Source organism: Pristiophorus japonicus, chromosome 24, assembly GCF_044704955.1.
Source record: "Pristiophorus japonicus isolate sPriJap1 chromosome 24, sPriJap1.hap1, whole genome shotgun sequence".
Taxonomy (NCBI): Eukaryota; Metazoa; Chordata; class Chondrichthyes; family Pristiophoridae; genus Pristiophorus; species Pristiophorus japonicus.
The window spans coordinates 19,149,744-19,425,427 of record NC_092000.1 but is presented as its reverse complement, the minus strand read 5'-3'; the positions used below and the strand labels follow the sequence as shown (position 1 = coordinate 19,425,427).

General features: G+C 48.4%; 3 protein-coding genes across 4 annotated transcripts; 2 read left to right on the top strand and 1 right to left on the bottom strand.

The window, feature by feature from the left end:
* Positions 1–18,920: 18,920 nt before the first annotated feature.
* Positions 18,921–70,288, bottom strand: LOC139237980 (adhesion G protein-coupled receptor E3-like). 2 transcript variants are annotated; one of them, XM_070867347.1, is made up of 16 exons: positions 70,237–70,288; positions 66,424–66,468; positions 62,793–63,122; positions 56,279–56,352; positions 51,217–51,315; positions 48,787–48,958; positions 47,495–47,614; positions 45,976–46,166; positions 45,054–45,224; positions 44,014–44,217; positions 41,231–41,466; positions 35,916–35,982; positions 34,473–34,564; positions 30,876–31,044; positions 29,606–29,707; positions 18,921–20,394 (listed from the first exon to the last, which is right to left on the bottom strand). In XM_070867347.1, exons 1-16 carry the CDS (start codon positions 70,265–70,267, stop codon positions 20,296–20,298), a joined length of 2,202 nt encoding a protein of 733 aa, XP_070723448.1. In that variant the 5' UTR covers positions 70,268–70,288; the 3' UTR covers positions 18,921–20,295. The 2 variants fall into 2 exon arrangements, with proteins under 2 accessions (XP_070723448.1, XP_070723449.1); XM_070867348.1 differs by lacking the exon at positions 47,495–47,614.
* Positions 70,289–125,185: 54,897 nt separating this feature from the next.
* LOC139237772 (adhesion G protein-coupled receptor E1-like) lies at positions 125,186–199,834 on the top strand. Its single transcript, XM_070866957.1, has 16 exons — positions 125,186–125,324; positions 126,189–126,218; positions 129,078–129,176; positions 135,201–135,260; positions 137,161–137,258; positions 144,741–144,912; positions 153,643–153,759; positions 155,755–155,963; positions 167,531–167,701; positions 168,780–168,974; positions 173,757–173,992; positions 189,944–190,010; positions 190,781–190,872; positions 192,207–192,375; positions 192,509–192,601; positions 199,650–199,834. Exons 1-16 carry the CDS (start codon positions 125,186–125,188, stop codon positions 199,680–199,682), a joined length of 1,980 nt encoding a protein of 659 aa, XP_070723058.1. The 3' UTR covers positions 199,683–199,834.
* Positions 199,835–202,408: 2,574 nt separating this feature from the next.
* On the top strand, positions 202,409–266,404 carry LOC139237771 (adhesion G protein-coupled receptor E3-like). Its single transcript, XM_070866955.1, has 10 exons — positions 202,409–202,487; positions 209,302–209,487; positions 210,676–210,845; positions 212,763–212,963; positions 216,481–216,710; positions 217,841–217,907; positions 225,865–225,956; positions 228,690–228,858; positions 239,908–240,012; positions 266,160–266,404. Exons 1-10 carry the CDS (start codon positions 202,409–202,411, stop codon positions 266,163–266,165), a joined length of 1,305 nt encoding a protein of 434 aa, XP_070723056.1. The 3' UTR covers positions 266,166–266,404.
* The last annotated feature ends 9,280 nt before the right edge of the window (positions 266,405–275,684 follow it).

Sequence of the window (275,684 nt, the reverse complement as noted above, 5' to 3'; positions counted from 1 at the left end):
ACCTTATATATATATATATATATATATATATAAATAATATAGATTTTTTATATATAGCTGGGGCCCCAGCACTGATTCCTATGGTACCCCACTAGTCACTGCCCGCCTCCCCAAAAAAGACCCGTTTATTCCTACTCTCTGTTTCCTGTCAGTTAACCAATTAGTAGATAGTAGAGTAGGTGACCAAAAGCTTTGACAAATCGGTAGGTCTTCATCATCATCATAGGCAGACTTGCTTCCACTCTTTAATAAAAAAAAAAATGAGTTCTTGGGTGACTGTACAGTCCAATATGGGAATTACAGTCTCTGTCACAGGTGGGACAGATAGATGTTGAGGGAAAGGGTGGGTGGGACTGGTTTGCTGCACGCTCCTTCCGCTGCCTGCGCTTGCTTTCTGCATGCTCTCGGCGGTGAGGTTTTAAGGAGTGTCTTAAAGGAGAAGAGAGAACTAGAGATGCAGAGAGGTTCGAAAATATCTTCAAGCTCCCGCCCCAATTGTTACTCAGTGACTCCGGCTAGAAAATACCTATTTATAGATATCCGGTAGGCATCGGCCCTAAGGATCTATAATCCTAATCCACGTTTGAGTAGCAGATCAACCTTTTTCTCTGGTCGCAGGTGGTGAGGCACAGGAAGCAGCAGCAATTAGGAAAAGAGGGGATAAAACAGTCAAAATAATTGGAGATGTGCGAATCGATTGAAGTGCAGCCTTCAAGTCAAGGAGAGTTACAAGTGTGGAAAAATAATTGGACAAGGGCTGAGGCAGGAGTGAAAAGATCGGTGAGAAAGGGTAGTGTATGATGTGCTGAAATCACCCCTCGCCATGTGCAAAGATTTATAGAGTTCGGACCTGTGGAACAAAACCACTCAAAAATCAATGAATCTGTGAAAAACTTTTTTTTACTTCAAATCAGCAAGAAATTACAAGTAAGTTCACATAATGCTTCCTGATAATACTTCAGCATACACAGGTTCATTCCTTTACATTAAAATCAAGTGATAACGAGCAAGCAGTGCGTACGTACTAACATCAGCGAGTGGTCGGTTCGGTGATGACTAGACCCATGACTTTAATTGGCAACTGACCACGTTGCCCCCGACTGCAGCAGCGAATTTCTTTTTGCAGCATCAGTTATACCCCAAAACTTGGTAACTTGCCCACTGTGTGCGTATAGTGGTTGTTTTTTTCTTGTCTTCTTATCACCAGTCAGTTAATTAAATATCTTACAACAATGGCCTCAAAGCTGGCCACTGTCTACAAGATGGTCTTATTTTCCTTGTGATTGCTCAACAGTGCATTCCTGCCCAAGGTCAGTTACTCCCCTTAGCTGCAAAAACAGCTCACTGATTCGACAGTTTTACAAAAGTTCTCACAGGAATCAGGCACTTGGCCTCCCGAAGCACGCTGGTTTGTTAAATTTGGTCAAGCTTTGAAGTTTGGTCCCTTTCTAGCAAATTTACAGCAAAATTGGTGTATTCTTACAGTACATAAGACATAGGAGCAGAAGTAGGCTATTTGGTCCCTCCGCCATTCAATAAGATCATGGCTGATCTGGCCTTGGCCTCACCTCCACTTCCCCGCCTTCCATAATCTCTCAATAATCGATCTAGCGCCTAGTGGAGGAAAGAGGAAGGTGGAACAGCGTTTGGACGAAGGGAAGGTAGAGTATTATGAGACCAGAGGAGCAGAGTTAGTGCAGGGGAAGGAAGAGAATCAAAGGTTGATCAAGATGGATGTCAGCAGATTTGTAGGCTGAAGACTGGGACTGAGGTAGGAGTGCAAAGGTAGGGAGCAAGGATAGGACAGTTTGGGCAGTTCAAACAGGGCAGGACATGAGTCGGAGCCCGGCTCATGGGTCATTTTAAGGAGGGAGGTTGCACGGGTGGGGAGAGGAGATGGTGAGGGAGATCGGGGCAAGGGATGGGGAGTGTGGAGGGTATTGGAAAAGAGGAAGAGGTTGGGAAGGGGATGAGGTGGCATAGAAGTCAGGGGAGGGAGGGAGAGGAGAGGATAAAGTTTGGGAGAAAGAGGGGAGTGAGCAAGGGAGAATGGGAGAACAGACTGAGCGATTGGAGGAGAGAAGGAAGAGAACAGGGAATAGAGGAGGAAGAGGACAGGGGAGTCGAAAATGAAAAGGTCAGTGAGAAAAATGAATTGATGAATTTTAAACACAGAATGTTGCGAAACAGCGGCAGATAAATAACTTTGGCAATGGAGGAGAGAAATCAAATTAAGTTAAGAGAGTTGACAAGATTAACTGGACAAAGTTGTGACTGGATAAACGTTTCTCATCAGCAACTTTAATTAAATAGAGGTCCGCCTTCAGTCAACAAAATTAACGAGCAGGGTTATTTGGAGACTGATCATCAGGGACTAGCAGAAGCAGCACAGGCAAGCTGTTTGTCTCTCTGGTCAGCACAGCGCTGGGCTGGGGCACAGTGAGTGAAAGGGTCGCAGTGCTTGAGGACTAGCGAGGCAGGCACGTGGGAAACCTAGCACAAAGGCCTTTGGGCCTGCTCTCCATCCTATATTGGCTCCTGCCCCAGCAACACCTCAAATTTAAACTTCTCAACCCTGTGTTCAAATCCCTCTATGGCCTCATGCCTTCTCCCCATCTCTCCAGCCTCCTCCAGTCCTATGACCCTCCGAGATCTCTGCGCTCCTCAAAATTTGGCCACTTGTTCATCCCCGACTTCCTTTGCCCCACCCTGTTTAGACCCTAAGCTCCAGAATTCTCTCCCTAAACCTCTCCACCTCTCTCTTCTCCTTTTAAGTTGGTCCTTAAAACCTACCGCTCTTAACAAGCTTTTGGCCATCTTGTCCTAATATCTCCTTATGTAGCTCGGGGTAAAATTTTGTCCGACAACTCTCCTGTGAAGTACCTTAGGATGTTGTACCGAGTTAAAGGTGCTATATAAATGCCAGTTGTTGTTGGTCAGGTGTAGTGAGCACCAGCTCTCAACAGGTAGACCCGTCAATTGGCCAGGACAGCACGGAAGCCGGCAGCAGCAGGCAGAATGGTCTAGCAGGTGCAACGGTCATTTTAAGAGAGATGGGGGGAAAGAGGCCCAGTGGCAGGGGCAAGACTGCCCTTAAAGAGAAGGAATTGGAAAATGGAGCTCATCCTAGGAATGGGGGAAACTCCAAAATATCACTTCCAAGTTGAGTGCAATCGAATTGGCTTAACTTGCCTTTAGCAAGATGTTAAGGGAAATGTACTGCTATAGGTGCAACCCTGAGTGAAAGTTAACTACTGTAGTCAGAATTTGCATAAAGCATTTGAGTCCAGTTGGTTAATAGTCACGTAACGTTACGCATCATGACATAATGTTCATAGCACCATCTATAGGTGCAATACCATTGCAATTTTTGAAACCACACACTGATATTGATATAACATAGATTCATATTCACAAAGACTAGAGCTTGGTGATTACTGCCCATGATTGGATAAGACACAAGACAACCTGTGCGTATCCTAAATCCCAATTCCAGGAGAGCACCTCCCATTCCCTCTCCCCTACTAACCCAGATTGGCAGAACAATGCCATGAGCGCATACCTCCACCTCCGGCGCACCGTGGCTGCAGTGTGTACCATCTACAAGATGCACTGCAGCAACTCGCCAAGCCTTCTTCAACAGCACCTCCCAAATCCGCGCCCTCTAGTACCTAGAAGGACAAGGGCAGCAGGTGCATGGGAACACTACCACCTCCACGTTCCCCTTCAAGTTACACACCATCCTGACTTGGAAATATATCACCGTTCCTTCATTGTCGCTGGGTCAAAATCCTGGAAATCCCTCTCTAACAGCACTGTGGGAGCACCTTCACCACACGGACTGCAGCGGTTCAAGAAGGCGGATCACCACCACCTTCTCAAGGGCAATTAGGGATGGGCAATAAATGCCAGCCTTGCCAGCGACACCCACATCCCAGAAATGAATTTTAAAAAGTGGTGGCTGAACTTTCTGTAAATGGGAACTGAATCATGCCAAGCTCATTGCATGGCTGGCATGTAACTCCACCAGTTACCGAGGGAGGGTGCAAGGGCTGATCGTATTGGGACTTGGGGGAGTTGTACGGAGTGTATGGGGGGGTTTGGGAGGCATGGGGGTGGGCGTGTAGGGGGGGTTGTAAGGGGGTGGTCTCAATGAAGGGGTCAGGTTCCCTTCTGACCAACTTGAGCGGTTCGAATCGCTCCCACTCCCTTGGGTTCTAGACTCTGAATTTATTTGGGGGATGTGACAAAGTGCAAAGGACAACTAGTTTGATGCAAAAGAACTTTGATTTTATTACAATCAAGAAATTACAAACTTATAATTACTCTAATAAGAAAGTACAATGTCAGAACTTATTGAAACTTATTAAAGAACAAGACCTTACACACTCAGAGGGGGTTACAATAGCTTATAATGACTCTAATAGAGAACAACACATTACATTCAAAGGGGGTTACAGTAGGATTACACCTCCCACCTCCCAATCTCTTATGCTAGCTAGGTTGGACTCCAGGGCAGGCAGGGACTATGCATACCAATCCTTTTTGACAGTTAGCGGTAGATCGCGGTTTCAGGGTTCGCTGGATGCAGTATGGTCTGCTTGCCGTACCCCGAATGTCGGAGAAGACTTTTTGCTGCACAATCTTCAGTTGGGTTGAGTCTGCTGATGCGGTAAGGTGCGTTTTGGATCTGTGGGGTAAGTAACCATTTTCTTTGGCTAGAAATAGGTTTCTACAGTCCTTTAGGTAATGTTTTACCCGTTGGTAGGTCTGGATTAGATTGTAGAGTGGAAACTTTTCGATTCTTCGGTTTTTTCGCGTTGGAGTTTTGTTTCGAGTTTGGTCGATCGTGGTGGTTTTCCGTTGACTGTGGTCGGTTGCTGCCACGATGGTAATGTTCTTCCTTCCTTCAGGACTTCAGGACTTCGAGGCTGGAGAAGTTAGTTTACAACTGTCGTGTTGGTTTCTCGCCTTGTCTTGATGACATAGTCGTAGTATAGCACGAACAATATGGCATACACTCAGTTGAAACAGGGGGCCAGTTATACGGTTTGAGTTGTTCTAATCTTGGCGCCAAATCAGTTCAGAATCCTTTGTTCAAATTTCGCAGGCTTGACTCTTGTTTGTAATATTTTGGAGGGCTCGTTAAAAGTTAATATGTTTTGGGTGGGTTGATGTGTGAAAACTGTTTCCTGATGGAAATATTAGCTTGGTAATCGCAATGTCCTTTTGTGCTTAGTTTTTCGCAGACAGGCTGGATTGGGCCTCTTTGTGGTGTAGATGCTGAAATGGTTTTACAGATTCAGGTTGATGGTTGGCTATCTCTGGGTTACTTGGTGAAATGTTAATATCTCTTGTGGAGAAGGATTCTCAAATACCCATTTCTCCAGACAAGTTAACTTAGTCCCAACACCCAGGCAATTACAATAATCAAGTTGTCTCCTGTTAGTTCTTTAGGCCCGCCCAGAGCCTTAAATTGGTCTTTTAAAAGTCCACAATTCGATTAAAGTTCATAGTTTCTTCCATAAGCACTTTAGGATTTCAAACTTTTCGGTAGATAGTCCCAAAGTAAATATCCTTTCGAATGAGCCCAAACACTGGTGGGGGGGGTTTCCGTGAATTTTGCATCCTTCAGTCCCCCCTGTTGACACTCCACACTCTTGAGTGTCAAGCAAAATTCCTGCTCCCAAGAGTCAACCTCCCCTGCATTTACACTAGCTACACATTATCCTGCATCCCCCGTTGAAATGCAATGCAATTTACAGGCGAATACAGTCATTACAATTTGGTTGCAGCATAGAGGGGGTATGATGCCCCTCTTTTACTCGGTTTTCAACTGTGTACAGTCAAACATAACCTTAGGTTGAGTAAAAAAAAACATAGTCAAACACATTCTCAGGTAACATAAAGGTACACAGTCAAACACATTTTAAGTAACACTCTTACAACACTCGAGATTTTGCGGTTTACAGCAGGTACAATCAAACACAAATTAAACATGGTAGTATGGTGTCACCCCTCCCTGCGCAATTCCCAAGTTCGGCCAAGGAGCGTACAGCACCATTTGGTGTCTGACCTGATGGCCTCTGCGTTTCACTCGGCAAGTGAGACACCATAAGTAAAGAATAATCGCGAGTTGACAAATAACTCAAGTGTGGGAAGCGATTCAGATCCAGACTGGGACCTCTATACTTCTGAAAAGGTCCCACCAAGGCGGAATGGTGATCTCGAGAATCTTTTTCCCTATCTCAATTGTTTTCTATTCCAGAGTATAGAATTGTTTTTGTGAGATAATTATAGCTTTTAGCAGAGCGGTAAGATGTTCGGGTCGAGGGGGAATTGCATAGCCAAAATGTACAACATAATCCTGCAGGTTTGTAATGTTTTCCTTCACAGTGAGGTGGACAGTGGAGGGTTCAGGAATGGGGACAATCCGTTCCTGGGCCACTTGAACTGATGCCTCAGGATTGAAGCAAAAACTGCTGTCACTTGCCGGACACCAGAAGTGTCCATGCTGGTAGTGGGGCGCACTGGTGGTGACACAACATGTCCCAGCCCCTTCGTATACTACCTGTGGAGGGACGTGGCCTTGTGCCATTACTTCCATGGTGCAGTTAATAGGCTGTGCACCAGCAGCTTTAAACCCACACTGTGACTTAGAATGGGCACTCAAGTACTGGGGACACAGTATTACGTGTGCACCCCGGCTCCAGCACCCGGAGAGGTCAGTACCCGTTACAGCGTGCTCCCACTTTATGACATAGGGTGGGACCGCTGTGAAACTAATGTGTGCACCTCCCTGAATAACTCCAATGTTCTCCACCCGGTCTACCGGTGCGGGTCGGGCTGTCCCACCCATGACCGGCATCCTTAGTACTATCCCCAAAGTAGTGTGGTTAGATTTCCCACAGTCTACTGGGACAGGGTAGGCTTCAGAGGCTAGACGAAGCTGGCACGGGCTTAGTGAATTGCTGTACGGGTGGAGGGCTGCGAGGTGCTTGTTCCTGATCCAAGAGGGGACTACACCTTGTTTTAAATCCTCCAGGTTGTTGCGACCCTCGCCCAACAACCATGCCCCATACAATACGCACACCTCGTTCTGTGCAGCCTGGCCCAAAGCGTTTCTATCCTCCCGTATAAGTACATTCACTGTCTGTACATGTCTTTCCAGCTCAGCCACTATTTCTTTTAAATGGACAGTCATAGCCTGGTCCTCGTGTAGTTCTGAACCTACTATTGTGTTCTCTTGTTTCAGGATTTTTCTCAATTGGCTCTTTAAACCGTTTATCTGTGTTTGTAGTTCTATGTCATCTAAGCTATTTATAACAGAGGATGTTGTATTGTAGGTGGTGAAAACGTTGTTTATGATTCCCCTTCTAGGTCTCCCCGAGCCCATGATGTCCCTAGCGTTTAGGGTATATAGGTCTGCTTTATCTACATTTCCATAGTCTAACTCATAAAATGTCTTCAACATGTCTCTAAGTAGGGCCTGGTATAACAACTCTGTTTCCTTCGGGCACCATACAGGTAGACAAGTAGGGTGTACCTCGGTAAGGTTTAATATTACTGAAGCTACTGTACAATGTACTCCCTGATATAACACCTTCTCGGTCGGTACCAATACTAATCCATTCCCAGGTCCCTTGGTGGTGCTAGGTCACCTTTCTATTACTGTGCGTATTGGCGGGGTTGTGGGCAAGGGTTTCTTAACGTGTGCTCTTAGCTCGGTGGCGTTAATTGGGAGTGGGGAGTGTGGGACCACGCACCCGTGTAGGCTGGAATCCCACCCCACCCCTTTCCCTTCATCTTGCCATTGCCTGGCGAAGGCGATCGATATGCCTGCGGGACAAATATTCTCTGATCCCCACATACAAACATAAATTCCTTGTTCGGATTCCCACCATTTGTCCCAACACACTGTTACTCCTCCCCGTGTCCCCGTGATGGTGTGGTACGTATCATTACCGAGTCTTTCCCAGTCCGATTCCTGGTCCCATGCTTCCTTGCTGAGTTTTCTGAGCCACCACCATCTTCCCAGGGGAATGTTCCCTTTGCAAGTCAAACATACACGTTTTCCCTCTGTAACACTGACTCAGGCAGCGATGATCCGCATCCGGGGGCATGGAAGTGAGGCCTCCCCATAGGTTATACCTTCCTGCCTGGAGTAGCGGGTAGAATTAGATCCCAGCCACCCTGGCCATTTCCCCTCGAGGGTGTAAACGGCGAGTTCTTCCATGTCTCGGGGGCCACCCCCGGCGGTTACGGTCGGTGCTCTTCCTCCTGAACACCCGTAAATGAGGGATTCTTCCACGTCTCCTCGGTCGCCTCTGCTCATCCTTGTCAGGGCGAGCAGGAATAGAATCCTTCTCATGCTGTCCTCTTTCCTGTAGGGGCACACAAAACAGATTGTCTAGCCCTGAGAAAGCTTGACAAAGGTGACCAAGTTCCAAATTGGGCTCATAGTCTTTAATTGACTGGCTGTCTTATTCAGTTCCTTGTGGACTGAAGTCTACTTCTAACCTTTTATCTCACAACCGTTTTACTCTTATCTACCAGTGCTTCCTTAATAACTATACCGGTAGATTCTTCTTACTCCCGGGTGTTACCCGGCCTGCGCCTCTTTTAACAGCTGCACACGTAGATTCTTTTCCTTACCCCAGTAACTAATACATGTATATACTTATCATTACACATATAATCTTACACTACTCTAACTTATTCACTAAACATACTTAAATTCATATCACTATATATGTACATCTGCCACCCGACTCCGGGTGGCCAGTTTAATTCCTGCCTTCTCTCTTTCTTCTCCTTCCGCTGGGCGTCCAGCGAGGCTGGTAATAGGTCGGCCTGCACCACCAGACCCGGAGTGTCCTGACCGGACGTGGGTGTGAGTCCCACACTATTGGGGGAAGGTCCCCTCCGGTGCTGCAGCACACCGCTCCTTTGGGGGTGGCTGCTTGGTTCGTTTCTTCCCCTGGGGGTTCTGCCTGGTCGAGGGCGACGGACTGGGGACTCTCACTTGGTGGCTGTTCCACCACTATCTCTTCTGAGGGTCCCTCCTTGCCCGAGGCTACCGGCTGGGAGTCCCTGCTCGCGGGCTGGTCTCTGACCTTAGGTGCCCTTTTGCAGCTGGTCCCTCTCCTGGGGCTGAACCATTTAAATTGGGGCGTTGGTGACCACGGTGTCTTTGGCCGTGGTGTGCGGGGAGTCCTTCTTAAGGCTCTGGCTGCTGGAGGTGCGTCTGAGTCCCAAATGATTGGGGGACAGTTCCTCCAGTAACACAGTCCACCGCCCCTCTAGGTACAGTCTGTGGGTCTGACACGTCCCCTGTGGGATTTCCACAGTCGGGGGCTGTTGGCTGGGGGTCCCTGTCTTTAGTACGGTTCACAGTTTTTGGCCGTCCCTTACATTTAGCTGCAGCCCCTGGGTTGAACAGTTTGCACTGATTTATGTGGAACCACTTTGTTCGACGGGGCAATTTTATGGCGTAGGCTGTGGGGCTTGCCTTGTCGACAATGTGGTACGGTCCCATGTACAGTGCCTCAAAGAACCCTACTCTAGTGTAGTTCCTTACCATAACCTGGTCCCCTATCTCCCACTCGTGGCGCTTACGGGGCTCTAGCAGCAGTCAGTTGCTCCGATGCTGTTTTCCCATGTTGTTAGCAGCCTGCCAGTGAATCTGTTTAAGGTGTTCAAACAGATTCCTGACAAAGCTGTTCCGGTTCGCTTCCCTAAGTTGACCTTCCGTGAGTACCGGGGCTAACACAAGGGTGGGGGTTCGCATGGCTCTGCCGGTCATGAGCTCATACGGGGAGTACCCCGTGCTCTTTGACTGGCTGGCCTGGATCCCCATGAGGACCAGTGGTAGGACCTCTACCCACCCTTTGGGTGAGTCTCCTGTCTCTTTTTGCAGCCTTTCTTTGATGGTGCGGTTTAAACGCTCCACAGGCCCGAATGACTGCGGGTTGTGGGCGACATGCCATTTTCCTTTGATGCCGAACACCTTGAGGGTCTCCTACATCACCTGCTCAGTGAAGTGACTCCCTTGGTCGGACTCCACATATTGTGGTAGTCCCCATCGAGAGCACACTTCTCTGACCAGGATCCTAGCTGTTCCCAGGGCAGTGGCTGTTCGGCATGGGAAGGCTTCCACCCATTTGGTGAATATGTCCACCAATACTAGGCAGTACTTGTAGCCTCCCTGGGCAGTGGATAGGGGCCTGATGTAGTCGATTTGGATCAATTTGCATGGTCTCTCTACCCTCCTGATATGTCCCATAGACACCTTTCTTTTCTGGGGGTCGGGGTTGTTGGCCGCGCACACCAGACAGCTAGCGCAGAACTCGCGGACGTCTTCCCTGAGTCCTGGCCACCACCCTGCCTGTTCCACCCCGGACAATTGGTCACAGGTCCGGGATGTCCTGCTCCTGGACCCTCGTGGGCCAGCTGGAGAAATTCTCTCCGGTGTTGTTGCGGTACTACCCATTGCTCCCCCCTGAACAGCATGTCTTCTTTAACAGCAATTGCTGCGGTGCCGTATGGGCCGTCTATCCTTTCCCCTTTAGATAGCGTGTTCAGGACAGTTTTGAGGACGGGGTCTTGGGTCTGGACCGTTTTAGGTCCGAGGGAAAAGCTATCCCTGCCCTCCCTGCTGTCCCCATCCTGCCCCTGACTGCTGCAATGGGTCCTGGGTTGTACGGATCCCAGAGCTTGCCCGTGCGGGCCCCCTGCTTGTCCAACATGTCAGCCTGTTGGTTTCCCTTGCTACGGGGTTCTGTGGTGGAATGTGCTTTCACCTTATATATGTAGATATTCCCTTCCTCCCCACGGCTGTCATGATCTTTTCCAGTAAGGGCTTAATTGCCAGGGGTCTCCTGTCTGCAGATGTTTATCCGCGGCGGGACCAGACAGCCAGGTACTCCGTACACGAATTGCATGTGAACATACTGTCCGAGCAAATCATGTACGGGGTAGGGAATTCTTCAGGGTGTGTGACCACGTACACCACCGCAGACAGTTCAGCGTGCTGTGTGCTCATAGTACTGGGGAGTTTAATCGCCAGGGCAATGCATGCCTCGGGGTCATAAACGCCGCAGCCTGTGAGTCGTTCACCTGCAGGTACCGTGCTTGAACCGTCCACATAATTCTCTCGGCCTGTGGGGTGTAACCCAGCCCGAAAGCACAGGTTAATTTCCCATATCCCTTCTATGGAACACTGCTGGTCTGTCCCTGGATAAATCATGTTGGCTGCGAGTCTTCGCTCACAGAGACTCTTTACCCTTAGGTCCATTTGAGAAAGGAGCAGGGTCCAGCGAGCAATGTGGGCACTGCTCACTGTCCCATCCTTGATTCTCCCATCCAGGAGCATTTGGGTGGGTGTATGGTGGGTAAGGAGTGTGATAGGGGAGCTCCCCTGTGAAGATCAGTGATCGTTTCACAGCATAGTGAGTGGCTAGGTGGTGCCGCTCATAGTTGGACCCCTTTTCCACATCCGTGAGTATCCTGGAGGAGTAGACCACTGGTCTCAGCCGGCCGTGCTGCTCCTGGAGCAGTACTGCACTCAGACTGTCCCCATTGGCTGCTACCTCCAGGAAAAGCTCTTTACCCCCATCTATGGCCCCTAGTGCTGGCGCAGTCTGCAGGTCTTTCTTGAGTTGGATAAATGCTGCCTCGCAACCTTCGTCCCAATCCCACTCCACTCCCTTGTGTAGGACTCGGAGCAGAGGGGCTGCTGTGGCTGCATAATCCTCAATGAAAACTCTGCAGTACCCGGTCAGCCCTAGAAAAGATCTTACTCCTGTTACTGTGTTGGGGGCGGGTAACTTCTGCACTGCTTCCCTTCTAGCTTTGTCTATGGCTCTTTCCCCAGCGCGCACAGCCAGTCCCAGGAATTTTACTTCCTTCTGGTCAATCTGTGCCTTCTTGGGGTTTACTTTAAACCCTTCTTCTTTCAGCAGCTCCAGCAGCTCAGCCAGCAGTGGGCCATGCTCCTCCCCCTCATCGGTGAACAGGAGCAGGTCATCTACATACTGTACCAACTGCTGGGGTCTGCTGAAACTCTTTAAACAGTTGGCCATACACTGATGGAAAATACTAGGTCTGTTGTGGAAGCCCTGAGGGAGACAGTTCCAAGTGTATTGCTGTCCTTTAAAGGTAAAAGCAAACTTGTACTGATCTTCCCTAGAACAATATGTAACAGAACCTACAAGGGAGCAAGCGATCTTAGATCTGGTCCTGTGTAACGAGACAGGAAAAATAAACGATCTCCTAGTAAAAGATCCTCTCAGAATGAGTGAGCACAGTATGGTTGAATTTGTAATACAGATTGAGGGTGAGGAAGTTGTGTCAGAAACGAGCATACTATGCTTAAACAAAGGGGACTACAGTGGGATGAGGGCAGAGTTGGCTAAAGTAGACTGGAAACACAGACTAAATGGTGGCACAATTGAGGAACAGTGGAGGACTTTTAAGGAGCTCTGTCATAGTGCGCAACAAAAATATATTCCAGTGAAAAAGAAGGGCAGTAAGAGAAGGGATAACCAGCCATGGATAACCAAGGAAATAAAGGAGAGTATCAAATTAAAGACCAATAAATTAAAGAAAATAAGGTGGCCAAGGTTAGTGGGAAACTAGAAGATTGAAAAAATTTTAAACAACAGCAAAGAATGACTAAAAAAGCAATAAAGAAAGGAAAGATAGATTACGAAGGTAAACTTGCGCAAAACATAAAAACAGAGAGTAAAAGCTTTTACAGATATATAAAATGGAAAAGAGTGACTAAAGTAAATGTTGGTCCCTTAGAAGATGAGAAGGGGGATTTAATAATGGGAAATGTGGAAATGGCTGAGACCTTAAACAATTATTTTGCTTCAGTCTTCACAGTGGAAGACACAAAAACCATGCCAAAAATTGCTGGTCACAGGAATGTGGGAAGGGAGGACCTTGAGACAATCACTAACACTAGGGGAGGGGGGTAGTGTGGACAGGCTAATGGGACTCAAGGTAGACAAGTCCCCTGGGTCCTGATGAAATGTACCCCAGGGTATTAAAAGAGATGGCGGAAGTTATAGCAGATGCATTCGTTATAATCTACCAAAATTCTCTGGACTCTGGGGAGGTACCAGTGGATTGGAAAGCAGCTAATGTAACGCCTCTGTTTAAAAAAGGGGGCAGACAAAAGGCAGGTAATTATAGGCCGGTTAGTTAAACATCTGTAGTGGGGAAAATGCTTGAAACTATCATTAAGAAAGAAATAGCGGGACATCTAGATAGGAATAGTGCAATCAAGCAGACGCAGCATGGATTCATGAAGGGGAAATCATGTTTAACTAATTTACTAGAATTCTTTGAGGATATAACGAGCATGGTGGATAGAGGTGTACCGATGGATGTGGTGTATTTAGATTTCCAAAAGGCATTCGATAAGATGTCACACAAAAGGTTACTGCAGAAGATAGAGGTATGCGGAGTCAGAGGAAATGTATTAGCATGTATCGAGAGTTGGCTGGCAAACAGAAAGCAGAGAGTCGGGATAAATGGGTCCTTTTCGGGTTGGAAATCGGTGGTTAGTGGTGTGCCACAGGGATTGGTGCTGGGACCACAACTGTTTACAATATACATAGATGACCTGGAAGAGGGGACAGAGTGTAGTGTAACAAAATTTGCAGATGACACAAAGATTAATGGGAAAGCGGGTTGTGTAGAGGACACAGAGAGGTTAAGCGAATGGGCTAAGATTTGGCAGATGGAATACAATGTCGGAAAGTGTGAGGTTATTCACCTTGGGAAAAAAAACAGTAAAAGGGAATATTATTTGAATGGGGAGAAATTACAACATGCTGAGGTACAGAGGGACCTGGGGGTCCTTGTGCATGAATTACAAAAAGTTAGTTTGCAAGTGCAGCAGGTAATCAGGAAGACGAATGGAATGTTGGCCTTCATTGCGAGAGGGATGGAGTACAAAAGCAGGGAGGTCCTGCTGCAACTGTAATAGGGTATTGGTGAGGCCGCACCTGGAGTACTGCATGCAGTTTTGGTCACCTTACTTAAGGAAAGATATACTGGCTTTGGAGGGGGTACAGAGATGGTTCACTTGGCTGATTCCGGAGATGAGGGGGTTACCTTATAATGATAGATTGAGTAGACTGGGTCTTTACTCATTGGAGTTCAGAAGGATGAGGGGTGATCTTATAGAAACATTTAAAATAATGAAAGGGATAGACAAGATAGAGACAGAGAGGTTGTTTCCACTGGTGGGGGAGACTAGAACTAGGGGGCACAGCCTCAAAATACGTGGGAGCCAATTTAAAACCGAGTTGAGAAGGAATTTCTTCTCCCAGAGGGTTGTGAATCTGTGGAATTCTCTGCCCAAGGAAGCAGTTGAGGCTAGCTCATTGAATGTATTCAAGTCACAGATAGATAGATTTTTAACCAATAAGGGAATTAAGGATTACGGGGAGCGGGCGGGTAAGTGGAGCTGAGTCCACGGCCAGATCAGCCATGATCTTGTTGAAAGGCGGAGCAGGCTTGAGGGGCTAGATGGCCTACTCCTGTTCCTAAATCTTATGTTCTTATGTTCCCTTCTTAAAGGTATGGACCAGAACCCGTTGGAAATATCCAGCACCGTGAAGGTGGTCGCGGAGGCTGGGATACTTCCAATGAGGTCAGCGACAGCAGCAACAGTGGGTGCACAGGCGGGGATGTTACGGTTCAGTACTCGATCGTCCACCGTGGCTCTCCAGGAGTTGTCCGGTTTCTTAACCGGCCACAATGGAGAGTTCACATGGGTCGCTATTGGTCTCAATACCCCCTGTTTAACCAGTGATCCCAAGGCTGTTTCCATGTCTGCCTCCGCCTCCCTGGGGAAGTTGCACAGTTTCTGTGGTCGGGTCATGGGGTCCCCATCTATACTAACCTCGACCCCGTTTATTCTCCCACAGTCGTGTTTGTGAGTGGCAAAAGCTGCAAGGTTTTTCCTCACATATTCTTGATATTCTACAGGGGTGTTATTGACCAGTGATTCAAGGCCGTAACCCTCCTTTGGTTTCATGGTGCACACCGTCCCTTTTCCCTGTTTTCCCGGGATAACCATCACCTTACTCTCCTGTCCCGTACAGACGGACCCCCAAAGACAGTGGTTTCTTAAATCCACCAGGATCCCATGGCCTAGGATGAAGTCAGCCCCCAGGATCCCTCTCCCTTCCTGCTCCCACTTCATCAGGACACAAGTCCACTTAATGCGGAGTGTACCTAAATGAATGGAGAGCAGAACGGAGAATGAGCCAGTCTGTTCAGTGCCTGTGAAATCCACCAAGCTGTCGGGGACCCCATTAGGCAGAGGTGAGGCAGCGGGGTTAGCTGCATAGACAAGGGTGCTTGAGGTAAGTCCCTTTCACCTTTTCCACTTCCATCTGTATGGTCGGTCTCCCCCACGCATCATACTCGAGGGAACACAGGTGGACAGGCTGTGCCTGTCCTAGTCACGGTTTTGGTTGGGAGGGGGCAGATGGGACCTCAGTACCGGTGGTGGTGGCTACCTTCCCAGGGCCATCTAACATGGCTCGGAGTGCAGTTAGAAAAGTATCGAATGAGTGGGGAGGGACTGGCTTATCTGTCTCAGTCTTTTGGGCAGGGGCTGGAGAATTCTTTCCTGCGCTACTCTTCCAAGGATTTCTCCAATCCTTTCTCCAGTGCCCACTCTTTCCACACCCAAAGCTGGTACGCTTTGTATCGGAGGAGTTGCCCCCCTCATGGGGCCATTCATTCTTACATTGGTTAGGTCGGATTTCGTGAACCCTTCCCTTTTGTGGGTGCTCTTCTGTCCCTCTGCCATTTCTGTAAACTAGGGTCAGTTGCCTAAGCCCTCACTGTTCTGTGGCTTGGGGATTTCTGGGGTCGAACCAGGCCTCAGCCTTGGTTCTTATTCGGGGTAAACTGTTAGCTACTAGGCTTCGGAGCCAGTGTGCTAACTCGTCTGGGCTTAAGTTATTCCTGTCTATGTTCCCACTACAGGCGCTTTGGTACACAGGCCACAGTCGGTCTGCGAAAGCCTGTGGGGTTTCCTCTGTGAGCTGTCCCGTTTTCTCTACTCTAGAGAAAGGACTCCCGTCATTGCAGCCCATAGCTTCTAAAATGTCTTTCTGGATGGCAGCAAGTGTTTTCCGTCCTCTTTTGCTCTCAGTAGAGAGGGACTGGTACAGTTTGCTGTCTAGAGATAGGAGAAGCACCTTTGCCATTTCTGCATCATCACACCCATTAATATCCCCTGCCTGTTCCACCTCCACAAAGTGAACCGAGGGGTCTCCCTTTGGAGTTAGCTTTCCCAGGTGGCTTATCATAGCCCTAAGCTGGTGGGGAGTGTGGGGAACCACAAACTGACTTTCCAGGGGCCCAGGACCCCCGTTAAGGATGGGCGGGCCAAACTTCTGTTGCCGGACCGGGCACATTGGCCCTGGTTCTGGCTCTCCCTGTTCTGGCTCGCCGCTCTCTCTTCCCTGCGGCCAAGCCGAGCTGAAACTCGGTGCCATGGGTGGTGGTGGTTCACTATCCCTGTCCGTCTCGCAACTGATTTGCCCCTCCTGCTGCTGCACCGGTGCAGTCACCGTTGCCACAGGTAGTGGCCGGGTAGTTTCCTCCTTCTCTTCCAGGTTTACCTGGGGCGTACCCGGGCTTATTAGGCAAACCATGCCTTTTGCCTTGAACAGAGCAAAGTTTAAACTTTTAATTTGTTGCTGGCAGGGACCGTGGTCTCCCGATTCAAACCCATTCATGCTCATTACTTTATACACTGCTTGCACATCTTTTAATCTTTCCTGGAGCTCTTTTACTTGTAGGGTGAGGCGAGTGCTTTGCTCCCTCAGTGACTTTTCATTACTTTTGACCTCGGTAACCTGACATTGAAAATAGTCCTGACTGTTTTTAAACCTTTCCATTATCTGGGTCCTTTCCTGTTTTAGCTTACGGCGTTCTCCCGATAATTTTTCTGACATAACCCTTTCCTGGTAGTTCTCTGCGCATTCCCATAACTCTGCCTGTAGTGTCTCATTGGTTTTATCTAAGAGTTGGACCTGTCGCTGTAGACAGACCAACCAAATTGCCTTCCCTACTGCTTCTACTGTGATCTTTGCTTGCTGTCCACTGGGCTGCAGCGTCAGCTGGACGCTCAGCGCGCAATAGACTAAGCATCCATTCTTTAGTGATATTCACTTTCTTATACACATAGGAGGAAATCCTCTCTTCCATCTTGGTTCTTTGCCCCAAACCAGTACTCTCCACATCACACCCCTTGTATCAGAGTCCTGCTGCGATTGCCATTTTGTAAATGGGTGGTCTCTATGAGGGGGTCAGGTTCCCTTCTGACCAACTTGAGTGGTTCAAATCGCTCCCACTCCCTTGGGTTCTAGACTCTGGATTTATTTGGGGGATGTGCCAAAGTGCAAAGGGACACTGCTTTGGTGCAAAAGAACTTTGATTTTATTAGTCAAGAAATTACAAACTTATAATTACTCTAATAAGAAAGTACAATGCCAGAACTTATTCAAACTTATAAAAGAACAAGACCTTACACACTCAGAGGGGGTTACCGTAGCTTATAATGACTCTAATAGAGAACAACACATTACATTCAAAGGGGGTTACAGTAGGATTACACCTCCCACCTCCCAATCCCTAATGCTAGCTACGTTGGACTCCAGGGCAGGCAGGGACTATGCATACCAATCTTTTTTGACAGTTAGCAGTAGATCGCGGTTTTGGGGTTTGCTGGATGTGGTAGGGTCTGCTTGCCATACCCCGAATGTCGGAGAAGACATTTTGCTGTGCAATCTTCAGTTGGGTTGAGTCCGCTGATGCGGTAAAGCATGTTTGGATCTGTAGGGTAAGTACCTGTTTTCTTTGGCTAGAAATAGGTTTCTACAGGCGTTTAGGTAATGTTTTACCCATTGGTAGTTCAGGATTAGATTGTAGAGTGGAAACTTTTCGATTCTTTGGTTTTTTCCCGTTGGAGTTTTGTTTTGAGTTTGGTAGATCGTGGTGGTTTTCCATTGATACTACGTTGGCTGTGGTCGGTTGCTGCCGCGATGGTGATGTTCTTCCTTCCTTCAGGACTTCAGGACTTCGAGCCTGGAGAAATTAGTTTACTGTCGCGTTGGTTTCTCTCCTTGTCTTGATGACATAGTCGTAGTATAGCACGAGCAATATGGCATACCCTCTGTTGAAACAGGGGGCCAGTTATACGGTGTGAGTTGTTCTAATCTTGGCGCCAAATCAGTTCAGAATCCTTTGTTCGAATTTGGCGGGCTTGACTCTTGTTTGTAATATTTTGGCGGGCTTGTTAAAAGTTAATATGGTTTGGGTGGGTTGATGTTTGAAAACTGTTTCCTGATGGAAATATTAGCTTGGTAATTGCAATGTCCTTTTGTGCTTAGTTTTTCGCATACAGGCTAGATTGGGCCTCTTTGTGGTGTAGATGCTGAAATGGTTTTCCAGATTCAGGTTGATGGTTGGCTATCTCTGGGTTATTTGTTGTAATGTTAATATCTCTTGTGGAGAAGGATTCTCGAATACCCATTTCTCCGAACAAGTTAACTTAATCCCAACACCCAGGTAATTACAATAATCAAGTTGTCTCCTGTTAGTTCTTTAGGCCCGCCCAGAGCCTTGAATTTGTCTTTTAAAAGTCCACAATTCGATTAAAGTTCGCAGTTTCTTCCATAAGCACTTTAGGATTTCAAACTTTTCGGTAGATAGTCCTGAATTAAATTTCCTTTTGAATGAGGCCAAACACTGGGGGGGTTCTCCAAGAAGTTTGCATCTTTCAGGGTGTGGGGGGTACGGGGGGGTAGCACGTATGGGAGATGTGGTGGGAACGGGAGTGCACTGAATAACATATATAGCAATAATTCAATGACATCCAGTTAGTTCCAAGCCATTTTATTTTCGACAATACACTTTTCTGTTTCAAACAAGGTATTTAAATACAGCAGGGGACACAGATTTAGATAATTAGCAAAACAACCAGCGGGAAATGAGATTTGTTTTTTAACACATGGACTACTTGTGATTGCGGCCTCCTGTCCAGCATTCTCCACCTGGTTGGAAGCCGGCCTGTCAATCAGGCTGACCTCCCTAGCGGGGGAACCAATCCGTGATGGCACACACACTCTGTGGAGTTACCATGTAGAGATACCTTGCCTTCCGGTGATTCCTGCTATAATGTATGCACTGGTGAGTATGCTCATGGGGTTGTAGAGCTGTTGAGTTGTGAGTGGCTTAGCCAGTCACGTGATGCCCACAAGACTCAATAAAACCCCGACCAGTTGGGTTCGGGGGATCCATGATGAGGTATGCAGTTGTGAGCTCAGTGGATGAACTGGTAATGTGTAGTGTGATTGTTAAACCTTTTGCTAATAAACCAACTAGTTCTTAATAGCATAGTGTTGCGATGAATTCTTAAGCAAAGAACCCATGAAGCAAATAAATGACACTATGCACCATGCCAAGCCCACACCCCCACTCCAGGAGGGTCAAAAATGTAAAATTCCGGCCACTCTCTTAGAATGATCTCTACAATACAGGATGAGTCACTAATTAACCTTTCCCATCACTTTTCAAGTTGTGGTTATGGATGCCATTTTGATCTATCTTGCTGAGCGGGAGACCCAGGGGATCCCTGGTTTTACACACTGCCCAATATTGACTTCAATGGGGAGCGAACTCGGGCGGCGGGGGTTAAACCAACATTGCACCCAGTCCCATCAGATTCCCAACGGGCAGTTGGGTTAAAAGTTCCCCTCCCTATTGCTTCAGTTAAACAGTTTGACCGTAATCTAGTAGGAGTCTGACCTTATTCTTGTTGATGTTTGTTTACATAGATATTGGGGTTACACCACATGTTACTGTGGAATCTTCAGCTGCCCGGGCCCCAAGCTCTGGAACTCTCTCCCTAAACCTCTCCACCTCTCTTTCCCCCTTTAAGACGCTCCTTAAAACTTACCTCTTTGACCAAGCCCTGTCCCAATATCTCCTGATGGGGCTCGGTGTCACATTTTGTCTGATGACGCTCCTGTGAAGCACTTCGGGTATGTTTTACTGCATTAAAGGCGCTATATAAATGCAGGTTGTTATTGTTGAAAGATACAACAAGCGACAAGCAGAGAGGTGTTACCCCACCATTATTTTGCAATAATCAGTCAGCAAAGAGTGACAGACGGTTAGTTAAAGCAGAGAGAGGTTAGCACGGAAGTAATGCGATTTGAGTTTATCGCCCCGATCGGAGCTGAATGTCGGGATTCAGTGATTTATTTGCCCGTTCAGTGGCATTTCCCTGGTGTCAGAGTTCATCCAGAACACCTCTGGCTTAGATATGGGTTCATCTATGGTCTTCTGTACCTGGAAAAAGATACAATTGTAGACTTTAACATCTGCAGTGGCAATGGATCCATATCTTGGAACACCTAAGCAATCGAGCTTAGGCATTAAACCGAGGCCCCGTCTGCCCTCTCAGGTGGATACAATTCGACAAAGAGCATGGTAAATCGTGTTGGCACACACGCACCCGCTATAAATGGTGGGGTCTGCAGTCAAAGGCAGACTGAAATGTAACTGCCGTCAAACAACTGAGATGTATTGCTCTGTGGATTGAGGCATGGGCTTTATTATTGTCAACCAGTAAGGGATTCCATCTAAAATCATCACTAAAGGTAGTGACGCAGGTTACCAAGCAAATGAAAAAAAGAAAATAAGGCACTGGGCTTCATTTTGAGAGGAATAGGATTGAAAAGCAGAGAAGTTACATTAAACTTGTATAGAACCATTGTTAGAGCACACTTAGTGTCGTGTATGTGTAATATAAGTATACTCCCTGTACACTCAATGTACAGCTCCGTAAGACTACTGGATGTACCTTCACACTGTATATACTATGCTTGTACCACCAGAGGGTGCAACTGGTGCAGACCTAGGGGTCACCTGTACACGACAGGTAAACAGGTATAAAAGGGAGCTCACCATGCTGTACCCTCACTCAGGAGCTGTAATAAATGGACTAAGGTCACCACAGTTCAAGTACAATACCTTACCTCGTGGAGTCATTACTAATACTTAGAGTACTGTGAACAGTACAATACTTAGAGTACTGTGAACAGTTTTGGTCTCCATATTACACTTCACTACATATTACAAGATGATCAGCAGCCCGCGACCATTGGAGGGAGCAGTGTGTACTGCTGCAGGAGGGCGACAGCTGCGAGGCCAGGTCGCTGATTGCAGTGCGGGCAGGCACAGCAGGAGGGGCGAAGGAGTAGCAAGAATTTGTAGATGGAAGTGATCGGGGCCCAGGAGAGGTGTGAGTTTGGGGCTCAGAAGAGGCAAGGGCCCAGGGGCAGCACGGGCCCAGCCCACACTGCGATATGTGTGCGCACTAGGTCCGTGCGGCAGAACTGGTCTCCAGTCGTCTTGGTTAATCCTTGCCACTGGACCAAGACCTAGCTCTGTCAAGCCCGTGTGGTGGCTGGTGTGCAACGGCCACCCCACGTTAAAAAGATCCACGCACAGGCATCTTCCACTCTTCAGGATGTAGTTCGGGATTTGGAATATTGGTCCTTCATCATCATCAGTGGAGGAACAGTGGAGGACTTTTAAGGAGCTCTTTCGTAGTGCTCAACAAAAATATATTCCAGTGAAAAAGAAGGGCGGTAAGAGAAGGGATAACCAGCCGTGGATAACCAAGGAAAGAAAGGAGAGTATTAAATTAAAAACCAATGAGTATAAGGTGGCCAAGGTTAATGGGAAAATAGAAGATTGGGAAAATTTTAAACGACAGCAAAGAATGACTAAGAAAGCAATAAAGAAAAGAAAAATAGATTACGAAAGTAAACTTGCGCAAAACATAAAAACAGATAGTAAAAGCTTTTACAGATGTATAAAACGGAAAAGAGTGACTAAAGTAAATGTTGGTCCCTTAGAAGATGAGAAGGGGGATTTAATAATGGGAAATGTGGAAATGGCTGAGACCTTAAACAATTATTTTGCTTCAGTCTTCACAGTGGAAGACACAAAAACCGTGCCAAAAATTGCTGGTCACGGGAATGTGGGAAGGGAGGACCTTGAGATAATCACTATCACTAGCGGGGTAGTGCTGGACAGGCTAATGGGACTCAAGGTAGACAAGTCCCCTGGTCCTGATGAAATGCATCCCAGGGTATTAAAAGAGATGGTGGAAGTTATAGCAGATGCATTTGTTATAATCTACCAAAATTCTCTGGACTCTGGGGAGGTACCAGCGGATTGGAAAGCAGCTAATTTAACGCCTCTGTTTAAAAAAGGGGGCAGACAAAAGTTGGTAACTATAGGCTGGTTAGTTTAACATCTGTAGTGGGGAAAATGCTTGAAGCTATCATTAAGGAAGAAATAGCGGGACATCTAGATAGGAATAGTGCAATCAAGCAGACGCAACATGGATTCATGAAGGGGAAATCATGTTTAACTAATTTACTGGAATTCTTTGAGGATATAACGAGCATGGTGGATAGAGGTGTACCGATGGATATGGTGTATTTAGATTTCCAAAAGGCATTCGATAAGGTGCCACACAAAAGGTTACTGCAGAAGAAAGAGGTACACGGAGTCAGAGGAAATGTATTAGCATGGATCGAAAATTGGCTGACTAACAGAAAGCAGAGAGTCGGGATAAATGGGTCCTTTTCGGTTTGGAAATCGGTGGTTAGTGGTGTGCCACAGGGATCGGTGCTGGGACCACAACTGTTTACAATATACATAGATGATCTCGAAGAGGGGACAGGGTGTAGTGTAACAACATTTACAGATGACACAAAGGTTAGTGGGAAAGCGGGTTGTGTGGAGGACACAGAGAGGCTGCAAAGAGATTTAGATAGGTTAAGCGAATGGGCTAAGGTTTGGCAGATAAGAACATAACAACATAAGAATTAGGAACAGGATTAGGCCATCTAGCCCCTCGAGCCTGCTCCGCCATTCAATAATATCATGGCTGATCTGGTCGTGGATTCAGCTCCACTTACCCGCCCTCTCCCGTAACCCTTAATTCCCTTATTGGTTAAAAATCTATCTATCTTTGACTTGAAAACATTCAATGAGCCAGCCTCAACTGCTTCCTTGGGCAGAGAATTCCACAGATTCACAACCCTCTGGGAGAAGAAATTCTTTCTCAACTCGGTTTTAAATTGGCTCCTCCGTATTTTGAGGCTGTGCCCCCTAGTTCTAGTCTCCCCCACCAATGGAAACAACCTCTCTGCCTCTATCTTGTCTATCCCTTTCATGATTTTAAATGTTTCTATAAGATCACCCCTCATCCTTCTGAACTCCAAGGAGTAAAGACCCAGTCTACTCAATCTATCATCATAAGGTAACCCCCTCATTTCTCGAATCAGCCTAGTGAAGCGTCTCTGTACCCCTTCCAAAGCTAGTATATCGTTCCTTAAGTAAGGTGACCAAAACTGCACGCAGTACTCCAGGTGCGGCCTTATACAGTTGCAGCAACACCTCCCTGCTTTTATACTCCATCCCTTTCGCAATGAAGGCCAACATTCCATTTGCCTTCCTGATTACCTGCTGCACCTGCAAACTAACCTTTTGGGATTCATGCACAAGGACCCCCAGGTCCCTCTGCACCACAGCATGTTGTAATTTCTCCCCATTCAAATAATATTCCCTTTTACTGTTTTTTTTCCCAAGGTGGATGACCTCACACTTTCCGACATTGTATTCCATCTGCCAAACCTTAGCCCATTCGCTTAACCTATCCAAATCTCCTTGCAGCCTCTCTGAGTCCTCTACACAACCCGCTTTCCCACTAATCTTAGTGTCATCTGCAAATTTTGTTGCACTACACTCTGTCCCCTCTTCTAGGTCATCTATGTATATTGTAAACAGTTGTGGTCCCAGTACTGATCCCTGTGGCACACCACTAACCACTGATTTCCAACCGGAAAAGGACCCATTTATCCCGACTCGCTGCTTTCTGTTCGCCAGCCAATTCTCTATCCATGCTAATACATTTCCTCTGACTCCGCGTACCTTTATCTTCTGCAGTAACCTTTTGTGTGGCACCTTATCGAATGCCTTTTGGAAATCTAAATACACCACATCCATCGGTACACCTCTATCCACCATGCTCGTTATATCCTCAAAGAATTCCAGTAAATTAGTTAAACATGATTTCCCTTTCATGAATCCATGCTGCGTCTGCTTGATTACACTATTCCTATCCAGATGTCCCGCTATTTCTTCCTTAATGATAGTTTCAAGCATTTTCCCCACTACAGATGTTAAACTAACTGGCCTATAGTTACCTGCCTTTTGCCTGCCCCCTTTTTTAAACAGAGGCGTTACATTAGCTGCTCTCCAATCCGCTGGTACCTCCCCGAGTCCAGAGAATTTTGGTAGATTATAACAAATGCATCTGCTATAACTTCCGCCATCTCTTTTAATACCCTGGGATGCATTTCATCAGGACCAGGGGACTTGTCTACCTTCATACCATTAGTCTGTCCAGCACTACCTCCCTAGTGATAGTGATCATCTCAAGGTCCTCCCTTCCCACATTCCTCTGACCAGCAATTTTTGGCATGGTTTTTGTGTCTTACACTGTGAAGACGGAAGCAAAATAATTGTTTAAGGTCTCAGCCATTTCCACATTTCCCATTATTAAATCCCCCTTTTCATCTTCTAAGGGACCAACATTTACTTTAGTCACTCTTTTCCATTTTATATATCTGTAAAAGCTTTTACTATCTGTTTTTATGTTTTGCGCAAGTTTACCTTTGTAATCTATCTTCCCTTTCTTTATTGCTTTTTTAGTCATTCTTTGCTGTTGCTTAAAATGTTCCCAATCTTCTAGTTTCCCACTAACCTGGGCCATCTTATACGCATTGGTCTTTGATTTGATACTTTCCTTTTTTTCCTTGGTTATCCACGGCTGGTTATCTCTTCTCTTGCCGCCCTTCTTTTTCACTGGAATATATTTTTGTTGCGCACTATGAAAGAGCTCTTTAAAACTCCTCCACTGTTCCTCAATTGTGCCACTGTTTAGTCCTTGTTTCCAGTCTACTTTAGCCAACTCTGCCCTCATCTCACTGTAGTCCCCTTTGTTTAAGCATAGTACGATCGTTTCTGACACAACTTCCTCATCCTCAATCTGTATTACAAATTCAACCATATTGTGATCACTCATTCCGAGAGAATCTTTTACGAGGAGATAGTTTATTTTTCCTGTCTCGTTACACAGGACCAGATCCAAAATGGCTTGCTTCCTTGTAGGCTCTGTTACATACTGTTCTAAGAAACAATCCCGTATGCATTCTATGAATTCCTCCTCCAGGCTACCACCTGCGATTTGATTTGACCAATCGATATGTAGGTTAAAATCCCCCATAACTACTGCAGTTCCTTTTTCACATGCCTCCATTATTCCCTTGATTATTGCCCGCCCCACCATGAAGTTATTATTTGGGGGCCTATAAACTACGCCAACCAGTGACTTTTTCCCCTTACTATCTCTAATCTCCACCCACAATGATTCAACATTTTGTTCATTGGAACCAATATCATCCCTCACAACTGCCCTGATATCATCCTTTATTAACAGAGCTACCCAACCTCCTTTCCCTTCTTGCCTATCTTTCTGAATCGTCAGATACCCCTGTATGTTTAATTCCCAGTCTTGGCCACCTTGCAACCATGTTTCTGTAATGGCCACCAAATCAGACCCATTTGTAATGATTTGTGCCGTCAACTCATTTACTTTATTTCTAATGCTGCGTGCATTTCGGTGGAGTGTTTTCATCCTAGTTTTTAAACCATGATTTTTAATTTTTACCCCTCCTGCAGCCCTTTTATATTCAGTGGCCCTTTTTATTTCTTGCCTTTGGTTTCTCTGCCCTCCACTTTTACTCATCTCTTTTCTGTCTTTTGTTTTTGTCTCCTTTTTGTTTCCCTCTGTCTCCCTGTATTGGTTCACATCCTGCCATATTAGTTTAACTCCTCACCAACAGCACTAGCAAAAACTAACAAAGATGGAATACAATGTCGGAAAATGTGAGGTCATCCAACTTGGAAAAAAAACAGTAAAAGGGAATATTATTTGAATGGGGAGAAATTACAACATGCTGCGGTGCAGAGGGACCTGGGGGTCCTTGTGCGTGAATCCCAAAAAGTTAGTTTGCAGGTGCAGCAGGTAATCAAGAAGTCGAATGGAATGTTGGCCTTCATTGCGAGAGGGATGGAGTACAAAAGCAGGGAGGTCCTGCTGCTACTGTACAGGGTATTGGTGAGGCCGCACCTGGAGTACTGCGTGCAATTTTGGTCACCTTACTTAAGGAAGGATATACTAGCTTTGGAAGGGGTACAGAGACGATTCACTAGGCTGATTCCGGAGATGAGGGGGTTACCTTATGATGATAGATTGAGTAGACTGGGTCTTTACTTGTTGGAGTTCAGAAGGATGAGGGGTGATCTTATAGAAACATTTAAAATAATGAAAGGGATAGATAAGATCGAGGCAGAGAGGTTGTTTCCACTGGTCGGGGAGACTAGAACTAGGGGGCACAGCCTCAAAATATGGGGGAGCCAATTTAAAACCGAGTTGAGAAGGAATTTCTTCTCCCAGAGGGTTGTGAATCTGTGGAATTCTCTGCCCAAGGAAGCAGTTGAGGCGAGCTCATTGAATGTATTCAAATCACAGATAGATAGATTTTTAACCAATAAGAGAATTAAGGGTTATGGGGAGCGGGCGGGTAAGTGGAGCTGAGTCCACGGCCAGATCAGCCATGATCTTTTTGAATGGCGGAGCAGGCTCGAGGGGCTAGATGGCCTACTCCTGTTCCTAATTTTTATGTTCTTATGTTCATTGTAACACCTGCAAACTCATTCCTTTATGGTGTGGAAGCAAGTCATCCTTGCTTCGAGGGACTGCCTGTGATGATGAGGATTACACTAAAAGAAGAGCTACAGGAGAAGGAGAAGAAAAGATTTACAAAGATGATACCAGAATTGCGATTATAATTATCAGGAAATATTGAACAAGCTGGGGCACTTTTCTCTAGCTTACGTTCTACACTACGTAAACTACAGGTGATCTGAAACTCAGCTGCCCATGTCCAAACTCGCACCAAGTCCCGCTCACCCATCACGCCCTGTGCTCGCTGACCTACATTGGCTTCTGGTTAAGCAACGCCTCAATTTCAAAATTTTCATCCTTGTTTTCAAATCCCTCCATGGCTTCGCCCCTCCCTATCTCTGTAATCTCCTCCAGTCCACAACCCCTCCGAGATGTCTGCACTCCTCTAATTCTGCCCTCCTGAACATCCCTGATTATAATTGCTCAACCATCGGTGGCTGTGCCTTCTGTTGTCTGAGCCCCAAGCTCTGGAACTCCCTCCCTAAACCTCTCCGCCTCTCTAACTCTCTTTCCTCGTTCAAGATGCTTTGTAAAACTGATGTCTTTGACTAAGCTTTTGGTCACCTGTCCTAATATCTCCTTATCTAGCGCAGTGTCAAATTTTTATTTTATAATACTCCTGGGAAGCGCCTTACGACATTATGTTAAAGACGCTACATTAATACAAATTGTTGTTGTTGTAGAAAAGAGAAGACTGAGAGGTTACCTGATAGAGGTCTTTAGAAGGATCAAGGGTTATGATTGGATAGGCATAGAGACTTGTGTGGTGACCAAAACTAGGGGCCATAAACAATGTAATTATAGCAAGGCCATAAAAAAGAAAACCAAGCACTAGGGTTTATTTCTAGAGATATAGAATTGAAAAGTAGGGAAGTTATGCTAAACTTGTATCGAACCTCAGTTAGACCACACTTAGAGTACAGCGTACAGTTCTGGTCGCCATATTATAAAAAGGATATAGAGGCACTGGAGACGGTGCAGAGAAGATTTACAAGGATGATACCAGAAATGCGAGGGTATACTTATCAGGAAAGGATGAATAGACTGGGTCTCTTTTCTCTTGACAAAAGAGAAGGCTGAGGGGTTACGTAATAGAGGTCTTGAAAATTATGAAAGGTTTTGTTAGAGTGGATACAGAGAGAATGTTTCCACTTGTGGGGAAGAGCATAACTAAAGGCCATCAATATAAAATAGTCACCAAGAAATCCAATAGGGAATTCAGAAGAAACTTCTTTACCCAGAGAGTGGTGAGAATGTGGAACTCGCTGCCACAGGGAGTGGTTGAGGCGAATAGTCTCAATGCATTTAAGGGGAGGCTAGACAAGTGTATGAGGGAGAAGGGAATAGAGGGTTATGCTGATAGATTTAGGTGAGGAAAGACGGGAGGAGGCTCGAGTGGAGCATAAACGCCGGCATGGACTGGTTGGGCTGAATGGCCTGTTTCTGTGCTGTATATCCTGTGTAATCCTATAAAATGTTTCAGACTACGCATTCCGTTAAAGGGACAAAATACCGTGCATGCGCAGTTTTTCTGTTGCAAAGCCGGCAAGCAGACTTTGCGAGATCACTGGAGCATTGTCCATCATTATAAAATACTCACGAGTACATTCAACAGGGATTCAGAAGAAATCTCTTTACCCAGAGAGTGGTGAGAATGTTTTTTTTTTATTCGTTCATGGGATGTGAGCGTCGCTGGCAAGGCCGGCATTTGTGGCCCCTTGAGAAGGTGGTGGTGAGCCGCCTTCTTGAACCACTGCAGTCCGTGCGGTTGGTTATTGCTTTTCGTAGCTGTTGTGTACAACTGAGTGGCTCGCTGGGCCAGTTCAGAGGGCACTTAAGAGTCAACTGGAGTTACATACAGGCCAGACCGGGTAAGGACGGCAGATTTCCACCTATAAAGGACACTAGTGAAACAGATGGGTTTTATGACGATCTGGCCTGGTCACCATTACTGATACTAGCTTTTTATTCCAGATGTATTGAATTAACTGAATTTAAATTCCCCAGCTGCCGTGGATAAGAGAGGGTCTTTCCACTGATGGGGGAGAGTAGAACTAGAGGGCATAATCTTAGAATAAGGGGCCGCCCATTTAAAACTGAGATGAGGAGGAATTTCTTCTCTCAGAGGGTTGTAAATCTGTGGAATTCGCTGCCTCAGAGAGCTGTGGAAGCTGGGACATTGAATAAATTAAAGACAGAAATAGACAGTTTCTTAACCGATAAGGGGATAAGGGGTTATGGGGAGTGGGCGGGGAAGTGCACCTGATCAGATCAGCCATGATTGTATTAAATGGCGGAGCAGGCTCGAGGGGCTGTATGGCCTACTCCTGCTCCTATTTCTTATGTTCTTATGGTCTCTGGATCATTCAACTCGGCCTCTGAATTACTTGTCCAGTGACGTTACCTCTTCTGCTGCCGTTCCCGATATGTGGAACTCGCTACCACAGGGAGTGGTTGAGGTGAATAGCGTGGATGCATTTAGGGGGAATTTATAAGGACACGAAGGAGAAAGGAATGGAAGGAGATGTTGACAGGGTGAGATAAAGTAGGGTGGGAGAAGGCTCTGTTGGAGGATAAACTCCGGCACGGACCTGTTGGGAGGAATGGCCTGTTCCTCTGGTGTCGAGTCTGTGTACGAAAAGAACTGGTTGTGCCTCGGTTACTCACCGTTATCTTGGAACTGTTCAGCATGGAAGAGCTCGTTTCGGCCATTTCTGCTTTCTTTGGCCTGAAAGTTTTGATCAACCACTTCCGGTACTCCCTCCTCACCTGCAGACGTAACAAAATACAGGACGGAAATAGCGCACACAGCAAATGGGTCATCGAGGTGACTGTAGAAAAATGTGACAATTACAGGAAATACATGTTACATGTAAAATAGAGCGCCCTCCAGTGGAATACAGTTCCACCTAGTGGACTACTGTGGTAATGCAATTCTGATGTAAATAATAAAAGGGTCATGTTACCAGGTCACATGATAGTTTTCTGCCACGCCATTTTGTGCATAGTGCGTTTAGTAATGTCGTCAAGCAAATATCACATTACACAACAGGAAGTGCATGCAAACGATATAAAGAAGATAGATTACCATGTGCTTCAATATTTTAATGGGGCACATCCAATAAACCACAAAGTAAACCAAAGTTAAATGAAGCTTAACAAATCAAATCACAACTTTGTTTCTAGAGGTGATGATGCATCCAGTTCCTCCGGCGCACACCTCCAGCGGAAGGCCGCAAGTGTACCAGTGGACACCACGTGCTCCATCTCCAGGGACACCTTGGAGTGAATGTAACCGCGGAAGAGAGGCAGGCAGTCGGGCTGAATAAGCCCCTCGCAACACTACAGGACTGCTTACACACACACACACACACGCATACATGCAGGCACTCACACACACACACACACAAAGACAGGCGCACACACACAGACACAGGCACACACATGTGCATAGACACACACACAGATACACACACGGACACACACATACACACACACGTACGCGCACACACACAGGTTCACACACAGACACACACATGCAAACACGCACACACACACATGCACACACACACATACACATGAAAACACGCACACACATACATGCACACACACGCATACACACACACATTCACACACACACCCATACATACACACACAAACATATAAATACTCAAACATGCACAAGCACATTCAAAAATACAAACACAGCCACACGCAAACGCACACACACACAGACACGTATGTTTAAACATAAACACACACACAAATGTGTGCATGTACACACACATAAACTTCCACCCACAAAACCTGTGTACATTGCTGCAAACTACTCTCAACTCAGTTGATACAGGTGTATGTGCAATGCCTGTGGAAGTGTAATTGACTGCAACTTTCTCATTAGGGCAGCGCTTGCAGGCAAAATTGTAAAGTAATTTACCTGGTTGTTTAACACACAGTGAATGCAGAAAATGAATAGCCCCTGGAGAACGTTGAATATGGTGAATAAATAAGAAAACACGAGGGTGTCCTCATTCATCTGAAACAAGCCAAAGACCCAGGAGCAGCCCAGCAGGATAAACTGGGCCACCGCTTTGACGGTGAGCATCCTGTGAAAGGACAAGAGCAGGTTCCGTGTGAGAATTTACATAACAACATCAGAATTAGGAGCAGGAGTCGGCCCTGCGGCCCTCGAGCCTGCTCCGCCATTCAATGAGATCATGGCTGATCTTCGACCTCAACTCCACTTTCCCGCCCGATCCCCATATCCCTTGACTCCCCGAGAGTCCAAAAATCTATCGATCTCTGCCTTGAAGCTGGAGCACATAAATCCGGGCTGACACTCTCAGTGCAGTGCTGAGGGAGTGCTGCACTGTCGGAGGTGCCGTCTTTCGGATGATACGTTAAACCGAGGCCCCGTCTGCTCTCTCAGGTGGGTGTAAAAGATCCCATGTCACTATTTCGAAGAAGAGCAGGGGAGTTACCCCCGATGTCCTGGCCAATATTTCTCCCTCAATTAACATGACAAAAAAACAGATTATCTGGTCATTATCACATTGCTGTTTGTGGGAGCTTGCTGTGCGCAAATTGGCTGCCGCATTTCCCACATTACAACATTGACTACACGTCAAAAGTACTTCATTGGCTGTAAAGTGCTTTGAGACATCCAGTGGTTGTGAAAGGCGCTATATAAATGCAAGTCTTTCTTTATTTTGAATATACTCAATGACAGCATCCACAGGCCTCTGGGGTAGAGAATTCCAAAGATTCACCACCCTCTGAGTGAAGAAATTCCTCCTCACCTCAGTCCTAACCTGAGACTGTGACCCCTGGTTCTCGACACTCCAGCCCGGGGAAACATCCTCCCCATATACCCTGACAATCCACCTCAGAATCCTATATATTACAATGAGATCACCAATGAGATCCTTCTAAACTCCAGAGAGTATAGGCCCATTCTACACAATCTCTCCTCATAGGACAAAACATCTCGTTAAACCCTTCCAAACATTAAAAAAAACGAGCTGTTGTATACTGAAGATGTGAGAATGGTTTTACAAATGTCAGGTGCTCTCCAGGACATCCCAAAATGAGCATTATTCATGAGTATGGATCGGCAATTTGATCATAAAAGGCCTTGCAATAAATTACACAGGATTACACGGGATATACGGCACAGAAACAGGCCATTCGGTCCAACTAGTCCATGCCGGCGTTTATGCTCCACTCGAGCCTCCTCCCGTCTTTCCTCATCTAAATCTATCAGCATAATCCTCTATTCCCTTCTCCCTCATACACTTGTCCAGCCTCCCCTTGTAAAGTCCTGTCCCCTCAGTACAGATTCACACGAGGCATGTAGTGAAGTCAAGGTCACCCTGGGCCTGCACCTTTATTTCACAGCTCTGGAATGCTGCACTTGCCTGAGACCTGTCCTTATATACCTGTCTCTTGCAAGTGCACCCCTGCTGGTAAGGTATGCTGGTGGTTACAGGTCATATCTTATTACAGTCATGTATAGCATGTTAGGATACAGTTATATATAATAATGTAAGATACATGACACCCCTTAAATGCATCGATACTATTCGCCTCAACCATTCCCTGTGGCAATGAGTTCCACATTCTCACAACTCTCTGGGTAAAGAAGTTTCTTCTGAATTCCCTATTGGATTTCTTGGGGACTATCTTATATTGATGGCCTCTAGTTATGCTCTTTCCCACAAGTGGCAACATTCTCTCTGTATCCATTCTATCAAAACCTTTCCTAATTTTAAAGACCTCTAACAAAGTTGGATCCCATCCTTGGCTGATGTCCAATTTCCACTAGAGGTTTGGTTGCTGAATAATGATGCGGTGCATCAAGCCGGACTGACTTTTCCATTCCGTAATGCACGTGCTGTGATCTGGGACGTGCTGCCTGAAGGGGCGGCGGAAGTAGATTCAATCGTAACTTTCAAAAGGGTGGAAAGGAAAAATTGCAGGGCTAGGGGGAGCGAGCAGTGGGAGCGGGACTAATGGGATCGGCCTTTCAAAGAGCCGGCACAGACACGATGGGCCGAATGGCCTCCTTCTACGCCGTGAGATTCTGTGAAGATCAGAGGTTTCCTCAGACCTGCTCCCAAACCTGGGCCGCACTTTCACCGGACATATGGTGGAACGCTTGCTTACACGCCCGTGCAGAGTATCCGCGGCGAGTATTCCGGTGAAGTGTTACTGTGACAGTACGAGAGTAGCGCTGGGGAGATTTCCACTCTTCATTAAATCTTGCAGCACAGAAGGCAACCAATCGGCCCATCACTTTACCATCGACCACAGGGCGTCCCAAGGTGCTTTACAGACAATGACGCACTATTTGAAGTGTAGCCGCTGTTGTAAAGTAGGAAACGCGGCAGCCGCTTTGCGCGCGGCAAGCTCCCACAAACGGCAATGTGATCATCTGTTTCTGTTATGTTGCTTGAGGGATAAGTAATGGCCAGGACACCAGGGAGAGAACTCCCCTGCTCTTCTTCGAAATAGTGCCGTGGAAATCATTTGCGTCCACCCGAGAGGGAAGACGAGGCCTCAGTTTAACGTCTCGTCCGCGAGATGGCACCTCCGACAGTGTAGCACTTCCTCAGTAGTGCAGGTTGAACCTCCCTTAGCCGGAACCCTCGGGACCTGGCCTGTTCCGGATAAGGGATTTTTCCGGACGAGGGGTGGTCACGTTAAATTGGATGGTACAGGTACTGAGCAAGGGGGTATCGGGGCTGGCTGGCTTGGGGCTGGGAGTGCGGGAGAGAGATCGTGGGGTGGGGGGTGCAGGAGGGTGGTGTATCGTGTGATCAGGCCAGCGATTGTGGGAGTCGGCAGCGAGGAAGGACTTCAATTTGTTCATGTCGGAGTTCTGCGCATGCGCCACCCGGTGGCCGGGAATGGTTCTGGACGAGGGGTGGTTCTGGATAAGGGAGTTCTGCACAAGGGAGGTTCAATCTGTACACTGGAAGTTTTTGCCTAGATTTTGTGCTCAAGATCCTGGAGTGGGACTTGAACCCACAACCTTCTGGTGCAGAGGTGAGAGTGCTGCCCACTGTGCCACGACTGACACCATCAACAGCACCTATCATTGATTGCTCATGTTGGGCAATTGCTAATCTATGCTGATTGAGAATCAAAATCATGATCATGGCACCAAAGAATTCTCAATCCTAGGATTGATAAATTAGGGTACACCTATCTTCCAATGTGTTTTCACCTGTGAGTATGCTCAGAGGTTTGTAGAGCTATTGAATTTAAAGATAATTTAAAATAGTTGTCGAGCTGTTGAATTGTGAATGGCTTAGCAGTCACGTGATGTTCACAAGACTCAGTAAAACCCCAGCCAGTTGCCTTCGGGGGATCCACGATGAGGCATGCAGTTGTGAGCCTGGTGGATGAACTGGTAATGTGTCGCGTGATTGTTAAACCTTTTGCTAATAAACCAACTAGTTCTTAATAGCAATGTGTTGCTATGAATTCTTAAGCAAAGAGCCCATGAAGCAAATACATTACAAACACCTACCGAGATTCCTTGATTGTTGAAACATCTGCATTTAGGCTGGCGATCTTATCTCTCAGGATCCAGAGTGTGATTGACAACAGAATTGTATTCACCTGCAAAATAGGATCATTCAGTTCGCTCGTCTTAACCTTGATAGTTCCTCATTATTATCATCGTGCTAAAATTCACATTCATAACAGGAAGTAAAGAGCCAGCAGTGGGAGAAAAGCAACTGTCTACGTCTGACTCAGTTCTGAATCGGTTGGGTCAGTTAGTTCACATAGATTATCGAAAGCTAAATGTCACCATGAGGATGGTGTCACAGAAAGAAAGACTTGCATTTATATAGCGCCTTTCACAACCACCAGATGTCTCAAAGCGCTTTACAGCCAATGATGTACTTTTGGAGCATAGTCACTGTCGTAATGTGGGAAACGCGACAACCCCCCAATTTGCGCACAGCAAGCTCCCACAAACAGCAATGTGATAATGGCTGGATAATGTGTTTTTGATATGTTGATTGAGGGATAAATATTGGCCAGGACACCGGGGATAACTCCCCTTCTCTTCTTCGAAATAGTGCCATGGGATCTTTTACATCCACCGAGACAATAGACCAGTCCTCGATTTAACATCTCATCTCTGACAGTGCAGCACTCCCTCAGCACTGTACTGGGAGTGTCAGCCTGGCTTTTTTGCTCAAGTCTCTGGAATGGGACTTGAACCCACAACCTTCTGACTCAGAGGCGAGAGTGCTACCCAGTAATATCAGCATAACCCTCTGTTCCCTTCTCCCTCAAATGCTTGTCCAGCGTCCCCTTAAATGCATCGATACCACAGTGTATCCGCTTCAACCACAACTACCTAGCGAGTTCCACATTTTCACCACTCGCTGGGTAAAGAAGTGTCTTCTGAATTTCCTGTTGGCTTTCTTGGTGACTATCTTATATTGATGGCCTCTAGTTATGCTCTTCCCCACAAGTTGAAACATTCTCTCTGTATCCACTCTATCAAAACCTTTCACAATTTTAAAGACCTCTATTAGGTCACCCCTCAGCCTTGTTTTTTCAAAAGAAAAAGAGACCCAGCCTGTTCATCCTTTCCTGATAGTTATACCCTCGCATTTCTGGTATCATCCTTGTAAATCTTCTCTGCACCCTCTCCAGTGCCTCTATATCCTTTTTATAAAATGGCGACCAGAACTGTACGCAGTACGCCAAGGGTGGTCTCACCAAGGCTCGATACAGGTTTAGCATAACTTCCCTACTTGAGGGCACCTGCTCAGCAGACATTGCAAATGGGCCCTTCATGCTCCTGAATTGCATTCCCAATCGGCATTAACCCACTTGCTTTCAACAGGTCTGGCACCTGACTAATACTAGTGAGCACAGGATAAGGTGCGAGCACGTTAGGGATTCATACGTCAACGTTGCCAACGGCAACCTCTACCCTCTGAAATCTTACCAAAATTACGAAGCACAGTGGTCCCAGGAAACTCCACAAAAATCCTTTCTCCAGATTTAACCAACAGCTGTAATTAAAGAAACATTTTTAAATCAAATAAAATTATTTAAATCCACAGTGCATCGAAAAAAGAAATCTGTGCAGACGTGCTGTCAATCTTTCCCAGTGGGAAGGCCAAGGGCCCGAATTTGATCAAAGCTAAGTTCCGCCCGTTTTTCGGCGGTGCCTGGGCAGGTGCGTGCTTTTTTTTAACCGGCCGCTACCTTCCGGGGCCAATTGGGCGCGAGATTGGTCCCGGTTTCCTCGGCGGGAGCGGGAGCGGGAGCGGCAGACGGCGGGAGTCGGCGGTAGGTGTCGGCCTCGCGACTCGGGAAAGATCGGAGGCCGTACACCGCGCAGGCGCGAGATTTAAAAAAAATTTTTGTCGTTTTTTTTGGACTGATGACCTCACTTTTCCCGCGATTGGGGTTGAGGGGTCAGCTGCGCATGCGCGTCAACCGTCGTGAGTGACTTGCATCCGACGGTTAGAGAGGGAAGTCATTGAGAGAGAGAGAGAGAGAGAGAGGGAAGAGAAGCATCAGCCATCCACCTTCAAAACCCGTCATGAGTGGTCGAAAGGTTGCCAGGAAGTCCATTGCACGGAGGCTCAGAGCTCCCTGGTTTGCCGAGGATGAGCTGGAGGCACACGTCTCTGAGGTGGAGCGCCGTTACAGAGAGCTCACCCGGGATGGTCGTGGCAAGCCAGCCCCGCCCCAATACAAACGCATTTGGTGGGAGATTGGGGAGTGCGTGACCGCCGTGGGCACCATGGTTCAGGATGGCGACCCAGTGCAGGAAGAGATGGACCGATGCGGTAGCGTCAGCAAGAGTAAGGACACATCTTATTGTTGCACTCCCTCCCGCACTACTGAAAAAGTAGATGTTGTCATTGTGTGTGTGTGTGTGTGTGTGTGTGTGTGAGTGTTGCACGTGCAAAGCTTGCAACTTTTATTTCTGCGGAGGAAAAGAACAGCCAACGCCTCAAAGCAGTGTGGCGCGGGAGGGGGCCCACCAGGGGTCATCGAAGTGACTGACATCGAGGAGTGTGCCTTGGCGTTCGTGGGTGACCACCCCGGTGCCATCACACGTGGTGGTGCTGATCGGCCTTGGACAACGTGGACCATTTTCCATTCCTCATTAGCCTACTATCAGCAAGGGCCGATATCGACGACGAGGTCCAGCACCGCCTCCAGTGCGTCAGCGCAGCCTTCGGTTGCCTGAGGTAGCCAGTGTTTGAAGACCAGGACCTGAAATCTGGCACCAAGCTTATGGTCCACAGTTCAGTAGTGATACCCGCCCTCCTGTATGGCTCAGAGATACGGACCATATAAAGTAGACATCTCAAAGTGTTGGAGAAGTACCACCAGTGCTGTCTTCACAAGATCCTGCAAATTCCCTGGGAGGATAGACGCACCAACATCAGTGTTCTCAATCAGGCCAACATTCCCAGCATCAAAAGCACTGAACACACTCGATCAGCTCAATTGGGCGGGCCACATTGTCCGCATGCCCAACACGAGAGTCCCAAAACAAGCGCTCCACTCGGAGCTCCGACATGGCAAGCGAGCCCCAGGTGGGCAGAGGAAACGTTTCAAGGACACCCTCAAAGCCTCCTTGATAAAGTGCGACGTCCCCACCGGTACCTGAGAATCCCTGGCCAAAGACCGCCCTAAGTGGAGGAAGAGCATCCAGGAGGGCGCTGAGCACCTCGAGTCTCGTCGCCGAGAGCGTGCAGAAACCAAGCGCAGGCAGCGGAAGGAGCGTGCGGCAAACCTGACCCACCCCTTTCCTCCAACCACTGTCTGTCCCACCTGTGACAGAGACTGTAATTCCCGTATTGGACTGTACAGCCACCTGAGAACTCACTTTTAGAGTGGAAACAAGGCTTCCTTGATTCCGAGAGACTGCCTGTGATGATGATGGCAGCTTGGTAAGTTTATCCGACTCTCCGGTCTGTGTTACGCTCATGTCATGCAGGGTCATGTACTGTGATATAAAATGCATTTTAATGCACTGTCTGTTGGCCATTTACGGTGTGGTGATGTAGCGATGATAGTCCTTGAAATAAGACTGTGATATGTCACGGTACTCATGTCGGCGTGGTCCCGGTCTGCAAGACCGTCAGCAGGCCGGGGCCATTGGAGGGAGCAGCGTGCGGTGGCGTACCACTGCAGGGAGCAGCGCGTGCTGCTGCAGGAGAGCGACGGCTGACTGCAGTGCGGGGCAGGTACAGCAGGAGCGGCGAGGTCGGGGCGAAGGAGCGACGAGAGTTCGTAGCGGGATGTGATCGGGGCCCAGGAGAGGCGTGGGTTTGGGGCCCAGAAGAGGCGAGGGCCCAGGGGCAGCATGGGCCCAGCGCACACTGTGCAATATGTGTGCGCACTGGGTCCGTGCAGCGGAGCTGGTCTCCAGTCGTCCTGGTTAACCCTTGCCACTGGACCAAGGCCTAGCTCTGTCAAGCCCCGTGTGGTGGCTGGTGTGCAACGGCCACCCCACGTTAAAAAAATCCACGCACAGGCATCGTCCACCCTTCATGATGTAGTTCGGGATCCGGAATATTAGGTCCTTCATTGAAACACCTGTGGACTCAGCCATTCTCGGCGTGGAAGCAAGTCCTCCTCGAAACGAGGGACTGCCTATGATGATGATGTCAACATTACCAACCCCCTCCGTTGTTAAACACTGAAATCTTGTCTTGTACTTCAGATGATAAATTGGAGAGCATTGACTGAGGCACCCCATCCAGCCCTGCCACGCAAAGGCCATGTGCAACACCAACAATGTCCCCCTCCGGCGCGTGGCAGCACTTGTGATCCGCAAAGAGCCGTTCCACGCGCTCTGAGAGGGTGCAGGGCTGCTCAACCATGGGCTGGGTCACATTGAACAAACTGCACACAGCCGTGATTACATTTTGGCCGACCTGACCACCGCTGCTTTTACGTATCGCTCCCCCAAGCGGCCGCCTGAGGTGACTGCACCTGCTGCAGCTGCCGGGAGCGAATATCACATCCGGGGCGGTAACGGGGGTGCTGCGTACCGGATGACGTCACCATCTCTGGGGCCAGCGCTAACTCGCCAGGGGAGTTCGCGGACGCCGCTACTTTCGCCGCGCCCGGTCGGTGAGCCGTTAGCGTCCCATTATCGCCCCCCGGTGGGACGAACGGGAGGTGCAAAGGAGGCCAATTTCTGTCCCCCAAGTCACTATTAGGAAGCAGATCACGGGAGTTCTCTCTGGGGTCCTGACCAAAATGTATCCCTCATTCAACAAATATAACAGATCCTCTAGTCATTTTTCACTTTGCTGTTTGTGGGAACCTGCTGTGCGCAATTGGGTTACTCAGTGGGCAGCACTCTTGCCTCTGGGTCAGAAGGTTGTGGGTTCAAGTCTCACTCCAGAGCCTCGAGCACAAAAATCTATGCTGACACTCACAGTGCGATGCTGAGGGAGTGCCACACTGACGTCTTTAGGATGAGACATTAAACCGAGGACCCATCATGACAACAGTGACGACATGTCAAAGAGGTATTTCATTGACTGTAAAGCACTTTGTGACATCCTGCGGCTGTTAAAGGCGCTATATAAATGCAAGTCCTTTTTTATTTACCCAGTGAAAGAAAGAAAGACTTGCATTTATATAGCGCCTTTCACGACCACCAGACATCACAAAGCGCTTTACAGCCAATGAAGTACTTTTGGAGTGTAGTCACTGTTGTAATGTGGGAAACGCAACAGCCAATTTGTGCACAGCAAGCTCCCACAAACAGCAATGTGATAATGGCCAGATATAGAATTAGGGGCCGTCCATTTAAAACTGAGATGAGGAGGAATTTCTTCTCTCAGAGGGTTGTAAATCTGTGGAATTTGCTGCCCCAGAGAGCTGGAGGCTGGGTCATTGAATATATTTAAGACAGAGATAGACAGTTTCTTAACTGATAAGGGAACAAGGGGTTATGGGGAGTGGGCGGGGAAGTGGAGCTAAGTCCATGATCAGATCAGCCATGATCATATTAACTGGCGGAGCAGGCTCAAGGGGCCGTATGGCCAACACATGCTCCTATTTCTTATGTTCTTATGAATGAAGGGTTTTGATGGGGTAGACGTAGAGAAGGTGATCCAGCTTGTGGGAGACACCAAAACGAGGGGTAGAAATATGAGATCGTCGCCAATAAATCCAATAGAGAATTCAGGAGAAACCTCTTTACTCAGAGATTTTTGAACTATAGGGGAGTGAAGGGTTATGGGGAGCGGGCAGGGAAGTGAAGCTGAGTCCATGAATAGATCAGCCATGATTGTATTGAATGGCGGAGCAGGCTCGAGGAGCTGTATGGCCTACTCCTGTTTCTATGTCTTATGTTCTTATAATCTGCTTTTGTTCTGCTGATTGAGGGATAAATATTGGCCAATTGGCCAGTGAGGCGTCATCAGTTGTTGAATAAGTGAATGGAATGCTCGCTGACCACTAACTATGTTTGATCATCTTTTCCGGCGTACTTCCCTCTCATGGTCTATGACTCAATCAGAATCCTTCGCCCGTGTGTGATGAACTCCCAAGACGATGCCTTGACGGCAGTACACAGGCCTCACACTCAAGCACAGCCGAACCCTAACCCTAACCCCGAACACCATCCCTAACACATAACCCTTACCCGAACCCCTAACCCTAACCCTAACCATAACCCCGAACCTGAACCCTAACTCTAACCCGACCACTAACCCCTAATCCTAACCTGAACCCTACCCCTAACCCCTAACTCTAACCCCTAAACCTAAACCCGAACCCTAGTCTTACCCCTAACCCTACCACTAACCCCTAACCCGAACCCCTAACCTGAACCCGAACACTAACCCCTAACTCTAACCCTAACCCTAACTCGAAACCAAACCCTAATCCTAACCCTAACCCTGAACCCGTAACTGTAACCCCTAACCCCTAACTCCAAACCTGACCCTAACCCCTAACCGCTAACCCTAACCATAACCGCTAATCCTAACCTCGAACCCTAATGCCTAACCCGAACCCCGAATCCAAACCCTAACCCCAAACACTAACCCGTAACTCTAACCCCTAACCGTAACCCTAACCCCAACACCGAACCATTAAGCCTAACTCCAACCCAAACTCTAACCCTAATCCTGACCCCTAACCCTAACCCCTAACCCCAACCCCAACCTCAACCCTAACCCTAACACATAACCCTAACCCTAATCCTACCCCTAACCCCTAAACCTAACCCTAACCCCTAACCCTAACCCAGGAGGTCGCCTCTGTACTCACTGTGTGTCGGTCCCATAGCCTTCGTGGTTCACCGCGGCGGACACGGCCACAATCGCCGCCGGACACCCGTAGCCGGCGGTGTACATGAGCCAACGGGGGATGATGCGGGTACGGGAGAAGTTCACGACCTTGAGGTTCAGCACCATGAGGCACAGCTGGGTGGCCTCCAGGGACATCCATGCAAAGGCTGCCAGGAACAGGTAGTGCATGCAGCCAGCTAATATGGCACAGAAAACCTAAACAGCAACAGAAATCCTTCATTACAATCGATTACAATAGTTAGAACTCTTTCTTATCCCTTCCAGGGGTGTGGGCATCGCTGGCAAGGCTGGCATTTATTGCTCGTACAAAATACTACAGGTGCTGTAGATCATAATCTCTGCCCATATTTTTCTCCCTTTCCTCTTTATTTTATATAAACCCCCCATCCCCCCCAATCTTATGTATATTTCTCTCTGTTTCCAATGGCAACTGGTAATTATCCCGCCATTCACACCCTATCTAGACTCATCTTTTTCTAACTTGTGCCATTACCATCTCCAGTCGGCCCATCATCCCTTTTGTCTCTCTAATCTCTCCTGTCTTCCACCCTATCACAGACCTTCCCTTTTGTTCTTTCCTCCCCTCCCCCTTTCAGTGCTCCTTAAGAATCTGTTCATTTCGAACCCTCTCCAGTTCTGATGAAGGGTCACCCACCCGAAAGGTTAACTCTGTTTCTCTCTCCACAGATGCTGCCTGGCCTGCTGAGTTTTCCAGCATTTTCCGTTTTTATTTGCCTCTAATTGCCCCTTGAGAAGGTGGTGGTGAGCCGCCTTCTTGAACCGCTGCAGTCCGTGTGGTGAAGTCCTCCCACAGTGCTGTTAGGGAGGGAGTTCCAGGATTGTGACCCAGTGACGATGAAGGAATGGCCGATATATTTCCAAGTCAGGATGGTGTGTGACTTGGAGGGGAACGTGGAGGTGGTGGTGTTCCCATGAGCCTGCTGCCCTTGTCCTTCTAGGGGGTAGAGGTCGTGGGTTTGGGAGGTGCTGCCGAAGAAGCCTTGGCGAGTTGCTGCAGTGCCTCTTGTAGATGGTACACACTGCAGCCACGGTGCGCCAGCAGAGTGGTTATGCTGTTACTGGACCTATCCAGGGGCCGAGACTAATGATGCAGAGACAAGTTCATAATCCCACCATGGTAACTGGGAAATTTAAATTCAGTTAATTAAAGGCTAGTATCAGTAATGGTGACCGTAATTGCCGTAAAAACCCATCTGGTTCACTAATGTTCTTATAGGGAAGGAAATCTGCTGCCCTTTCCTGGTCTGGCCGATATGTGACTCCAGACCCACAGCAATGTGGTTGACTCTTAACTGCTCTCTGAAATGGCCCAGCGAGACACTCCTATCCAACGTGAGACTGGCTGGTGTGCTGAGCTAGTTCCCTGGGTGTTTTGTGATGTTCATACACCATCAACTGGCACATCCTCAGGTTGTGGGTTCGAGTCCCACTCCAGGGAGTTCAGCACATAAATGTGGACTGAAACTCCCAGTGCAGTGCTGAGGGAGCCCTGCACTGTCGGAGATCTTCCAGATGAAGCATTAAACTGAGGTGATGAAGGTGCTATAGAAATGCAAGTCTTTCTTTCATTTAAGGCTAAAGAAAGGATTGCATTAATATAGCGCCTTTTGCGTCCACCAGACGTCTCTAAGCTTTACAACCAATGAAGTATCGTAATGTGGAAAATGTGGCAGCAAGCTCCCACAAACAGCAATGTGATAATGATCAGAGAATCTGTTTTTGTTCTATTGATTGAGGAATAAATATTGGTATTGGCCAACTCACAGAGGATAACTCCCCTGCTCCTCTTCAAAATAGTACCATGGGATTGTTTACATCCACCCGAGAGGGCAGACAGGGCCTCAGTTTAACATCTCATCCGAAAGACGCCACCTCCGACAGTACAGCTCTCCCTCAGCACTGCACTGGAGTGTCAGCTGAGATTTATGTACTCAAGTCCCTGGAGTGGGACTATGAACCCACAACTTTCCTGACTCAGAGGCAAGTATGCTGCCCACTGAGCCACAGCTGTCACTATTTTACAAGAAATGGTTCGCTAGTATTGATACCAGGGTTGCCCTGCCAGTCGAGACAATGAGGAGGTAGGATTTTTATAGATGATATGCATGCAACTGACAGCTATTTTAATGCACCTCTATCCTCTGTAAAATATGTTTTAAAATCTAATTCCAATTTTCTGCACTGGTGCGTACAATGGATTAGTGCAGGTGTTGTCTATATGGTGTGTAGTCCTCAGTCTTGAGAATTTAAATTAGTACAGGCAACTCTCGATTATCCGGGTCCCTCGGGGATTGGGCCATGCCAGGTAAACGATTTCTCCGTTAGAGCGAGTTGACATTATAAAGTTAAAACTTCAATGAATAAATACTGTGCAATCAGCTACAAACAGTAACAAGGCAGTTAAGTACGGACATTACCAGCATGCATGCAGGTGGCCTCGAGGAGGAGATTGTCTAGCTCCTGGGGTTCCAGAGTACGATGCCTTCCCTGGCCGAAAGGACTCCGACGTCAGCGGCGGTCGCGAGAGACAGCGGCTGCAAAAGCGCGCACACACGCGGAATTTTAAATGCCGTTACAACGGTTTCCCGTTGCATCCGTGTGCGGATAATCGAGAGTTGCCTATAGTTGAAAATTAGACAGCGCGGGATCCAAATTCAGAAGTGAAACCTGGCCATTGGTCAGCCATTGTCTGTGGGTTAAACACGATATAGGACGCCTTACCATGTCTGTATCAATGGACATTGCGACTAGAAAGACCACCTCGGCCAGGAACAGGCTCAGACACAGGTGGGCCCGGATGGTGGTGTTCAGGTTCTGAATCGACGCGCAGCAGAAGAAGGTCCCCATTGCGAGCAAAAGGCACAGCAAGGACACGGGCAATCCGAGACAGGTGATCCAGCTGAGAATGGAGAGGTGTATCGGATTCTACGGAGCCGATTAAAAACAACATTAGGGTCAAAGTGTAACAGTGATGTGGGACATTTTCCGAATTTGTATTGTAATCGGACTGCAATAGCGATTGGACCCCATTTTTGTGTGTCTGTGTGTTTGTGTCAATGTGTGAGTGTGAGAGTGTGAAAGTGAGAGTGAGTGAGTGTGTGTGTGTGTCAATGTGTGAGAGTGTGAAAGTGTGAGAGTGAGTGAGTGTGTGTGTGTGTGTCAATGTGTGTGTGTGTGTGTGAGTGAGTGAGTGAGTCTGTGTGCGTGTGTGTGTGTGAGTGAGTGAGTCTGTGTGCGTGTGTGTGTGTGAGTGAGTGAGTCTGTGTGCGTGTGTGTGTGTGAGTGAGTGAGTCTGTGTGCGTGTGTGTGTGTGCGTGCGTGTGAGTGAGTGTGCGAGAGTGAGTCTGTCTGTGTGTGTGTGTGAGTCTGTGTGTGTGTGTGTGTGTGTGTGTGTGTGAGTGAGTCTGTGTGCGTGTGTGTGTGTGAGTGAGTGAGTCTGTGTGCGTGTGTGTGTGTGAGTGAGTGAGTCTGTGTGCGTGTGTGTGTGTGAGTGAGTGAGTCTGTGTGCGTGTGTGTGAGTGCGTGCGTGTGAGTGAGTGTGCGAGAGTGAGTCTGTCTGTGTGTGTGTGAGTGAGTCTGTGTGTGTGTGTGTGAGTGTCTGTGTGTGTGTGAGTGAGTGTCTGTGTGTGTGAGTCTGTCTGTGTGTGTGTGAGTGAGTCTGTGTGTGTGAGTGTGTGTGTGTCTGTGTGGGCGTGGTCCCGGGACAATCGCCCCTCAGAGTGCTGCATGCGATTGAACGGCGATGAGAGTTTGAGCTGTACCGTTATGTCATAGAGGGCCAGTAGCACGGCGAAGCTGGACAGGTGACTGCAGCTGCATTCGGTGTGTGTGTCATTCCCAGCCGTTAGTCGGCAGCCTGCCGTGGACCAGTAGCCGCCCTTTGTTGTCGCTTTCCAAAAGGCGCAAACCTTCTTTCCGCCAGCGACACCTCCCTGCAGAAAAGAAGCAGTTTCCGTGATACGCAGCCGCGATGCTGGGCTCTACCAGTCCGAGGCGCAGGTGGACGCACAGCTCTCTTGCCTCAGAGTCAGAAGGCTTGTGGGTTCAAGTCCCACTCCAGGGACTTGAGCACAAAAAAATCTAGGCTGACACTCCCAGTGCAGTGCTGAGGGAGTGCTGCACTGTTGGAGGTGCCGTCTTTCAGATGAGATGTTAAACTGAGGCCCTGCCTGCTCTCTCAGGTGGACGTAAAAGATCCCGTGGCACGATTCAAAGAAGAGCACGTGAACTGTCCCAGCCAATAGTTATCCCTCAATAAACATCACTATTATTTGATCTTTATCAGATTGCTACATTACAACAGCGATTACGCTGTAAAAATACTTCATTGGCTTTGAGACATCCAGTGGTCGTGCAAGGCGCTATAGAAATCCAAGTCTTTCTTTCCTGCTGTTTGTGGGAGCTTGCTGTGCGCAAGGTGGCTGCTGCGTTTCCCACATTACAACAACGACTACACTTCAAAAAGTACTTCATTGGCTGTCGGCGCTTTGGGACGTCATGAGGTTGTGAACGGCGCTATAATAAACCTTTCTTCTTACAATCAGATACCTATGATCAGTCCAAATTATTGAAATGTCGCTGGGCTTAAAAGTTTATTGCAGTTGATTGATTGATAAAAGACACTAATGATTGACAGAAATCGCATTAAAAACGCGGACAGCAACTGCGTCAGAGTGCACGAACCTCTTTGCCTTGCAAAGTGATGTTCACAGTGCCGTTCAGCTTGTGTGTCTTTGCGTTCCCTTGCGTCACAGTAACAATCTTCGAATTAAACTGGCTCGTCAGTAGTTTTCTCGAACTTTTGCTTTCCTCCTCCAGCAACGTTGTGTCTAAAATGGCCTCCAAATCACTGTAGGAGATGAAGGCCAGTAAAGCTGGCAGCACGGATAGAAGAGACAGGAAAAAAAATCAGATTACTGAAGCATTGGCGTTTCAGAATGTGTGGGATGAAATCGTGCAGTGACGTTAGCTAAAATCCAGAGCTCTGCTACCCGTATCCCAACTTGCAGCGAGTCCCGCTTACTCATTACACCCCCTGTGCTCGCTGACCTACATTGGCTCCCGGTTCAGCAATGCCTCAAAGTTAAAAATTCTCATCCTGTGTTCATGCACTCGCTCCCTATCTCTGAAAGCTCCTCCAGTCCTACAGCCGTCCGAGATCTCTGCGTCTCTCCAATCCTGGCCTCTTGCGTATTCACAATTTTCGTCGCTCCACCATCGGTGGCCGTGCCTTCAACTGCCGAGGCCCCAAGCTCTGGAATTCCCTCCCGAAGCCTCTCTGCCTCTCTACCTCTCTCCTCCTTTAAGATGCTCCTTATAACTTGCCTCTTTGACTAAGCTTTTGGTTGCCTGTCCTAATATCTCCCTATGTGCCTCCGTGTCAAATTTTACATCGGCTATACATCACAGAAACAGGCCATTTGGCCCAACCAGTCCATGCCAGCGTTTATGCTCCACTCGAGCCTCCTCCCGTCTTTCCACATCTAAATCTATCAGCATAACCCTCTATTCCCTTCTCCCTCATATACTTGTCCAGCCTGCCCTTAATGCATCGATACTATTCGCTTCAACCACTTCCTGTGGTAGCGAGTTCTACGTTCTCTGCCCCAGAGAGCTGTGGAGGCTGGGTCATTGAATATATTTAAGGCGGAGATAGACAGATTTTTGAGCGATAAGGGTTATCTGGAGCGGGCGGGGAAGTGGAACTGAGTCCATGATCAGATCAGCCATGATCTTATTGAATGGCGGAGCAGGCTCGAGGGGCCATATGGCCGACTCCTGCTCCTATTTCTTATGTTCTTATGATAACCCTCCTGTGAAGCGCCTGGGGATGTTTAACTACATTAAAGGCGCTATAAAATGCAAGCTGCTGTTGTTGTTGTAGTGCAGCGATGGATTTTGTACGGATTTACTAAGGAAGCTGTGTCTAAGGAAGCGTGTCTCTCATTTGCGAGGGTGTTCCCAGGAGTGCGACAATACTTTCGGGGGGAGGGGCTCAAGGTGCGTATGCAGGGGACTCTCTGGGTGTGCACCAACATGTGTAGGAAGCGTCTGCTGGTGCATCAATATTTACAGGGGGTCGCTGGGCGTGCGTCACTGTTTGCAAGTGGTCCCCACGCAGAGTAGTTTGAGACCTGTGCCGCTGGTCATTTGCTCTCCATTGCAAGTAAACAGAATTGATGCGAATAATGTAGAAATGTACCAGAATCATCGTCACCAACAATCGTACTGCAGTACACATTCAAGGTGCTTCCTTTGGCTTGTAAAGTCATGATGTCACTTCCTGTGATCTTGACCCTTTCAACGAAACCGATGTCAAGATCTGATGGGGAGAAGGGAAGATGATTTTAATACCACGGTTGTATTTTTGCAGGGCAGGGTAATTTCGAACAACAACAACTTGTATTTATATAGCGCCTTTAATGTAGTAAGATGGCCCAAGGTGTTTCACAGGAGTGTTTTAAGACAAAACAAATCCATTTGACACCGAGCCACAGAAGGAGAAATTACGGCAGGTGACCAAAGGCTTGGTCAAGGTTGGTTTTAAGGAGCGTCTTAAAGGAGGAAAGAGACTTAGGGAGGGAGTTCCAGAGCTTAGGGCCCAGGCAGCTGAAAGCACGGCCACCGATGGTTGAGCGATTACAATCAGGGATGCTCAAGAGGGCAGAATTTGAGGAGCGAGAGATCTCGGGAAGTTGTGAGGCTGGAGGAGATTAGAGATAGGGAGGGGTTATATGTACACTCAATACTGGAACGTGCAGTTTAAAATTTCTATTTTAAAACATGCAGGGGCTGAATATATTTGGTCTGGTCTGCTCAACTCCAATTAATCCAACGGGAGTCAAGTGGAAGGGCTCAGGAAATGTTTGTCATGGGGACATGCTGGGATTATCTGGTCCTTATCACATTGCTATTTGTGGGAGCTTGCTGTGCACAAATTGGCTGCCGCTTTTCCTGCAACAGTGACTACACTCCAAAAGTGCTTCATCGGTTGAAAAGCATTACATCCCGAGGTCGTGCGTGGCACTGTGCCAATTGACGCAGAGCAAGCTCTCACAAACAGCACTGTGATAATGACCAGATAATCACTTTTTTTTTTGTTCTGTTGACTGAGGGATAAATATTGGCCCCAGGACACCGAGGATAACTCCCCTGCTCTTCTTCGAAATAGTGCCGTGTGACCTATTACGTCCACCTGAGCGGGCAGATGGGGCCTCGGTTAAACGTCTCATCCGAAAGACGGCACCTCCGACAGTGCGGCGCTCCCTCAGCACTGCACTGAGAGTGTCGGCCTAGATTTATGTGCTCAAGTCTCTGGAGTGGGACTTGAACCCACAACTTTCTGACTCAAGAGGCAAGAGTGCTGCCCACTGAGCCACGGTTGACACGCTAACAGTGGGAGCATGATCAACGATCAAAGAAGCAGCTTTTTCTCCTAAAGTGTGTAGCGCACTTTGTGCGTTCTCGGTTTATGAGGTAAATGTGGGGCTTTACCCAAGGCGGGGCTTGTTATCCTCATGTTTTTGCGTAAGCCCAGAGCAGGCACTATGACAGTGCTTTTTATGTCCTCCAGGAAGTGGGTGAATGCTTTCTGTCGCTCCGAGTTCTCTGTACCTCTCGAAGCGGTTAAATTGGCGAGCAGATTTTGGGAGAAGTCAATGATCTTCTGCGGAATGAAACAACGTGTTAGTTTTGAGTTACGGCAAGGATTCATTGTTCAGATAATGTTCAGCCAAGGAGGGGCTGAAGGATTCGTTCTTTCTCCTAAACAAAATCACATCCAAGGTCCAATATTTTTAACGGTCATGCAAGTAAAGGTCAACGGTCAAATTAATCACAGAACATTACAGCACGGGAGGAGGCCATTCGGCCCATCGTGCCCGTGCCGATCGACAAAGAGCTATCCAGTCTAATCTCACCTTCCAGCTCTTGGTCCGTAGCCCTGCAGGTTACAACTCTTCAAGTGCACATCCAAATACTTCTTAAATGTGGTGAGGGTTTCTGCCTCTACCACCCTTTTAGGCCGTGAGTTCCAGTCTCCCACTGAAGAAATGTTTTGTCATCTCCCCTCTAAACCTCCCTACAATTACTTTAAAACTATGCCCCCTGGTTATTGACCCCTAAGGGAAATAGGTCCTTCCTATCCACTCTATCTGGGCCCCTCATAATTTTATAAATCTCCCCTCAGCTTCCTCTGTTCCAAGGAAAACAAACCCAGCCTATCCAATCTTTCCTCATAGCTAAAGTTTGCCAGTCCTGGCAACATCCTCGTAAATCTCCTCTGTACCCTCTCCAGTGCAATCACATCCTTCCTGTAATGTGATGACCAGAACTGCACGCAGTACTCCAGCTGTGGCCTAACTAGTGTTTTATACAGTTCTAGCATAACCTCCCTGCTCTTGTATTCTATGCCTCATCTAATAAAGGAAAGCATTCCGTATGCCTTTTTAACCACCTTATCTGTCCTGCTACCTTTAAGGATCTGTGGACATGCACTCCAAGGTGCCTCTGCTCCTCCACACCTCTCAGTGTCCTCCCATTTATTGTGTATTCCCTTGCCTTGTTGCTCCTCCCCAAATGCATTACCTCACACTTCACTGGATTGAATTGCATTTGCCACTTTTCTGCCCAACTGACCAGTTCATCGATATCTTCCTGCTTGCCTCCTCACTGTCAACCATACAGTATCATCTGCAAATGTCTGTATCATGCCTCCTACATTTAAGTCTCATCATCATCATCATAGACAGTCCCTCGGAATCGAGGAAGACTTGCTTTCACTCTTAGCATGAGTTCTCAGGTGGCTGAACAGTCCAATACGAGAATCACTCTCTCTGTCACAAGTGGGACAGATAGTCGTTGAGGGAAGGGGTGGGTGGGACTGGTTTGCCGCACGTTCTTTATAAAATAACGTGCTGGGAAAAAAAAGAAAGAGGTGAACAGATCTGTTGTAAGTGTTCGAATATACAGGACCAAAACAACTTGCATTTCTCTAGCACCTTTAACATAGTAAGATGTCCCAAATGTACTTCACAGGAGCGTCATGAGACAAACATTGACACTGAGCCTAAGAGGGAGCTATTAAGACTGGTGATTAAAAGCTTAGTCAAAGATGTAGGTTTTAAGGAGCGCAGAGAGTGGCAGAGAGGTTTAGGGAGAGAATTCCAGAGGTTTGGGCCAAGGCAGCTGAAGGCACGGATACCGATGATGGAGCGAAGTAAGTCAGGGATGGGCAAGAGGCCAGAATTGGAGGAGCGCGGAGATCTCGAGGAACACAGTATCCTCACACGTAGCAAGGAATGTTAGCCACCTTTTGGTAGTTGCTAGGTCACTGATTGGAGCGGGGCAGGTACAGCAGGAGCGGCGAGGTCGGGGCGAAGGAGCGGCGAGAGACTGCAGAGTGATGTGATCGGGGCCCAGGAGAGGCGTGAGTTCGGGGCTCAGAAGAGGCGAGGGCCCAGGGGCAGCAAGGGCCAGCCCACTGTGATATGTGTGCGCACTAGGTCCGTGCAGCAGAGCAGGTCTCCAGTCGTCCTGGTTAACCCTTGACACTGGACCAAGACCTAGCTCTGTCGAGCCCGTGTGGTGGCTGGTGTGCAACGGCCACCCCACGTTAAAAAAATCCACGTATAGGCATCTTCCACCCTTCAACGTGTAGTTCGGGACCTGGAATATTAGGTCCTTCATTGAAACACCTGTGAACTCATCCCCTTTTGGCGTGGAAGCAAGTCATCCTCAATACGAGGGACCGCCTATGATGATGAGTTGCCTGACTTTCAGAGAGACTCATTGGGCCCAGGGTTCATCAACACCATTGCTGCATCCTTTCAATGAAAGCTCTGCTGGTCCATCACTGCTGATAATGAACTGCTGTCTCTATGTTTGAGAATCCTGCTCGATTACGGATTGGGGGGAAGAGCTCACCTGCTCAGAGAAGTCAGCCTTCGAGCTGTTGCACACCTGCCAGTTGAAGTAGGTCGTATAATTTATGAAGTTACAAAATGTAACATCTGTGGTGGCATTCTGTTGTTTAAAACACAAGCATTGCGCACTTTCAGAAATTATAACGAAGCATGCAATGATCGATTCTTTCATCGCCTCTAAAATTGTACAATCAACAAAAGAAAGACTTGCATTTATATAGCACCTTTCACGACCACCAGACGTCTCAAAGCACTTTACAGCCAATGAAGTACTTTTTGAAGTGTAGTCACTGTTGTAATGTGGGAAACGCAGCAGCCAATTTGCGCTCAGCAAGCTCCCACAAACAGCAATGTGATAATGAGCAGGTAATCTGTTTTTGTTATGCTGACTGAGGGATAACTATTGGCCCCAGGGCATCGGGGATAACTCCCCTGCTCTTCTTCGAAATAGTGGCCGTGGGATCTTTTAGGTCCACCTGAGAGAGCAGACAGGACCTCGGTTTGACGTCTCATCCGAAAGACGCCACCTCCGACAGTGCAGTACTCCCTCAGCACTGCACTGGGAGTGTCAGCCTAGATTTATCTGCTGAAGGCCCTGGATTGGGACTTGAACCCACAACCTTCTGATGCAGAGGGTGCTGCCCACTGAGCTATGGCTGATACAATGAGGTATAACGGGAGCCCACCATTACCAGCTGTTGCACTGCAACGGAGAAGTATAAAATATTTATCAGTACAGAACCATCTCTACCACCTGCCCGCGCCCCACCCCCAACACCCTCCAATCATTTACACCGTCCATGCAGGAGGGAACAGCTTCAGCAAATTGATTGGGACTTGGTAGGTGGGTTGGGGGGGGTCCAACAATACAACAACAAAATGTATTTATATAGCATCTTTAACTTAGTAAAACGTCCCAAGGTGCTTCACAGGAGCATTATAAGACAAAAAAATTGACACCGAGCCACGTAAGTAGAAATTAGTGCAGGTGACCAAAAGCTTGGTCAAAGAGGTAGGTTTTAAGGAGCGTCTTGAAGGAGGAAAGAGAGATGGAGAGGTTTAGGCAGGGAGTTCCAGAGCTTGGGGCCCAGGCAGCTGAAGTCACGGCCACCAATGGTGGAGCGATTATAATCAGGGATGCTCAGGAGGGCAGAATTATAGGAGTGCAGACATCTCGGGGGGGTTGTGGGGCTGGAGGAGATTACAGAGATAGGGAGGGGCGAGGCCATGGAAGGATTTGTAAACAAGGATGAGAATTTTGAAGTTGAGGTGTTGCTTAACCGGGAGCCAGTGTAGGTCAGCGAGCACAGGGGGTGATGGGTGAGCGGGACTCATTGCGAGTTAGGACACGGGGCAGTGAGCACAGGGGATGATGATTGAGCGGGACTTGGTGCGAGTTAGGACAGGGGACAGTGAGCACAGAGGTGATGGGTGAGCGGGACTCGGTGCGAGTTAGGACACGGGTCAGCGAGCGCAGGAGGTGATGGCTGAGCGGGACTTGGTGCGAGTTAGGACACGGGTCAGCGAGCACAGGGGCGATGGGTGAGCGGGACTTGGTGCGAGTTAGGACAGTGGTCAGCGAGCACAGGGGTGATGGGTGAGCGGGACTTGGTGCGAGTTAGGACACGGGTCAGCGAGTACAAGGGGTGATGGGTGAGCGGGACTTGGTGCGAGTTAGGACACGGGTCAGCGAGCACAGGGGCGATGGGTGAGCGGGACTTGGTGCGAGTTAGGACAGCGGTCAGCGAGCACAGGGGTGATGGGTGAGCGGGACTCGGTGCGAGTTAGGACACGGGGCAGCCGAGTTTTGGGATAGGTCAGTAGAGGACAAGTGAAGCACCTTTGACAACAACGCACTGAGCCTGCAGAACTAATACTGCAAGTACCTCGGATCGCCGAACACAGACTAAACAGCGTGACCCTGACCGGATTAACTAATTGGTCAGCAGCTCAATAAGGTGCAAGCACAACACCTCCAGCACCCTCCAAAGGGTTAATGTGAGAAGGAATTGAATATAAGAACGTGTTAAATAATGCTCAGAGGTACAATGGTTAGCTGCAGGTTGAAACTATAGAAAACCAAACAACTTGTACGGGTACGGTAGTATCGTACACAGGAGTACATCGGATATACGGCACAGAAACAGGCCGTTGGGCCCAACCAGTCCATGCCGGCATTTATGCTCCTCTCGAGCCTCCTCCCGTCTTTCCTCATCTAAATCTATCAGCATAACCCTCTATTCCCTTCTCTCTCATATGTTTGTCCAGCCTCCCCTTAAATACATCGATACTATTCGCCTCAACCACTTCCTGTGGTAGTGAGTTCCACATTTTTATAATATGGTGACCAGAACTGTAAGCAATGCTCTTAGTGTGGGCTAACCAAGGTTCGCTACAGGTTTAGCATAACTTCCCTACTTTTTAATTCTATCCCTGCAGAAATAAACCCGAGTGCTTGGTTTGCTTTCTTTATAGCCTTGCTAACCTGTGTCGCAGGCTTTAGTTTTAAAAGTTTGTTCACATTCCTTCAGGAGGTTGCTCAGGCAGAATTTCTCCTTCCAGTTTATGTGGGCTGCCCTTTACCGTTTTGCTTATAATAGCATATTATCGAAGGCCGCCCTAAGTGGAGGAAGTGCATCCGGGAGGGCGCTGAGCTCCTCGAGTCTTGTCGCCGAGAGCATGCAGAAAGCAAGCGCAGGCAGCGGAAGGAACGTGCGGCAAACCAGACTCCCCACCCACCCTTTCCTTCAACCACTGTCTGTCTCACCTGTGACAGAGACTGTAATTCCCGTATTGGACTGTTCAGCCACCTGAGAACTCACTTTTAGAGTGGAAGAAGTCGAGGGACTGTCTATGATGATCGAAGTAGGACCAATGGGTGTGAAGTTGTCTTCTTCTGCCTTGTCACCAGGTTAGCCTGTTTCCATCATCATCAACATAGACACTTAGGGCGGTCTTTGGCCAGGGACTCCCAGGTGTCAGTGGGGGATGTTGCATTTTATCAAGGAGGCTTTGAGGGTGTCCTAGTAACGTTTCCTCTGCCCACCAGGGGCTCACTTGCCGTGTAGGAGTTCCGAGTAGAGCGCTTGCTTTGGGAGTCTTGTGTCGGGCGTGCGAACAATGTGGCCTGCCCAGCGGAGTTGGCAGAGTGTGGTCAGTGCTTCGATGCTGAGGATGTTGGCCTGATCGAGAACACTGACGTTGGTGCATCTGCCCTCCTAATGGATTTGCAGCATCTTGCGGAGACAGCGTTGGTGGTACTTCTCCAGCGCTTTGAGGTGTCTCCTGTACATGGTCCACGTCTCTGAGCCATACAGGAGGGCGGTATCACTACTGCCCTGTAGCCTGTTTCATCATCATCATAGGCAGTCCCTCGAATGAGGATGACTTGCTTCCACATGAGTTCACAGATGTTTCGATGAAGGACCTGATGTTCCAGCCTTGAACTCCAATTGAAGGGGTGGAAGATGCCTGTGGGTGGATTTTTTGAACGTGTGGTGGCCGTTGCACACCAGGCACCACCGCGGCTCGACAGAACTAGGTCTTGGTCCAGTGGCAAGGATTAACCAAGACGACTGGAGACCAGCTCTGCTGCACGGGCCTAGTGCGCACACATAGCGCAGTGTGGGCTGGGCCCGTGCGGCCCCTGGGCCCTCGCCTCTTCTGGGTCTGTTTCCAATCCCTCAATGGCTCAATCATCCTCCCCCTGCCTCTGGGATAAATTCTATCCAGCCCTGTCGATTTGTTGGTTTTGTGTATTGAAAAGCTTGTCGGAGACTTTGCCTCTTTGAAGTTGAAGCTGTTAATCCTTCTTGGGCTTATTCTCACGAGGGGGGGTGACGGGGGTGCAGGGAGGCGCGGAAGGCTCATGTCTTCCTTAAAGGGTATTTGAAGGAATTAATTATGTGGGGTATTAACTATCTGGTGTGCATCCTCAGTTTCGACACCTTCCCTTTCCTCCTTTGACTGTGCTCTCACTATTATGGAACTGAAAGAATGTCCTACTGTTGTCATCTGCCTGGGCCCCAAGCTCTGGAACTCCCTCCCTAAACCTCTCTACCTCTCTTTCCTCCTTCACGACGCTCCGTAAAAACCTTCCTCTTTGACCAAGCTTTTGGTCGCTTGTCCTTATAATATCTTTGCACGTTTCTTGGCGTCAAATTTCATTTGATAATTGCTGCTGTGCCTGACATTCCGTCCGGTTGGAGTCGGTGCGTGTAACCGGCGGCCAAGCCAATACCGCCCGCTCCTGGCCACCGCCCGTGACCAATTTCTCGGCTGGTGTCTGTAGCCTCACTTTAAGGTGCGCCGCATTTCCGAAGGGCAAGGACAGATAAGGAGTACATGATAAAAAAAAAATGCAGCTTGTTCAAAACGTGAGGGGGCGAGAGAGAATTTGAAAAACTACAGGTAGATTGTTTGTGTTATGTATGTAATAACTCGATAGACTGAATACTGTAAACTCACTCAGGTGCAAACCTGGCTCAAGTTTATTTGGGCCCAAAGTGCCTACATTACATGGTGGCTTGCTTTATATACCTGGCCTGCACACACGTGCGTGCAGCCCAATGGCCTCCGACAGTGGCGCCCCCTAGTAACCCCAAGCATACCGACATGACAGTATGTCAGTAGCAGCAGCCAGGGTACGCTGGCCACTTTACAACAACAACAACTTGCATTTATACAGCACCTTTAACATAGTGAGACGCCCCCAAGGCGTTTCACAGGAGCGATTATCAAACAAAATTTGACACCGAGCCGCATAAGGAGATATTCGGGCAGGTGACCAAAAGCTTGGTCAAAGAGGTAGCTTTTAAGGAGCGTCTTATTAGGAGGAGAGAGAGGTGGAGAGGTGGAGAAGGTTAGGGAGTGAGTTCCAGAGCCTGGGGCCCAGGCAACAGACGGCACGGCCACTGATGGTGGAGCGATTACAATCAGAGATGCTCAAGAGGGCAGAATTAGAGGAGGAGCCAGGCTTCCCCTTAAAGGCATCTGTGGACGTAAGATATTTATGTTATAAATGGAGATATAAGATCTCAAACATGGACCTTGGAAGCTCTTACCTGTTGTGACTCCGACTCGCATTCCTGAAGAGAGTTAACACTATTATTGTCAGAAAGACATTTATCACGTTCATCTAAAAGACAAATAGAACATTTCAGCCTCCAGTTCTTCAGCTTGTAACAAACATTAACAGAGCCGCTGTTAGTTTAGAAAGAAGATAAATGTTACTTGATTGTCCCAGAAATGTAAACGCTATTAATGAACTATCTTGTCACTTGCTGATGGGTCTCAGTTCTATCTCGTTTCAGACTTTGATAGATAGCATTGAGCTAGCACATTAACTTCCTATATGTGAAATTCGATCGTTCAGCTTTGTAAACAGAGGTGATAACCTGCTTCATAATACAAATTGCACATGTGGGGTTGGATTTTCAGTGTGTTACCGCCCCTGTTAGCACCCGGAAGGGTGGCAATGGAGGCGGTAAGCGCTTGCGGGCAGGCGGCCAGCTCCCTGCGCCCCGCCGGGATATTCGGTGGCGGTTACCGCCCGAGAGAGGCGAGCCGGTGCGCAGCGCCCCCTGGTTGTGACACCAACTCGATAGTTGCTTCGCGTCTGCTCCGTAGCGCCCCCGCTACTGGGACCGCCTGGGAAAGCGGGCGTCCGAGCTATAGCGACCGCAGTGAGGGAAATAATGCCGACCTCAGGCAAGTGTGATTGTTTGTTTTTTTTATCGCGATTTATGCTGTAGTGGCGTGAGTTATTTATTGGGAATGTTTTTGGCGGGTTTTTTTTCAGATTTTGTTTTTCCCCGCAAGGCCTCTCTCAGGTCACTCCGAGGCCGGCTGTTTCACTCGGGATTTTCAGTTGCTCAGCCGGCCTAGCAGCCCCAAGAGAGGTGTACAACGCATCGCCTCCCTTAGTGCTCCGCCCCACACTCAGGGCCCAGCTGGTGAATTTTGCGGCTGGAGATGCAAACCATTTCCCGGAGCAAAATTTACTGGCCCGCCTAAACTAACGCCGCAACAGAGGCATGACCACATTTGCACCCCGTCGACTTTGGTGCTGCCCATTGCCCCTTTTCATTGGTGCCCAGGTTTCTTGTGCCTTGATCCAGTACATCATAGAAAATGGCTGCTCAAATTCAACCCTTATTTGGAGCACAATATATGTACTGTTGCAGTGCACGCCACTCACAACTTAAGTTATCCACATTTTTTGAGGAACTGGACCCAACAACACTTCAACATTTGTGGGTTTTATTGGATTGACGAGGTTCCTGATCGTCCCCTCATGAACGATATTGTACAAAGCTGTAAAGGTCAGAGAGGACATAAGAATTCGGGGCAAGAGTTAAACTAATATTGCAGGGGGATGGGAACCTATACAGGGAGACAGAGGGAGACAAAAATGAGGCAAAAGCAAAAGACAGAAAGGAGATGAGGAAAAATGGAGGGCAGAGAAACCCAAGGCAAAGAACAAAAAGGGCCACTGTACAGCAAAATTCTAGAAGGACAAAGGGTGTTAAAAAAGCAAGCCTGAAGGCTTTGTGTCTTAATGCAAGGAGTATCCGCAATAAGGTGGATGAATTAACTGTGCAAATAGATGTTAACAAATATGATGTGATTGGGATTACGGAGACGTGGCTCCAGGATGATCAGGGCTGGGAACTCAACATCCAGGGGTATTCAACATTCAGGAAGGATAGAATAAAAGGAAAAGGAGGTGGGGTAGCATTGCTGGTTAAAGAGGAGATTAATGCAATAGTTAGGAAAGACATTAGCTTGGATGATGTGGAATCTATATGGGTAGAGCTGCAGAACACTAAAGGGCAAAAATCGTTAGTGGGAGTTGTGTACAGACCTCCAAACAGTAGTAGTGATGTTGGGGAGGGCATCAAACAGGAAATTAGGAGTGCATGCAATAAAGGTGCAGCAGTTATAATGGGTGACTTTAATATGCACATAGATTGGGCTAGCCAAACTGGAAGCAATACGGTGGAGGAGGATTTCCTGGAATGCATAAGGGATGGTTTTCTAGACCAATATGTCGAGGAACCAACTAGGGGGGAGGCCATCTTAGACCGGGTGTTGTGTAATGAGAGAGGATTAATTAGCAATCTCATTGTGCGAGGCCCCTTGGGGAAGAGTGACCATAATATGGTGGAATTCTGCATTAGGATGGAGAATGAAACAGTTAATTCAGAGACCATGGTCCAGAACTTAAAGAAGGGTAACTTTGAAGGTATGAGGCATGAATTGGCTAAGATAGATTGGCTAATGATACTTAAGGGGTTGACTGTGGATGGGCAATGGCAGACATTTAGAGACCGCATGGATGAACTACAACAATTGTACATTCCTGTCTGGCGTAAAAATAAAAAAGGGAAGGTGGCTCAACCGTGGCTATCTAGGGAAATCAGGAATAGTATTAAAGCCAAGGAAATGGCATACAAATTGGCCAGAAATAGCAGCGAACCTGGGGACTGGGAGAAATTTAGAACTCAGCAGAGGAGTACAAAGGGTTTGATTAGGGCAGGGAAAATGGAGTACGAGAAGAAGCTTGCAGGGAACATTAAGGCGGATTGCAAAAGTTTCTATAGGTATGTAAAGAGAAAAAGGTTAGTAAAGACAAACGTAGGTCCCCTGCAGTCAGAATCAGGGGAAGTCATAACGGGGAACAAAAAAATGGCAGACCAATTGAACAAGTACTTTGGTTCAGTATTCACTAAGGAGGACACAAACAACCTTCCGGATATAAAAGTGGCCAGAGGGTCTATTAAGGAGGAGGAACTGAGGGAAATCTTTATTAGTCGGGAAATTGTGTTGGGGAAATTGATGGGATTGAAGGCCGATAAATCCCCAGGGCCTGATGGACTGCATCCCAGAGTACTTAAGGAGGTGGCCTTGGAAATAGCGGATGCATTGACAGTCATTTTCCAACATTCCATTGACTCTGGATCAGTTCCTATCGAGTGGAGGGTAGCCAATGTAACCCCACTTTTTAAAAAAGGAGGGAGAGAGAAAGCAGGGAATTATAGACCGGTCAGCCTGACCTCAGTAGTGGGTAAAATGATGGAATCAATTATTAAGGATGTCATAGCAGCGCATTTGGAAAATGGTGACATGATAGGTCCAAGTCAGCATGGATTTGTGAAAGGGAGATCATGCTTGACAAATCTTCTGGAATTTTTTGAGGATGTTTCCAATAAAGTGGACAAAGGAGTACCAGTTGACGTGGTATATTTGGACTTTCAGAAGGCTTTCGACAAGGTCCCACACAGGAGATTAATGTGCAAAGTTAAAGCACATGGGATTGGGGGTAGTGTGCTGACGTGGATTGAGAACTGGTTGTCAGACAGGAAGCAAAGAGTAGGAGTAAATGGGTACTTTTCGGAATGGCAGGCAGTGACTAGTGGGGTACCGCAGGGTTCTGTGCTGGGGCCCCAGCTGTTTGCATTGTACATTAATGATTTAGACGAGGGGATTAAATGTAGTATCTCCAAATTTGCGGATGACACTAAGTTGGGTGGCAGTGTGAGCTGCGAGGAGGATGCTGTGAGGCTGCAGAGTGACTTGGATAGGTTAGGTGAGTGGGCAAATGCGTGGCAGATGAAGTATAATGTGGATAAATGTGAGGTTATCCACTTTGGTGGTAAAAACAGAGAGACAGACTATTATCTGAATGGTGACAGATTAGGAAAAGGGAAGGTGCAACGAGACCTGGGTGTCATGGTACATCAGTCATTGAAGGTTGGCATGCAGGTACAGCAGGCGGTTAAGAAAGCAAATGGCATGTTGGCCTTCATAGCGAGGGGATTTGAGTACAGGGGCAGGGAGGTGTTGCTACAGTTGTACAGGGCCTTGGTGAGGCCACACCTGGAGTATTGTGTACAGTTTTGGTCTCCTAACTTGAGGAAGGACATTCTTGCTATTGAGGGAGTGCAGCGAAGATTCACCAGACTGATTCCCGGGATGGTGGGACTGACCTATCAAGAAAGACTGGATCAACTGGGCTTGTATTCACTGGAGTTCAGAAGAGTGAGAGGGGACCTCATAGAAACGTTTAAAATTCTGACGGGTTTGGACAGGTTGGATGCAGGAAGAATGTTCCCAATGTTGGGGAAGTCCAGAACCAGGGGTCACAGTCTAAGGATAAGGGGTAAGCCATTTAGGACCGAGATGAGGAGAAACTTCTTCACCCAGAGAGTGGTGAACCTGTGGAATTCTCTACCACAGAAAGTAGTTGAGGCCAATTCACTAAATATATTCAAAAGGGAGTTAGATGAAGTCCTTACTACTCGGGGGATCAAGGGGTATGGCGTGAAAGCAGGAAGTGGGTACTGAAGTTTCATGTTCAGCCATGAACTCATTGAATGGCGGTGCAGGCTAGAAGGGCTGAATGGCCTGCTCCTGCACCTATTTTCTATGTTTCTATTAAGAGTCGACCATTCGGCCCCTCGAGCCTTCCCCGCCATTCAATAAGATCGTGGCTGATCTTTTATATCAACTCCACTTTCCTGCCCGATCCCCCATAGCAGGGCAGTTATGCTAGAAATGTGTAAAACACAGCTGGAGTACTGCGTGCAGTTCTGGTCACCACATTACAGGAAAGATGTGATTGCACTAGTGAGGGTACAGAGGAGATTTACGAGGATGTTGCCTGGGACTGGAGAATTTTAGCTATGAGGAAAGATTGAATAGGCTGGGGTTGTTTCCTTTGGAACAGAGGAGGTTGAGGGGAGATCTTATTGAGGAGTATAAAATTATGAGGGGCCGAGATAGAGTGGATAGGGAGGACCTATTTTCCTTAGCATCCAGGGGGCATAGATTTAAAGTAATTGGTAGAAGGTTAAGAGGCATCTGAGGGGAAATCTTTTCACCCAGAGGGTGGTGGGGGTCTGGAACTCACTGCCTGAAAGGGTGGTAGAGGCAGAAACCCTCACCACATTTAAAAAATACTTGGATGTGCACTTGAAGTGCCATAAACTGCAGAGCTACGGACCAAGAGTTGGAAAGTGGGATTAGGCTGGGTAGCTCTTTGTTGGCCGGCACGGACACAATTGACCGAAATGGCCTCCTTCCGTGCTGTAAATTTCTATGATTCTATGAATCTGCTTCCACCGCCCTTGCAGGCAGGGTACTCCAGATCATATCAACTCGCCGCGTCAAAAAAATTCTCCTCAGTCCCCTCCGGTTCTTCTCCCAATGATCTTAAACCTGTGCCCTCTGGTTACCGATTCTCCTGCCTGTGGAAAAAGTTTCAACCATTTGTCAAAACCCTTCAGGCATTGTGAATGATTCAGCAGCAAATCATGAACATAAGAGCATAAGAATTAGGAGCAGGAGTCGGCCATTCGGCCCCTCGAGCCTGCTCCGCCATTCAATAAGATCATGGCTGGTCTTTGACCTCAACCCCACTTTCCCGCCCGATCTCCATATCCCTTGATTCCCTTAGAGTCCTTGGGCTGGAAATTCGCTTGGAGGGTTCTTAAGGCGCGAAATTCGCTAAATTTAACGCTGGGCCCAGCAAAATTCAGTGTTTGCGCCCTGAGAGTGGAGCGGAGCGCTAAGGGAGGCGTACCTCTCTTCGGGCGCTAGGCAACTGAATATCCCGTGCTAAAGAGCCGGCTTCGTAGCGCCCTAAGAGAGGCCTCTTTGCAAAAAAACAAAATCGGAACAAAAAACATCAAAAACATCCCCTCCACAATACTCACCCCAAATAAAGTTAAATCGCAAAAAAAACCCCTGTCACTCACACTGACCTGATGCAGTCGTTCCTTCCCTTGGCTCCCCGGGACAGCTCTGCACGCCAGCGTTCTCTGAAGGGGTCACTAGGGGGCGCTACGGGTGCCGCGCAAACCGAATGTTACCTCCGTGTCGATACCGGGGTCGTTGCACACCGTCGCGGCGCTTCCGGGCGATACTGCTCAGCGCCGCCGGTACCGGCCACACGGAATTTGCCGAGTGGAGCGAATGAGGACGCTCGCGGCTGCAAACACTTTCGCGATCCTGTAGCGCCCCTCACGGGTCATTTAATGATTGTAAGCGCTCGCTGGTTTCTAACGCAGCTTCTCTCTTTCAGGGGGCCTGGCCGACCTGCGGGGTCAGAGGATCGAGAGGGGCTCGAAGGATTCGAAGGTGCGACTTTTTGAACTAAAAATGAAGCGATAAGCAAATGTTCTTTTACGGCAAGTCTGAAGCTTTGCCAAATCGCCACTGTTAAATTTACGGGAGGTGTTTCTGCCTTTATCTCCTGACCACATGGACTCATGCTGGACTCTGGTTCCGTGAGGCCAGCACTGCCTCACCCTCGGCTGGTGGGCGTTGGCGGGATATTTGACTGGGAGGGCATCACTGCCGAACGCCAGCTGCCCTCCTCTTCAGGCCACCAGCTCTTACTTTCCACCGGTGGTCATTGCTGTGACTGTCGCAACGGGCTCCGCGTCTGGCTGTTTTCCTGAGGAGTGTCACGGCAACGGAAGTTCTCCCCCCCCCCCCAAAAAAAACAAACAGAATCAAATCGTACAAAGCTCATGGAAGGAAGACAGTTTCGGATAAGCTGCACAGACTCACCGGTTAGAACGGTGAGGGTGATGAGATCTTTCTGGTCGTTGAAAAGCCCGCGGTACTTGATACGGCAGCAGTATTGGCCCACGTCTTCCAGGTTCAAGTCGTGTATGGTCAGAGACATGTTGCCTCGCTTTATGTCCCCGTACAATTTATATTTGGATCTGTAATGATAAGCGACGACGGTCCCGTCGGTCTCCAGCAACGGCTGTGCACAGTCCATTAAGGAACAGGCCCCTCGGCCCCAGCACGTGGGAATTAAACCGTCATAGAGAACGTCATAGCTGCAAGGCAGGGTGACTGAGGATCGCAACTTCCCGCTGACGTGTAACGGCTCTGCAAACAGAAATTACATTCAGAGTCTGTAATGTGGATTATCAAAGCCACGGAACAGCGACAAGTAAGTGGGAATGGAATTAAAAACGGCCCAACCACGGCAAACAAAAGTCTGGTGAACCTTCGCTGCACTCCCTCTATGGCAAGTATATCCTTTCTTAGGTAAGGAGACCAAAACTGCTCACAATACTCCAGGTGTGGTCTCACCGAGGCCCTGTACAACTGTAGTAAGGCATCCTTGCTCCTGTACTCAAATCCTCTTGCAATGAAGGCCAACATCTTGAAATGGCAGACCAATTGAACAAGTACTTTGGTTCAGTATTCACTAAGGAGGACACAAACAACCTTCCGGATATAAAAGGGGTCAGAAGGTCTAGTAAGGAGGAGGAACTGAGGGAAATCTTTATTAGTCGGGAAATTGTGTTGGGGAAATTGATGGGATTGAAGGCCGATAAATCTCCAGGGCCTGATGGACTGCATCCCAGAGTACTTAAGGAGGTGGCCTTGGAAATAGCGGATGCATTGACAGTCATTTTCCAACATTCCATTGACTCTGGATCAGTTCCTATCGAGTGGAGGGTAGCCAATGTAACCCCACTTTTTAAAAAAGGAGGGAGAGAGAAAGCAGGGAATTATAGACCGGTCAGCCTGACCTCAGTAGTGGGTAAAATGATGGAATCAATTATTAAGGATGTCATAGCAGCGCATTTGGAAAATGGTGACATGATAGGTCCAAGTCAGCATGGATTTGTGAAAGGGAGATCATGCTTGACAAATCTTCTGGAATTTTTTGAGGATGTTTCCAATAAAGTGGACAAAGGAGTACCAGTTGATGTGGTATATTTGGACTTTCAGAAGGCTTTCGACAAGGTCCCACACAGGAGATTAATGTGCAAAGTTAAAGCACATGGGATTGGGGGTAGTGTGCTGACGTGGATTGAGAACTGGTTGTCAGACAGGAAGCAAAGAGTAGGAGTAAATGGGTACTTTTCGGAATGGCAGGCAGTGACTAGTGGGGTACCGCAGGGTTCTGTGCTGGGGCCCCAGCTGTTTACATTGTACATTAATGATTTAGACGAGGGGATTAAATGTAGTATCTACAAATTTGCGGATGACACTAAGTTGGGTGGCAGTGTGAGCTGCGAGGAGGATGCTATGAGGCTGCAGAGTGACTTGGATAGGTTAGGTGAGTGGGCAAATGCGTGGCAGATGAAGTATAATGTGGATAAATGTGAGGTTATCCACTTTGGTGGTAAAAACAGAGAGACAGACTATTATCTGAATGGTGACAGATTAGGAAAAGGGAAGGTGCAACGAGACCTGGGTGTCATGGTACATCAGTCATTGAAGGTTGGCATGCAGGTATAGCAGGCGGTTAAGAAAGCAAATGGCATGTTGGCCTTCATAGCGAGGGGATTTAAGTACAGGGGCAGGGAGGTGTTGCTACAGTTGTACAGGGCCTTGGTGAGGCCACACCTGGAGTATTGTGTACAGTTTTGGTCTCCTAACTTGAGGAAGGACATTCTTGCTATTGAGGGAGTGCAGCGAAGATTCACCAGACTGATTCCCGGGATGGTGGGACTGACCTATCAAGAAAGACTGGATCAACTGGGCTTGTATTCACTGGAGTTCAAAAGAGTGAGAGGGGACCATAGAAACGTTTAAAATTCTGACGGGTTTGGACAGGTTAGATGCAGGAAGAATGTTCCCAATGTTGGGGAAGTCCAGAACCAGGGGTCACAGTCTAAGGATAAGGGGTAAGCCATTTAGGACCGAGATAAGGAGAAACTTCTTCACCCAGAGAGTGGTGAACCTGTGGAATTCTCTACCACAGAAAGTAGTTGAGGCCAATTCATTAAATATATTCAAAAGGGAGTTAGATGAAGTCCTTACTACTCGGGGGATCAAGGGGTATGGCGTGAAAGCAGGAAGGGGGTACTGAAGTTTCATGTTCAGCCATGAACTCATTGAATGGCGGTGCAGGCTAGAAGCGCTGAATGGCCTGCTCCTGCACCTATTTTCTATGTTTCTATGTTTCTATACCATTTGCCTTCCTAACTGCTTGCTGCACCTGCATGTTTGCTTTCAATGACTGGTGTACAAGGACACCCATGTCCCTCTGTATATCGACACTTCGCAAGCCATCACCATTTAAATAATACGTTGTCCTTATGTTTTTCCTACCAAAGTGGATAACTTCACCTTTATCCACGTTATACTGCATCTGCCTTGTTTGCCCATGATTGCTTCAATCCCGCTCACGCCCCACAGAGCACGTGGAGCACGATATTTTGCGCTCTACCTGCTCTCGAAGGCGGTAACCCCTGATATAGGTCGCGGGGGGGGCGGGACATCCACACTTGGTGCAGGAACACCCGCCTCGTGGCTGTTAAACCTTCTCCCCCCACCCCGACAACCTGGGCACGACGCAATTTCGCCCCCCCAATCTGTTCTAGTGTTGTTTATTGAGCGATAAATATTGGCCAGGACACCGGGGATAAGTCCCCTGCTCTTCTTTGAAATAGTGCCATGGGATCTGCTGTGATTGGAGTAAAATTTGATGATGTCACATAAGTCACTACTACCCAAAATGTCTGCTCCGATGATGCTTGCAACAAGCGCTTTCAGAACAGGGTCAGAGACCCGACCTGTCCCACTCATTTCAAGAGAGACGCCCAAATTTTGGTTTGAGAATAAAACTTATCCTGACGCTTCTTCGGCAGCACCTCCCAAACCCGCGACCTCTACCGCCTAGGAGGACAAGGGCAGCAGGCGCATGGGAACACCACCACCTCAACGTTCTCCTCCAAGTCACACACCGTCCTGACTTGGAAATATATCGGCCGTTCCTTCATCGTCGCTGGCTCACAATCCTGGAATTCCCTCCCTAACAGCACTGTGGGAACACCTTCACCACATGGACTGCAGCGGTTCAAGAAGGCGGCTCACCACCACCTTCTCAAGGGGCAATTAGGGATGGACAATAAATGCCGGCCTTGCCAGTGGTGCCAACATACCCTGAATTAATTTCTAAAAATCTCATTGTGAAAGAGAAGCTCAGCTCCGAATGTTCAAATCTGCCTGGTGTCTTGCGCTTTTTCACTGTAAATCCCGCGGACAATATTTCTACCGTATTGGTAACTCTGGGTAACCAGGATGGGCTGTCAGTACAAATTGGGTAAATTAGTAGAATAAATCTCCGCCTTCAATACACGTCAGATTTTTAGTCACATTTCTCGGCACAAGAAGGCTGCATATAATTGAGTTGTAGACTTCAAACAGAAAATGCTTCACAACTTACCAGATTGATGAATGTTTTGATTCCAAATGACCCAATATAAAACAGCTAGAAAAAAAGATTGTGATTAATTAAATTATTTCTGAACAGTTTATTGGAAATACATTAAAAGTTGTTTTATACTGGAGTTAACAAAGAAACCTAACCAGAAAATTGGCAAGTAACAAATTTACTGTTTCTGGGGAAAGTGCCCCACACACACTCACACACACACACATTCATTCACTCACACACACACTCACACACACACTCATTCACTCACACACACACTTATTCACTCACACACACTCACACTCGCACACTCACACACACACTCACCCACACACTCACACTACACACACTCAGACACACACAAACACTCACACACACTCATTCACTCACACACACTCACGCACACACACTCACACACATTCACACACATACGGACACTCACACGCTCACTCACACGCACACTTACACTACACACACTCACACACACACACACGCACACTCATTCACTCACACACACATTATTCACTCACACACACTTACACTCGCACCCTCACACACACTCACCCACACACTCATACTACACACACTCAACACACACACACTCACACACTCATTCACTCGCACACACACTCATACACACTCACACACACACGCACACTCACACACACACACACTCATTCACTCACACACACACACACACACACACGCACATTCACACTCACACAAACATTCACACACTTATATGTTCAACTTTAATATCTTATATTATTAATAATAATGTCTTTTGAATGAAACAGTGATCTGAGGCCTGTTGCTCTCTCAGATGTAAAAGATCCCATGGCACTATTTTGAAGAAGAACAGGGGAGTTCTCCCCGGTAACCTTGGCCAATATTTATCCCTCAATCAACATCTAAAAACAGATTATCTGGTCATTGTCACATTGCTGTTCGTGGGAGCTTGCTGTGCGCAAATTGGCTGCTGCGTTTCCCACATTATAACAGTGACTACACTTCATTGGCTGTAAAGCGCTTTGGGACGTCTGGTGGTCATGAAAGGTGCAATATAAATGCAAGTCTTTCTTTTTCTCTTGTATCGCACAAGGCGGGTTCAACCTTTGGATGTGGGGGTACCAGCAAAAAGCGCCCATCATTTTTATTGGGTTCTTAACTTCATTAGATATTTGGTGATTTCTGCTCATTATGATTATTTTGCAATACTTTCAAAAGCAGCGAAGCTTCCTCTTTACTCATTACTCAACAGTGAGTCACAAACAAAGATTTCCTCATTGTTCTGTTTGTCTCAAAATCGTGCATGGAGGTATGAGCAGAGAGAAGAAACCTTTCCCACAAGGTGTTTTGGAACAAAGCTCACTTTGGATGAGATCGTAAAATTTCACAATCTATTCACACACTGCCTCCCAATCAAAGCATCGCATTCTGACAGCAAATACTACAGAGACTAGAGAGATAGGAAAGAAAGAAGGAAAGAAAGGAAGGAAGGAAGGAAGAGAAAGAGAGAATCGGAGTCAATGGCCAGGGCTATGGGAGCACCTTCACCACACGGACTGCAGTGGTTCAAGAAGGAGCTCACCACCACTTTCTCAAGGGCAATTAGGGATGGGCAATAAATGTCGGCCTTTCCCCCATCTTCCACATCCCGAGAATGAATTCTTAGAAAAGGTCAACAGACGTAAATCTATTGTATTGCAGGTGTAAGAAATATAAAACAACTTGTATTTATATAGCGCCTTTAACATAGTGAAACATCCCAAGGTGCTTCGCATGAAAGGAAAATTTAACAATCCTAGCCCCTTTGGGGCTATCCCGGCCTCAAGTCTTCACTCTCGACTTAAGGTTGAGGTAGCTGAATCCTAAAGACGCTGAATGGGTCTAAAGGTCTGGACTACCTCTCCCTAAAGGAAAGGAACACCGTGAGAATGTTACCGTCCTCCAAATAGCACATTGTAGTATGTTTTAGCCAGATTGTAATGTCCTGGATATTGTAAGGGTCCAGGGGTCTCTCCTCAGTACTGTCCCTCTTCACTAACAGAGTGCACGGAGACATGCTTCGTGAGTTATTGATACAGAAGACTATTCAAAAATATATGGAGAGATTTATTTCAGAAACATAGAAACATAGAAAATAGGTGCTGGAGTAGGCCATTCGGCCCTTCGAGCCTGCACCGCCATTCAATAAGATCATGGCTGATCATTCCCTCACTACCCCTTTCCTGCTTTCTCGAGGACACTGGTCCATGGTTCAAGTTCCACTCCAGAGACTTGAGCACAAAAATCTAAGCTGACACTCCAGTGCAGTACTGAGAAAGTCGGAGGTGCCGTCTTTCAGATGAAATGTTAACCTGAGGCCCTGTCTTCCCTCTCAAATGGTCATGAAAAAACCCATGTAATTTGAAGAAGAGAAGAGGAGTTATCCTTGGTGTCCTGGCCAATATTTATCCCTCAATCAACATCATAAAAACAAACGATCTGGATATGTGATTTACCATTGGTGAGTCAGTCAATCACAACGTTAACAGTTCTAAAAAGGGTGGAAAATACAATTCTATTTCTAGTAGAGAATCTTACTTTTAAATCTAAACTTCATTACAGTATCACAGTTCTTAAAATTATTTAAGCAGGATATTATCAAGGTAGCAGTACCTTCAATCCACGAGAAGCAAGTGACCACAGAGCAGAGCCATCGCCTTCTGCCTTGCTCTGTAGTTGAGAAACGCTTTTGCCCGTTTAAAGCGAGTCTAGCACTCTCATTCGAGCTGTCAACATTTATACCCTTTTTTTGCCCTGTTTCATACAATCTCAAGTTAATCATTATTAGTTATTTTTTTCTGACTAGTTCGTGTATATATACATCACTTTTGTGAGTTTACCATTTTATTTTCAAAGACATCTGTCATTTGTTTGTGTGTTGGGCACTTGAAGTGTTTTCTTCATATTGTGTCATTCTTTTGAGGTTATCCAATAACTTCTCTATGATCCCAAGAATTTAGTCTTTATGTGAGGTTCTTGACATTTTGCTAAATCACCTGAACTAACTGGTGTGTTTGCATGTATTCATTGTCTGATATACTACCTGCTGTCAGAGGGCAGCTGCCATTTGTTTATGCTGAACAATCCAGATTAGCCCATTCAAGCTGACTGCTTATTTCAACAATTGTCCTGTTTCAAGAAGTTAATAAAGGAACTTATCTAAGGTCAATCCTTGAAGGCTAGAATTCTTTCGTGGTTAGGATTGCTAAATCCAAATTGTCTTATTTTTAAAGAGGTTATACGGTAGAATTTTTAAAGAAGTTATAAGGTACTTTCTTATTTCTTTTAAAGTTATAAGAATTCCTACACACAGGAGTATTATGAGACAAAAAAAATGACACTGAGCCACATAAGGGGAAATTATGACAGGTTACCAAAAGCTTGGGTCAAACAGGTTGTTTTTAAGGAGCGTCTTGAAGGAGGAAAGAGAGATAGAGGGGCAGAGAGGTTTAGGCAGGGAGTTCCAGAGCTTAGGGCCCAGGCAACTGATGGCATGGCCACCAATGGTTGAGTGATTATAATCAGGGATGCTCAAGAGGACAGAATTAGAGGAGCACAGATATCTCGGGAGGGTTGTGGGGCTGGAGGAGATTACAGAGATAGGGAGGGGCAAGGCCATGGAGGGATTTTAAAAGAGAGGATTCCAACTCTAAATAGTGAGAGGCTACAGCACTTGAGAACAAGGGTAATGGACATTGAAAGACATTGAATGTTTCCAGTCTTATCTTCCTACGTAGATAAACATATAAAAGCAGATATAAATATGGCCAAACTCACCATGAATCACCAAACAATTCCTCGTCTTCATCTTCCTGGTGTTCTTTGCACCGAAACAGCCCCAGGAATCTATTGGTATTTGAAAAGGACCTTCAGATTTCACAATTGTGATTTCAGTCACTGCCGCAAAAACGTTAAAATGGATTGATTGTGAAAACTGGACAGCCCTTCAGTTTCAGCCGTGGCTCAGTGGGTAGCACTCTCTCACTTCTGGCATCAGAAGGCTGTGAGTTCAAGTCCTGCTCCCAGAGACTTCAGTTACATAAATCCAGGCTGACACTCCCAATGCAGTGCTGAGGGAGCGCTGCACTGCCGCAGGTGCTGTCTTTCGGATGAGACGTTAAACCGAGGCCCCGTCTGCACCTCAGGTGGACATAAAAGATCTCCCGGCGAAAAAGAGCAGGGGAGTTATCCCCGGCGTCCTGGGGCTAATATTTATCCCTCAATCAACAAAACAAAAAACAGATTTTCTGGTCATTATCACATTGTTAATTATGGGACCTCACCGTGTGCAAATTGGCTGCTGTGTTTCCTACACTTCAAAGGCACTTTGGGACTTCCTGAGGTCACAAAAGATGCTATATAAATGCAAATTCTTTCTTTCTTTCAGGTACATTTAAAATCAAAAACGTAAGGAAATTATCAATCGCAGTTTCACCTGACCCCTGACAACACAAATCTCTCTGTTCCGTGAGTGGCAGTTTAATAGTTAATCAATTGAAGGAGATCGGATACTTTGGTCCAGCTAATCTATAAAAAGTATTGCCGCTCAATCGGCAGGGCTAATAATTGAGCCGTTCGTTACCTCGTCGCGATTGCAACACATTTACGCGTGGGGGGGGAGGAGAGAAACAATCGACTGGCAACAACTTACAGTCTTGTAGACGGAATGATCTCTCGGCGAGCAGGTAATGAGCATCAGTCAATCTCACAGTCCTTCCGATGTCTTCTGAGAAGAGATTGCTTCTGGGTGCAGTCTATTGTCGGCAACCTGGCAACATGGTGTGGGACTCCTGATAACTCACCCAATGCATTGAGTGCAGGAAGGATCAATCTGATAGTCACATTGCTGGGCTAGGATATGACCAGAGATATGTACGACTCAGATAAGCTAAGGAGAAGTGGCCGATTATATAAATATGCTTGTGTGTGACTGAAAGGGAAATGACTATGCTATTTTGCCCAACTTTAATAAACTGAAAGTTGTTCAGTAAATAGGATGATAGGATGCAGACAGCACAGAATAAAAAGCAAATGCAACTAGCTTTTGTTCTAACCTTATCTTGAGCGTTTTATTCAGCAACACTCCACTCCGAGTGTGTTTGTGTCAGTTCCCTTGATTTGTATCTAAGAAGCATCAAGTACGCATTCACCACAACTTTGGAAAATGACATTAAAACCCCCACTGCATCCGTAGGAAGACTTTACATTCAGTCTCGATTAGATTAGTGTGTGAATTGTGGATTCTAACCTAGCTGTTTTAGTTCCAAACAGACGGCATCCAATGTCTGAATACATCTACGTTCGCAAATAAAAGCAGAAGTGATTTGGTCAGTCTCAAAACTTTCCAGCTTTCCGGTGTTGAATTAAGTCTCCTTCTCGTTTCACCATTTTGCACTAATTAACTCTTTGGGGGAAAAATTTGGCTGCTTTGTGCTGACTGTTAGCGCCTGGAGGGGTAGGGGGGTGCGATAGCGGGGTGCTAAGGGATTACATAGAAACATAGAAAATAGGTGCAGGAGTAGGCTATCGGCCCTTCGAGCCTGCACCACCATTCAATATGATCATGGCTGATCATACAACTTCAGTACCCCATTCCTGCTTTCTCTCCATACCCCTTGATCCCTTTAGCCATAAGGGCCACATCTAACTCCCTTTTGAATATAGCTAACGAACTGGCCTCAACAACTTTCTGTGGTAGAGAATTGCACAGGTTCACAACTCTCTGAGTGAACAAACATAGAAACATAGAAAATAGGTGTAGGAGTAGGCCATTCGGCCCTTCGAGCCTGCACCACCATTCAATAAGATCATGGCTGATCATTCCCTCAGTACCCCTTTCCCGCTTTCTCTCCATATCCCTTGATCCCTTTAGCCGTAAGGGCCATATCTAACTCCCTCTTGAATATATCCAATGAACTGCATCAACAACTCTCTGTGGTAGGGAATTCCACAGGTTAACAACTCTCTGAGTGAAGAAGTTTCTCCTCATCTCAGTCCAAAATGGCCTACCCATTATCCTAAGACTGTGTCCCCTGGTTCTGGACTTCCCCAACATCGGGAACATTCTACCCACATCTAACCTGTCCCGTCCCGTCAGAATCTTATATGTTTCTATGAGATCCCCTCTCATCCTTTTAAACTCCAGTGAATACAAGCCCAGTTGATTCAGTCTCTCCTCATATGTCAGTCCTGCCATTCCAGGAATCAGTCTGGTGGACCTTCGCTGCACTCCCTCAATAGCAAGAACGTCCATCCTCAGATTAGAAGACCAAAACTGAACACAATATTCGAGGTGAGGCCTCACCAAGGCCCTGTACAACTGCAGTAAGACCTCCGTGCTCCTATACTCGATTCCCCTAGATATGAAGGCCAACATACCATTTGTCTTCTTCACCGCCTGTTGTACCTGTATGCCAACTTTCAATGACTGATGAACCATGACACCCAGGTCTCGTTGAACATCCCCTTTTCCTAATCTGCCGCCATTCAGAAAATATTCTGTCTTCACATTTTTGCCCCCAAAGTGGATAACCTCACATTTATCCACATTATACTGCATCTGCCATGCATTTGCTCACTCACCTAACCTGTCCAAGTGACCCTGCAGCCTCCTAGTGTCCCCCTCACAGCTAACATCCGCCACCCAGTTTAGTGTCATCTGCAAACTTGGAGATATTACACTCAAATCCTTCATCCAAATTATTGATGTATACTGTAAAGAGCTGGGGTCCCAGCACTGAGCCCTGCGGCACTCCACTAGTCACTGCCTGCTGTTTATTCCGACTCTCTGCTTCCTGTCTGCCAACCAGCTCTCTATCCACGTCAGTATATTAACCACAATACCATGTGCTTTGATTTTGCATATCAATCTCTTGTGTGGGACCTTGTCAAAAGCCTTTTGAAAGTCCAAATACACCACATCCACTGGTTCTCCCTTATCCACTCTACTAGTTACATCCTCAAAAAATTCCAGAAGATTTGTCAAGCATGATTTCCCCTTCATAAATCCATGCTGACTTGGACCGATCCGGTCACTGCTTTCCAAATGCACTGCTATTTCATCCTTAATAATTGATTCCAACATTTTCCCCACTACTGATGTCAGGCTAACCTGTCTACAATTACCCGCTTTCTCTCTCCCTCCCTTTTTAAAAAGTGGTGTTACATTAGCTACCCTCCAGTCCATAGGAACTGATTCAGAGTCGATAGACTGTTGGAAAATGATCATCAATGCATCCACTATTTCTAGAGCCACTTCCATAAGTACTCTGGGATGCAGATTATCAGGCCCCCGGGATTTATCGGCCTTCAATCCCATCAATTTCCCAAACAAAATTTCCCGCCAAATAAGGATATCCTTCAGTTCCTCCTTCTCACTAGACCCTTGGTCCCCTAGTACTTCCGGAAGGTTATTTGTGTCTTCCTTCGTGAAGACAGAACCGAAGTATTTGTTCAATTGGTCTGCCATTTTTTTGTTCTCCATTATAAATTCACCTGAATCCGACTGCAAGGGACCTACGTTTGTCTTCACTAATCTTTCTCTCTTCACATATCTATAGAAGCTTTTGCAGTCAGTTTTTATGTTCCCGGCAAGCTTCTTCTCGTACTCTAATTTTCCCCCACTTAATTAAACCCTTTGTCCTCCTCTGCTGAATTCTAAATTTCTCCCAGTCCTCAGGTTTGTTGCTTTTTCTGGCCAATTTATATGCCTCTTTCTTGGATTTAACACTATCCTTAATTTCCCTTGTTAGCCACGGTTGAGCCACCTTCTCCGTTTTATTTTTACTACAGACAGTGATGTACAATTGCTGAAGTTCATCCATGTGATCTTTAAATGTTTGCCATTGCCTATCCACCGTCAATCCTTTAAGCATCATTTGCCAGTCTATTCTAGCCAATTCACGCCTCAAACCATCAAAGTTACTTTTCCTTAAGTTCAGGACCCTAGTTTCTGAATTAACTGTGTCACTCTCCATCTTAATAAAGAATTCTACCATGTTATTGTCACTCTTCTCCAAGAGGCCTCACACAACAATATTGCTCATTAGTCCTTTCTCATTACACATCACCCAGTCTAGGATGGCCAGCTCCCTAGTTGGTTCCTTGACATATTGGTCTAGAAAACCATCCCTAATACACTCCAGGAAATCCTCCTCTGCCACATTGCTACCAGTTGGGTTAGCCCAATCAATATGTAGATTAAAGTCACCCATGATAACTGCTGTACCTTTATTGCATGCATCCCTAATTTCTTGTTTGATGTTGTCCCCCACCTTACTACTACTGTTTGGTGGTCTGTACACAACTCCCACTAGCGTATTCCGTAGCTCCACCCATACCGATTCCACATCATCCAAGCTAATGTTCTTTCTTACTATTGCATTAATTTCCTCTTTAACCAGTAATGCCACCCCGCCTCCTTTTCCTTTCTGTCTATCCTTCCCAAATGTTGAATACCCCTAGATGTTACCCTGGAGCCATGTCTCCGTGATGCCAATTACATCATACCCATTAACTGCTATCTGCACAGTTAATTGGTCCACCTTATTCCGAATACTCCTCGCATTGAGGCACAGAGCCTTCAGGCTTGCCTATCTAACACACTTTGCCCCTTTAGAATTTTGCTGTAATGTGGCCCTTTTTGCTTTTTGCCTTGGGTTTCTCCGCCCTCCACTTTTACTTTTCTTCTTTCTATCTTTTGCTTCTAGCCCATTCTACTTCCCTCTGTCTCCCTGCGTAGGTTACCATCCACCTGCCATTTTAGTTTAACTCCTCCCCAACAGCACTAGCAAACACTCCCCCTAGGACATTGCCCAGGTGCAGACCATCCGGTTTGTACTGGTCCCACCTCCCCCAGAAGAAGTTTCTCCTCATCTCGGTCCTAAATGGCTTGACCTGTATCCTTAGACTGTGACCCCCTGGTTCTGGACTTCCCCAACATCGGGAACTTCCCCAACCGGGTGCGGCGAATTCAGTGCCAGTTTCGCACTGGTGCTAACACTTACCGCCTCTGTCTCCAACGTTCCGTAGATGGTGATGTCATAAAGTGTGCTGTGCCCCATTACCGTCCTGGATGTGAAATTGCCTGCTGCTCCCTGCTGTGTCGCCAGGCATGAGCAACGGCAGCAAGAGGAGGAGTGGTCACCTCAGCTGGCCTCTTGGAGAGCGCTGATTAAAGGCAGTGGTTTTCAGGGAGGCTAGCCTTTATTGTTCGCACCAGTCGGGTGCCTGCTGAAAGTTTGGGATGCTTCATGGCTGCGCGGCGTCAAGCCCTCCGCTCTTAGAGTGTTTCGGGCTGTGATGGCAGTCGCGCAGGTTGCCAGGCAACGCAGAACTGACCAGACGTATGTTGGGCCTTCCCTTTAAGCAAGGGAAGCAGCTTTTGATGCTGTCAGCCAAATGTTCAGCGCTCTGCTGATACCACCCATCACTCATACACTTTAGCGCCCTTGGAGACATGGTTAGCACTTGATTCAGCGCTCCACTTTCCTCTTGGAGCGCTAGAGTTGGATTTCCTGGGAGCAGAATATCATACTTTTCCGAGATTTCGAAACTTATTGCCCCAATGGGACTTCTCAACGTCAGTCAGAAGCTACAGGGCTACGGAATTTGTAACCCTTTAGCTTCTGACTGACGTTGAGAAGTCCCATAGCTTTTTATTTTGCGCGGAACACTGTGTGGAATTACAGGGGATAAGTCGCAGAATCACTTATAATTAAAAGAGAGATTGACTTATATAGTCACCATGAACCAATGACTGATTATGATATATGGCAGATCCCAGCTGGACAGTGGTACACAAAGGTTATCATCATCTTCGGCAGTCCCTCGAATCGAGGATGACTTGTTTCCACGTCAAAAAGTTCACAGGTGTTTCAATGAAGGACCTAAAGTTCCAGGTCCCGAAGGAAATCTTGAAGGGTGGAAGATGCCTGTGCGTGGATTTTTTTAACGTGGGGTGGCCGTTGCACACCAGCCACCACACGGGCTCGACAGAGCTAGGTCTTGGTCCAGTGGCAAGGATTGACCATGACGGCTGGAGACCAGCTCTGCTGCACGAGCCTGGTGCGCACACACATATCGCAGTGTGGGCCCGTGCTGTCCCTGGGCCCTCGCCTCTTCTGGGCCCCGAACTCACGCCTCTCCTGGGCCCCGATCACATCGCTCCACGATCTCTCGCCCGCTCCTTCGCCCCGACCTCGCTGTTCCTGCTGTACCTGCCCACGCTCCAATCACTGACCTACAACACAAAGGTTTTAATCTGGGGTCAGCATCATCATCATAGGCAGTCCCTCGGGGTTGAGGATGACTTGCTTCCACACTAAAAATGAGTACTCAGGTAACTGATGGAGTCATTTTAAACGGTGGAAGATGCCTGTGCGTGAATTCTTTTCCAACAATAGAATAGATTAGAAACTCTGCTCCAAGGCTGCTTTTCAAGAATTTGCCAAGTAAAAAAAGTTTTCAGGCCCTGGTGCCGATTTTCACCTCACTGCTGGCCTGTTTACACCTAATTGGGCAGATCTGGATTTGGGTGGGAAGGCCTAAGTGACCTAGTTGGGACCCCCCAATGCCTTTTCTCTCCATACCCGGGTTGGATTTCCATGTGGGTTCTCCCAATCTTCTGCTGTGGGGGTCGAGGGAACTCCCGAGAAATCCTGGGAGATAGGGAGAAACCCTCTGATAATTGAGGACCCTTTGGGGGTAGAAATCTGGTCCACCACGAGATTCCGCACATTACAGGTTTTCTTTTTCTTCACTGATCAACTTTCTTCTCACTGGTCAGGCAATGAAAAGGTTAACAATTTTGGCACTTAATTATGCTAGGTGGATTTGGTTTAGAGTTAGGCTTCACCGTAGCCTCAGATCTCATCAGCATCATCATCGTAGGCATCCTCGGTGTAAAGTCCTGTCCCCTCAGTACAGATTCACACGAGGCATGTAGTGAAGTCAAGGTCACTCTGGACCTGCACCTTTAGTGGCGGAGCAGGCTCGAGGGGCTAGATGGCCTACTCCTGTTCCTAATTCTTATGTTATCTTATTATTAATGTTGGGGAAGTCCAGAACCAGCGGTCACAGTCTCAGGATAAGGGGTAAGCCATTTAGGACCGAGATGAGGAGAAACTTCTTCACCCAAAGAGTGGTGAACCTTTGGAATTCTCTACCACAGAAAGTTGTTGAGGCCAATTCACGAAATGTATTCAAAAAGGAGTTGGATGTAGTCCTTACTACTAGGGGGATCAAGGGGTATGGCGAGAAAGCAGGAATGGGGTAGTTGCATGTTCAGCCATGAACTCATTGAATTGCGGTGCAGGCTCGAAGGGCCGAATGGCCTACTCCTGCACCTATTTTCTATGTTTCTATATTTCACAGCTCTGGAATGCTGCACTTGCCTGAGACCTGTCCTTATATACCTGTCTCTTGCAAGTGCACCCCCGGTGGTAAGGTATGCTGGTGGTTACAGGTCATATCTTATTACAGTCATGTATAGCATATTGGGATACAGTTATATATAATAATGTAAGATACATGACATCACCCTCCCCCAAGGTCTTATTGTCTTTATAAGTTCAGTCTCTCAGGTGGTCTACGCTCTCGCGTGGAGCGTCTGAGTTGCGGTTCAGTTGTTTGCCTTGGTGTCTGTTTTTCTTTGGGTGTGGTTGCTGGTATCTCGCCTGGGCTGTCTGTTTCGATTGGTGTGATTGTTGTTGACTCGCCTGGGCTGTCTGTTGGGATTGCCCTTTCCTCAGGTTGTTCCCTCTGTCTGTCCATCAAGTGTGGTGCGAGTTCCACATTGTAGTCTGCCTCTGGTTCCGCAGTACTGTTGGTAAATCTGCTTTTGACTTGGTCTACATGCCTCCGGCAGGTTTTGCCATTGTCCATTTGTACTACCAGTAGCCTGTTTCCTTCCTTACCTGTTACTGTCCCTGAAAGCCATTTGGGACCCCTGCCATAGTTTAGTACAAACACTTTGTCCCCTATCTCATTCCATCTTCCCCTCGAATTTCTGTCATGGTACTCAGTCAGCTACCGCGCTTTGCCTCAACGATTTTGTGCATGTCTGGGAGGATTAATGAGAGCCTTGTTTTTAAAGTCCTTTTCATCAACAGTTGCGCGGGGAGATCCCAGTCAGTGAGTGCGGACGAGATCTGTATGCCAGCAGCAGTCACGACAGGCGACCCTGCAGCGTGGGACCTTGGATTTTAAGCTTGCCTTGTTTAATGATTTGCACTGCTCTCTCCGCCTGGCCGTTGGAGGCCGGCTTGAACGGTGCCGTCTTGACGTGATTTATGCCGTGGTCAATTATAAAGTCTTGGAATTCTGCGCTGGTGAAGCACGGACCATTGTCACTGACCAATATGTCAGGAATTCCGTGCGTTGCAAACATGGTTGCGAGGCTCTCCACAGTGGTGGAGGTTGAGCTCGAGTTTAAAATGGTGCATTCGATCCACTTTGAAAATGCATCTACAACTACGAGGAACATTTTGCCCATGAATGGGCCCACATAATCTACGTGCACCCGCGACCACAGTTTGGTAGACCAGGGCCAGGGGCTCAGTGGAGCCTCCCTGGGGGCATTGCTGAGTTGGGCACAAATGGTGCACCTTCGGACGCAGAGCTCCAAGTCCGCATCAATACCAGGCCACCAGACGTGGGATCTGGCTATGGCCTTTATGAGAACGATCCCCGGGTGCTCGCGGTGGAGCTCCCGGACAAATGCCTCTCTGCCTCGCAGAGGCATGACTACTCGGCTGTCCCACATCAGGCAGTCTGCTTGTAGTGATAGCTCATGCATGCGCCTGTGAAAGGGTTTTAATTCCTCGGGGCAGGCATCGCGAGCCTCTGCCCAGTCACCGGTTAGGACACATCTTTTTACTAAGGATAACGTGGGGTCGCTGGCCGTCCAGGCTCTGATTTGGCGAGCCGTCATGGGTGAACCTGTGGACTCAAAGGTATTGATTGCCATGACTATCTCACAGTCCTGTTCGTCAGACCCTTCCGTGGTCGCCAGGGGTAGCCTGCTGAGCGCGTCGGCACAGTTGTCTGTGCCTGGTCTGTGCCTTATGGTATAGTCGTAGGACGCCAGCATGAGTGCCCACCGTTGAATTTGCGCCGAGGCGTTGGCGTTTATTGCCTTGCTCTCGGATAGGAGGGACGTGAGGGGCTTGTGGTCAGTTTCTAACGCGAACTTGGCCCCGAAAAGGTATTGGTGCATCTTTTTGACACCGTACACGCACACGAGCGCCTCTTTCTCTACCATTCCGTACCCGCGCTCCGCCCGCGAAAGTAACCTGGAGGTATAAGCTATGGGTTGTAATTTGCCCGCACTATTGACATGTTGCAAAACGCACCTGACCCCATACGCTGACGCATCGCATGTGAGAACTAGCTTTTTACCTTGGTCAAAGAAAGTCAAAACACTGTTGGAACACAGAAGGTTGCGTGCCTTATTGAAGGCGCGTTCCTGGGCGTCCCCCCAAAACCAATCGCACCCCTTCCTGAGTAGCACGTGGAGAGGCTCCAGCAGCATGCTTAAGTTCTGCATAAAGTTCCCAAAGTAATTGAGTAGCTCGAGAAAGGCGTGCAGTTCTGAGACATTCCAGGGCCTGGGTGCCAGGCGAATTGCTTCTGTTTTGGACTCTGTTGGGCGGATTCCATCAGCGGCAATCCTTCTGCCCAAAAATTCAACCTCGGGTGGGAGAAACAGGCATTTGGATTTCTTGACGCGTAGGCCTACCCGATCCAACCGCTTTAGTACTTCCTCCAAATTACGGAGATGGGAGTCGGTGTCCCTGCCCGTGATAAGTATGTCGTTTTTGAAATACAACCATCCCCGGGATGGACTTGAGCAGACTCTCCATGTTGCGCTGGAATATGGCAGCTGCCGACCTGATGCCGAATGGGCATCGATTGTACATGATAAGGCCTCGATGTGTGTTGATGGTGGTGAGTAGCTTGGATTCCTCGGTCAATTCTTGCGTCATATACGCAGATGTGAGGTCTAATTTTGAGAAAAGTTTACCTCCAGCCAATGTGGCAAATAAGTCCTCCGCTCTAGGCAGCGGGTACTGGTCCTGTAGGGAGATTCTGTTTATGATAGATTTGTAGTCCCCACAGATTCGTACGGATCCATCAGGCTTCATGACTGGGACGATGGGACTTGCCCAGTCGCTAAATTCCACAGGTGATATAATGCCTTCCTGCAGAAGCCTGTCTAGTTCGTGTTCAATCTTTTCCCTCATCACATCGGGTACAGCTCTGGCCTTGTGATGGACCGGTCTAGCATCCTGTGTGATGTAGATTTTGACTTTGGCCCCTTTGAAAGTGCCCACACCTGGCTGAAAGAGATGTTCAAATCGCTTTATAACTGTTGAGCAGGAGGTCCGTTCCTCTAATGACATGGCATGGATATCATCCCATTTCCAGTTTAGTTTTGCCAGCCAGCTTCTCCCCAGCAGTGCTGGGGGGTCTCCGGGGACAATCCACAGGGGAAGTCGGTTCACTGTCCCTTTGTGTGTGGCAGAGAGCGTGGCGCTGCCGAGGACTGGTACGATTTCTTTGATATAGGTCCTTAGTTTGGTGTCGACCCTTGTGAGTTTTGGTCTGTCTCTTATGTGGCCACAGTTGTTCAAATTGTTGAGCGCCCATGAGAAATTGACTCACTCCTGTATCCAGCTCCATGTTGACAGATTTCCCGTTGAGTCGGACTCTCATCATTATAGGAGGCGTCCTGTCGTAGGAGCAGCGGCCATTGATCGTGTTGACCCGCTGTACATCAGTGTCCCGGGTACTGTCCCCACCGTCTTCTGGTCCGCTTTCCGACCCATCCGATTCGTATACCAGCCGAGCTGCTGTTTCTTTGCACATGCAGGCCAAATGCCCTGTATATTCACAGTTCCTGCAAACAGCCTGATGAAATCGACATTCCCTTGACGAATGCCCACCCCCACACCTCCAGCACAGACTGCTTGCAAAGAATGAGCTGCGTCTGGGTGATCTCTCTTGAGCTTCTCTCAGTTTGTAGTTGATTGCTCGCATTGTGGGTTGATGAGGTGTGAACGGCCGTTCCTGTGGCCCTTGATGGCTTCAGTTGCCACTGCTTGCTGTCGAAAGCCTGTTCTGCCGGTTTTGTCTGTGTGTGTGGGTAGCAGCTTGTTTAGTGCTGTGAACTCCTTGTTCCATTATTTCGTTAGTTGTCCTACCTGCATTGTAAATCAACCTCGTTTCTTCTTCCCCTGCCAAGAATGTCTGTGCAACCAGTGCTGCTGCCTCTCAGGTCAGGTTCTTGGTTTCTATGAGCTTTCGTAATATGCCTGTGTGACCTATTCCTTCAATGAAAAAGTCTCTCAGCATTTCTCTCCTCAGTTCATCGGAGAACTCACATAAACTAGCTAACCTCCGAAGTTCTGTCACGAAGTCGGGTATGCTCTGGCCCACACAGCATCTGTAGTTGTAGAACCTGTGTCTGGCCATGTGTAGGCTGCTCGCTGGCTTCAGGTGGTCTCTTACCAGTGTGCTCAATTCTTCAAACGACTTGCTTTCTGGTTTCTCAGCTGTCAACAGATCCTTCATTAAAGCGTATGTTTTCGAGCCACAGCTGGTCAAGAGATGGGCTCTTCTCTTGTCTGCCGTATCGTCACCTAACCAGTCTTTGGTTACAAAGCTTTGCTGGAGCCTTTCTATAAAGTCCTCCCAATTGTCTCCCGCATTGTACTTTTCATCTGATCCGTTGTTCGCCATTCTGTGGATTCTGTAATCCCGTAACCCGTCACCACTGTAAAGTCCTGTCCCCTCAGTACAGATTCACACGAGGCATGTAGTGAAGTCAAGGTCACTCTGGACCTGCACCTTTATTTCACAGCTCTGGAATGCTGCACTTGCCTGAGACCTGTGCTTATATACCTGTCTCTTGCAAGTGCACCCCCGGTGGTAAGGTCTGCTGGTGGTTGCAGGTCATATCTTATTACAGTCATGTATAGCATGTTGGGATACAGTTATATATAATAATGTAAGATACATGATACTCGGTATCGAGGAAGACTTGCTTCCACTCTAAAAAATGAGTCCTTAGGTGATTGGCCAATACGAGAACCACAGTCCCTGTCTGTTGCCCTCGCCGCTTTGGGGTTATGTTGAGGTCAATGATGGATCGGATTAGGCGGTGGTCCATCCAGCAGTCGTCAGCTCCTGTCATGGGTCAGCCTAAGATCTAACAGATTGCAAAATACAATTCTATCACATTGGAGGTAGGGCAGGTTGACATCAGGTTCCATTCCTTTATGACTCCCATGGCTTTATCACTGGACTACAGTCAGCCGTGGCTCAGTGGGGAGTACTCCCGACTCTGGGTCAGAAGGCTGTGGGTTCCAGTCCCACTCCAGAGACTTGAACACAAGATCCAGGCTGATGCTCCAGTACAGTGCTGCGGGAGCGCTGCACTGTCGGAGGTGCCGTCTTTCCAATGATGAAAGGTGGATATGGAATATTTCGGATGAGGAGTTAAAACCGAGGCCTCGGGGAAAGGCCAAAGATCCCACGGCACTATTTCGTGGAAGAGCAGTGAAGTTCTTCCTGGTGTCCTGGCCAATATTTATCCTTCAGCCAACATCACTAAAACAGATGATCTGGTCATTATCACATTGCTGTTTGTGGGAGCTTGCTGTGTGCAAATTAGCTGCTGCCTTTCCTAAATTACAGCAGTGACTACACTCCAAAATAGTACTTCATTGCCTGTAAAGCGCTTTGGGACATCCGGTGGTCGTGAAAGGCGCTATATAAATGCAAGTCTTTCTTGCATTTAATACTGGACTGCAGATATTACCGCAGGGATGCTAGTTCCGTACTGTTTATAAGGGAGATTACATAAAAGCCCTGTGACTTCCCCAACATTCTATATTTATACCAAAAAATTAAGCTGTTGTTCGTTTAAGCAACTGAGTGAGTTTGTGTAGAAGAGAACAAGAGTATGACAAGCAATGGCCAGTAGCACAAGTTACTACATGCGAGAGTTGAATCAAATTTCACTCAGGGTCTCAGGTGCCACTTTTGACCCATGTCAGCTGCTGATTTCCTTCTGGGCAAAACTGTCTCCTGAACCTGATGTCCAATTGCTGAGGATAAGATTTTAATGGCGCCGGACTGTTTTTGGCTGCTTTCTAAACAGTTTGACTGCAGTCACGGGTGGTCTGGTCGGGCTGCGTTTGGGGTTGGAGGGGGTGGAACAAGGAAGGCAGGTGAGGATAGGAGAAGGGGAAGAGAAAGAAAGAGAGAGAGAGAGACAGAAACAAAGAAAGAAAGAAAGAAAGAAAGAAAGAAAGAAAGAAAGAAAGACAGAAAGAATTAATTATTAATTAATTAATTAATTCGGCACGACCTCACAAAAACACAGGCTCGAAGATGGCTGTTCATTCAGGAACTCATCAGAAGACCAGTCCATGAACCAAATGTGAACAACCTAACCTGACCATGATCAAACATCTTGACCACATATCTTCACATAGAAAATAGGTGCAGGAGTAGGCCATTCGGCCCTTCGAGCCTGCACCACCATTCAATATGATCATGGCTGATCATGCAACTTCAGTACCCCATTCCTGCTTTCTCTCCATACCCCTTGAACCCTTTAGCCTTAAGGGCCATATCTAACTCCCTTTTGAATATATCTAATGAACTGGCCTCAACAACTTTCTGTGGTAGAGAATTCCACAGGTTCACAATTCTCTGAGTGAACAGGATTCTCCTAATCTTGGTCCTAAATGGCTTACCCCTTATCCTTAGACTGTGACCCCTGGTTCTGGACTTCCCCAACATCGGGAACATTCTTCATGCATCGAACCTGTCCAATACCCTCAGATATTTATATGTTTCTATGAGATCTCCTCTCATTCTTCTAAATTCCAGTGAATATACACCGAGTCGATCCAGTCTTTCTTTATATGTCAGTCCTACCATCCCGGGAATCAGTCTGGTGAACCTTCGCTGCACTCCCTCAATGGCAAGAATGTCCTTCCTCATATTAGGACACCAAAACTGTACACAATATTCATGGTGTGGCCTCACCAAGGCCCTGTACAACTGCAGTAAGACCTTTCTGCTCCTATACTAAATTCCTTTCGCTATGAAGGCCAACATTCCATTTGCCTTCTTCACCACCTGCTGTACCTGCATGCCAACTTTCAATGACTGATGTACCATGATACCCAGGTCTTGTTGCACCTCCCCTTTTCCAAATCTGTCACCATTCAGATAATATTCTGCTTTCCTGTTTTTGCCACCAAAGTTGATAACTGCACATTTATCCACATTATACTGCATCTGCCATGCATTTGCCCACTCACCTAACCTGTCCAAGTGACCCTGCAGCCTTTTAGCATCCTCCTCACAGCTCACACTGCCATCCAGCTTAGTGTCATTTGCAAACTTGGAGATATTACACTCAATTCCTTCGTCCAAATCATTAATGTATATTGTAAATAGCTGGGGTCCCAGCACTGAACCTTGCGGTACCCCACTAGTCACTGCCTGCCATTCTGAAAAGGACCCGTTTATTCCTACTCTTTGCTTCCTGTCTGCCAACCAGTTCTTTATCCATGTCAATACATTACCCCCAATACCATGTGCTTTAATTTTACACACTAACCTCTTATGTGGGACCTTGTCAAAAGCCTTTTGAAAGTCCAAATACACCACATCCACTGGTCCACCCTCGTCCCTCTACTAGTTACATCCTCAAAAGATTCTAGAAGATTTGTCAAGCATGATTTCCCTTTCATAAATCCATGCTGACGGACCGATCCTGTCACTGCTTTCCAAATGCGCTGCTATTACATCTTTAATAATTGATTCCAACATTTTCCCCATTACCGATGTCAGACTAACCGATCTATAATTCTCTGTTTTCTCTCTCCCTCCTTTTTTAAAAAGTGGTGTTACATTAGCTACCCTCCAATCCATAGGAACTGATCCAGAGTCTATAGAATGTTGGAAAATGATCACCAATGCATCCACTATTTCTCGGGCCACTTCCTTAAGTACTCTGGGATGCAGATTATCAGGCCCCGGGGATTTATCAGCCTTCAATCCCATCAATTTCCCTAACACAATTTTCCGCCTAATAAGGATATCCTTCAGTTCCTCCCTCAGTTTCCTAGTATTTCCAGAAGGGTATTTGTGCCTTGCTTAGTGAAGACAGAACCAAAGTATTTGTTCAATTGGTCTGACATTTCTTTGTTCCCCATTATAAATTCACCTGATTCTGACTGCAAGGGACCTACATTTGTCTTCACTAATCTTTTTCTCTCCACATATCTATAGAAGCTTTTGCAGTCAGTTTTTATGTTCCCTGTAAGCTTACTGTCATACTCTATTTTCCCGCTCCTAATTAAATCCTTTGTCCTCCTCTGCTGAATTCTAAATCTCTCCCAGTCCTCAGGTTTGCTGCTTTTTCTGGCCAATTTATATGCCTCTTCCTTGGATCTAACACTATCCTTAATTTCCTTTGTTAACCACGGTTGAGCCAGCTTCCCCATTTTATTTTTACATCAGACAGGGATGTACAATTGTTGAAGTTCATCCATGTGATCTTTAAATGTTTGCCATTGCCTATCCACCGTCAACCCTTTAAGTATCATTTTCCAGTCTATCCTAGCCAATTCACGTCTCATACCATCGAAGTTATCTTCCGTTAATTAGCAATATTGTGACTCTTCCCCAAGGGGCCTTGCACAACAATATTGCTAATTAATCCTCTCTCATTACACAACACCAAGTCTAGGATGGCCAGCCCTCTAGTTGGTTCCTCGACATATTGGTCGAGAAAAACATCCCTTATACACTCCAGGAAATCCACCTCCACCGTATTGCTACCAGTTTGTTTAGCCCAATCTATATGTAGATTAAAGTCACCCATGATAATTGCTGTACCTTTATTGCACGCATCCCTAATTGTGTGATGCCATCCCCAACCTCACTACTACTACTCACTACTGTTTGGCCGTCTGTACACAATTCCCACTAGCATTTTCTGCCCTTCGATATTCCGCAGCTCTACCCTTATAGATTCCACATCATCCAAGCTAATGTCCTTCCTTACTATTGCATTAATCTTCTCTTTAACCAGCAACACTACCCCACCTACTTTTCCTTTCTGTCTATCTTTCCTGAATATTGAATACCCCTGGATATTGAGTTCACAGCCTTGGTCACCCTGGAACCATGTCTCCGTAATCACAATTACATCATATCCGTTAACAGCTGTCTGTGCAGTTAATTCATCCACTTTATTACGAATGCTCCTTGCATTGAGACATAGAGCCTTCAGGCTTGTTTTTTTTTTAACACTCTTTGTCCTTTTGGAATTATGTTGTAATGTGGCTATTTTTTTTTGCCTTTGATTTCTCTGCCCTCCACTTTTACTTATCCCCTTTCTACCTTTTGCTTCTGCCCCCATTTTACTTCCCTCTGACTCCCTGCATAGGTTCCCATCCCCCTGCCATATTAGTTTAAACCCTCCCCAATAGAGGTAGCAAACATTCCCCCTAGGACATCGGTTCTGGTCCTGCCCAAATGCAGGCCATCCGGTTTGTACTGATCCCACCTCCCCCAGAACCGGTTCCAATGTCCCAGGAATTTGAATCCCTCCCTCTTGCTCCATTCCTCAAGCCATGTATTCATCTTAACTATCCTGCTATTTCTACTCTGACTAGCACGTAGCACTGGTAGCAATTCTGAGATTACTACCTTTGAGGTCCTACTTTTTAATTTAACTCCGAGCTCACTAAATTCAGCTTGTAGGACCTCATCCCATTTTTTACCAATACCGTTGGTACCTATATGCACCACGACAACTGGCTGTTCACCCGCCCCCTCCAGAATGCTCTGCAGCGGCTCCGAGACATCCTTGAACCTTGTACCAGGGAGGCAACATACCATCCTGGAGTCTCGATTGCGGCTGCAAAAACGCCTTACAATAGAATCCCCTACCATTATAGCTCTCCCACTCTTTTTCCTGCCCTCCTGTGCAGCAGAGCCACCCATGGTGCCATGAACTTGGCTGCTGCTGCCTTCCCCTGATGAGCCATCTCCCCCAACAGTATCCAAAGCGGTGTATCTGTTTTGGAGGGAGATGACCGGAGGGGACTCCTGCACTACCTTCCTATTCCTGCTCTGCCTGATGGTCACCAATTCCCTATCTGCCTTTGTAACCTTTACTCACTAAACGTGCTATTCACGACATCCTCAGCATCGCGGATGCTCCAGAGTGAATCCATGCGCAGCTCCAGTGCCGTCATGCGGTCTGACAGGAGCTGCACTCTTCCTGGTAACCACTTTAATCACTTATGGTAATGGTTCTTCACTCTTACTTTCTGATTTAATTTCATACTTCTCTCTTTTACTCTGCCTCATCATCATTCTCTTTCTGTCTTAATTGTTTCTTTTCTACGGACTGTGCCAAATTTGGTTTTAACAAAGAGAATCTGGTTCGTGACTGTCGTTTGAGAAACAACGCTGCCAGTAGTTGTATGAGGAGTATTACAATATGTAATTAGAAAATTAGCCAATTTTTGTGGTCCAACGACAACTGTCGTTTCTTTGGATTTGGATCCAACATTTGTTTGATAAAGACACGTTTTATCATTTGTACAGTGCGCTCTGCTACACCATTTGAAGAAGGGCGGTACGGTGGAACCTTGGTATGTTTCACAACAATTTTGCTTGTGAACTGTGCAAATTCTTCTGAACAAAATTGTGGTCCATTATCAGACACAATTTCTTCTGGGAGGCCATATGAAGAAAATAATCTTGACAAAATGTCTAATGTTTTACTTGTTATTTTCCGCATTGGAAACACCTCTACCCATTTTGAATGGTTATCAATTGCTGTCCTTCTAGCTCAGCAAAATTGATATGTAACCTTTGCCACACCCTGGGAGGCCATTTCCATGGTTGTTTTGGTACTAATGGTGGTTTATTGCTTACCGATTGACATGTCATACACTGACTGGTGATGTACTCTATACCTTTATCTAGACCTGGCCACCATAAGTAACTGCGTGCAAAACTCTTGGTCAAGCACATTCCCAGGTGCTGGTCATGGAGGTCTCCTAATAATTTGGATCTGAATTTATTTGGTATAACCAGTCTTGCACACCACATGATATAATCTTTATCCACGGACAATTCAATCCTATGAATAAAGAATGGATGAATATCTTTCTCTGTTACCTGGTTTGGACAGACATTTGCAATATAATCATACACCTTTGACATAACTGGGTCACGTTTGGTTGCTCTACCAATCTCTTCAGCTGTGACTGACAGTTCATAAATGTATGAAAAATAGAACACTTCTTCCCTATCGGGTGTAACTTGCGATGGGGAAAGCAATCTAGACATAGCATCAGCATTACTGTGATCAGCTGATCATCTGTATTCAATATCATATGTATATGCTGACAAAATCAAAGCCCATCTCTGCATTCGGGCTGCAGCTAATGTTGGAACTGGGGACTTTGGATGGAGGATTGTTGTCAGGGGCTTATGGTCCATAATGATGGTAAACTTACAACCATACAAGTATTTGTGGAATTTCTTGACCCCAAAAATTAATGCCAAAGCTTCCTTTTCCATTTGCGCATAAATACGCTCACTGGCACTGATAGCGCGTGAAGCAAAAGCAATTGGTCTCTCCTCCGCATTATGTAATACTTAAGAGATTACTGCCCCAACCCAATACGGAGAGGCGTCACATGCTAGCTTGATCTCCTTCGATATGTCATAGTGATCTAATATGGTGCTCTCTACTAACTGGCCTTTACTCTCCTTGAATGCTGCATCGCATTCTTCTGACCACTTCCAATGGACCTGTTTTTTCATTAGTTCATTCAGTGGATGTAACACGTAGCCGAATTTGATAGGAACATCCCATAATAGTTCAAAAGACCCCAAAATGATCGAAGCTCAGTGACATTCCTGGGAATGGGTGCATTTCTAATTGCATCCAGCTTTCCCTTGGTTGAATGTAAACGATCTTTGTCTACTCTGTACCCTAAGTACTCCACGGAGTTTAGAAATAACTCACACTTGCGAGCAGTCACTCGTACTCTGTGCTTCTCTAGCCATTTCAGGACTTAATTCAATATGTTATTATGAATTTGCCTATTTGGTGCTGAAATTAGTATGTCATCTAAATAACATACTACCCTTTCAATGCCTTGCAAAATCTGATTCGTTACCCCTTGAAATAAGGCAGGGGCAGAAGGCACTCCAAATGGTAGCCTATTAAATTGAAATAGGCCTAGATGAGTATTTATAGTCAAGCATGACTTGGACTCCTCATCTAGTTCAAGTTGTAAGTAGGCATTCATAAGATCCAACTTTGAGAAGATCTGACCATCTGTCAGTGTTGTGAACAAATCTTCTACATTTGGCAATATATCGGGGAGGTTACCCTCTAGAACTTGGTTTACGGTTACTTTATAATCACCACACAATCTTACCTTACCACCAGACTTAGGTACAACAGCAATGGGTGTAGTACAATTACATAGATCTATCTTAGTGTTCTCAGTCTCTAATCTTTTGAGTTCTTGCTCAACTCTCCTTGAGTGCTTATGGTACGGGACGTGGCTTGCAGTAAACTGGTCTAGCGTCCTTCTGCACTCTGACACTCGCCTTGAAGCCTTGGATCGGACTGCCCGATTCACAAAACACCTTCAGATACTTCTTGCTGACATCCTTCGATGCAAATCTCATTTTAGCATGAAAAATCTTACTCCAATCCAGCTTCAGTGATCCCAACCAATTTCTTCCTAGTAAGGCAGGCTTGTCTCCTGCCACCACTAAGAGAGGCAAGCTCTGAAATTGATCCATGTATTTCACCGGTACGGTGATACAACCTACCACAGGAATGTTCTCTCCTGAGTAACCTCGCAGCTCTATCTTGGATTTCTCTAATGGGAAATCATGCAATTTGTTGAGATATAGCGATTCCGGTACTACACTCACGGATGCACCAGTGTCGATTTCCATGGGTATCTTGTTTCCTGCAACATCTACTTGGATGATGATACTTTTCGAATCACTGTTAGATACCCTCGTGCTCCTGATGATGTGCAGCCCTTCAGCCTGTTGCTTTTCTTCCATGCTATGTAGGCTCTCGGGATTTCTACTTATAGTCTTGAAAGTTGGTTTACTCTTCAGTCGGCATGCCTTTGCAAGATGCCCAGTTTTCCTGCAGAAGAAACACTCTGCCTTCACGGATGGACAACTTTGAGGGATGTGTTGTCTCAGGCACCAATAGCATGACGTCAATGTATTGTTATCTTGGCCAGTTTCTGAGGCCTTGGGGCCCAACTGCCTTTTACTTTTAACCTTCAGGCGATTCACCTCGGTTGTTTGACGACTGGAAATGGTACGAAATTCTCGGGAATATTGGTCGGCCATATCCACTGACATAGCTGTCTGACAAGCTAAATCAAAAGTCAAGTAGGAATTGTCAACAACTTTCTTTTGAATTGTTTCATTTTTCATCCCACAAACAAAGCGGTAACACAATGCTCGGTCCTGAAAGTTTCCGAAATGACAGCTTTTTTAACACGACAATGTACTCATTGATACTTTCATTGATTAATTGATCTTGTATTCCGAAACGATAACTTTCAGCAATTTCCAAGGGCTCAGGACTGTTGTGCTGAGAATCTCCGTAAGTGATGTGCTCTTTGGCTTGACAGGCACAAGCAAATTTTTCAGGGTTTCATACACCTCGGGGCCTGCTTGAGTTAAGAAAATCGCCCGTTTTCTTTCCACCACCAGCCGGTAATGGTTTTCCTCATTGGGGACTTCAATGATACTATTCGCAGTGAAAAACATTTCTAGCCGCTCCACATGCGTTCCAAAAGTCTCCACAATCGCGTTGAAACTCACCCAAGCGCCCTATTATTCACATAGGCGTGGCCATCTGGACTCTGGCAGTTCAAACAAGTGTGCTTGTACTTTACCTTGGATTTTTAGCTGTACTGCAAAACAAAGAAGATCTCAAAGTCTCTGTCGGTTGGCTGAATCATCCACCAACAAACATTTCAGCTAGGTTATCCAGAAATCCCATCCTCGTCGCTAATGTTATATATTCGCTACGACCTCACAAATACATAGACTCTAAGATGGCTGTTCACTCAGGAACTCATCAGGTGACCTGTCCCTGAAGCTTTATTGTGAATACAGCAATGGCTGCATTACCACAGTAGTCCGCTATAAATATATATATATATTAACAATTTATATAGCATCTTTTATGACCACCGGACATCACAAAGCGCTTTGCAGTCAATTAAGTCTTTTGGAGTGTAGTCACTGTTGCAATGTGGGTAATGTGGCAGCCAACTTGCGCAGAACAAGCTCCCACAAACAACAATGTCATAATGGACAGATAACTTCTTTTTGTTGCGTTGAGTGAGGGATAAATATTGGCCCCAGGACACCAGGGATAACTACCCCAGCTCTTCTTCAAAATAGTGCAATGGGTTCTTTTACGTCCACCTAAGAGGAGAGACGGGGCCTCGTTTTAACGTCTCATCCAAAAGATGACACCTCCGACACTACAGCGCTCCCTCAGCACTGCACGTGTCAGCCTTGATGTATGCGCTCAAGTCCCTGGAGTGGGATTTGAACCCACAACCTCTTGACTCAGAAACAAGTGTGCTATCCACTGAGCCACAGCAGACACTATTCAGGAAGCACTTCGCCTACATGAACCTCTCGGTGGAGCAAAGTGTAAGGCGTCACCACTTCACCAGGGTGGGTGTCACCGAGCTATGTCACCCACTGCAGCCACACTTGAGCGTTGCACCAGGGCATGCACAGCATGGTCACTCTGGCTCATAGATTTAATGCCACAGGCTCCATCCAGGCTACAGCAGATGGCATCATCGATATATTCCAGATCGTAGTCCACCGCTGTATCAGGGAGGTCACCAAGTCTCTCCACTCCAAGACGAACACCTTTATCTCCTTACCTGTGGACATGACAAAGATCCCATGGCATTATTTTGAAGAAGAGCAGGGGAGTTATCCCTCAATCAACATGGCTAGAAAAACAGATTATCTGGCCATTATCACATTGCTGTTTGTGGGACTTGCTGTGCACAAATTGACTGCCGCGTTTCTCACATTACAACAGTGACTACACTTCAAAACAAGTACTTCATTGGCTGTAAAGCACTTTGGGATGTTCTGAGGTCGTGAAAGTCGCTACATAAATGCAAGTATTTCATTCTTTTACCTAAATTAGATCACTCCTTAATCTTTTACACTCGCGGGAATACAAACCTAGTCTATAAGAACATAAGAACAGAAGAAATAGGAGCAGGAGTCGACCATTTGGCTCCTTGAGCCTGCTCCGCCATTTAATAAGATAATGGCTGATCTGCTCATGGACTCAGCTCCACTTTCCCGTCCGCTCCCCATAACCCTTGACTCCCTTATTGCTCAAAAATCTGTCTATCTCTACCCTAAATATATTCAATGACCCAGCCTCCACAGCTCTCTGGGGCAGAGAATTCCACAGATTTACAACCCTCTGAGAGATGAAATTCCTCCTCACCTCAGTTTTAAATGGATGGCCCCTTATTCTGACACTATGTCCTTTAGTTTTAGTTTCCCCTATGAGTGGAAATATCCTCTCTGCATTCACTTCGTTGAGCCCCCTCATTATCTTATATGTTTCGATAAGATCACCTCTCATTCTTCTGAACTCCAATGTGTACAGGTCCAACCTACTCAACCTATCTTCATAAGTCAACCCCCTCATCTCCGGAATCAACCTCGTGAACCTTCTCTGAACAGCCTCCAATGCAAGTATATCCTTCCTTAAATATAGAAACCAAAACTATACGCAGTACTCCAGGTGTAGCCTCACCAATACCCTGTACAGTTGTACTAGGACTTCTCTGCTTTTATACTCCATCCCCCTTGCAATAAAGGCCAACATTCCATTTGCCTTCCTGATTACGTGCTGTACCTGCATACTCACTTTTTATGTTTCATGCCCCAGGTCCCTCTGTACTGCAGCACTTTGCAATTTTTCTCCATTTAAATTATAATTTGCTGTTCTATTTTTTCTGCCAAAGTGGATAACCTCACATTTTCCCACGTTATACTCCATCTGCCAAATTTTGGCCGACTCACTTAGCCTGTCTATATCCCTTTGCAGATTTGGTTGTTTCCACCTCACAATTTGCTTTCCCACCCATCTATATAATCTGTCCTCATAATTTAACCGTTTTAGCCCTGGTATTAGTCTGGTGAACTTGCACTGGACTCCCTTCCTGCGGTGTCTAGAACTGAACACAGTGCTCCAGATGGGGTCTGACCAGAGCTCTGTACAGATGTCCACTTTGTCTAGAGCCGTGTCGTGGATCTTAATGACTGGGGGGCAGTGCTGTGCGGCAGGGACAGGCTGGTGGAGGACCTTTGTCTTACGGATATTTAGCGTGAGGCCCATGCTTTCGTACGCCTCAGTAAATACGTCGACTATATCCTGGAGTTCAGCCTCTGTATGTGCGCAGACGCATGTGTCGTCCACGTCTGTAGACACCTCAAGTCGTTGGAGAAATACCACCAACGATGTCTCCACAAGATCCTACAAATCCCCTGGGAGGACAGACGCACCAACGTTAGCGTCCTTGTGGAAATGTATTTTTTATCTCAGCTGTACCACACTGTATTTTTGTGCCCTTTTAATATAAAACAAAATGGAGTCCTGGTCCTTCCAGAAATTTCTGCAACAGACAGTCGGTTTGCATAAACAGCTAAACCTGGCTTGAAACGGCTGATAACTAATCAATGGCCACCAGACAGCTAGGAGACAAGTCCTGCTGAGACAGGTACCACCCATGGTGCTCTCCTATTGTCCATACAACACCAGTTCCACTCTGCCCCACCCTTTTCGAGATACTCAAACCACCAGCCATTATCTCTTGTACAGACCTCATCCATTTGATGCAAAAAGATAACTGACCAGGAAACTGGATAATCCTGACACAATGCAATGCCAGTAATGGCTCATTACCACACTCTCATCAAGTAATGGCCGACTAGCCAACTGATAACCCTGACAAAAGGAAATATTTGGAAACCATGTCAGGACAAGGATGTAGTAATTAACTCGTTATCTGTATTCACTGACTGCAAGACAGAGCCAAGACAGAGCCAATACACAGGAAGAGGCCATAACTTGGATTTTTACTGTATAAATATCTTGTGAAATTGTACCATTTGGAAGATGTTCACTTAGCCATTGACTGAGTATGACCTTTCCCTTGCTAGCAAGTAAAATTAAAGGAACATCTGCCGGGCTGAAGGTGTCTGAGTCGTATATTGTGAGTCGAGATTTCGACATCCTCGACCAGCATTAAAGTAGTTTCTTCAGAATTCGCTGTTTGATTTCTTGGTGATCTTATATTGATGGCCTCTAGTTATTCTCTTCACACTTGCTCAGCTCCACTGGGCAGACCACATTGTTCGCATGCCTGACACGAGACTCCCAAAGCAAGCGCTCTACTCGGAACTCCTTCACGGCAAACGAGCCAAAGGTGGGCAGAGGAAACGTTTCAAGGACACCCTCAAAGCCTCCCTGATAAAGTGCAACATCCCCACCGACACCTGGGAGTCCCTGGCCCAAGACCGCCCGAGGTGGGGGAAGTGCATCCAGGAGGGCGCAGAGCACCTCGAGTCTCATCGCCGAGAGCATGCAGAAATCAAGCGCAGCCAACGGAAAGAGCGAGTGGCAAACCAGCCCTACCCTCCCTTACCCTCAACGACTATCTGTCCCACCTGTGACAGGGTCTGTGGCTCTCATATTGGACTGTTCAGCCACCTAAGGACTCATTTTAAGAGTGGAAGCTAATCTTCCTCGATTCCTAGGGACTGCCTATGAATGAATGTACAGATATAAGATTATTTCCACCCTTTTGTATTCCAGCCCTCTAGAGATAAAGACCAGCATTCCTTTAGCCTTTCGCATTTTTAGCTTTTAGTGGAAAGAAGGCTGAGGGGTGACCTAATAGAGGCCTTTAAAATTATGAAAGGTTTTGATAGAGTGGATACTCTATCCCTTGTGGGGAAGAGCATAACTAGAGGCCATCAATATAAGATAGTCACCAAGAAATCAAACAGGAAATTCTGAAGAAACTTCTTTACCCAGAGAATGGTGAGAATGTGGAACTCACTACCACAGGGATGGTTGAAGCGAATAGTATCAATGCATTTCAGGGGAGGCTGGACAAGTGTATGAGGGAGAAGGGAATAGAGGGTTATGCTGATAGAGTTAGATGAAGAAAGATGGGAGGAGGCTCGAGTGGAGCATAAACGCAATACAGAAGGACTTGTACATGAAACACAAAAAGTTAGTAATCAGGAAGCCAAATGGAATGTTGGCCTTTATTGCAAGGGGGATAGAGTGTAGACAGATATACCGTTTTGGATACTGTTGGGGGAGATGACTTACCAGGGGAAGGCACCAGCAACCAGGTTCATGGCACCATGGGTGGCTCTGCTGCACAGAAGGGTGGGAAAAAGAGTGGGAGAGTTGTAGTGATAGGGGACTCTATTGTAAGGGGAATAGAGAGAAGTTTCTGCGGCCGCAATCGCGACTCCAGGATGGTATGTTGTTTCCCAAGTGCAAGGGTCAAGGATGTCTCGGAGCGGCTGCAGAGCATTCTGGAGAGGGAGGGTGAACAGCCAGTTGTCGTGGTACATGAAGGTACCAACGATATAGGTAAGAAGTGGGAAGAGGTCCTACAAGCTGAATTTAGGGAGCCAGGAGTTAAATTAAAAAGTAGGACCTCAAAGGTAGTAATCTCTGGATTGCTACCAGTGCCACGTGCTAATCAGAGTAGAGGGAGCAGGATAGTTAAAGTAAATACGTGGCTTGAGCAGTGGTGCAAGAGGGTGGGATTCAAATTTCTGGGACATTGGAACCAGTTCTGGGGGAAGTGGAACCTGTACAAAAGGGACGGTTTGCACTTGGGCAGGACTGGAACTGATGTCCTGGGGGTAACATTTGCGAATGCAGTTCGGGAGTGTTTAACCTAATATGGCAGGGGGATGGGAACCTATGTAGCGAGACAGGACGAAGTAATATGGAGTCAGAAACAGATGGTAGAAAGGTAAAAAGCAATAGTGGAAGGCCGAGTAAACAAAGGCAAGAAACAAAAAGGGCCACACTACATCAAAATTCTAAAAGGACAAAGCCTGAAGGCTTTGTGTCTTAATGCAAGGAGTATCCGTAATAAGGTGGATGAATTAACTGCAAATAGATGTCAACAGATATGATGTGATTGGTATTACAGAGACGTGGCTCCAGGATGATCAGGGCTGGGAACTCAACATCCAGGGGTATTCAACGTTCAGGAAGAATAGAATAAAAGGAAAAGGAGGTGGGGTAGCATTGCTGGTTAAAGAGGAGATTAATGCAATAGTTAGGAAGGACATTAGCTTGGATGATGTGGAATCTATATGGGTAGAGCTGCAGAACACCAAAGGCAAAAAACGTTAGTGGGAGTTGTGTACAGACCTCCAAACAGTAGTAGTGATGTTGGGGAGGGCATCAAACAGGAAATTAGGGGTGCATGCAATAAAGGTGCAGCAGTTATCATGGGTGACTTTAATATGCATATAGATTGGGCTAACTGAACTGGAAGCAATATGTTGGAGGAGGATTTCCTGCGGCGCATAACGGATGGTTTTCCAGACCAATATGTCGAGGAACCAACTAGGGGGAGGCCATCTTAGACTGAGTGTTGTGTAATGTGCGAGGCCCCTTGGGGAAGAGTGACCATAATATGGTGGAATTCTACATTAGGATGGAGAATGAAACAGAGAATGGTCCAGAACTTAAAGAAGGCTAACTTTGAAGGTATGAGGCGTGAATTGGCTAGGATAGATTGGAGAATGAGACTTAAGGGGTTGACAGTGGATGGGCAATGGCAGACATTTAGAGACCGCATGGATGAACTACAACAATTGTACATCCCTGTCTGGCGTAAAAATAAAAAAGGGAAGGTGGCTCAACCGTGGCTATCAAGGGAAAGCAGGGATAGTATTAAAGCCTAGGAAGTGGCATACAAATTGGCCAGAAATAGCAGCGAACCCGGGGACTGGGAGAAATTTAGAACTCAGCAGAGGAGGACAAAGGGTTTGATTAGGGCAGGGAAAATAGAGTACGAGAGGAAGCTTGCAGGGAACATTAAGACGGTCTGCAAAAGCTTCTATAGATATGTAAAGTGAAAAAGGTTAGTAAAGACAAACATAGGTCCCCTGCAGTCAGAATCAGGAGAAGTCATAACGGGGAACAAAGAAATGGCAGACCAATTGAACAAGTACTTTGGTTCGGTATTCACTAAGGAGGACACAACAACCTTCCGGATATAAAAGGGGTCAGAGGGTCTAGTAAGAAGGAGGAACTGAGGGAAATCCTTATTAGTCGGGAAATTGTGTTGGGGAAATTGATGGGAATGAAGGCAGATAAATCCCCAGGAGCTGATAGTCTGCATCCCAGAGTACTTAAGGAGGTGGCCTTGGAAATAGCGGATGCATTGACAGTCATTTTCCAACATTCCATAGACTCTGGATCAGTTCCTATGGAGTGGAGGGTAGCCAATGTAACCCCACTTTTTAAAAAAGGAGGGAGAGAGAAAACAGGAAATTATAGACCTGACATCGGTAGTGGGTAAAATGATGGAATCAATTATTAAGGATGTCATAGCAGCGCATTTGGAAAGAGGTGACATGATAGGTCCAAGTCAGCATGGATTTGTGAAAGGGAACTCATGCTTGACAAATCTTCTTGAATTTTTTGAGGATGTTTCTAGTAGAGTGGACAAGGGAGAACCAGTTGATGTGGTGTATTTGGACTTTGAGAAGGCTTTCGACAAGGTCCCACACAAGAGATTAATGTGCAAAGTTAAAGCACGTGGGATTGGGGGTAGTGTGCTGACGTGGATTGAGAACTGGTTGGCAGACAGGAAGCAAAGAGTAGGCGTAAATGGGTACTTTTCAGAACGGCAGGCAGTGACTAGTGGGGTACCGCAAGGTTTTGTACTGGGGCTCCAGCTGTTTACATTATACATTAATGATTTAGAAGAGGGGATTAAATGTAGTATCTCCAAATTTGCGGATGACACTAAGTTGGGTGGCAGTGTGAGCTGCGAGGAGGATGCTATGAGGCTGCAGAGTGAATTGGATAGGTTAGGTGAGTGGGCAAATGCTTGGCAGATGAAGTATAATGTGGATAAATGTGAGGTTATCCACTTTGGTGGTAAAAACAGAGAGACAGACTATTATCTGAATGATGACAGATTCGGAAAAGGGGAGGTGCAACGAGACCTGGGTGTCATGGTACATCAGTCATTGAAGGTTGGCATGCAGGTACAGCAGGCGGTTACGAAAGCAAATGGCATGTTGGCCTTCATAGCGAGGGGATTTGAGTACAGGAGAGGTGTTACTATAGTTGTACAGGGTCTTGGTGAGGCCACACCTGGCGTATTGTGTACAGTTTTGGTCTCCTAACTTGAGGAAGGACATTCTTGCTATTGAGGGAGTGCAGCGGAGGTTCACCAGACTGATTCCCGGGATGGCAGGACTGACCTATCAAGAAAGACTGGATCAACTGGGCTTGTATTCACTGGAGTTCAGAAGAATGAGAGGGGATCTCATAGAAACGTTTAAAATTCTGATGGGTTTGGACAGGTTAGATGCAGGAAGAATGTTCCCAATGTTGGGGAAGTCCAGAACCAGGGGTCACAGTCTAAGGATAAGGGGTAAGCTATTTAGGACTGAGATGAGGAGAAACTTCTTCACCCAGAGAGTGGTGAACCTGTGGAATTCTCTACCACAGAAAGTGGTTGAGGCCAATTCACTAAATATATTCAAAAAGGAGTTAAATGTAGTCCTTACTACTAGGGGGATGGCGAGAAAGCAGGAATGGGGTACTGAAGTTGCATGTTCAGCCATGAACTCATTGAATGGCAGTGTAGGCTAGAAGGGCCGAATGGCCTACTCCTGCACCTATTTTCTATGTTTCGATGTAAGTCCTGCTACAACTATCGAGGGACTGGTTGGGTTGAATGGCCTGTTTCTGTGCTGTATATCCGATGTAATCTTAGTGATTTCTTGGACTTAAATCTCTCTGCTCCTCCGCCTTTCCTATCTTCTCACCATATATTTAAATTATTTGTTCCTGGGATGTGGGCATTAATTGCCCTTGAGAAAGTGGTAGCAAGCTGCCTTCATGAACCGCTGCAGTCCGTGTCGTGAAGGTACTCCCACAGAACTGATTTTTTTTGGAATGGTTTGGTACAACTGAGTCATCACTTCAGAGGCAACCACATAAAGGACAACAGATTTCTTTCCCTAAAGGACATTAGTGAACCAGATGGATTTTGGCAATAATCCAATATTTTTATGCTCACCATTACTCATAACAGCTTTTTAATTCCAGGTTTATTTAATTGAATCTAATTCCCACACCTGTTATGGTGGAATTTGAACTCCTGTCTCAGATTATTAGTTTAGGCCACAGGATTACTAGTCTAGTGACATAGCCACTACGCTACTGTACCCCTTTAGAAAATACTCTACTCTAGCTTACTTTGGTCCAAAATGGAAAGTTTGACACTTTCCCACATCTGGCACAATTTTGCCCACTCATTTAATCTATTAATGCACAGAAATGTCTAGACTTTCGACTAAAAGCAGAAGCGGAGAAAAAAAAGAGTTGATCCATTGTGACCCTGTGCCAGCTCTTTGAAAGAGCTATCAAATTAATCCCACTCATCAGCTCATAGCCCTGAAAATCTTTCCTTTTCAAGTGTTTATCAAATTCCCTTTTGGAAGTTACTATTGAATCTGCCTCCCACCGCCCTTTCAGGCTGCGTTTAAAAAAATCTTCTCATTTCCCCTCTGTTTCTTTTCTCAATCATCTTCAATCTGTGACCCCTGGTTACCGACCCTCCTGCCACTGGAAACTGTTTCGCCTTATTTACTCTATCAAAACTCTTCATCGTTTTGAACACCTTTATTTCAACATAAGAACATAAGAAATAGGAGCAGGAGTTGGCCATACGGCCACTCGAGCCTGCTCCGCCATTCAATACGGTCATGGCTGATGTGATCATGGACTCAGCTCAACTTCCCTGCCCGCTCCCCATAACCCCTTATCCCCTTATCGGTTAAGAAACTGTCTATTTCTGTCTTAAATTTATTCAGTGTCCCAGCATCCACAGCTCTCTGAGGCAGAGAATTCCACAGATTTACAACCCTCCGAGAGAAGAAATTTCTCCTCATACCTGTTTTAAATGGGCGGCCCCTTATTCTAAGATCATGCTCTCTAGTTCTAGTCTCCCTCATCAGTGGAAACATCCTCTCTGCATCCACCTTGTCAAGCCCTCTCATAATCTTATTCGTTTCGATAAGATCACCTCTTATTCTTCTGAATTCCAATGAGTAGAGGCTTTCAAGAATTTATCTAATTGCCTTTTGAATGTTACTATTGAATCTGCTTCCACCGCCCTTTCAGGCAGCGCGTTCCAGATCACAACAACTCGCTGCGTAAAAATAATTCAGCTCATTTCCCCTCTGGTTCTTTGCTAATTATCTTAAATCTGTGCCCACTGTTACCATCCCTCCCACCTCTGGAAATTGTTTTTCTTTATTTACTCCATCAAAACCCTTCATGATTTTGAACACCTCAATCAAATCTCCCCAAGCCTTCTCTGTGCTAAGGAGAATAATCCCAGCTTCCCTGGTCTCACCACATAACTGAAGTCCCTCATCCCTGGAACCATTCGAGTCAATCTAGACTTTCTCCAAGGCCTTGACATCCTTCCTAAAGTATGGTGTCCAGAATTGGCCACAGTACTCTAGCTCAGGCCTAACAAGTGATTTATAAAGGTTTAGCAAGTACTTCCTAGCTTTCGTACTCTATGGGCTGGATTTTCAGTCCGTTGATGCCTCTGTTTTCTCCCCGGAGGGGCGGTAATGGCGGCGGTAAGCATTTCCGGGCCACGTGGCCAGCTTCCAGCGCCCCGCCGGGGACATTCGGTGCCGGGTTTGCAGGGGGCGTGGAGCAGTACCGCCCGGGAGATGTGAGCCGGTGTGCAACGCCCCCTGGTTGCAACACCGGCTCGAAATTTGAAACTCGCCCGCTCTGTAGCGCCCGGCAGCGCCCCCTGGTGGGACCGCCTGGGAAAGCAGGCGGTCTGAGCTGTCGCGGTCGCAGTGAGGGAAGTAATGTCGACCGCGGGGAAGTGTGATTGGTTTTTATTTTTTTATTTTTGTGATTAATGTTGATGTGACCTCAGTAATGAATTGAGAATGTTTTTGATGGGTTTTTTCCATCTTTTTTTTTCGATGGAAGCCACTTTTAGGGCGCTCGGGGGTCGGCTGTTTAGCTCGGGATTTTCAATTACTCAGCCGGCCTAGCGCCCTAAACATAAGAACATAAGAAATAGGAGCAGGAGTCGGCTACCTGGCTCCTTGAGCCTGCTCTGCCAACCAATAAGATCATGGCTGATCTGATCTTGGTCTCAGCTCCACTTCCCTGCCCGCTCCCCATAACCCTTGACTCCATTATCATTCAAACATCTGTCTATCTCCACCTTAAATATATTCAATGACCCAGCCTCCACAGCTCTCTGGGGCAGAGAACTCTAAAGATTCACGACCCTCAAAGATAAGAAGTTCCTCCTTATCTCCGTTTTGAATGGGCGACCCCTTATTCTGAAACTATACCCCCTAGTTCTAGATTCCCCAACGAGCAGAAACATCCTCTCTGCATCTACCCTGGCAAGCCCCCTCAGAATCTTATACTTTTCAATAAGATCACCTCTCATTCTTCTAAACTCCAATGAGTATAGGCCCAACCTGCTCAACCTTTCTTCATATGACAACCCCTTCTTCTCAAGAATCAACCTCGGGGAACCTTCCCTGAACTGCCTCCAGCGTAAGTATATCCCTCCTTAAATAAGGAGGCCAAAACTGTACGCAGTACTCCAGGTGTGGCCTCACCAATACCCTGTACAGTTGTAGCAGGACTTCCCTACTTTTATACTCCATCCCCCGTGCAATAAAGGCCAACATTCCATTTGCCTTCTGTTGGGGTTAAAATGAGGCTTCTCTCCCTCAGGGTGGACTAATTGATATAGTTAATCGACACCTCGCCCAGCTCCCACTGTATAACGACCATGGAAGTAAACATACCGGTTTTATTACGAGCAATGCCTAAAACCTCCGAAATACAAGAGGTTTAAAGTACAATTTATACAGGTTTTGGAGAGGAACACCCTCCTACAAAATCCTCGATAGGTCTAATTCTATCAGCGAAGTTAAATTGATTTGGCGACTCTTAGCAAACTATCTCTGAGTGGTATCTGCAATTGTCCATCTTCTATTGTTCCATGACTTGCACTTTGCCCCAGTATAATAAACGCCTAAACTGGCTTCCTTAATTCTCCCTCAGAGACTTCTGATCAACAACTGCTGATTTTGCTGTTTAAGTATTACAGAGGTTACGGATTGAGTTTAATGCATTATACATATGTGCTATACCTACATTGTTATGTATTTAACCCCTTGCAACCTGTATCACACTACCACCAGAGGGCCTACCTGTTGGAGTCCCAAGGGATCCCAGCATCCCTTGGGAGCATGGTATATAAGCAGGCCACCCACGAGGTACCTGCACTCTGGAGTCTTACTAAAGGAGCTAAGGTCACACTTGCTCATTGTTCACAGTACTCAGTTTCATGCTTTGTTGCGAACGCATCAATTGGCGACGAGGTAATGAACAACCGCGCGGAAATGCAAAGAACAGTTGGTATCCTGGAGAAGTTCTCAGAAAGGGTACGATTGGGAGGCCTTCGTGGAGAGACTCGACCAATACTTTGTGGCCAATAAGCTGGAAGGGGACGAGAACGCTGCTAAACGAAGGGCGATCCTCCTTACTGTCTGTGGGACAACAATCTATGGCCTCATGAAGAATCTTCTAGCTTCGGTAAAACCAACAGCTAAATCCTACGAAGAATTGTGTACGCTGGTCCGGGAGCACCTAAATCCTAAGGAAAGTGTTTTGATGGCGAGATATGGGGTCTACATGTGTCAACGGTCGGAGGGCCAGGAAGTGGCGAGCTATGTTGCCGAACTAAGGTGCCTCGCAGGGCATTGCGAATTTGAGGGATTCCTAGAACAAATGCTTAGAGACTTTTTTGTACTGGGCATTGGCCATAAGGCAATCCGACGCAAACTGTTGACTGTTGAAACTCCAAATCTAAGTAAAGCCATAACGATAGTCCAGACATTTATGTCCATTAGCGACAACACCAAACAGATTTTTCAGAGTAAAGAAGTTTCGGCCGGTACGTGCATAAAGTAACGTAATTTTCGAGCAGGAATATACATGGCAGAATGTACACGCAGGCTGCTGCTGCCCGACCTCAGATGACGCAGAGTCCGCCATCAATCGTTAATGTGAGGCAGTTAACACCTTGTTGGCGTTGTGGAGGTGATCATCGGGCCCATCAATGCTGCTTCATGCACTATGCTTGCAATGGCTGCAGAACAATGGGACACCTCCAGCAAATGTACAGGCGAGCTGCAAACCCTGCAAATCCTGCAAACCAAACGTTGCAGAGGAAGATCGAGCCACGGTGGATCAGGCTGAATTAGAGACTCGTACCGAGGAGGCAGAAGTGTACGGGGCACACACATTCACCACGAAATGTCCACCAATAATGTTGACATTTGAACTGAATGGAATTCCAGTGTCTATGGAACTGGACACGGGTGCGAGGCAGTCCATAATGAGTAAAAAGGCCTTCGACAGGCTGTGGTGCAACAAGGCACACAGGCCCAAGCTCAGCCCCTTTCACACCAAACTAAGGACTTACATCAAGGAACTAATCCCTGTAATTGGCAGTGCAGAAGTCAAAGTCTCCTATGATGGAGCAGTACATGAACTCCCGCTGTGGATCGTGCCAGGGGATGGCCCCACATTGTTTGGCAGAAGCTGGTTGGGAAAAGTCTGCTGGAACTGGGACAACATCCGATCGCTTTCGTCTGTCGACGACACCTCATGTGCCCAGGTTCTGAGCAGGTTTCCATCGTTATACGAGCCAGGCATTGGAAGCTTCTTGGGGGAGAAAGTGCAGATCTCTTTCGTTCCCGGTACGCGACCTATCCACCACAAGGCACAGGCGGCACATATATGATGTGTGAGAAAGTGGAAATTGAGCTGGACAGGCTGCAGTGAGAAGGCATCATCGCGCCGGTGGAATTTAATGAGTGGGCCAGTCCGATTGTCACGGTACTTAAAGAGGACGCCACGGTCAGAATTTGTGGGGACTATAAAGTAACGATTAACCATTTTTCGCTGCAGGACCAGTACCAGCTACCCAAGGCAGACGACCTATCTGCGACCCTGGCTGGAGGGAAGACGTTCACCAAGTTGGACCTGACCTCGGCCTACATGACGAAGGAGCTGGAGGAGTCTTCGGAAGGCCACACCTGCATCAATACGCATAAAAGTCTGTTCATCTACAACCGGTGCCCATTCGGGATTCGGTCAGCCGCGGCAATCTTCCAACGGAACATGGAGAGCCTGCTATAGTCGGTTCCTCGCACCGTGGTTTTCCAAGACAACATACTGGTTACAGGTCGGGACACCATTGAGCACGTGAAGAATCTGGAAGAGGTTCTTAGTCGGTTGGATCGCGTGGGGTTCAGGTTGAACCCGAAGTGTGTTTTCCTGGCGCCGGAGGTTGAGTTCTTCGGAAGAAGAATCGCAGCAGACGACATCAGACCCACCGACGCCAAGACGGGGGCCATCAAGAATGTGCGAGATCACAGAACATGACAGAGCTGCGGTCGTTCCTGGGAGTCCTTAAATATTTCAGTAATTTCCTACCTGGGTTAAGCACCCTGCTAGAACCCCTACATGTGCTACTGTGCAAGGGAGACGACTGGGTATGGGGGAATTCACAAGAGGCTGTCTTTGAGAAAGCCAGAAATCTGTTGTGTTCAAACAAACTGCTTGTCCTGTATAACCCTTATAAACGATTAGTGCTAGCTTGCGATGTGTCATCATATGGGGTCGGGTGTGTGTTACAACAGGCTAACGAAGCGGGGATTTTGCAACCGGACGCTTATGCATCCAGGAGTTTGTCCAAGGCCAAAATGGCCTACAGCATGATTGAAAAAGAGGCTCTGGAGTGCATTTACGGGGTAAAAAAAATGCACCAGTACTTTTTTGGCCTCAAGTTTGAGCTTGAAACTGACCACAAGCCGCTCATATCGCTGTTCTCTGAGAGCAAAGGGATTACCACCAATGCCTCTGCCCGCATCCAAAGATGGGCGCTCACGCTGTCGGCATACAACTATGTAATCTGCCACAGACCGGGCACAGAGAACTGGACTGATGCTTTCAGTCGGCTACCATTGCCCACCACTGGGGTAGAAATGACACAGCCAGCGGACTTGCTCATGGTAATGGATGCATTCGAAAGTGAAAAGTCCCCCGTTACGGCCCGCATGATCAGGACCTGGACCAGCCAGGATCCTTTACTGCCCTTGGTAAAAAACTGTGTCCTCCACGGGAGCTGGTCCGGTTTAGAGTCATGCGTGCGCCAGTACAACACTTACTCTCAACTGAACAATGCACCCAGAGAGGCACCGTTAAGTTTGTGGTCGTGGCCCTCCAAATCATAGTCAAGGATCCATGCGGGCCCATTTCTAGGCAAAATGTTTTTGGTTGTCGTGGATGCTTACTCAAAATGGATTGAATGTGCAATAATATCTGTAAGCACTTCCACGGCCACCATTGAGAGCCTTCAAGCCATGTTTGCCATGCACGGCCTGCCTGATGTCCTAGTCAGCGACAATGGGCCGTGTTTCACCAGCACTGAATTCAAGGAATTCATGACCCGCAATGGGATCAAGCACGTCACATCTGCCCCGTTCAAACCCGCATCCAACGGCCAGGCATAACGGGCGATCCAGACTGTTATATATGTGGACTTGTATTTATTCTGTACAGCCACCAGAGGGCTCATTCCCCGAAGTCCCAAGGGATCCCATAATCCCTTGGGAGCACAGGTATTTAAAAAGGCTTCACAGGTTGGAGAGGCACTCTGGAGACCTGCAATAAAAGACTAATATCACACTTTACTTTGAGCTCACAGTGTTCAGTCTGACTCTTTCTCCATACGTGACAACTGGCAATGAGATATAGATAGCAAACCCAAAGATGCAGAGAACAGTGGGTATCTTGGAGAAATTTTCGGAGGAAGATGATTGGGAAACTTTTGTGGAGCGACTCGACCAATACTTCGTGGCCAACGAGCTGGATGGGGAAGAGAGCGCTGCCAAACGTAGAACGATCCTCCTCACCGTCTGTGGGGCACCAACGTATGGCCTCACTCCAGCGAAACACACGGAGAAATTGTACGACGATTTGGTGCACACTGGTCCGAGAGCATTTGAACCCGAAGGAAAGCGTTCTGATGGCGAGGTACCAGTTCTACACCTACAAAAGGTCTGAAGGCCAAGAAGTGGCGAGTTATGTCGCCGAGCTGAGATGCCTTGCAGGACATTGCGAATTTGAAGGACATTTGGAGCACATGCTCAGAGACTTTTTTGTACTTGGCATTGGCCACGAAACCATACTTTGCAAACTTTTGACTGTCGAGACCCCAACCTTGAGTAAGGCCATAGCGATAGCCCAGGCATTAATTGTCACCAGTGACAATACAAAACAAATCTCTCAGCACACAAGTGCTGCTACAAGTACTGTGAATAAAGTGATGTTGTTTTCGAATCACAACATACAGGGCAGGTCACACATATCTACAGCTACACGTCCGCAGATATCTCAGAGTCCACCATCAAGGGTGATGAATGCAAAGCCATTAACACCCTGTTGGCGCTGAGGGGGTGATCATCGTTTCCATTCATGCCGATTCAAAGAGTACGTTTGTAAGGGAACAATGGGATACCTCCAACGAGTGTGCAGACGAGCTGCTAAGCCTGTTAAACCTGCAAACCACCAAGTTGCAGAGGAGGACAGATCCACGGAGGATCACTGTGAACCAGAGCCTCAGATAGAGGAGGCAGTGATACATGGGGTGCACACATTCACCACGAATTGTACCTCGATAATGCTGAATGTTGCACTAAATGGATTCCCGGTGTCAATGGAGCTGGACACAGGTGCGAGCTAGTCCATCATGGGCAAAAAGACTTTTGAAAGGTTGTGCTGCAACAAGGCCTCAAGGTCGTCTTAACTCCAGTTCGCACGAGACTAAGAACTTACACGAAAGAACTGATTCCTGTAATCGGCAGTGCTACCGTAAAGGTCTCCTACGATGGATTGGTGCACAAGCTACCACTCTGGGTGGTACTAGCCGATGGTCAAACGCTGTTCAGCAGGAGCTGGCTGGGAAAGATACGCTGGAACTAGAACGACATCTGAACGCTATCGCCCGCTGACGACACTTCGTGTGCCCAGGTCTTAAACAAATTTCCTTCGCTGTTCGAACCGGGCATTGGGAATTTCCAAGGAGCAAAAGTGCAGATCCACCTAGTTCCGGGGTCGTGACCCACCCATCACAAGGCGAGAGCAATACCGTACATGATGAGAGAAAGGGTAGAGATCGAGATCGACCGGCTGCAACGAGAGGGCATCATTTCACCGATCGAGTTCAGCTAGTGGGCCAGTCCTATTGTCCCAGTCCTCAAGGGAGACGGCACTGTCAGAATCTGGCAATTACAAAGTAACTATCTATCGTTTCTCCCTGAGGACCAATACCCACTACCAAAAGCCGACGACCTCTTTGCAACGCTGGCAGGAGGAAAGACATTCACGATTCAGGATCTGACTTCAGCCTACATGACGCAGGAACTGGAAGAAGCATCGAAGGCCCTCATCTGCATCAACACGCACAAAGGTCTTTTTATTTATAACAGATGCCCGTTTGGAAGCCGATCAGCGGTGGCGATATTCCAGAGAAACATGGAGAGTTTACTGAAGTCAGTCCCGCACACCATGGTGTTCCAGGACGACATCTTGGTCACAGGTCGGAATACAGTCGAGCATCTGCACAACCTGGAGGAGGTTCTTAGTCAACTCAACCGTGTGGGGCTCAGGTTAAAATGCTCGAAGTGCATTTTCCAAGCGCCTGAAGTGGAGTTCCTGGGAAGGAGGATTGCGGCGGATGGCATCAGGCCCACCAACGCGAAGACTAGAACGCATGGAGGCCAGAACGTGATGGAGCTGTGGTCGTTTCTGAGACTCTTGAACTACTTTGGTAACATCTCACCGGGTCTCAGCACCCTGCTAGAATCACTACATTTCTTACTATGAAAAGGGGGCGAATGGGTTTGGGGCAAAAGCCAAGAAAATGCCTTTGTAAATGCGAGAAAATTGTTATGCTCAAACAAATTGCTTGTGTTGTATGATCCATGTAAGCGTTTGGTACTAGCATGTGATGCGTCGTCATATGGCGTCGGGTGTGTATTGCAACAAGCTAATGATTTCGGGAAACTGCAACCGGTTGCTTATGCATCCAAGAGTCTGCCTAAGACCGAGAGAACCTACAGCATGATTGAAAAAGAAGCATTAGCGTGTGTCTATGGGATAAAGAAAATGCATCAATACCTGTTTGGGCGAAAATTCGAATTGGAAACTGACCATAAGCCACTTATATCCCTGTTTTCCGAGAGTAAAGGGATAAATACCAATGCATCAGTCAGCATCCAGAGATGGGCGCTCACGTTGTCCGCATACAACTACGCCATCCGCCACAGAAAACTGCACCGATGCTCTCAGTAGGCTGCCATTGCCCACCACATGGGTGGAAATGGCGCAGCCCACAGATCTAGCCATGGTTATGGAAGCATTTGAGAGTGAGCAATCACCCGTCACTGCCCGGCAGATCAAAACCTGGACAAGCCAGGACCCCTTATTATCTCTAGTCAAAAGCTGTGTACTTCACGGGAGCTGGTCCAGTGTCCCAGTGGAAATGCAGAAAGAGATAAAGTCATTCCAGCGGCGCAAAGGTGAAATGTCTATACAGGCAGACTGTCTTCTGTCGGGCAATCGAGTAGTGGTACCCAAGAAGAACAGAGACACCTTCACCAATGACCTCCATAGTACCCACCCAGGCATCGTAATGATGAAAGCGATAGCCAGATCCCACGTGTGGTGGCCCGGTATCGATGCGGATTTAGAGTCCTGCGTTCACAGATGTAATACATACTCACAGTTAAGCAATGTACCCAGGGAGGCGGCGCTAAGTTTAAGGTCTTGGCCCTCCAAATCGTGGTCTAGGGTACACGTCGACTATGCAGGCACGTTCTTGGGTAAAATGTTCCTTGTGGTTGTAGACGCGTACTCCAAGTGGATTGAATGTGAGATAATGTCGGCTAGCACGTCCGCTGCCATTACTGAAAGCCTGCGGGCCATGTTTGCCACACACGGCTTACCTGATGTCCTGGTGAGTGACACCGGGCCATGTTTTACCAGTTCAAAGAATTCATGACCCGTAACAGGATCAAACATGTCACATCTGCCCCGTTTAAATGGTCAGGCAGAGAGAGCAGTGCAAACCATCAAGCAAGCCTTGAAGAGGGCAACTGAAGGCTCACTGCAGACTCACCTATCCCAAGTCCTGCTTAGCTACCGCACGAGACCACACTCACTCACTGAGATCCCACCTGCTGAACTGCTCGTGAAAAGAGCACTTAAGACAAGGCTCTCGTTAGTTCACCCAGATCTACATGAACGGGTGGAGAACAGGCGGCTTCCACAAAGTGCATACCATGATAGCGCAAATGTGTCACGCGAGATTGAAGTCAATGATCCTGTATTTATATTAAATTATGGACAAGGTCCCAAGTGGCTTCCCGGCATTGTCGTGGTCAAAGAGGGGAGCAGGGTGTTTCGGGTCAAACTTTCAAATGGACTCATTCACCGGAAACACTTGGACCAAATCAATCTCAGATTCACGGACTATCCTGAGCAACCCACCTTGGACCCTACCTTTTTTGATCCCCCAACACACACACCAGTGGCAACCGACACCACGGTTGACCACAAAGCAGAACCCATCATCCACAGCAGGCCTTCAGGGCCCAACACACCAGGCAGCCCAGCAAGGTCAGCTGCACAGCAGCCCAGCGAGGGCCCAACAAATGATTCAACAACACCAGCTTTCACACCGAGACGATCAACCAGGGCAAGAAGGGCCCAGATCGACTCACATTGTAAATAGTTACACTATTGACTTTGGGGGGGAATGTTGTTATATATGTGGACTTGTATTTAATCAGTACAGCCACCAGAGGGCTCATCCCCTGGAGTCCCAAGGGAATTCATAATCCCTTGGGAGCACAGGTATTTAAGGAGGCTTCACAGGTTGGAGAGGCACTCTGGAGACCTGCAATAAAAAACTAAGGTCACACTTTACTTTGAGCTCACAGTGTTCAGTCTGACTCTTTCTCCATTCACAACACAGACCATCAAGCAAAGCTTGAAACGAGTGTCGGAAGGCTCCCTGCTGACCTGACTATCCCGAGTGTGGCTCAGCTACCGCACCAGACCCCACTCACTAGCCGGGGTTCCCCCAGCCGAGCTGCTCATGAGAAGGGCGCTCAAAACAAGGCTCTCTCTTGTCCACCCTGATCTCCATGATCACGTGGAGGGCAGGCGGCATCAACAAAGTGTGTACCATGACCGAGCAAATTTGTCACGTGATATTGAGGTCAATGACCCTGTGTTTGTACTCAATTATGGACATGGTCCCAAATGGCTCACTGGCATGGTCATAGCCAAAGAGGCAAGTGTTTCAGGTCAAATTGGCCAATGGACTAACATGCAGAAAACATTTGGACCAAATCAAATTGCGGTTCACCAACAGCTACGAACAACCCAAAGAAGACACCACCAACTTTGATCCTCCACCACACACAAGTGGCAACTGACATCATGGTTGACCACGAAGCCGAACTCAACGTCCCCAGCAGCCCGGCAAGGCCGGCTGCCCAGCAGCCCAGTGAAGAACCAACCAACTCACCCACACCCACATTTCTGCCAAGACGATCGACAAGTGAGCGAAAAGCCCCAGATTGTCTCACCTTAAAAATAAGTGTACTATTAATTTTATGAGGGAGTGATGTTACGTATTTAACCCCTTGCAACCTGTATCACACCACCACCAGAGGGCCTACCTGTTGGAGTCCTAAAGGATCCCAGCATCCCTTGGGAGCACGGTATATAAGCAGGCCACCCACGAGGTACCTGCACTCTGGAGTCTTATTAAAGGAGCTAAGGTCACACTTGCTCATTGTTCACAGTACTCAGTTTCATCCTTTATTATGAACGCATCATACATAAACAAGCATTGCATACATAGGCAATTATACAGACCCTCCTAATACTAATAAGTTCACTACCTTCAGCATAATTCTGACCACCTATTTGCAACTCTTACAATTTATCCCTTACACCTTCCTAATTACTTGCTGTACCTGCATGCTAAAGTTTTGTGTTTCATGTACAAGGACCCCCAGATCCCTCTGTACCACCGCATTTTTTAATCTCTCCCAATTTAAATAATAATTTGCTTTTTTATTTTCCTACCAAAGTGGATAACCTCACATTTTCCCACATTATACTCCATCTGCCAAATTTTTGCCCACTCACTTAACCTATCTATAGCCCTTTGTAGATTATTTGTGTCCTGCTCACAACTTGCTTTCCCACCTATCTTTGTATCATCAGCAAATTTGGTTACATTACACTCGGTCCCTTCAGCCAATATAAATTGTAAATAGTTTAGGCTCTAGCACTGATCTCTGTGGCACCCCACTAGTTACCGTTTGCCAACCTGAAAATGACCCATTTATCCCGACTCTCTGCTTTCTGTGAGTTAACCAATCCTCTATCCATGCTAATATATTATCCTCAACCCCGTGAGCTCTTATATTGTGCAGTAACCTTTTATGTGGCACCTTATCGAATGCTTTTTGAAAATCCAAATACACAACATCTGCTGGTTCCCATTTAACCACCCTGCTTGTTACATCCTCAGAGAACTCGAGCAAATTTGTCAAACATGATTTCCTTTTCATAAAACCATGCTGACTCTGCCTGACTGCATTATCATTTTCTAAATGTCCTGCTAGTACTTCCTTAATGATGGACTCAAGCATTTTCCCAATTACGTTAACCTTTCTATAGTTTCCTGCTTTCTGTCTCCCTCCTTTCTTAAATAGTGTTGTTACTGTAAAGTGCTTACTCTACAGCATGAAACCACACGAGGCAAATTCTGGGGTCAAGATCACTCTGTGACCTGCTCTCTTTAATTACAGGACTCCAAAGGAGATGACCCTGCGTGGGACCTCCCTTTTTATACCTGTGTGATCAGGTAAGGAGTGTCTCCCACAAGTTCACCCCTTGTGGTCAAGATGTGCATCTAGGTTGAATGTATACAGTAATACAGTGGTGTTACATTGTGGTTACATACATGACATCACCTTCCCTCCCAAAGTCTTATTGGGATCATAGGGTTTAGTCTTTCAGGTGGTCTACGCTCCCTCGTGGAGCGCCGCAGTTGGGGCTCTGGTTGTTGGACACTGACGTGAGTGTCTGTCACCTGTGGTGATTCCGGCCTGTCCGGGCTGACCGCAGGGACTGTGCATTCTTCTGATTGCTCATGTTGCTCGTTCACTGGCGGTGGTGTGAGCTCCATCTCATGGTCTTCTTCAGGTTCCTCCGTGTCGATGCTGAACCTTTTTTTGACTTGGTCCAGATGCTTACGGCATATCTGACCATTGTTGAGTTTTACCACGATTTAACCGATAAGGGAATTAAGGGTTACGGGGAGCGGGCGGGTAAGTGGAGCTGAGTCCATGGCCAGGCCAGCCATGATCTTGTTGAATGGCGAAGCAGGCTCGAGGGGCTAGATGGCCTACTCCTGTTTCTAATTCTTATGTTCTTATATTCTTATGACCCTATTCCCCTCTTTGTCAATTACAGTGCTCTCAAGCCATTTGGGCCCCATGGCGTGATTGAGGACGAATACAGGATCATTTATTTCGATACATCTCTCCCTCGAATTATGGTCATGGTACTCGTTTTGTGACTTGCGCTTGCCCTCAACTATGTCGGTCAGGACTGGGTGAATGAGGGACAACCGAGTTTTGAGTGTCCGTTTCATTAGTAGCTCTGCAGGCGGGACCCCCGTGAGCGAGTGCGGTCGGGATCTATAGACCAGCAGGAGGCGCAACAGGCGGCATTGTAGGGAGGATCCTTGAATCCTGACCAACCCTTGCTTAATGATTTGGACCGCACATTCTGCCTGGCCATTGGAGGCCGGCTTGAATGGCGCAGTCCTGACGTAGTTGATGCCATTACCCGACATAAACTCTCAGAATTCGTAGCTTGTGAACCATGGGCCATTATCACTAACCAGGATGTCCGGCAAGCCATGGGCTGCAAAGATCGCACGTAGGCTTTCCACGGTGGTGGATGACGTGCATGAATTCAGAATGATGCACTCGATCCATTTCGAGTACGCATCTACCACAATAAGGAACATCTTTCCCATGAACGGGCCCGCGTAGTCAACATGAATGCGTGACCATGGCCTGGTGGGCCAGGGCCACGGGCTGAGCGGGGCCTCCCTGGGAGCATTATCCAGTTGGGCACACATCGTGCACCTGCGAACACAGTGTTCCAGGTCTGAATCAATTCCAGGCCACCAAACGTGTGACCGGGCAACGGCCTTTATCAGCACAATGCCTGGGTGCTCGCTGTGCACTTCCCTGATGAATGCTTCCCTACCCTTCTGGGGCATAACTACCCGGCTGCCCCATAGTAGGCTTGGATGGAGAGCTCATCCATCCATCTGTGGAACGGTCTGACCTCCTCAGGGCATGCTCCGTGTGCGGGCGCCCAATTCCCAGTCAGGATACATTTCTTAATCAGGGATAGGAGGGGATCTCTGTTTGTCCAGATTTTGATCTGGTGGGCTGTGATGGAGGAGCCTGCGCTGTCAAAGGCATCGATAGCCATGACCATCTCGGCGCTTTGCTCTGCTGCCCCCTCAGTGGTGGCCAGTGGAAGCCTGCTGAGCGCGTCAGTGCAATTTTCAGTACCAGGCCGGTGCCGGATGGAGTAGTCATAAGCAGCCAGCGTGAGAGCCCATCGCTGTATGCGAGCTGATGCATTGGCATTGATAGCCTTGCTGTCTGACAACAGGGATGTTAATGGCTTGTGGTTCGTCTCTAACTCAAACTTCCTACCAAAGAGGTACTGATGCATTTTTTTACACCATAGACACATGCAAGTGCTTCCTTCTCGACCATCCCATATCCCCGTTTTGCTTGAGAGAGCGACCTGGAGGCATAAGCCACAATTTGTAGTTGACTTTCAGCATTGCCCTGCTGCAACAGGCACCCAACCCCATAGGACGATGCATCACATGTCAGAACCAATTTTTTACAGGGGTCGTACAGGGTCAACAACTTGTTTGAACAAAGTAGGTTTCACGCCTGATCAAAAGCCCGTTTCTGAAGTCCTCCCAAAACTAATCGCAACCCTTACACAGGAGCACGTGTATCACGTGCTCAAGTTTGGCAAAAAGTTCCCGAAATAGTTCAACAGTACCAGGAATGAACGCAACTCCGATGTGTTGCAGAGTCTGGGTGCTCATCGAATCGCCTCTGTTTTGGATTCGGTGGGCCGAATCCCATCTGCAGCAACCCTCTTGCCCAGAAACTCAACCTCAGGAGCTAAGAACACACATTTAGACTTCTTGAGTCGCAGGCCTACCCAGTCCAGTCGGCGTAGCACCTCCTCCAGGTTATGGAGGTGTTCCTCGGTGTCTCGGCCCGTGATGAGGATGTCGTCCTGGAAAACAATCGTTCCAGGAATGGATTTGAGCAGGCTTTCCATTTTTCGTTGAAAAATTGTGGCCACTGATCAAATGCCAAACGGGCACCTGTTATAAACGAGCAGTCCCTTGTGCGTGGTGATGGTGGTCAGTAGTTTAGATTCGTCGGCCAGTTCCTGGGTCATATAGGCTGAAGTGAGGTCCAACTTGGTGAACAGCTTGCCGCCTGCCAGCGTGGCGAAGAGGTCCTCCGCTCTCGGGAGTGGGTATTGATCTTGTCGGGACACCCGATTGATGGTGGCCTTGTAGTCGCCACAGATACTGACAGAGCCATCCGCTTTTAGGACGGGAATGATGGGACTCGCCCAGTCACTGAATTCAACAGGCGAGATGATGCCCTCTCTCAACAGCCGGTCAATTCACTCTCGATCCTTTCCCACATCACATACGGCACCGCTCTGGCTTTGTGGTGTACTGGCCTGGCATCCGCGGTGATGTGTATCACTACCTTAGTGTCTTTGAAAGTCCCGACGCCAGGTTGGAATAGTGAATCGAATTGTTGTAGGACTTGTGAGCATGAACTTTGCTCCACAGATGACATTGCGTGAACATCCCCCCATTTCCAGTTCATCTCGGCAAACCAGCTCCTCCCCAACAGTGCGGGACCATTGCCCAGGACAATCCAGAGTGGCAGCCGATTCACTGACCCATTGTGTGTGACAGCCAACATTGCACTGCCTAGCACTGGAATGATTTCTTTAGTGTAAGTCCGTAATTGTATCTCGATATGTGCTAATTTGGGTCTACTGGCTTTAAGTGGCCATAGCTTCTCAAATTGCTGAACGCCCATGAGTGACTGGCTGGCCCCAGTGTCCAGCTCCATGCATACTGGAATACTGTTCAATAAAACCCTCATCATCATTGGTGGCGTTCTGGTGTATGAACTGTGAATATTCGCCACATGGACCCACTGAACCTCGATGTCCATCGATTTGCCCCAAAAGTCAACCTGTCTCAAAGAACCCTCTTCTGGTCCATCCGCCTCATATATTAGTCTGGTTGCAGACTTCCTGCACATTCGAGCTAAGTGGCCACTGAGATTGCAGTTCCTGCAGACAAACTGTTGAAATCTGCAAGATCTAGCTGAGTGTTTTCCCCCACACCTCCAGCATGAGTTAAAGTTTCCACTGTTGGGAACAAAGGGACTATGGCCAGGTATTCCGTGCTGACTGTCCCTTTGACTGCTCTTAAGTACCCTATTAGTAGATGTCAATGGCCCCATCCTGGGCCGCATTGTCCACTGTGATGGCGTGAATGTCCGCTCAGCCTGCCATTGTCTCTGTTGAAGTCCTACTCTGGGGTCTATTGCTGCTTGGGGAGTGTCGGACTGCCCCTGCCTGCCTGTGGGGCTCTGAGTCGCATTGATGATGTTGACTCCCTGATCCATCGCCGCATTAGAGGCAGAATTGCGCGCGTATATTATTTTCGTCTCTTCCTCTTCCGCCATGAAAGTTTGAACCATCAACGCCGCCGCTTCCAAGGTCAAATCCTTGGTCTCAATTAATTTGCGGAAAATTCCCGTATGACCGATGCCCACAATAAAGAAGTCCCTTCTCATCTCTCCCCTTCAGGCATCTGTGAACTTACAGAGGCTGGCCAAACGGCGGAGGTCTGCTACAAAGTCCGGTATGCTCTGTCCTTCATGACGTCGGTGGTGTAGAATCTGTGTCGGGCCATATGTATGCTACTCGCTAGTTTGAGGTGCTCCCCGATCAATTTGCTAAGTTCTTCAAAGGTTTCGTCCACCGGATTTTCGGGTGCTAGTAAGTCCTTCATGAGCGCGTAAGTCTTTGGTCCGCAGCTGGTCAAACGATGAGCCCTTCGCTTGTCGGCCGCTGCATCCCCCAGCCATTCTTTCGTAACGAAGCTTTGCTGAAGCGTCTCGACAAAATTGTCCCAGTCTTCCCCAACACAGTACCGTTCCTCTGCGCTACCGGTGGCCATTCTCGTGAGTCGTGAATTCCCGTTTCTCGTCGCCAATGTAAAGTCCTTACTCTACAGCATGAAACCACACGAGGCACATTCTGGGGACAAGGTCACTCTGTGACCTTAACTCTTTATTTACAGGACTCCAAAAACGATGACCCTGCGTGGGACCTCCCTTTTTATACCTGTGTGATCAGGTAAGGAGTGTCTCCCACAAGTTCACCCCTTGTGGTCAAGGTGTGCATCTAGGTTGAGTGTATACAGTAATACAGTGGTGTTACATTGTGGTTACGTACATGACAGTTACATTTGTGGTTTTCCAGTCCGCTGGGACCTCGCCAGAATCTAGGGAATTTTGGGTTCCCTAAGACCCTCCTTAGCTCTCCGCCCCACACTTGGGGCCCAGCTGATGAATTTTGAAGCTGGAGACGCAACTATTTCCCGGCACAAAATTTACCGCTCCGCTCGGGTTAACGCCGCAACAGAGCCACGGCCGAATTTCCACCCCTATGCCTCTAAGCCAGGAATCCCTTTTTTAACTGCATTATTATCTCACCTTCAAAGATTTGTGTATGTGAACCCCAGGTCTGTCTGTTCCTGCATCCCTTTTTACATTGCCCCAATTAGTTTATATTTCCTCTTTTCATTCTTCCTTCTAAAATGCATCACTTCACACTACTCTACATTGAATTGCATCTGCCATGTTACCAACATGTTCATACCCTCCTGAAGTCCTGGAAGCCCCTGGCCAAAGACCCGCCTAAGTGAAGGAAGAGCATCCGGGAGGGCGCTGAGCACCTCGAGTCTCGCCGCCGAGAGCGCGCAGAAATCAAGGGCAGGCAGCGGAAGGAGCGTGCGGCAAACCAGTCCCACCCTCCCTTTCCCTCAACCACTGTCTGTCCCACCTATAACAGAGACTGTAATTCCCGTATTGGACTGTACAGTCACCTGAGAACTCACAGCTCAAATTCGAGGGACTGCCAATGATAAAGTCCGCGACTATCCTGCTCATTGTTTACTATATTTTCAAGTTTTGTGTCAGCTGGAAACTTTGAAATTATACTCCGTATAACCAAGTCCAGATCATTAATATGTGTCAAAAAGAGAAGTGGTGTTAATACTGGCCCGTGGGGGACAGCACTGTATACTTCCCTCCAGTCTGAAGAACAACCATTCATCATTTCTCTCTGCTTTCTGTCTCTCAGCCAATTTTGAATCCAGACTGCCAATGCCCCATTAATCCCATGGGCTTTAATTTTGCTAACACGTCTATTATGTGGCACTTTATCAAACGGCGTTTGAAATTCCATACATACAGCTTCAGCCACATGACCCTCATCAACCCTTTCTGTTGCACTGATTACATCATCATCATCATCATCATAGGCAGTCCCTCGAATCGAGGGTGACTTGCTTCCACATCAAAAAGTTCACAGGTGTTTCAATGAAGGACCTAATATTCCATATCCCGAACTACATGTTGAAGGGTGGAAGATGCCTGTGCGTGGATTTTTTTTACGTGGGGTGGCCGTTGCACACCAGCCACCACACGGGCTTGACAGAGCTAGGTCTTGGTCCAGTGGCAAGGATTGACCAAGACGGCTGGAGACCAGCTCTGCTGCACGGACCTAGTGCGCACACACATATCGCAGTGCGGGCTGGGCCCGTGCTACCCCTGGGCCCGCGCCTCTGCTAGGCCCCGAACTCACGCCTCTCCTGGGCCCCGATCACGTCCCTCTACAATCTCTCGCTGCTCCTTCGCCCCGACCTCGCCGCTCCTGCTGTACCTGCCCACGCTCCAATCACCTAGCTGGACCTTGGTGACATCACTCTTCGCTGCCGTTGCTCTCCTGCTCCAGCACGTGCTGCTCCCCGGAGGGGTACGCCTCCGTGCTGCTCCTTCGGCTCCCCGGCCTGCTCCGATGGTGCTCAGCAGTCTGCGCGGCCCCTGGCCTGCGACCAGGCCGGGGAGGGGAAGGAGCAGCGTTACATCGAATGCCCCTACATGGGCAACATCATGTGAGGAGACCAAGATACTTGGGAATGTAAAAGGAAAATCCGAAGCATTTAGGCCCTCTGTGAAGTGTTATCCTCCATTCAACTCTTATTTGGTGATCGTCGTGGCAACAAGACCTATGTGCGTGTCACTCTACTTTCCTCTCAGGCTATTCCATTCCTTCAACGGAAAGAAAGAAAGGAAGACTTGTATTTATATAGCGCCTTTCAAGACCTCTGGACATTTCAAAGCGCTTTACAGCCAATGAAGTACTTTTTGAAGTGTAGTCATTGTTGTAATGTGGGAAACGCGGCAGTCACTTTGTGCACAGCAAGCTCCCACAAACAGCCACGTGATCATGACCAGATAATCTGTTTTTGTTACGTTGATTGAGGGATAAATATTGGCCCAGGACACCGGGGATAACTCCCCTGCTCTTCTTCGAAATAGTGCCGCGGGATCTTTTACGTCCACCTGAGAGATCAGACGGGGCCTCGGTTTAATGTCTCATCCGAATGACAGTGCAGCGCTCCCTCAGAACTGCACTGGGAGTGTCAGCCTAGATTTTTGTTGTACTCAGGTCCCTGGAGTGGGACTTGACCCAGAGGCAAGTGTGCTACTCACTGAGCCATCATCATCGTAGGCAGTCCCTCTAAATCGAGGAAGACTTGCTTCCACTCTAAAAATAAGTTCTTAGGTGACGCGGAACAGTCCAATACGGAATCACAGTCTCTGTCACAGATGGGACAGACAGTGGTTGAGGGAAAAGGTGGGTGGAACTGGTTTGCCGCACGCTCCTTCCGCTGCCTGCGCTTGTTTTCTGCATGCTCTCGGCGATGAGACTCGAGGTGCTCAGCACCCTCCTGGATGCTCTTCCTCTACTTAGGGCGGTCGGTGGGGATGTTGCATTTTATCAAGGGTGTCCTTGAGACGTTTCCTCTGCCCACCTTGGGCTCTCTTGCCATGTAGAGTTCCGAGTAGAGCGCTTGCTTTGGGAGTCTTGTGTCGGGCATGCGGACAATGTGGCCCGCCCAACGGAGCTGGTCGAGTGTGGTCAGTGCTTCGATGCTGGGGATATTGGCCTGATCGAGAACGCTAACGTTGGTAAGTCTGTCCTCCCAGTGGATTTGCAGGATCTTGCATAAACATCGTTGGTGGTATTTCTTCAGCGATTTGAGGTGTAGAAACTTAGAAACATAGAAAATTAGGAGCAGTAGTAGGCCATTCGGCCCTTCAAGTCTGCACCACCATTCAATATGATCATGGCTGATCCTCTATCTCAACACCATATTCCCGCTTTTTCCCCATACCCCTCGATGCCTTTTGTGTCTAGAAATCTATCTATCTCCCTCTTAAATATATTCAGTGGCTTGGCCTCCACAGCCTTCTGTGGTAGAGAATTCCACAGGTTCACCACCCTGTGTCTGTTGTATATGGACCACGTCTCTGAGCCATACAGGAGGGCGGGTATCACTACAGCCCTGTAGACCATGAGCTTGGTGGCAGATTTGAGGGTCTGGTCTTCAAACACTCTTTTCCTCAGGCGGCCGAAGGCTGCACTGGCGCACTGGAGATGGTGTTGGACCTCCTGGTCACTGAGCCACTTGTGACACAGGGTACAATGGAGGACAGAGTGAGTCTGCACTGTAATAGCTGTGGGCTATGCGCTTTAGCTTCACGTAAAGTGCACTGGTGAATCGGCTGAAGAAAGAGCACAGATTTCCCTGCTGATCAGCATCCTCTGCCCAACACAGTTCCCTATTTCGCACACACAGAAATGCAAATTGAGGAGAAAATAAGCCCTGCCCCCGACACCCCAGACTGAAGGCTGGCACTTGTGCACAAGCAGTGAGCTGAGGGACCGAGAGGGACAAACGGTGTCAGCAGAATGCAGCCCACTTACTGGGCAAAGCTCCTCGGTAAGTCATGAACTCCGGTATCTATCGGTCAATACGTAGTCGAGCTGAAGTAGAATGCACAGCCGACACATGAAGCTATCTTTTCTAACTTCCTCCATGACTGACCTACTGTGCATTTCCAGCCTGTTTTTTTCCTCCAGCATCGATCTATCTACTTACTATCGGCAGAATATTTTCGAACATCTCTGTGTCCATTCTGAGCCTTTCAGCTTCCAGCAATAACCTTCTGACAGGTGTCAGTCAGATTTGAATGTGTCTGTCATTGGCTCAGCCCTATTCTGTACAAGTGATGTATAAGTGACGACCTGTTGGTAAGACCACACCTAGAGTACTGCGTACAGTTTTGGTCTCCTTATTTAAGGAGGGATATACTTGCATTGGAGGCAGTTCGGAGAAGGTTCACGAGGTTGATTCCTGAGATGAAGGGGTTGTCTTGTGAAGAAAGGTTGGGCAGGTTGGGCCTACACTTATTGGAGTTTAGAAGAATGAGGTAATTGAAACGTATAAGAATCTGAGGGGGCTGGACAGGGTTAATGCAGAGAGGATGTTTCCCCTTGTGGGCGAATCTAGAACTACGGGGCATAGTTTCAGAATAAGGGTCACCCATTTAATACCAGGAGCAATCAGGAGGAATTCCTTCTCTCAGAGGGTTGTGAATCTTTGCAATTCTCTGCCCCAGAGAGCTGTGGAGGCTGGGTCATTGAATTTATTTAAGGTGGAGAAAGACAGATTTTTGAACAAGAAGGGAGTGAAGGGTTATGGGGAGCAGGCAGGGAAGTGGAGTTGAAGCCAGTATCAGATCAGCCATGATCTTACTGAATGGCGGAGCAGACTCGAAGGGCCGAATGGCCGACTCCTGCTCCTATTTCATATATTCCTATGACCTTAAAAGTCGGACTGAAACTCTTCTCATTTACTTGGTCTGGAAAGCATATTTAGTTCTCCATTCAGTGATGTGTGTGATAACTGTTTCAGTGTAAGGGGTGTTGCAGTTGTGTGGGGCAGACTGGTGGGCTGGATGCTCTTTACCTGTCCGCCATTGTTCATAGGTTTATATGTAACCTTTAGGGCTGCTGACCGAGGGCCGTGCGGTTCTTTGTCGGCCGGCGCGGACACGATGGGCTGAAATGGCCTCCTTCTGCGCTGTGGATTTCTGTGTTTCGATGTTTCTCTGCCCTCACCTGAGAGGGCAGACAGGCTCTCAGCTTAGCATCTCATCTGAAAGACAGCACCTCTTAACAGTGCAGCATTCCCTCAGCACTACACTGGGAGAGTCAGCCTGGATTTGGTGCCCAAGTCTCCGAGAGTGGGACTTGAACCCACAACCTTCTGACTCACACGTTAAAATGCGGCCCACTGAGCCACGATCGAGAAAAGGCTGATGCGTGGAATTAACTGAAACCTATTGATCAGGAAAACAGGGACCTGTTAGACGATTCTGAAGATTATCTTAGTTGAGATGTTAAAGGGTAAATTTTCCTTCTGCTTTCGAGCGCGGAGCAGTGCCGATTAGCTGCGCATGTGGAAAAATCGGTTGGGCACAGTCTATCGGGCCAACTTTCCACTTTTAAGTTAAACTGGCGATAGCCTGCCTATTGGGTGATAGATGGGTGATAACTCGGCGATCAACAGTGGAAAGTCTAGCCCTATGAGTTTCCATCCATTATTTTTAACAGATGGAAATTTATGAAACATGGAAAATGGGCAAGGCAATGTTGCAGGAATGCAGGAGAAAAATGACCCTCTGAAGCATATAATGTACAAATGGCCAAGGCAGTGACAAGGAATATAATCACAGCACAGAAGGAGGCCATTCGGCCCATCTTGCCCGTGCCGGCTCTTTGAAAGAGTGATCCAGTTAGTCCCACTCCCCCTGCTCTATCCCCATAGCCCTGAAAATTATTCCCTTTTCAAATAATTTATCCAGTTCCCTTTTGAAAGTTACGATGGAATCTGCTCCCACCGTCCTTTCAGACAGCACGTTCCAGATCACAACAACTCGCTGCGTAAAAAAATGATCCTCATCTCACTTCTGTTTCTTTTGGCAATTATTTAAAATCTGTTCCCTTTGGTTACCCGCCACTGAAAAGTTTCTCCTTATTTACTCTATCAAAACCCCATCCAGAATTTTAAATCGTTTTAAATCTCTCCTTAACCTTCTCTGCTCTGAGGAGAACAGCCCCAGCTTCTCTGGTCTCAGCAGGTAAAGCAAGTCCCTCATCCCTTTAAGGTGATTGGCAGAAGAACCAAAGGCGACATACGAAAATAAACTTTTTTACGCATTTGCTGCTGTCTGAGAGGTTGGTGGAGGCAGATTCAATCACGGCTTTCCAAAAGGGATCTAGATTAGTAGCTGAAGGAAAAAAAAATTGCAGGGCTACGGGGAAAGGGCGGGGGAGTGGGACTGGCCGAGGTGCTCTTGCAGAGAGCCGGCACGGGCTCGACGGGCCGAATGGCCTCCTTCTGTGCCGTAAGCGTTCTATGATTCTGTGAGTCTATGATCCCTGGTACCATTCTGGTAAATCTCCTCCACACCCTCTCCAACGTGTGCAACTTAGAACACGATCTGGATCATTCAAAAGTAGTCGTGTGCACGGTGTCAACAACTGGCTTTGCAGAAAGCAGACTGCACACAACAGCTGATCAATTCTTTTTAAACATCTGGGGTTGAAATCCGGTTTGGATAGCGGGCCCTGGCGAGGGACGCTACAGGGTGGCTAAAGGGTTTGTAGCCGGGAGCGCCAGCATTCGGCAAATTCGGTGTGCTGGTACAGGCGGCACTGAGGAGTATCGCCCGGGGAGCGCCGCGCCGGTGTGCAATATCCCCGGTATCGGCACCGAGACGACATTTGGTTTGCGCGGCACCCGTAGCGCCCCCTAGTGACCTCGCCAGAGAACGCTGGCGTGCAGAGCTGTCCCGGGGAGCCAAGTGAAGGAACGACTGCATCAGGTCAGTGTGGGTGACAGGGTTTTTTTACGATTTAACTTTATTTGGAGTGAGAAATGTATAGGGAATGTTTTTTGTGGTTTTCGGTTCTGTTTTTTTTTAGTGCATCGATGCTGGCTCTTTAATGCGGGACATTCAGTTGCTCAGCTGGCCTAGCGCCCTGAGAGAGGTGTAGAACGCTCCCCTTGGCACTCCGCTCCACTCTCAGGCCGCAACCATTGAATCTTGTGGCTGCCGTCGCTAACCATTTCACGGCGCTAAATTTACCGTCCGCCCGACATTAGCGCCTGACAAACCCTCCAACCGAATTTCCAGCCATGGAGTCGTCCTTTAAAATAGACCGAGATGCCACCGCAGCCAGGATTAGCTTTGGAGAAGTGGAACAGAAGGCCTGTGCTACTGTTTTGTCGGGGGCATTGACCTCTGAGTTAATTTGTCAGTCAATAGGATATATCTGGACTGACTGGGTAGGGCGGGGGGCAGTGCCAAATTAGTCTTGTGATGCGAACATTATGCTGCAGCCTCTCTGGGACGACAGGCCATATGGGTTTGATGAAGATGTTCCTCTTTTTCCTGACTGTAAGGAACCCAAATGACTCGAGCCCTATAATTAGTAAACGAGTTGCCCAATCTCACCCAGACAGACTATGAAGCAGGCTGGGGGGCGATTTGAACTCCACTGCCCAATTCCCCAGTGCAAAAAAATAAATAAATAAAAAGTAAGACCTGCATTTCTATAGCGACTTTCGCGACCTTGGGTCATCCCAAAGAGCTTTACAGCCAATGAAGTTTCATCTGTAATATAGGAAACTCGACAGACAGCAAGCTCCCAAAAAGAACAATCTGTTTTAGTGATGTTGCTAGTGAGGGAGAAATATTGGCCCAGAAATCCCGGTTTCTCCTTCCCGCGGGTGTTCGAATAGATTTTAGAAAAAAGATGCGCACCGATCTGAAGCTGCAGCTGCCACGCGAGATCCCGGTCCTGAGGCCTCTCCTGACTGCGTGTCACAGCACATGCACGTCAGGACATGCGCAGGCCTGGAGCTGGAGTCACATGGCTCTGGGCAGCCAATCAGGTGCCGTATATTCTCATTCATAGTAATAGGAGTTTCAGACTGATGAAACTCCTGTTACTATGAATGAGAAACACCCCCAAAACACTAATAAAAGATTAAAAAAAATGCACAACATATTTTTATTAATTTAAATTAAAGTTATTAATTTATTTAAAAAAAGAAATGTCCCGCTTTTTAAAAAAGTTTTTTTAATTATGCTTTAAACTAAACTTACTGTAGTGGGGAGGGTTTTTAACAATAAAATGTGTTTTTATAACTTTATTTTAAAATGTTTTTGTGTATTTTAAAACTCTTACGCCTGTAACAGTAGGCTATGTACCTGCTTTTATCAGGCGTAAGAGTTTTGAGGACATTTGCTGGTTATGATATGGGTAAATACCGCAATCTTGCCCTTGCAAATGTCCTCACACCTGAGATGCGGAGAAACTTGACAGATCGGAAAAGCAGGTTTTCAGCGCGCAATGCGCCGAAAACCGGCTTTTCCGATGCCTTCCCAGGTCTGTACGCACTCCGTACACACTCCGTACGGACCTGGGAGGCCAAGATTTCTGGGCCATTGTACCAGGCCAAAAGGGAGAACTCCCCTGCCTTGGTTCTACCTAGTGCCGCGGGTTAATTTCTGTCCACCTGAGAGGGCGGGCGAATTGATCACTGAAGAATAGAGTCAGGCCCGAGGTGTTTAGCCATAGCACTGTATTGAGATTATCTGCATTACTGTACCTGGGTCACAAGCCACTTTCAGAGGACTGTAAATAGGATCATTGCTACTCTCACGACTTGATATGCTTCCAGCGCAGTCTGAGAGTTTTTTTTCCCTTTGGCTTACACTTGCAAAGTTTAACAGGTGTCTTTGTTCCTTTACAGTGATTGTTTGGAGTCAGATTGCAGTTATAGGTAAGTCCTGTCAGAGGCACTGGTGCATTATAGTCTGGGAGTTGGGAACGTCAGGTTTGGTTTACTGTCTGAGAAGCTCAGACTGCAATGTATTTGGAATATTATGGGATGCCCTTCGATGGAGTAATGTATTTGCTTCCTGGGTCCTTTGCTTAAGAATTCATGACACCGCATTGCTATTGAGAACTAGTTGGTTCAATAACAACGGTTTAACAATCACACTACACATTACCGGTTCATCCACTAGGCTCACAATTGCATACCTCATCCTGGATGACCTAGACCCAACTGACTGGGGCACTCACAATGCAACAGCTCTACAACTATTTTAGTTTTAGATACATTTACAACTATTTCAGTTGTAGCAGTTTTACAATTGTTTTAGTTGCACCTGTAAGTCAAATTTAAATCAAGTGCCCCCTGATTAAAGGGGCAGGCACCAAAGCTGACACATTAAACTAATTAACTTTTAACAATAATGGTTCAAATTAAAATTTGGTTGCCGGGGGTGATGATGCACTCCAGTCCCTCCGGCGCCCACCTCTCGCGGAAGGCCGCGAGCATACTGGTGGCCAACAGCTCTATATCTCTTTTTGGGGGACAAAATACACATTAGGTCAAGTGCCGCCCCGATCTGGGGGACACTCCAGACACTTTTAACTGCCCTCTTTTCTTATATTTTTTGTTTTTTGTGTTTTTGTTTTGTGATTTTTTTGGGGGGCATTAAAATCATATATTTTACAAGTGCCCCCTATAAAAGGGGAGGGGGACACTAAAACCCGACAATTATAACAAATTAAACTTTAAAACATATAAAATCAAATTAAAATTTAGTTGCCAGGGTAACGATGCACTCCAGTCCCTCCGGAAGGCCACGAGCGTACCGGTGGACAACAGCTCTACAACTCTTTTGTGGGAGACAAATAAACATTAAATCAAGTGCCCCCTAATCTGGGGAACACTCCAGCTACTTTTAAACTGCCCTTTTTTTTTGTTTGTTTTTTTTTGACTTTTTTACAACAGCTCTACAAACCTGTGAGCATATTCACAGGTGCATACATTACATAGACTATAATCACTTATTATTGCTTTACATCAAGCTTAAAGGAAATTAGTTTCATTATCTGCAGCTCTCCTACCCTACATGCTTTGAAATTATGCAGTGGCATAGTAGTTGACAAATGCTTAATGTTTAATATATTCTGTGAGATTTCGAGGTCATTTTAATGAATGTGGTAACTCATAACGGGACAAAATGGTGGACAAAAGAACTTAATGAGAATACCTCAAGTGGTTGCATGTTAAGCTGTCAGCTGTGGCTCAGTGGCTAGCACTCTCACCTGGGAGTTAGAAGGTTGTGGGTTCAAGTCTCATTCCATAGAACTGAGCACAGAAATCTAGGTTGACACTGCAGGGGAGTGCTGCACTGTCGGAGGTGCCGTCTTTCGGATGTGACGTTAAACCGAGGCCCCATCTGCTCTCTCAGGTGGGCGTAAAAGATCCCACGGCAGGGGAGTTACCCCCGGTGTCCTGGGGCCAATATTTATCCTTCAATCAACATCACTAAAACAGATTATCTGGTCATTATCACATTGCTGTATGTGGGAGCTTGCTGTGTGCAAAATGGCTGCCGTGTTACAACAGTGACTATACTTCATCAGCTGTAATGTGTTTTGGGACACCCCGAAGTTAGTAATCGCTTCCCATCTTTTAAATGTGGCAGCCAAGTTGTCTCACAATCGGCAAATGAATGGCCAGCTAATGTTTATGATGGAGTTGGTCGAGTGAACTCGCCAACTCATAATGAAATAGTGCCGTGAGATCTTTTTTATACACCTTTCAGCATCTCATTGGAAAGTCGGCACCTCCAACAATGCAGTTCCCCCTCGGTACGGCACCAAAGTGTCAGCCTAGATGATGTGCTTGAGTCCTTTGACCCACGAACCTTCTGACTCAACTGAGCCAAGCTAACGCTGTGAAATGTTTGGGGTAACAGCTCATTCCTTAGCTGCACTGAACTGTAACTGTTATTAAATAATTGGCTGTAAGTAATGTGCTCACTGAGCAATGTGTTTTGTGATCACTCTGGAGTAGGAATATGAGAATGAATTCCACATCATCGCCATCATCATATGCGGTCCCTCGAAGCGAGGATGACTTGCTTCCACGCCAAAAAAGGGATGAGTTCACAGGTGTTTCAATGAAGGACCTAATATTCCAGGTCCTGAACTACACGTTGAAGGGTGGAAGATGCCTGTGCGTGGATTTTTTTAACGTGGGGTGGCCGTTGCACTCCAGCCACCACACGGGCTTGACAGAGCTAGGTCTTGGTCCAGTGGCAAGGGTTAACCAAGATGACTGGAGACCAGCTCTGCTGCACAGACCTAGTGCTCACACATATCACAGTGTGGGCTGGCCCGTGCTGGCCCTGGGCCCCTCGCCTCATCTGGGCCCCGAACTCACGCCTCTCCTTCGCCCCGACCTAGCCGCTCCTGCTGTAGCAGCCCACGCTCCAATCACCGACCTGGACCTTGATGATGTCCAATCCAGTTGCCCTCTTCGCTGCTGTCACCCTCCTGCACCAACTCATACTGGACCTTGTAGTTGCATGCCGCCAAGCTGCTCCCAGGCCATGCCTCGCCGCCCCTTTTATGGCCATTATGTACCAAATGACAGCATTAGACAGATCAATAATGTAAGGCAATTAATCGCACCTGCAAAGAGAAAATACAGGTAATGTTTACAGATATGAGACCCTTCTTTGCGACATCCTGTTCTCCATCAGTGTTGGCCCTTTCCCTTCTTGTTTGTGACCATTTCTTTCCTTGTATTAATCCAGTCTTTTCCCGTTTGCCGCAGAATTGAGCGAGGGCGATGAACACGGTTTAGCTGGAACAGATGTACCAACTGAAACTTTGACCCTTTTGGAAGAAGGTTCTGCATCAGGCACATTCCTCGGTTAGTCACCTGTCCCTCAACTTCATTGATGAAGCCCTCAATGTCTGCCTCACAGTCGGATTTATGTATGAAGAACATTCAACAGACAGTTACAGTAAAGTACTCTGAAGCCTTTTAGCTCAATTATTTAGAAGGTTTAACTCGTTTATTTATCTGCTGAAAATGTTAACTGTCTTACACTTGTGATTCTCTTCCTTCAATCGGAGAGAAAATTGACACTGTTGTCAGCCAATGAGGAGAAGGCGGGCACGGGACTTCTGGTTATTTATTATCCTTCCTTGTCTTCTCCCATCTCCGAGGTGTTTAAACATATTTCTCACCCAGAGAGTGGTGAGAATGTGGAACTCGCTGCCACAGGGAGTGGTTGAAGTGAATAGTCTCGATGCATTTAAGGGGAGGCTGGACAAGTGTATGAGGGAGAAGGGAATAGAGAGTTATGCTGATAGATTTAGATGAGAAAAGACAGGAGGAGGCTCGAGTGGAGCATAAACGCCAGCATGGACTGGTTGGGCCGAATGGCCTGTTTCTGTGCCGTATATCCGATATAGTAGAGGTCTGAAGGCCCTAGATACCACCTGGCTGTTATTCTTAAGGTGAATGATGGTCTTCATAGTGAATGAGTGGATCAGCAGCCCAGTGCAGACGAGTCCAATCCTGCCCACACCAAACAATCACAATTTTCCCATGGCACTATTTCGAAGAAGAGCAGGGGAGTTAACCCCGGTGTCCTGGCCAATAATTTTCCCTCAAACAACATCATAAATTCAGATTATCTGGCCATTCCCACATCGCTGTTTGTGGGAGCTTGCTGTGCGCAGAATGGCTGCTGTTTATCCTACATCACATCGGTGACTGTGCTTCGTTGACTGTAAAGTGTTTTGGAACATCCTGAAGTTCATCTTTTAAATGTGGCAGTCATGTTCTCCATCATGTTCTCCAGGCAAATGACTGACCAGATAATGTTCATAATGGGGCGTAGTGAACTCCCCTATGCTATAGGGGAGTTCACTATGCCCCTATAGCGTAGTGAACTCCACTAAGTCTCCTATCTATCAAACGTGGCAGCCAAGTTGTCCCATAACTGGCAAACGACTGGCCAGATAACCAATTAATTGGTTGAGTGAACACCACAACTAGACTTTCCATTGTTTTTGCATGCATACCGCCACTTAATGTCCATTTTAACGCTGAAATGAGGTATAATGCCCATATATTGCCCATTTAGCCACAAAATGGAAACTAACGACCATTTCTCAGTCACTTATCGCCAAGCGTTACTTTCGGCATGAACTTAACGGCGATAAAAAATAATACGGCCCATCCACCTTTTTTGGGCGGAAAGATCAGAATAGGCGAAACGAGCGCCCATAAAATCGCCCAGCGTTACTTTCGGCACGTAGTTACCGCCGAGATTTAATAATACCGCCTGGCCACTTTTTTTTGTTGTAAAGATCACATTTGCCGAAACTAACGCCCAGATAATCACCGAGCATCACTTTCAGCACCTCGCACACATCTCACCCACAATATCGTTTGCCGAAAAAATCGCTGTGAAAAAGTTGCTCTGACGTGAAGGAATCGCAGCGGTATGGACGTCATTTTCTAATCGCAGTTCGCATCATTTAAAAGGCTGCTTTAACTTCGAGGGAGTTTGGATGTACTCTGAAGTTCTTTTAAGGTGATGTGAACATCTGAACAATCATTGTGGACGATTGGAAATTACTTTAGGCGTCTTAGTGGGGACATTTATTGTTTGTGAACAATCGGTGTAATACTGATAGTTATTGGAATGGGGCCTGTCATTTCTCAGCCTAACTTGATAAGTACGCACATGCTGCAGACTAGAGATGGCAGAAGATATATTCGACAGTATTATGTGTCCAATCTAAGACGTGCCAGACTGATGAGAAGGACCATACCTTACACCCCCCGCACTTACAGAGAGAAGCAGTCTTACCTCAACTTGTCTGATAACGCCTGCCTTAGGAGACTGCGCTTCCACAAGGAGGTTATCAGTGAGATATGCTGGCTCATCAGGGGAGATCTGCAGCCTGCAAACATCATCAGGACCGCACTGTCCGTCGAGGTCAAGGTCACCGTGGCACTATCGTTCTACGCGTCGGGTTCCTTTCAGGCCTCAGCTGGTGACATTTGCGCTATATCTCAGCACGCCACACATTGCTGCATTTGACAGGTCACTGAAGCCCTTTACGCACGCAGAATGGACTTTATCAGCTTCCATATGACCAGGGAGGCTCAGACTGAGAGGGCTTTAGACTTCTGCCGAATTGCTACCTTTCCCAAGGTTCAGGGAGCAATAGACTGTACGCACATCGTGATGCGGGCACCTTTTCAAGATGCAGAGGTTTTTAGGAACTGCAAGGGATTCCACTCCCTGAATGTGCAACTCGTTGTCAACCACCAGCAAATTATTATGGCAGTGAGCCACAGAGCCACTCGCAATATCGTCGAGAAAACCATTGGAGTGCTTAAGCAGCGCTTTAGATGCCTGGACCACTCAGGAGGAGAGCTCCAATACCAACCTGAGCAGGTAGCTCAATTCGTGGTGGTGTGCTCAATGCTGCACAACTTGGCCATCAGGAGGGGGCAAGAATTGCCAAAAGGGACTGACAGTCCACCTCAGTAGAGAGAGGAAGAGGAGGACGAGGAGGTGGACGCTGACCTCGGGCCAATCAGGCTGATGCTGAAGCCATGTTCCCGCCTCCCCCATAGACCACAGGAAAGGGCTCGTGGTGGCTACATAGCTGCAAGACTCTTACATCAGCAGCTCATAAATGAGTGCTTTGCTTGAAGAAATGTTGTTATTTACAAAGCTGTAACACTGCTGGGTGTGCAGGTCATACATCAGTGGTGTGCATCACCTTGGTGACAGTTAAAGTTTAAGTTGATTCAAGTTGAGTGTAATTATACCGTTTCATGTTAAGGAATCACCAGTGTGCAACGGTGCAGCTATCTGAGTCAATGCGCAACAAGGTTATGTTAAATAAAAAACATTTAATCCAACCATTTGTGTGAAATCATAATTATAACTGTAAAAAACACCCCACACCACCCTCGCCCCACCCCCACAACAAATTTATCACATTTACATCATTCGATTGGTCACCATTTCCAGCAACACTGAACACAAATTGCAATCCAGCAAGTTAGCCCCCTCGCCCCTTCCCCCGACCCTCCCACCAAAATAGCACCAACAACATAAAAATATGCCCAAGACAACACCTGTGGCCATGCACCTCACTTTCCTTTCCCCTCCACCCCAGCTTCTCCTCCCCACCTCTACCCCTTCCCCTTCCCCTCCTGACTCCAAGCCGCCTGGCCGAGGAGCTCCTCAGGCATTGCTTCATTGGGGGGGATGACGGCAGAACCGCTGCTTGGACGGATATGGGAGAGGACGGTCCCGAGGGGGGGAACGTCCTCTGGGCCAGAAGCAAGATCTTCCTCCTGGCTCTCATGTGTTGTTGGCAATGGGGGTGCGGTGCCTTGGGGTGCCACGGCCTGGGACCACTGGGAGCTCTATGCCACCAGTGTTCCTGGCTATCACCTCCAGGGACCCCGCCATCCACGGGCATGTACTCCGTCATGGTGGCGGGCATGCTGGCCATCTGTTGGGATATGCCCCCCCATTGTCTGTTGGATCTGCTGACCTATGTCGACACTCCTCCTGGAGAAGTGTACCATGTCCTCGCTCAAATCTGCCGCTTGTGAAGCAGACCTGCCACGTGGAACCAACCTCCGCTTGTCGGCACCGTCCTGGAGACACCTGGGGTGCCCTGTGGCAAGGTGCTTGGGCCTGGTACCTCCACGGTGGATGTGGCAATGGCCGCAGGAGCATTAGAATGTCATGGATGGCGAATGGATTATGGAGGTTGGCGATGCAGGCTCCTGGAAGTCCGCGCTTTCATCCGTTGAGGACCCTGCAGCTCCACGGGTGAGAATCGGGGCTCCTCAGCACAAGATGGAGGAGAGTCCGGCGAGTCCGTCCCCGTGCCCCCACCTTCTGGGCTCGGTGGTTGTGCCTGGGGCCGTGCTGCTGGCTGAGCTGCAAAACATAAATGAGGTGATTAGAGGAGAAGAGGGTGCTCGGGTCACAAGGTGAGTCCAGCGCTACACACAGCATATGTACAACAAAAGCACCACCGCTCTCAAAATCATCACAGACATCACATTTCATGACCATGACCAAATTCTGCATTGCAATGATTCTCACGAGGCCATCATTATTTAGAGAACACTTTCATAAATCACCTGTCATATATTATTGGTCGGATATGAGTGGGTGTGGCATCTATTGACTTTACATCATGCAATGGTGTATTCTTTACTCACGTGGCATCACATCAGGTCCTGCAGCTGCATGTGTGGCTGACCAGGAATGGCTCCCCACTAGTGCCCGCTCCTCGATGTCAGGGAGCTGGATGATGACTGGTGATCCGCCACCCGTTCGTCTCTGCTCGGCCCTATTCCTCGAAAGCTTCTTCTGTAAAAGGTAACAACAGCACGACATGGCGTGAGATCATTGCACGAGATCATTGCGAGGTACTGTCACAGAGACTGATATAACACATAACCGACAGATGTAATCATGATTGTAATAAAAATGATTATTCTTTACCTAAAGACGTACACTGTGACCGCAGGCTTTGAGTACAACCTTCCCGGTATAAGTGCAAGACATCACATCTGCTGACAGTCACTCATTACACTTGCAATTCCAATTATATAAATATATAACTACATATAAATAAATGTAATACTTATTCTGGCGGACCCGACAAGGTCGTTCCATCGCTTGCGGCACTGGTTGCCCTCACGCACCTCGTTGGTAGCTGCGGAGACCACTTCGGCTATCTTGGCCCATATCTTCTGGTAGGTCTTTTGGGTGGGTTTCCCACACCCTCCCTCGGTCAATTGACCCCAGCGTGACTCGACTTCCTGCATGAGGGAGGCATTTGCCTTGCCCGAGAAACTCCTCGCTCTTTTGCGTCCTCCCAATTGTTCCTCTCCCAACTCACTGCTTTCGCCGGCGTCCTCGGTGTCCACAGCATTCTGGGTCACCTCCTCCATCCCTTAGGGTTAGAAACTTGGTGCCAACTACCTTTTTTGTGCTCAGCAGTCTTTTTGCTGCTGGTGAATCTCCCTCGTGCCTCCCACAACAGCCAAACAAGCACACACCACGGCCACACACGCTTTCAGTCCCTCTCTGCTCCCTCTCTCTCTGTCTCCTCTTATGCGCATGTAATGATGACCCCCGACCTCCTGAAACGTGGGAAACGAGCGTTGCCATGCTCTTGCTATGGTCGACGACACTTTACGGCAGAAGATCAAAAAAATTTAAAGCTAACTCCCATTTCAGATCGCTCGCATTAACGGCCATTTTCAAAAATGGAAAGTTAGGGTTTTGAAAATGGGCGATAATCCGGCAATCTCAAAACCCATTTTTACCACCCACGCTGGAAATAACGACCATTTTTGGGCAATCTGCACAAAAGTGGATAGTCTAGCCCCTAGTCTTATTGAAATAGTGCCGTGAGATCTTCTATATCCATCTTTCATCATCTCATTGGAAAGTTGGCACCTCCAACAATGCAGCTCCCCCTCAGTACGACACCGAAGTGTCAGCCTGGATTATGTGTTTGAGTCCTGGACTGGGGCTTTGACCCACAAACCTTCTGACTCAACTGAGCCAAGCTAACGCTGTGAAATGTTTGGGGTAACAGCTCATTTCTTGGTTTCAATGACCTCTTTCTGTTATCAATAATTAGTTCTAACGTGCTCACTGGGCAATGTGGTTTGTGATAATTCTGGAATGGGAAACGGGGAATGAATTATATACCAAATGGGAGTATTAGATGGATAAATAATGTCAGGCAAATCAGCGTACCAGTAGACAGAAAATACAGGAAATGTTTACAGATTCGAGACCTTTCTTTACGACATCCTGTTTATCCATCTCTGTTGTCCCTTCTCTTTCTGTTTGTGACTGTTACGTTCCTTGTCTAGCATTAATCCAGATTCTTTTCTCTTTTATCACAGATGGTGATGATAACGTAGATTATGCTGGTGAGTAGACCACCAGCCCAGTGTGGCCGATCCCAATCCTGCCCTCGCTCAACAGCATCATTTTCCCGGAGGACCCAATGGGTTGGGATTAAGAGTGGGAATTCCTCCGGACATGACGTCCAATTGGTCCGATTATTGTACCCAAACCACTGACCCTCTAACTCAGCACAAGCCCGGCATCAAAGTGTTGTCCACTGCTCAGTGGGTAGCACTCTCTGCCCTGTGTCAGAAGGTTGTGGGTTCAAACCGCGCGCCAGAGACCTGAGCCTAATAGTATAGTATCAGGCGCTCCCTCGTGTCGAGGATGACACACTTCCACACTAAAAAAGGATGAGCTCACAGGTGTTTCAATGAGGGTCCTGACATTCCAGTCCCAAACTATATCCTGAAGGGTGGATTTTTTAACGTGGGGTGGCCGTTGCACAGCAACCACCACACGGGCTCGACAGAGCTAGGTCTTGGTCCAGTGGCAAGGATTAACCAAGGCGACTGGAGACCAGCTCTGCTGCACGGGTGAAGTGAGCACACATACTCCTATTGTCCATAGGTCGCAGTGTGGGCTGGCCCTTGCTGCACCTTCCCTGGGCCCCGACCCTGATGTTGTTATACGCCGCACTGCTCCTGGGCTTCTGCCTCGCTGCTGGGCTCCTCAACTCCGATCTCATGCTCCTGGGTCACGACCCAGCTGCTCCTGGGTCACGATCCCGCCGCTCCTGGGTCACAACCCACCCGCCCCTGGGTCACGACCCTGCCACTCCTGGGTCATGACGTCTCTCCTGGGCAATGACCCCGCCGCTCCTCGACTCTGAACTCACCTCTCCCGGGGCCCCGAACTCTCGCCTCTCCCGGGGCCCCGAACTCTCACCTCTCTTGGGCCCCGATCACACCGCTCCTCCACCCCAACCAATCACCGCTCCTCTGCTGCTCTCCTCCTGCACCTGGGTCCCGACCCCGCCGATGGTCCCACCCACGCTCCAATCAGCCACCTGGATTTTGGTGATGTCATGACAGTCGCCCTCCTCGAATCCGTGGCCCTCCTGGGACGGCTCGCGCTGCTCCCTGAAAACGCTGGCTCCAGCTCTTATAGCCCCGACCTGCCAATGGTGTTCTCTCCAGTGCAGTGCTGAGGGAGTGCTGCACTGTCAGAGGTGCCATCTTTTGAATGAGACATCATACTGGGATGCAATCCTCCCCCTGCGGTAAACCTATAAGTCCTTCGGCACTATTTGTAGGAAGCGGGGGCATGCTCTGTGCCCTGACCAATATTTATCCTTCAACTGCAAATTCCTCCAAACATAAAGACCAATTGTTTCGATTGTGGTAACACAATTACCACTCTTCTAACTCAGCATAGGCCAGGCATCAGCCGTGGCTCAGTGGGCAACTCTGCCGCCTCAGAGTCAGAAAGTTGTGGGTTCAGGACCCACTCCAGCGACTTAAGCACAAAATCTAGGCTGATGCTCCCAGTGCAATGCAGAGGGAGTGCTGCACTGCTGTCTTTCGGATGAGATGTTAAACCGAGGCCCCGTCTGCCCTCTCAGCTGGATGTAAAAGATCCCATGACACCATTTTGAAGAAGACCACGAAGAGTTATCCCCGGTGTCTTGGGCCAATATTTATCCCTCAACCAACATCACTAAAACAAACCGATTATCTGGTCATTATCACATTGCTGTTTGTGGGAGCTTGCTGTGCAGGAAGTGTAGCAGTCACAATGGTGACTGAACTTCAAAAGTATTTCCTTGGCTGTGACAAACATTTGGATGCCCTGTGGTGATGAAAGGTGCGATATAAGTGCAAGTCCTTTCTTGTAATCCTGGATTGGAATCTTATTTATAACTGGCATGTTATCAAAGTGAATATTGGGAAAATGTACAAATCCAATTACTTCTTCTTTCAGCTTCAGGAGAAGTTTTAATCGACTTCGACGATTTGAAAAGCTTGAAGAACTTCACCTTTTACCTGCACCATAAACTTTCACAGCCTTTATCTGTGACGGTGAGTTATTAAACCTTCCCAACGTCCTGCCTTCCAGGCCCCGCCTCTCATCCTCTACCCAGGAAGATGCCTGGCGATTACCGGAAGCCTTGGCTATCGCTGGTACAGCAGAGTTGATGCTCTTGGGTGTCAGCTGTGGCTCAGTGGGTAGCACTCTCGCCTCTGAGTCACAGCAGTTTGGCGGAGGAATTCGGAGTTTTCGCACCTCCTGTTAGTGCCCTCAAGGGGCGCTAGCGGGGCGCAAATATGTTGGTACTTGGGCACAGCGCTGACAATCAACCCCCCCCCCCCAATCATATTGGGCGGGAGTTTAGCGAGCGGCGCTACGGTGTTGCGTCCCGATCTCCCGCGCCTGGAGATCGTGACCTCATCACCCCGTCAGCACCCCCGGCCCCGAAATTCACGACCGTCCCCCCCTGCGGCAGCGCCGGGCACAAACGCGGCGGCTGCAGGAGGCGCGGATCGGGCGGCCGTCCGCTGCCGGGGTGACGGTTAAAGGCAAGACGGGCCGAGGTAAGGCGCACCTTTGTCTGCGCTGTGTTCCTCCATTTTCTTCGTGAGGGTCCGCCATCGTTCCGCCCGGCGCCCTGCTTGAGTGCCAGGCTGATCGTGCGGCTACCCCCGCACTCTCTCCCCCCTCGGTAGTCCAGGTAGGCGATTCTTTCATTGCAGAGCCTGCAGCGATGGCCCGTGTCTTTGTACGCGGCAGCACGGCATGGCCCAGTGTGCAGCGCCGCTGAAATCTACTTCCCGTTAGCGTTCCAAGAAGGAAGCGGAGCGATTGAGTTATCATTCCACTTCCTTCCGGCAGCGCTAAAGCAAATTTTTCGACAGCGGGCAAACATTAGCCCCTGACGCTAAATTTCCTGACTCCCAAAAGTTAACGCCCCCCAAACGGGGCGACAATCAATTTCTCCCCGAAGACTTGAGCCCAAAACCTAGGCTAACGCTTCACTGTAGTGCCGAGGGAGTGCTGCACTGCCGTCCGGGTGGGGTGCTAAATCAAGGTCGCGTCAATCCCCTCAGGTGGATGTACAAAATTCCCAGAGGAGCAGTGTTCCGGCCAACCTTAACCGACATCGCCTAAATACAGATTATCTGGTCATTTATCTCATTGCTGTTTGTGGGAGCTTGCTGTGCGCACATTGAACATAAGAACATAAGAAATAGGAGCAGGAGTAGGCCATACAGCCCCTCGAGCCTGCTCCGCCATTTAATACGATCGTGGCTGATCTGATCATGGACTCAGCTCCACTTCTCCGCCCGCTCCCCATAACCCCTTATCCCCTTATCGTTTAAGAAACTGCCTATCTCTGTCTTAAATTTATTCAATGACCCAGCTTCCACAGCTCTCTGAGGCAGCGAATTCCACAGATTTACAACCCTCTGAGAGAAGAAATTCCTCCTCATCTCAGTTTTAAATGGGCGGCCCCTTATTCTAAGATTATGCCCCCTAGTTCTAGTCTGCTGCTTCTCCTTATGTTAAAACACTGACTACACGTCAAAAGTATTCAACTGGCTGTAAAGCGCTTTGGAACATCCTGTGCGCGTGATAAATATAGATTCATCTTCTTACCAAACCTCGGCCTCCATTTAGGCAAATTAAATGTAATACTCTTTCTCTGCGATTTTCTGGCACACAGCTGATCGAGGCTTTTAAAGGGGAGGTACACTCCACTGAACAGGCATTTGGGAGCAGTGTGTCTGTGGTTGCCTTTAACCACTCATGTTTTGGAATTTCTGTCTGGCATTGAAGTGGAAACTCCCCACGACAGCCTCTTCCTCACGCCAAACTCAGTCTCTCACACACACTTCTACATCTGACAACACGAGGGTAATTTCCTAGCTTACCACAGTGACTACATGTCGACAGTATTTCATTGGATATAGAGAGGGTGCAGAGAAGATTTACAAGGATGATGTCACAAAAGGGCGAGCGTATTCATATCAGGAAAGGATAAACAGACTGGATCTCTTTTCTCTTGGAAAAAAGAAGGCTGAGGAATGACCTAATTGTACTACAGTTGTACTGCAGTTGTACAGGGCCTTGGTGAGGCCACACCTTGAATATTGTGTACAGTTTTGGTCTGCTAATCTGAGGAAGGACATTCTTGCTATTGAGGGAGCACAGCGAAGGTTCACCAGGCTGATTCCCGGGATGGCAGGACTGACATATGAAGATTGGACAGGTTAGATGCAGGAAGAATGTTCCCGATGTTGGGGAAGTCCAGAACCAGGGGTCACAGTCTAAGGATAAGGGGTGAGCCATTTAGGAACGAGATGAGGAGAAACTTCTTCACTCAGAGAATTGTGAGCATGTGGAATTCTCTACCACAGAAAGTTGTTGAAGCCAGTTAGATATCTTCAAAAGGGAGTTATATGTGGCCCTTACGGCTAAAGGGATCAAGGGGTATGGGGAGAAAGCAGGAATGGGGCACTGAAGTGCATGATCAGCCATGATCCTATTGAATGGTGCTGCAGGCTCGAAGGGGCGAATGGCCTACTCCTGCACCTATTTTCAATCTTTCTAATTGAGCTCTTTAAAATTATGAAAGGTTTTGATAGAGTGGATACAGAGAAAATGTTTCCACTTGTGGGGAAGAGCACAACTAGAGGCCATCAGTATAAGATAGTCACCAAGAAATCCAATAGGGAATTCAGAAGAAATTTCTTTACCCAGAGAGTGGTGAGAATGTGAGACTCACTATCACAGGGAGTGGTTGAGGCGAATAGTGTCGGTGCATTTAAGGCCAGGCTGGACAAGCATATGAGGGAGAAGGGAATAGAGGGTTATGCTGATAGATTTAGACGAGGAAAGACGGGAGGAGGCTCGAGTGGAGCATAAACGCTGGCATGGACTGGTTGGGCCGAATGGACTGTTTCTGTGCCGTATATCAGATGTAGCCTCATTGGTTGTAAAGCGCTTTGGGACGTCCTGAGATCGTGAAAGGCGCTTTCTTCTTCAACTTCAAACTAATTCTCCGAGTGGGAAGCCTCGGGCATCGGGCGGGGTGTGAAATCAACATTGCACCCAATCCTGTTAGTTTCCGGATGGGAGGGTTGGGTTAAAATTGCATCCCTCCTCCCCACAAGATTGAGAATAGCGTGCTCTATCATGGGAGCAAACAGCGAAAATTCATTCACATGGTCTTACTAAGTGTCTCCAACCAATGAAGAAAGAAAGACTTAGAAACATAGAAAATAGGTGCAGGAGTAGGCCATTCAGCCCTTCTAGCCTGCACCGCCATTCAATGAGTTCATGGCTGAACATGCAACTTCAGTACCCCCTTCCTGCTTTCTCGCCATACCCCTTGATCCCCCCGAGTAGTAAGGACTTCATCTAACTCCCTTTTGAATATATTTAGTGAATTGGCCTCAACTACTTTCTGTGGTAGAGAATTCCACAGGTTCACCATTCTCTGGGTGAAGAAGTTTCTCCTCATCTCGGTCCTAAATGGCTAACCCTTATCCTTAGACTGTGACCCCTGGTTCTGGACTTCCCCAACATTGGGAAGATTCTTCCTGCATCTAACCTGTCTAAACCCGTCAGAATTTTAACCGTTTCTATGAGGTCCCCTTTCATTCTTCTGAACTCCAGTGAATACAAGCCCAGTTGATCCAGTCTTTCTTGATAGGTCAGTCCCACCATCCCGGGAAGCAGTCTGGTGAATCTTCACTGCACTCCCTCAATAGCAAGAATGTCCTTCCTCAAGTTAGGAGACCAAAACTGTACACAATACTCCAGGTGTGGCCTCACCAAGGCCCTGTACAACTGTAGCAACACCTCCCTGCCCCTGTACTCAAATCCCCTTGCTATGAAGGCCAACATGCCATTTGCTTTCTTAACCGCCTGCTGTACCTGCATGCCAACCTTCAATGACTAATGTACCATGACACCCAGGTCTCTTTGCACCTCCCCTTTTCCTAATCTGTCACCATTCAGATAATAGTCTGTCTCTCTGTTTTTACCACCAAAGTGGATAACCTCACATTTATCCACATTATACTTCATCTGCCATGCATTTGCCCACTCACCTAACCTATCCAAGTCACTCTGCAGCCTCATAGCATCCTCCTCGCAGCTCACACTGCCACCCAACTTAGTGACATCCGCAAATTTGGAGATACTACATTTAATCCCCTCGTCTAAATCATTAATGTACATTGTAAACAGCTGGGGCCCCAGCACAGAACCTTGCGGTACCCCACTAGTCACTGCCTGCCATTCTGAAAAGTACCCATTTACTCCTACTCTTTGCTTCCTGTCTGACAACCAATTCTCAATCCACGTCAGCACATTACCCCCAATACCATGTGCTTTAACTTTGCACATTAATCTCTTGTGTGGGACCTTGTCGAAAGCCTTCTGAAAGTCCAAATATACCACATCAACTGGTTCTCCCTTGTCCACTTTACTGGAAACATCCTCAAAAAATTCCAGAAGGTTTGTCAAGCATGATTTCCCTTTCACAAATCCATGCTGACTTGGACCTATCATGTCACCATTTTCCAAATGCGCTGCTATGACATCCTTAATAATTGATTCCATCATTTTACCCACTACTGAGGTCAGGTTGACCGGTCTATAATTCCCTGTTTTCTCTCTCCCTCCTTTTTTAAAAAGTGGGGTTACATTGGCTACCCTCCACTCGATAGGAACTGATCCAGAGTCAATGGAATGTTGGAAAATGACTGTCAATGCATCCGCTATTTCCAAGGCCACTTCCTTAAGTACTCTGGGATGCAGCCCATCAGGCCCTGGGGATTTATCAGCCTTCAATCCCATCAATTTCCCCAACACAATTTCCCGACTAATAAAGATTTTCCTCAGTTCCTCCTCCTTACTAGATCCTCAGTTCCTCCTCCTTACTAGACCCTCTGACCCCTTTTATATCCGGAAGGTTGTTTGTGTCCTCCTTAGTGAATACCAAACTAAAGTACTTGTTCAATTGGTCTGCCATTTCTTTGTTCCCCGTTATGACTTCCCCTGATTCTGACTGCAAGGGACCTACGTTTGTCTTTACTAACCTTTTTCTCTTTACAGACCTATGGAAACTTTTGCAATCCGCCTTAATGTTCCCTGCAAGCTTCTTCTCGTACTCCATTTTCCCTGCCCTATTCAAACCCTTTGTCCTCCTCTGCTGAGTTCTAAATTTCTCCCAGTCCCCGGGTTCGCTGCTATTTCTGGCCAATTTGTATGCCACTTCCTTGGCTTTAATACTATCCCTGATTTCCCAAGATAGCCACGGTTGAGCCACCTTCCCTTTTTTATTTTTACGCCAGACAGGAATGTACAATTGTTGTAGTTCATCCATGCGGTCTCTAAATGTCTGCCATTGCCCATCCACAGTCAACCCCTTAAGTATCATTCGCCTTTATATAATGCCTTTCACAACCACCGGACGTCTCAAACGCTTTACAGCCAATGAAGTACTTTTGGAGTGTAGTCATTGTTGTAATGTGGGAAACGCGGCAGCCAACTTGCGTACAGCAAGCTCCCACAAACAGCAATGTGATAATGACCAGATCTGTTTTTGTTATATTGATTGAGGGATAAATATTGGCCAGGACACCGGGGATAACTCCCCTGCTCTTCTGCGAAATAGTGCCACGGGATCTTTTATGTCCACCTGAGAGAGCAGAATGTTTAGGGGCCGAAATTCAGGTACACCAGAAAGCTGGTGCGCTGATGAATTTTAACCTGGTGTTACCGCTGGCATCCATGAGGATCGATTTTCAGGACTTTGAAATTTGTTCAAAGTCCCACCGGAAGTCGGTCATAGTGGGGGCGGGAGATCGACAGGAAGTCAGGCTGAGGGGCTGAATTTGGGTCGGACCGGAACTCCACTGCTGTCAATCAACGGTGGGGCAATGGTGATGTCACAGCGCATGTTAAAGGCGAGAAAATCCGGCATTTTTCATCTTCGGCCACCAAGAGCGGCACTGTGTGCCAGGCTGCCCGTTGGCGGCCCGGCCGAACCCGGGAGCACTGTCTTGCCGACCGGTCGGGAAGTCGGCCGGCAAAAATAAACACACGGCGGCCGCGGCAGTGGGCCCTCGCCTTGAGGGGCCGCCATACTGCCGGGCCGCACACACTCCGGATAAGGTGCACCGACAGATAAAGCTGTCGGGGGGCACCGCGCGGCGGGGCAACGATTTTTTTAGGTGAATTTAGCTCAGTTTCATTTTCAGGTGAGGTAGAGCGGCGGTGCACGTTCTGACCACGCGCTTGCGGTGGTCATCGGCACCGGAGCGGAATCAGGTCCAGGCCGAAAAATCCCCGCCCTGAATTTGGGTCGGGGCGGCCATTTGATCACCAAGCAGCGGACACGGGATTCCGCAGCATGGCCGCCGCAAATGGGTCTTTCTGAGACCCTGAATTTCGGCTCCTTAATGTCTCATCCGAAAGGCGGCCCCTCCGACAATGCAGCACTCCCTCAGCATGGCACTGAAAGAGTCAGTCTAGATTTATGTGCTCTAGTCTCTGGACTGGGACTTGAACCCACAACCTTCTGACTCCAAGGCGAGTGTGCTACCCAGTGGTAAAACTGGACAGCAAAGACACAACTGAGTGACAGCAGCAATTGTGCAGATATCGGTCAAACATTTCTCAACTTGGGCTCAATCAGTGGTCCAGGTTCCTGTTTAACTGTTTGAACAGGTGCAGTTTCCTCATCTTTCTTGCCGCATTATATTGACGACAAGCTGAACACGTAAACTGTGGGGAGAAATGACCAACTTCTTCCAAAAATAAACCTGGAAAGTGCTTCCTCTATTTATATCTTGGAGCACGAGTGTTCTGCAACAATGACCAGAGGAGATGATCACAAACACAACGTTACTGCCAGTAACCAGTCAGCGGCAGCGATGCTCCGATTGGCAATTAATTAACGGGCATTTCGTACTCAGCATAGTATTCGGGTACCTTCAACGGTCACTCCCTCCACCACCGGCGCACCATGGCTGCAATGTGCACCATTGACAAGATGCAATGCAGCAACTCGCCAAGGCTTCTTCGGCAGCACCTCCCAAACCCGCGACCTCTACCGCCTCATGAGCAGTCCCTCGGAATCGAGGAAGACTTGCTTTCACTCTTAATATGAGTTCTTAGGTGGCTGTACAGTCCAATACGAGAACCACAGTCTCTGTCACAGGTGGGACAGATAGTCATCTTCTACCACCTAGACAAGGGCAGCAGGCGCATGGGAACCTGCAAGTTCCCCTCCAAGTCACACACCATCCCGGCTTGGAAACATATCAGCCGTTCCTTCATCGTCGCTGGGTCAAAATTCTGGAACTCCCTCCCTAACAGCACTGTGGGAGCACCTTCACCACACGGACTGCAGCGGTTCAAGAAGGCGGCTTACCACCACCTTCTCAAAGGGCAATTAGGGATGGGCAATAAATGCTGGCCTTGCCAGCCACACACACATCCCGGAAATCGAATTAAAAAACCAATAATAAATGTGTTCTGGTCCACAGGGAATCATTAATCTCACGGAGAGCATTGTTGGCAAGTCGGAATGGAGGAGTTTGAAGCCCGACATCAAACACACTGTCGCAACTAAGCTGCTTCACACCGTGGCTAGCACGACAATGGCGGCTGCTTTAAACGCACCTGAAGGAAGGGTGACAGCATCAACAGAGAGTCTGGGTAATTTCCAATCGAATTTTAACCCTGTGATCAGTGGGCACCATTCAATAACAACAACAACTTGTATTTATATAGCGCCTTTAACGTGTGCAACGTCCCAAGGTGCTTCACAGGAGTATTACGAGATTTTAAAAATTTGACACCGAGCCGCATAATTAGCACGGGAGGTAGGGTTAAGGAGCAGCTTGAAGGAGGAAAGAGAGGCAGAGAGGTTTAGGCAGGGAGTTCCAGAGCTTGGGGACCAGGCAACAGAAGGCACGGCCACCAATGGTTGAGCGATTATAATCAGGGATGCTCAAGAGGGCAGAATGAGAGGAGCACAGACATCTCAGGGGGTTTTGGGGCTGGAGGAAATAGGGAGGGGCGAGGGCCATGGAGGGACTTGTAAACAAAGATCAGAATTTTGAAATCGAGGCATTGCTTAGCCAGGAGCCAATATAGGTCAGCGAGCACAGGGGGTGATGGGTGAGCGGGACTTGATGCGAGTTAGGGCACGGGCTGCCGAGTTTTGGATCACCTCGAGGGTAGAATGTGGGAGGCCAGCCAGGAGTGCGTTGGAATAGACAATTCTAGAGGTAACAAAGGCATGGGCGAGGGTTTCAGCAGCGGATAAGCTGCGGTGTGCACTGCCCGTTATCATGGAAATTGGCCTTACATAGCAGCAGGCCATTCAGCCCCTCGAGCCCATTGCACCATGCCACGAGATCATGGCGGATCTCTGTGTTACTTTTATTCAGTGACCTTGGCTCTATAATCCTTCCATGCCCTAGTCAAGCAAGAGTCTATCGGTGGACAATTTTCAATTATTAATTGAGCCAGCATCTGCAGCTTTTTATGGCAGGGGCATTCTCTCCAGTGTCCTGGCCAATATTGTCTCCTCAATCAGCATCACCAAACCTGATTATCTGGTCATGTATCTCATTGCTGCTTTTGGGAGCTTGCTGTGCGCAATTAGGCCACCGCGCTTCCTACATTGCAACAGTGACTACACTCCAAAAAGTACTGCATGGGGTGTGTGGTGCATTGTTGTCGCCAAATTAAGTGTATCTAAGGGTGAAGTCATGGCAGGAGAGCTCGATCCCCTGCGGTCATCCCCCTGCAAAACAAATACCCCGCTTTGGGTACTGTTGAGGGGGATGACTCATCAGGGGAGGGCAGCAGCAGCCAAGTTCATGGCACCGTGGCTGGCTCTGCTGCACAGGAGGGCAGGAAAAAGAGTGGGAGAGCGATAGGGGATTCAATTGTAAGGGGAATAGGTAGGCGTTTCTGCGGCCGCAACCGAGACTCCAGGATGCTATGTTGCCTCCTTGGTGCAAGGGTCAAGGATGTCTCGGAGCGGGTGCAGAACATTCTGAAAAGGGAGGGTGAACAGCCAGTTGTCGTAGTGCACATTGGTACCAAAGATATAGGTTAAAAATGGGATGAGGTCCTACGAGACAAATTTCAGGAGCTTGGAGCTAAATTAAAATGTAGGACCTCAAAAGTAGTAATCTCTGGATTGCTACCAGTGCCACATGCTAGTCAGAGTAGGAATCACAGGATAGCGCAGATGAATACGTGGCTTGAGCAGTGGTGCAGCAGAGAGGGATTCAAATTCCTGGGACATTGGAACCAGTTCTGGGGGAGTTGGGACCAGTACAAACCGGGCGGTCTGCACCCGGGCAGGACCAGAACCAATGTCCAAGGAGGAGTGTTTGCTAGTGCTGTTGGGGAGGAGTTAAACTTATATGGCAGGGGAATGGAAACCAATGCAGGGAGACAGAGGGAAACAAAATGGAGGCAGAAGCAAAAGACAGAAAGGTGATGAGTAAAAGTGGAGGGCAGAGAAACCCAAGGCAAAAAACAAAAAGGGCCACTTTGCAGCAAAATTCTAAAGGGTCAAAGTGTGTTAAAAAGGCAAGCCTGAAGGCTCTGTGCCTCAATGCGAGGAGTATTTGGAATAAGGTGGACGAATTAACTGTGCAGATAGCAGTTAACAGTAAATGTTGAATCATTGCAGGAAATGTTGAATCATTGTGGGTGGAGATTAGAGATAGTAATGGGAAAAAGTCACTGGTGGGCGTAGTTTACAGGCACCCAAATAATAACTTCACGGTGGGGTGGGCAATAATCAAAGGAATAATGCAGGCATGTGAAAAAGGAACAGCAGTAGTCATGGGGGATTTTAACCTACATATCGATTGGTCAACTCAAATCGCCCGGGGTAGTCTGGAGGAGGAATTCATAGAATGCATACGGGATTGTTTCTTAGAACAGTATATTACAGAATCTACAAGGGAGCAAGCTATCTTAGATCTGGTCCTGTGTAATGAGACAGGAAAAATAAACGATCTCCTAGTAAAAGATCCTCTCAGAATGAGTGATCACAGTATGGTTGAATTTGTAATACAGATTGAGGGTGAGGAAGTTGTGTCAGAAACAAGCGTACAATGTTTAAACAAAGGGGACTACAGTGGGATGAGGGCAGAGTTGGCTAAAGTAGACTGGAAACACAGACTAAACGGTGGCACAATTGAGGAACAGTGGAGGATTTTTAAGGAGCTCTTTCATAGTGCGCAACAAAAATATATTCCAGTGAAAAAGAAGGGTGGCAAGAGAAGGGATAACCAGCCGTGGATAACCAAGGAAATAAAGGAAATATCAAATCAAAGACCAATGCGTATAAGGTGGCCAAGGTTAGTGGGAAACTAGAAGATTGGGAACATTTTAAACAACAGCAAAGAATGACTAAGAAAGCAATAAAGAAAGGAAAGATAGATTACGAAGGTAAACTTGCGCAAAACATAAAAACAGATAGTAAAAGCTTTTACAGATATATAAAATGGAAAAGAGTGACTAAAGTAAATGTTGGTCCCTTAGAAGATGAGAAGGGGGATTTAATAATGAGAAATGTGGAAATGGCTGAGACTTTAAACAATTATTTTGCTTCGGTCTTCACAGTGGAAGACACAAAAACCATGCCAAAAATTGCTGGTCATAGGAATGTGGGAAGGGAGGACCTTGAGACAATCACTATCACTAGGGGGGTAGTGCTGGGCAGGCTAATGGGACTCAAGGTAGACAAGTCCCCTGGCCTTATGAAATGCATCCCAGGGTATTAAAAGAGATGGCGGAAGTTATAGCAGAAGCATTCGTTATAATCTTCAAAATTCTCTGGACTCTGGGGAGGTACCAGCGGATTGGAAAGCAGCGAATGTAATGCCGCTGTTTAAAAAAGGGGGCAGGCAAAAGGCAGGTAACTATAGGCCGGTTAGTTTAACATCTGTAGTGGGAAAAATGCTTGAAACTATCATTAAGGAAGAAATAGCGGGACATCTAGATAGGAATAGTGCAATCAAGCAGACGCAGCATGGATTCATGAAAGGGAAATCATGTTTAACTAATTTATTGAAATTCTTTGAGGATATAACGAGCATGGTGGATAGAGGTGTACCGATGGATGTGGTGTATTTAGATTTCCAAAAGGCATTCGATAAGGTGCCACACAAAAGGTTACTGCAGAAGAAAGAGGTACACGGAGTCAGAGGAAATGTATTAGCATGGATAGAGAATTGGCTGGCAAACAGAAAGCAGAGAGTCGGGATAAATGGGTCCTTTTCGGGTTGGAAATCGGTGGTTAGTGGTGTGCCACAGGGATCGGCGCTGGGACCACAACTGTTTACAATACACATAGATGACCTAGAAGAGGGGACATAGTGTAGTGTAACAAAATTTGCAGATGACACAAAGATTAGTGGGAAAGCGGGTTGTGTAGAGGACACAGAGAGGCTGCAAAGAGATTTAGATAGGTTAAGCGAATGGGCTAAGGTTTGGCAGATGGAATACAATGTCGGAAAGTGTGAGGTCATCCACCTTGGGAAAAAAAACAGTAAAAGGGAGTATTATTTGAATGGGGAGAAATTACAACATGCTGCGGTGCAGAGGGACCTGGGGGTCCTTGTGCATGAAACTTAGTTTGCAGGTGCAGCAGGTAATCAGGAAGACGAATGGAATGTTGGCCTTCATTGCGAGAGGGATGGAGTACAAAAGCAGGGAGGTCCTGCTGCAACTGTATAGGGTATTGGTAAGGCCGCACCTGGAGTACTGCGTGCAATTTTGGTCACCTTACTTAAGGAAGGATATACTAGCTTTGGAGGGGGGATACAGAGACGATTCACTCGGCTGATTCCGGAGATGAGGGGGTAACCTTATGATGATAGATTGAGTAGACTGGGTCTTTACTCGTTGGAGTTCAGAAGGATGAGGGGTGATCTTATAGAAACATTTAAAATAATGAAAGGGATAGACAAGATAGTGGTGGAGAGGTTGTTTCCACTGGTCAGGGAGACTTGAACTAGGGGGCACAGCCTCAAAATACGGGGGAGCCAATTTAAAACTGAGTTGAGAAGGAATTTCTTCTCCCAGAGGGTTGTGAATCTGTGGAATTCTCTGCCCAAGGAAGCAATTGAGGCTGGCTCATTGAATGTATTCAAGTCACAGATAGATAGATTTTTAACCAATAAGGGAATTAAGGGTTATGGGGAGCGGGCGGGTAAGTGGAGCTGAGTCCACGGCCAGATCAGCCATGATCTTATTGAATGGCGGAGCAGGCTCGAGGGGCTAGATGGCCTACTCCTGTTCCTAATTCTTATGTTCTTATATGTTCTTATTAACGGATACGATGTGGTTGGCATCACGGAGACTTGGCTCCAGGGTGACCAAGGCTGGGAACTCAACATCCAGGGGTATTCAACATTTAGAAAGGATAGACAGAAAGGAAAAGGAGGCTGGGTGGCGTTGCTGGTTAAAGAAATTAATGCAATTGTAAGGAAAGACATTAGCTTGGATGATGTGGAATCGGTATAGGTGCAGCTACGGAATACCAAAGGGCAGAAAACACTAGTGGGAGTTGTGTACAGACCTCCAAACAGTAGTAGTGATGTTGGGGAGGGCATCAAACAGGAAATTAGGGGTGCTTGCAATAAAGGTGCAATAGTTATCATGGGTGACTTTAATATGCAAATAGATTGGGCTAGCCAAACTGAAAACAATACGGTGGAGGAGGATTTCCTGGAGTGCATAAGGGATGCTTTTCGAGACCAATATGTCAAGGAACCAACTAGGGGGGAGGCCATCTTGGACTGGGTGTTGTGTAATGAGAGAGAATTAATTAGCAATCTCATTGTGCGAGGCCCCTTGGGGAAGAGTGGCCATAATATGGTGGAATTCTACATTAGGATGGAGAATGAAACAGTTAATTCAGAGACCATGGTCCAGAACTTAAAGAAGTGTAACTTTGAAGGTATGAGGCGTGAATTGGCTAGGATAGATTGGTGAATGAGACTTAAGGGGTTGACAGTGGATGGGCAATGGCAGACATTTAAAGACCAAATGGATGCACGACAACAATTGTACATCCCTGTGTGGCGTAAAAATAAAAAAGGGAAGGTGGCTCAACCGTGGCTATCAAGGGAAATCAGGGATAGTATTAAAGCCAAGGAAGTGGCATACAAATTGGCCAGAAATAGCAGCGAACCCGGGGACTGGGAGAAATTTAGAACTCAGCAGAGGAGGACAAACGGTTTGATTAGGGCAGGGAAAATAGAGTACGAGAGGAAGCTTGCAGGGAACATTAAAATGGACTGCAAAAGCTTCAAAAGATATGTAAAGAGAAAAAGGTTCGAAAGGACTAATGTAGGTCCCCTGCAGTCAGAATCAGGGGAAGTCATAACTGGGAACAAAGAAATGGCAGACCAATTGAACAAGTACTTTAGTTCGATATTCACTAAGGAGGACACAAACAACCTTCCGATATAAAAGGGGTCAGAGGGTCTAGTAAGGAGGAGGAACTGAGGAAAATCCTTATTCGTCGGGAAATTGTGTTGGGGAAATTGATGGGATTGAAGGCCGATAAATCCCCAGGGCCTGATGGTCTGCATCCCAGAGTACTTAAGGAGGTGGCCTTGGAAATAGCGGATGCATTGACAGTCATTTTTCAATATTCCATGGACTCTGGATCAGTTCCTATGGAGTGGAGGGTAGCCAATGTAACCCCACTTTTTAAAAAAGGAGGGAGAGAGAAAACAGGGAATTATAAACCGGTCAGCCTGACATCGGTAATCGGAAAAATGATGGAATCAATTATTAAGGATATCATCGTAGCGCATTTGGAAAGAGTTGACATGATAGGTCCAAGTCAGCATGGATTTGTAAAAGGGAAATCATGCTTGACAAATCTTCTGGAATTCTTTGAGGATGTTTCCAGTAGAGTGGACAAGGGAGAACCAGTTGATGTGGTGTATTTGGACTTTCAAAAGGCTATCGACAAGGTCCCACATAAGAGATTAATGTGCAAAGTTAAAGCACATGGGATTGGGGGTAGTGTGCTGACATGGATTGAGAACTGGTTGTCAGACAGGAAGCAAAGAGTAGGAGTAAATGGGTACTTTTCAGAATGGCAGGCAGTGACTAGTGGGGTACCGCAAGGTTCTGTGCTGGGGTCCCAGCTGTTTACATTATACATTAATGATTTAGATGAGGGGATTAAATGTAGTATCTCCATGTTTGCGGATGACACTAAGTTGGGTGGCAGTGTGAGCTGCGAGGAGGATGCTATGAGGCTGCAGAGTGACTTGGATAGGTTAGGTGAGTGGGCAAATGCATGGCAGATGAAGTATAATGTGGATATATGTGAGGTTATCCACTTTAGTTGTAAAAACAGAGAGACAGACTATTATCTGAATGGTGACAGATTAGGAAAAGGGGAGGTGCAACGAGACCTGGGTGTCATGGTACATCAGTCACTAAAGGGTGGCATGCAGGTACAGCAGGTGGTTAAGAAAGCAAATGGCATGTTGGCCTTCATAGTGAGGGGTTTGAGTACAGGGGCAGGGAGATGTTACTACAGGTGAGGCCACACCTGGAGTATTGTGTACAGTTTTGGTCTCCTAACTTGAGGAAGGCCATTCTTGCTATTGAGGGAGTGCAGTGAAGGTTCACCAAACTGATTCCCGGGATGGCGGGACTGACATATCAAGAAAGACTGGATTAACTAGGCTTGTATTCACTGGAGTTCAGAAGAATAAGAAGGGATCTCATCGAAACGTTTAAAATTCTGACGGGTTTAGACAGGTTAGATGCAGGAAGAATGTTCCCAATGTTGGGGAAGTCCAGAATTAAGAGTCACAGTCTAAGGATAAGGGGTAAGCCATTTAGGACCGAGATGAGGAGAAACTTCTTCACCCAGAAAGTGGTGAGCCTGTGGAATTCTCTACCACAGAAAGTTGTTGAGGCCAATTTACTAAATATATTCAAAAAGGAGTTAGATGTAGTCCTTATTACTAGGGGGATCAAGGGGTATGGCGAGAAAGCAGGAATGGGGTACTGAATTTGCATGTTCAGCCATGAACTCATTGAATGGCGGTGCAGACTCGAAGGGCCGAATGGCTTACTCCTGCACCTATTTTCTATGTTTGGGACACCCTGAGATCGAGAAGGGCACGATACCAATGCGCGTCTTTCTTGCTTGCTTGCGTTGTGCTGTAAACGGTACCATTGTATTTATGTTGCTGATCCAGAACGATGCGTTCAAATTCCACCAGGGCAGCTGAGAGATTTAAATTAAATTAATGAAATAAATCCGGAATTAAAAAGATGGGGATAGAAATTTAACTCATTTGCGCCACCGGGGGGCGCTAACGGGTGGGCAAATGAGTTGCTGCCTGGGAATGGTGCTGTTAATGCCCCCCCCGCCATATTGGCCGTGAGTTTAGCGGCGGTGCTACAGCGTTGCGCCCGGAGATCGTGACATCAACGCCCCGTTAGTGCCCCGGACCCAAAATTCACTTCCGCCCCCTGTGGCAGCGCCGGGCGCAAACACCGGCGGCTGCAGGAGGCGCGAATCGGGCGGCCGGCCGTAACCGGGACGACGATTAAAGGCGAGGTGGCCGAGTGAAACTACAAGGAAAACGTACCTTGGGTTTCCCGCTGCTGCTCCGTTTCCTGCGCTGGGTCCTGGCCGCGATCGCTCAGCCCCGGCGATCTGCTTCATCGCGCGGCTCCCCGCTCCACAGTGGCCCAGGTCGGTCCCTTTTACATTCGCAGAGTCGGCAGCGAGGGGCCTGTCCCTTTAAGTGAGAGAGGGGCTCCTCGGACACGGCAGTGCTGCACGGCCTAGTGTGTATCTCTGCTAAGGTGTCCGTCCCGTTCGTGCCTGATTCAGCACTCCACTTCCTTCCATGGGTGGTAACCCGAATATTTAGAGAGGGGCGGGACTTCAGTGCTTGGCCCCGCCTCCCAACTGTGACTGCCCCCAAACTGGGCGAGACCAAATTTCTACCCGCCGGTGTCAGTAATGGTGACCATGAAACTACCAGATTGTCGTTAAAAAAAAACTATCTGGATCGACTAATATCCTTTAGGGAGGGAAATCTGCTGCCCTTACCCGGTCTGGCCTATATGTGACTCCAAGCCCACAGAAAAGTGGTTGACCTCTGAAATGGCTTCGCGAGACACTCGGCTGTTCAAAACCGCTAAAAGAAGCGGTTCAAGAAGGCGGCTCACCACCACCTTCCCGAGGGGCAATTAGGGATGGGCAATAAATGCCGGCCTTGCCAGCGACGCCCACATCCCATGAACAAATTTAAGCAAAATTGAGTTCGCTAATTGAGTACGCCTTAGCTGAGTTTAAACGTACAATTTAATCCGAGATGACCTTTAACGGATAAACCACGTTTCTGTTGATGTTCTCAGAGCTTGAAGTACGGGTTCATCGAGGAGACGTTTCAGAGAATGAAAGACTAACGCTAAACGTGAGAGACAACGCCATGGAGCTTTACTGGGGAACAGTCACTGGAGGGACACAATCAGGTAACACTGGCTATTTTTACAACAACAACTTGCATTTATATAGCACCTCTGAACGAAGTAAGGCGGCCCGCACCGTTTCAGACAAAAAGGAAATGGACACCCAATATAAAGAAAGGGACATTTGGACAGGTGACCAAACGCTTGACCAAAGAGGTGGGTCTCTTTCCATCTCTCTCCCCCTTTCTCTCCCATTGTGGCCACTTAGGTAGCAGCTCTGTTACTGTAAGCGGCTGTAGAGGTGCCAGGTGTGGCTGTGAGAGTTTTCAGTCCATTCTGAGTGAGCCCCATTTCCTTACTACAGGCGATCTGTTGCCCGTAGTCTGCTCCCCTAACTATTACCGTTAAACCGAGGCCCCGTCTGCTCTCTCAGGTGGACGTAAAAGATCCCACGGCTCTATTTCGAAGAAGAGAAGTGGAGTTCTCCCCGATGTCCTGGGGCTCAATATTTATCCCTCAATCAACATAACAAAAACAGATAATCTGATCATTATCATATTACTGTGTGTGGGAGCTTGCTGTGCGCAAATTGGCTGCCGCGTTTCCCACATTACAACAGTGACTACACTCCAAAAGTACTTCATTGGCTGTAGAGCGATTTGATACGTCCGTAACAGGCGCTATAAAGTCTTTATTTCTTTCTATTCTTTCCCACTCTAGCATGTCCATGTGACCCATGAGCAGAACAAGTCTCCACGCTCTCCCCTCCCCGCGATCCCATCCTCTGAAGAATTAGGAGCCGATGTAGGCCATTCGGCCCCTCGAGCCTGCTCCGCCATTCAATGAGATCACGGCTGATCTTCTACCTCAACTCCACTTTCCTGCACTATCCCCATATCCCTTGATTCCCTTAATATCCAAAAATCTATCGATCTCTCAACGACTGAGCCTCCACAGCCCTCTGATGTAGAGAATTCCAAAGATTCACCACCCTCTGAATGAAGAAATTCCTCCTCATCTCAGTCCATAATTATAACAGCTACTACATTGTACATTCATTGGCTGGAAAGCGCTTTGAGACGTCCGGTTGTCATGAAAGTCGCTGTATAAATGCAAGTCTTTCGAAATCACCGACCCCTTATTCTGAGACTGTGACCCCTGGTTCTAGACTCCCTAGCGCGGGGAAACATCCTCCCTGCATTTACCCGGTCAAGCCCTGTAAGAATTTTCAATCAGATCACCTCTCATTCTTCTAAAGTCTAGAGAATATAGGCCTAGTCTACTCAATCGCTCCTCATAGGTCAATCCTCCCATCGCAAGAATCAGTCTGGTGAACCTTCGTTGCACTCTCTCAATGGCAAGTATATCCTTCCTTAGGTAAGGAGACCAAAACTGTGCACAATATTCCAGGTGTGGTCTCACCAGGGCCCTATGTAATTGCAGTAAGTCTCCCCCCACCGCCCACAACACGGTCCCACCCTCCCTTCTCTCTGCTGCCCACCTGCGGCCTTGTCCGCAGGCTTCTCCGTTCGACGGGCAGGAAACCTGGTGAGAACATCTATGCAGGGTGTCTGAGGGAGGCCTTACCTCCGGGTTTCCCATCGAGAGCTCCTCCTTCCCCCGCTCCCTCCCCGTAAATATCGGGGCCGTTGAACTCCTACTTCTCTCCCCACACAGCTGCGGCCTGACCTGAAGATATCGCAGGCCCAAGCTGCAAACTCTACAGCAAAAAAAAAATGGACATCCCTGGAGCCACTGGGGAGTGTGGGTTGCCGTGCCAACGGCATGGCACTCACGCAGTGAGCCGTGCTGACTGTTCACGGCACGGACCCCCCCCCTTCGAAGCACCAATTGCCGATTTTTTTTGTTGTGCCAGCAGCACCGTCTCCCCTTTACCTATCACCTCGCGAGCGGTCGGCCGCACGGTGCGCGTCCCCTAAAGCTGTCGCGATTGTGGCCCCGGCGCGCCGAGTGCTTCAAACCGCTCGCTCTCATCCTCCCGTCGGCTCGGGGTGCTCCGCATGGTTCTTAAGCCGTGCCACCATTTCTTCTCACCAGGCGCCGCCGCCGCCACTGCGGTCGCCTTCATCGCCTACGGCAACCTGGCGACCATTTTGGATGGAGATTTTGCAGACGGAGAAAACGGGAAGCTGGAAAAAATGGGCAGGGATTACCGGCTGAACTCTGACGTGGTGACAATCGCGGCGGGAGCCGGACACGAGGTCGAGTTGAGCGAGCCCGTCAACTTCACCTTGAGGCACTTGGAGGTGGGTTCCCGCGCCGCCATTTTGAACAATTTTGTGAGCGGTTATTTTGAGTGATGCGTACTTCAGACCTCCATCCATCCATGGCTCATGGAGGTAACTGCATGGTGTGGGGTACTGAGCCAAAGCTGACCTCCGTAAAGAAAGGGTTCATTCTTGATATTAACTTTTAGCTTTTGCCCGTTAAGTTTCTGCTGGAAGGCTGGAAGTGTCGGTTTCACTTTCCTTTCCAGTGAAATGAAAAGCACAGACATAGAATCATACAATCATAGAACGGTTACAACTCACAAGGAGGCCATTCAGCCCTTTGAGCCCGTGCCGGCTCTCTGCACGAGCAGCTCAGTCAATCCCACTCCCCCGCCCTTTCCCCGTAGCCCTGCAATTTTTTTTCTCTTGCAAGTGTATATATTTTCCCTTTCTCGCTATTTATTAATTACTTCGATGTGGGTGTACAGGGCACAATTGTAAGATTTGCAGTTATCACAAAACTTGGAAGTATAGTGAGCAGCGAAGAGGATCGTGATCGACTTCAGCAGGACATAGACAGGCTGGTGGAATGGGTGGACACGTGGCATGTTATGTCTGCAATTACCATCGAATAACTCCACGAGGCCTTGCACTGTGAGTAAGAGCTGTGAGACTTCAGTACATTTAATACGAATGTAAAGTGAGGGGCAGCATGGCTGACCACTTTTTATATGCCCCTGCACACCTGGGCAGGTAACCCCTGGGGCCTCCAACAGCAGCGCCCTCAGGTGGTACATCGTGACATAGTGAATACAAAGAGTTTGCATACATGACATCATTTCCCGCCGCCCCCCCCCCCACCCAAGTCTTTGATGTGAGTTGATTACAGGGTATAAGAACAGAAGAACATAAGAATTAGGAACAGGAGTAGGCCATCTAGACCCTCGAGCCTGCTCCACCATTCAACAAGATCATGGCTGATCTGGCTGTGGACTCAGCTCCACTTACCCACCCGCTCCCCATAACCCTTAATTCCCTTATTGGTTAAAAATCTATCTATCTTTGACTTGAAAACATTCAATGAGCCAGCCTCAACTGCTTCCTTGGGCAGAGAATTCCACAGATTCACAACCCTCTGGGAGAAGAAATTCCTTCTCAACTCGGTTTTAAATTGGCTCCCCCGTATTTTGAGGCTGTGCCCCCTAATTCTAGTCTCCCCGACCAGTGGAAACAACCTCTCTGCCTCTATCTTGTCTATCCCTTTCATGATTTTAAATGTTTCTATAAGATCATCCCTCATCCTTCTGAACTCCAACGAGTAAAGACCCAGTCTATTCAATCTATCATCATAAGGTTACCCCCTCATCTCCAGAATCAGCCTAGTGAATCGTCTCTGTACCCCCCTCCAAGGCTAGTATATCCTTCCTTAAGTAAGGTGACCAAAACTGCACGCAGTACTCCAGGTGCGGCCTCACCAATACCCTGTACAGTTGCAGCAGGACCTCCCTGCTTTTGTACTCCATCCCTCTCGCAATGAAGGCCAACATTCCATTCGCCTTCCTGATTACCTGCTGCACCTGCAAACTAACTTTTTGGGATTCATGCACAAGGACCCCCAGGTCCCTCTGCACCGCAGCATGTTGTAATTTCTCCCCATTCAAATAATATTCCCTTTTACTGTTTTTTTTTCCCCAAGGTGGATGACCTCACATTTTCCGATACTGTATTCCATCTGCCAAACCTTAGCCCATTCACTTAACCTATCTAAATCTCTTTGCAGCCTCTCTGTGTTCTCTACACAACCCGCTTTCCCACTAATCTTAGTGTCATCTGCAAATTTTGTTACACTACACTCTGTCCCCTCTTCCAGGTCATCTATGTATATTGTAAACAGTTGTGGTCCCAGCACCGATCCCTGTGGCACACCACTAACCACCGATTTCCAACCCGAAAAGGACCCATTTATCCCGACTCACTGCTTTCTGTTAGCCAGCCAATTCTCGATCCATGCTAATACATTTCCTCTGACTCCACGTACCTTTATCTTCTGCAGTAACCTTTTGTGTGGCATCTTATCGAATGCCTTTTGGAAATCTAAATACACCACATCCATCGGTACACCTCTATTCACCATGCTCGTTATATCCTCAAAGAATTTCAGTAAATTAGTTAAACATGATTTCTCCTTCATGAATCCATGTTGCATCTGCTTGATTGCACTATTCCTATCTAGATGTCCCACTATTTCTTCCTTAATGATAGCTTCAAGCATTTTCCCCACTACAGATGTTAAACTAACCGGCCTATAGTTACCTGCCTTCTGTCTGCCCCCTTTTTTAAACAGAGGCGTTACATTAGCTGCTTTCCAATCCGATGGTACCTCCCCAGAGTCCAGAGAATTTTGGTAGATTATAACGAATGCTTCTGCTATAACTTCTGCCATCTCTTTTAATACCCTGGGATACATTTCATCAGGACCAGGGGACTTGTCTACCTTGAGTTCCATTAGCCTGTCCAGCACTACCCCCTTAGTGATAGTGATTGTCTCAAGGTCCTCCGCATGGTTTTTATGTCTTCTACTGTGAAGACCGAAGCAAAATAATTGTTTAAGGTCTCAGCCATTTCCACATTTCCCATTATTAAATCCCCCTTCTCATCTTCTAAGGGACCAACATTTACTTTAGTCACTCTCTTCCGTTTTATATATCAGCAAAAGCTTTTACTGTCTGTTTTTATTTTTTGCGCAAGTTTACTTTCGTAATCTATCTTTCCTTTCTTTATTGCTTTCTTAGTCATTCTTTGCCATGGTTTAAAATGTTCCCAATCTTCTAGTTTTCCACTAACCTTGGCCACCTTATACGCATTGGTTTTTAATTTGATACTCTCCTTTATTTCCTTGGTTATCCACGGCTGGTTATCCCTTTTCTTACCGCCCTTCTTTTTCACTGGAATATATTTTTGTTGAGCACTATGAAAGAACTCCTTAAAAGTCCTCCACTGTTCCTCAATTGTGCCACTGTTTAGTCTGTGTTCCCAGTCTACTTTAGCCAACTCTGCCCTCATCCCACTGTAGTCCCCTTTGTTTAAACATAGTAAGCTTGTTTGAGACATCACTTCCTCACCCTCAATCTGTATTACAAATTCAACCATACTGTGATCACTCATTCCGAGAGGATCTTTTAATAGGAGATCGTTTATTTTTCCTGTCTCATTACACAGGACCAGATCTAAGATAGCTTGCTCCCCTGTAGGTTCTGTAACATACTGTTCTAAGAAACAATCCCGTATGCATTCTATGAATTCCTCCTCAAAGGCTACCCCGTGCGATTTGATTTGACCAATCGATATGTAGGTTAAAATCCCCCAGGATTACTGCCGTTCCTTTTTCACATGCTTCTATTGTTCCCTTGATTATTGTCCGCCCCACCATGAAGTTATTATTTGGGGGCCTATAAACTACGCCCACCAGTGACTTTTTCCCCTTACTATCTCTAATCTCCGCCCACAATGATTCAACATTTTGTTCATTAGAGCCAATATCGTCTCTCACAACTGCCCTGATATCATCCTTTATTAACAGAGCTACCCCACCTCCTTTCCCCTCTTGTCTATCTTTCCGAATTGTCAGATACCCCTGTATGTTTAATTCCCAGTCTTGGCCACCCTGCAACCAAGTTTTCTGTAATGGCCACCAAATCATACCCATTTGTAATGATTTGTGCCGTCAACTCATTTACTTTGTTTCGAATGCTGCGTGCGTTTAGGTAAAATGTTTTAATACTAGTTTTTAAACCATGATTTTTAGTTTTGACCCCTCCTGCAGTCCCTTTATATTCATACATATTGTCCCTTCCTATCACCTTGTGGTTTACACTTACCCCAGTGTTACTCTGCTCTGTTGCCTCCTACCTTTTGCATTCTTTCTTGGGGTTCTGTTCATCTGAGCTCTCACCCACTCTAACTAGCTCAGAGCCCTCTCCTGGGTTCCCATCCCCCTGCCAAGCTAGTTTAAAGGTTAAGGCAACCCGGAGCCCTGTGTTCCCTGGTTGACTGAGTGTTGCTTCTGGCCTGGGTGAGTTGGTTGGGCCACTGCTGTCTTGCAGCGCGACTGGTTGGGTGGACTGTTGGTGATGGTGGGATCATCCTCGTGGTTGGCAGCGAGGTCTGTTGTCGATTGGGCGTGTGTCGGTGGGTCACTGAAGATGAGGTCCTCTTCCGGTGGTTCCTGGTTATCTGTGAATCATAATTTGGTTTGGTCCAAATGTTTTCTGCACATTTGACCATTAAGTAGTTAGACAACAAACACTCTATTCCCCTCCTTGGCTAATATAGTGCCGGCGACCCATTTGGTGCCCTAACCGTAATTCAGCACAAACACAGGGTCATTTACAGTGATGTCGCGTGATACAGCCGCGCGATCATGGTACGTGTTTTGCTGATAACGCTTGGTTTCCACCTGATCAATGAGGTCAGGGTGCACTAAGGAGAGCCTGGTTTTGAGTGCTCGTTTCATTAGTAATTCTGCAGGGAGAGCCCTGGTAAGTGAGTGGGGTCGTGTCCTGTAGCTGAACAGTACCTGGGACAGGTGGGTTTGTAAGGAGCCTTCCGTGACACGTTTCAAGTTCTGCTTTATGGTTTGGACTCCCCGCTCCACTTGGCCGTTGGATGCGGGCTTTAACGGAGCAGATCTGACATGCTTTGATGTCATTACGGGTCATGAATTCATTGAATTCTGAGCTGGTGAAGCACGGACCATTGTCGCTGACAAGAATGTCGGGGAAGCCATGGGTGGCAAACATGGTCCTGAGGCTTTCAATAGTGGCTGCAGACATGCTGGGTGCAATTATTAACACATTCAATCCATTTGGAGTAGGCATCCACTACAACCAGGAACATCTTTCCCAGAAAGGGGTCCGCATAATCCACATGGATCCTGGACCATGGTTTTGAGGGCCAGGACCAGAGACTAAGTGGAGCCTCTCTGGGAGCATTGCTCAGTTGTGAGCATGTGTTACACTGGTGCACACACGACTCCAGGTCCGAGTCAATGCCGGGCCACCAGACGTGGGACCTGGCGATAGCTTTCATCATGACTATGCCTGGGTGGGTGCTGTGTCGGTCACGTATGAATGTTTCCCTGCCTTTCTTTGGCAAGGTAACACAGTTGCCCCGCAAGAGGCAATCTGAATGGATCGACATTTCATCTTTACGACGGTGAAACGGCTTGATCTCGTCTTGCATGTCTCTAGGGACCGCTGGCCAGCCCCCATTGAGGACGCAACTTTTTACAAGGGATAGCAGAGAATCCTGGCTGGTCCAGGTCTTAATTTGGCGGGCCATTACGGGTGACCCTTCGCTATCAGAGGTATCCATGGCCAGCAGCAGATCTGCGGGCTGCGCCGTTTCCACCCGATGGTGGGCAAAGGAATTCAGCTGAGAGCATCGGCGCAGTTTTCAGCGTCTGGCCTGTGGCAGATCACATAGTCGTAGGCAGACAGTGTTAGTGCCCATCTTTGGATTCGAGATGAAGCATTGGTGTTTATGTTTTTGCTTTCCGAAAACAGTGAGATTAGGGGCTTGTGGTCCATCTCTAACTCGAACCTGAGTCCGAACAAATATTGGTACTAAAGCCTTCTTTTCGACCATGCTGTAGCCTCTTTTGGCCTTTGATAGTGATATGTACTTACTATACAGTATAAATGTACACAAGGTCTATGCTAGAGAGAAGGTCACTCTGTGACCAGTAACCTTTATTCCAGCACTCAAGTGATGAAGGTGGGTGGAGTTTTCCCTTTTATACCTGAAAGTCCAGGTTAGGAGTGTCTCCCACAAGTTCACCACCTCGTGGTCATTGTTCTCACAGTGTAAAACTTAGGTCAGTTTATACATGGATTACAATGACAGTTGAATACATGACATCACCTTCCCCCCAAAGTCTTATTGGGATTACAGGTTGAGTCTCTCTGGTGGTTTATGCTCCCTTGTAGAGTGTCTGAGTTGGGGCTCTGGTTGTTGGGGTTGGCCTGAGTGTCTGTTGTTTGTGGTGTCTTTGGCCTGTCCGGACTATCTATAGTGACTGGGCTCTCCTCCACTTGGCTCCCACAAATTCACCACCTAATGGTCAATATTCTCACAATATACAACTTAAGTCAATTTATACATAAATTACAATAACAATTAAATACATGACAGATAGGCTTCTGGACGCAACCGGTTAGAGCTTGCCCACTGCATTGGCTTGCTGCAAAACACACCCGACACCGTACGACGATGCATCACATGCTAAAACTAGACATTTACGTGGGTCATATAATACCAGCAACTTATCCGAACACAGCAGTTTTCTGGCCTTCTTAAAGGCGGCCTCCTGATTTTTACCCCAAGCCCAGTCATCTCCCTTGCATAACAGCTTGTGCAAGGTGCTCAATCCTGGAAGAAAGTTACCGAAATAGTTGAGGGGTCCCAGGAACGAGCGCAGCTCCGTTACATTTCGTGGTCTGGGTGCATTCTTGATGGCCTCTGTCTTCGAGTCCGTGGGTCCGATACTGCCGCAATCTTCTTCCCCAGGAATTCTACCTCTGGCGCCAGGAAGGCAGATTTGGATCGTTTCAACCGGAGTTCAACTCTGTTTAGTTGACTTACAACTTCTTCCAGGTTGTGCAGGTGTTTGGAGGTGTCGCGGCCAGTGATGAGGGTGTTGTCCTGAAATACGACCGTGCGCGGAACTGATTTCAACAAGCTCTCCATGTTTCTTTGGAATATGGCAGCAGCCGAGCGAATCCCCAACGGGCACCTGTGGTACACGAACAGTCCTTTGTGCGTGTTGATGCATGTTCATTTTTTCGATGACTCAACCAGCTCCTGGGTCATGTAAGCAGAGGTTAGATGCAGCTTGGTGAACGGCATTCCGCCTGCTAATGTCGCAAAAAGGTCATCAGCTTTGGGCAGTGGGTACTGGTCCTGTAACGAGACTCGGTTGATCGTTACTTTGTAGTCGCCGCAGATTCTGACCGTGCCATCACTCTTCAGTACTGGTACAATCGGACTGACCCACTCGTTGAACTCGACTGGCGAAATGATTCCCTCGCGTTGAAGTCTCTCCAATTCAATCTCCACTTTCTCCCTCATCATGTAAGGGACCGCTCGAGCCTTGTGAACAGGCCGTGCCTCGGGGACCAAGTGGATCTGTACTTTGGCGCCTGTGAAATTGCCGATGCCTGGTTCAAATAAAGATGGGAACTTGCTCAGCACTTGAGCACAGGAAGCATCGTCCACTGACGTCTTCCCAGTTCCACCGAATCTTCCCCATCCAGCTTCTGCCAAGCAGCGTTAGCCCATCGCCTGGTACAATCCACAGTGGCAGCTCCTGTGCCTCTCCATCATAGGATACTTTTACGTGTGCACTGCCGATAACTGGGATCAGTTCCTTGGTGTAAATGCGCAGCTTTATCTGAATCAGGCTCAGCTTGGGTCTTTGTGCTTTGTTGTTGCCCCATAATTGACTGACTCGCTCCATGGAGACAGGAACGCCATTTAATTTGACTTTTATCATCATGGGAGGACTTTTTGTGGAGCGGGTGTGCACCCCATACACTGCTCCCTCGAGCTGAGTTGCCTCTCCAGCTTGTCCTTTGTGATCCACGCTGAATCGGGGCTCTTCTGCCGACTCCTTTGCAACGCGGTGAGTCGCCGTACGTTTGCACATTCGCTGGAGGTGGCCCCTTGTTCTGCAGCTTTTTCACACATCATCTTTAAATCGACACTGATGGGCCCCATGATTACCCCTGCAACGCCAGCATTGTGCCAATGATTTCGCATTTACGCCCCTTGGCGGCATGGCAGCAGCAGGCATGTAGGCTCTGCTCTGTACAGCTCTTATTGGTTCAACAGTTCTGGTGCAATCGGCGTTATTTTACGTACAGTACTTGCCAGTGAGCTCCGATTCTGGTAGGAAGTCATCTGCATGGTATTGCGACTCGAGGACATGAACGCCTGGCTTATGGTGATGGCCTTCTTCAGTTCCGGCAGCCAGTAGCTTGCGAAGGATATCCTCGTGGCCTATGCCCATCACAAAAGCATCTCGCAATGCACAGTTCAAAAATCCCGCGAATTCACACGGTCCACGAGCCGTCTTAAGTCGGCGACATACTTCGCCACGTCCTGGCCCTCCCGGCGACGGTGTGTGTAGAAGCGATACCTGGCCGTTAGGATGCTTTCCGTTGGTTTGAGGTGTTCCCAAATCAGCGTGTGCAGCTCTGCGTATGACTTCTCCGTTGGTTTCACTGGTGCAAGCAGATCCCCGATGAGGCCGTAGGCCGTGGACCCTCAGCTGGTCAACAGATTCGCCCTGCGTTTTCCTTCCAGTGCCTCGCCGTCCAGGTCACTGGCCACGAAATGCTGGTCAAGCTGCTCGATAAAGGCTTCCCAATCTTCACCCTCTGCATACTTTTCTAAAACACCAATGGCAGCCATGACTGCGTAAAAGTTCGTGATCTGTAACTCGTCGCCAGTTGTTATGTCTGCAATTACCATCGAATAACTCCACGAGGCCTTGCACTGTGTGTAAGAGCTGTGTGACTTCAGTCCATTTAATACGACTGTAAAGTGAGGGGCAGCATGGCCGACTGCCTTATATATGCCCCTGCACACCTGGGCAGCTAACCCCTGGGGCCTCCAACAGCAGCGCCCTCAGGTACATAGTTACGTAGTCAACACAAAGAGTTTGCAGATATCACAAAACTTGGAAGTAAGGTGGGCAGCGAGGCAGATAGTGATAGACTTCAGGAAGACACAGGCAGGCTGGTGGAATGGGCGGACACGTGGCAGATGAAATTTAACGCAGAAAAGTGCAAAGTGATACATTTTGGTAGGACGAATGAGGAAAGGCATTATAAACTAAAGGGTACAATCCTAAAGAGGGTACATGAACAGAAAGACCGGGGAGTATATGTGCACAAGTCATTGAAGGTGGCAGGGCAGGTTGAGAAAGTGGTTAAAAAAGCTTACGGGATCCTGGGCTTCATAAATAGAGGCATAGAGTACAAAAGCAAGGAAGTTATGATGAACCTGTATAAAACACTGGTTTGACCTAAATTGGAGTATTGTGTCCAATTCTGGGCACCACATTTTCAGAAGGATGTGAAGGCTTTAGAGAGGGTGCAGAAAAGATTTACCGGAATGGTTCCCGGGATGAAGGACTTCAGTTACGTGGATAGACTGGAGAAGCTGGGGTTCTCCTCAGAGCAGAGAAGGTTGAGAGGAGATTTGATCGAGGTGTTCAAAATCATGAGGGGGTCTAGATAGAGAGAAACTGTTCCCATTGGCGGAAGGATCATGAGCCAGAGGACACAGCAGCATTTATATAGTGCCTTTCATGACCACCAGAAGCCCCAAACAGCCGAAGTGTAGTCGCTGTTGTAATGTAGGAAACGCAGTAACTAATTTGTGCACAGCAAGCCCCCATAAACAGAATGTGGTAATGACCAGATAATCTGTTTTTTTGTTATGTTGATTGAGGGATAAATATTGGCCCCAGGACACCGGGGAGAACTCCCCTGCTCTTCTTCGAAATAGCGGCGTGGGATCTTGTACACCCGTGTGAGAGAGCCAACGGGGCCTCGGTTTAACGTTTCATCTGAAAGACGGCCCCTCCGACAGTGCGGCACTCCCTCAGCACCGCATTGTAGTGTCAGTCTCGATTTATGTGTTCAAGCTCCTGGAGTGGGACTTGAACACACAACCTTCTGACTCAGAGGGGAGTGTGCTACTCACTGAGCCACAGCTGACACATAAGTACGCGTGTAATTATTATTAATAATGGATATTATAGTAGGCTTAATCTGACGGGATTGTACAGGTTAGATGCAGGAAGAATGTTCCCGATGTTGGGGAAGTCCAGAACCAGGGGTCACAGTCGAAGGATAAGGGGTAAGCCATTTAGGACCGAGATGAGGAGAAACTTCTTCACTCAGAATTGTGAACCTGTGTAATTCTCTACCACAGAAAGTTGTTGAGGCCAGTTTGTTAGATATATTCAAAAGGGAGTTAGATGTGGCCCTTACGGCTAAAGGGATCAAGGCGTATGAAGAGAAAGCAGGAATGGGGTACTGAGGTGAATGATCAGCCATGATCATATTGAATGGTGGTGCAGGCTCGAAGGGCCGAATGGCCTACTCCTGCACCTATTTTCTATGTTTCTATGTTAAGGATGGGGGAGCGGTGGAGTTAAGGGTGGGGGAGGGGATGGGATAATGGTGGGAGAGGGGCGGAGTTAAGGGTGGTGGAGGGGGCGAGGTTAAGGTGGGGAAGGGGATGGGATAATGGTGGGAGAAGGGGATGGAGATAAAGGTGGGGGAGGGGCGGGGTTAAGGATGAGGGAGGGGGATGACAGTCTTTGGACCCTATTATCTTGAGGGATTACCTAGAAACACATGAATAAGGACACCCATTCTATGACACTTCATCGTAAGCTGATCTTAACCTGGGTGGGGAGGGGGGGGGGGTTGCTGTTGTGTTGCTATAATTTGCCTCAGTGCCTCTGGGCTGGAATGCAGCTCCTGATCACTATTCCTGCTGTGTGTGGATAGCGGCTGAGGGCAGGATCGTCTGTGCTGCCTCCCAGTGTCGAAGGCCACGCATTGCCTCGGTCACCAGTGAAGAACAGCCATGGAACTGAGTCAAACTCTTGAGACGAGGATGAGGGGAAAGCTGGGAAGAAAATCCCAACTCCAGCATTTTTAAAATAAATAAACGCCACATTTTTTTTGAAAATTTCATAAAGTATTATATTCTTCTAAAACAATGTCTTTTTGTTGTCTTTTTAAATAATTGTAAAAATCAAAGTCCCCGTTTCTAAATATGATAACATAACACATCATAGGCAGTCCCTCGGGTTCGAGGATGACTTGCTTCCACACTAAAAATGAGTACTGAGGTGACTGATGAACTCATTTTAAACGGTGGAAGATGCCTGTGCGGGGATTCTTTTAATGTGGGGTGACCGTTGCACACCAGCCACCACACGGGCTTGACAGAGCAAGGTCTGGGTCCAGTGGCAAGGGGATCCAAGACGACAGGAGACCAGGCTCCGCTGTATGTGCCAATACATACACACAAGCTCAAACATACTCCTACTGTCCTCCATCCTTCCTCCCTCCCACAGGGCCTCTCCCTACGTGGAATTCATAGTCCGCAATGTGAGCCTCACCACCTCACAGCCTCGCTATGGGCCCGTGCTGTGCCTTCCCTTGGTCTTGTCCACACTGCTCCACCTCTGGGCTCCGACCTCTCCACTCCTCCGTGCCTCGTCCGACCTCTCCTCTCCGCTTCCGATCTCTGGACCTCGTCCATCCCAACCTCTGGACCTCATCCGTCCCGACATCCGCTCCTCCTCTCCTCTCCACTTCGGATCTCTGGACCCCACCGGTCCCGATCTCCGGATCCCGCCGATCCCAACCTCCGCTCCTCTCTGCTTCCAATCTCCGGATCCCGCCGATCCCGACCTCTGTGCCTCGTCTGTCCTCTCCGCTCCGCTTCCGATCTCCGGATTGTAATGACGACGCTTAGAATAATCAAAATAACAACTGCTTGGTTCTTTGACGCAGGAAAGAAGTTCGAACAAAATCCCACTGTGTGTCTATTGGGAACATACCAATGAGAGAAGTTTCTGGTCTCCGAGGGGCTGCAAGGTGATCATCTCCAGCGGGAGCCAGACAACATGCGGGTGTGTGCACCTGGCGAGCTTCGCCGTTCTAACGGCCCCCTATAAAATGCAGGTAACGTCCGGTTTGTAAAGTCTCTGCATAACCTTGATACGAAATATCACTGGTAAAGGCCAAATAGTTCATATTATCCCATCTCTTCCCCTTGCCTCAGCTCATCCGCTGCTGAAACCCTCATCATTGCCTTTGTTACCTCTAGACTTGGCTACTCCAACGCACTTCTGGCCGGCCTCCCACATTCTACCCGACGTAAACTAGAGGTGATCTAACTCGCACCAAGTCCCGCTCACCCACCACCCCCTGTGTTCGCTGACCTACATTGTCTTCCGGTTAAGCAACGCCTCGATTTCAAAATTCTCATCCTTATTCTCAATCCCTCCATGGCCTCGCCCCTCCCTATCTCTGTCATCTCCTCCGGCCCTGGGATGTCTGCGCTCCTCAAATTCTGCCCTCTTGAGAATCCCTGATTATAATCGCACAACCATTGGTGGCCGTGCCTTTTGTTGCCGGGGCCCCAAGCTCTGGAACTTGTTCCAGGGCCCGGCGCTCCAGCTCTATTTATAGCCCCGACCTGCGGTGGTGTTCACACACAGGTCGGGGCAGCCCACAAAAACTTACCATTATATCTGCACCGGCCAACAAGAGGTCATCCAGTCTAATCCCAATTACCAGCTCTAGGTCCGTAACCCTGCAGGTTACGGCACTTTAAGTGCCCGTCCAACCATCTCTGAAAAGTGGTGAGGATTTCTGCATCCACCACTCTTCCAGGCAGCGAGGTCCGGATCCCCACAATCCTCTGCATAAAGCAGCTCCCCCCTCACCTGCGCTAATTTCTCCTTATTGTGGCTCAGTGCCACACTGGTCCGGTGAGGCTCCTTGGGACGACTTGCTATGTTAAAGGCGGCTGTGTCCTGGGATACGAGGATCTTTATACAGGCCTACGCCTAGAGCCCCAGGACCACAAGAGCCCGAACCTCGCGGACCACCTGGTAAGTTGGTCGACATTTTTTCAGGTTGCACTTTCTGCCCCAATAATCTGCAGCGAAAATGGTGTGGCATTCCTAGGTTGCTGCATACCCTGAAACATTCCCCCCACTGCTTCTCAATTAGTGCTTGTTGTTGTTTGTTGCAGGTTGACTTAGCCCTTCACATTATCACTCTCATCGGGGTCAGCGTGTCGCTCGCCTGTCTCGCAATCTCTATCGTCACATTCGCCTTCTGCCGGTCCATCCAGCGCGAGACTCGCACCATCCACGCCAACCTGTGCCTGAGCCTTTTCCTGGCACAGCTGCTCTTCGTAACCGGGATTTCGAGGACAAGTGACAAGGTGAGGAATTCCGAGCGGAACTCGCTCCACTTCCGAACTGTCGGGTAACCATCACTTGAGGTAATCCAAAACTTGGCTGCCCCGTGTCCTAACTCGCACCGAGTCCCGCTCATCCATCACCCCCTGTACTCGTTGCCCTGTGTCCTAACTCGCACCGAGTCCCGCTCATCCATCGCCCCCTGTACTCGTTGCCCTGTGTCCTAACTCGCACCGAGTCCCGCTCATCCATCACCCCCTGTGCTCAGTGCCCTGTGTCCTAACTCGCACCGAGTCCCTTTCATCCATCACCCCTTGTGCTCAGTGCCCCGTGTCCGAACTCATACCAAGTCCCGCTCATCCATCACCCCCTGTGCTCAGTGCCCTTTGTCCTAACTCGCACCGAGTCCCGCTCACCCATCACCCCCTGTACTCGTTGCCCTGTGTCCTAACTCGCACCGAGTCCCGCTCACCCATCACCCCCTGTGCTCACTGCCCCGTGTCCTAACTCGCACCGAGTCCCGCTCACCCATCACCCCCTGTACTCATTGCCTTGTGTCCTAACTCGCACCAAGTCCCGCTCATCCATTGCCCCCTGTGCTTACTGCCCCGTGTCCTAACTCGCACCAAGTCCTGCTCACCCATCACCCACTGTGCTCGTTGCCTGTGTTCTAACTCGCACCAAATCCCGTTCACCCATCACCCCCTGTGCTCGCTGACCTACATTGGCTCCCGCTTAAGCAACGCCTCGATTTCAAAATTCTCATTCTTGTTTACAAATCCCTCCATGGCTTCGCCCCCTCCCTATCTCTGTAATCTTTTTTAACCCCAGAGATGTCTACACTCCTCTAATTCTGCCCTCTTGAGCATCCCTGATTATAATCGGTCAACCATTGGTGGCCGTGCCTTCTGTTGCCTGGGCCCCAAGCTCTGGAACTCCCTCCCTAAACCTCTCTGTCTCTCTACCTCTCTTTCCTCCTTTAAGACGCTCCTTAAAACTTGCCTCTTTAACCAAGCTTTTTGTTACCTGCCTTAATTCCTTCTTTTGTGGCTCGGTGTCAAATTTATCTGATTTGCCTGTAACACTGTTGTGAAGCGCCTTGGGACATTTTACTTTGTTAAAGGTGCTATATAAATAAAAATTATTATTATTATTATCATTAATAATAAAAACAGTAAATGCTGGAAATCTCAGCGGGTCAGGCAGCATCTGTGGAGAGAGAAACAGAGTTAACGTTTCAGGTCGATGACCTTCGTCAAAACTGGAGAGTGTTCGAAATGAACAGATTCTTCAGGAGCACTGAAAGGGGGAGGGGAGGAACGATCAAGAGGGAAGGTCTGTGACAGGGTGGAAGGCAGGAGAGATTAGAGAGACAAAGGGGATGATGGGCCGAATTGAGATGGTAATGGCACAAGTTAGAAAAAGATGATAGGGTGTGAATGGCGGGATAATTACCAGTTGCCATGGGAAACACCAACAGTCGGTCAGCTATTGATCAGTGAGCTGGGTGACACAGAGAGAGAGATAAGCAAAGCCAAAAAGCACAATGTCAAGTTCCACGTGTATGCCGATGACACCCAGTCCTAATTCTCCATCACCTCTCTCTGCCCCTCCACTGCTTCTGTCTTGCCAGACTGCTCGGCCAATGGCTGAGTGGGTTTGCTGGCACCCTAAGGTCAATGTTGTGTGCACACAGAGTTCTGAGTACATTTCTGTCTGGGCTTGTGACTTTCTGGAACTGTCGAGAATTCCAAAGATTCACAACCCTCTGAGAGAAGAAATTCCTCCTCATCCCCATTTTAAATGGGCGGCCCTTTATTCTGAGACTATGCCCCCTAGTTCCAGATTACCCCACGAGGGGAAACATCCTCTCTGCATCTACCCTGTCAAACCCCCTCAGAATCTTACACATTTCAATAAGGTGACCTCTTAGTCTTCTAAACGCCAATGAGTACAGGCCCAAGCTGCTCAACCTTTCTTCATAAGACAATCCCTTCATCTCAGGAAACAACCCCATCAACCCTCTCGGAACTGCCTCCAACGCAAGTATATCCCTCCTTAAATAAGGAGACCAAAACTGCACGCAGTACTCCAGGTGTGGCCTCACCAATGGAGTCGGGCCTGGTGTATTTAAATGAGGCCAGGAGTTAAAATAAAACGGGCCTCCTGATGGCCAGCCGGGGAGAGCCTGGAGCTCACCTCACCAACCCCACATTCACTCACTGCATTAAAATTGGGGCTTCGAAGAACAAGATGCAGACATGACCGGGTGGGGGGAGGGGTGGGGGGAGCGGGGGGGGAAGGGAAGGACATTTACAACAACAAGCGCATATCAGGCCCTACACTGAGCAGAGATCCGATAATCGCTTTAGACATCGAGTGTCAGCCGTAGCTTTCTCTTTTGGAGAGCTGTCATTGTTGTAATGTATTGATCTGTGTGAGAACACCACCACAGGTCGGGGCTATAAATAGAGCTCGGGCGCCGGGCCCTGGAACATCGCAGGTGAATGGGGGTACGGGGCCCAGAAGAGCCGAAGGCCCAGGGGCAGCACGGGCCCAGCCCATACTGCGACATGTGTGCACACTAGGTCCGTGCAGCAGAGCTGGTTTCCAGTCGTCCTGGTTAACCCTTGCCACTGGACCAAGACCTAGCTCTGTCAAGCCCGTGTGGTGGCTGGTGTGCAACGGTCACCACACGTTAAAAAAAAATCCACGCGCCGTTTTTAAGCCTAATTTTCGGGTTTTATGTCTGCGGTAAGAGCGGGGGGCGGGGAGGGGGCCGGTGCACGAGGATTCGCGGCACAAAATCGTGAGTTTTGCCAAATTTAGTCCGGGGCCGGGAGCGCTGCGAGAGAGGCCTTGAGAGAGAGGGGAAAAAATTGCAAAAGCCATTCAAATAACATTTACAAAACCCTTAGCTAGCGAATCGCTGAAAAAGAATTGAAAAATAAAAACTTTAACTTACTTTTTTGCGGGACTTCATACTTACCGCTGCTGGCAGAGCTGCTCTGACAGGTTTGACCCTGTCGGTATTCTGAGGAGTTAGTTGTATGGATATCGGTGTAACATTCTATCCATAGTCAAGGGGTTGAGGAATATAGCATTTTGTCTTTAAAGTAGCGTATCACCAGTGGTGGCCGTGCCTTCAGCTATCCAGGCCCCAAGCTCTGGAATTCCCTTCCTAAACCTCTCCGCCTCTCTCCCGCTCTCTCCTGCTTTTAAGGTGTACCTTAACAAAAGAACATAAGAAATAGGAGCAAGATTAGGCCATACGGCCCCTCGAGCCTGCTCTGCCATTCAATACGATCATGGCTGATCTGATCATGGACTCATGTCCGTTTCCCCGCCCGCTCCCCATAACCCCTTATTCCCTTATCGTTTAAGAAACTGTCTATTTCTGTCTTAAATTTATTCAATATCCCAGCTTCCCCAGCTCTCTGAGGCAGGGAATTCCACAGATTTACAACCCTCTGAGAGAAGAAATTTCTCCTCATCTCAGTTTTAAATGGGCGGCCCCTTATTCTAAGATCATGCCCTCTAGTTCTAGTCTCCCCCTATCAGTGGAAACATCCTCTCTGCATCCACCTTGTCGAGCCCCCTCATAATCTCATATGTTTCGATAAGATCACCTCTCATTCTTCTGAATGCCAATGAGTAGAGGCCCAACCTACTCAACTTTTCCTCATAAGTCAACCCCCTCATCTCCGGAATCAACCTTGTGAACCTTCTCTGAACTGCCTCCAAAGCAAGTATATCCTTTCGTAAATATGGAAACCAAAACTGCACGCAGTATTCCAGGTGTGGCCTCACCAATACCCTGTATAATTGTAGCAAGACTTCCCTGCTTTTATACTCCATCCCCTTTGCAATAAAGGCCAAGATACCATTGGTCTTCCTGATCACTTGCTGTACCTGCATACTATCCTTTTGTGTTTCATACACAAGTACTGTGCATGAATCACTTACCTTTCACCTGCCCTAATTTCTCCTTCTGTGACTCAGTGTCAAAGCTTGTCTGATAACACTCCTGTGAAGCACCTTGGGATGTTTCACTAGGTTAAAGGAGCTATATAAATGCAAAAGCAAAATACTGCGGATGCTGGAATCTGAAATGAAAATAAGAAATGCTAGAAATCTCAGCGGGTCAGGCAGCATCTGTGGAGAGAGAAACAGAGGTAACATTTCAGGTGGATGACCCTTCGTCAGAACTGGAAAAAGCGAGAGATGTAACAGGTTTTTAAACAAGTGTAGAGGCAAAGGAGGGGGAGGAAAGAACAAAAGGGAAGGTCTGCGATAGGGGGGAAGGCAGGAGAGATTAGAGAGACAAAAGGGATGAGGGTGTGAGGCAAAGGAGATGGTACTGGGACAAGTTAAAAAAACAAATTCTGCCATGTTTCTGCCATTTACACCCTATCTAGATTCATCTTTTGTTTCTTAGCTTATTATAATCGCTCAACTATTGGTGGCCCTGCCTTCTGTTGCCTCGGCCCTAAACTCTGGAACTCCCTCCCTAAACCTCGCCACCTCTCTACCTCTCTTTCCTCCTTTAAGTCATTCCTTAAAACCTACCTCTTTGACCAAGCTTTTGGTCACCTGCGCTAATTTCCCCTTGTGTGGCTCAGTGTCAAATATTTTGTCTTACAACACTCCTGTGAAGCGCCTTGGGATGTTTTACGACGGGAAAGGCGCTATATAAATACAAGTTGTATGTTTAATGTTACCGTTTAACGTAAACGCCACAGAGATGGAATCATTCAAGACAACAGAAACCAGTTGACATTTGGAATGGACTTTCTTCCTTCCAGGTTGTGTGCGCGGTGATAGCGGGACTGCTACATTACTTCTTTCTGGCGGCGTTTGCCTGGATGTTTCTGGAAGGACTGCACCTTTTCCTCATGGTGCGGGACCTGCGGCAAGTGAAAGGGTCTCGGAGCACCACCAGCACAGCCGCGCACCTCTACATGCTCGGTTACGCGTTACCCGCTGTAGTGGTGGCCATTTCCGCTGCCGTCAACCCCAGTGGCTTCGGGACGTTGCAACAGTGAGTAGTCCGGTCTTACTGCCTCGTGTCATGTTCTCGCTCCGATTCCTCATCATCACAGGCAGTCCCTCGGAATCCAGGAAGACTTGCTTCCACTCCAAAAGTGAGTTCTCCTGTGACTGAACCGTCCAATATGGGAATTACAGTCTCTGTCACAGGTGGGACAGATAGTGGTTGAGGGTAAGGGAGGGTGGGACTGGTTTGCCGCACGCTCCTTCCGCTGCCTGTGCTTGATTTCTGCATGTTCTCTGCGCCCTCCCGGATGCTCTTCCTCCACCTCGGGCGGTCTATGGCCAGGGACTCCCAGGTGTCAGTGGGGATGTTGCACTTTATCAGGGAGACTTTGAGGGTGTCCTTGTAACGTTTCCTCTGGCCCACCTTGGGCTCGTTTGCCATGGACGATTTCCAAGTAGAGCTCTTACTTTGGGTGTCTCGTGTCTGGCATGTGAATAAATTGACCCGCCCGGCGGAGCTGATCAAGTGTGGTCAGTGCTTCGATGCTGGGGATGTTGACCTGGTCGAGGACGCTAATGTTGGTGAGTCTGTCCTCCCAGGGGGTTTGTAGGATCTGGCGGAGACATGGACACTTGCAATGTCAGTAGTGATCCACTTGACATTGCTCTCAGCAAATGGGAGAATGTGTAGAGAGACCCACCTTTCACGATAAGGACATCTGAGGTACCTCCGGGGAGTGTTCGCTGTTGCATTGTGGGAAACGCAGCAGCCAATGTGCGCACAGCAAGATCTCACCAACCGCACCGTGACGACAACCCAGTAATCTGTTTTTTTTTAAGTGATGTTGGTTGAGGAGACGATCGTTGGCCCAGGACACCGGGGATAACTCCTCCTGCTCTTTTTCAAAATAGTGGCCATGAGATCGTTTACGTCTGCCTGAGAGGACAGACGGGGCCTTGGTTTAACGTCTCATCCAAAAGACAGAGCAGCGCTCCCTCAGTGTCAACCCAGATTTTGTGCTCAAGTGCCAGGAGTTGGACTTAGAAACATAGAAACATAGAAATTTACAGCGCAGAAGGAGGCCATTTCAGCCCATCGTGTCCGCGCCGGCCGACAAAGAGCCGCACGGCCCTCGGTCAGCAGCCCTGAAGGTTACATATAAACCGATGAACAATGAACAATGATGGAAAGGCAAAGAGCACCCGCCCCACACAACTGCGACACCCCTCACACTGAAACATTCTACACTCCACCCCAACCGGAGCCATGTGATCTCCTGGGAGAGGCAAAAATCAGATAAAAACCCAGGACAATTTAGGGGGAAAAAAATCTGGGAAAATTCCTCTCCGACCCATCCAGGCGATCGAAACCAGTCCAGGAGATCACCCTGACCGTACTCGATTCCCTGCAGTACTTACCATTATATCTGCGCCGGCCAACAAGAGGTTATCTAGTCTAATCCCAATTACCAGCGCTGGATCTGTAACCCTGCAGGGTTGATCCATAATCTTCTGATTCAGAGGCGAGAGAACAGCTGGCAAGCAATGTATTACTCTGCTGTTTCTTAACTTGTGGTGAGCAAGGACTGGAGAGCATGTGAGTTGGGCTGGTGGGAGGTGGGGAAAGAGCGGATGACTGATAAATGGGTGATGGAGGGGGGAGGGGGAGGGGTCAGGGTATTGGGATTTGGGCAGGGAAGAGAGAAACATGAGGACTGAGGGTCGGGGGTTATGGGATCAGGTTTCAGGGGGAGAGGGAGTCTGGGGGGTTGAGCAATTGGGGCGGTGGGGTGGGGGAGAGAGGTGGGGTCGAAGTCAGGGGATCAGGGATTAGGCAGTGGGAGAGACTGGAGGTCAGGTGTGAGATGGCTGTGGGTCCGAGCACTTCCAGCAGAGATCAAAGGAACAGCAGCAGCAAGATGGGGCGTGGCAGAGGACTCGAGAGAGAGAAGGTGATTGAAACCTGGGGGCTTTACCGTGGTTTAATAGTGAAAGTGTGTTTCTACCGGTGGGCAAATGGGAAACGAGGGGAACGGAGGTGGAAAAGTCATACTGAAAGAACCAAGAGAGAAGGGAGGGCTGAGGGCTATTCGACCATGGAATGCTTCACCGCGTGACTACTGAGGCAGAGACTAGAGCATCATTTATTAGGGAAGGAGATAAATACTTGAAAAGACGGAATGTGGCAAGATCTGGGCAGGGGGGGAGGGAGGGTTGGGGGGGGGGGGTGTGAATGTCCTCCTCCTGTGCTGTAATTTTTATCATTCCGTGAAAACTCTCCTTTATTGATTCCGAGCCCAGGGAGTGGTTTAAAAATGTTGGTGCTGAACTGAGTTAAGGACTGTAATGTATTTGCTTCATGGGTTCTTTGCTTAAGAATTCATAGCAACACATTGCTATTAAGAACTAGTTGGTTTGTTAGCAAAAGGTTTAACAATCATACTACACATTACCAGTTCATCCACCAGGCTCACAACCACCTGCCTCATCGTGGATCCCCCGAACCCAACTGGCTGGGGTTTTATTGAGTCTTGTGAACATCACGTGACTGGCTAAGCCACTCCCAACTCAACAGCTCTACAACTATTTTAATTAAACCATAAAGCCGAGTGCCCCCTCATTAAAGGGGCACTAGAATCGACAAATTAACAAATAGAACTTTGTGAACCGTAAACGGTCAAATTAAAAATTTGGTTGCCGGGGGTGACGATGCACTCCAGTCCCTCCGGCGCCCACCTCTCGTGGAAGACCGCGAGCGTACCGGTGGACACCGCGTGCTCCATCTCCAGGGACACCCTGGCGCGAACGTAACCGCGGAAGAGAGGCAGGCAGTCGGGCTGAACGACCCCCTCGGCCGCCCGCTACCTGGACCGGTTAATGGCCACCTTGGTCAAAAATTGGTTCATGGGATGTGGGCATCGCTGGCAAAGCCAGCATTTATTGCCCATCCCTAATTACTCTTGAGCCACCTTCTTGAACCGCTGCAGTCCATGTGGTGAAGGTGCTCCTATAGTGCTGACTTTGTTGCAATGATTTGGTACAACTGAGTGACTCGCTGTGCCATTTCAGAGTCAGCCACATAGAGGCCAGACCGGGTAGGGGCAGCAAATTTCCTTCCCTTAAGAACATTAGTGAACCAGATGGGTTTTTAATGACAATCCAATTTTTCACGGTCACCATTATTGCCAAATTCTTTTTAATTCCAGATTTATTTGATGGAATTTAATTCCCCCAGCTGCCATGGTAAGATTTGAACAACTGTGTCTGGATTACGAGCCCAGCAACATAACTACGATGCTACCGTTACTCATTACTTCAAGTGCCTATCCAAGTACTTCTTAAATGTGGTGAGGATTTCCACCACCACCATCGTTTTGGGCAGTGAGTTCCAGACCCCATCACCCTCTGGGCAAAACAAGTGCTCCTCAACTCCCCCCTCATCCTTCTACCAATTACTTTAAATATGTGCCGCCTGGTTATTGACATCCCAGCTACGGGATTAAGGTCCTTCCTATCCACTCTGTCCAGGCCCCTCATAACTTTATACACCTCAATTAAATCTCCCCTCAGGGTTACAATTACTACAATTATAGGTAGGATATGGGGCATTACTATCATCAGCACTTCCATCGGCGAGTTACAATATTACTGTTGGTTATGAGGACAATCAGAGTATTACTGGTATTACTATTGTTATCGGTGCAATTTCAATGAGTTACTATTAGTTACTGGTGGAATCAATGTTCCTCCCGTCCCCGGTCTACCCACCCCCGGTCTCCCCACCCCCAGTCTCCCCACCCCCAGTCTCCCCACCCCCGCTCTCCCCACTCCCCGCCCTCCCCACCCCCGCTCTCCCCACCCCCGCTCTCCCCACAGTCACACCACCCCAGCTCCCCACCCCCAGTCTCCCCACCCCCGCTCTCCCCACCCCCGCTCTCCCCACTCCCCGCCCTCCCCACCCCCACTCTCCCCACCCCCGGTCTCCCCACCCCCGCTCTCCCCACCCCCAGTCTCCCCGCCTCCCGATCTCCTCAACCCCCCGCCCTCCCCACACCCGCTCTCCCCACCCCCGCTCTCCCCACCCCCGCTCTCCCCACAGTCACACCACCCCAGCTCCCCACCCCCAGTCTCCCCATCCCCCGATCTCCCCACCGCCCGCTCTCCCCACTCTCAGTCTCCCCACCCCCAGTTTCCCCACCCCCAGCTCTCCCCACCCCCAGTCTCCCCGCCCCCGATCTCCCCACCCCTCCGCTCTCGCCACCCCCGCTCTCCCCACCCCCAGTCTCTCCACCCCCGCTCTCCCCACCCCCCCGCTCTCCCCACACCCCCGCTCTCCCCACCCCCGCTCTCCCCACCCCTAGTCTCTCCACCCCCGCTCTCCCCACCCCCAGTCTCCCCACCCCCGATCTCCCCACCCCCGCTCTCCCCGGTCTCAGTCTCCCCCCGCCCTGGTCTCCCCACCCCCGCTCTCTCTGCTCTCAGTCTCCCCACCCCCGCTCTCCCCACCCCCAGTCTCCCCGCCTCCCGATCTCCTCACCCCCCCACTCTCCCCACCCCCCCGCTCTCCCCACCCCCCGCTCTCCCCACCCCCCCCGCTCTCCCCACCCCCAGTCTCCCCACCCCCGCTCTCCCCACCCCCAGTCTCCCCACCCCCGATCTCCCCACCCCCGCTCTCCCCGGTGTCAGTCTCCCCACCCCCACTCTCCCCGCTCTCAGTCTCCCCACCCCCGCTCTCCCCACCCCCCCGGTGTCTCCCCACCCCCGGTCTCCCCACCCCCCGGTCTCCCCACCCCCGCTCTCCCCACCCCCAGTCTCCCCACCCCCGGTCTCTCCCCAACCCCGCTCTCAGTCTCCCCCCCCTGGTCTCCCCACCCCCGCTCTCTCTGCTCTCAGTCTCCCCACCCCCGCTCTCCCCACGCCCGGTCTCTCCCCACCCCCGCTCTCCCCGCTCTCAGTCTCCCCCCCCTGGTCTCCCCACCTCCGCTCTCCCCGCTCTCAGTCTCCCCCCGCTGGTCTCCCCACCCCCGCTCTCCCCACCCCCAGTCTCCCCACCCCCGGTCTCTCCCCAACCCCGCTCTCAGTCTCCCCCCCCTGGTCTCCCCACCCCCGCTCTCTCTGCTCTCAGTCTCCCCACCCCCGCTCTCCCCACCCCCAGTCTCCCCACCCCCGCTCTCCCCACCCCCACTCTCCCCACGCCCGGTCTCTCCCCACCCCCGCTCTCCCCGCTCTCAGTCTCCCCCCCCTGGTCTCCCCACCTCCGCTCTCCCCGCTCTCAGTCTCCCCCCGCTGGTCTCCCCACCCCCGCTCTCCCCGCCCCCAGTCTCCCCACCCCCACTCTCCCCACCCCCGGTCTCTCCCCAACCCCGCTCTCCCCACCCCCGCTCTCCCCACCCCCAGTCTCCCCACCCCCACTCTCCCCACCCCCGGTCTCCCCACCCCCGCTCTCCCCACCCCCAGTCTCCCCACCCCCACTCTCCCCACCCCCGGTCTCTCCCCACCCCCGCTCTCCCCACCCCCGCTCTCCCCACCCCCAGTCTCCCCACCCCCACTCTCCCCACCCCCCGCTCTCCCCACCCCCGCTCTCCCCACCCCCAGTCTCCCCACCCCCGCTCTCCCCAGCCCCGGTCTCTCCCCACCCCCGGTCTCTCCCCACCCCCGCTCTCCCCACCCCCGCTCTCCCCACCCCCAGTCTCCCCACCCCCACTGTCCCCACCCCCGGTCTCTCCCCACCCCCGCTCTCCCTGCCCCCAGTCTCCCCATCCCCGATGTCGCCGCGTTTCCTAAAGTACTTCATTGACTGGAAAGCGCTTTGAGATGTCCGGTGGTCGTGAAAGGCGCCATATAAATGCTTTATTTTTTTCTTAAACAACTTTCAACTAACCATGGGCAGCTATCAATCATACAAACTCCACTGAGGTAGTGACTACAGTCACAGGGACTTCCTGCACTTGACATTGGTTGCCACATTTTACCAGTAATGGTATAACTCCTTCTTCAAAAGGAAATAAGCTTCAAATAACAACAACCAACTCATCATCATCATCACTACAAGATATATGAAGTCCATCTTATCTATTTCATCAATGGCCACCGTTTTAGATGGTTCACACCATATTGTGATTTTCACTTCGCTCTGCCATGCCTTGTTATTCGGGGAGTGGTGGTGTTGTTTGGCGATAGCTTGTTCCATTCTAGGTTCAAATTATGCCGCCGGTCCAGTTGTTTGTCGATTAGTGGCCCAGCTCTTGCGCTCTATCTCTCTGGCTGTGGTTAGCTTCCTGTGAACAAGTTAGGCTTGTGCAACCCGTGTTCTAGATTGTATAACCAGAATCAGGGGTCTGCACGCATGGTGAGATCTGATATTCACTCACTGCAATTTTGCAAACAACCATATCGCTTTTCTTTTCACTGAGTTCTGAGAACGTCTCCTTGCTGAAGCTTATCGAGCTTTTTAGTCATCTTATTTTCAACTGGGCCTGTTTAGCTGTTCTGAGATGTAACAACCACAGACTTGCATTTACCGTTGTTAAAACATCCCCAGGTGCTTCAAAGGAACGTTAATGTGCTGTATGTAGGCTCCTTTAGCAATGACTCCACGAGGCAGGGTATGATACTTAAACTGTGTAGATTGTAGTCCTTTATTTGCAGCTCCTGAGTGCTAACAACAAGCTGTGTGTTCCTTTTTATACTGGGTTACCTCCAGTGTGCAGGTAACCCTTAGGTCTCCAGCAGCAGCACCCTCTGGTGTACAGGTAAGATATTTACAGTGTAAGGGTACATTCAGTGTTACATAACAGTGTTACAGACGTCACACAATAATCAAGCATGCATATATAACAGTTAACAAAGAGGCAGGTTTTAAGGAGTCGAAAGAGGCGGAGAGGTTTAGGGAGGGAATCACCAGGTTTAGTGCCGAGGCAGCCGAAAGCATGGCCGCCAATAGCAAGTTATTGGCAATCAGGGATGTGCAAGAGACCAGAATTGACATAACGCAGAGCTCTCAGAGAAAGCATTGTGAGGGACGCAGTGAATTAGCCCACCTGCCTCTGTGGACAGGAAGGTTTGTTAGAACATAAGAACATAAGAATTAGGAACAGGAGTAGGCCATCTAGCCCCTCGAGCCTGCTCCGCCATTCAACAAGATCATGGCTGATCTGGTCGTGGACTCAGTTCCACTAACCCGCCCTCTCCCCGTAACCCTTTATTCCCTTATTGCTTAAAAATCTATCTATCTTTGACTTGAAAACATTCAATGAGCTCGCCTCAACTGCTTCCTTGGGCAGAGAATTCCACAGATTAACAACCCTCTGGGAGAAGAAATTCTTTCTCAACTCGGTTTTAAATTGGCTCCTCCGTATTTTGAGGCTGTGCCCCCTAGTTCTAGTCTCCCCCACCAATGGAAACAACCTCTCTGCCTCTATCTTGTCTTTCCCTTTCATGATTTTAAATGTTTCTATAAGATCACCCCTCATCCTTCTGAACTCCAAGGAGTAAAGACCCAGTCTACTCAATCTATCATCATAAGGTAACCCCCTCATTTCTGGAATCAGCCTAGTGAATCGTCTCTGTACCCCTTCCAAAGCTAGTATATCCTTCCTTAAGTAAGGTGACCAAAACTGCACGCAGTACTCCAGGTGCGGCCTTACCAATACCTTATACAGTTGCAGCAGGACCTCCCTGCTTTTGTACTCCATCCCTCTCGCAATGAAGGCCAAAATTCCATTTGCCTTCCTGATTACCTGCTGCACCTGCAAACTAACCTTTTGGGATTCAAAGGACCCCCAGGTCCCTCTGCACCGCAGCATGTTGTAATTTCTCCCCATTCAAATAATATTCCCTTTTACTGTTTTTTTTCCCCAAGGTGGATGACCTCACACTTTCCGACATTGTTACCAGTGGGTATGGGTTGAGGGCACCATGGATGCCCGTGCAGTGTGCCATCCCTGCGACGGGCATTCTGATCTTTCACTGTGTCCTCAAGGCAGGAAAACGGGAGGCGAAAGTGAGAGCCCACTAATTTCTCATGACCAGGCCACAACCATAAAATTTGAACATATGATAATGCTTTAAAAAATAATATAATTCAAAAATACTTTTAATTGAAAGACAAAAAAATTAAGAAAGTATTGAAGCCTTTAAAGAAACTGTAATGTATGCTCAGAAGTTTGTAGAGCTGTTGTATTGTGAGTGGCTTAGCCAGTCACATGATGTTCACAAGGCTCAATAAAGCCCTAGCCAGTTAGGCCTAGGTCATCCACGATGACACAAGTGGTTGTGAGTCAAGTGAATGAACTGGTAATGCAAATCCACTAGGAGGACAGAAGCACCAACGTCAGTGTTCTCGATCAGGCCAACATCCCCAGCATCGAAGCACTGACCACACTCGACCAGCTCCGTTGGCCGGACCACATTGTTCGCATGCCGGACACAAGACTCCCAAAGCAAGCGCTCTACTCAGAACTCCTGCATGGCAGATGGGCAGATGAAACGTTACAAGGACACCTTCAAAGCCTCCCTGATAAAGTACAACATCCTCACTGGCAGCTGGGAGTCCCTGACCAAAGACCGCCCTAAGTGGAGGAAGTGCATCCGGGAGGGCGCTGAGCACCTCGAGTCTCATCGGCGAGAGCGTGCAGAAATCAAGCGCAGGCAGCAGAAAGAGCGTGCGGCAAACCAGTCCACCCACCCTTTTCCTTCAACCACTGTCCCACCTGTGACAGAGACTGTAATTCCCGTATTGGACTGTTCAGTCACCTGAGAACTCACTTTTAGAGTGGAAGCAAGTCTTCCTCGATTTCGAGGGACTACCAATGATGATGATGAATGTGTCGTGTGATTGTTAAACCGTTGTAAATTAACCAACTAGTTCTTAATAGCAATGTGTCGCTATGAATTCTTCAGCAAAGAACCCAGGAAACAAATACATTACAAAAAGAGATTTAGGTGTCCAGGTGTACAAATCGCTGTAAGCCGGAGCATGATTACATAAAAGTAATCAAAATGGCGAATGGTATCTTGGCCTTAATCTCCAAGGGTTGCGGAGTGATCTGACTGAGGTACTTCAATTAATAGAAGGATTGGATTACAGGGGAACCATTTCCTCTGGTGGGAGGGGTCCAGAACAATGGGGCACAATCTCAAAATGAGAGCCAGGCCGTTCAGGAGGGAAATCAGAAAGCTCCAGAGGGTAAATCTGGAGCTCTCTCCCCCAAAAGGCTGTGGATGCTTGGAGGATAATTGGAGCTTTCAAAGCTGTGATCGACAGATTTTCGTTCGGGATGTGTGTAATGTATTTGCTTCAAGGGTTCTTTGCTTAAGAATTCACAGCAACACATTGCTATTAAGAACTAGTTGGTTTATTAGCAAAGGTTTAACAATCACACTACTCATTACCAGTTCATCCACCGGGCTCACAACCACCTGCCTCATCGTGGATCCCCCAAACCCAACTGGCTGGGGTTTTATTGAGTCTTGTGAACATCACGTGACTGGCTAAGCCACTCCCAACTCAACAGCTCGACAAACCCGTGAGCATGCTCACAGGTGCATACTTCACAATGGGTATTGAGGGAAATGGTGCTAAGCTGACGAAATGGAGTTGAGGAACAGATCAGCCGTGATCTCATTGAATGGAGGAACAGGCTCGAGGGGCTCAACGGCCTCCTCCTGTTCCTAAAAAGCCTCATGTGAAATGTAATTGCCTGTTGCAGGTGTCTTTCATCACATTCATGCATTGCATTGGTGTCACGGTAACGAAAGCGATTTCTCACTTGTGACATTCACCTTGCCTCCCCTGTAATTGAAAAATCTGTCTATCTCCACCTTGAAGATATTCAACGACTCAGCCTCCACAGCTCTCTGGGGCAGGGAATTCCAAAGATACACGACCCTCTGAGAGAAGAAATTCCTCCTCATCTCCGTCTTATTCTGAAACTATGCCCCCTAGTTCTAGATTGCCCCACGAGGGGAAACATCCTCTCTGCATCTACCCTGTCCAGCCCCCTCAGAATCTTATATGTTTCAAACAGTGCCGTGGAATATTTTACGTCCATTAGAGAGCAGACGGGCCCTCAGTTTAATGTCTCATCCAAACGTCGGCACTGCAAACAGTGCAGCACTCCCTCAGCACTGCACCGACAGTGTCAGCCTAGATTTTATGCTCAAGTCTGTGGAGTGGGACTTGAGCCCATGACCTTCTGACTCAGCAGTGAGAGTGATACCCCACTGAGCCACAGCCGATGCTGTACCAGCATCGTCCTTTTAAAAGCAGAACCCTGTAATGGATACAAACCCCCAGCGTCTTCAGCCGAAGGGCAACATAAGGTCCAGCTCGCAACATCCTCCTCCTAATCATTATCATTGGCGGTCCCTCACAACGAGGCTGACTTGCTTCCATGCCAAAAAAGGACGAGTTCACAGGTGTTTCAATGAAGGACCCGAACTACATCCTGAAGGGTGGAAGATGCCTGTGCGTGGATATTTTTACCGTGGGGTGGCCGTTGCACACCAGCCACCACACGGGCTTGACAGAGCTAGGTCTTGGTCCAGTGGCAAGGATTACCCAAGACGACTGGAGACCAGCTCTGCTGCACGGACCTAGTGTGCACACATATCGCAGTGTGGGCTGGCCCGTGCTGCCTCTGGGCCCCTGGCCCCGAACTCACGCCTCCCCTGGGCCCCGATCACGTCCCTCCAGAGTCTCGCGCCGCTCCTTCGCCCCGACCTCGCCGCTCCTGCTCCAATCTGCCCATGCTCCAATCAGCAACCTGGACCTTGATGACATCACTCTGGTCCAGCAGTAGCTGTCCCTGTTCATTCCTGATCTCTGCATCGCCCAGTTCACTCGCCTCTGACTCTTAACAGCCCAGGGTGAATGTCTCTGAGCTAGTGACAGGGACAGATTCTTGCCCCCGGAGCAGCGGTGAGGTGTTCTGGGCGGGCAGTCAGCCTCCAGCGCCCCACGGCCATCCTCGGGGCCGGTTTAGCGGTGGCAGGGAGCAGCACCGCCCGGAAGAGCTGCTCCCGGTGTGTGTATCGCCGGTTGCGAAACCGGCGCGAGTTTTGACTCCCGCCCGAACCGTCCGCCCCACAGCGACCGCCGCAGCGACCGCCTGGGAAATCGGGCGGGGAACCTATACCGACAGCGGAGAGGTGAGTAATGGACCCCTAAAGTAAGTGTGATTGTTTTTTCTTTTTTTTTGCGATTTGTGTTGTGGTGGGGTGGGCAATGTTTTGAGAATATTTTTCTGGCGTTTTTTTAAGGTTTTTTTTTCTCCCAAGGCGTCTCTGGGAGCGCTCCCGGCCCAGCTCTTTAGCTTGGGATTTTCCCATGCGAATCCCCAAAGAGAGGTGTACACCGCCTCCCTTAGCACTGCTCCACCTGACTCAGGGCCCAGCTGCCCAATTTTGCTGACTGAGTTCCAATGAAATACGAACTCCAATTGTAGTTTTAATGTCACTTTATTTTGGCTGCAGTAACAAGCTCTTGGCTTTAAGCCAGGTCTTTGTCCTTCTGATATCACATGGCCAAAATGGCTGTATTTATACCGGGTTCAATTTACAGAAAAGAACTCGCCTTCTTTGACCTTATTGGCTTAATTAATAGTCTTTTAACCTTTTAATTGGCTCACTACCCAAGATCCTAAAATGTCAAGTTGATTGATGATTTAATGCAACATGCTGAACTGCACGTAGACATGGGAGTCTGTGTTTTCTCAACCTGTCTAAATGCAGCCTGTTTAAATTCTCGATCAGACGCAAACTGCGCCCAGGCACTAACGTTACCGCCTGCCGCCATTACTGCCCCGAAATCATCAAAGCCGAAAATCCAGTGTTAGTAAGGGATCGTGTGAGTGGTGTGCAGTTCTAGTACTGCTACGGCCAGCATCTTGTGGAGCCTCTGAGTACTCCCTCAAGCCCATCTGGAGGAGAGCAACAGGAAGAGCGGTTACGAGGGTTTCCCGACCAGACTTCACCTGCAATTCGAAGCAGATGGAAGGACATGAGGGCTTCACATTGCCGGCGGTTATTGTGGGACGGAATAGGGGCGACGACCAGAAATTCGTCAACCTTCAGCTGCCATGCGGGCTCCTTCCAGGCCAGATTCCGGCCTCCCTCTCCAAGGTTTCGAAACCCTTCTCCCTTCACAGAGGGCGAGAGGGCAGAGGCTCGATGGGACCGCCACCACTCGCCACAGATCGTTGGCTCTGGTGCTCTGGGCTGTCCTCTCATAGAATCACACAGCACAGAAGGAAGGGCCATTCGGCCCATCATGCCTGTTCCTGCTCTTTGAAAGAGCTCCTCAATTAGTCCCACTCCCCTGCTCTCTTTCCCAAATGTCCTGCAAGTTTTATCCTTTCAAAAATGTATCCAATTTCCTTTTGAAAGTTATGAGATCTGCTTCCAGCGCCCTTTCAGGCAGTGTGTTCCAGATCCTAACTCACTGCTGAATTGCTCTTCTTCTTGTTTCTTGTTCTTTTTCCAAATATCTTCAATCCGTGTCCTCTGGTGAACAAATCTTCGGCCATTGGAAGCAGTTTCTCCTTAATTACGCCATCAAACCCCCTCAAGAATTTAACCCCCCACCCCAATCAAATCTCCTTAACCTTCCCTGCTTAAAGGAGAACAAGTCCAGCTTCTCGAGTCCCTCATGTAACTGAGGTCTTTCACCTCCTTCAAGATGAGGATTAGTCTGGATAACCTCTAGTTGGCCGGCGCAGATATGATGGTAAGTACTGCAGGGAATCGAATACGGCCAGGGTGATCTCCTAGACTGCCTCGATGAGTCGGAGAGGAATTTTCCCAGATTTTTCCCCCCGAATTGGTCTGGGTTTTTATCTGGTTTTCCCAGGAGATCACATGGCTCCGGTTGGGGTGGAGTGTAGAATGTTTCAGTGTGAGGAGTGTCGCAGGTGTGTGGGGCGGACTGGTTGGGCTGGGTGCTCTTTACCTTTCCGCCATTGTTCATAGGTCTATATGTAACCTTCAGGGCTGCTGACCGAGGGCCGTGCGGCTCTTTGTCGGCCAGCGCGGACACGATGGGCTGAAATGGCCTCCTTCTGCGCGGTAAATTTCTATGTTTCTACATTTCTATAAGCAAATTCAGCAATTGATACAATCGAGTGAGCTCCACACAATTAATGGGGATGGTGGGTGGGCTGTGAGCAGCACTCGTTCATCTCTGGAATGGAAACCCTTGCATGGGGAGCTCTGTATAAAATGTCTGCATTAAACACTGGCACCGTGCATGGCCTTTCCTGTTATTCCTTGGCTCAGGGGTAGTATTCTCGACTTTGAGTCAGAAGGTTCCGAGTTCAAATTTTACTCCAGAGACTTGAACGTGTAAAACAAGGCTGACAGTCCCAGTGCTGCACTGTCGGAGGTGCCGTCTTTCAGATGAGACGTTAAGCCGAAGCCCCCTTCCTGCCCCCTCAGGAGGATGTAAAAGATCCCATGGCACTATTTTCAAAAACAGGGGCGTTCTCCCTGATGTTTGTCTGAGGAAAAGAGTGTTTGAAGACCAGGCCCTCAAATCTACCACCAAGCTCATGGTCTACAGGACTGTAGTAATACCCGCCCTCCTGTATGTCTCAGAGACGTGGACGATTTAAAGAAGGCAACTCAAGTCGCTGGAGATATATCACCAACGATGTCTCCTCAAGATCCTGCAAATCCCCTGGGAGGACAGGCGCACCAACATCAGTGTCCTTGTCCAGGCTAACATCCCCAGTATTGAAGCACTGACCGCACTCGATCAGCTTCGCTGGGCAGGCCACTTAGTTCTCATGCCAGAAACGAGACTCCCGAAGCAAATGCTCTATGCGGAGCTCCTTCATGGTAAACGAGCCAAAGGTGGGCAGTGGAAACGTTATAAGGACACCTTCAAAGCCTCCCTGGTAAAGTGCGACATCACCGCTGACAGCTGGGAGACCCTGGCCGAAGACCGCCCGAGGTGGAGAAAGTGCGTCCGGGAAGGCGTTGAGCTCTTCGAGTCTCAACGCCGAGAGCGTGAAGAGGTCAGGCGCAGGCAGCGGAAGGAGCGCACGGCAAACCAGCCCCCTCCCACCCCTTCCTTCGACGAATGTCTGTTCCACCTGTAACAGGGTCTGTGGCTCTCGTATCGAACTGTTCAGCCAACAGAGAACTCACTTTGGGAGTGGAAGCAAGTCTTGCTCGATTCCGAGGGACTGCCTATGATGTTCTGGCCAGCATTTATTCTTCAACCAACATCACTAAAATACATCACTAAAAGATTCATCTTTTGTTTCTTAACTTGTCCCATTACCATCCCCTTTTTGTCCTTCGGTTTATATGTAACCTTCAGGGCTGCTGACCGAGGGCCGAGCGGCTCTTTGTCGGCCGGCGCGGACACGATGGGCCGAAATGGCCTCCTTCTGCGCGGTAAATTTCTATGTTTCTATGTTTCTATGCCTCCTCCCTTTCAGGGCCCCTTGCACTTCCTTAAGAGTCTGTTCCATTTCGAACTGTTGCCGGATCTGATGAAGGGCCATCGACGTGAAACATTAACTTCTTTGTTTCTCTCTCCACAGAAGCTGCCTGACCCGCTGAGATTTCCAGCGTTTTCTGTTTTTATTTCAGATTCCAGCATCCGCAGTGTTTTGATTTCGACTTACTGAGGAGCTTTGCCCAGTAAGCGGGCTGCATTTTGCTGACAATTTTTGTGTCTCTCGGTCTCTCAGCTCACTGCTTGTACACAAGCGGGCGGGGAAGTGGACCTGAGTCCATGATTAGATCAGCCATGATCGTATTGAATGGCAGAGCAGGCCCGAGGGGCCGTATGGCCTACTCCTGTTCCTATTTCTTATGTTCTTATGCAAGTGTCAGCCTTCAGTCTGGGGCCGTCAGGTGCGGGCGGCCCTGCGGTTCAGTCCCAGTACATCTTTTGGTCAGACTTATATTCTGTTCGATTTGCATTTGTGTTTGTGCGAAATAGGGAACTGTGTCGGGCAGGCGATGCTGATCAGCAGGGAAACCTGTGCTCTTTCTTCAACTGATTCACCAGTGCACTTTCGGTGAAGTCATTTCCTCGCTCAAGCACGTAGCTCACAGCTATTAAAGTGTGGGCTCACACAGTCCACTATTGGACTCAGTGTTACACGTGGCTCAGTGGGCAGCACACTTGCTTCTGAAGGTAGGAGATTGTGGGTTCAAGTTCCACTCCAGGGAGCTGAGCACATAAATCTAGGCTGACACTCCTAGTGCAGTGCTGAGGGAGCGCCGCACTGTCAGAGGTGCTGTCCTTTGGCTGAGAAACTAAACCCGCGGCCCCCTTCTGCCCTTTCAGTTGGACGTAAAAGATCCTATTGTAGTATTTTGAAGAAGAGCAGGGGAGTTATTCCTGAGGCCAATATTTATCTCTCATTCAACACAACAAAAACGGATTATCTGGTCATTAACTCAGAGAAACATATAAGATTCTGACGGGACTGGACAGGTTAGATGCCGGAAGAATGTTCCCGATGTTGGGGAAGTTCAGAACCAGGGGTCACAGTCTAAGAATAAGGGGTAAGCCATTTAGGACTGAGATGAGGAGAAACTTCTTCACTCAGAGAGTTGTTAACCTGTGGAATTCCCTACCGCAGAGAGTTGTTGATGCCAGTTCATTGGATATATTCAAGAGGGAGTTAGATATGACCCTTACGGTTAAGGGGATCAAGGGGTATGCAGAGAAAGCAGGAAAGGGGTACTGAGGGAATGATCAGCCATGATCTTATTGAATGGTGGTGCAGGCTCGAAGGGCCGAATGGCCTACTCCTGCACCTATTTTCTATGTTTCTATGCTGTTTGTGGGAGCTTGCTGTGCGCAAAATGGCTGCCGCATTTCCCACATTTCAACAGTGACTACTACTCCAAAAGTACTGAAATGGCTGTAAAGCATTTTGGGATTTCCGGTGGTTGTGAAAGGTGCCATATAAATGCAAATCTTTCTTATAATGGGATAGACGTGTCTGAGTGTAACTTTTCTCTTTGTTCACAGCTGCTGGCTGCAGTTAGAGAGAGGATTTATCTGGAGTTTCATGGGCCCTGTTTCATTCATCATTCTGGTAGCTATTCTTTCATTGGCTCACTTGTCCCACTTGATAACTCGATGCCCTTGAATTTTTTGCTAACATTACTCTGAAGCGAGTAGCATTTGTGCAAATGGACCTCCCTCCTTGTGAGGAAAGACTTGCCCACACCAAGTAAATGCTGGAGAGCTTGCAGTGTCGAACGGTAAACTGGGTCCAAATACTTGCGAGTGCCTCCATTTAAAACGTGCCCTTGTCAAATAGTGTCAGCTGTGGCTCAGTGGGCAGCACACTCGCCATCTGGCTTTGAAAGTTGTGGGTTCAAGTCCCACTCCAGGGAGTTGAGCACATAAATCTAGGCTGACACTCCAGTAGAGTGCTGCACTGTCGGAGGTGCTGTCTGTCAGATACAACATTAAAACAAGGCCCTGTCTGCCCCTCTCAGGTGGATGGAAAAGATCCCTTGGCACTATTTTGAAGAAGAGCAGGTGAGTTATCCCTGGTGTCCTGTTTAATATTCATCCATCAATCAACATAACAAAAACAGGTTACCTGGTCATTATCACATTGCTGTTTGTGGGAGCTTGCTGTGTGCATATTGGCTGCCGTGTTTCCCACATTATAACAGTGACTACACTTCATTGGCTGTAAACGCTTTGAGACATCTGGTCGTGAAAGGCGCTATATAAATGCAAGTCTTTCTTTTTGCCAATGGCAAATCCTAATGTATCACAAAGAATACAATACTGCCGGCTACGGCTAAATACTGTTCTTTGTTCTGATGAAAATTGCTGATAAATTCACAGGTCAACACAGCCCTCCTGACCTCCATACTCTGGATCCTGCGGAAACAGCTCTCCAGCCTGAACTCCAAAGTGTCGAAGGTCAAAGACACAAGGTCAGTCAGAAAAGTTGTCTCGTAATGTTTAGTATAACTAAGTTTTACCTGCACTTTATTTCCTCCACAAACTTCCTCCCCTCCCCGTGGACACTGGAACCTAGCAAGGGCTGGCTCCATTGGTGCCAGTTGCCACATGGTACCTTCCTCTTCATTCGTTCCTGGGCTGTGGGCGTCACTGGCAAGGCCAGCATTTATTGCCCATCCCTAATTGCCCTTGAGAAGGTGGCGCTGCAGTCCGTGTGGTGAAGGTGCTCCCACAGTGCTGTTAAGGAGGGAGTTCCAGGATTTTGACCCAGCGACGATGAAGGAACGGCCGATATATTTCCAAGTCAGGATGGTGTGTGACTTGGAGGGGAACGTGGAGGTGGTGGTGTTCCCATGCGCCTGCTGCCCTTGTCCTTCTAGGTGGTAGAGGTCGTGGGTTTGGGAGGTGCTGCTGAAGAAGCCTTGGCGAGTTGCTGCAGTGCATCTTGTAGATGGTGCACACTGCAGCCACGGTGCGCCGGTGGTGGAGGGAGTGAATGTTGAAGGTGGTGGATGGGGGGGCCGATCATGTGGGCTGCTTTGTCCTGGATGGTGTCGAGCTTCTTGAGTGTTGTTGGAGCTGCTCTCATCCAGGCAAGTGGAGAGTATTCCATCACACTCCTGACTTGTGCCTTCACCCCAATATAAGCTTGGACAATCACCATCACCATAAGGTTCAATTAATGTCCGGGTCAACTAGCCAGGGTCAAAATCCTGGAACTCCCCACCTCACAGCGCTGTGGGAGCACCTTCACCACACGGACTGCATCGGTTCAAGAAGAAGGCTCACCTTCTCAACTTGGGATGGGCAATAAATGCCGGCCTTGCCAACGATGTCTACATCCTGAGAACTTTGTTTTTTTCTAAACGGCCAGAGCATTAATTTTGTCCAAACTCTATTAGGAAGAAATTAAATTTCTCAGGTTGACTCTGTTGGGGAACCATCTAGCTCTCTGACGGCCAACGTACAGGGCACCACTAGAGTTAGAAAGAGCAGAATAGAACATGTGATTAGGTCTTGTGCACTAAGAGCCTGTGGATTGGAGGAGAGACGGAATTCCATGTTGCTATTATTTTCTCCGAACTACTTTCTTGGTGAGAACTTGGTGAAATAATCTGTACTGCACTACTTTGGGCAAAGTTCAGTAAAAAGGCTGACTCACATGGAACTGTTGCCCTAGCAACTGACTCAATGCCTCCAGGAGAGGAGAGATATGAGAGGAAATGAAGGAGCAGACTAATCTGGAATAAAGAATTGGCAAACTACCGTCTTAAAATCGTAGTTAAACAATGTTTGTCTTGTATAGGATGTTGACGTTTAAAGCCATCGCACAGGTCTTTGTCCTGGGCTGTACCTGGATTCTCGGCTTATTCCACTTTGGGGAAGGAACCATAGTGATGGCCTACTTATTCACCATCGTCAACAGCTTCCAGGGCACCTTCATCTTCATCATCCTCTGTGTTTTGAACGAGCAGGTACTGCACACCGTAAAGCCCTCGTAAATCGACACGGTGAGGTGTGGCAATTACTTTTTAGCTTAAATGAGAACAAAGTCACCTTGAATTTTTAATTTTCCCCTTTTTGTTCTACCATTGGTCCTGTGCGAAGGTGAGGAAAGAGTATCGGAGATGCTTTGGCAGAATGACGAAGACAACCTTATCGACCGAATCAACAAGCATGGGCATGCTGCCATCAAGACTGGTGAGTTTAGATTCATTGGAACCGATTCCTGCCCCACCTGAGGAGAATGTGTCTGCCTTAGCTCAGTGGGTAGCACCCACGACCCAGAGATCAGAAGGTTGTGGGTTCAAGTCCCACTCCAGAGACTTGAGCACATAAATCTAGGCTGACACTCCAGTGCAGTACTGAGGGAGTGCCACACTGCCTATGAAATGGGGCATTATGTTTCAGGTGGATGTAGAAGATCCCATGGCATTATTTCGAAGAAGAGCAGGGGAGTTTATCCCCTGGTGTCCTGGCCAATATTTACAACTCACCCAACGCTACTTTAAAAAAAACAAATGATCTGGTCACATTATCTCATTGCTGTCTATGGGAGCTTGCTGTGCGCAAATTGGCTGCTGTGTTTCCCACATTACAACAGTGACTACACTCCAAAAGTACTTCATTGGTTGGAAAGTGCTTTGGGATGTCCTCAGGCATTTCTCGGAGCTGGAACAGAGTACCTCAGTATGATCTTCGGATCAGTCAGCAATACTCTAGCCTCTGAGTCAGAAAGTTGTGGTTTCATTCCTTGGACTTGACCACACACTCTATCACTAACGCTCGAGTGCAGAGAGATTTGAGTAGATTGGGCCGACATTTGCGGGAGTTTAGAAGAATGAGAGGTGATCTTATTGAAACATGCAAGATTCTGAGGGGGATTGACAGGGTAGATGCTGAGAGGTTGTTTCCTCCTGGTTGGAGTGTCTAGAACCAGGGGTCACAGTCTCAGGACAAAGGGGTCGGCCATTTAAGACTGAGATGAGGAGGAATTTCTTCACTCAGAGGGTTGTGAATCTTTGGAATTCTCTGCACCAGAGGACTGTGGATGCTCAGTCGTTGAGTATATTCAAGGCTGTGATGGGATCTGAGGAAAGGTTTTTTCACCCAGAGGGTGGTGGGGATCTGGAACTCACTTCCTGAAAGGGTAATAGAGGCAGGAACTGTTACATATGTGGACTTGTATTTACTTTGTACAGCCACCAGAGGGCTCATTCCCCAGAGTCCCAAGGGATCCCATAATCCCTTGGGAGCACAGGTATTTAAGAAGGCTTCACAGGTTGGAGAGGCAATAAAAGACTAAGGTCACACTTTACTTTGAGCTCACAGTGTTCAGTCTCACTCTTTCTCCATACACAACAACTGGCGATACAGATAGCGAACCCAAAGATGCAGAGAACAGTGGGCATCCTGGAGAAATTTTCGGAGGGAGATGATTGGGAAACTTTTGTGGAGCAACTCGACCAATACTTCGTGGCCAATGAGCTAGATGGGGAAGGGCGATGCCAAACGAAGGGCGATCCTCCTCACCGTCTGTGGGGCACCAACGTATGGCCTCACGAAGAATCTGCTCACTCCAGCGAAATCCACGGAGAAATCGTACGACAATTTGTGCACACTGGTCCAAGAGCATTTGAACCCTTAGGAAAGCGTTCTGATGTCAAGGTACCAGTTCTACACCTACAAAAGGTCTGAAGGCCAGGAAGTGGCGAGTTATATCGCCGAGCTGAGACAGCATGCAGGATATTGTGAATTTGAAGGATATTTGGAGCACATGCTCAGTGACTTTTTCATACTTGGCATTGGCCACGAAACCATACTTCGCAAGCTTTTGTCTATGGTGACCCCAACCTTGAGTATGGCCATAGTGATAGCCCAGGCATTCATTGTCACCAGTGACAACACTAAGCAAATCTCTCAGCACACAAGTGCTGCTACAAGTACTGTGAACAAAGTGATGTTGTTTTCGAATCATAATGTACAGAGCAGGTCACACATACCTGCAGCTGCACGTCCGCAGATGTCTCAGGGCCCATCATCAAGGGGGACGAATGCAAAGCCATTAGCACCTTGTTGGCGCTGCAGGGGTAATCATCGTTTCCATTCATGCAAATTCAAAGGATACATTTGCAAGGGCTTTGGAACAATGAGACACCTTCAACGAGTGTGCAGGCGAGCTGCTAAGCCTGTTAAACTTGCAAACCACCAAGTTGCAGAGGAGGACAGATCCACGGAGGATCACTATGAACCAGAGCCTCAGATAGAGGAGGCAGAGGTACATGGGGTGCACACATTCACCACAAATTGTCCCCCAATAATGCTGAATGTTGAACTAAATGGACTCCCAGTGTCAATGGAGCTGGACACAGGCGCAAGCCAGTCCATCATGGGCAAAAAGACTTTCGAAAGGTTGTGGTGCAACAAGGCCTCAAGGCCAATCTTAACTCCAGTTCGCACGAGACTAAGAACTTACACGAAAGAACTGATTCCTGTAATCAGCAGTGCTAGCGTAAAGGTCTCCTACGGTGGAGCGGTGCACAAGCTACCACTCTGGGTGGTACCGGGTGATGGTCCCAAGCTGATCGGCAGGAGCTGGCTGGGAAAGATAAGCTGGAACTGGAACGACGTCCGAGCGCTATCGCCCGCTGACGACACTTCGTGTGCCCAGGGCTTAAACAATTTTCCTTCGCTGTTCAAACCAGACATCGGGAAATTCCAAGGAGCAAAAGTGTAGATCCACCTAATTCCGGGGGCGCGACCCATCCATCACAAGGCGAGAGCAGTACCGTACATGATGAGAGAAAGGGTAGAGATCGAGCTAGACCGGCTGCAACAAGAGGGCATAATTTTACTGATCGAGTTCAGCGAGTGGGCCAATCCTATTGTCCCAGTCCTCAAGGGAGACGGCACCATCAGATTAAAAAGTAACTATCAATCATAACTCCCTGCAGGACCAATACCCACTACCAAAAGCCGACGACCTCTTTACAGCGCTGGTGGAAGGAAAGACGTTCATGAAGCTGGATCTGACTTCAGCCTACATGACGCAGGAACTGGAGGAATCATCGAAGGCCCTCACCTGCATCAACATGCACAAAGGTCTTTTTGTTTATAACAGATGCCCGTTTGGAATCCGATCAGCGGCAGCAATATTCCAGAGAAACATGGAAAGTTTACTGAAGTTGGTCCCGCACACCGTGGTCTTCCAGGACGACATCTTGGTCACAGGTCGGAACACAGTCGAGCACCTGCTCGAAGTGCCTGAAGTGGAGTTCCTGGGAAGGAGGATTGCGGCGGATGGCATCAGGCCCACCAACACGAAGACGGAGGCAATCGAGAATGCACTGAGGCCACAGAACGTGACGGAGCTGCGGTCGTTTCTGGGACTCCTGAACTACTTTGGTAACTTCTTACCGGGTCTCAGCACACTGTTCGAACCACTGCATGTCTTACTACGAAAAGGAGGTGAATTGGTTTAGGGCAAAAGCCAAGAAAATGCCTTTGTAAAAGCGAGAAAATTGTTATGCTCAAACAAATTGCTTGTATTAATGATCCATGTAAGCGTTTGGTACTAGCATGTGATGCGTCGTCATATGACGTCGGGTGTATATTGGAACAAGCTAATGATTTTGGGAAACTGAAACCGGTTGCTTATGCATCCAAGAGTCTGTCTAAGGCCGAGAGAGCCTACAGCATGATTGAAAAGAAGCGTTAGCGTGTGTCTATGGGGTAAAGAAAATGCATCAATACCTGTTTGGGCTAAAATTCGAATTGGAAACTGACCATAAGCCACTTATATCCCTGTTTTCCGAGAGTAAAGGGATAAATACCAATGCATCGGCCCGCATCCAGAGATGGGCACTCACATTGTCCGCAGACAACTACGCCATCCGCCACAGGCCAAGCACAGAAAACTGCACCGATGCTCTCAGTAGGCTGCTATTGCCCACCACAGGGGTGGAAATGGCGCAGCCCGCAGATCTAGCCATGGTTATGGAAGCATTTGAGAGAGAGCAATCACCCGTCACTTCCCGGCAGATTAAAACCTGGACAAGCCAGGACCCCTTATTATCTCTAGTCAAAAGCTATGTGCTTTACGGGAGCTGGTCCAGTGTCCCAGTGGAAATGCAGGAAGAGATAAAGCCGTTCCAGCGACGCAAAGATGAAATGTCTATACAGGCAGACTGCCTTCTGTGGGGCAATCAAGTAGTGGCCCCCAAGAAGGGCAGAGACACCTTCATCAATGATCTCCACAGTACCCACCCAGGCATTGTAATGATGAAAGCGACAGCCAGATCCCACATGTGGTGGCCCGGTATCGATGCGGACTTAGAGTCCTGCGTTCACAGATGTAATACATGCTCGCAGTTAAGCAATGTACCCAGGGAGGCGCCGCTAAGTTTATGGTCTTGGCTCTCCAAACCGTGGTCTAGGGTCGACTATGCAGGCCCGTTCTTGGGTAAAATGTTCCTTGTGGTTGTAGACGCGTACTCGAAGTAGATTGAGTATGAGATAATGTCGGCTAGCACGTCCACTGCCATCACTGAAAGCCTGGGGGCCATGTTTGCCACACACGGCTTACCTGTTGTCCTGGTGAGCAACAACGAGCCATGTTTTACCAGGGCTGAGTTCAAAGAATTCATGACCTGTAACGGGATCAAACATGTCACATCTGCCCCGTTTAAACCAGCGTCCAATGGTCAGGCAGAGAGAGCAGTGCAAACCATCAAGCAAGGCTTGAAGAGGGTAACTGAAGACTCACTGCAGACTCGCCTATCACGAGTCCTGCTCAGCTACCGCACGAGACCCCACTCACTCACTGAGATCCCACCTGCTGAACTGCTCGTGAAAAGAGCACTTAAGACAAGGCTCTCGTTAGTTCACCCTGATCTACATGAACGGGTGGAGAACAGGCGGCTTCAACGAAGTGCATACCATTATAGCGCAAATGTGTCACGCGAGATTGAAATCAATGATCTTGTATTTGTATTAATTATGGACAAGGTCCCAAGTGGCTTACCGGCACTGTCGTGGCCAAAGAGGGGAGCAGGGTGTTTCGGGTCAAACTTTCAAATGGACTCATTCACAGGAAACACTTGGACCAAATCAAACTCAGATTCACGGACTACCCTGAGCACCCCACCTTGGACCCTACCTTTTTTGATCCCCCAACATACACACCAGTGGCAACCGGCACCACGGTTGACCACGAAACAGAACCCATCATCCACAGCAGGCCTGCAGGGCCCAACCCACCAGGCAGCCCAGCAAGGCCAGCTGCACAGCAGCCCAGTGAGGGCCCAACAAATGATTCATCAACACCAGCTTTCACACCGAGATGATCAACCAGAGCAAGAAGGGCCCCAACTCACATTGTACATGGTTACACTATTGACTTTGTGGGGGAGTGTTGTTATATATATAAAATTGTATTTACTCTGTACAGCCACCACAGTGATCATTCCCCGGAGTCCCAAGGCATCCCTTGGGAGCACAGGTATTTAAAGAGGCTTCACAGGTTGGAGAGGCACTCTGGAGACCTGCAATAAAAGACTACGGTCACACTTTACTTTGAGCTCACAGTGTTCAGTCTGACTCTTTCTCCATCATTGGATATATTCAAGAGAGAGTTAGATATGGCCCTTACGGCTAAAGGATCAAAGGATATAGCGAGAAAGCAGGAAAGGGGTACTGAGGGAATGATCAGCCATGATCCTATTGAATGGTGGTGCAGGCTTGAAGGGCCGAATGGCCTATTCCTGCACCTATTTTCTATGTTTCTATGTTACACAACAGAAACCCTCACCACATTTAAAAAGTAATTGGATGTTCACTTGAATTGCTGTAACCGACAAGGCTACGGACCAAGAGCTGGAAGTTGGGATTAGGCTGGATAGCTCTTTGTTGGCCGGTGCAGACACGATGGGCCGAAATGGCCTCATTCTGTGCTGTAAATTTCTATGATTCTATGAATCTCTTTTTTGGTGGTGTTGGTTGAATGATACATGTTGGCCAGGACACAAAAGGACTCTGGCCTCTTCGAATAGTGCATCCTGAGAAGGCGGAGAGACCTCGGTTAAGTTACTCAACTGAAATAACTCTGTTCTGCCAGCCCTGAGTCCTTCTGAATAGAGTAGTGGTTTCAAATCAGTAACTGTATCTCAAGGAAACGGGGATTAATAAAATCATATCATCATCATAGGCGTTCCCTCGAACGAGGATGACTTGCTTCCACACGAGTTCACAGATGTTTCAATGAAGGACCCGATGTTCCAGTCCTGAACTCCAGTTGAGGGGGTGGAAGATACCTGTGCGTGGATTTTTTTAACCTGTGGTGACCGTTGCACACCAGCCACCACACGGGCTCGACAGAGCTAGGCCTTTGTCCAGTGGCAAGGGTTAATCAGGACAACTGGAGACCTGCTCTGCTACACGGACCTAGTGCGCACACATATCGCAGTGTGGGCTGGGCCCGTGCTGCCCCCTGGGCCCTCGGCTCTTCTGGGCCCCGTACCCTCATTCGCCGCACCTTCACCCGCGATGTTCCAGGGCCCGGCGCTCCAGCTCTATTTATAGCCCCGACCTGCGGTGGTGTTCACACACAGGTCGGGGCGGCCCAGGCTTAATAAGATAGAACTACCACGGCTAGCTAAAGTGCTGGGGCAAACTCAGTGGGTCAAGTGGCTACATCTGTTGCCATGTAAAGAAAGTTGTAATCCACGTGGATCCTAATTTAAAGTTTATTTTCCGCTTAACAGCTTTATCACACTTCCCTGCTCCAGGTAAGTAAGAGTTGCCATAATGATCGAGTTGTGTATCAAGGGATAAGGAGATCGGACGGAGAAGTGGATCGAGGTCGATGATCAGCCATGATCTAATGGAATGGCGGAGCAGGCTCGAGGGGTTGTAGGGCCTACTCCTGCTCATATTTCTTACGTTCTTAAGTACAATCTTAAAGCATAGAAGGAGGCCATTCGGCCCATCATGCCTGTGCCCTGTTCTTTCCCCACAGCCCTGCAAATTTTTCACCTTCAAGAATTCCCTTTTGAAAGTTACTATTGAATCTGCTCCCACCACCCTTTCAGGCAGCGCTTTCCAGATCACAACAACTCGCTGCATTAAAAAAACGTTCCTCCTTATCTCTCCATGCCTCCCACGATTCTTTTAATTATCTTAAAACTGTGTTTCATGAATTAACTCAAAGAGAATCGTTAATGAATAAACTGTTTGCTCTTTTGTCTCCAAGGGAGAGTCGAGCGTGATGGAACTCAAGACCTAGGGGGCTGTGTCAGCGCGAGTGTCACTGTGCAGGAACCCACAGATAACCACACGTTGCCGAGAAGGAGGAAGTCGCAAATTGTCGAGATATTTCTGTGCAAATCTAAATTAACAGATGTGACTTTTAACAATGATGCTGCAAGATCTGCTTCAAACCCCCACGACAATGTGGGTTGTGAATGGTGGGGGGGTAGGGAGGGGGTGGGGGGTTTGTGGATGACAGAAATGTTAACTGTTTTGCTCGTCTGCACAGCAAGATAGGGAATATTGGAACAGGAGAGGGCCATTCAGCCCCACTCGAGCCTGTTCCGCTGTTCAATAACTGACCTGCATCTTAACTCCATCCTTGGCTCAATATCCTTATATACCCTTGGCTCGCAAAGATCTGTCGACCTCAGATTGAACATTACTACTTGAGCTTGCATCCATATGCTTTTTGCAGGAGGGAGTTCCACGCTCCGACCACCCTTTGCGTGAAGAAGTGCTTCCTAACTCCTCTCAACGGCCTGGCTCTGATTTTAAGGTTATGTCCCCCTTGTCCTAGACGCCTCCACCAGCCGCAGAAGTCTCTCCTGTCTACCCTGTCAATTCCTTTCAAAATCCGAAAAACCGCAATCAAGTCACCCCTTAACCTTCTATATTCTGGGGAATGAAAGCCTACTTTATGTAATCTCTCCTCATAATCTCACCCTTGGAGCCGTGGTAACATTCCGGTGAATCTGTGCTGCATTCATTCCAAGGCCAATGTGTCCTTTCTATCATGTGGTGCCCAGAACAGTGCACAGTGCTCCAGGTGTGGTCTAACCAGGGCTTTTTCGAGCTGCAGCAACGCTTCCTCCCCTTTATATTCCAGCCCGCTACTTGCAAAAGCTAACATTCCATTCGCCTTTTTAATTAACTTTGTGCCTGCCCGCTACATTTTACTGATGTGTGTACATGGACGGGAGCAGAAGGTCACTGACCAATAAATTGCATCACGCTCGTCGGGCACTGCCGGGGACACCTAAAGCCCCAAAATGGTGGATAGGAAGCATGCACGATCACACGTGCGATCTCCCTTCCTCCCGCCAACACCACCCCCTGCCCCCATCAGCCCCCACTCACCCCCCACCATCCCCTGCACCCACAATCCCTCCACCCCCAATCCCTCCATCCCAACCCTCCACCCACAATCCCTCCACCCCCAATCCCTCCATCCCAACCCTCCACCCACAATCCCTCCACCCCCAATCCCTCCATCCCAACCCTCCACCCCATCCCCTCCACCCTAACCCTCCACCCCCATCCCCTCCACCCACAATCCCTCCATCCCAACCCTCCACCCCATCCCCTCCACCCTAACCCTCCACCCCCATCCCCTCCACCCACAATCCCTCCATCCCAACCCTCCACCCACAATCCCTCCACCCCCAATCCCTCCATCCCAACCCTCCACCCCATCCCCTCCACCCCATCCCCTCCACCCTAACCCTCCACCCCCATCCCCTCCACCCACAATCCCTCCAGCCCCAATCCCTCCATCCCAACCCTCCACCCTAGCCCTCCACCCCCAATCCCTCCGACCCATCCCCTCCAACCCCATCACCTGCAGCCCCATCCCCTCCACTCCATCCCCTCCACCCCATTCCCTCCACAGCATCCCCTCCACCCCCAATCCCTCCATCCCCAATCCCTCCCCCCATCCCCTCCACCCTAACCCTCCACCCACAATCCCTCCACCCCATCCCCTCCACCCACAATCCCTCCACCCCTAATCCCTCCATCCCAACCCTCCACCCCATTCCCTCCACACCATCCACTCCACTCCCATCCCTCCACCTCCATCCCCTCCACCCACAATCCCTCCATCCCAACCCTCCACCCCAATCCCTCCACCCCCATCCCCTCCACCCACAATCCCTCCACCCCAATCCCTCCATCCCAACCCTCCACCCCATCCCCTCCAGCCACATCCCCTCCACTCCCATCCCTCCACCCTCATTCCCTCCACTCCATCCCCTCCACTCCCATCCCTCCACCCTCATTCCCTCCACCCCCAATCCCTCCATCCCAACCCTCCACTCCATCCCCTCCACCCCCATCCACTCCACCCCCAATCCCTCCACCCCATTCCTCCACCTCCATTCCCTCCACCCCATCCCCTCCACCCCATCCCTTCCACTCCCATCCCTCCACCTCCATCCCCTCCACCCCAATCCCTCCTACCCATCCCCTCCACCCCATCCCCTTCACATTATCCCCTCCACTCCCATCACTCCACCTCCATCCCCTCCACCCCAAATCCCTCCTACCTATCCCCTCCAGCCCCATCCCCTCCACCCCCAATCCCTCCTCCCCATCCCCTCCACCCTAACCCTCCAGCCCCATCCCCTCCACTCCCATCCCCTCCACCCTCATTCCCTCCACCCCCGTCCCCTCCACCCCATCCCCTCCACCCCCAAACCCGACCCAATCCAGAACACCCGGGTCTATTGCTTTGAGAGCTGAGGCCCAATGTCAAGAGCGGCTCAGACCTCCCCATTCTGCCGCAAGATATTTGCAATGTGCCCCCGCCCCCTCCCCCTGACCCCACCCCCAGCTCCCCCCGCGCCACCTCCTGCACGCCCGAATTTCTGGCCCGGTGTCCCTTGCATTAAGGGATCTACACCCTCCTTTAATGCACTTGTTTGCAGCAGCACCTCCAGCTCCTAAGCATCACAATGAGCCGGGTTGGTCCGCTGTATCACAATGAGCCGAGTCGGTCACCTGCATCACAATGAACAATTAGCTATTCTTACTGTCAACCACCACAACTTCCTCTTGTGTGGTGAGCGACAGCTGGGTGACAGCATTTCCTTCCCTGGATTTTGCTCCCTTGCCAAGTGTGCTGCATCCAAAACTCTTCGAGTCGTAGAACACTCACAGCACGGGAGGCCATTGGGCCCGGCAAACCTTCTGCCTCCCCCAGCCCCTCAGGCCGTGCATTCCAGAACCCAACCACTCGCTGCGTAAAAAAGTTTTTCTCATGTCGCCTTTGGTTCTTTTGCCAATCACCTTAAATCTGTGTCCTCTGGTTCTCGACCAATGGGAACAGTTTCTCTCTATCTACCCTGTCCAGGTCCCTCATTGATTTTGAACACCTCGATCAAATCTCCTCTCAACCTTCTCTGCTCTAAGGAGAGCAACATTTTCTTTTGTATACCTCAACAAATGATGCAAGAAGGAACTTGCATTTATATAGCGCCTTTCCTGACCTCAGCATGCCGCAATGCACTTTACAGCCAATGAAGTACTTTTTGAAGTGTCCTCACCGTTGTAATGTAGGAAACACGGCAGAAAATGTGCGCACAGCAAGCTCCCACAAACATGGTGGTCTGCATAAGTGTCAGCTGTGGCTCAGTGAGTAGCATTCCTGCCTCTGAGTCAGAAGGTTGTAGGTTCAAGTCCCACTCCAGAGACTTGACCACACAAATCTAGGCTGACACTCCCAATGGAGTGTTGCACTGTCGGAGGTGCTGTCTTTCGGATGAGATGTTAAACTGAGGCCTTGTCTGCCCTCTCAGGTGGTCTGGCCAATATTAATCCCTCAATCAACATCACTAAAACAGATTATCTGGTGATTATCACATTGCTGTTTGTGGGAGCTTGCTGTGCACAAATTGGCTGCTGCTTTTCCCACATGACAACACTCCAAAAGTAAAGTGCTTTGGGATGTTTGGTGGGTTGTGAAAGGTGCTATATAAATGCAAGTCTTTCTTTATCTGATTCTGGCTGATGGCTAAATATTGGGTCAGAACTCCACTGCTCTTCTTCAAATTGTGGCAATATATCTTTTACAGCCAACTGAGAGGGCAGACAGGGACCTGGTTTAAATCTCATTTGAAAGACAGCACCTCAGACAGTGCAGCACTCCCTCAGTACTGCACCAGAGTGTCAACCTGGATTATGTGCTTAAATCTCTGGAGTGGTATTTGAACCCACAACCTTCTGACTCAAGAGGTGAGTGTGCGACCCACTGAGCTCAATGAGGACCTGGCCCATCACCTGAGTTCATTGTGCAGCTATGAATTGGAAGCAGAGTAACCTCATTTTTACCAGAATCCGAAAAGCAAGACTAAATTCGCCTTCATCCAAAACTCGGCAGCCTGTGTCCTAACTCGCACCAAGTCCCATTCACCCATCACCCCCTGTGCTCACTGAACTACATTGGCTCCCGGTTAAGCAACGCCGGGATTTCAAATTCTCATCGTTGTTTACAAATCCCTCCATGGCCTCGCCCCTCCCTAACTCTGTAATCTCTTTCAGCCTCTCAACCTCACGAGATGTCTGCGCTCCTCTAATTCTGCCCTCTTGAGCATCCCTGATTATAATCGCTCAACCATCGGTGGCCGTGCCTTCAGCTGCCTAGGCCCCAAGCTCTAGAACTCCCTCCCTAAACCTCTCCGCTTCTCTACCTCTCTCACCTCCTTTAAGACGCTCCTTAAAACCTACCTCTGTGACCAAGCTTTTGGCCACCTGCGCTAATTTCTTCTTATGTGGATCCGTGTCAAATTTATTTGTTTTGTCTTAAAACACTGCTGTGAAGCGCCTTGGGACGTTTTACTACGTTAAAGGCGCTATATAAATACAAGTTGTTGTTCTTCTTCTTATCACAACAGCATTTATATAGCGCCTTTTATGTAGTAAAATGACCCATAGAGGCTTAACAGGAGCGTTGTCAAATAAAATTTGGCACCGAATCACATAAGGAGATTTTGGGACAGGTGACCCAAAGCTTCATCAAAGAGGTCGATTTTAAGGAGCGTCTTAAAGAAGGAGAGCAAGGTGTGGAGGTTTAAGAGGGAATTCCAGGGCTTGGGGCCCAGGCAGCTGATGGGGCAAAGGAAATCGTGGATGCTCAAGAGGCCAGAATTGAAGGAGCGCAGGGATTTGGGAGGGTTGCAGGGCTGGAGGAGGTTACAGAGATTGGGAGGGGTGTAGGGATGGAGGAAGTTATGGAGATAGGGAGGGGTGTAGGGCTGGAGGAAGTTATGGAGATAGGGAGGGGTGTAGGGGCTGGAGGAGGTTACAGAGATAGGGAAGGGTGTAGGGGCTGGAGAAGATAACGGAGATAGGGTGGGGTGTAGGGCTGGAAGAGGTTACAGAGATAGGGAGGGGTGTAGGGGCTGGAGGAGGTTACAGAGATAGGGAGGGGTGTAGGGGCTGGAGGAGGTTACAGAGATAGGGAGGGTGGTAGGGGTTGGAGGAGGTTACAGAGATCGGGAGGGTTGTATGGGCTGGAGGAGGTTACAGAGATAAGCAGGGTGGTAGGGGCTGGAGGAGTTTACAGAGATCAGGAGGATTGTAAGGCTGGAGGAGGTTTCAGAGATCGGGAGGGTTGTAGGAATGGAGGAGGTTTCAGAGATCGGGAGGGTTGTAGGAATGGAGGAAGTTACAGAGATAGTGTGGGGTGAGGCTATTAGGACACTAACATATTCCATGCCCCATACATACACACTATTACTATCTCCTTTTGCCTCACACCCTCATCCCTTTTGTCTCTCTAATCTCTGTTTCTTTCCAACCTATCACAGACCTTTCCTTTTGTTCTTTCCTCTCTCCCCTTTCACTGCCCCTACACTTGCTTAAAAACCTGTTAGATCTCTAACTTCTGACAAAGGGTCTCTCCACAGATGCTGCCTGACCCGCTGAGATTTCCAGCATTTTCTGTTTTTATCCCATACTTTTCACACTCATCTTTACTGGTGGCCCTCGAGCTCAGGGATCAGAAATCTAACAGAGCTTTGTCGTTTGTGGTAAACGTAGAGGTTTAATGCGTCAATAATATCTCCTGGACTCCTGCATTCATTTATTATTTTTTAATTCATGCTCGAGATATGAGCATCGCTGGCAATTCCAGCATTTATTGCCTATCCCTAACTGCCACCTTCTTGAACCGCTGCAGTCCGTGTGGTGAAGGTGCTCCCACAGTGCTGTTAGGGAGGGAGTTCCAGGATTTTGACCCAGCGACGATGAAGAAACGGCTAATATATTTCCAAGTCAGGATGGTGTGTGACTTGGAGGGGAATGTGGAGGTGGTGGTGTTCCCATGCGCCTGCTGCCCTTGTCCATCTAGGTGGTAGAGGTTGTGGGTTTGAGAGGTGCTGCCGAAGAAGCCTTGGCGAGTTGCTGCAGTGCATAGAAGAAGAAATGACGGCAGGTGACCAAAGCTTGGTCAAAAAGGTACCTTTTAAGGAGTGTCTTAAAGGAAGGTGGAGAGGTTTAGGGAGTTCCAGGGCTTGGGGCCCAGGCAACAGAAGGCACGGCCACCAATGGTTGAGCGATTATAATCAGGGATGCTCAAGAGGGCAGAATTTGAGGAGCGCAGACATCTCGGGGAGTTGTGGGGCTGGAGGAGATTACAGAGATAGGGAGGGGCGAGGCCATGGAGGGATTTGGAAACAAGGATGATAATTTTGAAATCGAGGCATTGCTTAACCAATGTAGGTCAGCGAGCACAGGGGGTGATGGGTGAGTGGGACTTGGTGCGAGTTAGGACACGGCAGCCGAGTTTTGGATCACCTCTAGTTTACGTAGGGTAGAACGTGGGAGACCAGCCAGGAGTGCGTTGGAATAGTCAAGACTAGAGGTAACAAAGGCAGGGATGAGGGCTTCAGCAGCTGATGAGCTGAGGCAGGGGCGGAGACGAGTAATGTTACGCAGGTGGAAATAGGTGGTCTTGTTAATGCCATGGATATGTGGCCGGAAGCTCATTTCAGGGTCACACATGACACCAAGGTTGAGAACAATCTAGTTCAGCCTCAGACAGATGTTGGGGAGAGGAATGGAGTCAGTGGTTAGGGAACGCAGTTTGTGGTGGGGTCCGAAACCAATATCTTCGGTCTTCCCAATGTTCAATTGGAGAAAATGTCTGCTCATCCAGTCGGACAAGCAATCTGACAATTAGGGGTCGAGAGAAGTGGTGGTGAGGTAAGGCTGGGTGTCATCAGCGTACATGTGGAAACTGACGTTTGTGGATGATGTCGCTAACGGGCAACACGTAGATGAGAAATAGGAAGGGGTCAAGTATAGATCCTTGGGGGAGATCAGAGATAACGATGCGGGAGTGGGAAAATAAGTCGTTGCAGGAGATTCTCTGGCTACGATTAAATAGATAAGAAAGGAACCACCCAGTCCCACCCAGCTGGTCGACGGTGGAGAGGTGTTGGAGGAGGATGGAATGGTAAACCATGTGAAAGGCTGCAGACAGGTCGCGAAGGATGAGGAGGGACAGTTTACCTCTGTCACAGTCACAAAGGATGTCAGTTGTGACTTTGATGAGAGCCGTTACGGTACTGTGGCAGGAGCAGAAACCGGATTGGAGGGATTCAAACATGGGAAAGATGGGCGTGGATTTGGGGGGGAACAACACGTTCAAGGACTTTGGAGAGGAAAGGGAGGTTGGAGATGGGGCGGTAGTTTGCAAGGACGGAGGGGTCGAGGGTTTTTTTTTTGGAGGAGAGGGGTGATGACGGCAGATTTGAGGGAGAGGGGGACAGTACCTGAGGGGAGAGAACCGGTAACAATGTCGGCTAACATGGGAGCCAGAAAAGGAAGTTGGGTGGTCAGCAGTTTGGTGAGAATAGGGTCGAGGGAGCAGGAAATGGTCTCATGGACAGGATGAACGCTGAGAGGTCATGAGGTGAGATTGGAGAGAAACTGGAGAAAGATGCGAGTTCAGGGCTGGGGCAGGTTGCGCTGGAGGTGGAGGGAGTGAATCTTTAAGGTGGTTGATGGGCACCTAACAGCTGCTTCCATTTTGCAGAGTTTTTCCCACAATAAGACTCCAATCATCACACCCAGGTTAAACTGGGAGTATAGGAGCAGGGAGGTCTTACTGCAGTTGTACAGGGCCTTGGTGAGGCCACACTGGAATATTGTGTTCAGTTTTGGTCTCCTAATCTGAGGAAGGACGTTCTTGCTATTGAGGGAATGAAGCGAAGGTTCACCAGACTGATTCCAGGGATGGCTGGACTGATATATGAGGAGAGACTGGATCAACTGGGCCTTTATACACTGGAGTTTAGAAGGATGAGAGGGGATCTCATAGAAACATATAAGATTCTGACTGGACTGGACAGGCTAGATGCGGGAAGAATGTTCCCGATGTTGGGGAAGTCCAGAACCAGGGAACACAGTCTTCGGATAAGGGGTAGGCCGTTTAGGATTGAGATGAGGAGAAACTTCTTCACTAAGAGAGTTGTTAACCTGTGGAATTATCTACCGCAGAGAGTCGTTGAGGCCAGTTCGTTAGATATATTCAAGAGGGAGTTAGATATGGCCCTTACGGCTAAAGGGATCAAGGGGTATGGAGAGAAAGAGGAAAAGGGTACTGAGGGAATGATCAGCCATGATTTTATTGAATGGTGGTGCAGGTTCGAAGGGCCGAATGGCCTTCTCCTGCACCTGTTTTCTATGTTTCTATGTAAGATGCTCTTCATGCTTACAGCAAAGCTTAACGGCACTGATCCCCACTGACCTGCAGCAAACCTGAACTGTTAACAATACTTTGAAACAGAAGTGTAAATTTGTACCCAAGACTGTGTTCAATAAAGCTTTCTTTTGGTCCAGTAATGTCTCTGAAAGTTCTCTGACATATAACTGGGCTGCCTCTGAGTGACTGTGCAAGGTCAAATTACCCCAAATAACTCCAGCTGCTCTCCTCTATTGCTAAACTTCTAAATGTGGATTAAACTCACGCTTGAAGTTTTCAGCTCCACCTCCACCTCCACCTCCTCTCTCTCCCCCTCCGAAAGCCCCCTCTTTCCCCTTTCTCTCTCTCCCCCTCCGATTCTTCTCACTCCCCCCTCTCTCTCTCTATTTCCCCCTCCAATCCCCTCTCACTCCTCCTCCTCTCTCCCTCTCTCTCTCTCCCACTCCAATTCCCTCTCACTCGCCCCCTCTCTCTCTCTCTCTCCCCCTCGAATTCCCTCTCTCTCCCCCTCTCTCCCTATCCGATCCCCTCTCTCCCCCCTCCTCTCTCTCTCTCCCTATCCGATCCCCTCTCTCCCCCTTCTCTCCCCCCCTCCTCTCTCTCTCTCCCTATCCGATCCCCTCTCTCCCCCTCCCCCCCTTCCATCTTTTCCCCCTCCCTGCTCTCTGCTCCCCCCTGCCGGCATGGATCAGGTGATGCTCTCTGCGCGGAGCCGAGGAAAGCATGTCCCGTAGAGCGGTGGGGTACAGCGCACGTGCGGTCTCGGTAACAGCACGCATGCGCAGAAGCTCATGCAGATAATCATTCCGGGGATAAACATTGTCCAGGACTCTGGGGGGGAATTCCCCTGCTCTTCTTCGAAATAGTGCCATGGGATCTTTTACATCCACTCGAGAGAGCAGACGGGGCCTCGGTTTAACATCTTGTCCAAAAGACGGCACCTCCGACAGTACGGCGCTCCCTCAGCACTGCACTGGGTGAGTCAGCCTGGATTTATGTGCTCAAGTCCCTGGAGTGGGACTTGAACCCACAACTTTCTGCCCCAGAGGCGAGGGTGAGCCACAAGTTGGTATATGTGAGTCATCGGTAGGCGTTTGCAAACCGCCAGTGCATTGTGGACCAGGGATTGGCTAAAATGTCCTTTATTTTGTGCCCGATGTCTGAGCAGGACGTGCTGTTGTTGCGTTCATCTCGTACAACAAAATGGATTCCCTTCAGAACGGGGATTTCATTGAGAACAAAAGTGCAAGGCCGTATCAGCTGACCTCAGGAATAGTTTCGGCCACAATCGGAAACTGGAAGAACCATGAGCTCAGCGAGAGAATCAATCTCACCCTGAAACATAAAAAGGTTTGTTTTCTCGGTCAGGACCCGCACTCCGAAAAAAAAATCCCACTGTCGTGTCGATGGGGAGAAAAATAATGATTGAAGAGCAGAGTAGGGAGCACCCCAATGGTAAATGAGCTTATCCAAAGCTTGGCTGCCCGTGTCTTAATTCGCACCAAGTCCCGCTCACCCATCACCCCCTGTGCTCCCTCATCTCCATTGGCTCCCAGTCCGCCAACACTTCAATGTTAGAATTTCCATCCTTGTTTTCAAATCCCTCCATGGCCATGATTCCCAATTATTACTGTAACCCCCTCCAGCCCCTACACCCCTCCCTATCTCTGTAACCCCCTCCAGCCCCACAATCCTCCAAGACCTCTGTGTTCCTCCAATTCTGGCCTCTTACGCATCCCTGATTCTCATTGCCGGCCGTACTTTCAGCTGCTGAGCTCTGGAATTCCCTCCCTAAACCTCTCTAACTCTCTCTCCTCTTTTAAGTTCTGGTCGCCATATTATAAAAAGGATATAGAGGCACTGGAGAGGGTACAGAGCAGATTTACAAAGATGATACCAGAAAGGGGAGGCTATACATATCAGGAAAAGATGAACAGGCTGGGTCTCTTTTCTCCTGAAAACAGAGGACTGAGGGGTGACCTAATAGAGGTCTTTAAAACTCCAAAAGGTTTTGATAGAGTGGATACAGAGAGAATGTTTCCACTTGTGGGGAAGAGCATAACTAGAGGCCATCAATATAAGATAGTTACCAAGAAATCCAATCGGGAATTCAGAAGAAACTTCTTTACCCAGAGAGTGGTGAGAATGTGAAACTCGCTACCACAGGGAGTGGTTGAGGCGAAGAGTATCGATGTATTTAAGGGGAGGCTGGACAAGCGTATGGGGGAGAAGGGAATAGAGGGTTTATGCTGATAGATTTAGATGAGGAAAGACGGGAGGAGGCTCGAGTTGAGCATAAACGCCGGCATGAACTGGTTGGGCCAAATGACCTGTTTCCGTGTTGTATATCCTGTGTAAGACGCTCCTTAAAACCTATCTCTTTGACCAAGCTTTAGGTCACCTGCGCTAATATCTCCCTATGTGGCGCGGTGTCAAATTCTTTTTGCTAACATTCTGGTGAAGCACCTGGGGAGGTTTGACTGTGTTGAAGGTGCTATATAAATGCGGGCTATTGTTGTTGCTAACTCATATCTTCGACAAGTTCCGATCGCTGATGGGCGTCCCGTGTGTGTTTATTGGAGCCGCACAAGCGGTGCAAGTTACTGGTCCCCCGAGGGATGTGACGTGATCAAGTCCAACAAAACGCACACCGTCTGTGGCTGCCACCACTTGTCCAGTTTTGCCATTCTCTTGGCAACTTTTGAGGTAACAGTGATTGAACAACTTCGCTCTCCAAAAACAACCGGGGCAAATTCAACCTAAGCCGCGCGTCGGGGATCCCATGGGATCGGGTGGAGTGTACACCCCCTGCCCCCCGGGCACAGTCTAAAAATTAGAGCCAGACCTATGGGAGTGAAATTAGGAAACACTTCTACACACTAAAGGGTGGTAGAAGTTTGGAACTCTCTTCCGTTAATGGCAATTGCTGCTCGATCAATTGTTCATTTTAAATCAGAGATTGATAGATTTTTGCGAACTAAAGGGATTAAGCGATACGGGACAAAGGCGGGGTATATGGAGTTAGGTCGCAGGTTAGCCATCATCTCACTGAATGGCGGAGCCAGGCTCGAGGGGCTGAGTAGCCTACTCCTGTTTCTGTGTTCCTGTATTACTCCGTTGACTTCAGTGTGGTGGGGGGGGGGGGGTTAAAGAGCAGCGTTTCACCCGATCTGGTCAGTATCCCGATGGGCGTGTTTCGGTTGAAATTGCCCCCAATAATTCCGAAATAAACAATTTCTGTAGATACTGTGAATCATTTTCTTTTACTCATTCTTCTCTCCTCCGCTGAAAGCTGTGGCTGTTGCCTGAGTGTCGTTCCGCAGGCTCAGTGGGCAGCGCACTCGCCTCTGAGTCGGAGGGTTGTGGGTTGGAGTCCCACTCCAGAGACTTGAGCACAAAAAGTCTGAGGGAGTGCTGCACTGTCGGAGGTGCCGTCTTTAGGATGAGACATTAAACCGAGGCCCCATCTGCTCTCTCAGGCACTATGTCCAAGATGAGCAGGGGAGTTCTTCCCGGTGTCCCGGCCAATATTTATCCCTCAACTACCATCACTAAAAACAGATAACCTGGTCATTATCACATTGCTGTTTGTGGGAGCTTGCTGAGCGCAAATTGGCTGCCACGTTTCCCACATTACAACAGTGACTGCACTCCAAAAGTACTCTTTCCCTATCAGCATTGTGGGAGTGCCTTCACCACACGGACTGCAGCGGTTCCAGAAGGCGGCTCACCACCACCTTCTCGAGGGAAACTAGGGACAGGGCAATAAATGCCGGCCTTGCCAGCAATGCCCACATCCTGTGAATGAATTTTAGAAAAAGGCCAGTTGAGCCAATGTCGTGTTTCCGTGCTGTCGGTTCGATGTTACCGGTGGCCTTTGCTGGTCCGTGAGGGTGTGAGGTAGGTGTTGGCTGCGATGGGCTTGTCGAAGATCTTGCTGCACTGGAGGAGCGGGGAGGGGGGGAAGAACGTGAGGGGGAGTCACTGTTTGGGCTCACTGTATGAAGCACAGCCATTTCAATGAAGTGTGAGCGCCCATGGATCTGTCAAAAAAAAGAAAGACTTGCATTTATATAGCGCCACCGGATGTCTCAAAGCTCTTTGCAGCCAATGAAGTACTTTTTGAAGTGTCGTCACTGTTGTAATGGGGGAAACACGGCAGCCAATTTGTGCACAGCAAGGTCCCACAAACAGCAATGTGATAATGACCAGATAATCTGTTGTTTTGTTATGTTGAGTGAAGGATAAATATTGGCCAGGATACTGGAGACAACTCCTTTGCTCTTCGAAATAGTGCCATGGGATCTTTTATGCCCACATAAGAGGGCAAGCCAGGGTCTCGGTTTAACATCCCATCCGAAACACAGCACCTCCGACAGTGCAGCACTCACTCAGCACAGCACTGGGAGTGTCAGCCTAGATTTATGTGCTTTAGTCACTGGAGTGTGACTTGAACCCACAACCTTCTGACTCAAAGGCAAGTGGGCTGCCCATTGAGCCACGGCTGACATTAATGAGCACTGGAGCAAGGAGCCATTGTCCTCTGGAGAGGAGGGGTAGAAAGCAAAGTTTTGTTTTGATTAAATTCACTTCAATTGGTTGTCGTTTGTATCCATGTGCTGACGGCAGGATGATGTGGATCAACCCCTCAATGTGATAACGTTTGTCGGCATCATCACGTCGCTGGTGTGCTTGGGACTCGCTATCGCCACCTTCCTGTTCTGCACCCAAGTTGCCAGCCACAACACCACCATCCATATCAACCTGTGCATCACACTGTTCCTGGCCGAGCTACTCTTCCTGATCGGAATTAACAGAACCAGCAATAAGGTGAGAGGGTCTCGGGATGACCAACGCCCTTCTAAATATGTTCCATTCAATTACAACGGAACGTCGTATAATAATCTTCCTTTACAAAGGGGCTCCCCTCAGATCAGTGAATTACACAGGATATACGGCACAGAAACAGGCCATTCGGCCCAACCAGTCCATGCCGGCGTTTATGCTCCACTCGATCCTCCTCCCGTCTTTCCTCATCTAAATCCATCAGCATAACCCTCTATTCCCTTCTCCCTCCATGTAAATTCCTCCACCCATATCCACGGCCACCCCCTTGACTTTGCAATCTCTCGTGGCCTTTCTATTCCAATCGTATCAATTAAAGATAAAGCCATCTCTGACCATTTCCTTGTATCACTGTCGACCCACATTCCCCCTTCCCCAATCCAAACCCACTTCCTTCTGCATCTGCCCCGGGAAAAAAAATCTCTCCAAACTCTATTACAACTGCACTTATCAACTCAAAACTGTCCAACCTTTGGCCCTCTTTTAACAATAAAATTTCTTCAGCCACCAATCTGCTCAATCCCACCTCAATATCACCTTTGATGCCTTAGTCCCTATTAAAGTGATTACTCTCTCCCACCCTTGTCCAGCCTCTCCTTAAATGCATCGATACTATTCGCTTCAACCACTCCCTGTGGTTGCAAGTTCCACATTCTCACCACGCTCTAGGTAAAGAAGTTTCTCCTGAATTCGCTATTGGTTTCTTGGGATTATTTTATATTGATGACCCCGAGTTCTGGTCTTCCGCAAAAGTGGAAACACTCTCTCTGTATCCACTCTATCAAAACCTTTCACAATTTTAAAGACCTCTATTAGATCACCCCTCAGCCTTCTTTTTTTCTAAAAGAAAAGAGACCCAGAATGCACCCTCCAATTGGAGTTGAGGCACATTGAGCAAGGAGGTTGGGCGTTCATTCCAATTGGGTCACTGGGCATAGTCGGAGAACGTTTACAACGCAGTTAATCAGTTCCGAGATCAGCCCAGCTCACTTCCTGGGAACTTTTTGAAGCTGTTGCAGGTATTATGTCAATTGTGGCTCAGGGGGTGGCACACTTGCTTCTGAGTCAGAAGGTTGTGGGTTCAAATCTCACTCCAGGAACTTGAGCATATAAATCTAGGCTGACACTCCCAGTGCAGTGCTGAGGGAGTGCTGCACTGTCAGAGCTGCTATCTTTTGGTTGAGATGTTAAACCAAGGCCCCGTCTGCCCCCTCTAGTGGACTTTAAAAATCACATAGCACTATTTCGAAGAAGAGCGGGGGAGTTCTCCCCAGTATCCTGGCCAATATTTATCCCTCATCCAACAGATTATCTGGTCATTATCATATTGCTATTTGTGAGAGCTTGCAGTGTGCAAATTGGCTGCTGCGTTTCCCACATTACATAAGAAATAGGAGCAGGAGTAGGCCATACGGCCCCTTGAGCCTGCTCTGCCATTTAATACGATCATGACTGATCTGATCATGGACTCAGCTCCACTTCCTTGCCCGCTCCCCATAATTCTTTATCCCCTTATCGTTTAAGAAACTGTCTGTTTCTGTCTTAAATTTATTCAATGACCCAGCTTCCACAGCTCTCTGAGGCAGCGAATTCCACAGATTTACAACCCTCTGAGAGAAGAAATTACTTCTCATCTCAGATTTAAATGGGCGGCCCCTTATTCTAAGATCATGCCCTCTAGTTCTAGTCTCCCCCATCAGTGGAAACATCCTCTCTGCATCCACCTTGTCAAGCCCCCTCGATAAGATCACCTCTCATTCTTCTGAATTCCAATGAGTAGAGGCCCAACCTCCTCAACCTTTCTTCATAAGTCAACCCCCTCATCTCCAGAATCAACCGAGTGAACCTCCTCTGAACTGCCTCCAAAGCAAGTACATCCTTTCGTAAATATGGAAACTAAAACTGCATGCAGTATTCCAGGTGTGGCCTCACCAATACCCTGTGTAGCCATAGCAAGACTTCCCTGCTTTTATACTCCATCCCTTTTGCAATAAAGGCTAAGATTCTATCGGCCTTCCTGATCACTTGCTGTACCTGCATTCTAACCTTTTGTGTTTCATGCACAAGTACCCCCAGGTCCCGCTGCACTGCAGCACTTTGCAATCTTTCTCCATTTAAATAATAACTTGCTCTTTGATTTTTTTTCTGCCAAAGTACATGACCTCACACTTTCCAACATTATACTCCATCTGCCAAATTTTTGCCCACTCACTTAGCCTGTCCATGTCCTTTTGCAGATTTTTTGTGTCCTCCTCACACATTGCTTTTTCTCCCATCTTTGTATCATCAGCAAACTTGGCTACGTTACACTCAGTCCCTTCTTCCAAGTCGTTAATATAGATTGTAAATAGTTGGGGTCCCAGCACTGATCCCTGCGGCACCCCACTAGTTACTGGTTGCCAACCAGAGAATGAACCATTTATCTCGACTCTCTGTTTTCTGTTAGTTAGCCAATCCTCTATCCATGCTAATATATTACCCCCAACCCCGTGAACTTTTATCTTGTGCAGTAACCTTTTATGTGGCAACTTGTCAAATGCCTTTTGGACAACAGTGATTACACTCCAAAAGTACTTCATTGGCACCACCACCTCCACGTTCCCCTCCGAGTCACTACCCACCCTGACTTGGAAATATATCGGCCTTTCCTTCATCGTCGCTGGGTCAAAATCCTGGAACGTCTCCCTAACAGCACTGTGGGAGCACCTTCACCACACGGACAGCAGCGGTTCAAGAAGGCGGCTCACCACCACTTTCTCAAGGGCAATTAGGGATGGGCAATAAATGCTGGTCTTGCCAACGACGCCCATATCCCCAGAATAAATAACGGCACTCTTAAAATGGATGTAAAGACAATAAAGGTTGCCATGGTAGAATCATAGAAATTTACAGCACAGAAGGAGGCCATTCGGCCCATCGTGTCCGCGCCGACCAACAAAGAGCTACCCAGCCTAATCCCACTTTCCAGCTCTAGGTCCGTAGCCCTGTAGGTTACGGCACTTCAAGTGCACATACAAATACTTTTTAAATGTGGTGAGGGTTTCTGCCTCTACCACCCTTTCAGGCAGTGAGTTCCAGACCCCCACCACCCTCTGGGTGAAGACATTTTTCCTCAAATCCCCTCTAAACTTCCTACCAATTACTTTAAATCTATGCCCCTGGTTGTTGACTCCTCTGATAAGGGAAATAGGTCCTTCCTATCCACTCCATCTAGCCCATTAAAAATCTTATACACCCCAATAAGGTCTCCCCTCAGCCTTCTCCGTTCCGAAGAAACCAACCCTAGCCTATCCAATCTTTCCTCATAACTAAAATTTTCCAGTCCAGGCAACACCCTCGTAAATCTCCTCTGTACCCTCTCCAGTGCAATCACGTCCTTCCTGTAATGTGGTGACCAGAACTGCACGCAGTACTCCAGCTGCGGCCTAACCGGTGTTTTGTGTGCGAGGGTGAGATTGCGCGAGCCAAAGGGGCCGTGTTCATTTTGTGTTCTTTGTTCCAGGTTGCGTGTGGGATCATCGCGGGTTGCTTGCACTACCTGTTTCTCGCCGCCTTTGCTTGGATGTGCGTGGAAGGAATTCACCTTCACCTCATGGTCCGAAACCTCCAGAGAATCAGCGACTCCTGGGGCCGCAGGGTGATGCGATGGTTCATGTATCCGTTTGGGTACGGAGTGCCCGCCGCCATCGTGACCGTATCCGCGGCAACGTACCCCGCTGGTTACGGATCGCAGCGGTAAGTAACGTGCAGAATTGGCGGGCGGGAAAAGGCCAGGCAGTCCGGCAAGTGGTGGAGATGGCGGGGTTGGATTGGGACGTGTTGTTGAAGAAGCCTTGGCGAGTTGCTGCAGCGCATCTTGATGGCTGGAGCATCCTGACCAGACCCTGCACCCTCCCAGAACCCCCTGTTTCCTCCCCCTCCCCCACTGCCATGTGATCTCCTGGGAGAGCCGCAAAAACCAGAGAAAACCCCCAACAAGAAGAAAAGAGTTACATTTAAATAGCGCCTTTCACGACCTGAGCTCAAAAATCGAGGCTGACGCTCCAGTGCCATCATCATCATGGGCAGTCCCTCGGAATCGAGGAAGACTTGCTTCCACTCTTAACATGAGTGGAAGTCCAATACGAGAACCACAGTCTCTGTCACACTCCAGTGCAGTGCTGCACTGTCGGAGGTGCCGTCTTTCAGATGAGTCGTTAAACCCAGGCCCCGTCTGCCCTCTCAGGACGCAAATGATCCCGCGGCACTATTTCGAAAAAGAGCAGGGGGAGTTAACCCTGGTATCCTGGCCAATATTTATCCCTCCATCAACATCAATAAAGGCAGATTATCTGGCCATTATCACTCTGTGAGAGCTTATAACAGTGACTACACTTGGCTGTATAGGCTTTGAGACGTCCAGCGGTCGTGAAAGGCGCTATATAAATGCAAGTCTTTTTTTTCTTCTTTTGGGCACTTTATACACGTCCTGTTCAATCATTTCTGTTTGCGGCGAGTACGGATGCATGCGACATTAAAGATTAACCAGTGAAAGGGTTGGTCGCTGTGCTTATATGCTTGTCACACGCGTCCACAGTGCTTCTGTGTGAGGTCAGTCAGCACGGACTGGGCTCAGAGTGCTATCCATAACGTACAGAACCTTTAGATCGTTGAGTAGAGCTTGCATTTCAGCAGCCCCTTTTCACGTAACCAGATATCCCACGGCAGAAATCAGGCAAGGAGTCAGGAGCAGCTTCAAGTGGCACTCAAAGACAGGGTCAAGGTTGAAGATGTTGGGGAAGTGGGTGAGGCAGCGAGACAGAGGGACGCCCCCACAATGTGCCTGACCAAGTTTACATTCTGTCCTCTCTGTTACGTTGCAGCTGCTGGCTGACGATCAAGCATGGATTTATCTGGAGTTTCATTGGCCCAGTCTGCGCAATGATTCTGGTAACTATGTCATCATTCCGCTGTTCGGACCGAGGGTCAGAGATTCCTCAAGCAAAGCCCACTTTATGCTCAGCCCGAACCTTTTTGGCTGACGTAACAGCGCCATCTTGCAGCTACTCAGCAGATAGGTGGTGCTGGGGCGGGGGAAGAGGTACGAGAGGTGGCGACGATGCGGTGCAAAGAGATCGGGGAGGGGGGTAACTTTGTCCTAAGTCACTGGGTGGGAGGCCCTCGGGATTGGCCGGTTTAACACCCCGCCCCAATGCTGACTTCAATGGGGCAGTAAAATCAGGCCGGGCGTAAAACCAGAGTTGCACCCAATCCCGTCGGGGTTCTCGACAGGCGCGGAGGATTAATATGGTCCCCGTAGGTTCTGCGGAGACTTTCGAAGGAAGAAGGTATGGTTTAGAGAGAGCGCCCTGGAATGCGGAGCCACAGGCTTTAATGTTCCGCCATCAATGATGGATTGAAGGGGGAAGGGGTAGGAAGAGAGAGAGAGAGAGAGAGAGAGTGGACAGCGCACACTGGGGTGCTGATGATAATTGAGTACGGTAGTATAGTGGTTATGTTACTGGGTTAATAATCCCGAGACTTGAATTAATGATCTGTGGGACATGAGTTCAAATCCCACCACAGTAACTGGGGAATTTAAATTTAGTTAATTAAAAATAAATCTGGATTACAGAAAGCTAGTATCAGTAATGGTGACCATAAAACTACTGGATTGTTGTTTTAAAACCCATCGGGTTCACTGATGCCCATTCGGAATTAAATCTACCGTCCTTACCCGGTCTGGGCCAATTTGTGACTCCAGACCCACAGCAATGTGGTTGACTCTTAACTGCCCTCTGAAATGGCCCAGCGAGACACTCAGTTATATGAAAGAAAGATTTGGATTTATATAGCGCCTTTCACAACCACCGGACGTCTCAAAATGCTTTACAGCCAATGAAGTAGTTTTGGAGTGTAACGCGGCAGCCACTTTGTGCACAGCAAGCTCCCACAAACAGGAATGTGATAACAACCAGATAATCTGTTTTTAGTGATGTCTGAGTGAGAGATAAATATTGGCCAGGACAGCGGGGATAACTTCCCTGCTCTTTGAAATACTGTCGTGGGATCTTTTACGCCCACCTGAGAGAGCAGACAGGGCCTCTGTTTAACGACTCAACCGAAAGACGGCACCCCTGACAGTGCAGCACTCCCTCAGCACCGCACTGGGAGCGTCAGCCTAGATTTCTTTTGTGCTCAAGTCCCTGGAGTGGGACTTGAACCCACAACCTTCTGACTCAGAGGCGAGAGAGTGCTGCCCACTGAGCCACGGCTGACACTAAATGAGGCGGCTCACCGTCACCTTCTCGAGGGCAATTAGGGATGGCCAATAAATGCCGGCCTTGCCAGTGACGCCCACATCCCAGGAATGAATAAGTTTGAAGAAAGCCCTACTCGTGGTCTCCCTGTGTGTGCCGGTCCACCGAGAACTTGCCAGCTAATGTCGCCGAGAAGACGAGCGGACGCGCGAATGCGGCCTCCCGGCCTGCAACGCACGCCGTCCCACTATTGGCTTTTCCCGTCGTCCGGAACAACAACAACTGGCAGTTAGGGTTGGGAGAGGTAGTGATCCGTCCTTACTATACAGTATAAATGCACACGAGGCCCATGCTTGAGAGAAGGTCAGTCTGTGACCTGTCCTTTATTTCATAGCACTCAAGTGGAAGTGGGTGGAGCTTCCTCTTTTATATCTGAAGGTCCAGGTTAGGAGTGTCTCCCAAAAGTTCACCACCTAGTGGTCATTGTTCTCACAGTGTACAACTTAGGTCAGATTATACATGGGTTACAATGCTGGTTGAATATATGACATCACCTCCCCCCCCAAAGTCTTATTGGGATCACAGGTTAAGTCTCTCTGGTGGTTTACGCTCCCTTGTAGAACGCCTGAGTTGGGGCTCCGGTTGTTGGGCTGTTTGCAGTGCCTCAGGCCTGTCCGGACTGCCCACAGTGACTGGGCTCTCCTCCCCTTGGTTCCTGTGTTCGGTCACCTGTGGGGGAGTGAACTCTACATCGTGTTCTTCCTCTGCTTCTTCTATGGGGTTGCTGAATCTCCTTTTTGTTTGATCCATAGGTTTGCGGCAGATTTGTCCATTGGTAAGTTTAACTACCAGAATCCTATTCCCCTCTTTGACAACCACAGTGCCTGCGAGCCATTTGGGCCCTGCAGCGTAGTTGAGGACAAAAACTGGGTCATTTACATCAATACATCGCGCCCTCGCATTCCTGTCATGGTAGTCATATTGTGACTGGCGCCTGCTCTCGACAATTTCTTTCATGGTGGGGTGTATAAGGGATAACCGGGTTTTGAGCGTCCTTTTCATTAGCAGCTCTGCGGGTGGAACCCCTGTGAGCGAGTGTGGTCGGGATCTGTAGGCCAACAGGAGGCATGATAAGCGGCATTGTAGGGAACCCCCTTGGATTCTGAGCATCCCCTGTTTGATTATCTGCACTGCTCGTTCTGCCTGCCCATTTGAGGCCGGCTTGAACGGTGCCGTTCTAACATGGTTAATTCCATTGCCTGCCATGAAGTCCTGGAATTCAGTGCTTGTGAAGCACGGGCCATTGTCGCTGACCAAGATGTCCGGTAGACCGTGGGCGGCGAACATTGCCCGTAGACTTTCTACCGTGGCAGAGGATGTGCTTGAATTTAAAATGTCACATTCGATCCATTTGGAGTAGGCGTCTACAACAACTAAAAACATTTTCCCCATGAAAGGACCTGCATAATCCACATGGATGCGTGACCAAGGCTTGGTGGGCCATGGCCAGGGGCTAAGAGGGGCTTCCCTGGGCGCATTGCCCAGCTGGGCACACGTGTTGCACCTGCGAATACAAAGTTCAAGATTTGCGTATATCCCTGGCCACCAAATGTGTGACCTGGCAATTGCCTTCATCGTGACAATGCCCGGGTGCCCATTGTGGAGTTCTCTGATGAACACCTCTCTGCCCACCTGGGGCATGACTACGCGGTTTCCCCACAGTAGGCAATCGGCCTGAATCGAGAGTTCATCCCTGCGCCTGTAAAATGGTTTAAATTCCTCAGGGCATGCCCTGTACGTGGCTGCCCAGTCCCCATTCAGGACACATTTCTTGACTAGAGACAATAGCAGGTCTCTATTTGTCCAGACTTTAATCTGACGGGCTGTCACGGGTGAGCCTTCGCTTCCGAAAGCTTCAACAGCCATGACCATCTCAGCAGCATGCTCGGTAGCCCCCTCAGTGGTGGCTAGTGGGAGCCTGCTGAGTGCATCGGCACAGTTTTCGGTGCCCGGTCTGTGCCGAATTGTGTAGTCATAGGCAGCTAACATGAGTGCCCACCTCTGTATGCGGGCCGATGCGTTTGCATTTATGGCCTTGTTGTCGGCCAAAAGGGACGTTAGGGATTTGTGATCTGTCTCCAGCTCAAATTTCCTGCCAAACAGGTACTGGTGCATTTTCTTCACCGCATATACACATGCGAGCACCTCCTTTTCTCCCATCCCGTAGCCCCTTTCTGCCTGGGACAGACTTCTGGAGGCAAAAGCTACCGGCTGTAACTGACCCTTGACATTGACATGCTGCAACACACACCCGACACTATAGGACGATGCATCGCACGTTAACACAAGTTTCTTACATGGGTCATATAGCGTTAACAGATTGTTGGAACATAACAAATTGCATGCTCTATTAAAAGCCCTTTCCTGGCTGTCCCCCCAGACCCATTCGTGACCTTTGCGTAGGAGCACGTGTAGCGGCTCTAGCAGCGTGCTCAAATTGGGAAGAAAGTTACCAAAATAGTTCAGGAGCCTCAGGAATGAACATAGCTCTGTCATGTTACGGGGTCTGGATGCTCTCTGGATCGCTTCCGTCTTGGACGCAGTAGGTCTGATCCCGTCTGCTGCTACCCTCCTCCCCAGGAATTCTACCTCTGGAGCTAGGAAGACGCACTTCGCCTTTTTCAGTCGCAGCCCTACCCGGTCCAGTCTGCATAGCACCTCCTCCAGGTTGTGGAGGTGTTCTTCAGTATCGCGACCCGTGATGAGGATGTCGTCCTGAAAAACCACCGTCCCTGGAATCGACTTGAGGAGGCTTTCCATATTTTGTTGGAAGATCGTGGCGGCCGAGCGAATCCCGAGCGGACATCTGTTGTACTCAAACAACCCCTTGTGTGTTGTGATGGTGGTCAGCTTCTTTGACTCACTCGCCAGCTCCTGGGTCATGTAAGCTGAGGTCAGGTCCAATTTTGAAAAAAGTTTGCCACCGGATAGCAAAGAGGTCCTCCGCTCTCGGTAGCGGGTACTAGTCTTGGAGTGACACCCGATTGATGGTGGTCTTGTAATCGCCACATATCCTGACCGACCCATCCGCCTTGAATTCGACTGGCGAGATGATGCCTTCCCTCAGCAGGCAGTCCAATTTGCCTTCTATCTTTTCCCGCATCACGTACAGCACCGCTCTGGCCTTGTGGTGTACTGGCCTGGAGTCCAGATTTATGTGAATCACTACCTTGGCCCCCATGAAAGTGCCAATGCCGGGTTGAAATAATGAGTCAAATTTGTCCAGGACCTGTGAGCATGATACTCGCTCCACAGAGGAAATTGCATTGACATCGCTCCATTTCCAGTTCATGACAGCAAGCCAACTCCTCCCCAGTAGTGCGGGACCGTCCCCTGGGACAATCCAGAGTGGCAGTTTGTTCTCCGAATCTTTGTGGGTCACGACTACCGTGGCACTGCCTAGCACCGGAATGATCTGCTTTGTGTAAGTCCGTAGCTGTGCGTCAATCGGCGATAATTTTGGCCTCCTGGCCTTGGACGCCCATAACTTTTCGAACTGTTTGATACCCATCAGGGACTGGCTGGCCCCCATGTCTAGCTCCATTGATACTGGGATGCCATTGAGGAGCACTTTCATCATTATCAGTGGCGTCCTGGTGTATGAACTGTATACGTGCTCCACATGAACTCGCTGAACTTCAGCTTCCAGCGATTTCCCCCAGCGTTCATTTCTGCAATTTCTGCAGGTATTTTGCTCACCTCTGCAAACTCCAGCTGAGTGTGTGCCTCCACGCCTCCAGCATGAGCTGCTGTTTGAAACAAAAGGTCCCTTGCCAGTCGATCGTCCCTGACTGCCTCTGTTATTGCTAGTGGCCATGCTCGCGTGGTTTAAATCCCAGTTTCTTGTCGCCATTGATACGTCCTTACTATACAGTATAAATGCACATGAGGCCCATGCTTGAGAGAAGGTCAGTCTGTGACCTGTCCTTTATTTCATAGCACTCAAGTGCTGGAAGTGGGTGGAGCTCCCCCTTTTATATCTGAAGGTCTAGGTTAGGAGTGTCTCCCACAAGTTCACCACCTAGTGGTCATTGTTCTCACAGTGTACAACTTAGGTCAGATTATACATGGGTTACAATGCTGGTTGAATACATGACATGTAGGACGGGGCAAAGTCTTGGAAGAGTTGATGGACGAGGACAAGGATCAGGCCTTCAATCAGTGAAGGGAGGAATATATAGCGGACAGAGCTGCAAGGATTCCAGTCACAATATGTCCTGGTTTTAATTACTGTCAGGAGGTAAGCAGGGTTGGACCATTCCATTCACCACGCTTTAGGCAGGGTCTCGAGGCCTTAGGGAGTGTTCAGTGGAGGCATGCAAAAGTGTATAAAACCGGAGTGGGACTGTCTCATCACACCTCAAGCTGGATCCTGCACTCACATCTGTTTAGTTGACCTGATACTGCACCCTTCACAGTGGCACTCAATGTGACTGCCCCCATGATGGTTGGGACGGGCTAGATAGAGTGAGATTCTACCCAGAGTATGCTTTAGAACCATACATCACTTGGAGAGCATTGGAACAGTCAAGATTGCAATAGTCAGTGGAGGCCATAAATATAAGATAGTCATCAATAAATCCAGTAGGGAATTCAATAACAACTTGAATTCAAATAGCGCCTTTAACACAGTGAAACATCGCAAGGCGCTTCACAATAGTATTATGAGGTAAAAAATTTGACACTGAGCCACATAAGTAGAAATTATCGCAGGTGACCAAAAGCTTGGTCAAAGAGGTAGGTGAAGGAGGAGAGAGATGTAGAGAGGTTGGAGAGTTTTAGGCAGGGAGTTCCAGAGTTTTGGACCCAGGCAACAGAGGGGATTAAATGTAGTATCTCCAAATTTGCGGATGACACTAAGTTGGGTGGCAGTGTGAGCTGCGAGGAGGATGCTGTGAGGCTGCAGAGCGACTTGGATCGGTTAGGTGAGTGGGCAAATGCATGGCAGATGAAGTATAATGTGGATAAATGTGAGGTTATCCACTTTGGTGGTAAAAACAGAGAGACAGACTATTATCTGAATGGTGACAGATTAGGAAAAGGGGAGGTGCAAAGAGACCTGGGTGTCATGGTACATCGGTCATTGAAGGTTGGCATGCAGGTACAGCAGGCGGTTAAGAAAGCAAATGGCATGTTGGCCTTCATAGCGAGGGGATTTGAGTACAGGGGCAGGGAGGTGTTGCTACAGTTGTACAGGGCCTTGGTGAGGCCACACCTGGAGTATTGTGTACAGTTTTGGTCGCCTAACCTGAGGAAGGACATTCTTGCTATTGAGGGAGTGCAGCGAAGGTTCACCAGACTGATTCCCGGGATGGTGGGACTGACCTATCAAAATAGACTGGATCAACTGGGCTTGTATTCACTGGAGTTCAGAAGAATGAGAGGGGACCTCATAGAAACGTTTAAATTTCTGACAGGGTTAGACAGGTTAGATGCAGGAAGAATGTTCCCAATGTTGGGGAAGTCTAGAACCAGGGGACACAGTCTAAGGATAAGGGGTAAGCCATTTAGGACCGAGTTGAGGAGGAATTTCTTCACCCAGAGAGTGGTGAACTTGTGGAATTCTCTACCACAGAAAGTTGTTGAGGCCAATTCACTAAATATATTCAAAAAGGAGTTAGATGAAGTCCTTACTACTCGGGGGATCAAGGGGTATAGTGAGAAAGCAGGAATGGGGTACTGAAGTTGCATGTTCAGCGATGAACTCATTGAATGGCGGTGCAGGCTAGAAGGGCCGAATGGCCTACTCCTGCACCCATTTTCTATGTTTCTATGTTTCTAAAGCACAGCCACCAATGGTTGAGCGATTATAATCAGGGATGCTCAAGAGGGCAGAATTTGAGGAGTGCAGACATCTCGGGGGGTTGTGGGGCTGGAGGAGATTACAGAGATGGGGAGGGGCGAGGGCCATGGAGGGATTTGTAAACCAGGATGAGAATTTTGAAATCGAGGCGTTGTTTAACCGGAAGCCAGTGTAGGTCAGCGAGCACAGCGGGTGATGGGTGAGCGGGACTTAGTGCGAGTTAGAACACGGACAGCCGAGTTTTGGATCACCTCCTGTTTATGTAGGGTGGAATGTGGGAGGCCGGCCAGGAGTGCGTTGGATTAGTCAAGTCTAGAGGTAGCAAAGGCATGGATGAGGGCTTCAGCAGCGGATGAGCTGAGGCAAGGGCGATGTTATGTATGCAATAAAGGTTCAAACTGAGTACTGTTTAACTAAGCAAGGTACAATCTTGCTTCTGTTTTATTTTGGCCCAAAGTGCCTGATTCACAAAATGGCTGGCCTTTTACACCAGAGCAGCACCATGTATGTGCTGCTCAGTGGCCTCCAACAATGACACCATCTGGTGGCCACAAACAGCATGTGCATATGACAGGTGATGTTACGCCGTTGGGCCGAATGGCCTGTTTCTGTGCTGTCAATGCGAAGTGATTCTGTGTAACTGCCAGAATACTCAGTGGGAGGGTCTGGATACGTCCTATCACAATACGTCCCATGGCACCGCTGGTTTGCATATACCTGCGTTTATGGCGTGATCTTCCTTCATGGTTTTAAATGATTTTGCTGCCGCTTGCTTTCTCCGCAGTTCAATACGGTCCTGTTCGCTGTGACGCTCTGGATACTGAGGGCACAGCTCACCCGCCTGAACACCGAAGTCTCAAAAATTAAGGACATGAGGCGAGTGAACCCAGAGTCCAGAACTGGAGCGTTAGTCTGGAGCTAACCTTCTTAGAGATCAACCGAGAACTTCAGCTGTTTTCCTTCTTTCCCTCTCTCCTCTTCTGGGACACTTGGCACGCGCGCCCCAGTACCCGAGTGGCAGCAGGTTATTCATAAGAACATAAGAAATAAGAGCAGGAGTAGGCCATACAGCCCCTCGAGCCTGCTTCACCATTTAATACGATCATGGCTGATCCGATCATGGACTCATGTCCACTTCCCCGCCCGCTCCCCATAACCCCTTATCCCCTGATCAGTTAAGAAACTGTCTATTTCTATCTTAAATTTATTCAATGTCCCAGTTTCCACAGCTCTCTGAGGCAGCGAATTCCACAGATTTACAACCCTCTGAGAAAAGAAATTTCTCCTCATCTCAGTTTTAATTGTGGGGCCCCTTATTCTAAGATTATGCTCCCTGGTTCTAGTCTCCCCCATCAGTGGAAACATCCTCTCTGCATCCACCTTGTCAAGCCACCTTATAATCTTATACGCTTCAATAAGATCACCTCTTAATCTTCTGAACTCCAATGAGTAGAGGTCCAACCTACTCAACCTTTCCTCATAAGTCAACCCCCTCATCCCCGGAATCAACCGAGTGAACTTTCTCTGAATTGCCTCCAAAGCAAGTATATCCTTTCGTAAATAAGGAGATAAAAACTGCACACAGTATTCCAGGTGTGGCCTCACCAATGCCCTGTATAGCTGTAGCAAGACTTCCCTGCTTTTATACTCCATCCCCTTTGCAATAAAGGCCAAGATTCCATTGGCCTTCCTGATCACTTGCTGTACCTGCATACTATCCTTTTGTGTTTCATGCACAAGTGCCCCCAGGTCCCTGTGGCAGGCCTCGTAAGCCAACCCTGCCTCTGTGTCTGACCAACATTCACACACACAAACTTTCCACAAGTGATGCGGCAGTTGTACAGAGCCTTGGTCTGACCTCCCTCTCGAGCACCGCGCTCAGTCCTGGTCCTCCGCACTTCAGGAGAGATAAATTGGCCCTAGAGGGGGTGCAGCGCAGGTTCACCCGGGGCTGAAAGGGTTAAATTAAGAGGACGGGTTCCATAAACCTGGCTTGCATTCCCTCGAGTTTAGAAGATTGAGGGGGCGATCTGATCGAGGTGTTAAAAGTGCTAAAATGACTCGAGAGGAAGAAACTATTTCCCCTGGTGGGGGAGGAATCCAGAACAATGTTAAATTTAGAGCCAGGCCGTTCAGGAACAAGATCACAGAAGATGGGAGAAATCTGTGACTCTCTTCCCACAAAGGCCACGGATGTTGGGGGCCAATTGGAGCTTCCAAGGCTGAGATCGATTGATGTTTGTTGGGTAAGGGTATCAGAGGATACCAAGCTAAGGCGGATAAATGGGTTTGAGGTACGGATCAGCCATTGAATTGCAGAGCAGGCCTGAGGGGCTGAATGGACTACTCCTGTTCCTACGAGTCAAACAGAGGGGACCGATAGAATAGATTGCCCTGGAACAATGACTAGAAATGATATTGGCAGACAAACGCTCAATGTCTGAGTGGCACTCCCCTAACCAATTTGAATTAAACAGGATTTAGTTCGGCCACTAGTTAGGCCACAGCTGGAGTACTGTGTGCAGTTCTGGTCACCTCAATACAGGAAAGATGTGATTGCACTGGAGAGGGTGCAGAGTAGATTTACGAGGATGTTGCCTGGACTGGAGAATTTTAGCTATGAGGAAAGATTGGATAGGTTGGGTTTGTTTTCTTGGGAACAGAGGAGGCTGAGAGAGCAGATGGGGCCTCGGTTTAACGTCTCATCCAAAAGACAGCATCTCCGACAGTGCAGTGCTGGAGTGTCAGCCTGGATTTATGTGCTCAAGTCTCAAGTGGGGCTTGAACCCACAGCCTTCTGACTCAGAGGTGAGGATGCTGCCCATCATCATCATCATCATCATCATCATCATAGGCAGACCCTCGAATCGAGGATGACCCACTTCCACGTCAAAAACTTCACCGGTGTTTCAGTGAAGGACCTAATATTCCAGGTCCCGAACTACATGTTGAAGGGTGGAAGATGCCTGTGCGTGGACATGTGGTGACCGTTGCACCCCAGCCACCACACGGGCTTGACAGAGCTAGGTCTTGGTCCAGTTAACCAGGACGACTGGAGACCTGCTCTGCTGCATGGGCACAGTGTGGGCTGGCCCGTGCTGCCCCTGGGCCCTCGCCTCTTCCGGGCCCCCGAACTCACGCCTCTGCCGGGCCCCGATCACGTCCCTCTACAATCTCTCGCCGCTTCTCCGCCCCGACCTCACCGCTCCTGCTGTACCTGCCCACGCTCCAATCACCGACCTGGATCTTGGTGACGTCACTCTTCGCTGCCGTTGCTCTCCTGCTCCAACACGTGCTACTCCCTGGAGTGGTATGCGGCCACGCTGCTCCTTCCGCTTCCCGGCCAGGGAGCGGAAGGAGCAGCCCACTGAGCCACGGCTGACAACACCATAACTGCTCTGCACTGGCACAGGACGTGCAATTTAACAGACCTGGAAGGGAATGCAAAGGACAAAATTGGTCCTCGTGTTCCTGCAATGATGGAATATTAAGCAGTGATTTAACTCGAGATACCTATTTATAATTTAAATTAACAGCATTAATATATGTAGTAAAGCATGTTATAACTCACTGCCTCTCTTGTCTCACTGAACTCTCTGCTCTCGACAGGATGCTGACACTTAAAGCCATCGCACAAGTGTTCATCCTGGGCTGTACCTGGATCCTCGGCTTGTTCCACTTTCAGGATTCAACCGTGACAATGGCCTATTTGTTCACCATCGTCAACAGTTTCCAGGGAACTTTTATCTTCATCATCCTCTGTGTGTTAAATCGGCAGGTAGGAAATGCTCTCTGTTTTCCCCATTCCTGTTTAATGGCCTTTATTGCAAGGGGGGTAGAGTATAAAAGTAGGGAAGTCCTGCTCCAACTGTACAGGGTATTGGTGAGACCACACCTGGAGTACTGCGTGCAGTTATTTAAGGAGGGATATACTTGCATTGGAGGCAGTTCAGAGAAGGTTCACGAGGTTGATTCCTGAGATGAAGGGGTTGTCTTATGAAGAAAGATTGAGCAGGTCGGGCCTATACTCATTGGAGTTTAGAAGACTGAGAGGTGATCTTACTGAAACGTATAAGATTCTGAGGGGGCGTGACAGGGTAGATGCTGAGAGGATGTTTCCCCTCGTGGGGGAATCTGGAATCAAGGGGCATAGTTTCAGAATAAGGGGTCGCCGATTTAAAACTGAGATGAGGAGGAATTTCTTCTCTCAGAGGGGCATGAATCTGTGGAATTCTCTACCCCAGAGAGCTGTAGAGGCTGGGTCATTGAATATATTTAAGGTGTGTCGAAATCTCAACTCTCAATATAAGACTCTGACACAATGTTCCTTTAATAATTTTTTTACTTGCAGCAAGGGAGAGCCCCGTCCAGTCAAAGGCAAAGCGGAGACTCTCACTGTGGTACAGATTCACAATATATTTATACAGTAGAACAAATAAGTTATGGTTCCATCCTGTGTATTGGTTCTGCCTTTGCAGTCAGCGAAAACAGATAAAGAGTTGTCCAATCAATTAATTATTACCACATTCTTGTCTGAGTCTTTTACATATCTTTACAATCTTTATCTAGCCCAAGGTCTGGCATAGCGACAGACTATTGATAATACAGGGGAGCATAATGGGTGGTACTTATCTCAGCAGCACAGTCTTTCTGTTGTCTGATGGTTATGCCTCCGGCTGGGTGGGTTTGTTTGTGCTTCCCTCACCCATACAGATGGCTCCTGCTTTTCTTAATCAGCTATCAACAGTTTCAGTCAAGGTTAGCACGTTTATGCAAACAGATTGCTTATTGCAGAAGCTTCTGGGAGGATCGGGACTCCATTTTGTTTTATTGCAAAAGGGTACATGTAACAGTGTATGCAACTTTAAAAGTATATTTCCACATTCCCCCCTTTTGTCCTTCACAAGGACAACTTAATCCATTCTAATCTTGCATAGTCTTTCTATTTCCATTTCCACACAAGAACCTTCAGTAGTTGTTGCTACCATAACCCTCGCAGTGGTCTCGGTTGGTAACACTGTTTTTCCCAACCTGGCACAGCAACACTTAACTAAGACAAACAAAAGATATAGAGCGAAGATTATCAGCAAGAATATGATCAAACCCTGTACCAAAGATCTCCCTAGGGATCCCAACCATCCCGATGCCCACTCCCACAAGGTGGTACCGTCCTGGCCAATAGTTTGTTTGTACTCTATTCCCTTTTTCCTAATATATTCACCTAGACTGCCAATCTCTTCTGACTTATCCGGGATATATGAACAGCATTCTTCACCAATTAATGCACATGTCCCTTCTTCTTTGGCAAGGAGATAATCTAAGGCCATACGATTTTGGAGAGCCACTGTTCGAATGGCTACTATTTCATCATTTACCCCTTCGAAGGCTTGTGAAGTTGGGTTGGCTACTGATTCTACTAAATTAGCCAGTTCCCATAATTGCCATCCGTTCAATGCTATTCCATAGGGTGGTATTATTACCTTGAATATTCCATTCAACCATGTCAAATCCCGTTTAAGTCTATGACAAGTCTATAGGCATCCCTTAGAGTCTTTGTTGTCCTAATAAAGGGTATCACATATCCTAAGTAACAAGTCTCCATCCAGTTGGCTAGTAACCATGGGTAGGCTTTATGGCCACATATAAGGTAGGTGCAATTATAGGACGTCAGTCTTTGGTCCTTCCGTGCCATCCATACTCGAGTGGTCCCACCGTCCCACCCTTCACCTCAGGTTTTAATATGGACCATAGTCCAGTTAAAGGTTGCTATCTTTCTCCCGTCAGTGAGATTTGTTATGGCTTGCCATTTAGTCATTTGGGGACACTTGCTGCGTCCCATTTCTGGTCCTTTAGTCTCATTACTTACTAGGTATATTATACTTCCAGGATTTCCTATTCCGGGAGTAATACTTAGGAAGGGAGGCTGACGGTTATTACTGTAATTGAGCTGATACCATCCCTGGAAGGTTGTAAGTTTATACCCTGCTGACCTCCATTCTGTTAGATCCTTCGTTTCTGACACCTTGGTTAGGTTTGTCCTATTTTGCACTATCAACCATTCTACCATTTCTGCTTCATTAAAGGGGATGGATCTTAGGGGAATACCCCCTTCGGAGTGGACAGGTAAATGGGAACATATCCAACAACTAGACACGTTTCATTCTTGAGCATACTTATGACTCAGCACCATAAATACATTTACCTGCAGTTCCCTTTGTTTATGTTTCTATACCCCGGGTACTATCAATAAGGCAAGGCACAACCCTGTTAAGCATAGCACTATCAGTCCCCATAGTCTGTATAGTTGCTTATTCGTTCTTCCTTTTTCTGTTCCTCTGGTTCCTTCTTCCCTGCCCCCTGGTCGGGTGCCCTTTTGCAATGTGACGCATGGATCCATGTCGGTCTTTACTTTACCTTGATTGCAGTATTAGTCGTCAGCAAGGCCTGGTATGGTCCTTCAAATCTTGGTTGTAGACTGTTTTTTCTTTTAAAGATTTTGATGTAAATGAATTGTCCGGGCTCCAGATTATGACACTTCCCTCCCGCTGGTTCGGCTTGAGCTTCTTTTACCTGTGAATGAAAGCTGGAAATACATTTGGTTAGCGCAATACAATGGGCCCAAGTTTCCACACGCGCCTAGAACGGCGCAGTCCCGACCTGGACGCCCGTTTTTCGCGCCACAAAGTGCGCCTAAAAAAATCCTCCGTATTCTCCACCGACCTGCAGGTCCTCTGGCCCTCGGCGGAGCCAGCACGAGCTATGGGGGGGCGGAGCCAGGTCCCTGCGCTGAAAACAGCGCCGGGACCTCTGCACATGTGCGCAAGTGCAGTAGCTCCAGGCGCCTGAAGCACGCAGCCCCTAGCCCTGGCCGAATGGCCTCACTGGGGCTGCGTGAATAAGGCTCCTCCCACGGCAAGCTCCTGCTTCCCCCCACCCCCAACCAGACCCGACACCCACTCCCCCCCCCCCCCCGCCCCCCGACTGGACCCGACCCGACCCGCGCTCCTGCTCCCGCTTGCCCGCCCCCCCCGACTGGACCCGACCCGACCCGCGCTCCCGCCCCCCGACCCGACCCGCGCTCCTGCTCCTGCTCCCGCTCCCCCCCCAACTGGATCCGACCTGACCTCCCCCTCCCCGACCTGACCTCCCCCTCCCTCTCTCTCCCTCCCTCCCTCCCTCCTCCCCTCCCCTCCCTCCCTCTCTCCCTCTCACCCCCTCCCTCCCTCGCTCCCTCTACCCCACCATCCCTTTCTCCCTCTCCCCCCCTCACTCCCTCTCCCCCCCTCTCTCCCTCTCCCCCCCCTCACTCCCTCTCCCCCCCTCTCTCCCTCTCCCCCCCCTCCCTCCCTCCCCCCTTCCTCTCTCTCCCGCCCTCTCTCTCCCCCCCTCTCTCTCCCCCCTCCCCCTCTCTCTCCCCCCTCCCCCTCTCTCTCCCCCCTCCCCCTCTCTCTCCCCCCTCCCCCTCTCTCTCCCCCCTCCCCCTCTCTCTCCCCCCTCCCCCTCTCTTCCCCCCTCCCCCCCTCCCTCTCTCCCTCTCCCTCTCCCTCCCTCTCTCTCCCTCCCTCCCCCCGACCCGACCCGACCCGACCCAACGTCACCTACCTGTAAATCTGGTGCTGGGGACGGGCCCTGCCCGAAGTCTCGGGCCGGCCCGTTCAGCCTTCGGTCCCGAAAGGCCTGCCTGAAGCACTTTCACACAGGTAGGAAGATGGTTTATTTAATCTTTTCTTTGCTTATAAATGTTTATTCAGGTTGGATTTATTTGTATAATATTTGTAGAAGTATAAATAAGGATTTATTATAGAATTTAATGACTTCCCTTCCCCCCCTCTCCCCCACCTCGTTCTGGACACCTAATTTGTAACCTGCGCCTGATTTTTTAAAGTGTAGAACAGGTTTTTTCAGTTTTACAAAAATCTTCACTTGCTCCATTCTAAGTTAGTTTGGAGTACGTTGTACGTTTTCACTGTGGAAACTTTGAAATCAGGCGTCAGTGGCCGGACACGCCCCCTTTTGAAGAAAAATTCTGTTCCAAAGTGGAACTGTTCTACCTGACTAGAACTGCAGAAAAAAAAATGTGGAGAATTGCGATTTCTAAGATAGTCCGTTCTCCACCAGTTGCTCCTAAAAATCAGGCGCAAATCACGTGGAAACTTGGGCCCATAAATTCAACATATTTTCTTCCAGATCGTGCTTGCAGATCGCATTACCATCAAGGCTAAGGGCAGCAGTTCTACCCATTTTAGTCCAGTGTCATTGCATAATTTTGCTAACTTATTTTTAAGCATTCCATTATATCTTTCAACAAGTCCAGCTGATTGTGGATGAAAATGTTGGTTAATCTGTAAAGCTTTACACATTTCTTTTACAACAGTTCCCGTGAAATGTGACCCGTTATCACTAGAAAGCTTAGCAGGGATTCTGAAGCGCGGTATGATTTCTTTTAACAAAAATTTAGCAACAGTAGTGGCATCGGCCTTTTTACATGGAAAGGCTTCAATCCATCTAGAGAACACATCGACAATAACTAATACATGTTTAAATCCCATACACATAGGTAATTCAATAAAATCCATTTGTAAATGTACAAAAGGCCCGACTGGATTTGGGTGGGAGGCAGATTCTACTTTTTCCGTCTTACCCGGATTCATTGTCTGACAGGTAACACAATTTTCACAGATTTGTTTCGCAATTGCTGAAATACCTGGTACATACCAAGTTACCAAAATATAATCTGCCAATCCCCCTTTGCCTGCATGTGTGAATGTATGAATACATCGGGCAATCCATGGAAGTAAGGATCTGGGTGCCACCATGCGGCCGTCATGGTAAACCCATATTCCTTCTGGATTTTTATAACATTGATCCTTTGTCCAAGTCAACACCTCCTCCATACTGGCCTGTGTCTGAAAGGCCAGCACATCATTAATAGTGGGTGGCGGATCTGAGCAATTATTTTTCCTTAGTGGAAATAATGACACCTGCATCCCCCCCTTTTGACAGAGCTGCTGACTTAGCTGCATTATCAGCTCTGGTGTTTCCAAGTGCTACCTCATTCAACTGGCCTGTATGTGCTTGGCATTTGATAATGGCAAGTTTTAAGGGGCATTGAATGGCTCGCAGGAGATTTTCTACTTGTTCTGCATTCTTGATGGTGATTCCTGAAGAAGTCAGGTACCCGCGAATTTTCCAAATTTGTCCATAGTCATGCGTTACTCCAAAAGCATCCCTGGAGTCACTGTAGATATTAACTGTTTGTCCTTCAGCCAGAATACAGGCTCGAGTTAATGCAAATAATTTGGCTTGTTGGGCTGAAAAGGAGCCTGGAAGAGAGGCTGTTTCGACAACATTAAACTGGGTTAAATTGCATAAGTCGCTCTAGGTTGTCCCCTATCATTTCGTAAGGCTGATCCGTCAACATAGTACACTAGATCACTAGTAGGGTTACACATTGGTACATCTGTTAAATTGACACGTGGTTTAGTCACTAATTCGGTTACAATTTCACATGAATGGGGTTCACCGTCTTCTTTCGTGGGGAGTAGAGTGGCTGGATTTAAGGTAGTACATCTTTTAATGATAAGGTTCGGATTTGATAACAGTTCAACTTCATATTTAGTGGTTCTTGCAGAAGTTAGGTGTTGGGTGGCACATTTAGTAAGTAAAATCTCGACAGAGTGTGGGATATATAAAATGGTTTGATGATTTAGAGTTATTGTCTGAGCCTGTTGTACAGCATAATAAGCTGCTGCCAACGAAGGAAGACATCCTGGTAGTCCGCGTGCCACTGGGTCTAGTTGAGTGCTGAAATACGCTACCGGTCGCTGCCTGTCCCCATGTAACGGAGTCAAAAGAGATTGTGCAAAACCCGACTTGTGATGAACAAATAAGTTAAATGGCTTAGTGTAATCTGGTAATCCCAAGGCTGGTGCTGAAGTGAGGGACTGTTTAAGATTCTGGAAAGCATTCCGGGATACTTCATTCCAAATCAACTTTTCTGGTAGTGAGGGCACGGACATGTCTAACAATGGTCTAACGATCTCGGACTAATTCACAATCCATTGCCTGCAATATCCTGACATACTGAGCAAATGTTTCATTTCTCTCTTGGTTATTGGTAGTGGAGCAGAGCAGATTGCTTTTACTCTGTCTTTTGTCAATTGTCTCGTATCTCTGACCAATTCGTGTCCTAGATACTGAACCCTTTCTGAGACAAATTGTAACTTCGCCTTTGACACTTTGTGTCCTTTCGAGGCCAAGGCTTTTAATAACACAAGAGAATCTGTTTCGCAGACTGATTTGGAGGGTGAGGTGAGCAGTGAGTCTTCAACATACTGCACAAGGGTAGAACCTGCTGGTAAAATTACATCTTCCAGATCCTTCTTTAAGCATTGTGAAAATATAGTAGGACTTTCGGTAAATCCCTGTGGGAGTCTTGTCCACGTATATTGGCGTCTTTATACATGAAGGCAAACAGGAATTGGGACTCTGGGTGAATGGGTATTGAGAAAAATGCTGAACATAGATCAATCACCATATAATACGTTGAGTTTGCTGGAATACTGGTAAGTATAGTCGCAGGATTAGGCACCACCGGATAAGTTGGGAATACAGATTTATTCACAGCTCATAGGTCTTGGACAAACCTCCATTTGTCAGTATTGGGCTTCTGAACCGGAAAAATCGGTGTGTGACACGGACTTCTAGTTGGAACTATTATTCCCTGTGCCAGCAGAGATGTAATGACTGGCTCGATACCTTGTTCTGCGGCTGGAGACAAGGAGTATTCGGGTTTCTTAGGAAGTGGTACAGTCGAATTGGTTACACTGTCCCCATGTAACGGAGTCAAAACAGATTGTGCAAAACCCGACTTGTGATGAACAAATCAAGATCGCTAACTTATATGGTTGTGCGGTAAGCACCTTTCCTACTTCATTAGAGTGTGTAGACCATAGTTGCTCTGGGACCTTAGCAAGAAGTTCTGTTGTTCCTTGTTGCAATGGAAAGCTAGTAACCGAAAGTATCCTTTCTTCTAAGATAGTATCGAAATATATTTTCCTATTCAATTTGACAGAATAGCCTTCCCTTCCTTCATGTTGCCCCAGAGTTCCATTAAGTGTGGGCATTTCTCTTGTACTAGAGATCCTTGCATTCTCTTAACAATTCGTCTAAATCCTGGGGTTTATGTGTGTCTGCAACCGCAAGGGTGCAGTGTGGAACGCTACCTTTAACCCTAAACAAGGTCTGATTGTGGGTGGATAATTCAACCCCTGCCGCTATTCCTTCAGGTCCGATAAAAATTTGTTCAATCATCAATCGATGTTTGCGGTGCAGGAATGGTTCATAAAAGATTTGTGCTGTAGCGTCTGACCCAGTTTTGTCATAATACGCTGTACAGTGTAACGTTTCATGCCAATTTCCCAAGGTTTGAGATTTGAGGTAGTCTGTGATTAACCTTGACACACACCAATATGAACCAACCAAATAGGATAGGGTTTTGCTTAGTGTAGGGTCCAAACTTTTCCAGGCATACAATATGGGTGTTGTGGGTTGAAGTAGTGGGTATGCCCCACATTTATCTATGGGGACTCGAACTTCCATACCGGCTGGAGAACAGAGGATCGCGGCACTCATTTTACATAATAGGTCACGTCCACACAGGTTTACTGGAACTTCATTAGAAAGTAGAAATGAATGACTATCTTCATAATCTTCTAATTGTACATTGATAGGGTCGGAGAAAAACATGTGATGAGCGTGTCCAGATAGTCCAATCATTGAGGTTTGATTAGTGGAGGTGGGAATTCCCTTTGTATCTTCCCTCGAAAGGACCGAATAGGTGGCACCAGTATCCACTAGGAATGGAATATCCTTTCCTTGTATTCGTATTTTTACTTCAGGTTCTCCTATGGTATTTAACGAAACGACGGGTAGCTGTTTACTTGTAGTACTTGGATCTGGGATTGAGCGACATTGGTCATTATACGGATAATTTGATCGTTGGCCGAATTGATTTTGATTCTGTGGTCCAAATGGATTTTGAATAGAGAAATTAGTCTGAGGTCTATCATGTACCTGAGCTTGGGTCGCATACGGGTTGGGTTCTAGAGGTGGAGGAGGTGGTCTATTACCAGCCTGTTGAGTCCAATCATAATTTGTTTGTTGCTGTTTTGACGGGCAATTTCTAGCCCAGTGTCCAGTCTGACCACAGTTGTAACAGGTGCTATATGCCCTCGCCCTACACCTCCTCTCCCTCTTCCTCTAAAATTTCTTCCTCTGCCTCGTCCTCTTCCTCTACCCTGTGGAGGGCAGTAGGAAGGTGTCGCTGGGGCGGGTGTTGTTGGAGCTGCTTGTTCCATAAACACGGTGACCTTGCTTTCAGATTCTCTATTTCGATCTTGTATGTCTTTTAACATAGATACAACCTTGGATAGCATTTCCTGTCGCCATCCGAGACAAACTAATTTAAAGGGATCTCTAAGTTCGGGTCGTAGTCCGTTTACAACGGTGCTAATCATGGGAGATTCTAATTCTTCTATTTTCATGCCTGAACATTGGTTCATAATTTCTTAAAACTTCCCACATACAGGACAACACTGCAAAGGGTTAAAAAACTTTCAATCTATCTAAAAAAGTGGGTGGAGCCAAAACAAACAGACTGCTCCACCACTTTCTCAAACAGGCTTTCAGACACATGAAAAATTCATTAATTTTCACCTCAAATATTCCGCAGTCAAAAATCACACAAGCACTTTCATTCAAAGACAGACATTCACAAAAGTCTTTCTTCATTCAACAAAACTACATACAAATGCCAACAGGAATCACAATGTAAACGAAACAACCAGGCGTTCCACTATCCTGAATTGTTTCACTCTTTGCAATAAAGGCTTGCCATCCATGTTATTACTAAACCACACAGGTGACCAAATTGACACATTCAAATCTGGCTGAATGACTCTCACACCTTCCAGCATCTTCTTTCCTGTGAGGACATCCTCTGCGCTGATCTCGTACCCAGTGTACAACCTACGCACAGCAAAACGCTGTTAGAAATGTTCACCCAGCGTGTGCTAATCTGACAAACCGCGCAGAACGGATACGGCAATACGTGCATTCACTCCCACAGTTAGCAAGGATTGATCTCTTTTTGAGCTCTCTCCTCCCCCTCCTCTCCCCCTCCTCTCCTCTCCCCACCCCTCTCCTTCCCTCCTCCCCTCCCCCCTCCTCTCCTCCTCCCCCTCCTCTCACTTCCCCCCTCCCCCTCCCCCTCCTCTCCCTCTCCCTCCCCCCTCCTCTCCCTTCCCCTCCTCTCCCCTCCCCTCCTCTCCTCCATCTCCCCCTCCCCTCCACTCCTCTCCCACTCTCCTTAACCCTCCTCCTCCATCCCCTCCCCTCCACTCCTCTGCCCTCTCCTCCTCTCCCCTCTTCTCCGCTCCTCTCCCCCCTTCCCCCTCTTCTCTCCTTCCCTCCCCCCTCTCCTCACCTCCCCTCCCCTCCCCTCCCCTCCTCTCACCTCCCCTCCCCTCCACTCCTCTCCTCTCTCCTTCCCTTTCATCTCCGCTTTCCCCTTCTCTCCTCTCCTCCCCCCTCCTCCCTTCCCTCTCTACCTACTGCTCTCTTGCTGTCCCCTCTTATCCCCTCGCTGCCCTCCGCCCTCACTGCCCCTCCCCTCAGTACGGGAAGGCAGTGGGCTCTCGGACCAGGGCGTTCCCTAAGGCACTGCCAGGGAGCAGGAGCAAACCTCGCTGGAAGCCTTGCCGTGCGAGAACTGAATTAGCTCCGTCTCCTCAAAGCATTCCTTACCTTCTGCTGCTGTGGAGCAAAACAAGGCGAGGGGTCGGCACCGAATCCCAACCCGTCAACATCCCATGGGCAGGAGGCAGTGAATGGAGAGACTGGCAGCAATGGTGGAGAAATTCGCGAGCGCCCGGTTAGGGGCGTTAACTTAACACGCAAGCAGTGGGCCGGGCTGATCGCTCGTGGGCAGGAACACGCGAAAAAAACTGCAACAGGGAAGGAACATTGTTTTTTTTTTACTTACCTCGGCGCCCTCACCTTTAATCATCGCCCCCGAAGCGCCCGGCCTCCCGATGGATGCCGCCTGCAGCTCCCGGTGTTACCACCCGCCGATGCCGCAAGGGGCGGTACGCACGTTCGGGTCTTGGGGGGGGGGGGGGGGGGCGCGACGCGCACGGCGATGACATCACAATCTCCGGGCGAAGACCGGGGGCGCAACGACATACCGCCGCCGCAAAAAACTCCTGCCGAATATGGCGATGTTATCGCCCTCTGGGGGCCATAATGGGAGGCGCTAACCAGGCCAATTTCTGTGTCTGCCTCGGGCCACAAGTGAAGGGTGTGAAATGTTTTATTAGAAGCACAGGGAGATGGCTTTACTGAAATGGGTTCTGTTATGTCTTTAGATGCTCTGATAATGAGTCCACGAGGCAAAGTATTGTACTTGAACTGTAGTGACCTTAATCCATTTAATATAACTCCAGAGTGAGGATACCACATAGTGGACTCTCTTTTATACCTCGGTACCTATGCTGTAAAGGTGACCCTGAGCATCCACCAGTTGCGCCCTCTGGTGGTGCCAGCATAGTATATACAGTGTGAACCTTGTTGATGGTACCTCCGATAAACAAGTCTCCATCTTGTGCAACTATACAGTGACTACACAGAGAGTATATCTATAGTATGCATATATAACAGGTTCCTCCTACAAAAGCCACGCACTTTGTGAATGAGAAATCCCCCATGTTCAACCTTTCCATTACACGTAACAGTTACAATCTGTTCTCTCTGCGATCTGTGACTACAGGTGAGAGATGGATACCGGGCCTGCTTCAATAGAATGTGCCTGGTCAGGAAGAAACCAAGCTTCGCGGATTCTGGGTCCACCAGTGTGCCAATGACCACTACCTCAGTAAGTAGCCAGCTGCCCCATTGTGGAGCAAGTCCTATGTTACCGAGCGCGTTGAGCTAATGGTTATGTTCGCGCCAGGGTGTCCCTGGAGATGGCGCATGCGGTGTCCACTGGTACGCTCGCTGCCTTCAGCTGTGTGTCCCCTCGTTCCAGAGGAAATAGTTTCTGACTTCGGACCTTGTGGCCTGAATGACTCAGTACCTCACCGTGGCGTGCGTTTACCCACTGTAATGTATCTGCTTCCTGGGTTCTTTGCTTAAGAATTCATAGCAACACATTGCTATTAAGAACGAGTTGGTTTATTAACAAAGGTTTAACAATCACATTACACATTACCAGTTCATCCACTAGGCTAACAACCACCTGTCTCATCGTGAATGACCTAGACCCAACTGGCTGGGGTTTTATTGAGTCTTGTGAACACCACGTGACTGGCTAAGCCACTCACAACTCAACAGCTCTACAACTATTTTTGTAAAACGTTACTACCAATGCCCCCTTATTAAAAGGGCACTAATACCGACAAATTAAACTTTTTCAAACATGTCAAATTAAAATTTAGTTGCCGGGGGCGATGATGCAATCCAGTCCCTCTGGTGCCCACCTCTCGCGGAAGGCCATGAGCGTACAGGTGGACACCGCATGCTCCATCTCCAGGGACACCCTGGCGCAAACGTAGTCGCGGAAGAGAGGCAGGCAGTCGGACTGAACGAACCCCTCGACCGTCTGCTGCCTCGTCTAGTTAATGGCCAACTTGGCCAGGCCCAGGGGCAGTCCTATGAAGAAGCCCTCCGACCTGCCCGCTCCCCTCCGCACAGGATGCCCAAAGATCAGTTCAACAGCTCTACAACTATTTTTGGTGTATATATAAACAAGTGCCCCCTGGTTAAAGGTGGGGGGGTCACACACCAAAATCTTTCAATCAAGTGACCCCTTGTTTTTTTTTGAGGGCACCAAAAACACAAGTTATACAAGTGCCCCCTGGTTAAAAGGGGGGGGGGCACTAAAACCGACAAACTTGAACAAATTAAACTGTGATATTGTGGTTCAATTAAAATTTGGTTGCCGGGGGTGATGATGCACTCCAGTCCCTCCGGCACCCACCTCTCGCGGAAGGCCACGAGCGTACCGGTGGACACCGCGTGCTCCATCTCCAGGGACACCCTGGCTCAGATGTAACCGCGGAAGAGAGGCAGGCAGTCGGGCTGAACGGCCCCTTCGACCGCCCGCTGTCTGGACCGGCTGATGGCCCCCTTGGCCATGCCAGGAGCAGGCCCACGAGGAGCCTTCCGACCTGCCCGCTACCCTCGGCACCGGGTGCCCAAAGATCAGGTCAACAGCTCTACAAGGCTGTGAGCATGCTCACAAGTGCATATATTACACCCACTACTCAACTGGAGGGGTTTCTCACCCATTCTTCTTCCTAGGCAGTCCCTCGTATCGAGGATGACTTGCTGCCACCAAAAAGGGATGAGTTCACAGGTGTTTCAACGAAGGACCTGATATTCCAGGTCCCAAACTACATCTTAAAAGGTGGAAGATGCCTGTGCGTGGATTTTTTAACGTGTGGTGGCCATTGCACACCAGCCACCACACGGGCTTCACAGAGCTAGGTCTTGGTCCAGTGTCAAGGGTTAACCAAGACGACTGGAAACCAGCTCTGCTGCACGGACCTAGTGCGCGCACATATCACAGTGTGGGCTGGGCCCGTACTGCCCCTGGGCCCTCGGCTCTTCTGGGCCCCAAACTCGTGCCTCTCCTGGGCCCCGATCACATTGCTCCTGCTGTACCTGCCCGCGCTCCAATCAGCGACCTGGACCTTGGTGACGTCCGATCCAGTCGCCCTCTTCATGGCCGTCGCCCTCCTGCACCAGCTCTCGCTGCTCCCTGAAGTAGTATGGCCGCCATGCTGCTCCAGGCCGCCGATCGCCTTTTATGGTCCCGACCTGCCGCTGATGTTTCCTCATCCATTAGTTAGCCAATGGCTCGCAACATTTGATGTAAGCGATGTCACTAATGCCTTGTGTTGAGTTGATTTAGGATACTGTCATATATCCATGCTGACCTCGTGTGAAGGGGTTACATACTGTCAAACATCCTTTGACTCTAATGCAAGCTGAGAACTAAGAAACACTGAAACGTCTGGTAATATTTGTCATATATGTATACTGTGTACATACTATGCTGATATCACTAGAGGGTGCAACTGTGGGAGGCCCAGTCAGCAGTTGTATAAAAGGCTGGTCACCACATGGCTGCCTCACTCTGAGTTACAATAAAAGAGACTAAGGTCACAGCAGTTCAAGCATAGCACTAGGCCTCGTGGAGTTATTCTGCAGATAGATAGAGACATATTAATATTCTTTATTAAAACAAACCAATGAAATAATGAACCACAACTGTTTACATGCAGTGCATTCGAGATATAGGCACCAAATTTAACTCACATACCGGGGACTCCTCACAAGGTCACAACCGTGCCATTATTAACTGCTTACACTAGCCGTGGCAAGACGAGAAAGGTCCTCAAGGGGACCCCCGTATCTTTTATACGCGTAAATACGTCCCAATTATAGCAGCCATTATAGCAGCGTGCAACACCGATTCAATGGGGGAGAAATTTATTTCCTCGCAGTTTGGGGACGGTAACATCAGAGAGACGGGACACCCTAGCGCCACGTGCTAAAGTTCCCCCCACCCCCCCACAAAAAAATTGAGATTAGCGCTCCCGGAAGGGTTAAAGGGGCGGGCCCAAATTGCAGGCTTTGCAAATTAGATAATGAGCGACCTGGACCACCGGGGAGCGGGGGAGCCCCGCGATCCGGCAGAGCGCCGGGGCTGAGCGATCGCGGCCAGGACCCAGCGCAGGAAACGGAGCAGCAAGCGGGAAAACCAAGGTAAGTTTATTGCTTTACTTCATTCGGCCGCCCCGCCGTCGCCCCGGTAACGGCCAGCCGCCCCGGTAACGGCCAGCCGCCCCATCCGGGCCTCCTGCAACCGTCGGTGTTTTCGCCCGGCCCTGCCGCAGGGGGCGGGAATGAATTTCGGGGCCGGGGCGCCGCGCGCCGCGATGATGTCACGATCTCCGGGCGCGGGACATCGGGGTGTAACGCCGTAGCGCCGCCGCTAAACCCCCGCCCAATCTTCTTAGGCAGTCCCCCGGAGTCGAGGAAGACTTGTTTCCAGGATAAAAGTGAGTTCTCAGGTGACTGAAGAGTCCAATGCGGGAATTACAGTCTCTGTCATGGGTGGGGCAGACGGTGGTTGAAGGGACGGGTGGGTGGGGAGTCAGGGTTGCTACACGCTCCTTCCGCTGTCGACGCTTGGTTTCGCCATGCTCTCCTGTATGGCTCAGAGACATGGACCATGTACAGTAGACACCTCAAGTTGCTGGAGAAATATCACCTCCTGCAAAATCCTGCAAATCCCCTGGGAGGACAGACTCACCAACGTTAGCGTTCTTGTCCAGGCCAACATCCCCAGCATCGAAGCACTGACCACACTCGATCAGCTCCGCTGGGCAGGCCACATAGTCCGCATGTCAGACACGAGACTCCCAAAACAAGCGCTCTACTCGGAACTCGTCCACGGCAAACGAGCCCCAGCTGGGCAGCGGAAACGTTACAAGGACACCCTCAAAGCCTCCCTGAAAAAGTGCAACATTCCCACCGACACCTGGGAGTCCCTGGCCAAAGACCGCCCTAAGTGGAGGAAGTGCATCCAGGAGGGCGCTGAGCATCTCGACTCTCATCGCCGAGAGCATGCAGAAATCAAGCGCAGGCAGCGGAAGGAGCGTGAGGCAAACCAGGCTTCCCACCCACCCTTTCCTTCAACCACTGTCTGTCCCACCTGTGACAGAGATTGTGGTTCTTGTATTGGACTGTACAGCCACGTAAGAACACATGCTAAGAGTGGAAGCAAGTCTTTCTCGATTCGAGGGACTGCTTATGATGATGATGATGCATGCTCTCGGCAATGAGACTCGAGGTGCTCAGCGCCCTCCCGGATGCACTTCCTCCACTTTGGGCGGTCTTTGGCCAGGGTCTTTCAGGTTTCGGTGGGGATGTCGCACTTTATCAGGGAGGCTTTGAGGGTGTCCTTGTAACGTTTCCTCTGCCCACCTGGAGCTGAGTGGAGCTCTTGTTTTGGAGCCTCAGTGTCAGACGATGCAGACAATATGGCGGGAGGCGTTAACAGCGCTGCGTCTGTTCGGTAAGTCAATTGCGCTCAGTTAGTGCCCCCCTGGGAGGCCCAAATGCATTGAATTTCGCCCTCAGTGAGTCTGTGCTATAACATCTGTTTACTCACTCCTGAGAAACCATGGGTATCAGTTCTGGTCTATCTTCTTACCTCCCCAGTATATCCCTAAGACAAGTCTATTCATAGCAGCTTAGCTGCCTACAGTCACTTGCCTGATTTACTGTATCTTCATTAACTGTACAGGGTATTGGTGAGGCTGCACCTGGAGTACTGCGTGCAGTTTTGGTCACCTTACTTAAGGAAGGATATACTAGCTTTGGAGGGAGTACAGAGATGATTCACTAGGCTGATTCCGGAGATGAGGGGGTTACCTTATGATGATAGATTGAATAGACTGGGTCTTTACTCGTTGGAGTTCAGAAGGATGAGGGGTGATCTTATAGAAACATTTAAAATAATGAAAGGGATAGACAAGATAGAGGCAGAGAGGTTGTTTCCACTGGTAGGGGAGACTAGAACTAGGGGGCACAGCCTCAAAATACGGGGCAGCCAATTTAAAACCGAGTTGAGAAGGAATTTCTTCTCCCAGAGGGTTGTGAATCTGTGGAATGCTCTGCCCAGGGAAGCAGTTGAGGCTAGCTCATTGAATGTATTCAAATCACAGATAGATTTTTAACCAATAAGGGAATTAAGGGTTATGGGGAGCGGGTGGGTAAGTGGAGCTGAGTCCACGGCCAGATCAGCCATGATCTTATTGAATGGCGGAGCAGGCTCGAGGGGCTAGATGGCCTACTCCTGTTCCCAATTCTTATGTTCCCTCGTATCGAGGATGAGCCGCTTCCACACCAAAAATAGATGAGTTCACAGGTGTTTCAATGAAGGACCTGACATTCCAGGTCCCGAACTACATGTTGAAGGGTGGAAGATGCCTGTGCATGGATTCTTTTAACGTGGGGTGGCCGTTGCACACCAGCCACCACACGGGCTCGACAGAGCTCGGTCTTGATCCAGTGACAAGGATTAACCAAGACGACTGGAGACCAAGCTCTGCTGCATGGACCTACTGCGCGCACATATCGCAGTGTGGGCTGGGCCCGTGCTGCACCTGGGCCCTCGCCTCTCCTGGGCCCGATCACGATGTGCCTGGGCCTCGATCAAAAATGGAGCAGTCAGTAACAGGACATCAATTAGTTTCCTCTTATCTTGGAGACATCAAATATCAACACAAATATCCAGGCTAGTTGAAGGGTTATTAACATCAACAAAACTAAACACCAACTAACAGAATGAACACGATTCAGTAGGGATGTGAATAACAGCAGAATCCAACCCCTGCAGTCACTTGTGAACTCGCTGGTGTCTCAGCAGCTGGGAATGTGATAATACACTGAATGTTCTGAAATTTTCTCCGCTTCTCCAACCCGCTCTCCTCCCTTAAGACTCTCAGTGGGCGGCACACTTGCCCCTGAGTCAGAAGGTTGTGGGCTCAAGTCCCACTCCAGAGACTAGAGCACAAAATATAAATCTAGGCTGACATTTCAGTGCAGTGCTGAGGGAGCGCTGCACTGTCGGAGGTGCCGTCTTTCAGATGAGACGTTAAACCAAGGCCTCGTCTGCCCTCTCAGGTGGTTGTATAAAATCCCATCGCACTATTTCGAAGTACAGGGGAGTTATCCCCGGTGTCCTGGCCAATATTTATCTCTCAATCGGCATCACCAAGAAAAAGGATTACCTGGTCATTATCATATTCTGTTTGTGGGAGCTTGCTGTGCGCAAATTGGCTGCCACGTTTCCCACATTACAACAGTGACTACACTTCAAAAAATATACTTCATTGGCTGTGAAGCGCTTCGGGGCGTCCTGAGATTGTGAAAGGCGCAATATAAATGCAAGTCTTTTTACCTGCCTTTGTCTGGAGCCAATTTTGTTTTTGTCTGGTTATGTTCTTGTGAAGCGCCTTGGGACATTTAAGGCCCTGTATAAATGCAAGTTGATGTCATGGAATCGTTTTTCATAAAACGCAGCACTGAAATCTGTTTTCAAGTGTTTGCTGATTAAAACTACAGCGGTGTTTGAGCATTTTGGTTGTTATATGGACATATATGGAATTCATTCATTGCAGAAGTGTCTTTGTGTCTTAATGCCTCTGTGTATTTTACCTGTAAATAAATTTAGCGAAGTAGTTTTAGCCTGTCTAATGTGTAGCTCCACCTAGTGGGCCACTGCTCCACCTACTGGGCCACTGTGGTAATGCAGCTATTGCTGTAAATACAATAAAAGCACCTTGTGACCAGGTCACCTGATAAGTTCCTGCAGCGCCATCTTGTAACTGTGTGTTTGGGATGTGATAGAGAATATATCACACTGTGTACGGCCCAGTGCGTGATCTACTGCAATTCCTCCCTGGAGCGCTAATAAGTCGGGTGCTCGGTGGCGTTGCACACTGGGCCGTGCTGCGCTGCCGTGTCCAAGGGGCCCCTCCCCTCCCGGGACCACCGGGGAGCCGCGCGATCAGCCCACGCACTCAGCAGTGGGAAACCCAAACTCACTTTTTTTTTGTATGTTTTTTTTTCTCTCGGCCGCCTTGCCTTTAACCATCGCCCCTGGTAACGGCCGCCAGCCCGATCCATGCCCCCTCCCCCCACCGCTGTCGGTGTATTCGCCCGGCTCAGGGGCCGGAAATGGCGGGAGTCGTTAGCAGCACCGCGCCCAGTCAGTCATCATCATCATCATAGGCAGTCCCTTGGAATCGAGGAAGACTTGCTTCCACTCTAAAAATGAGTTCTCAGGTGACTGAACAGTCCAATCTGGGAATTACAGTCTCTGTCGCAGGTGGGACAGACAGTGGTTGAGGGAAGGGGTGGGTGGGACTGGTTTGCCGCACGCTCCTTCCGCTGTCTGCGCTTGCTTTCTGCATGTTCTCAGCGACAAGACGCGAGGTGCTCAGCGCCCTCCCGGATGCTCTTCCTCCACTTAGGGTGGTCTTTGGCCAGGGACTCCCAGGTGTTGGAGGGGCTGTTGCATTTTATCAAGGAGGCTTTGAGGGTGTTCTTGTAATGTTTCCTCTGCCCACCTGAGGCTCATTTGTCATGAAGGAGTTCTGAGTAGAGCGCTTGCTTTGGGAGTCTTGTCTCCGGCATGCGAACAATGTGGCCTGCCCAAGGGAGCTGGTCGAGTGTGGTCAGTGCTTCAATGCTGGGGATGTTGGCCTGGTCAAGGACGCTAACGTTGATGCGTCTGTCCTCCCAGGGGATTTGCAGGATCTTGCGGCGACATCGTTGGTGGCATTTCTCCAGCGACTTGAGGTGTCCACTCAGGAGGTGCCATACAGGAGGGCGGGTGTTACTACAGTACTGTAGACCATGAGCTTGGTGTCAGATTTGAGGTACTGGTCTTCGAAAACCCGGTCGGTAGCTTATAGAAATGCACCAAACTTCTAACCCTAGAATGCCACAAACAGCAACGTAATTTGTCAGTATTTTAAACTGTGAGACCGAAACATTTCAGCGTATATTTCAGTCAAGGTAGAGGGAAAGGAACAAAGAGGGAGAGAGAGATGGACTGAGGGAGAGAGAGAGAGAGTGAAAGAGAGACAGAGATGGAGACCTAGATAGGAACAGAGAGGGGGGAAGAGAGAAATAAAGTGGGGGAGAGATAGGGACAGAGAGAGAGGGAGAGAGCCACGCAGATGGAGGTGACTGTGTTAAACGCCAGAAGTGGTAGATTTGCTGTGACACGTAACGTAAGCACAGCATCAATCCTGCACCGAGCAGGGACAGGGACAGTGAGAGGGAGAAGGACGGGCATCGCCAGTGTTTGTGTGTTTTACAATCAGGCAGAGACAGAGGGGAAGGCAGGCAGAGAGAAACAGAGGGAGAGGGAGAAACAGAGGGAGAGGGAGAATAAGTGGAAGAGAGAGAGAAACAGAGGGAGAGAGAGAAACAGGGGAGAGAGAGAGAAACCGGGGGGTGGGGGGGGGGAGAGAGAGAGAAACAGGGGGTGGGGGGGGGGGAGAGAAAGAAACAGGGAGAGATGGAGAGAAACGGGGGAGAGAGAGAGAAACATGGGGAGAGAGAGAAACCAGGGGAGAGAGAAACAGGAGGAGAGAGAGAGAAACAGGGGGAGAGATAGAGAAACAGGAAGAGAGAGAGAGAAAAACAGGGAGTGTAAACGGTTTTGATCCGAGCCCAATTGCTAGACGGACGGTTTGAATCACTCCCGCCTTACGAAAGTTCTAGACCTGGGAATTATTATTCAGAGTGTAAATGAAATGAGTCACGGACAGGAATGCTTCGGTGAAAAATCGTACTTATATTTATTTCGTCTAACTGGCTAACACATGCACTACTAAACGCATGTCTGTGCAGAATAAAATCCAGGTTACAAACAACATACATACAGTACAGAAATGAGACCTAGTAACATGCAGTAATCCCCCCACCCCTCCCAACAAATTACCCTCCCCAGAATAGCCCTGAAAAGCTTCACTTCTGAGAAAACCCTGAGCCTTTACCCAGCTTGCCTGGGATATCTGGTTACTGGCTTGGGACACTCTCGATCGTGCTCACCACCACACCAGCCAGTTTCCTTTCTTTAGCTCAGCTGTGGGATGTTACTGCCTGGTCTTCAGTCTCGGCGGCTTCTTCTGCGGGACTGCGGCTTCCTCCTGGTACATCGATCTTGGTGCAGCGAGAGTGAGAGAGAGAGAGAGCTCTCTCTAGACACAAGCTGCAAGCTCCCAGCTTCACTCTCACCTTCATGCTCCAAACTTCAAGCTAAAAATAATGTGGAAAAGGCTCTGTCTTTATGGGAGTTTTGCAATCCCTATCTTTCCCGCCATGCTTTAAAACCCCTTTGTTTCTAAGCACGGGTACTTAGTCAGTGATGGGCCATCCAACCCATATGTATTGGGCTGATGGCCCTGGTTTGGATCAATAATAGTAGATCCAAGTTCGGGATCTGGATGAATGTCAAATAAGAGACAAGACAAATGAAGTAAAGATAAAACACCGTTTACTGAGAGAAGAGAAACATAATACAGATTATGAAGAAAAGAGAAGTATGATAAGATGCAACAAAGCTCACAGCCTTCGGCCCGTCGGGAACTCTGCAACGGCGGCTGGTCAGGAGCCTTGGGGTCCCGGCACCGCTCGCGAAGCACGGTCCAAGGTGAAGTTCAAAGAGCTACGGGACAGTTCCGTTCCTTTATACTACTGAACAAACATGGGTGCATGTGGCTTATGGCCAACTCCTAATCTGTAAGGCCCCAGTTGTTCTTCCACAAAGCATGAGACCTCGAGGCGCCGACCGTCCCATAAACAAGATGGTGTGCTCATCAAGGTCTCTCTCTCTCTCTCTGCCTCAACAACATCCCACGAGGCATGGAGCAGAAAACACACTGTGAATGTCGGAATATCATCATTAACCCTATGTGATTAACCCTATACAATACAGACACTTAATCTGGGCATCTCTCTGAGTCTTTGTGTTGGGAAAGACCCGGCTCCTGTCTGGCTGGCCAGGCTAGTTGGTTCATTGTTGTTTCTCCTTCAGGGATGGAGGTAAGAAGTGTTTTTGCAAATTAGAGTGGCTTTGTTACTGGCTGAGAACTCTTTTGTCAATATTCGTGGCCCCTTCCTTGAGCTGTGACTGGTGGACAAACCTCTCCTGGATGACTGACAGGTCTTTTGTCACAGCTAACTGCATGCGGCCTCTGGAGTTTTAACAAAACAGCTTTTTCACTTATCTGCAGGGAGTGATCCCATCACAGGGAAAATACCCTCGGAAAAACCCATAAAGTCCATGAAATATTCTCAACTGAGTCCATTCTTTAAACAGCAACTTCGCGATCTCTTCAGTCCCCCGTTTGATGCTTTTTCTTTCCATAAAGCATCACTCGACGCGAGAGCAAAGGCCAAAGTCTCGCACAAGTGAAGCTGTTCCCCTGATTCTACGATTTAACCCCAGGACGGTACCCCTTACTGTGTATCACAGTTCTCTTCTACAGAGACAAGACATCAGTGAAAACGGCTTCTTAACACATGGTCGGGTTCCATTCCACGAAACGTTACAAAAAACATTGCGCACATCGCACCACACACATTGACAGGTGGTTTAACACATTACAAAAATAACAACAGCACAGATCGTGCAATACAGAGTGTGAAACTCGAACCACAATATACAATACACTTGCTTACAGTACATTACAAGTTTTAGCAGGGAGAAACCATCATCAACATACATCAATTACACCTCTCCGGGTCGATCTAACACCCCTTGCCACCGCACTCAGATGATCTGGCTCCGTCGCCTGCAGCTGGTGTAAAACAAGTAGCCTACAAGCAACAATTGTATGATAACCAATGCATGGGAACCCAGGGATCCAGGGAGGAATCTCTACACGCACACCGATGTCCCACCACAGTGGCGAGACAGTCCCCTTGATCTCCTCCCCTAGTTCTACTGTCTTTTGCTCTAAAATGTAAAAATGTTTCTGGGAGAGCTCGACGGCCTTTATTAACTCAGTGAGGTGTTGCAGCAGAAAGGCGGGAGAGAGGCGGGAGTCCAGAGAGGCAGCGGCCTATAAAAGGCTCAGCAGTCCGGGGAGCGTCGAGAGAGGCGGGAGTCGAGAGAGGCAGCGGCCTATAAAAGGCTCAGCAGTCCGGGGAGCGTCGAGAGAGGCGGGAGTCCAGAGAGGCAGCGGCCTATAAAAGGCTCAGCAGTCCGGGGAGCGTCGAGAGAGGCGGGAGTCGAGAGAGGCAGCGGCCTATAAAAGGCTCAGCAGTCCGGGGAGCGTCGAGAGAGGCGGGAGTCCAGAGAGGCGTAGCGGTGCAGCTCCAGCTGGGAGAGAAGGCAAAAAAGAAGTAGAAGGAAATCAAAAGGTGACGTCACAGCCAACGTGGTAAGTGATTGGCTGCTGATTGGTGAGTAGTTTTTCTTTTTCTTTATTAGTCAGTAACTTTTAACATTGTTGTCGGCAATTTAAGTGTATCTAAGGGTTAAGTCATGGCAGGACAGCTCGGTCACGTGATATGCTCCTCCTGTACCATGTGGGAACACGGGGACAACACCAGTGTCCCTGACGACTACATGTGCGGGAAGTGTGTCCACCTCCGGCTACTGACGGTCCGCGTTGCGGAGTTGGAGCTGAAGGTGGATTCACTCTGGAGCATCCACGATGCTGAGAATGACGTGAGTATCACGTGTAGCGAGTTGGTCTTACTGCAGGAGAAGGGTCCACAGCCAGCGAGGGAATGGAAGACCAGCAGGAAGAGTAGTGCAAGGAAGGTAGTGCAGGGGTCCCCTGTGGTCATCCCCCTGCAAAACAGATACACCGCTTTGAGTACTGTTGAGGGGGATGACTCATCAGGGGAGGGCAGCAGCAGCCAAGTTCATGGCACCGTGGCTGGCTCTGTTGCACAGGAGGGCAGGAAAAAGAGTGGAAGAGCGATAGTGATAGGGGATTCAATTGTAAGGGGAATAGATAGGCGTTTCTGCGGCCGCAACCGAGACTCCAGGATGGTATGTTGCCTCCCTGGTGCAAGGGTCAAGGATGTCTCGGAGCGGGTGGAGGACATTCTAAAAAGGGAGGGAGAACAGCCAGTTGTCGTGGTGCACGTTGGTACCAATGACATAGGTAAAAAAAGGGATGAGTTCCTACGAAATGAATTTAAGGAGCTAGGAGCTAAATTAAAAAGTAGGACCTCAAAAGTAGTAATCTCGGGATTGCTACCAGTGCCACGTGCTAGTCAGAGTAGGAATCGCAGGATAGCTCAGATGAATACGTGGCTTGAGCAATGGTGCAGCAGGGAGGGATTCAAATTCCTGGGGCATTGGAACCGGTTCTGGGGGAGGTGGGACCAGTACAATCCGGACGGTCTGCACCTGGGCAGAATCGGAACCAATGTCCTCGGGGGAGTGTTTGCTAGTGCTGTTGGGGAGGAGTTAAACTAATATGGCAGGGGGATGGGAACCAATGCAGGGAGATAGAGGGAAACAAAAAGGAGGCAAAAACAAAAGACAGAAAGGAGATGAGGAAAAGTGGAGGGCAGAGAAACCCAAGGCAAAGAACAAAAAGGGCCATTGTACAGCAAAATTCTAAAAGGACAGAGGGTGTTAAAAAAACAAGCCTAAAGGCTTTGTGTCTTAATGCAAGGAGTATCCGCAATAAGGTGGATGAATTAACTGTGCAAATAGATGTTAACAAATATGATGTGATTGGGATTACGGAGACGTGGCTCCAGGATGAGCAGGGCTGGGAACTCAACATCCAGGGGTATTCAACATTCAGGAAGGATAGAATAAAAGGAAAAGGAGGTGGGGTAGCATTGCTGGTTAAGGAGGAGATTAAGGCAATAGTTAGGAAGGACATTAGCTTGGATGATGTGGAATCTATATGGGTAGAGCTGCAGAACACCAAAGGGCAAAAAACGTTAGTGGGAGTTGTGTACAGACCTCCAAACAGTAGTAGTGATGTTGGGGAGGGCATCAAACAGGAAATTAGGGGTGCGTGCAATAAAGGTGCAGCAGTTATAATGGGTGACTTTAATATGCACATAGATTGGGCTAACCAAACTGGAAGCAATACGGTAGAGGAGGATTTTCTGGAGTGCATAAGGGATGGTTTTTTAGACCAATATGTCGAGGAACCAACTAGGGGGGAGGCCATCTTAGACTGGGTGTTATGTAATGAGAAAGGATTAATTAGCAATCTCGTTGTGCGAGGCCCCTTGGGGAAGAGTGACCATAATATGGTGGAATTCTGCATTAGGATGGAGAATGAAACAGTTAATTCAGAGACCATGGTCCAGAACTTAAAGAAGGCTAACTTTGAAGGTATGAGGCGTGAATTGGCTGAGATGGATTGGCGAATGATACTTAAGGGGTTGACTGTGGATGGGCAATGGCAGACATTTAGAGACCGCATGGATGAACTACAACAATTGTACATTCCTGTCTGGCATAGAAATAAAAAAGGGAAGGTGGCTCAACCGTGGCTATCAAGGGAAATCAGGGATAGTATTAAAGCCAAGGAAGTGGCATACAAATTGGCCAGAAATAGCAGCGAACCTGGGGACTGGGAGAAATTTAGAACTCAGCAGAGGAGGACAAAGGGTTTGATTAGGGCAGGGAAAATGGAGTATGAGAAGAAGCTTGCAGGGAACATTAAGACGGATTGCAAAAGTTTCTATAGATATGTAAAGAGAAAAAGGTTAGTAAAGACAAATGTAGGTCCCCTGCAGTCAGAATCAGGGGAAGTCATAACGGGGAACAAAGAAATGGCGGACCAATTGAACAAGTACTTTGGTTCGGTATTCACGAAGGAGGACACGAACAACCTTCCGGTTATAAAAGGGGTCGGGGGGTCTAGTAAGGAGGAGGAACTGAGGGAAATCCTTATTAGCCGGGAAATTGTGTTGGGGAAATTGATGGGATTGAAGGCCGATAAATCCCCAGGGCCTGATGGACTGCATCCCAGAGTACTTAAGGAGGTGGCCTTGGAAATAGTGGATGCGTTGACAGTCATTTTCCAACATTCCATTGACTCTGGATCAGTTCCGATGGAGTGGAGGGTAGCCAATGTAACCCCACTTTTTAAAAAAGGAGGGAGAGAGAAAACAGGGAATTATAGACCGGTCAGCCTGACATCGGTAGTGGGTAAAATGATGGAATCAATTATTAAGGATGTCATAGCAGTGCATTTGGAAAGAGGTGACATGATAGGTCCAAGTCAGCATGGATTTGTGAAAGGGAAATCATGCTTGACAAATCTTCTGGAATTTTTTGAGGATGTTTCCAGTAGAGTGGATAAGGGAGAACCAGTTGATGTGGTATATTTGGACTTTCAGAAGGCGTTCGACAAGGTCCCACACAAGAGATTGATGTGCAAAGTTAGAGCACATGGGATTGGGGGTAGTGTACTGACATGGATTGAGAACTGGTTGTCAGACAGGAAGCAAAGAGTAGGAGTAAATGGGTACTTTTCAGAATGGCAGGCAGTGACTAGTGGGGTACCGCAAGGTTCTGTGCTGGGGCCCCAGCTGTTTACACTGTACATTAATGATTTAGATGAGGGGATTAAATGTAGTATCTCCAAATTTGCGGATGACACTAAGTTGGGTGGCAGTGTGAGCTGCGAGGAGGATGCTGTGAGGCTGCAGAGCGACTTGGATAGGTTAGGTGAGTGGGCAAATGCATGGCAGATGAAGTATAATGTGGATAAATGTGAGGTTATCCACTTTGGTGGTAAAAACAGAGAGACAGACTATTATCTGAATGGTGACAGATTAGGAAAAGGGGAGGTGCAAAGAGACCTGGGTGTCATGGTACATCAGTCATTGAAGGTTGGCATGCAGGTGCAGCAGGCGGTTAAGAAAGCAAATGGCATGTTGGCCTTCATAGCAAGGGGATTTGAGTACAGGGGCAGGGAGGTGTTGCTACAGTTGTACAGGGCATTGGTGAGGCCACACCTGGAGTATTGTGTACAGTTTTGGTCTCCTAACCTGAGGAAGGACATTCTTGCTATTGAGGGAGTGCAGCGAAGGTTCACCAGACTGATTCCCGGGATGGCGGGACTGACCTATCAAGAAAGACTGGATCAACTGGGCTTGTATTCACTGGAGTTCAGAAGAATGAGAGGGGACCTCATAGAAACATATAAAATTCTGACGGGGTTAGACAGGTTAGATGCAGGAAGAATGTTCCCAATGTTGGGGAAGTCCAGAACCAGGGGTCACAGTCTAAGGATAAGGGGTAAGCCATTTAGGACCGAGATGCGGAGGAACTTCTTCACCCAGAGAGTGGTGAACCTGTGGAATTCTCTACCACAGAAAGTTGTTGAGGCCAATTCACTAAATATATTCAAAAAGGAGTTAGATGAGGTCCTTACTGCTAGGGGGATCAAGGGGTATGGCGAGAAAGCAGGAATGGGGTACTGAAGTTGAATGTTCAGCCATGAACTCATTGAATGGCGGTGCAGGCTAGAAGGGCCGAATGGCCTACTCCTGCACCTATTTTCTATGTTTCTATGTTTCTAAAAGGGATCGGGTAACTGAAATATTCCACATAGTCCTGGAGATGCGTGAAGGTGTTGTTTAAGTGAGGTGAATGGTCGGGGGTTCGGGGATGGGAGTAATTCGCGCTTGTGCCACTTGAACCTCAGCCTTGGGTTTGAAACAAAAACTACTGTCACTCACCGGACACCACATGTCCTGGCTGTACCGGTACTTGTGGTGACACAGTATGTCCCACTCCCTATGTATGCTACCTGTGGAGGTACGTGCTCTGGTGCCATCACTTCCATGGTGAAACTGATAGGTTCCATGCCTGCAGAAGCAAACCCACATTCTGATCGGGCAAAAGCAGTCAAGTGCTGGGGACACAGTATTACGTGTGCACCCCGGCTCTGGCATCCGGAGAGGTCAGTGCCTGTCATAGCATGTTCCCACTTTATGACATACGGCGGGACCGCTTTAAAACGAACATGCAGTCCTCCATGAATGACCCCGATATTCTCAACCCTGGATACCGGTGCCGGCTGTGGTGACCCGCCCATTACCGGCATCCTTACTACGATTCCCATCACTGTATGGTTGGACCACCCACAATCTACAGGGACAGGGTAGGCTTCAGAGGCTAACCGAAGCTGGCACAGGCTCAATGAATTACTATACGGGTGCAGCGCGGCGAGATGCTTGTTGCTTATCCATGAAGGGTCACGACCTTGCCTCAACTCCTCCAGGTTACTGCGGCCCTCGCCCAGCAACCATGCTCCATACAACATGCACACTTCATTCCGTGCAGCCTGCTCCGAGGCGTTCCTGTCCTCCCGTATCAAATCATTAACAGTTTTAGCATGCCTCTCCAGCTCCGCAATGACCTCCTTTAAATGAACGGTCATTGCCTGGTCCTCATGAAGCTCTGAACCCTCCACTGTGTTCTCTTCCCCTAGAATCTTACGCAGTTGGTTCTTTAACCAAGTGATCTGCATCTGGAGTTGTACATCATCCCTGCTATTAACAATACCTGTTCCTGTACTGAACACTGACTGCATCATTCCAAGTCCCTCTTCGCTGCCTCTCGGACCCCACACCATTCCCAATATTCAGATCATAAAGCTGTTCTTTATCTACATTTCCATAGTCCAGTTCATAAAAATCCTGAAACATCACCTTTAAAAGAGCTTCCTAAAGCTTCTCCGTCTTCGGGCACCACACAGGCAGGTGGACTTCAGTCAGGTTCAGGATCACGGATGTCACGGAGTAGTGCACATTCTGAATCAAAATTTTGTCAGTAGGGAGTAACACCAACCCACTCCCCGGACCCCTGGTGGTGGTGGGACACCTATCTACAGTCGTCTGTACCATCGGGGCTCTGGGCGGGGGCTTCCTGGTGTATGAGATGAGTTCTGTGGCATTGATAGTGTTCGGGGGATTTGGGATCACACAGACATTGGGCCTCAAACCCACACAGAGCCTGGGCCTCAAACCCACACAGACAAGACATTGGGCCTCAAACCCACACAGAGCCTGGGCCTCAAACCCACACAGACAAGACATTGGGCCTCAAACCCACACAGAGCCTGGGCCTCAAACCCACACAGACAAGACATTGGGCCTCAAACCCACACAGACAAGACATTGGGCCTCAAACCCACACAGAGCCTGGGCCTCAAACCCACACAGAGCCTGGGCCTCAAACCCACACAGACAAGACAGACAAGACATGATATGGATCCCTTGTTTCTCCTTCCACCACTTTTCCCAACACAATCTCATATCTTTGGCTCGATTCGCTCCTATTAAGACAAAAACTGAAAGAAAAATCTTTTGCTCTGTTGGGGCCGCCCCCTCACAGGTCCTTCTCCAGTTATTCACATATTTATCATCTTTAAATCAATTTAGCTAAGTCAAATTCCAGCCTTTATGATCTAAATTACTGGAGTTCACACAGCACTGCCCCATCCAGGTTCAAGTCAGCAACACCTTGAGGTCAGTTCCATATAAATCAATTACACCTCTCCGGTAATTGTCTGCTTGAAAGAAAAAGAAAAGAACATCCATTGTGGCTTTTCTGTCCACCCAATGGGTTAATTCATCCAGCTAGTTTCCCCTTACTGTTACTGAGGGAAAACATTCAGTCAAAATATAACTTAAAACAAAACTTCAAAATTTTACAAATGCTCGGAATAATGATACACTCTTGACAAGGGGTTGCTTTCCGCTTGTCCAGAGTGTTACCTTTTTTTTTGACAAACACACATACATGGTACCACGCATATCAATAGCTTACACGTTACAATGGTTCGCTCCTTCACGCATAATAGCAACACACAGCCTTTTCTCCACTGGTCACATTCTTCAATTGGTCAGAAAATTCTTATTTTAAAATACCAAATATATGTGATTGCCTCATGTCCGGAAATAGAGGTTTTTCACGCAATTTAAATCAACCAAAATTCCACCATGGCCACAATGAAAGTTTGGTTTTCCCAGGTTAATTAACCTTAATTCAATTCCAAATTAATTCAAACCAATTTCAAACTAACCAGTGCCAGTTGAAAAAAACTGTACAGACACACACACACTTAAAGGCAAGTTAAAAACCATCCACATGCTTTTAACTTTACCAGTCACACTGAAACCTCAGGTTTTTAGTCCAGCATTCCTCCACCCGTGCCCATAACCTGCTGTAATGCAGCCACTAAAATTTCTACTGTGTCGTCGGCTGCCTTCCTGTGGCTCTGTTTTGCCTCAGCACCCTCGTAACCTGGCTTCCCTCCTTTCGGGAGCCTACAATTCCGGCTCCACTGTCTCAGATTCCCACAGTTACAACACTCTTGGGATTGGCCCGCATTACCTTCCTCTTGTCTCCATTCTTTCTTTTGCTTAACCTCTCCTTTAACTTTGTGCACTCTGCTCCCTACTTCCGCCCCTGCGTCTGACTGTGCCTCGGACTCTCTGAGCTCTGCCTCTTACTTACCAACCTGCTCATCTAGCAGTTGAACTTGTAGACAGACGAGCCATATCGCTTTCTCAGTGCTGCGCCTATGCTCCTTGCCTTTCGCCCATACTGCTGCTGAATCCACTGGACGCTCAGCACACATCAAACCTATCACCCACTTCTTAGTGATGTTAACCTTCTTAAATACATATGAAGAAATCCCTTCCTCCATTTGGGATCTTCCGCCAAAAGCGCTGTCCATGACTGATTTACACTCCTTTTACCCGGGTCCTGCCACGGTCACCAAATATGTAAGGGGTTTTGATCCGAGCCCAATTGCTAGACAGACGGTTCGAATCGCCCCGCCTTGAAAGTTCTAGACCCGGGAATTATTATTCAAAGTATAAATGAAATGAATCACGGACAGGAATGCTTCGGTGAAAAATCGTACTTATATTTATTTGGTCTAACATACACTGGCTAAAACATGCACTACTAAACGGGATCACTATCTCTGTGGAGAATAAAATCCAGGTTACAAACAGCATACATACAGTACAGAAATTAGACCTAGTAACATGCAGTAATTCCCTGGTGGATTCTAACTTCACCCCTACCCATGAATTACCCAATCGAAGCTCACTCCCCAGAATAGCCCTGAAAAGCTTCACTTCTGAGAAAACCCTGAGCCCTTAGTCTCACCCAGCTTGGGATACTTGTGATCATGCTCACCACGACATCAGTAGTGGGGAAAATGGTGGAATCAATTATTAAGGATGAAATAGCAACACATTTGGAAAGCAGTGACAAGATCGGTCCAAGTCAGCATGGATTTATGAAGGGGAAATCATTCTTGACAAATTTTCTGGAATTTTTTGAGGATGTAACTAGTAGAGTGGACAAGGGAGAACCAGTGGATGTGGTGTATTTGGACTTTCAAAAGACTTTTGACAAGGTCTCACACAAGAGATTGGTGTGCAAAATCAAAGCACATGGTATTGGGGGTAATGTACTGGCGTGGATAGAGAACTGGTTGGCAGACAGGAAGAAGAGAGTCGGGATCAACGGATCCTTTTCAGAATGGCAGGCAGTGACTAGTGGAGTGCCGCAGGGCTCAGTGCTGGGACCTTAGCTCTTTACAATATACATCAATGATTTAAATGAAGGAATTGAGTGTAATATCTCCAAGTTTGCAGATGACACTAAACTGGGTGGCGGTGTGAGCTGTGAGGGGGACACTAAGAGGCTGCAGGGTGATATGGACAGGTTAGGTGAGTGGGCAAATGCATGGCAGATGCAGTATAATGTGGATAAATGTGAGGTTATCCACTTTGGGAGCAAAAACGCAAAGACAGAATATTATCTGAATGGCAGCAGATTAGGAGAAGGGGAGGTGCAACGAGACCTGGGTGTCATGGTTCATCAGTCATTGAAAGATGGCATACAGGTACAGTAGGCGGTGAAGAAGGCAAATGGCATGTTGGCCTTCATAGCTAGGGGATTTGAGTATAGGAGCAGGGATGTATTATTGCAGTTGTACAGGGTCTTGATGAGGCCTCACCTGGAATATTGTGTTCAGCTTTGGTCTCCTAATCTGAGGAAGGATGTTCTTGCTATTGAGGGAGTGCAGCGAAGGTTCACCAGACTGATTCCAGGGATGGCTGGACTGACATATGAGGAGAGACTGGATCGACTGGGCCTGTATTCACTGGAGTTTAGAAGGATGAGAGGGGATCTCATAGAAACATATAAGATTCTGACGGGGCGGGACAGGTTAGATGCGGGAAGAATGTTCCCGATGTTGGGGAAGTCCAGAACCAGGGAACACAGTCTTAGGATAAGGGGTAGGACATTTATGACTGAGATGAGGAGAAACTTCTTCACTCAGAGAGTTGTGAACCTGTGGAATTCCCTGCCGCAGAGAATTGTTGATGTCAGTTCATTGGATATATTCAAGAGGGAATTAGATATGGCCCTTTCGGCGAAGGGGATCAAGGGATAAGGAGGGAAAGCAGGAAAGGGGTACTGAGGGAATGATCAGCCATGATCTTATTGAATGATGGTGCAGGCTCGAAGGGCCGAATGACCTACTCCTGTACCTATTTTCTATGTTTCTATGACTGGGCCTGTATTCACTGGAGTTTAGAAGGATGAGAAAGGATCTCATAGAAGGATATAAAATTCTGACGGGACTGGACAGGTTAGAGGCAGGAAGAATGTTCACGATGTTGGGGGAGTCCAGAAGCAGGGAACACAGTCTTAGGATAAGGGGTAGGCCATTTAGGACTGAGATGAGGAGAAACTTCTTCACTCAGAGAGTTGTTAACCTGTGGAATTATCTACCGCAGAGAGTTGTTGAGGCCAGTTCATTAGATATATTCAAGATGGAGTTGGATATGGCCCTTACGGCTAACGGGATCAAGGGGTATGGAGAGAAAGCAGGAAAGGGGTACTGAGGTGAATGATCAGCCATGATCTTATTGAATGGTGGTGTAGGCTCGAAGGGCCGAATGGCCTACTCCTGCACCTATTTTCTATGTTTCTATGTAAGATGCTCTTCATGCTTACAGCAAAGCTTAACGGCACTGATCCCCACTGACCTGCAGCAAACCTGAACTGTTAACAATACTTCGAAACAGAAGTCTAAATTTGTACCCAAGACTGTGCTCAATAAAGCTTTCTTTTGGTCCAGTAAGTTCTCTGACGTATAACTGGGCTGCCTCTGAGTGACTCTGTGCAAAGTCAAATTATCCCAAATAACTCCAGCTGCTCTCCTCTATTGCTAAACTTCTAAATGTGGATTAAACTCACGCTTGAAGTTTTCAGCTTCAGCACCTGAGTGCCTGCATGTTCTCTTTCCGTGGGCTCAACATTCGGCTGGAGGTGTTAATGTTGGGCGGCAGCCAAATTGAGCACCGGAAAATGGTTAGCGACGGCAGCTACAAGGTTCAGTGTTTGCGCCCTGAGAGTGGAGCAGAGCGCTAAGGGGGAGTGTTCCACATTTCTCTCAGGGCGCTCGGCCGGGTGAGCAACTGAATATCCCGCGCTAAAGAGCCGGCTTCATAGTGCCCTAAGAGAGGCCTCCCCGCAAAAAAAACAAAATCGGAACAAAAAAACATCCCCTCTACATTACTCACCCTAAATAAAGTTACATCTCCAAAAAGTAAACCCTGTCACTCACACTGACCTGATGCAATCGTTCCTTCCCTTGACTCCCCGGGACAGCTCTGCACACCAGCGTTCTCTGGCGGGGTCACTAGGGGGCGCTATGGGTGTCACGCAAACCGAATGTTACCTCCGTGTCGATACCGGGGGCGTTGCACACCGGTACGGAGCTCCCGGGCGCTACTCCTCAGCGCCGCCGGTAACGGCACACTGATTTTGCCGAGCGGCGTTACTGCCGACGCTCACTGGCACTAACCCTTTCCTGCCCCTCGCCAGGGCCGCAATCCAACCGAATTTCTCCCCCATGTCTTTTATCGCCCGATGTTCCAAAGTGGACAGAAGCCTGTACCTGACAAACCCCGTGCTCAACGCCTCCGATCAGGGACCTCACAGCACAGTTAGTGTGAGGCGTTTATTGATCACGGAGACAAGCTTACTCATTGATAATAGAATCACAGAAATTTATGGCACAGAAGGAGGCCATCGTGTCCGCGCCAGCCGACAAAGAGCTATCCAGCCTGTAATGTATGTACACTCCTGCACCTATTTTCTTTGTTTCTATGTTACTACACACACAGCTGGTTTCCTTTCTCAGCTCAGCTGTGGGAAGTCACTGCCTAGTTTTCAGTCTCGGCGGCTTCTTCTGCGGAACTGCGGCTTCCTCCTCGTATATCGATCTTGGTAGAGCGATACAAGCTGCAAGCTCCAAGCTTCACTCCAAGCTCCAAGCTTCAAGCTAAAAATAAAGTGGAAAAGGCCCTGTCTTTATGGGAGTTTTGCAATCCCTATCTTTCCCACCATTCTTTAAAACCCCTTTTTTTCTAAGCACGGGTACTTAGTCAGTGATGGGCCATCCAACCCATATGTATTGGGCTGATGGCCCTTAATTCTGGGCATCTCTGAGTCTTTGTGTTGAGAAAGACCCAGCTCCTCCTTGGCTGGCCAGGCTAGTAGGTTCATTGTTCTATTTTCCCTCTGAGATGGAGGTGAGATGTGCTTTTGCATATTAGAGTGGCTTTGTCAATGGCCGACAGCTCTTTTGTCAATATTCGTGGCCCCTTCCTTTAGCTGTGACTGGTGGGCAAACCCCTTCTGGATGACTGACAGCTCTTTTGTCACAGCTAACTGCCATGCGGTCTCTGGAGTTTTAACAAAACAGCTTTTTCACTTATCTGCACGGGGTGATCCCATCACAGGAAAAATACCCTCAGAAAAAACCATAATGTCCATGAAATATTCTCGACTGAGTCCATTCTTTAAACAGCAACTTTGCGATCTCTTCGGAGTAGAGCGCTTGCTTTGGAGTCGCGTGTCTGGCATGTGAACTATGTGGTCTGCCCAGCGGAGCTGATCAAGTGTGGTCAGTGCTTCAATGCTGGGGATGTTGGCCTGGTTGAGGACGCTAATGTTGGTGCGCCTGTCCTCAATGGGGATTTGTAGGATCTTGCGGAGACATCGTTGGTGGTATTTCTCTAGCAATCTACATGGCCCATGTCTCTGAGCCATACGGGAGGGTGGGTATTACTATGGCCCTGTAGACCATGAGCTTGGTGACAGTTTTGAGGGCCTGGTCTTCAAACACTCTTTTCCTCTGGCAACCGAAGGCTGCACTGGCGCACTGGAGGCAGTGTTGGATCTCGTCGTCAATGCCTGCTCTTGTTGATAGGAGGCTCCCAAGATATGGGAAGTGGTCCACGTTGTCCAAGGCCGCACCATGGATCTTGATAGGTGGGGAGCATTGCTGTGTGGCGAGCATGAGCAAGTGAAAATGATTGTCTTTGCCTTCATTGACACATCGGAGTGCTCAGGAGTTCCTGTTCACCCTCAGCCCATCCGCCAGGCAGCACGAGCTGAGAATACCATCACCGATAGGTATCAGCTACCCTTGGACATGTGTCTCACTCAGACAATGCAAACTGTTCACCTGTCATAGGCAGTCCCTCGCAATCGAAGAAGACTTGCTTCCACTCTTAATATGAGTCCTTAGGTGACTGAACAGTCCAATACGTGAACCACAGTCCCTGTCACAGGTGGGACAGACAGTCGTTGAGGGTGTTATGTATGTACTGCTGTTTGTAGCCACCAGATGGCGTCATTGCTGGAAGCCACTAAGCAGCACGCACATGGTACTGCTCTGGTATAAAAGGCCAGCCACTTTGTGAGTCAGACAATTCGGGCCTAAATAAAGCAGAAGCAAGGTTGTACCTTGCTTAGTTAAACAGTACTCACTTTGAACCTTTATTGCATACATAACAGAGGGAAAGAGTTGGTGGGACAGGTTTGCTGCATGCTTTTTCCGCTGCCTGCGCTTGATTTCTGCATGCTCGAGGTGCTCAGCGCCCTCCCGGATGCACTTCCTCCACTTAGGGCGGTCTTTGTTCAGGGACTCCCAGGTGTCAGTGGGGATGTTGCACTTTATCAGGGAGGCTTTGAGGGTGTCCTTGTAATGTTTCCTCTGCCCACCTTTGGCTCGTTTGCCGTAAAGGAGTTCCGAGTAGAGCGCTTGCTTTGGGAGTCTCGTGTCTGGCATGCGGACAATGTGGCCCGCCCAGCGGAGCTGATCAAGTGTGGTCAGTGTTTCAATGCTAGGGATGTTGGCCTGGTATTTCTCCAGCGACTTGAGGTGTCTACTGTACATGCTCCGCCAGAGGGACAAACACAAGGCATCGTGGCAACACCCTCGCTCCATACACTGGCACCAGCTCGACTATGTCATTGTCTGAGCCAGGGATCACAAGGACGTGTGCATTACCTGCGCCATGACAGGAACTGACGACTGCTGGATGGACCACCACCTAATCCGATCCATCATCAACATCAACATAGCCCCAAAGCGGAGGGGGCAGCAGAAGCAGTGCTGCAAAAAAGTTAATGCCGGGGCACTTAAAGACCCAGCTAAGAGAACCCTATACAGTCAGCGCCTCACAGCTAACCTGGCGTGCCTTGATGACCCTGAGACGCAGAATGCCCACAGCGCTTGGTCTGCCCTCCAGGCCACCATAACCAGTGTCTGCAAAAAGACACTTGGTCACTCAACCAGGAAACACCAGGACTGGTTTGATGAGAATGAGCAAGAGATCCAAGAGCTAATAGATCGCAATGCAGGGCATTTCTGAGCCTTAAACAACAACCCAACTCGGGAGCAGCAAAGCAGCATTACAGACGGCTAAAGGCTAAAGTCCAACAAAAAACCTGGGACCTAAAGAACAGGTGGTGGATAGAGAAAGCACAGGAGATACAGCAGCTGGCCGACAGCCATGATGTGTGAGGATGCTTCATCGCAGTCAAGGCCACAAAGTCCAAACACCCAAGGCCCCACCCCACTTGTGGCCAAGAACGGGTAATACTCATCAAGGACACCGAGGCAGTCAGGTCCCGCTGGAAGGAACACTTCGAAGAGCTCCTCAATCGAGACTTTGCCTTTGACTCGAGTGTTCTCGACTCCATCCTGCAGCATGCTACCGCCACCACCTCAGTGAGACCCCAACACTGCACGAGGTAGAAAAAGCCATAAGACAGCTTAAGAACAACAAGGCTACGGGAGCAGATGGAATCCTTGCTGAGGCACTGAAGTATGGCGGAGAGGCACTGTTGGCACGAATACACAACCTCATCTCTCTCATCTGGAGGGAGGAGAGCATGCCGGGAGATCTCAGAGATGCAGTGATCGTGACCATCTTTAAAAAGCGGACAAGTCCGAATGCGGCAATTACAGGGGAATCTCTCTGTTATCAGCCACTGGGAAAGTCCTCCTCAACCGTCTATTTCCTGTGGCCGAGGAGCTCCTCCCGGAGTCACAGTGTGGATTTCGTCACATACGGGGCACAACGGGATGATTTTTCAGCGCGACAGCTGCAGGAAAAATGCAGGGAACAACGCCAACCTTTATACTGTTCACCAGGCCTTGTGCGAATAGCAGGACATGAGGGGGAAAAAAAGGACTTGCATTTATATAATGCCGTTCACAAACTCAGAACGTCCCAAAGCACTTTACAGCCAATGAAGTACTTTTGGAGTGTAGTCGCTTTTGTAATGTGGGAAATGCGGAAGCCAATTTGCGCACAGCAAGCTCCCACAAACAGAATGTGATAATGACCATATAATCTGTTTTTGTTATGTTGATTGAGGGATAAATATTGGTCACAGGACAGCGGGGAGAACTCCCCTGCCTTCTTCAAAATAGTGCCAAGGTATCTTTTACATCGACCTGAGAGCAACAGGGGCCTCGGTTTAACATCTCATCCAAACGATGGCCCCTCCGACAGTGCGGCACTCCCTCAGTACTGCCCCTCCGACAGTGTGGCACTCCCTCAGTAGGCCCCTCCGACAGTGCAGCATTCTCTCAGTACTGCCCCTCCGACAGTGCGGCACTCCCTCAGTACTGCCCCTCCGACAGTGTGGCACTCCCTCAGTAGGCCCCTCCGACAGTGCAGCATTCTCTCAGTACTGCCCCTCCGACAGTGCGGCACTCCCTCAGTACTGCCCCTCCGACAGTGCGGCGCTCCCTCACTACTGCCGCTCCGACAGTGTGGTGCTCCTTCAGTACTGCCCCTCCGACAGTGCAGTGCTCTCTCAGTACTGCCCCTCCGACAGTGCGGCACTCTCTCAGTACTGGCCCTCCGACAGTGCAGCACTCCCTCAGTACTGCCCCTCCGACAGTGCAGTACTCTCTCAGTACTGGCCCTCCGACAGTGCAGCATTCCCTCAACACCGCACTGGGAGTGTTAGCCTGGATTTTTGTGCTCCAGCTTCTGACTCAGAGGTGAGAGTGTTGACACTGTGAAGAGAAGGAGTCTTTCATTTCCTCATGTCCACTGATTGCTCGTTTTTCTTCACAGAGTTAACCATGTTTCCAAGAAACACGAGAATAATAATAGAGGAAGATTTGTGCACAAAACACGAAGATCAACTGGATAAGAACAAACCACTTCTTCTTTCTTTGTGTGTTTTTGATGTCTATCTTTTGCAGCTACAAAAGGAAATATTCCATTACAACATTGCAGTAAATTACTTTCTTTCACTGCTCCCTGTATGAGGGAAAAAGAAGTAGAGGAATATGTTAGATGAGTGGAGGTTATTGAAGTTGTGGTGATGGATGAGTAGAGCCTTGTGCTGGAAGTGTTTGATGGGACAGTGTGGAGGGAGTTTTACTCTGTATCTACCCCGTGCTGTACTTGCCCTTGGGAGTATTTGATGGGACAGTGTAGAGGGAGCTTTACTCTGCATCTAACCCGTGCTGTACTTGCCCTGGGAGTATTTGATGGGACAGTGTAGAGGGAGCTTTACTCTGCATCTAACCCGTGCTGTACTTGCCCTGGGAGTATTTGATGGGACAGTGTAGAGGGAGCTTTACTCTGTATCTAACCCGTGCTGTACCTGCCCTGGGAGCATTTGATGGGACAGTGTAGAGGGAGCTTTACTCTGTATCTAACCCGTGCTGTATCTGCCCTGGGAGTGTTTGATGGGACAGTGTAGAGGGAGCTTTACTCTGTATCTAACCCGTGCTGTACCTGCCCTGGGAGTGTTTGATGGGACAGTGTAGAGGGAGCTTTACTCTGTATCTAACCCGTGCTGTACCTGCCCTGGGAGTGTTTGATGGGACAGTGTCGAGGGAGCTTTACTCTGTATCTAACCCGTGCTGTACCTGCCCTGGGAGTGTTTGATGGGACAGTGTAGAGGGAGCTTTACTCTGTATCTAACCCGTGCTGTACCTGCCCTGGGAGTGTTTGATGGGACAGTGTAGAGGGAGCTTTACTCTGTATCTAACCCGTGCTGTACCTGCCCTGGGAGTGTTTGATGGGACAGTGTCGAGGGAGCTTTACTCTGTATCTAACCCGTGCTGTACCTGCCCTGGGAGTGTTTGATGGGATGGAAGCCTCTCTGGCTGCTGCAGTATAGAGAGATGTATATGTGTCAAGCTGTAGCGTGTAACGTTTTAAACTGTTGTGACTCCATACTACCGAGTCAATTAGCTTACGCGATGCTCTTTGCTTGTTTGCAGAAGAAGATATCTAACAACCGCGCTGAGCAGAGGCGCTTCGCGGGGCGGGGGGGTGGGGGGGGGCTCTGCTCAGCTTCAACCGCTGACTGACCTGGAGGAGCGTGCAGCCGCGCTGGTGGGCCATAGAAACATAGAAACATAGAAAATAGGTGCAGGAGTAGGCCATTCGGCCCTTCTAGCCTGCACCGCCATTCAATGAGTTCATGGCTGAACATTCAACTTCAGTACCCCATTCCTGCTTTCTCGCCATACCCCTTGATCCCCCGAGTAGTAAGGACCTCATCTAACTCCTTTTTGAATATATTTAGTGAATTGGCCTCAACAACTTTCTGTGGTAGAGAATTCCACAGGTTCACCACTCTCTGGGTGAAGAAGTTCTTCCGCATCTCGGTCCTAAATGGCTTACCCCTTATCCTTAGACTGTGACCTCTGGTTCTGGACTTCCCCAACATTGGGAACATTCTTCCTGCATCTAACCTGTCTAACCCCATCAGAATTTTAAATGTTTCTATGAGGTCCCCTCTCATTCTTCTGAACTCCAGTGAATACAAGCCCAGTTGATCCAGTCTTTCTTGATAGGTCAGTCCCACCATCCCGGGAATCAGTCTGGTGAACCTTCGCTGCACTCCCTCAATAGCAAGAATGTCCTTCCTCAGGTTAGGAGACTAAAACTGTACACAATACTCCAGGTGTGGCCTCATCAATGCCCTGTACAACTGTAGCAACACCTCCCTGCCCCTGTACTCAAATCCCCTTGCTATGAAGGCCAACATGCCATTTGCTTTCTTAACCGCCTGCTGCACCTGCATGCCAACCTTCAATGACTGATGTACCATGACACCCAGGTCTCTTTGCACCTCCCCTTTTCCTAATCTGTCACCCATTCAGATAATAGTCTGTCTCTCTGTTTTTACCACCAAAGTGGATAACCTCACATTTATCCACATTATACTTCATCTGCCATGCATTTGCCCACTCACCTAACCTATCCAAGTCGCTCTGCAGCCTCACAGCATCCTCCTCGCAGCTCACACTGCCACCCAACTTAGTGTCATCCGCAAATTTGGAGATACTACATTTAATCCCCTTGTCTAAATCATTAATGTACAATGTAAACAGCTGGGGCCCCAACACAGAACCTTGCGGTACCCCACTAGTCACTGCCTGCCATTCTGAAAAGTACCCATTTACTCCTACTCTTTGCTTCCTGTCTGACAACCAGTTCTCAATCCATGTCAGTACACTACCCCCAATCCCATGTGCTCTAACTTTGCACATGAAAGCCGTTCGGCCACCACCCGCGGTCTGGCGGAGCCCAGCTATGTGTCTCGTGAGTAATGTGTCAAACAGTATTAGAGAGTAATGTAATATCCTGTAATTATTATGCAATATGCAATATACGAATGATGTCATGTCATGTCACATCATGCATGCAGCCTTTGGGCACAAGAAGCAGGGGATGCAGCCGCTACAGCTTTCTGGGGTCGTGAAATGTATTGACACGGAACGTCTCTCGTTAATGTGCACCGTTATGTTCTAATAAGCTCAAATGTGCTTTTAAGGTCATCTTGTGACGCTGCCCGAAGTGCAACCAGCACCTGCACAGCATCTGGTGAACAGGAGGAGGAGGAGGAGCAGCACACGACAAATGTTGAGGGGGATGAACCTGCGGTCTTCTCATTTGAGACTGAAGAGGCACCGGGACCAAGCGGTGTGCAGCCGGCATCACAAAGGCGCATTATATTGCGCACGCTGACCCCAGCCAGCAAGGTCAGCAATCGCCTCCATCGGACGATCAGTTGGAGGGCTGGATCTCCCTGTGCTCGGAGACGGTCGCGACAGGTCGCGAGCTTCTCCAGGGGATCGCTCAGTTCACACGTGACCTTTCACAGGTGTCTGCTGTGCAAGTCGAGCTACTAGAGGTGGCACGGTGGAAGGGGTGCATGAACAGACCGCCCCAACAAGTGCCCTTCGGGAATGCTGTGCTGGCTGAACACGGCGCTGCACCCCAAGGTGCCGTGTTGGGTCCGAGTACAACCCCGAGCACTCAAGCGAGTACGGAGGATACGAACTGCCAGCTTCATCTTCCACTCCAACACCCCCACCGCGGCAGGAAGTCTTTCCGTCGCCCGCTGCACGCCAGCTTCATCTCGGTCTGCGGGGACCAAACGGTGCTCAGACACAGCGGGTACAGGACCTGGAGCAAAACGTGGCCACAGGTGGGGAGTGAGGGTGTTTTTGCAATGTTCATGTTCATGGTAAATTTTTTAGTGTTAATGTTAAAGTATTAAATTGTTACTGCTAATGTGCATTCATAGTTTTGTGTGTGTGTGTGTGTGTGTGTGTGTGTGTGGGTGTGTGTGTGTGTGTGTGTGGGTGTGTGTGTGTGTGTGGGGGTGTGTGTGTGTGTGTGTGTGTGTGTGTGTGTGTGTGTGGGGGTGTGTGTGTGTGTGTGTGTGTGTGTGTGTGTGTGTGGGGGTGTGTGTGTGTGTGTGTGGGGGGGGTGTGTGTGTGTGGGGGTGTGTGTGTGTGTGGGGGTGTGTGTGTGGGGGTGTGTGTGTGTGTGTGGGGGGTGTGTGTGTGTGTGTGGGGGTGTGTGGGTGTGTGTGTGGGGGGGGGTGTGTGGGGGTGTGGGGGTGGGTGTGTGTGTGTGTGTGTGTGTGTGTGTGTGGGGGGGGTGTGTGTGTGTGTGTGTGTGGGGGGGGTGTGTGTGTGTGTGTGTGTGGGGGGGGGGTTGCGGGGGGGGGGAGTAGCGGGGGGGCGACGGAATGTTGCTAAAAACCTTTTAAAAATTCTTGACACTAAAATTTTTTACTGATTTTAACAATTGTTGTACATTCTCTTATAATAACATAAGTTTAGTTAAGTTAAGCATTGATGCAAATGTTGTACAACAATGTACAGACCAGACCCGTGCAGGCAAGCAGGCAAGGCTGAAACGTAACTCAACGCAAATGCAACTTTTGTTTAACCGTAACTGTAACTGTATATATGACTGTCTCCAATGTAAGTTCATGCAAAGCGTTCATTTATGAGCTACTGACGCACAGCTTTGCAGCCACGTAACTCCCAGGGGGGGACTGGTCTTCTGGGGCGGAGGGGGTGGGGGGGGGGGGGAGGGGGAGTTGGTGGGACCATGGCTACATCGCCAGGCTGATTGGCCTCCCCGAGGGCCTCACCAGCCTCCTCCTCCTCCTCTTGCCCCTCGTCGTCTGGCTCTTCCAACTCCCCTCCCTCTGGAGGCGGACCTGCAGCCCCATCTGGCAGTTGTTGTCCTCTCCTTATAGCTAGGTTATGCAACATGCAGTACACCACAATAAACTCAGCGACCTGGTCAGGGTGGTACTGTAGGCTACCACCAGAGTGGCCCAGGCTTCTGAAACGCTGCTTTAGGGCGCCAATTTTCGACTATGTTGCGTGTAGCTATGTGGCTTTCATTATAATGTTTCTTGGCTTCAGTGATGGGATTACACAGTGGGATCATCAGCCAACTGGCAAGGCCATATCCTTTATCTCCCAGCATCCAACTGTGACCTTCTAACTGATTGACAAACAGGTCAGGGATAGCACTCTCCAATAAGATGTGTGCATCATGGATGCTGCCAGGAAATGTAGCATTTACTGTCATAATTATTTAGTTTGGTCGACAGCAAGCTGCACATTCAGGAGTAGAACCCCTTTCTGTTACGAAACACCTCTTCGTTCTTTAAAGGGGCTTTCAGGGCAATGTGCATACAGTCTATTGCTCCCTGCACCTTGGGGAAGTTTTCTATTCTCAAGAAACACAAAGCTCTCCCGGTCTGTGCCTCCCTGGTCATAGGGAAGTTTATAAAGTCCATCTTGTGAGCATAAAGGGCTTCAGTCACCTGACGAGTGCAGCACTGTGTGGCGTGCTGAGATACCACAGATGTCGCCAGCTGAAGCCTGAAAGGATCCTGATGTGTAGAAGGATAGTGCCGCAGTAACCTTTACCTCAACGGGCAGTGCGGTTCTGATGATGCTGGAAGGCTGCAGATCTCTCTTGATGATCTGGCAAATCTCATCGATGACCTCCTTCCGGATGTGCAGCCTCCTAAGACACGCGTTTTCTGACAAGTTGAGGTAAGATTGCTTTTCCTTGTACCTTCGTTGGCTGTACGCTCGCCTCCTCTGTCTCCGCATTACTCTGTCACCTCTTTGATTGATCCTTTCAGAAACCAGCGAGAGAGCAGTTACGAGTAATGGCAGGGAAAGCATAGGCCCCATCACTATCAATAATTATTTTCACTTGCTATAAATGCACCTTTTAGTAAAAAAATGCCTAATCTACTGAGCTATTATTCGTACAATTAAATATAAGTATAAATGTGAGTGTGTCTATCTGTAAAAGACCCTTAAATAACTCACAATATATAAGCTGGACTTTTTTAGCTGCCTCCTCCCTTCTTCCGAAATTTAAAATGGCGTCCGTAGTGCCCAGTTCGGTGAGGAAGGCCCGGGAAAAGCAACTATTATGCAGCGATGTTCTCAGCAAGCGATCAGTCCAGCGATGTGCCGGTAATGTGCCGAAAGTTCCACTCAGCGATGTGCGGGCGATCACCTCAGTGATCAGCTCGGCGATGTGCCGAAAGTTCCACTCAGCGATGTGCCGAAACTTGGGGGCTTAATTTTCCGCCAATGTTCCAGTCTAAGTTTCCATTTTTTGCTCAAAATGGGTGATAGCCGGCCGTTTTGAGCGATATATGGGCAATATATGGGTGATGTGAAGTGGAAAGTCTAGCCCTTGATCTCTTTTTCTTTCTCTTTGACAAACGTGTGCTCCATAAGCGAAAAGTTTTTTTGCCTTACCAACTTTTAACTTTTTCCTGTCCAACCGTTTCTGGATAAATTATTACTTCTTCGAAGGTTATTTAAACACTCCACCAAAACAGCCTTTAAGTCCCCCACGGGCAACTTTTCTAACTTTTCCTTATGCACTGATGCCACTTGTTTGACACTCATTTTATGAACACTTTTCAGTCACTGGCGGGTCTCCCCGAGTCTCTGCACACCTAAAACCGTGTTACTCCTCCCACAGCACGGTGTTGGCCAAACTCGTGACTTCTGAGATTGTAGAATACTTCAACGAGCATTCCAATGTTGTCACCGCCAGTCCTGCCGCGGTCGCCAATCTGTAGGGTATTTTAACTGCCCTTATTTGTTTAGATTTGACTGGCATAAATGGTGATGACAAGCTTACTCGCTTTAGTAAACCAGAACATTATATTAAACACACAAAGCCATGCATTATACAAGCTTGGACAGTGAAGTCTTGGTTAAAATACAGGCTTTACTTCCCATACAACCAAGGACATGGAACGCGTTGACAAGAAATGCTTTGCTCGACACCTCCTCTTCCTTCCTTGAGGTCACCTCCTCTGTGTGGCAAGGTGTCTGGAAGTTAACTTTCTGATACCTTTCTTCAATATACAATCGTCACATTCCTTGTTGATGGCAGTCTGAGCTTTACCTCGTTCTGTTGATGATTGAATTATCGTGTTCCAATCTCATGATCTGGTCCCATCTTCTCTGTCGTTTGTGACTGTCTTCCAGACAGGGAACAGGGTGCATTAACCAGCAAGCATAATTACAATAGCTGTCTTCATAAGTTAATGAAGATTCCTGACACTAAAGACAAGTTCTCTGTATAAAGCTGTTACAGAAACGGGTATCTGGGTTTTACAGGAAAGAAGCCATTAACTATCGAACACAGTTACAATGGTCAACTCCGTGAAATCATTGGCAAGTCAGATTCGAGCTATTTCGGCCGGCACAGACACAATGGGTCGAATGGCCCTCCTTCTGTGCCATAAATTTCGATGATTCTCAGCATCCGCAGTATTTTCCTTTTGTTTAAAAGTACAATTGTAGGTTTTCTGTGAATTGCTGCACTGGAACCCCCTCCCGTCCTCTGAGAGAGCAAACGGGGCCTCGGTTTAACGTCTCATCGTAAAGACGGCACCTCCAACAGTGCAGCGCTCCCTCAGTACGGCACTGGAGTGTCAGCCTAGATTTATGTACTCAAGTTTCTGGAGCGGGACTTGAACCCACAACCTTCTGACTCAGGGTCGAGAGTGATACCCATTGAGCCATCACTAGCGCTGTGTTAAAGTATACTGTAACTGTCCATATATAACACGCTCTGTTGCTGTCCATATATAACACTGGATGAGTAGTAATTTCCTCCAATTAAATATTGGGAAGACCAAAGCCATTGTCTTCGTTTCACCTCACAAACTCCATTCCCTTTCCACGGATTAGATCTCTCTCCCTGGCAGCTGCCTAAGGCTGACTAAGTCTGTTCGCAACCTTGGTATCATATTTGATACTTTAAGTCATCCTCGACCCCGAGGGACTGCCTAAGAAAATCATATTTGGTCACAAAATGAGCATTCTACCTCCTATCTGTTCTGTCACTTGCACCGCCCATTTCCACCTTCGTAACATTTCCCATCTCTGCCCTTACCCCAACTTATCTGCTGCTGAAACCCTCATCCATGCCTTTATCACCTCAAGACTTGACTATTCCAACACGCTCCTGGCTGGCCTCCCACATTCTACCCTACGTAAACTAGAGGTGATCCAAAACTTGGCTACCCGTGTGCTAACTCGCACCAAGTCCCACTCACCCATCATCCGTGTGCTTGCTGACCTACATTAGCTTCTTGTTCAGCAACACATCGATTTTAAAATTCTCATCCTTGTTCTCAGATCCCTCCACGGCCTCGCCCCCTCCCTATCACTGCAATCTCCTCAGCCCTATAGTCCCCCTAGACCTCTGCGTTCCACCTATTCTGGCCTTTTCAACATCCCCGATTTTAAATGCTCCACCATTGGCTGCCGTGCCTTCAGCTGCCTCGGTCCGAAGCTCTGGAATTCCCTCCCTAAATTTCTCTGCCTCTCCACTCCTCTTTCCTCCTTTCAGACGCTCTTTAAACCCTACCTCTTCGACCAAGCATTTTGTCATCTGTCCTAACATCTCCTTATATGGTTCGGTGTCAATTTCTTTTTGATAACTGTCCTGTGAAGTGCCTTGGGGCGTATTATTACGTTATAGGTGCTATATAAATATAAGTCGTTGTTGTTGTTACATAAGAACATAAGAAATAGGAGCAGGAGTAGGCCATACGGCCCCTCGAGCCTGCTCTGCCATTTAATACGATCATGGCTGATCCGATCATGGACTCAGGTCCACTTCCCCACCCGCTCCCCAGAACCCCTTATCGTTTAAGAAACTGTCTATTTCTGTCTTAAATTTATTCAATATCCCAGCTTCCACAGGTCTCTGAGGCAGCGAATTCCACAGATTTACAACCCTCTGGGAGAAGAAATTTCTCCTCATCTCGGTTTTAAATGGGCGGCCTCTTATTCTAAGATTATGCCCCCTAGTTCTAGTCTCCCCCATCAGTGGAAACATCCTCTCTGCATCCACCTTGTCAAGCCCCCTCATAATCTTATACATTTTGATAAGATCACCTCTCATTCTTCTGAATTTCAATGAGTAGAGGCCCAACCAACTCAACCTTTCCTCATAAGTCAACCCCCTCATTTCCGGAATCAACCGAGTGAACCTTCTCTGAACTGCCTCCGAAGCAAGGATATCCTTTCGTAAATATGGAAACCAAAACTGCACGCAGTATTCCAGGTGTGGCCTCACCAATACCCTGTATAACTGCAGCAAAACTTCCCTGCTTTTATATTCCATCCCCCTTTGCAATAAAGGCCAAGATTCCATTGGCCTTCCTGATCACTTGCTGTACCTGCATACTAACCTTTTGTGTTTCATGCACAAGTACCCCCAGGTCCCGCTGTACTGCAGCACTTTGCAATTTTTCTCCATTTAAATAATAACTTGCTCTTTGATTTTTTTTCTGCCAAAGTACATGACCTCACACTTTCCAACATTATACTCCATCTGCCAAATTTTTTCCCACTCACGTAGCCTGTCTATGTCCTTTTGCAGGTTTTTTGTGTCCTCCTCGCACATTGCTTTTCCTCCCATCTTTGTATCGTCAGCAAACTTGGCTACGTTACACTCAGTCCCTTCTTCCAAGTCGTTAATATAGATTGTAAATAGTTGGGGTCCCAGCACTGATCCCTGCAGCACCCCACTAGTTACTGATTGCCAACCTGAGAATGAACCATTTATCCCGACTCTCTGTTTTCTGTTAGCCAATCCTCTATCCATGCTAATATATTACCTCCAACTCAGTGGATTTTTATCTTGTGCAGTAACCTTTTATGTGACATCTTGTCAAATGCTTTCTGCAAATCCAAATACACCACATCCACTGGTTCCTCTTTATCCACCCTGTTCGTTAAGTGCTCAAAGAATTCCAACAAA

Excerpts from the sequence above, each read along its gene's own strand:
- LOC139237980 (XM_070867347.1), bottom strand. The coding sequence starts at position 70,267 with ATGAAGACGAGGAATTGTTTGGTGATTCATG. Across the intron at positions 63,123-66,423 it reads TCAAAACATTCATCAATCTG|AGCCGTTACACGTCAGCGGG; the intron begins GTAAGTTGTGAA and ends TTCTGTTTGCAG. Across the intron at positions 46,167-47,494 it reads TGTTGGTGACGATGATTCTG|CTTTACTGGCCTTCATCTCC; the intron begins GTACATTTCTAC and ends CCGTGCTGCCAG.
- LOC139237772 (XM_070866957.1), top strand. The coding sequence starts at position 125,186 with ATGCGCACCGATCTGAAGCTGCAGCTGCCACGCGAGATCCCGGTCCTG. Across the intron at positions 168,975-173,756 it reads TTTCGAGGACAAGTGACAAG|GTTGTGTGCGCGGTGATAGC; the intron begins GTGAGGAATTCC and ends TCTTCCTTCCAG. Across the intron at positions 192,376-192,508 it reads TCTGTGTTTTGAACGAGCAG|GTGAGGAAAGAGTATCGGAG; the intron begins GTACTGCACACC and ends TCCTGTGCGAAG.
- LOC139237771 (XM_070866955.1), top strand. The coding sequence starts at position 202,409 with ATGAGCCGAGTCGGTCACCTGCATCACAATGAACAATTAGCTATTCTT. Across the intron at positions 202,488-209,301 it reads CCACAACTTCCTCTTGTGTG|GACGTGCTGTTGTTGCGTTC; the intron begins GTGAGCGACAGC and ends ATGTCTGAGCAG. Across the intron at positions 216,711-217,840 it reads CCCGCTGGTTACGGATCGCA|CTGCTGGCTGACGATCAAGC; the intron begins GCGGTAAGTAAC and ends GTTACGTTGCAG.